Below are 206,409 nucleotides of genomic sequence, written 5' to 3' on the forward strand. Positions count from 1 at the left end.
GGCCAGGATGCTGCTGGGCTGCAGGGGAAGGGGTTAGAGAGAACCTAGTTTTCCCGACCTCGTAAGGACTGAACTTTCCCTGGCCTGGCCTGCGCTGGGGCCCCATTTGACATAGGGGCAGAGCATGAGGAAAGTACTCCAGGGGTGAAGCGCCCCTCCTGGCAGTGTCCCTTGTTGCCTTAGTCTCACGTGCCCCTGTCCTGTCTCTCACAGCCCTGAATCCTCATGTTCCCTGCCTCTGTGTGGCACAACTGGGGGCTGTGTAGAAACGTCTGCTGGACAGCTGGACAGGGAGTGCCAGAAGAGGGAAGGGAGATTTTCCCCTAGCCCTACTGCAGATGTCTAGAGCTGATATACTGGGGGATCACCCCACTGAGATTCTCTTTGTTCTGGGTACACAGCTCCCCCATGGGGCAGAGTTCAGCAGGGCCATCTGAGGCTCCAGGTTCAGCTGAGTGATGGGTTGTAGATACAAAAGAGTGAATACCAGTGAAGCAGACTTAACCCTTGACCATCGGCATGGGGATGACTGGGAGGAGATCTCCATCTCATGAGAGACTGGGGAGAAGAGCACTAGATCCTGCTGCTTTCCAGGAAGCCCACGTGTCCTGTTGCTCACTACCCCTGCTGTGCTCTAATTGCTAGCCCTAATTGTTTTCTCAGCACCAGAACAACTCAGGACTTTTTGGCTTCTGCACCAGCCCCTACAGACTCTGCTACTCAATTCCTTAGACATCAAAACCCAGACTTCCACCCCCTAGACACTGCTGCCCGCCTAGCATTGTTTTGTTGCCCCACATAATGATGTCATTGATGTATGGTGGATGTTCAGGGAATCATTCTGTCCCTGTGCAGCTTGGATTAGTTCATGACAAATGGTAGGACTGTGCTTCCACCCCTGGGGCAGTCAATTCCAGGTGTATTGAACACCCCTTCACATGAAAGCAAATTGTTGAATTCTGCTGCCACCGAAGGAATTTAGAAAAACACATTGGCAATATCATTTGTAGCATACCACTTGTCTGTCTTTGACTCCAGTTCATATTGGAGCTTTAGCACATCAAGTACAGCAGCACTCAGTCGTGATATGACTTCATTCAGGACACATTAGTTCACTGTTAACTTCCACCCTCCATCAGACTTTTGCAGTGGCCACATGGGGCATTTAAAAAATGATCACTCTTTGGCTCTCTAATGGGTGTATCAGTTCATGGATGGAAACCAGGGAGTCTCAATCACTGCTGGTGCACTGTCATGGTAGCAGTCAGCACCTGCTGCTCATTAACCCACGGTAAGCCACAGCAGAGGGATCTTCCAAAAGGCAAGGCAAACTAGACAGCTGTTAAACCTTCTCTGTATTCATGATGGCAGCACCAAAAACCCATTGATACTCTTCTAGATCCTTGAAGTACACTATGCCAAGAATAACTACATGGGGCCTCCAGGACTGGCCACAAAAGGCTGGTTTTGCCACAAACCTGACAATAAGCCAACAATGTTAGTGGTATTAAATAGCTCACATAAGAGTGAACAAGGAGCTCAGGAGCTTGTGCAATAAAACCACGCACATCAATCTCAGATGAGAAGAGGGAGGCTTATTGTCTCATCCTCTCCACTAGATAGCTCCCCCAATATAGTAAGTGCATTAATGCCAGGGCCACGTACATGGCCATTAACAAGTTCCCAAGCTCAGCAAAATAAAGAGGTATTCAGTCCAGCAAGAAAACTCCATAGACGCAGGAGCATGCCACTTAATAACTGCTATAGCTATAGCATGCTCAATTCAAAACTCCTGTTTTCTCAAGCCACATGTTGGGCATCAGAAAGGACTGTAGTGGGTTGCCTTTGGCTGGCTGCCAGGCGCCCACCAAGCAGCTTTATCACTCACCCTCCTCAACAGGATGGGGAGAAAATAAGATGAAAAAGCTCGTGGATCAAGGTAAAGGCAGTTTAATGAAGAAAAGCAAAGGCTGTACATAGAAGCAAAGAAAAGAGATTTATTCTGTAGTTCTTATCAGCAGCTGATGTCCAGCCACTTCCTGGGAAGTAGGGCCTCTGTACGCATACTGGTTGCTGTGCAAGACTAATGCCTTGATAACAAATCCCTGTCCTTAGCTTTTTTTTAATTATTATTATTATTATTGCTAAGCACAACTTCATATGGTATGGAATAACCCTTTGGTCAATTTGGGTCACTTGTCCTGGCTATGTCCCCTTCCAAACTCTTGTCCACTCCCAGCCTACTGGCCTTTCGGTAGAGTTTGGATAGACAGCTTTGATGCTGTGAGCCCTGTTCAGCAATAAGTAAAACACATCAACGTCATTTTAGCTACAAAGCACAGCTCTTTAATGGCTGCTGTGGGGAAAGTTAACTCCATCTCAGACAGACCCAATACACCCACCACATTCATCTGCAAGTCCAGTGTCTCCCAGCCACAGTTAGAGTCCCATCTCTCTCCTCCTTACCCATGCAGTGTAAAGGAAAAGCCCTGCCCTCTACCACTCCAGGCTGACAGTCACACAAACCCTTCTCTTGTATCAAAGCAAGGGAGGCATTGGAACCTCCTTCCTTGGCCCCACACAGCTGACAATTGGCACTGCTGGCCACTCTCCACTGTGCTTTCTCCCCCAGGCCTGAGCAGGGCAACCCAGTGGGACCTACTGGTCCTCGAGCCCTGAATCTTTGTTCATCTGTCTTCCTGATATGCTTAGAGTTGCCTTCTGGCTCTGGGCCTTTTTGGAAAGGAGCAGAGATTGCAGCAAGGATGAGATCTGGCTTGCTGCCTGGCCACAGCGGGTCAGTCTGGGGGATTTCTCTCATGGCTGCCAGCAACTCTGGAGGTTAAAACTGGGATTAGGCTCTGCTCCTGCTCCGAGGAGAAAAATTGTGAACCTGGTCAGATCCTTAGCAGAGCCGCGTCTTGGAGCAGCTATAAGGCTGCAGAGCAGCAGCTTTTCTCTTCTCAGGTCCTGTTGTGCTTCACTGAGTGAAGCAGCTGTATGTGAGAGTGCCATGGAGTGGATTATGTGCCTGAGTCAGCTTCTGGTCATCTCTTCCTTGATGAAATTAAGAAGCTTCCACTCGGGCAAACTGCAGCTGCCTCTTCCAGTGCCAGGGAATGCTCTGCAGCCTTAGGCTTCCTCTGAAGGAAGCCTGGACGCAGGCTTTCAGCCAGGCCCTACCCCGAAGCTAAGATCTTAGCCCTGCCTCTGTGAGCTTCTGTCTCTACTCCTTGTTCCCTCAGGGGCTTTGCCACCAGGCCTGTGCAGGGCAGCACTACTACAGGAGTATGCTGTGAGCCCAACAGATCTGGCAGTCCTCCTGGACCTGGGCCATCGCCCAGCTGCTTTGAGGCCCTACAGAGCAAGTCAAGCCTTCCAAAGCTGCGGTTCACCTGGAATCTAGCCCTGGATGAGCTATGGGTTCAGGGTTCGCATCCCAACAGGCATGTCTGAGCCTTGGCGCTAGTGCCTCCTCACAACTCAGAGTTCCACTTCTGCTTAGAAGGAAACTAATGGCACTTCCTGCCCCAGGAAGAAGTATTTCCCAGTCATGGGGCTGCTAGTTGGGCATTGCTCTTTGTGGTGTGTGTCACCCAATACTACCCAACACAACAGGGACAGGTTCTTTTAAGGATCGTTCGTAGAATAAGAACTGGCCACATAATTGTAGTTATAATTAGAGCTTATAAAGTGAGTCAATTCCAGAATGTAAATCTTTTAAAGCCTTTACAGTAGCAGTCTGGATAACTTCAAGCATAGCACGCATATTTATAATAGCTGTTTCAATTTCAACAGTACCTGAAGTTGGAAACAATGCATGTATAAATTGGTGGAATTTGGTTGGTCTTTCTACCAAGGGATTAATCTAATTACATTTACTGTGTACAGGATAATGGCTGTGTAAAAAGGTAAAAGTTTGGATTTTTTTTTTTTTTTAAATTGAATACATAAGAAGCAAGACAAGTACCTGCCCATCATGGTGTCAGATTTTTATAGGCACTTATCCCACAGAGGCAGAACCATCCAGTTGTCAAAATAGTAGGTCACCAGTTTTGCCAGCAGTTTTTGAGATATTGGCAAAGTGAGCACCATAGATAGGAAGGAAAATCAAATTTCATTAAGCATGTTTGGCTTAATAAGATTATCCAGAAGGGATAGTGACATAAACAGCAAAATGTGCCACTTGCACCACATGTTTAATTAGGACCACTGTAACTGTGGAATCTGTCACAGTTTTTATTGTTAATATTCTATGTAAAATTCCAGAGTTTTAGACTACAAAATCATGATCATTTGTTATTGCAGGCCATGAAGATTTCAGGTCAGAACCAATACAGGCGTATATGTGTTACATTTAAGTTAAAACCATGTTCGGGATGGATTGTAATACAGACTGTAATCACAATTGCTTGCTTTCCCCTCCAAGCTGAATTTGTGCTCTAGGCATTCTAATACACCATAGGACGCTATCATAAGAATGTGCCTTAAAAGATTGGTGTTGCTAATTGTGTGTTGGGGGATAACTGTGCCAAATTAGTTTTATACCAAGATGCTTCATAAACAAGTTGAGCTCACCACCAAAAAAAATATGTAGGCAATGCCAACAATCTGGTACTTTACCTAATTAAAAAAAAGTATTAATAAATTGAGTAATAGAATTATTGCTACATTCTTGGGATAACTAAAACCCAGATACAAATCATGGCATGGGAGTATTAGCAAACCATTGATTAACCCCTGCCACTGTGGCAAGACTACCTGCTCTTCAGCTTCCCCAAGCTTGATACCATTTCAAATCCAGTAAGGAGACAGCACCACCCCTCAGGTGTTCGAGGAAGAAGTCGAATGCAATCAGTTGGCCAGGTGGACCAGGGAGTTTTTACCAACTCTGAGGTTAGTGAAGATTTGGCCTTCCTTGCAACGTTTTCTGATTTCTGCAGATATTTCACAGTTGGGTATCAAGGCACATGTTTGTCAAGTGGTTAGTGGCCACCCCTTGATATATGCTTAAGTAAATCATCTGTACCTGTATGTCCTAACAAGGCATGGAGCCAGTGGACTAATGGGTTCCATTTGGTGGAAGCAGGGTCTATAACAATATTAATTCAAGCTAGCCAGTCAGCTTTGGCTTTGAGTTCATTTGACTTCCTTAGTGTGAGCTTTTTGGTGAGTGGATACATGTCCTACTCAAAAGGAATGGGATAAAGCTAATTTTTATAATTTTTCCCAGTGGGCATCCTGAAATTTCTCTTTTCACTACTTACCTGTCATGTAGTTTCCACTTTTCCAAGCCACTGTATGGTTCCAGCCCATACAGTATAGGAGTCAGTATAAACTGTGCTGGCTCCGGCTTCAATATTGTCTAGGCAAACTATACTACCCTTACTCATCAACATCTCTTACCATCACTTAGCCACACAAGCCAGTAAAAATGAGTAATTTTATTGTTCTCAACTTGTTATTTTATGAAGGAAATCATGTTATTATCTAGCTGCTAATGTTTCCAGAATTGTTTGTTGTTTATTTTGCCTGCTTGTTTCTTACACATAACCTGAACAGAAACTGTGCAAATGACGTGAAGAGAAGTTGAGAGTCACTATGTATTTCATAAAGCAAGTTTTATCATGAAAAATTAATGCTATGTTGCTGTTCCTGTGCATTGCTCATTTGTCTGAGCTGATTCAAAGTCACACTGAAGAGATGTGAAGGAAGTCCTATGAAGTATCAATGTTTAAGTTGCTGCAGCTAAGATCTGTGTCAATGTCATCTTTAACCATTAGATCTGGAGGGTGAGTCCCACCTACAGTTTCTTTAGCCACAGGAGCACTCATATCCTCTTGTTCCTCTCCTGCACATCAAAGGAAGGCAGTGTGGATGTGTGGGCCTGTATCTGGCTGATGTAATGTATCAGCATGAACAGGGCAGAGAGAAAGTGCATTGTGCTGCAGTATCGTAACCATACTGTTGGTGGTGGAGCAAGAGGTGAAAGTAATTTATTTTCATCTGAAATACTATGCTTACTGGGTCAAGACATCAAAATGTCCCCCATGTCTTAATCTTTTCAGAAGCTATTTCTTCTTAGATTGCTCATCAAAACTCTTGAAAAAATTTTAGCTGAGAATTTTTGTTTAAACAAAATTCAGTCAGAAAGCTGATGCTTTCTGTAAAATTGGTGATTCCTGTTAAAGTCCTGTTTGGATGTGGAAGTTTTAGCGAGGACAAGACAGGCATTTACAATACAAAATTATATTTAGTAGAACTTAAGCAAGCCAGAATCATATAGTCACCTGCATCTCATGCAAATAATTTCTCATTGATGTTAACAGATTTTGAATCAGTTCCTAACAGTACCTTTAGGAAGATACTACCTGAGGACTACCTTCCATGGAATTACATGGTAGGCATATGCAGGTTTGACACATCGTGTGAAGGCACCAAGAGCTCTCTATATTTTGTCACTTCAAACCTAGAAACTCTCTAGCAACACACCTATGATTCGCTTCAGCAATTTAGCCTCTACTGTACCATATTCCACTCCAATATTAAAAATCTGAGATTCTGTGCTGTCATGAATGAACATACAGCCTATTTGGGGGATTCCGGTAAGGCAGAAATCATTTATTTCTACATCTGTTGAAGAGAACTGAGTGGCAGAGGCTCAGCTTTCTATTGAGACAAACTCTGACTTATAACAATAGTACTAGAATTTTCATACAGTTATAGCAGATATAAGCTATTTTGTGAAGGGATTTAATATGGGAGAGTACTCACTGCATAAAAGGATACTTTGTTAGAGCAGATGAACTGGTCTTTTCCTAATTTTCCATATTGATAGACCCATAGAGGAAATAACAGAATGGTCATTACATTACTCTTGCATGATCACTGGCTAGGTAGGACTGCCACTGAGCCAGAATATGTGTAGTTGCATATCAAAACTTTCAATCAAATTAGTCACGCTAAGGGGTAGACTAATCAGTTACTATCACTCACATAATCAGTATGTATTTGTCCCATGCAGGATCAGTACATGCTTGTCCCATGCAAGTAGTGTGGACATATGGTCAGTGGTGTGTTAATCTTCATTGCTCTAAACCAATGTCCCATGTAGGTGAGTTTGGGTTTGTACTGGATTCTGGTCAATAGCTCTTCTGACCATGGTTATATGCCTGAAGGTTTTTTTGAGAGGTAAATCTTCTATTGTTTTATTGTTGATATGAGGTGTTCTGAGCCAGTAAGAACTGGCTTATATTGGGTCTTCAGGTCACATCAACCTAGAGGCAAAAGCTCATAGTTGCAGGTAGTGTTCACTCTTCTGAGCAAGTTGTATTGTAGTTAGCATCTTGCCTTTCACAATTCCTACCTCCATCCTGCACTACTGTGCAGTAAAGCAAGTCTAATGCCAGCTGTATTAGGCTGATATTACTTGGCAGTTGTTGCTTTCAGATAGTTTGCTGTTGTGTTTTCTTCACTTATTTCCACAGTCACTGCTATTCCAAACTATTTCAAAGCTTGGCATAAAATATTAAGTCTAGCTTGTGCTCAGTGATGTGCATCCAGCCTGTGCGCATAGTCTAGAGGAAGACATTGTTCACCCTGGAGCTGTAAAGGTGTTGTGACCCACTGTAAACCAGTGGGCTTTTCTGCCCCATACTGATAACGACTCTCCCACAGGTTTGTTACTGTCAAGAGCTGCAGCTATGTCAGAGGCAGGGGACTGCCTTCAGTGGGGAGCAGTGTGGGATTTCCTAGGGGTGGCAGGGAGGGGATTTCCTAGTGGTGGCAGGGAGGAGCTGCTGTCCCAGGCCAGGCCCATCCCATGCCCCAGCCAGGTGCAGCTCAGGACAGGGAGCACCGGGGGCAGCCCCAGTTTAAGGCACCGGGCACCTCCCTGGGGGTGGGGACAGGCCAAAGCTGGGCAGGACGTTTTCCCACGGGTGGGCCCATGTGTGGGCGTGGCTTTGTAGGGCCCATAGCTGGGCAGGGCTGTGGGGAGTTGGAGCAGGACCCTGCTTCAGGATGGCTGGGCAGGGTCTGACAGCCCTGGGGGCTGGCATGGGGTCCTGGGCCACGGGCAGTGTGGGGGCTGGCCAGGGACAGGTAAAGCTGTTGGTGTCCTAGGGCCCTGATGCTCTCTGTCCAGGGCAGTCAAACTCCATTTGTAGCACGATGGGGCTAGTTGCTGTTGTGTGTCTAACTGGGCAGGCAAGATCTGTAAGACGAGCATTTTTTTGAGACCGTGCCAGCAGAAGCAGTTTGTACCTGACATATTAAGATCAATGTGTAAGCATACTGCAAAGAAACTCTGGAAACTTCTGGATTTAGAGCAAGGAAAACAGTTGAACATTGAAAAAAATGCTTATTTTAATGAACTTCACTAACTATGGCTTTTCCCATTTCCCATAAAAGTATTAAATTATTTTTTAAATGTTGTATTTTCTTGCATTTAATTATCTCCTCAGTGAGTCCCATAGTATATTCACATTTAGTATGTAAAGACTACTTTATTTGATTGGTTTTGAACTGCTATTAAACTAAGTGGAATTTGGTCAACTGACTGAGAAAATATTGGAGGGAATGTCCTAACATTGGGGAAGTTTTATGATGCTGTGAATTGATTTGAAGAACATAGAACGAAGAAGAAAATGTTCCAGACTAAAAGACTGATTTATCTTAGATGATGAAAGTTGCCTTTCTTTATGAAAAGACAGATGTCTTCATTTTTTTTCTGTTCTATTTTCAAGAGAAATTGGATGTTCTCTCTTTTATAATTATCAAGAATGCATTTTTCAGCAGACAGAAATTTTTGTTGAGTTAGCTGATGAAATGAAAAATACATGTATTGCAGGAGATCATATAATTTCACAGTCCAAGTTGTAGTGAGATGAAATCCAGAACTTGTTACATCAACAATGTTTATACTAGATGTTTTTCTCTTTTTGTTATTGTTTTCAAGAGAATGAAACCTGAAACTTACTCTAGCAGTTACTCTGTAATGCTATGATTGGAAGGAATACACATTTTTTAATTTACAGATCTTTTTGTATCTACCACCAGAATAATATCTCTACAATCTGGAAGCTTTCCAGTATCCCTGTCAGGTGCCCATTCTCCAGAACGTTTTATGTGTAGGGAAATGAGATATGAAAAGTTTAAAAGTGTTGTCCTGGTATTACACAATCAGGATGTGACAGACTTTGATTGACCTGAAAGCTCTCGAATCCCAGAATCCTGTCTTAATGGCAGTATCTTTTGTTCATTTTTTGTTCCTCTTTTCTTCATACTCAGATATGGATTAACAAAGTAAATAAATTTCTTCAGCTCTAACAAACAAAATCAACAATACAAAATGAAAAAACCCCAAACATCTATTTTTGTCCCAGTTCAGTTGTGTAAGAATTGTCAATGAAGTTGTCTCTTCGTTTAAGATGTATCAATATGTAAATTTCCAGAAGAACATCAAGCCCCTTAAAAATGTTTTCCATTTGTATCCAAATGAAATTGTTCTGGGAATTGATTGTATAAAATATTCCAGTAAAACATGGGAATTATTCTTTAGACAGTGACCCATGCTAAGAAAGCTTGTACTAGCAAGTAAGTGAGAAATGGAAGAGTTTATCATGTGTAATGAAAGAATGCAGCTAGTTATTCACAGTGACATCTATAGCAAAAATATAGTAATTAGAGGTTTTAAAACATCATTCTTTTAAAATTTGATTCTTTCAAATCTATATTACATGTGACAAATCCATTGTTTATTTTAAAAGGAATAATTTCAGACTAAAGACTCTGTATTATTAGTAGAATGCAAGTAGTTTACTTGCATTCGTTAAGGTTAGTCTGTTTTTATAGATATAAATTCACACTGATTGGTGTTCCAGTGTATTGTATCTATCTATCATGTAATTTACTACACTGGATTAGGTGGCACAGTGAGAAGATAATAAAAATACCCAGTGTAGGAATTTACAAGGTAAGATCAAAGGGAGCCTATAACATTGTTGTATAACACTTTGTTCTCCTTGATGTTCAGAAAACAAGAAAATGCTGACCCAGATTTGTTGCTTTCATATACTAATAAACATAGCTCCAGGTACAAAATTAAAGATAGTGGAATTCAGTATTATTTAACTAGAGATACCCATAATTTATGGCATAAGAATATAATGAATTTTTATTCCTATAAATAAATACTACAGCTGCAAGTGTGTAAATCATAATACACCAGTATAGCTAAACTGCTATGAAATCTGTCTGCTGATTGAGTTTCATTATAAACTACAGGCAGAGTCCTAAAGAATAGTTTAGACATGCATGCAACTAAGTGTCTATTTGATTTTCATGCAAATACAGTCAGCTGTCTTTACATGTATGTAGATGTCTGTTTTCGTCAGCTCTGTATGCCCCAATCTCTGAGCCTGTAATTGTGGACATCCACTGGCTCTTGAAAAAAAACCCGTCCAAATTTAGTTAGAGAATCTCACTCACATCCTCTACAGCAGCCAGCTGCTGGAAGCATGTGGACTCTGTTGGACCTTCACAAGCAATTGACCATTGCAAATACCTAAGGACCAGTTCTAAAAAAAATTTCTACATAGAAATCCACCGGGAAAGGCAGCAGTTTTCAGAGATTCCAATGTCATTTCAGCTCAGTAAAAACACAATTTGTAAATTCAAATTAACTTATCACAGTATAGTTTTAAGCTACAGTAAATATTATTTAATTTTAGAAAAGCACTGTCTTTTATGGTTTTTTGCTCTTTTTCATAGGGTAGGGATAAAAGCTTAGTAACAGGGACTAGTGAGAATTTGGATATCCCATTTCCTTAAAAAAGAAAGGTCAAGATAGCAAACTCATCAGAAAGACCATAGACAAAAAGGAATAAAAGGAAACTCCTTTCAGGAGGCATGGATAATTAAAATACAGAAATGTGCTATAAAATTTGGTCATAGAATCATAGAATGGTTTGGGTTGGAAGGGACCTCAAAGATCATTTAGTTCCAACTCCCCTGCCATAGGCAGGGAGACCCTCGACTAGAACAGGTTGCCTAAAGCCTCATCCAACCTTGCCTTGAACAATTTCAGGGATGGGGCATCCACAACCTCTCTGGGCAACCTGTTCCAGTGCCTTGTCACTATCATTTTACTATTTTTTCCTAATATCTAATCTAAATCTACCCTCTTTCAGCTTAAAGGCATTACCCCTTGTCCTATCACTACATACCCTTATAAACGGTCCCTCTCCAGCTTTCTTGTAGGCCCCCTTTAGGTTCTAGGGGGCTGCTATAAGGTGTCCACAGAGCCTTCCCTTCTCCAGGCTGAACAACCCCAGCTCTCTCAGCCTGTCCTACACAGGAAAGGTGCTCCAGCCCTCTGATCACCTTCATGGCCCTCCTCTGGACTCACTTCAGCAAGTCCATGTCTTCCTTATTCTGGACACCCCAGAGCTGGATGCAGTACTCCAGGTGGGGTCTCACAAGAGTGGAGTAGAGGGGCAGGATCACCTCCCTCGACCTGCTGGTGAAGCTGTTTTCTGATGCAGCCCAGGACATGGCTGGCTTTTTGGGCTGCTAGCACACACTGTTGATTCATGTTGAGCTTTTTATCAGTCAACACTCCCAAGTCCTCCTCACGGCTGCTTTCAATCCATTCTCTGCCCAGCCTCTAGTTGTGCTTGGGATTGCGCTGACCCACGTGCAGGACCTTGCATTTGGCCTTGCTGAATTTCAGAAAGTTCACACGGGCCCACCTGTCCAGCCTGTCAAGGTCCTTCTGGATGGCATCCCTTCCCTCCAATGTGTTGACCACACCACACAGCTTGGTGTCATCAGCAAACTTGCTGAGGGTGCACTCAATCCCACTGTCCATGTTGCTGACAAAGACATTACACAGTGCTGGTCCCAGCACCGACCCCTGAGGAATGCCACTCGTCCACTTGGACATTGAGCCGTTGACCACAACTCTTTGAGTGCAACCATCCAGCCAATTCCTTATCCACTGAGTGGTCCATCCATCGAATCCATGTCTCTCCAATTTAGAGACAAGGATGTCATGCAGGACAGTGTCAAATGCCTTGCACAAGTCCAGGTAGATGACATCAGTTGCTCTTCCCTTATCCACGGATGCTGTAACCCCATCATAGAAGGCCACCTACTTTGTTAGGCACGATTTGCCCTTAGTGAAGCCATGTTGGCTGTCACCAGTCACCTCCTTATTATCCATGTGCCTGAGCATAGTCTCCAGGAGGATCTGCTCCATGATCTTGCCAGGCACAGAGGTGAGACTGACCATCCTGTAGTTCCCCGGGTCCTCCTTTTTTCCCTTTTTAAAAATGGGGCGTTATATTTCCCTTTTTCAGTCAGCGGGAACTTTGCCGGACTGCCACGACTTCTCAGATATGATGGATAGTAGCTTAGCCACTTCATCCGCCAGTTCCCTCAGGTCATGTGGATGCAACTCATCAGGTCCCATGGACTTGTGCACTTTAAGGTTCTTTAAATGTTCTTGAACCTTATCTTCTCCTACAGCAGGTGGTTCTTCATTCTCCCAGTCCCTACCTTTGCCTTCTGCGATGGGCAGTGTGCCTAGAGCACTTGCTGGTGAAGACTGAGGCAAAGAAGTCATTGAGTACCTCATCCTTCTCCATATCCTGGGTAACTAGGTCACCTGTTTCATTGCGGAGGTGGGGGGGGCCCATTTTCCCTCATCTTACTTTTATCACTGACATATCTATAGAAACTTTTCTTGTCCTTGATGGCCCTGGACAGATTTAATTAGAATTAATTTTGCTTTCCTAACCTGATCCCTGGCTACTTGGACAGTTTCTCTGTATTCTTCCCAGGCTACTTGTCCTTGCTTCCACCCTTTGTCCAGGAGCTCCATGCAGGCCTCTGGGTGTCTTTGCCTGACTTTTTTTCTTTGTTGGGATGCATTGTTCCTGAGCATGGAGGAGGTAATCCTTGAATACTAGCCAGCTATCTTGGTCTTCTCTTCCCTCCAGGGCTTTGTCCAATGGTATTCTACCAAGCAGATCCCTGAAGAGGCCAAAGTCTGCTCTCCTGAAGTCCAGGGCAGTGAGTTTGCTATGCACTCTCCTCAGTGCCCTGAGGATCTTGAATTCCACCATTTCCTGGTCACTGCAGCCAAGGCTACCCCTACCAACCCCTCTTTGTTGGTCAGAACAAGGTTCAGCATGACACCAGTCCTTGTTGGCTCCTCTATCACTTTGAGAGGGAAGTTATCATCAATGCATTACAGGAACTTGCTGGATTGCCTGTGCCCTGCTGTGTTGTCCCTCTGACAGATATCGGGGTGACTGAAGTCCTCCATGAGGGCTAGGGCTTGTGAAGATGAGGCTGCTTGCAATTTGTCTATACAGAACCTCAGCCACTCGGTCTCCCTGGTCAGGTGGCCTGTAGCAGACCCCCACTATTATATCTCTTATCCCTGCACTTCCTTTAATCCTGATCCATAAGGTCTTGGCCAGTTCCTCATCCATCCCCAGGTGGCACTCCATGCACTCCAGCTGGTCATTGACATAGAAGGTGACATCCCCACAGTTGCAGGGACTACTACTCACATCAGACATTTCTAGGTATAATCACAATACTAACAGTGAACCATACACAAAAAAAATATTGAGGAGTGTGCTGGTTTTGCCTGGGATACAGTTAATTTTCTTCATATTAACTGGTATGGGTCTATGTTTTGGATTTGTGCTGAAAACAGCGTAGCTAATTTAGAGGTATTTTTGTTACTGCTGAGTAGTGCTTGCACAGAGTCAAGGCCTTTTCTGCCTCTCACACCATGCCACCAGTGAGTAGCTGGGGGTACACAAGAAGTTGGGAGGGGACATAGCCAGGACAGGTGACCGCAACTGACCAAAGGGATATTCCATACCTTAAGACATCATGCTCAGCAATAAAAAGCTGAGGGAAGAGGAAGGAAGGGGGGATGTTTGGAATGATGGCATTTGTCTTCCCAAGTAACCATTATGCATGATGAAGCCCTGCTTTCCTGTAGACGGCTGAACACCTGCCTGCTGATGTGGTCAATGAATTCCTTGTTTTTCTTTGCTTGCATGTGAGGCTTTTGTTTCACCTATTAAACTGTCTTTATCTCATGCCATGAGTTTCCTCTTTTTTACTCTTCTGATTTTCTCCCCATCCCACCACGGGGTGGGGGGAGGGAGCAGAGGGAGGTGGGTGAGCAAGCGGTTGTGTGGTGCCTACTTGCTGGCTGAGGTAACCAGGTTACCTAGGTTATCCTTTACCACAACAGGGTAAAGGACACTGGATTCATTTTACATGTGGTGATATAATTATCACTGAACTGAGATTAAAATTAGTGTTACATACACTTCTGGGTACTTTTTGCTGGTAAACACAAGGATAAGAATCATGAGGTGTAGCCGAAAAGTTCAATTAGCAAACCAACCTCAAGAGCCCTCTACCTTATCTGTGTTTTTCACGACAAGCCAGCACAGCTAACAACATTTTTAGGAGACAGTAACTTGGAGATAAGTTTAGAAAAGTTTTTCTTGTAACAAATAATCATAAAGTGCTTGTTGCATACAATATCAGATGCATGTATTTTGAATAGCGTGCCTAGCAGGCATTTGGGAGTTGAATTGTGTTGGGTTGTGTTTAGTGTTGTGTTCATATCAGTGTTGACTATGGGCACAGCCCTGCTCATACCATCCTTGAAGAATGCCCGCCAGACAAGGATGAATTATACTCACCATCACTGAATATAATAGCAAAAGCTACCTATTCATTTTTACTGAAACAAGATAGTAGAGTGTTTATAAGAATTTATAAGAATTAATTATCTGCAAGTTAAAAGTTAGGTCTACTAAAACTCAGATACGCCTTTTTCCTGATTTCTTACTATGAACACTCCTTTCCTCCCACATCCCACTGTAAATGTGTGATCTCAGAATTGCACTTAGACGTTTCAATTTCACTGCAGTGTAATTAAATGCACAGGTTTGAAATGCCTGGTCTTGCTTTTAATCAAAATCAGGATGGAGTAAGTTTTAGAAAAACACAGGAAACACTGGTTTCAGAATTAAATCATTTTAGTTGAATCAACAGGCCAGCAGAAGAAATGTGATAATCAGGACAGGCAGCTTGTTTTTACCACGGCCGCAGAAGAAGACCTTGCTTTTGAACAACAGAAATGGTGTGTGCAAATTGAGTGGAAGCAAGTTGTTTTCAGAGCATGTGCTATCATTTCAGATCTAATTCAAAAGTCTTGATGGCTGGAAAGTTATTAGGTTAATAAAGAGGTGATTGTTCCTGGCATACAGAGATGGAACTTTACAGCTGACTTCTAAAAATTTGGAGAACTGGAATTTTCAGAAATGAAAGAGGACATTCTTGGAATGCCTGCTTCAAGCCTGTTCCTCTATGTTAACAGTATCTGGAGACTGTGCTGCAACTAACTCATTAGATACGTTGATTCACTGAGAAACTGAAGACTCAGCATGGGCATCTCCTGATAACTTTTTGTACACTAATTGTGTACTGCAGAGCTCTTGCTTCCAGAAGTGAAGCTACATATTTGGTCAAACACATTTTGAAATGGAGATTTCATAATAGTAAAAACAGAATCCTGTCTGTTATGAAAGTGTGCTTTGCTCAGGATTGACTGATAACAGATTTGGTTTTAAGAAGAAGTATTCACACAAACTTTCTCCTTCATTGGGGAAAGGAAGGGCAGCAGCAATGGGACACAGAAAGATGTTTTCTGATTGTCCTGGTTCTGGCAAGGATAGAGTTAATTTCAGAAGGAGCCAGGACAGGTGAGCCAAGCTGGCCGGGGCTATTCCATACCATGTGACGTCATGCTCACCATAAAAGGGGGCTAGTCAGGCAGGGGCGGGTTCGGCGTGTCGGTGTGGCTCCAGGACGGGTCGAGCATCCAGTTGGTCGGTCGTCATCGGATCGGTAAAATCGTTCTCTGTTATCACCCATTGTTACTGTCTGTTATCAGCTCTGTTGTTGATTGTTTCCCTCTCCCTTGCTGTCCCAGTAAACTGCCCTTATCCCAACCCTCGAGGCTTTGCCATTGTTTTTCCATTCTCCTCCCCATCCCACTTAGCTACCGGCTGGGGCTAAACCACATCAGTCTTTTTGGCGCCCAACGTGGGGCTCGAGGGGTTGTGATAACGACAAGTCTGACCCAAGTGTGTTAAAACAAAGTTGTTATAACCATTTATAATGTTATTGAAATAGTCGCTGGTAATAATGATGTTCTGTTTGGTCACGTGGCTCTGTTTTGTAAACCCGTGTTTATTCTATGTAATCCCTGTGGTGCTGTTTATCACCCCTGGGAGAGGGATTCGTGTTCTCATGTTGTTGTATTGTGTGATAATGACTTATGATAAGATATCATTGACAGTCATGAGTCTGAGCTGGTATGCGTATGTAGCCTTTCGGTCAGGCCCGTACCTCAGTCAATATCTTTCAGAATTGATTAATAATTGGACCCAATCTATGGGGAAGACAGGGGGGGATACCTTCTCCCACTCTTTCACCTCCTCTTTTCCCTTTTGGTTGGTTACAACAATTTTTGAGAATTTCGAATACCCTTGGGATGTTCAGGCCAGTATATTCCTATTGCTAGGTCTCCTGAATGTTTTCCCACTCCTGTTCAGGGTTAGCAAAAATCTTTTCAAGAGTACCACCCAGGGATCTTCCCCAAGACTGAATGGTCAGGGCTGGCATGGCATGTGGGAGAGTATGGGTGGGTATCTAGAGACCTTTTCACCCCCAGTGGTTTGGAGCTTCACTCCTGAACAATTGCAAGACCCTGATAAAATGGTAGAATATTTGAAAGGAAAATGCTGTGGGGATTCTAAGGAGACGCAACTTACTGTGCTGTGCTGGGCCCTGGCCACAATCTATCAAACGCTGTTGATAGTAGACAGCACTATCCAGAGGGAGAGAGAGGACCCACAGGCACGGCAGCTGCCCAAACCCCTGCAATAGGCACTGTAGCCAAGCCAAAAGATCAACCCATACCAGTATCAGTCGCCCCTATACCCAAAAAGAAATACACAAAGAAATTGGTTCGCTTAGTGAGAGATGATGATGAACCAGGGCCATCACGAGAAGAAGAGCCAGAACCAGAAGTGATCACCCGATCTCTGTCCCTGAGTGAGCTGCGAGATATGCGGAAAGACTTCAGCTGCCTTCCAGGGGAGCACATTATTACCTGGCTGCTCCGCTGCTGGGATAATGGGGCCAGTAGCCTGGAACTGGAGGGCAGGGAGGCCAAGCAGCTGGGATCCTTGTCTAGGGAAGGGGGCATTGACAAGGCAGTTGGGAAGAAGGCACAGGCCCTTAGCCTCTGGAGGCGACTCCTGTCAAGTGTGAGGGAAAGGTATCCTTTCAGCGAAGATGTCGTATGTCGGCCAGGCAAGTGGACCACCATGGAGAGAGGTATCCAGTATCTGAGGGAATTAGCTGTGCGGGAAATGGTTTGTTATGATCCAGACAACACACAGTTACCCACAGACCCCGATGCAGTCCAGTGTACCTGATCCATGTGGCGAAAATTTGTATGAAGTGCACCATCATTTGTATGAAGTACGCCAACTCACTGGCAGTAATTGACTGGAAGAGTGAAGAGGCACCCACAGTGGATGAAGTGGCTGGCCGACTCCGGCAATATGAAGAGAGCCTTTCTTCCTCCCTCGTCTCGGCTGTGGAGAAACTGTCCCAGGACGTCCGGCAACTCAAAGAGGATATATCGTACTCCCCACCTGTACAGACCCGCATTTCAGCTGTTAGGAGTAAGTGTTTTTCTGCTCCAGAGAGGGGATATGGAGCATACACACCACGAGGTATCCTGTGGTTTTACCTGCGTGACCACAGAGAAGACATGAGGAAATGGGATGGGAAGCCCACCTCAACCCTGCGGGCACACGTACATGAGGGACAAGGCAAGACAGCTGTACAAAGGAACTCTTCCAGAAAGAATGCTGCTCCAGTTTCCACCAGGCAGCCCCCCAGATCAAGTGGAAGGTCAGATCGCACTTCTGATCCTCTTGAAGGGACTTCTAAGTCCTTTTTGCAAGAGGTGAGTAGTGAATATGATGAGCAGGATTAGAGGGGCCCTGCCTCCAGCCAGGTGGAAGAAAGGGACAATAGGGTTTATTGGACTGTGTGGATCCCATGGCCTGGCACATCAAACCCACAGGAGTACAAAGCCTTAGTGGACACGGGTGCACAGTGTACCCTAATGCCATCGAACTATGAAGGGGTGGAACCAATCTCTATTTCTGGTGTGACGGGGGGGATCCCAACAGTTGACTCTTTTGGAGGCTGAAGTAAGTCTAACTGGGAATGAGTGGCAAAAGCACCCCATTGTGACTGGGCCGGAGGCTCTGTGCATCCTAGGCATAGACTACCTCTGGAAAGGGTATTTCAAAGACCCAAAAGGTTACAGGTGGGCTTTTGGAATAGCTGCCTTGGAAGCAGAGGAAATTGAACCATTGTCTAGTTTGCCCGGTCTCTCAGAGGACCCTTCTGTTGTAGGGTTGCTGAGGGCTGAAGAGCAACAGGTGCCAATTGCTACTACAAATGTGCACTGGTGGCAATACCGCACCAACCGAGACTCCCTGGTTCCCATCCACAAGCTAATTCATCAACTAGAGGGTCAGGGAGTGATCAGCAGAACCCATTCACCCTTTAACAGTCCCATGTGGCCAGTGCGGAAGTCCAATGGAGAGTGGAGGCTGACGGTAGACTATCGTGGCCTGAATGAAGTCATACCACCGATGAGTGCTGCCGTGCCGCATATGCTGGAACTTCAATATGAACTGGAGTCAAAGGCAGCTAAATGGTATGCCACAATTGATATCGCTAATGCATTTTTCTCGATCCCTTTGGCAGCAGAGTGCAGGCCACAGTTTGCCTTCACTTGGAGGGGTGTCCAGTACACCTGGAATCGACTGCCCCAGGGGTGGAAACACAGCCCCACCATTTGCCATGGACTGATCCAGGCTGCACTGGAAAAGGGTGAAGCCCCAGAGCACCTGCAACACATTGATGACATCATTGTATGGGGCAACTCAGCAAAGGAAGTTTCTGAGAAAGGGAAGAAAATAATCCAAATCCTGCTGCAGGCTGGCTTTGCCATAAAACGAAGTAAGGTGAAGGGGCCTGCGCAGGAAATCCAATTTTTAGGAATAAGGTGGCATGGTGGGCAGCGTCAAATCCCTATGGATATTATCAACAAAATAGCAGCCATGTCCCCACCAACCAACAAAAAGGAGACACAGGCCTTCCGAAGCGTTGTGGGTTTCTGGCGAATGCACATTCCGAATTACAGTTTGAGAGTAAGCCCTCTCTACCATGTAACCCGGAAGAAGAATGATTTCAAATGGGGCCCTGAGCAACAACAAGCTTTTGAAGAAATTAAACAAGAAATAGTTCATGCCGTAGCTCTTGGGCCAGTCCAGGCAGGACCAGATGTCAAAAATGTGCTGTACACCGCAGCCGGGGAGAATGGCCCTACCTGGAGTCTCTGGCAGAAAGCACCAGGGGAGACTCGAGGTCGACCCCTGGGGTTTTGGAGTCGGGGATACAGAGGATCCGAGGCCCGCTACACTCCAACGGAAAAGGAGATATTGGCAGCCTATGAAGGGGTTCGAGCTGCTTCAGAGGTGATTGGAACTGAAGCACAGCTCCTCTTGGCACCCCGACTCCCAGTGCTGGGTTGGATGTTCAAAGAGAGGGTTCCTTCTACACGTCACGCAACCGATGCTACGTGGAGTAAGTGGGTTGCACTGATCACACAACGGGCTAGAATAGGAAGCCCCAGTCGTCCAGGGATTCTGGAAGTGATCACAGACTGGCCAGAAGGGAAAGGTTTTGGAATGTCACCAGAGGAGGAGGTGACACGTCCTGAAGAAGCCCCACCATATAATAAACTAACAGAAGATGAGAAACCATATGCCCTCTTCACTGATGGGTCCTGTCGCATCATGGGAAAGCATCGAAGGTGGAAGGCTGCTGTATGGAGTCCTACGCGGCAAGTTGCAGAAGCTGCTGAAGGAGAAGGTGAATCGAGACAGTTTGCAGAGGTGAAAGCCATCCAGCTGGCCTTAGATATTGCTGAAAGAGAAAAGTGGCCAACACTGTACCGACTCACGGATGGTGGCCAATGCCCTGTGGGGGTGGTTACAGCAGTGGAAGCAGAGCAACTGGCAGCGTAGAGGCAAACCCTTCTGGGCTGCCCCATTGTGGCAAGATATTGCTGCCCGGCTAGAGAAGCTGGCTGTAAAAGTACGTCATGTAGGTGTGCCCACGTACCCAAGAGTCGGGCCACTGAGGAACATCAGAACAACCAGCAGGTAGATCAGGCTGCCAAGATTGAAGTGGCTCAGGTGGATTTGGACTGGCAGCGTAAGGGTGAATTATTTCTAGCTCGGTGGGCCCATGACACCTCAGGCCATCAAGGAAGAAATGCGACATATAGATGGGCCCGTGATCGAGGGGTGGACTTGAGCATGGACGCCATCTCGCAGGTCATCCATCAATGTGAAACATGCGCCATAATCAAGCAAGCCAAGCGGGTAAAGCCTCTGTGGTATGGAGGCCCATGGTTGAAATATAAATATGGGGAAGCATGGCAAATCAACTACATCACGCTCCCACAAACCCGCCAAGGCAAGCGTTATGTTCTTACAATGGTGGAAGTAACCACTGGATGGCTGGAAACATATCCTGTGCCCGATGCCACTGCCCGGAACACTATTCTGGGTCTTGAAAAGCAAGTCCTGTGGTGACATGGCACCCCAGAGAGAACTGAGTCAGACAACGGGACTCATTTTCGGAACAACCTCATAGACACCTGGGCCAAAGAGCATGGTATTGAGTGGGTCTATCACATCCCCTACCATGCACCAGCCTCTGGGAAAGTTGAAAGGTACAATGGACTGCTAAAAACTACCCTGAGAGCAATGGGTGGTGGGACCCTCAAACACTGGGACACACATTTAGCAAAGGCCACCTGGTTAGTTAACACTAGGGGATCTGCCAATGGAGCTGGCCCTGCCCAATCAAAATTTCCACGCCCAGTAGAAGGCGATAAAGTTCCTGTAGTGCGCATGAAAAATATGTTGGGAAAAACAGTTTGGGTTATCCCTGCTTTAGGCAAAGGCAAGCCCATCTGTGGGATTGCTTTTGCTCAGGGACTAGGATGCACTTGGTGGGTGATGAGAAAGGATGGGGAAGTCCGGTGTGTACCCCAAGGGGATCTGATTTTGGGTGAAAATAGCCAATAAATTAAATTGTATGATCTTAATAGCTATATACTGTATCAATGGTACGACCATAAGAATCACCCAAAACTAATGAAGGATGGACTTTGGAACTGACTTCAACTGGTGCCCAGGAACTTCATCGAAAATTACATCTGTGATGTCCAGACTGTGAGCATGGACCATACCAGATACACCAGCCGTGAAAAATACTCTGGATGCAGCATGCAACAATCCAGCAGCACGCACCATTGTTCCTGCTCTGAGAGACTGTAATGGCAGATGGAACCCAAAGCCATAGCCTAAATGAACTCAATGGACACTTTAGAGCGATGGCCCATGGAGTAAGAGAATGGTGTCAGTGAAATAATCTGGGCATGACGTAGATGGTATGGAATAAGGGGTGGATAATGTCCTGGTTCTGGCAAGGATAGAGTTAATTTTACAAGGAGCCAGGACAGGTGGCCCAAGCTGGCCAGGGGCTATTCCATGCCATGTGACATCATGCTCACCATAAAAGGGGGGCTAGTTGGGTAGGGGAGGGGCGGCGCAGTTTCACACGGTTCCGGGACGGGCTGAGTGTCTGGTCGGTTGGTCATTGGTTCGGTAAATTGTTCTCTGGCTGTGGAAGGCCACTCAAGTGAGGATACGGATGACAGTCAAGATACTCCAGAGGTAGCACCTAGGTCCAAAAGACCCATGCCTCGGGTCATGACCACCCCAACAAAGAAGAAAAGGAGAGTTATAGTACTAGGGAACTCCTTTCTGAAAGGTACAGAGGAACCGATATGCAGGGCAGACCCTCCTCAGAGAAGCCTGCTGCCTCCCCGGGGCCCGTGTCAAGGACATCACTAGGAAACTCCCCAGCCTGGTACGCCCCTCTACTACCCACTGCTGCTCCTCCATGTGGGTGGGGATGAAGCAGAGACACGTACCACGAAAGCGATCAAAAGGACTTCAGGCTCTTGGGACAGTCACTGAAGGATTTGGGGACGCAGGTAATATTCTCCTCCCTCCTTCCAGTTGAGGGCAGCAATGTTGGGAGGAACAGGCGGGCACAGTCCATAAATGCATGGCTCCGTGGCTGGTGTCAACGCCACAACTTTGGGTTCTTTGACAATGGCATGGCCTACACGGCACCGGGCCTCATGAACCCTGATGGGATTCATCTCTCAAAGGGGGAAGAGGATCTTTGCCCAGGAACTAGCAGGGCTCATTGACAGAGCTTTAAACTAGGCTCGAAGCAGGAGGGAGATAACATCAGGCTTGCCAGCAACATGTTGTGGGTGATATGCCCAGGTTGGAGGGACGGGACACTGGTGAGGGCCCTCCACCTACTGCTCAGAGATGTGCTGGATGCACTACAGCATGCTCGAAGCCTAGAGGAGATAAGCCGGGGCTCTGGATGCAACAGGAACCAACAAGGTAACACTGGGAAGATACATCAAAAGAATCCCAGCCACCCCAGCCAATAAGTCAACCTCATCGGGGGCACAACTGAAATGCCTCTACGCGAACGCATGGAGCATGAGAAACAAACAAGGGCAGCTGGAGACATGTGTGTGCCTGCAAGGCTATGACATTATTGGTGTTTCAGAGATGTGGTGGGATAGCTCCTATGACTGGAGTGTTGGGATGGAAGGGTACAGCCTCTTTAGGAAGGACAGGCAGGGCAGGCGAGGAGGGGGTGCTGCCCTCTGTGAGGCTCTGATAACAACTGAATGTCGCAAACATCCGTCTTGACATGGACAGGGATGGGCTGATGATTACCAGGGAGTGTTGAACAAGAACGGAGCCTGCGGAGGCAGGATAACATCTTGTGAGACCACTCTTCTATTCCTGAAACATATAAACAATGACCATCTGTGCTCTGTGCACCATGTGCCTGTGACAGATCACCACTCACTTGGTCAGCCCTGAAGGAGGGGTGGCAGTGAGTCCCCCGGACCCCACAACCCACTGACCTATTTCTAGAACATTTCTGAACATTCCTGAGCACATACTGCGCCTACTGAGTGATGACAGACCTCCGCCTATGGGGCGGGCACATCGGGTTTTATAAGTGGAAACATAAGTTTTCGGTGCGCACCCACCACCTGAAGACTACAACTACGAGCAGAGAACATTGCTGGATCCAAGGGTGGTGATATCTTTCTTTCTCTCTTTCTCTCTCTTTTCTTTCACTCTTTCTTTTCCTCTCTGTCACTCTCTTTGTCTCTAACTTAATTTTCGGCACATTAGGGTAATATTGTCACACGTTTTGCTAAACGCTTATCTTTCATAGTTCTGTTAAATTTTGGGCATTGTTATGACTTTTGCCAAGCCTCTATCTTTTGAAGTTCCACTGAATTTTAGGTAAATTTATGATTGGTTTGAACTTCTAAAGTAATTGTCGTTACTTCTGATTACTGTACAGAGAATTAAAAAGTTAACCTCACCCTCACCCCCTGAGTGGGACGGGACACCCTCTATGTCAATGACCAGCTGGAGTGCATGGAGCTCCACCTGGGGATAGATGAGGAGCCCACTGAGAGCCTATGGGTCAGGATTAAAGGGAGCGCTGGGGCAGGGGACATCATAGCGGGGGTCTGCTACAGGCCACCTGACTGGGGGACCGAGCAGATGAAGCCCTCTATCGGCAGATAGGAGCAGCCTCACGTTCACAAGCCCTGGTCCTTATGGGGGACTTCAACCACCCCGACATCTGTTGGAGGGACAACGCAGCAGAGCACAAGCAATCTGGGAAGTTCCTGGAATGTATCAATGACAACTTTCTCCTCCAAGTGACAGAGGAGCCCACGAGGAGGGGTGCCATGCTGGACCTTGTTCTCACCAATAAGGAGGGCCTGGTAGGGGATGTCAAGCTCAAGGGTAGCCTTGGCTGCAGTGACCACAAAATGGTGGAATTCAGGATCCTCAGGGCAGCGAGGAGGGCACTCGGCAAGCTCACTACCCTGGACTTCAGGAGAGCAGACTTTGGCCTCTTCAGGGATCTGCTTGGTAGAATACCATGGGACAAAGCCCTAGAAGGAAGAGGGGCCCAAGACAGCTGGCTAACATTCAAGGGTCACCTCCTCCATGCTCAGCAGAAATGCATCCCAACAAAGAGGAAGTCAGGCAAAACCACCAAGAGGCCCCCATGGATGAACAAGGATCTCCTGGGCAAAGTCAAACAAAAAAAAGGAAGCCTACAGAGAGTAGAAGCAAGGGCAGGCAGCCTGGGAAGAATACAGAGAAACTGTCTGAGCAGCCAGGGATCGGGTTAGGAAAGCCAAAGCCCTGATAGAAATTAGCCTGGCCAGGGATGTTAAGGACAACAAGAAAAGCTTCTATAGGTATGTTAGTGAGAAAAGAAGGATGAGGGAAAATGTGGGTCCCCTCCGGAATGAAATGGGTGACCTGGTTACCCAGGATATGGAGAAGGATGAGGTACTCAATGACTTCTTTGCCTCAGTCTTCACTGGCAAGTGCTTGACCCACACTGCCCAGGACACAGAAGGCAGGGACTGGGAGAATGCAGAACCGCATTCACTGTAGAAGAAGATTGGGTTCAATATCTAAGGAATCTGAAGGTGCACAAGTCCATGGGACCTGATGAGTTGCATCCACAGGTCATGAGGGAACTGGCGGATGAAGTGGCCAGGCCACTCTCCTTCATATTTGAGAAGTCCTGGCAGTCCAGCAAAGTTCCTGCTGACTGGAAGAGGGGAAACATAATCCCCATTTTTAAGAAGGGTAAAAAGGAAGACCCAGGGAACTACAGGCCGGTCAGTCTCACCTCCATGCCTGGCAAGATTATGGAGCAGATCCTCCTGGAGACTATGCTCAGGCACATGGAAGATGAGGTGATTGGTGACAGCCAACATGGCTTCACTAAGGGCAAATCATGCCTAACAAAGTAGGTGGCCTTCTATGATGGGGTTACAGCGTCGGTGGATAAGGGAAGGGCAACTGATGTCATCTACCTGGACTTGTGCAAGGCATTTGACACTGTCCTGCACGACATCCTTGTCTCTAAATTGGAGAGACATGGATTCGATGGATGGACCACTCAGTGGATAAGGAATTGGCTGGATGGTTGCACTCAAAGAGTTGTGGTCAACGGCTCAATGTCCAAGTGGACGAGTGGCATTCCTCAGGGGTCGGTGCTGGGACCAGCACTGTGTAATGTCTTTGTCAGCAACATGGACAGTGGGATTGAGTGCACCCTCAGCAAGTTTGCTGATGACACCAAGCTGTGTGGTGTGGTCAACACATTGGAGGGAAGGGATGCCATCCAGAAGGACCTTGACAGGCTGGACAGGTGGGCCCGTGTGAACTTTCTGAAATTCAGCAAGGCCAAATGCAAGGTCCTGCACATGGGTTGGCACAATCCCAAGCACAACTAGAGGCTGGGCAAGGAATGGATTGAAAGCAGCCCTGAGGAGAAGGACTTGGGGGTATTGATTGATGGGAAGCTCAACATGAGCCAGCAGTGTGTGCTAGCAGCCCAGAAAGCCAACCGTGTCCTGGGCTGCATCAAAAGAGGTGTGACCAGCAGGTCGAGGGAGGTGATCCTGCCCTTCTACTCCGCTCTTGTGAGACCCCACCTGGAGTACTGCATCTAGCTCTGGAGGCCCCAGTACAGGAGAGACATGGAGCTGTTGGAGCGAGTCCAGAGCCACGAAGCTGATTGGAGGGCTGGAGCACCTCTTCTATAAGGACAGGTTGAGAGAGTTGGGATTGTTCAGCCTGGAGAAAAGGTGGCTCCGGGGAGTTCTAATTGTGGCTTTCCAGTATCTGAAGGGGGCCTACAGGAAAGCTGGTGAGAGGCTGTTTATCAGAGAGTATAGTGACAGGACAAGGGGTAATGGGTTTAAGCTGAAGGAGGGTCAATTTAGATTAGATGTTAGAAAGAAATTCTTTACTTTTAGAGTGGTGAGGCACTGGAACAGGTTGCCCAGAGAGGTTGTGGATGCCCCATCCCTGGAAGTGTTTAAGACCAGGTTGGATGTGGCTTTGGGCAAAGTGGTCTAGTGGAGGGTGTCCCTGCCTGCAGCAGGGGGGTTCGAACTAGATGATCTTTAAGGTCCCTTCCAATCCAAACCACTCTATGATTCTGTGATTCTACATCCCTTTATCTCTTCTGCCTCTCACAAGATAGTCTCTTCAACTTGCCGTGGTCTTGCTCCACAGGAACACAGACATCTGCCTCTTGCTTTTTCTGGCTCTGGAGATAGCCCTGCATGTTATCACATTCTTCACAGCTCTGCTCAGCATCCTAGCTTTATTTTCTCATACCCTTGCCTTACTTCTGGTCATTGTACAGCCCTCACTGGTGTTACTAATGACTTGCACGTAGGTAAATCTCAGTTCTGTCTTTTCTTCAACTCTACCTGTCCAGTCTTTTATTCTCACTTGGATGATTACTTCAAATCAAATCTCATCAAGAGGAAAATTGAACATTAGAGATCTTCTCCAATTAAATGAGCAGTGAAGCTCCCTTGACTGTGACATGGAGCCAGGGATTCACTTATAGACCCTTCCATGTCTCTCTTCCTTCCCTGTTTGTGCTGTTCTTGTCATCTAAGTCACCCCAGGATCTTTGATATTATTTTCTAGGAACAAATGTTGTTAATTCTTCTGTTCTGATACAAGCTTGTCCCGTGTCATCCAAACAGTTCTGAATCCCTGACCAGTGTGTCTTGCATCTCCCACCTAGACTGTGCTGCTCTTCAAAAATTCCCTTTATGCGCTTTCATCTTATAGCCATGTAGCGCCTTGCTTCACAACTGTGAGACCCCTACTGTCCATTTTCTTCAGATCATTATGATGGTTATCACATTGCATTCATAATACACAGCAGTAGCCTGCGGGCCCTGTCAGGATGAACAGTTTGCTGTGCTGGTGATGTACAACTGACAAGTTCTTCTACCCCATAAGGTTATTGGGCTGACAGTATAAAATGTAATTGTGTGGGGTTTTGTGTCTTTTTTTCTCTCTCTTGGGATCTCCTCTACTTCCCCTATCTCAGTTTTCTATTAAGTTGAGACCTTCTTTGCATTTTCTGAATACTGCATATCTAACCCTTGAGGTCTTGTCTCTGGATTTCTGCTGTCACACCAGCAAGTATTTCTACTCTGCTCAGTCCTTGGAAGTGCCCTCTCAGAAGTTGGGTTTTTTTCCTTTTTACTCTGTTACAGTATTTGTGCCAGTGATCTGGGGTTGCTTCATACTTTGGAATCAACAATTACGTGGTTTTAAATGGGGTTACATCTGCTCTTTTCCAAAGGCTGACTGTTATCTTGTAACATGGGATGAAGGTAAATTACCTGCAAAAGGACAGGAAAACCTGGTTTCAGTTGAAGTTATGTTATATAATGTTATAGAGCATTGCATGCAGTATTTTGCTCCTAGGACAGAAATCTCTGTGCCAGGACCAAATACCAGGACCAGCAAAATCCTTCCCAGAAGATGTCAGCTAGATGTTGCTCTGTTTCATTTCTGTTTGGAAATGGGTAATGCTGAAGCAAACCCTGGCTATGAAGAGCACTAAGCTAATGAAACCCTCTGTACTTCTGTGTTGGCTTCTACTAGCAGAAAATGCCACCTCCAAACTGCTACCTACCCAGAGGTGACAGAGTACCTCAGTCAGCACTTGAAGTTATCCAACAATGGCTCTGTCCCTGTCTCATAGGTAAAGTTGTAAGCCATTTTTCTGAAACACTTCGGATATGTTGAAACACCGAAGTGCAAAATGCTACTGTATTTCTATTAAATGCTTCATTATTAAGCAACATCTTTCTGTAAGTCACAGATGATAAGTTAACTATAGCAGCAAAGTTTTTCTGTTGCTTTTACACACTGATATTTCACATTTTTCTATGTCATCTTCAGACATTTTCCCTCTCTGTCTTCATCAGACATGAACAATGCAACTTACAAGTTGTGGGGATGCAAGAGCTTTCATGAATGGGAGCTTTTCAGTACCTCTGGCCCTAAAAGTTCCCCTCTCCATCATTTTGAACACTTTGAACATTTTGTATAGCACTGGAGGATTATATCTGTAAAGATACCATACATGAAGAAGTGACATTGAATTTTGACTACTCTTTCATGCCTATGAAAACTACTCAGCTTTTTTTTTTTAATGCTCAACTTTCCAATGCCTCTCTCTATTGAAATAATATCTTGTTAGTGCTCTTCACTCGCAGACCTCAAACAGTACAAAGTATTTTAAATCCCCTTATGGAATTGATGCCTAATTGGGAGAAACCGGACTGAAAGAACTTTTGTCTCAAAGATCGCTTTGCTCAAGCGGGAAACCCCTTCAACCACTGAGTGCGATAAGGGCAATTGCCGGGTCGTCAAAACTTTCAATCTTCGAAAAACGCCTTGCAGGATCACGCGCCACGGCGTCAGATAACAGTATAGCAGTCGTGTGAAGAATGGGGCTGGAACTGTGTGTACGCATGTGCAGGAATGTGGAAGCGGTGTCGTACGTGCTGTCGTGAAGACCACCACGACTATAAAAGGGGACTGCCAAGATGAGGGTGGCGCGCCTTCACCCACCGCCACAGAGCAAGAGATTTGGACTCTCCCGAGACGGACCTCCAAGACGCTGTGGACCTGCATCTTCGTCCGCTGTCGCAGAACAAGAGATTTGGACCCCTTTCCCCCCCACCGAGGCACCGTGGACTCGTGGCGGTGACTATTCTTGCGACTCTATCCCGGAGTCTTGCTTGGTTTTCTGCCTTTCTTTTCTGCCCTGTCCTATCGCTCTTATCGGTTACCATTTCCTTTTCTTTTTTTTTTTTTACTCTTTTCATAATAAAACTGTTTCTGGTGTACGGCATTTGACCTCATTTGTGTCTTAATCTCGCTCTTGGGATCGTATTGAAACCTCCCCAATATTGGATCGGGACACTAATGTAACGCTCTCTTAAGGCAAATGAGCAGTGCATCTGACCCTCAGTGCTTTATAGACACACTGAAGGAGCCCTCAGTGCTTTTTAGGATGCACTGAACTTGCAGAGCCAGACACAAATTCTGCTTTCAGCAATCACACTGGTTTGAACCAGTCATAAGTGCAGATCTCAAAAGAACAACTTGCCACTGAATTCCTGTCCACAGAACTGGCAGATCAAAAGCTGTGTCCATTATTGAGAGTTTCTTGTCACTGTGTGTGTGGGAGTACTTGGTAAAGAGATCTGTAGAATGACAATGTGGAGAAGGAATCTTTACAAAATTCCTCCTGATAAAAGAAACAGCTGCTGAGCCCTATTTTCTAGTAGCAGTCCACCAAAAGGGAGTGAAACTATATAAATCCTTCCCCATTAGCCGCTTGTATGTCTATGAGAGCTTCTGTAGTCTTAACCACAGTGCCTGAATCACCAGACTGTGGACGACCTGCCTGAAATTTCAGTAAGGAGTTTAACTGACAAGAGTTATCAGGCATCTCAAATGCTGTCCTGGTCAAAAGCCAGATGGGGAAGGGATTGGGAATGTGTTCAGTGCAGCCTTAAGGAGCTGATTTGCAATGTGTTATTGAGAACCAGATGCAGCTAAAAACCACAGTGGTATGGCTGTGCTTTCTTACCCTTTTTTATCCCCTCTTCCATTTATGAGCTCCTATTCTCTAAGTTTCGTTTATGTTTGTATTATAATTACTGAGTGTAATGGCAGCAGCATTACAGACTATTCCTATCATGCTTCCAGTATATGTATCTTGAGAAAAATAGCTATTAACCTTGGTGTGAAATAGTTATTCACTGTCTGTCAAGGCAAACTCTTTCCCTGAATTACTGTGTCTTTTGTGCTTCACTTAAAGGGAAATGCACTCAAGGACCATTTCTGTATCATTACTACATTATAAGGCAAACTATTATCCTTTAAAACATTGGTCTAAAGTCCAGTTACAGTAGAAGGTAGTGTGGCAAGCACCCTGGGTGAGGCATACACAGCAACAAATTCAATCCAGGACAGACTGAGTATTTTGCTACCTGCAAAGTTAGGATATTTGTGGCTTTCTATTAAAGAGCTTAAGACATTTTTAAAAAAAAAAAAAAAAGAAAATAATTTTCTGTCAGGTTGCACTCTGTAAGCACTTTCATTTTGCAGGGCTGGCTCCCTTATTACAATCAAACAAAAAAAAAAAAAAAAAAAAGAAAGAAAAAAAAAAGCTTTTTCATATCTTTCCAAGCTCCAAACAAGGCACTTGGGAAATAAACACAAATAAATTTATGCACATACAATTTTCAGACAAAACAAGGAGACTTCTCTGGAAAATAGTTTCTTTTAGCAAAGCCTTATTCCACTATCTTTGTTTTCACAATGAGGAGCAGAGATACCCTGAAATTCCGTGCTGGGACCACCTTTGCAGTGCACAAGCTCCCTGGAAGGGGTCGAGCTCCCAGGGTGTGTGGTGCTGTCTTGGGAAGGTTTGTCCTCTCCTCACTACCCAAGTAGGCTGCCTTTCTTTCCTGCCATTGTCATCACTCCTCATGTGTTTGCTTGGCATGCTGGACTTCTGTTCCAGACTTTAAATGTAGCCACTGCAACGCTGAAGCACAGAGAGGTGAGTTTGTATCAAAATGTTCTAGTCCTGGTTTGTTCCCTGCCTCTTTAGGGCCTTGTCCCATTGAGCTGAATCTTTACTGCTTACTAAATTCAGGTTCATACTCACAGCTGGATCTCTGTTCTGCTTCTTTTCAGGTATACATGCATGGTGGGATGATTTTCACCCTTGCCACAGTTGCCACTGAGTAGTATCAAAAAAAAGGACTCTGGACTAATGGGTCTCCAGCTGACCTACTGCTGCAGCCTTCACAAAGAACATGGGCTATTCCTGACCAGGTATATCATTAGTAATTGCTACTCCACATGCTCCTGTAGAGTGGAGTCCCCAAGCTGGGGAAAAACTTGATGGATCTGACTTCATCTTCGTAAGTGGTAGCCTGAAATCAAGGGGCCAAGGTCATTGCAAACCTAGTTCCTGTCTCTCTCACATGCAAATTTCCCATTTTTTGAACATTGCCTTCTCTAAGATAGACACTAAGCACCTTTTTTTATTATTAGATTCATTGACCATGGACAATATCTATGCAACACTTAGCACTGTTGGACACAGCTGAAGTGTGTTCAGTGTCTCAGTGACATATACATGCTCGCTCTGAGGACAAAAAACTGCACAGGAATGACTATATGGTGCCTCTCGAACATACAGTGTTCTGCTGCATAGGTGGAGAGAGACTTACAATTAGCTTACAACAGCAGGGAGTTACTCTGCCTATTGGCAGCTCTGCTGCTCTTGCTGAAAGGATAAAGTCCTGCCCACTTCCTCCACTTCCTTAGGAGGTCTAAGTAGAGCTCTAGCAGCTGTACCTGAAGCTTGCTAGAAGTGTCTTTTGTTGGAGGCTTTGTGGGAAGTCCTGTGCTTGCAAGAACCCTTATTCCCGAAGAGCCATCTTATGCAGGTGCCTGTTGCTGTGTCCATTTGTGCGTGCCAGGTGGTCCCCAGAGCATTTTCCAAACAGGACATACAGTCTTTCCAAGGTAAGCATGGTGAAAACAAACACATACTCCCCTGGCATTTCAGACACTAGGGACTTCTGGAAGGCTGTAGAATGCCTGACATAAACATAACATAAATCATATTTACCTCTATCTTGCTTATTCCAGATGGCTACTTACATTGCAGTGTGCTGAACATCTTCCTCGTGATAAATTCTTCCACAAAGGGAGAACTGCACCTCTGAACAGATCAATGCCATTGTGATAAAGATAGGTAGGACGGCTGGAGTAGTGTAGTCTGTAGAACAAGACAGAGAACTACAGATTAATAGTGGCTATACCTGAATAGATTTGATGCCCATACAAGCCCCAAAGCAGCAAAGTTGGAGGATGTTGGTGGGCACTGGGTAGCAGACTTCCATCTTCTCAGGAATGATGCTAACATGGTCTGATATTTATTGAGATTTGCAGTCAGTACCAGGTTAGTCACTGTTTTAAGCAAATGTCTCACTAATGCCTGAAGACCAAGGTGTCATGGTGCATTTGGATCTCTCAAATTGACAGGATAACATACTCTATACATTAAATTTTATGTTATAAGCTCATTAGGAAAGAAAACAAGCAAACAAGAAAAACGTGGGATCAGTCCCCTTTGTACAGACTAGTCAAACACATGAATTCACTAATTCATCAGTTCAGTAATGAAATTCTAATTCATAAGTTCTCTAACTCGTAACTCACAACTCATAACTTCTAACTTGTACACGTGCAAAAACACAATTGCAAAACAATTACCTAGCCGACAGCGAGAGTGCTCATCCTTTTTCCTCCAAGGTAGTGTGGTGTCCCCACTATCACACCGGGAAGCACAAAAGCCTTAGAAGTCCAGCTGCTGTTGGATCTGCTCCAAAATCTTTTTGGGTAAACGGACATATTTATACCTTCCAGCTTGGAAGTTTAGTCTATGCCAGTTCCATGAGTTTGCAGATTCTGAAGAAACTGCCAGTCAACCAATATCCAACAATTATGGCTGCAGGAGGCAGCATGCTGCAGGTGATAGCGGCTGCATAATGACTTATAGCCCTTTCTGGCCATTCTGCCCTGCCTATGTGTTGCCCTCACCTAATGGTGCTGCTTCCAGCATACATCAGGCCTTCGCATGAGCTGTGTGTAAGTCAAAATCTGAGCAGAGTTGAGTGAACAGCCACACTCATCAGTGACTGGAGGTATTGTTACTCCTCTTGCCTCACTGGGATGAAGGTAGGGGAAGGTTTTGAGCACTTTCACTGAAGTCTGTCTTCACAGTTTGTAATTGGGAAACAATTGATGGCACATGTTTTCAACATAGTGAGGTAAGCAATAAACACAGATATAAAAGCATAATAATAAAAAAATCAAATAAAACAGAACACAATAATACCATGATCATAGGATGTAATGTAAGATGTGATATGCCAGTTGCAGATGGTGAGTATCCCATAAAAATGTCACACCAATGACATCCAGCAGTTTGTTCAATTTCTGTTGAGATTCTGCCAATCCGGCCAGTATCATGTTTGATAGCAGTAGTCACTTGTCTTTGGTATGTAATAGTTTTTTCATATCTGGTTATTAAGGTTTCCAGCCCTTCAATTTGAGAGTATAATGTGTCCCATGTTGGTCCTAAGGGTACAGACCAAGTTGTAGGCCAGAATTCTGCCAGCATTGATATGAGATTTTGGATATGTTGGATCTCAGAAGTAAAAGCTGTTTCCATTTAGAAATGTGTCTCCCTTTGTAAATATTAGTTATTGGATGTGGTGTGTCTTCAAAATGTTTGGAAAAAGAACAACCATATACTTGTGCTAAATTTCTGACTAGTATAAAATTGTGTATTTCTAGTGGCCATAATGAATGCTGCAATCTGACAGGAGGAAACATAGTGAAGGACTCCAGTGAAAGAAACAAGATATTTGGTGAGCCTATGACTAATGTGGAATGGATGGGTGACCCGTGCTGCCTCCTGCTAGCACCATCAAGACGACACACTGGGATTCGTCAGAAGTAGCATGCAGCACTCCCATGCACCATTAGAAGGCTCTGTTTAATGTTCATAGCTGATGGTGGTATCATTGGTGCAGGAGGGAAGTCATGTCTGCACATCTCAGAGCTCAGTACTTCAGATATTAAAAGAAATGTTTAGCAATTGTGACAGAAGACCCTGTCAGAGCAGTTATATCCCAGGCATATATGTATACTTGTCACAGAAGTGCAAATCAGTTACAGTATGCAGATGTGACAGTATAACACAAGGGTCTTGTTAGTTGCATTAAGGTAACTGGAATTGAAGAAAGAGAGAATAGGAATATCCCCCAGCCACACCAAATCATGGTGATGGAAGGGGTTGCCCATTTCAGGGGTGGGTGGGAGCAAGCAGGTAGAAAAGCACAGCCCTACTTGCCTGCTGCTGCTCATGCGGAACACAAGGGAAAGCGGACAAGGCCAGAGCCTAGTGTCTCCCCATGTAGCAGGGTGGTGCAGACCTTGAGCAAACTATAAATTTCCCTTACCCCTTCCCATTCTTTCGTTCCCTTTCTACCAGAAACTCCATAGCTGTGTGTGCAGCTAATGTAGCAAAGACAAAGCTAGGCTTTAGTGTTTAGCTAGATCTAACCACTGTTTGCACTGTCTGTGTGCTATCTACAGATAGTGGGTACCAACAGACTTACCAAAGGAAGAGGAGAAGAATACTTAGCAGATGTGGACTCCTCTGTGCCAAGGACAAGTTTAACCGTAAGAGAATAGCCTTAGCCCCAAAGCAGGAAATGTAATAGCTACAAAAATGCAGTTGAAGTATTCTCTTGTGCTGTCCCTCTGGATTTGCAGCTAGTGCTAACAACATAATGATCATGAATGTGCTCCGAACTAGAGAAACCTAGTGGTGTCAGTTTAGACATTGATAGGTGTAGTCCATACTCCCCCTTAATAATAAATTGCATTTTTGCTTTCTTAGGTAAAGATGAAAATGTAGCAAATACAGGTACATTCTCCAGTGTGGTAATGAACAGGAGGGAGGGGAACGACATGCCCTGCAGCTTAATTTCAACATTAACTTTTTACTTTTTATGAATTCTGTAATTCATAAGATACTGTCTTCCCTAGAGTGTGAAGGTAGGAAGCAGTCCCAGCCCTGCCCCTTGAGAGAAGTGGAAGGTAGCTTGCACCATCCAAAAATACCATTCAGAAGGCAGAAAACACATGAGAAAAGAGGTGGCTCTTATGCAGTCATCGTTTCCTTGTAGAGCTCTCTGAGAAGCCAGGTACTACAGAGCTTGCAGGACAGAAAAGGATCGATGGGGAAAAAAATGCAAGTGCAGAAAGTTCCTGCTATGGATGTATTCAGACAAGTGTGTGGTTCCAAGCACGTGGTTGCTCTTCCACACAAAGGTCAAGGGAGGAGTGATTCAGGATTGAGCCTCATACTCTGTTCTCCTGAACCAACAGCTTTGTAGTGTTGCTGCCACATTTAGTTCATACCTTTGCTATGTAGGTTGGAGGGTAAAAAGGGGAACTTATAACTGGAGGCAGCAGGGCCATTAAGGGGCACCTCCAGCCCTCATTGAAAGAAGCAAAGAGAAGCACTGAGGCTAGTAAGCTTAAAGGAGGGCAAAGGAATTCCCTGGATAAAATTTGGTGCCTACCCATGTCACTTGCTCAGTCATGCCACAGATCACTAGGAGCATTAAAAAGAGTGACGTAAAAAGAGTGCCGCAGGGTTTAGGCAATTGTTGTTAGAAATCAAATGGATGAGCTACCAAAATGAGGCATGTGCTGCATTTTATCAGTCAACTGAATTTCCTATTCAGGACTTATTTTGTAATAACCACTTTTAACTCATGAGCACTGAGAAGGTAAAAGTACCTCCATCTCATGTCTTTCCTTCCTGCTTTCATAGTCCCATGCAAAAGTTGGCTTGACCCACCCATCAGGCTTTGAAGCATGAGGAAGTGTGTCTGGGAGTTTGGGAATGTGACTTTTCCTCTGCTGCTCCCCAGAACCAGACCTTCTATCCTTGAAAAAGAAACAGGTGAACGAGCCATCTTGTAATTATCAGATTTTATTTTAAATCCAACAAATAACTTGGGAGTCCAGTGTAAAAAATATAGAAGCTTAGCTATAAGAAAATTTATGTTAACTAGAAAGCTGCTTAAGGCCTAGAACTGTTTTAAAGCCTATAATCATGGGAAAGGGGTTTCTAATCAAGGTAATAGGTAATGAAGATAACTGACCATGGCAACGTACAATGCTGCTACGTTCCTTGTACAGTCCCTACCCAACCGGACAATAGGCCTGGGAATATTAATCTTATGAAGTAAGTTGTTATGGACAGGTGTATCCACAGTGAGGATACTGCCCATGCCTGGAAGAAGAAGGTCATCCAGCGGACATGGGTGCGAGACCACTGATGATCACCAGAGACCCCTGAGGACCACCGACTCAAATCACTGAGCATGCATGATGAGAAGGAGACTATGGAAATGGATTCTAAGAAATGATTAGCATAAGACTGCCTTTTCTTGGAAAAATAATGAATATGTATATTTTGATTCTATATAACCTGTGTGTTGGTAATCACCTGTATGCACATTTGGTGAAGCTGTTTCCCCCATGCATCCAGCGCTGCAATAAAGCAAACCTAGCAAAGCAAAACTCACGTCTGGTAGATTTTCTTTAACAGATGGCAACCCAGATGGGACCCTAGGACACAAGAGGAAGGATTACCAGTTAATCCTCTGGACAAACCCGTGACCAACGCTCTTTGCCGGCAAATAGGTGAGTTCACCTAAGAGACTTGGACACGGGTGTTTCCAGACGATACTGGGAGTACTCTTGTGTTTAAACTTGCTAAAGATTTGGTAACAGGAAAAGAAGTAAGAAATGGGATACACCCAGCATTGAAAGGGGGACGCCCCTTGCTGAGGTTTTGGACACCCAGCATTGAAAGGGAGATGCCCCTTGCTGAGGTTTTGGAAAACTGGAATAAGGTTTATGGGGCACAGACTTTGCAAAAGAAAAGACTGATTGTGTTGTGTCAGGAGGAATGGCCATTCCTAACTCGAACTCGAGGGGGAGGACCTATGGATATTTGGCCTCCCAAAGGAACTTTTAAGCCCCATAAGTTAAAGTTTTTAAGGCTCATTTTAGAAGATATTGCAAGTCAAAGTATTGATTATTGGTATATTTGGTATGATTGGTCTTATCAAAGACGTAAGCCATCAAAGCTACGGGTAAGCCCACTTCCCTCTGCCCCTGAGGCCAAGGAAACGGACCTTCCCCAAGCAGGGATGTTTCCCATGAAATTGGACTACATCCCAAATCCCAGAGCAGGACCAGGAGCTCCTCCTGAAGTTCCTGCAGTGACTGCTGTGATGCGCCACGAACCTTGGAAACAGGGTGACTTGATTATGTGGCAAAGCAAAATGCCAAGATTAAGAGATGCTGCAGAAAAATGTGCACAAATGCTATCTGGAATAGTCACTGATTACACACCTAATTGGAGTGACACGAAAACTTTGTTGAGAGAACTATTCCAGATGGGTGAGCGAGATAAAATTTTTCAAAAGGACCAAGAAATTGCTCAGAGAGGTCAAGGATTAAATCCCTGGTCCACTTAGGACCCCAATTGGAATTTAGCCACAGCTGATGGAAAAAGACTGATGGAAAGGGCTCCCCTTCCTCCTTTCCCTAACCAATCTAATCCTAATATTTTAGAGTGTTTTTATTGTAGGAATATAGGACATATCCAGCCGGAGTGCCTACTCTGCCCAGTAAGTGCTGGACGAGGATCAAATCCACCGTATCCACCGCGCCCTCACTCACAACAGAAAATTAATGAGCTGAACTCCATGCTTACCGAAGGACTGCGAAAATGTCGAATGAAGGAGTAAAGGTAAATGAGTATGGACAAATTACTGCAAAGGTAAATGGACTTTTTGTTGAATTTTTAGTAGACACAGGAGCAACTTTGTCCCTTTTGAATTACGCACTCCCACAAACATTGATTTCTAAAGAGAAGGTACTTACAAGAGGGGTGTTGGACAAGAAATAAAATATATTTCAACCCCACTTCCAATTATCATTGCAGAAAAAATGGTATGGGGAAGATTTGTGATATCTCCAAATTCACCTGTGTCTTTGCTAGGACGTGATCTTTTGCAGGAATTTGGTACTCAAATACTCCTTGCTCCAGCTGGAATCAAGTTAATAATCATGGGATCAGAAATTGTGCAAATTCCACAAGAAGAAGAATTGGCTTTTAAAATTCCAAAAGGACTTGAAGCAGTTCCCCGGGAACTATGGAGCAGCTCTGGTGATGATATAGGATTATTGTTATCTGCAGAACCGGTAGTAATTAAAACAAAAGGAGGGTCACCTCCATCAATTAAACAGTACCCGATTGCAGATGAGGCTACCCCAAGTATTCAAAAACAGATTGCAGTTTTCTTAGAAAAAGGAATACTCAAGGAATGTCAAAGTCCATATAATACTCCAATCTTGCCAGTAAGTAAACATTGATTAGATAAAGATGGGGATCCAGAATATAGATTTGTTCAAGATCTCCGTGCAGTAAATGAGCATGTAATGTCCCGACACCCTGTTGTCCCTGACCCAAATTTAATTCTTACCTAGATACCTGTATGGGCACCATATTTTACTGTTTTGGATTTAACAGGAGCATTTTTCAGTATACCCATTGCTGAAGAAAGTCAATTGATTTTTGCCTTTATTTGGCAAGGGAAACAGTTGACTTGGACACGCTTGCCACAAGGGTTCACTAGTTCACCAACCATCTTTTCTCAAATTCTCAGAAACAATCTAAGAGACTTAAAATTTTCTGGGGGTTCTGTTTTGATTCAATATGTTGATGATTTGTTACTAGCAAGCCATACGGCTGAAGATTGTATGTGGGATACTGAATATTTGTGCATCCCACTTGCAAAAAAGGGTCATTGTGCATGTCTATCCAAACTGCAACTCTGTCAACAACAGGTAAAGTATCTGGGGTTTATTCTTAAACTGAGGAGGAGAGAAGTAGATCCAGAACGGGTAAGAGCTATACCAGAAATTCCCAGACCAGTAACAAAGAAACAATTAAGGGGTTTTTTTAGGACAAGTGGGATTTTGTAGGCCATGGATTCCTGGATTCAGTGAAATAGCGAAACCTCTTATTGAGGCAACGAAAAATGAGGAAGTGGAACCAATAGCTTGGGGTCCTGAACGAGAAAAAGCCTTTCGTGCATTAAAGGAAGCATTAATGCAAGCTCCAGCTTTGGGGCTTCCAGACTATTCTAAACCCTTTAAACTTTATTGCACAGAAAACAAAGGAACAGCAAATGGAGTTTTAGTTCAAACTTTAGGGCCACATGAAAGACTTACAGCCTATTATTCTTGCACATTAGATTCAGTAGCAAGAGGAACTCCGTTTTGCATAAGAGCTGTGGCTACTGCTGCTGAGTTAGTAGAAAAAAGCTGGAACATAGTCTTGGGATATCCCCTAGTAGTCTGCGTGCCACATGAAGTTGAAATATTTTTGAAACAATATGCCGAGAAAGCACTTTCTCCACAAAGAGCACATAAATATGAACTAATACATTTGCTTGCTGATAATTTGAGATTGGAAAGATGTAATACCTTGAATCCTGCCACCTTAATGCCACTGCCCACGGATGGAGAAAAGGATGAACATGATTGTGAACAGGTGATCAAAATGACGAGCAAACCGCGAGACGACTTACGAGATCAACATTTGGATAACCCAGATATGAACTTGTTTACCGACGGCTCCTCCTATTAAGAAGAAGGATGGAAATGTACTGGTTTTGCTGTGACCACGGAAACTAAGGTATTGTTAGCAAGACCTTTGCCTCCCACTCTAGGTGCTCAAGGCGCAGAGATCGTTGCCCTCACGAAAGCTGCACAATATGTGATCAGAATACGGGTTAATTTGTATACTGACTCTTAAGTATGTGTTTGGAGTTTGTCATGCCACAGGAATGCTGTGGAAAGAAAGGGGATTTCTCATATCAGCAGGTAAAACGATCTCCCATGGACAACAGATTAAGAACTTTTGGAGGCGATCCAATTACCATCTGAACTAGCAGTAATATATATTAAAGCACATACCAACCAAGAGAATCAATTGGCAAAAGAGAACGAGCTCACGGACCAGGCTGCAAAAGCGGCAGCCCAACAAGTCATCTTTGCAATGACACTGACCCATCAAGGAGAGTTTGACCGGGAATTGCCAGACATGCAGAAGCTGTATGAGGAACTTCCTGAAGAAGAAAGACAGCTCTGGGAGAAGCTGGGAGCCGAACAGCAGAATGGACAATGGACTCTAGGGGGGAAAACATTACTCCCCAGAAGGTATTTAATACCAATCATGCGATGGCACCATGAGAAAACCCATGGTGGACCTGAAAATACAGCCTTGAGAGTACAGAGATTGAGGGCAGTACCGGGGATTTACACTGCTATTAAGAGAATTTGCGAAGGGTGTCAACTGTGCAAACAGTATGCCTCTTTGAGAATCAAGGCACCAGCAGGAAAGCGACCTCCAGCAACATATCCTTTCCAAAAACTACAAATTGACTATGTGGAGATGCCTAGGCCTATGGGATATGCTTATTTACTTGTGATTATTGATCAGCTTTCGGGCTGGGTGGAGGCTTTCCCAACTCGAAAGAACGACTCAAAAGCAGTGGTTAAAGCTCTGTTAAAAGAGATAATACCTAGATATGGAGTTCCTGAACTAATTGACTCGGACAGGGGAGCACATTTCTCTGCTGCAATTTTAGTGCAAATTTATCATTCATTAAATATCAAGATGCAATTGCACACACCTTATCACCCACAATTGTCAGGACAAGTAGAAAGGATGAATAGGATGGTCCAAGACAAGTTAGTTAAAACCTGTAAACAAACTGGCTTGAAGTGGCCAGAAGCATTAAATTTAGTACTTTGGGACATTAGAAACACACCGAGGCAACCAGTAGGTGTAGCTCCAGCAGAAGTTTTATTTGGGAGAGTTTTAGCAGTACCTGGAACTTATATTCCAGCAAAAACGAGCCTTTTGGATGGAGATGAACAGGTAACTCAATATTTGTTATACCTGCAAAATTCTTTTATGCAATTATGAAATCATGCTTATTGGTATCAAGGGATTGTATGTGTAATAGTGGTTCTTCAATGTTGTATAACCTGTTTTTCTAGTATAGTAGCAAAATTGCAAGGAGCTTGGAGATATAAATAATTGCAGGGATGCAATAAAAAGAAAAGGAGGGAATTGTAAAAAATATAGAAGCTTAGCTATAAGAAAACTTATGTTAACTAGAAAGCTGCTTAAGGCCTAGAACTGTTTTAAAGCCTATAATCATGGGAAAGGGGTTTCTAATCAAGGTAATAGGTAATGAAGCTGACTGACCATGGCAACGTACAATGCTGCTACGTTCCTTGTACAGTCCCTACCCAACCGGACAATAGGCCTGGGAATATTAATCTTATGAAGTAAGTTGTTATGGACAGGTGTATCCACAGTGAGGATACTGCCCATGCCTGGAAGAAGAAGGTCATCCAGCGGACATGGGTGCGAGACCACTGATGATCACCAGAGACCCCTGAGGACCACCGACTCAAATCACTGAGCATGCATGATGAGAAGGAGACTATGGAAATGGATTCTAAGAAATGATTAGCATAAGACTGCCTTTTCTTGGAAAAATAATGAATATGTATATTTTGATTCTATATAACCTGTGTGTTGGTAATCACCTGTATGCACATTTGGTGAAGCTGTTTCCCCCATGCATCCAGCGCTGCAATAAAGCAAACCTAGGGTAACTCACGTCTGGTAGATTTCTTTAACATCCAGCCTCTCTTCTGGGCTACTGAGCAAGTGCACACAATACACGTGGCAGAATGCAGGGTAACAGGTGAGCTTGACATCCTCTGCCCTGTAGGCAACATTTGGTCTCTGGTGAGACCTGCGATAACCAAGGGGCCTCTCTCAGACCTCCTAGATTGGACACTTCAGAGCTTTCAATCAGCCTCACAGGGGCAGGTACTGAGACATTATATACAAGACTGCAATGGGGCAGTCTTTCAGCACTCAGGCAGTGGACAACAGAAAAATAGGTATTATTGACATGCGCTATACTTTTAGGGTAACTTAAGATAAGCAAAAAGAAGAGCTCTCTCTATTCATTTAAAGACAAATTATTTGCTCTGCTCATGACAAGAGTCCTGTTCAGGTGTCTCAATAACAGCAGTAGAGTAAAACTGAGTAGAAGCCCATCTGTTTGTACAGAGAGCAGCAGGTCCCTTCAGCCAAACAGACTATGAAAGTCTATCCAATCAGTCCTCCACTCCTGTGGTGGCATTCTGAAGGGACGCTATTACTTATTTTCAAGGCATACAATCTCTGTGACAAAAGAATATCCAAAATAGTCCAGCATTGATAGCTCCATTACTTGGACATCAGAACTGTCTGCTAGAGACAAAATAAATTTGTGCCAGTATCAGAGGTTGTCTAGAGATGAGTGAAAGCACTGGAAGACTTTCCCCTGAAATTAGAATAGAACAGAATAGAACAGTTCAGTTGGAAGGGACCTGCAATGATCAAGTCCCACTGCCTGACCACTTCAGGGCTGGCCAAAAGTTAAAGCATGTTATTAAGGGCATTGCCCAAATGTCTCTTAAACACCGACATGCATGGGGCAGTGACCACCTCTCTAGGAAGCCTGTTCCAGTGGTTTTGACCACTCTCTTGGTGAAGAAATATTTCCTAGCCTGAACCTCCTTTGATGCAGGTTTGAACCATTCCCACACATCCTGCCACTGGATACCAGGCAGACTAGCTCTTCCCTCTCCACTTTCCTCTTCATATGTTGAAAGGCCACAATAAGGTCTCCCCAGAGCCTTCCTTCCCTAGGCTTAACAATCCCAGCAATCCCAGCACTCTCAGTCTGTCTTCATAGGAGACATCTTCCAGCCCCCTGATCATTTTTGTGGCCCTCCTCTGGACCCGCTCCAACAGATCTATGTCTTTCTTGTACTGAGGAGCCCAGAGCTGAATGCAGTATGCCAGGTGAGGTCTCATGAGGGCAGAATAGAGGGGGAGAATCACCTCCTTTGATCCGCTGAGCACTCTTCTGTTGATGCAGCCCAGGATATGATTGGCCTTCTGGCCTGCAACTGCACATTGCCAGCTCATATACAATTTTTCATCCACCAGTATCTCCAACTCATTCTCCATGGGTCTGCTCTCAATCTATTCATCCATTAGTCTGTACCAATATTGGTGATTGCTCCAAACTAGGTGCAGGACCTTGCACTTATTCCCATTGAACTTCACGGTGTACACACGGGCCCACTCAAGCCTGTCAAGTTTGGCATCCCTTTTCCACCAAGTGTGTCAACTGCACCAGTCAACTGGGTGTCACCCACAAACTTGCTGAGGTTCCATTCAATCCCACTATCTATGCCAGTGAGGAAGGCATCAAATAGTATGGTCCAACTAAGGACACCACTGGTTTTCACTTGAACACTGAGCAATTGACTGTAACTGTGTGGACATGGCCATCCAGCCAGCTCCTTATCTATCTAAGAGGCCATCCATCAAATCTATATCTCTCCAATTTAGAGGTAAGAATGTTGTGTGGGACCATATCAGAAACTTTACAGAAGTCCAACTAGATGACATCGGTAATCTTCCCTTGTCCATCAATGCAGTCACTCCATTGTAGGCCACCATATTAGTCAAGCACGATTTGCCCTTGGTGAAGTCATGTTGGCTGCCTCTCATCACCTTCCTGTTTCGACATAGCTTCCAGGAGTATCTGTTACATGATCTGAGCGGGCACAGAGGTGAGGCTGACTGGTTGGTAGTTCCCAGGGTCCTCCTTTTTACCCTTTTAAAAATGGGCTGGATGTTTCCCTTTTTCCAGTCACTGGGGACTTCACCTGACTGCCATAAGTGATGGACAGTGACTTGGTAACTACATCAGCCAATTCCCTGCTCTTCCTATTTGTTACCCGTGCTGCATGCATTAGTACCAAGGCACTTCAGTTGGGCTATCAATCCTTTTGCCTTTTTAGATGAATACACCCTAATTCCTTTGGGGCATTTCACAGGTGTTTCCCTGTTGGTTCCTAAATCATCATCAGCTCCTGGCTCTTTCTGTCACTCGAAACTCCATACCCTTCCCTGATAAACCTAGTTTAAAAGTTTGTAAGTCTGGCCAGCTTGTTGGTGAAGACCTTCTTGCCCCACTTGGTCAGGTGAATCCCATCAGCTCACAATAGATCTGCCTTCCAAAAGGTAGTTCCATGATCATAGGAGCCAAAATCTTGAGTACAGCACCAACCACACAGCCAGGCATTCACCTTCAATTTGTCTCCTCTTTCCTAACCCCGTTCCTCTGACTGGGAGGATAGAGGAGAACACCATCTGTGCTCCAGATACTTTAACATTGCTGCGAGGGACATATAGTCCTCCAACTCTTTTGATCGTTCTAAGTTGCCTCGCCACAGTATCATTGGACTCTACGTGGAACAGTAGGAGCAGATGATAATCTTTGGGGTTCACCATGCTTGGCAGCCTCTCAGTAACATTCGCTTACCTGTCCCATGGGTCCCTGACTCACTGTCTGGTCCAGCCTGGTGCTCACTGCAAGCACATGGCACTCACACACTCATCCCACAGGCACCGCACACTCACAGGTTCCCTCTAATAAAAGCATGGACCCTCTGCCCACCTGATACCCCAGCCAACACGAGATGTCCCCCTGCTCACCAGCTGGTCCAGCTTGAAGATTGTCAGTGAATACACACCAACTACCATGTACAGCAGGTTTGGGGAAGATACAAACACTTGCCTCCAACAGCTGGCACCAGGCACATGGGCTGTGATCTGCCATCCTGCTCTCACTACCAGCCCTGAGTCACTCACTCGCACCCATCCCCCCAGCAGCTGGTTTTGGGGACAGACAAACACACCACTACCGCCTCAGTGGCCCAAGGTTAAAGACTCCCCTCGCTCCAGCAGCCAACACCACAGGCCAGGGTTGCCCACAGCCTGGTCTGACTCCAGCAGCTGCCACCCACTCCTCTCATGCCGGTCCCCCAGCAGCTGGCACCAAGTCCCTGCAACCCTCACATTCATGGGATAGAGAGGGACATTACACAGAGAGGTACTTAAGAACAGACAGGAGAGACTGTGATCAGCCACAGGGCTCAGCCATGCAAGTGTACTGATCAGTCACAGTTTAAAAGTGACCGGCCCCGTTGGTACCCTTGTCTGCCTACCCCACCTCTTTGTTCCTCCCTGCCCCCTCTTCCCCTGCACATTGCCTCCTCAGCTGGCATAGTGCCACTGACCCCCTCCAACATCCCAGACCCTCAGGTTTGCATCCTGATCCGTTGCAAAGTTCCAAGTTTGTCTACAGTTTCTTGATGATAGTCCATCAGCTGGTGTGACTGACCAGTAACCAGTGTTCCTGGTTACTGTCTTTGGTAACGCTAATTGCTCAGATGTTATGATTCCCTGTGTTTTCTTCCTTTCCTTTCCTTATCATGCCAATTTTGCAAGGTCCTTAAGCAGATCATCTTATGGAAAAAAATAAACATTCTCAGACTTCACATACCCTTACCAATTAGGATGACTGATCATGTTTGTTCTCATCACTGCTTCTCTTATCATTTGTCAGTCAGGTTTCTGTCTCTGTAGTTCTTATTTATGGCTTCTTTGAGAAGATACCCTTTTTCCACATACCCTTCCACAGCCCTCAGTGTTCTTCCTATCTATTTCACTTTTCATATTTGCCCCATCTATCTTTCAGTCTAAACAGCAATGCAATGGGATTCAAATGTCTTTTTTCTGAAGAGCAGCAGATAGACTTACTCCACACAAAACGGGATTAGATGAATGAAGAATGACAGCAGGCCTCATAACAATGTACTGTCCTGTTACCTGCAGTAAAATCATACCTGCAAATGAGGTAATTTTGTTTTATAAACACTTTGTGATTCAGAAAGGCTTATGAGCTTTCTTCTTGTGATTTCTTGAAGAAATGTTCAAATAGAGAGCTTTCACTTGTTTTTCCTATTAGTAATTCAGGTTGTATGCAGTTTAAAAGACTCTATGGTCATGTCTAGACTTGATGAATTTGTCATACTATTTAGCAGATGTGTGACCTGGATGTCATAGTGGCAGTCTGGCTGATTTCATGGGCCGTAACTACACTTTTCTTATTTAAAAAAAACAAAACAAACAACCTGTTTAAGGTCAATATGAAGAAAGAGGGAAAAACCACACAAACATATTAATCATCTGTATATTGCATTCATGTCAACTTTAAAATACGCGTCTACAAGTACGATTAAGTGGTAATATGTCCCAAGAATTCCTCAGCCCACTTTAACACACATTCATAAGCCTGTTACTAAGGATGTTATCCCTTATCATGAGCTCAATTATATTTTAATCCTCAAACTCAAGCTAAGGTTGTTCCAGACCTGCTCAATATTTAAGATACAAGAACTGGAAGAGAATGTGTCAAATATATAGCAATTGTATCTCACTGTGCTTTGTCCTTTGAGAGGAATTAGGTCTAACTTCCACTTTCACTATCAATTCTAGTGGCTAGGCAAGTGCCACAGTGGTAATATGGGATTAAGATTGTGTGTTCGTTTGATGTATTTATTTGAGGGGAAAGCCATGCTTTGGGAAAATGAGCCTACTGGTCAAAATGGCTTGTGCGAGGCAGCCTCTCCACTTGCCTGTTGAGGTAGAAAACACTCTTACTGTACTTTAGGCTACTAATCCAAAGAGCTTTGAATCTTGAATTCAGCATGGTCTTTCCACAGGTTCAAGCTGCCCTGTAGGCAACTGATTGGCCCCTGCAGGCCAACACAGACCAGCAGCAGGGTGTGCAGTCTGCTGCATCAGGGTGTGGGTGTTTGTTTTATCCCAAGTTAGTGAATCCACCCCAGCCGACAACTTAGGTCACACTGGCTACTGCATTTCCTCTTCTTATCAGTACAGTTCCTTCAGGAAGGTAAAGTCTGTCAGGAAGGATGGTTCACTCCTCTAAGACCCTTTTATCTAAAGCAGAGACAGTGATGAATGGGAAGACCTGTGAAATTTTCTCAAAAGGGTTTTGACTTTGCACAACAGAGAATAGTCACAGCCACCTGAGCCATTTTGCCTTTATGAGTGGTGATCTGCTTTATCACTTCACGCCTATTGATTAGTTCAGTGCTTCTGCTGTTCCTAGGCACAGTCAGGGAGGGCAGTATTTGAAGCTCATTCTCTATCCTTAGGTGAAGTTTAACCAGAGGGAGATGGTATGTGTTCAGGCGGGATCAAACTTGAGACATGGGATATAAGTTCTGCCACATGTCTACAGGCAAATCACTGCAGTTTTCCATGCCTTTGCTTCCCTTCTTCCTCCTTCTTCTGCATATTTAGAGTGCAAGCTTTTCAGCGCTATGAACATGTTTGTACAGCACCTAACACAATGGGGTCTTGTGACTGAGTTTTTCTCTAGGCTATCACACTGCAAATGCAAAAGCAAGAGAACCGATAGCATTTGACATTCCTTTATCTCTAAGTTCTACCATTTAGAGTACTTCCCTATTGCACCGTGTGGTGGGTTGACCCTGGCTGAGGGCCAGGTGCCCACCAGAGCCGCTCTATCACTCCCCTCATTCATCAGACAGGGGAGAAAAAGTATAACAAAAAGCTCGTGGGTCGAGATAAGGACAGGGAGAGATCACTCACTAATTATCATCACAAGCAAAACAGACCGAACTTAGAGAGGGAATTCATCTAATTTATTGCCAAGCAAAACAGAGTAGAGGAATGAGAAATAAAATAAAATCTTAAAACACCTCCCCCCACCCCTCCCATCTTCCCGGGCTCAACTTCACTACCGGCTTCAAGCTCTGCCCCCCCCTCCCAGCGGCACAGGGGGCCAGGGAATGGGGGTTACAGTCAGTTCATCACACATTGTTTCTGCCGGTTCTTCATCCTCACGAGGAGGACTCCTCTCGTCATTTCCCTGCTCCAACATGGAGTCCCTCTCACGGGAGACAGTCCTTCACGAACTTCTCCAACTTGAGTCTCTCCCATGGGGTGCAGACCTTCAGGAGCAAACTGCTGCAGCATGGGTCCCCCACGGGGTCATAAGTCCTGCCAGCAAACCTGCTCTGGCATGGGCTCCTCTCTCCACGGATCCACAGGTCCTGCCAGGAGCTTGCTCCAGCGTGGGCTTCCCACGGGGTCACAGCATCCTTCAGGTGCCTCCACCTGCTCTGGCATGGGGTCCTCCACAGGCTGCAGGTGGAATCCCTACACCCCCTCATCCTACCTCCATGGGCTGCAGTGGGACAGCCTGCCTCACCATGGTCTTCACCACAGGCTGCAGGGGGATCTCTGCTCCGGCACCTGGAGCACCTCCTCCCCCTCCTTCTTCACTGACCTTGGTGTCTGCAGAGTTTCTTACATCTTCTCACTCCTCTCTCCGGCTGCAAAAGCTCTGATTTTTTTTTTTTTTTCCCTTCTTAAATATGTTATCACAGAGGTGCTGATTGGCTTGGCCTTGGCCAGCGGCGGGTCCGTCTTGTAGCCGGCTGGCATTGGCTCTATCAGACACAGGGGAAGCTTCTAGCAGCTTCTCACAGAAGCCACCCCTGTAGCCCCCCCCCTGCTACTAAAACCTTGCCATGCAAACCCAACACACACCGTTTGGAAAGGAAAATGGTGTGGCTATTCCAAGGAGGCACAACTTACTGCACTGTGCTGGGCCCTGGTCACTAGCTACTAAACACTGCTCCACAGTGGGCAGCGCCATCAGGTGGAATAGAGGGAAGACAGACTCACAGCCACAGTGGCTACCCCAAAAAAAGACACGGCAGCTACCCCAACCCCCACAACAGGCAATGTGGCCACTCAAACCCCCACAAAAGACACTATGAGTACTCCAACCCCAGTGACAAGCACTGCAGGTGAACCAAAAAAACCAACCCGTATTGCTATCAGTTGCCCCTATACACAAGAAATACACCAAGAAGTCAGTTCGCTTAGTGAGGGATGATGATAACTGGGACCATCACGAGAACAGGAGGAAGAGCCAGAACCAGAGGTAATCACCCTATCCCTGTCCCTGAGTGAGCTGCAAGATATGCAGAAAGATTTCAGCCGCCTTTCAGGTGAGCACAATATTACCTATGCTCTGATGCTGGGATGATGGGGCCAGTAGCCTGGAACTAGAGGGTAGGGAGGCCAAGCAGCTCAGATCCCTGTCGAGGGAAGGGGACATCAACAAGGTGATTGGGAAAAAGACACAAGCCCTCAGCGTCTGGAGGTGATTTCTGTCAAGTGTGAAGGAAAGGTATCCCTTCAGTGAAGATGTTGTATGTTGGCCAGGCAAGTGGACCACCATGGAGAGAGGTATCCAATATCTGAGGGAATTAGCCGTGCAGGAGATGGTTTATTATGACTCAGACAATGCAGTTACCTACAGACCCTGATGAAGTCCAGTGCACCACGACCCATGTGACAAAAGTTTGTACAGAGTGCACCATCACCATATGCTAACTCACTGACAGTAATGGACTGGAAAAGCGAAGAGGCACCAACAGTGGATGAAGTGGCTGGCCGACTCCAGCAATACAAAGAGAGTCTCTCTTCCTCCCTTGTCTCAGCTGTGGAGAAACTGTCCCAGAAGCTCCAGCAACTCAAGAAGAATTTGTCCTACTCCCCACCCATACAGACTAGTATCTCAGGTATTAGGAGTAAGCATTCCTCTGCTCAAGAGAAAGGATATAGAGGGTACACAACACAAGGCACCCTGTGGTTTTACTTGCGTGACCACACAGAGGACATGAGAAAGTGGGATGGAAAACCTATGATGTCGATTGTAGAAGTACATGAGTTGTAACACAAAACAGTCACAAAAGGGGATTCTCCCAGGAAAAATGCCACTCCTGTTTCCAGCAGGCAGTCACCCAGAGTGGAAGCCCTGCTCGTACGTATGATCCTCTTGAAGGGACCTCTAAGTCCTTTTTGCAAGAAGTGAGCAGTGAATATGATGAGCAGGATTAGAGAGGCCCTGCCTCCAGCTGGGTGGAGGAGAGGGATAACCGGGTTTATTGGACTGTGTGGATCCGATGGCCTGGCACATCAGACCCACAAAAGTATAAGACCCTAGTGGACACCCGTGCACAGTGTCCCCTAATGCCATCCACCTATGAAGGGGTGGAACCCATCTCTATTTCTGAAGTGACAGGGGGATCCCAACATTTGACTCTGGTGGAGGCTGAAGTAAGTCTAACTGCGAATGAGAGGCAAAAGCACCCCATTGTGACTGGCCCAGAGGCTCCGTGCATCCTGGGCATAGACTACCTCTGGAAAGGGTATTTCAAGGACCCAAAAGGTTACCGGTGGGCTTTTGGAATAGCTGCCTTGGAAGCGGAGGAAATTGAACCATTGTCTAGTTTGCCCAGTCTCTCGGAGGACCCTTCTGTTGTGGGGTTGCTGAGGGTCGAAGAAAAACAGGTGCCAATCGCTACCACAATGGTGCACCGGTGGCGCTATCACACCAAGTGAGACTCCCTGATTCCCATCCATAAACTGATTCATCAACTGGAAAGCCAGGGAGTGATCAGCAGAAATCACTCACCCTTTAACAGTCCCACATGGCCAGTGTGGAAGTCTAATGGAAGAGTGGAGACTGACAGTAGACTATTGTGGCCTGAATGAAGTCATGCCATTCAGTATTGCCATTCTGCTCCCCATCCTGCCGGGGGACAGGGTGTGTGTGAGCGAGTGGCCACATGGTGCTCAGCTGCCAGCTGGGGCTGAACCACAACTGGAGCTGAACCACTACAAATCTTCAGCTATGATGTGTGCTCAACTTCATGATTTTTCTCCTCTGCTTACTGACCTTTGCCTAGTGTGAGATGTTTGCAGCTCAGATGGAAGCTACAGCAGAGTACAGAAATTACTGTTTGACAACAGGGAGCCCACCAACAGTGAAACTTCAAAGCAAGTAAATGCTGGGATAGAGTATGAAGAAGGAAATCAGAGGGCTTACCTTAAAGCTCCAAGATTTCTGTATGCAGTCTTAGGAAAATGTTATTTTACAGGAGGAATAGAGGACCTGAATATATTTCATGTATCACTAATTGTTTGTTTCCTGAGAGGTGTTTTCCATCTTCTACCTTTTGCACTTCTCATTCTTCAGTGAGGTTAGCAATGTCACAGGGGCAGCTTCAACAACAGACTTGATGTAGTCCCTGTAGGTCCAGTCCTTGTCAAGATATTAAGTCAGTGACTCCTACAGGAGAAACTTAGCATCTGGCAGGACTGGCCTCCAACTCATAAATGGGAATTTAGACTACCCCTGCAGCAAGCAGCAGACAGCTGCAGACATGTAAAATGCAGCAGTCATGAAGTTAACGCTACTGGAAATATCTTGTACACCACCAGTACTGTTGCACTCAACAATGAGAGTTTTAAGTCCTATTGATTCCATGTATCTTTCTCAACTACTCAGAAGACAAATTAATGTGTGCATGAAGCTGGATATGCATTTTCTCAACAAGAAATTTGCAGGTGAACATGTTTGTTTACCTCTGGAGTAAAGAAAACACTTTTAAAATACCGTATCAGCTTTCTGTTGAGAGTACTTTTAAAAAATCTGACACAACTTCCTGCTGAATTAGTGTTTTCAACTGCATCTTGTCAATCTTACTTGCAGTAGATCTTTTTTGTACGTCCATCTCATAATCGGGCACTTCAGAAGCACTGAGGGGGACAAAATAGAGATAGTGAAGGACTCAAGGTAAAAATCATCCCATTGCAGTCTGGCTTACACAATGCCTTAAACACCACTTCAGCCTTGGGCACAGCACAGGTTTAACTTGTTCAATTTTTAATGAAACAATATACCTAATATCCCTGTTTTCAACACTGGACCACAGTAAGAAGCCTGAGAATCATATCATATGACTGATTCTGGCAGACCATTTGGAAATCTAGACTCAAATTTTGTGTTGTTTTTTAGGCAGAATTAGTTATGAGGTTGGAACAAACATACCCTCCTGGTCCGCAAAAATGCTTGCATCAGTATCAGATGTTTTTGTAGTCACTGTTCTGACTCAAACCAGTGAAGTATGAACTCACTGGAAGTGAAAAGAAGTCTTCAATAGTGAGTGTAGTAGCTTTCTGATCATTGCAATATTTCAAGTTTATAAGCTTTAAAACAAAATAAAAGTCACAACAGAGAAAAAAAAAAAATCACTTCTTGTAACTTTTCCCTGGATCTGTTTGATGTAATCAATGAGTTTAACCCTGGACATCAGTCAGTACACTTCTGCTTAGAAAAATGAGTTAAAATACCAGTTGTTTTAAACTTTAAAGAGAGAAACTCTTGTCTTTAAGTACCTGAAGCAGACCTGAAGAAGGCTTTCTGGACACTGCCAAAAGCTTGTCTGTTTTCCAAATGTGGTAGTTAGCCTAATGAGGTATTAGGCTAAAGGTATTTCCTATTCTTGTCTCACTTCTGTTAAAAGACACTTGGAAAAAAATTTAGATCTAGCTCTTGTAACGATATTATCTTGAACAGGCTTGATTTGCATTTATAACCAACAGGAAAATGAAACTGCTCAGCTCCAGGCGTAAATGAAGGGCAATGTACCAGAGCTGTCAGGTTATGTGTCTGCAAGACTGCACAGAAACAGCCTTCCTGACCTTCCTGTTGTCTGGAGTCTGTGTCAGATTAATGGTTGAAGTAGCTTTATATTGCAGAAACGTCTTTGCCTATTTCTGGAAGGCAGTCTAGGTGCAAAGTTAAAAAGATTGTCTTAGTTGAAGGACTGCTGCTATTTTCATACCTTTTCCTGTAGTATAAAATCCTCCAGTATTCAAATCTGCAAAGTTTTGGCAGCCTCAAAAAAAAAAAAAAAAAAAAAAAGGCAATCTGTGCCACAATGCAGTCTTATGTAATATTTTCATTATGGGAGTAGTTTTAAAGCAACTTCCCCCCAGGAAGTGAGTGAAAAATGAATCATCATAAAGCAATAGTGGCTGTGTTCATCTTTTTCTGCCATCTGTGAATTGCCAGGAGCTTCATGCAGGCTGCATGTGCTTGCCCTATAGCAGTAATCTGAAAGAAGTGCAAACACCTCAGAAAGGTGAAGCAGAGGATGTGATGGGAAAGTACTTTGGACCCTTGTGTTCCACAGGATCACAAGATACGAGCTGTTGAAGTTGTTTCCTGATTCGGGGCTGAAGACATGAGGGGTTAGCTGCGTGGACTTTAAGCAAGAAAATCTAGAAAAGGCTTTGAATGGCCTTATATAATTGCTGGGACACGTGAATCATGTCAGCAGTAGGCTACAAGTCCCAGAGGTGCCAGCCCTCTGGGGAGTCATGGTCACCTTTCCCCACATGTGGTAAAAACCTCAATCAAATGACACAGAGTGAGAGAAAAGGGTGGTACAGCGGGGTAATGCTGGCAAAGCATAATTTGTGGAAATCTTTCCCACTCATACCATTGCACAAAAGGTGGCACTGCTGTGATGTGCAAAATGAAATGAATTCTCCATCTGCACCTTTAGATCGCACAGAACTGTTGTTGTTCCACTGATGATAGCAAATGCTTCCCTCTAAGTAGCAAATTTCACTAAATAGTGAATTTTCCTTAGTTATGTGTGTATCAGTTTTCCCATTATTTTACTTTTCCTAAAAAACAAACCCAGCTGAATTGGCTCAGTAGACGCAGCTGTTTACCTCAACACAGAGACACACACATGCATGCAGAGACATCTTCCTTAGTCTAACAGAAACCCCTAGCTGCCTTCCTGGTATCTTCTCATGCAAAGGGATTAGCTTCAACAATGTTTAGCTGACAACAAACCAACAAACTGTCATTCCCGTGACAAATTAAGGAGTTTACCGACATATCCGAGTTTTTGCACAAATCGGCCAGCACAGTTTGACCCTGCACCATGAGGAGCCTGAATCAACCGTGCGCCGCTGACGCCTTCCAAGCTGACGGCAGGGTGGGGCGGTCCCTGGCCCCCACACGTGCCTATAAGGCCCGGCTCCGCCCCGACACCGCCCGCCGGCGGCGGCGAAATTGCTCTCATCCTGCCCAAAGCACTCCCGCCGCGCCCGAGCTGTCGCTGCGCAGCCCCTGCAATCGCCCGGCCGTCCAATCGATCGCCGCTTTTGCTGCCTCCTCCCGGGCGGTCACCGTCGCCTGCGCACCGTGCCGCCTCCCTGGGCGCGGGGAGGGGGACGCGAGCAGCGAGCGGGCGGCGCGGCGCCGGCGGCCAGGCCCCTATACAGCACAAAGGCGAAGGGTCCACGGCGGCGCCTGTGCCCAGCGGCCCGCAAACACGGAACGCAAGCCAGGGCGAGGATGATTCCGGGCTCTGCGCGCAGGGTCTGCTCGGGGGCGGGCTGAGGTGCGCTGGGCCTCGGGGGAGCCGTCCGATCGCGGCGCGGGCCCCGCTCCCCCTCCCCCGGCCGGCCGAAGGGGCAGCGGGGCACCGCGACAACAAAAGGCCACTAGCTGCCGCGCCTGTGTGTTGCGCCTTGTGGCAGTGCTGTTACGAGCGGGCTTGGGGAGGTGCCGGGCCGCCGGCGGCGTGTTAAGCGCTCCCGCTCGCCGGGGCGGAGGGAGGGAAGAAAGGAGCAGGCGGGGAAACTTCCTCCTCCTCGGCAGCGAGCCAGGCGGCGGCGGTGGTATCTTCTCCCCTGCAGCAATCGGCACGGCTTGGCACCAGCCTCCGCTGCCCGGCCGGTTGGAGGCTCGCCACGTCGCCCGTGCTGCCCACGTACCCCCGCTGGCGCTGAGGGGTTCTCGGACCCCGCTGCGGGGCTGCTCTCGGGAAGGTGGGCGCCACCGGCTGGCCGGAGCGGGGAGCGATGCCGGTCGCCGCCCGCGCAGCGCCCCGTGGGACGCAGTACGACGCCAGCTTCCTCGCCCCCGCCCGCCGGCGGGACCGCGGCGCCGTTCCGCGCGGGGAGGAGAGCAGCGGCGAGCCGCTTCAGCCACTCCGCCAGGCCGGCGCGGCGGGCCGGCGCGGCAGATGGGTGGCTTCCGCCGCCCCCTTCCTGCCTTCCCTCTCCTCCTCTCCACCGCCCCCCGCCTCCTCCGCTGCCTCCTCCCCCGCTGCCGAGGCCGCCGCCGCCTCCGCTGCCTGCCTCTTCCCGGCACCCCAGCGGACCCGCGCTCGCTCCCGCTCCGGCTTCCCTGGACTCACCATGAGCGGCGGCGCCGCTCGCCTACCGCTGCCCTCTGCCCTCTGCCCGCCGCTGCCCCCCCTCCACGGGCCGAGCCTGACGGAGCCGGGAGCGCGCAGCCAGGGCCGGGGTAGCCCCGCTGGCCACGGCGCAACCCGCGCCGCCCCGGGCGCCAGAGGCCCGCCGCCAGGTGAGCGAGAAAGGGGCCCCGGGGGAGAGGGAGTAGTTCCGGGCGTCCCACCCCCGCCCATCAGCGGAGCCGGCCCGGAGGGCCTCGAAGTTGTGCGCAGCGCCCGGAGTTGCGGCCGCCCCCGGGGGTCCGTTCTCGGGAGAGGAGCGGACAGTGTGACGGGACAGAGGATAAAACGCGCCGGTCACAACAGAGGGACGCATGTCGCGGCGGCTGTCGACGGTCCGTGTGTCGCCCGGCCTGCCACGGGGTGCCTGGGGGCCCCTGCGTGTCGGTGGCCAGCGCGGCCTTGGCTTTTTCGCCGCCGGTCGGGATGCGCCGTTGTGAAGCGCGGACGGCCCGCGGTGCCGGAGCTGAGGGTGTCGCCTCCGGTCGTCGTACCTGTGCCAGCGCTTCCCAGCCCAGCACTCCCGTCAGTCGGCCACCGGCGCACCCGGAGGGGTTGCGCTGCGCTGGGCGTCGGTGCTTGCTTGCCCTCGCGGCGGCGTGGTGGCCGGTCTTACGCGAGGCTGTGGTACGCCCGCGGCAGCGCCGGGGCCTGGCCGGCCCTGCCCGCCCGCCTGCCTACCTGCAGCGGCCACCGGCCTGCAGCCTGCCCTCGGGCTCCGCGGGGAGCCCGCTGCGCCGGCGCTCCTGAAAGGTTTTTTCTGTGTCCCTGAATCAGGTGCTGCCCCTCGTAGCGGGCTGCTGGTATCTGTGGAAATGCAGGGTTTAGAGCGGCGCGTCACCTGAAGTTCCTGCGTGTAGCTCCAGAATGCTTTGAAAGTCAGGCAGCTTCTGTGGGAATCCTGGTTGAGTGCCTTAGGAGCCCTCAACAGCTGCCCCTGTTCTTGAGTTGCCTTTTAGAAACAGCCAGCAGCAGCGGCTCTCTTTGGAACTAGTTTTGGGCATGTGGTTCACTTGTCTTGGAGCTACGGTGTTTTCGGGATTGAGGTCCTAACATCTGGGTTGATGTGCTTATTGTCAAATACCAAAGCCGCTTCCAGGGCTGCAGTGGAGTTTCCCACACGCTTAAATTTAACGTGTCTGTGTGGTTTCAGGGGCCTTAGATGTTTTCCTAAGCTGTTGTTTGTGAATGGCAGCAAGAATGAAACTGTTTATGTGTATATGAAGTTAGCAATTAGGAAGTGGTATGGGAGAACAGCAGAAAACAAGACGTCATTCTTTGGGCCTGGAGGGTGAAGAAATGAGATATGTAATTTTCTTAGAAGGTATTTTTAGTGGTGCTTGACCAGGATGATTTACAGGAGTCTGCAGTATGGGTGTTTATACTGATGGAAATCTTGCTCTGGAATGAAGTAGGTTTTATAGATAAGTTCATCTTGCAATTTGTGGTTGACAGCATATTAAATGATTACCATGCAGAAAGTTGAGAAATAACTTGAATTTTTACCTTTGAATTGTATTACATAGCTCAAAAATAGCTTTTCCTATGTGCTGAGACCACACAGCACATGGAGAAGATCAGTCTCTCCTGTCTAGCTATTTGGGCCTTCCAAATAAAATACATAGGAGAAAAATATTGTTCCAGTATAAGTGATCTGGAAATGGAGGTTTTTACCTGGTGAAACTGTATTTCAGCTTTTTGTTTTAAAATTGCTTGGACATTCTTGGTGTAGGTGATAACCTTATCTTAAAGCCTAATCTCAAAATCTCTCAACCTTCCCATGCTCTTAATAGGTCAATTTGTCCATTGGATTAATATGCTACTAGAGGGAGATAACAGCTTTGGTATTTCCCATGATTTGGAAAATCTTGGTGGAGAACCTTATCTTATGAACTTATGAATTCATCACAGGCCCAATAAACAAAGACTTTACTGTTAGATTAGGGAATGCTGAGCTTTTTCTTCTCCAAGAAGGGAAGGGGCTTTTGGGGTTTGTCCTGAAGTTTTGATATTCACTAGCACAGATTCTGTGCTTAAAAGTCCTCTACTTAATGGCAGTTGGAATAGTCAGAACCTGTTTGCTCGAAAGAGCTCTTGCAGTTGCCCAAGTTAAATGATTACGTTTTACAATATACTTAAGTCACAGTAGCAGGCGAATTTGTGTTTGTTGTTAGTTGTGATCTCAAAAATATATAACATGGCTTCATGTAGTATGATCTCTGATTCGTCTTCTAATTTTGAGATAATGTCGTAATTTACAGACAAATCCAGGAGATTACTAGATTGGGGATGAGAGCTGTATTTTTTTTTTTCCAAAGGGAAAGACTGTTACTCTGACTTTGGGGAAAGTCTACCTGTTTTATTCAAATATTTCCCACCAGAGGAAAAAATGATGCATCAGGGCCAAACTTGGATTGTTTTGCTGAGCATCCTCTTAGTCGGGCTCTTGAAAGCAGTAGTCTCCTATTGGTGGTCCTAATCTATTGACTTCTGATAAAAAACTGTATTGTGATCTGGTCATTAGGAGTTAGTGAAATTACTATAGTTTACAAGCAAGGTTGAGAGAATGTTTGCTATATCTTTCTCTCCAGCCAGTGATGGCTGTTCTTCTTTTTGTTATTGGTTTTTCTTTTGTATTTTTCTCCCAAACAGTGTGTGTGAACAGAAGGGAAAGTCTTTATTCATGGCTGTCAAAATAGTGAGTGAATATTAGACTAGAAAATGCTGCACTGAAGACCTGATTCTTGGTTTCGTTCAGGAAATTGATCCTGATCTTAGGAGACACTTCATCTTCCATAAAGTACTTTGCCTCCACAGACGTACGTGCATCTTGTTAGTGAAAAAGAGAAGCCCACCTAGAGGCAAGGTTGTCAGCTAGGAAGAAAAAAGTGTGTCCGTAGTGGAACTTCTTAGACCTTTTCAGGTTAACTTTTTTGGTAAGGTCTATATTAACATTCTCAGGTTTTGCAGCATTTGGAAAGGAAAGATGGCTTTTGAGAGTTTCAGTGTACTTAAGATACTTGTGTGATGTCTATAGCTGGTGAAAGCAGCTTTTCTCTTAAGCTTCTTGGTTACACATATCAACTTTTTGGAGGTCGTCTGGTAAACTTTGCTAAATTTAATTAATAATGCTTGCCCTCACGTTGCAAAGTCTTTAGTTACAATAACTTTAGAGCTGAAATTATTGTTTAAGATGCGTATGAGACTAAGTTATTTAGACAGATAACTAGGCATCTGCTAAGTCTATCAGTTTGGAGAAGCTAGAACTGCTGATGAAACGATCAGTTTGTTTTCAAATGTATGCATAACTGCGGAATGTGAGGGGATGGACTTTCTTGTAAAGATAGTACTAGTGTGTTAAGTGCAGTGGAAAGCTGTTTGAATTCATAGTAATTCTGCCTTATGCTGTATATGCTAAGTAGTTGTAATACAAGTACTAAAACTCCTTGTACGTTCATATGGCACATGCAAGCTTTTGTGCCTTTAGTAGTTGTACGTAGTTATACCATCTATGCTTGTTATCTGTGGTTTTGTTCTTAAAGTTGAAAGCAGGTACTGTGGCTTTAGAGTGAGTGTCATACTTAATTCTGGCATGCCTGGAGATAGATGCAAGTTTTCTGATTTATGTCACTGTGATGCCTTCACAGCTTTATAATGATATAAAATAAAGCAACAAGGAAAGAGAACTTAGTAAGAACAAGTGAAGCACATTCAGTATGTGAATGGTTTTCAAGAGTTGTGATTGATTTTGATAGATTAAAAACAAACAAACAAAACCCAAACTGGAAACTAATATTGCAGCAACTTTATTTTAATTTGGTTAAAGTGTCTGTTTTTGAAACTAATTAGCTCATCTCACTTAAAGTAACTAATTACAATAATTGATGATTCAATGTGCAGTACAGTTTCAGTTCAAAGAAAAGGAATGTCATGAAAAATGATAGGTATACATATATGTATGTGTATTAGTTTGGTTCATGTCCTAGCAGTTCCCTCTTAGATCTGCATGATTTTTCTGTATTTAATGACAATGCTACAACATTTGCATTTTCATATCCATCTGAAGTTGGCATCCCAGGCACATTACATGTACTGGTTAAGTCTTGAGCTATTTCTTTCCAAGATGAAATTACTACAGAAAAAAAAGTTAGGCAGCAGGGTAGATTTTGTACTCTCACTTCTTCACCCATGCTTTCAGATCGATGTAGAGACTGAAAAGTCAATGCTCTTTTCAACATAGTTTGAGAAGTATGTTAGCCTTGTCACAAAAAGGTTAGAATGAGAAACTGCTTTAAAGAGTATTAATAAACATGACTGTGAACATTGTAAATCCTTGGAAATGCTATGTTCAATTTAAAAATAAAGGGTTTTTTTTTCCCCCTTGCCTTTTTATATTTAGTTTTGCTGCTTATACAGCCCCCTTTTTCACCAACAAATTATCTTGGCAAAATGAAATCCACATGTGCACAGAATATTTTGACTCATGTTTTCCTCCTGAGATAGACTTTAAATCTTTTTCAAACATTGCAGCTTTTCTACTTAGTTAGATGCCTCAGGTATTTTAAGTCGTCTCTCATCTGGCATCTGCTTCATCTCTGAAGTTCAGATGGAGGTGTGTCATCTAAACATAAGAGTTGTCAGTGTTAATGTGATGGAAAATGTGGGTGGGATAACAAGAAGGTAGAGTACCAAAATATCAGAGAGCATCTTAGGAAGTTTGCAAAGGGACCTCCCTTTGCATGAATAATCTAATATGATGGTGCTGCTTTCTCTCACCTTTGTTTTTCTGGGCTTTATTTGTTTTGTTGCATGGTTGTTTTTAATTTCTTTTGATGCTGTTTTTTGTAATGCCTTCTGGTTGCATTCTTGTTCTGAGCTATTTTTTTCTACTTTGTGTATGTGAAGTGCAGTAAATGCTTGGTTGTTAGCATTCCCTGAAGGAGGAAAAGATTCTCTGTTCTTGAGAGGAAAAGTACCATTGTTGTTGTGCTCTTATGGCTTAAAATAAAGCTTCCTTCTGGAAATTACTTGATGTATAATGTAGACCAAAGAATGCATGCTTTGCTTTATTTAGGGAAAGATGCAGGAAGTGGTTTTTGAAATAGTAAGTCATAGGTATTTTCAGAAGTATTTTAAGCAAGCACAATGTACGACGTTTTGTTTTCTGAGCTTCTCAAAGGTACACACATGCTCCAAATGTTCATTCTTAAAACACCCTTTGCTAGATATTTCTCAGTGGAGAGCTTGGCATCCCAGCTCTAAGCTCTTGGGTTGCTGTTCCCATTATCACTGGCGTAGCGTCTAGGTTGAGCCTCTGCATCCTCCCTCTCATGCAAGCCCTTTGCAGCCATGACATATGAAAAAGTAACATCTGTGATCAGTGTGTTGGTGGTAGTGTGTCAAGATTTTTCTCTAATTTCCTTTGTAATGACTGGGGTTCTGCATCCACATGGATTATGTTTGATGCATTGTCCGGCAGCTGGTGTGGTTTTCTTGGACATTGCCAATAACCAGGCTTCAATGAAACATCCTAGTATTTCAGAGGTCGCAACTCTAAGCATTTGGGCTTGGTCACCACCTTCTGGGACAATTGCAAATGAGAGAGGATAATCTCAGAAGGAGATGTAGTCCACCACTTTAATTGAAAAAAAAATTAAAAAATCAGAAAACCTTATGTTTTTCATTGAATTTTTGTTCTTTTGTATAATGTACACAACTGTAGCACAAAGGTATGTAGCCAGTATCAAAAAGAACATTACTTACACTGTTAAAGGGTGTTTATGATTGTTTTCAATATCCCTTTTGAAAAAGAGATTGCACTTTTTCCTGTAATACTACTGATTGGTGCTCCAGGGCACCTTTTTTTGGGAGGAGGGCAGGAGGAAGGTTGTTAGTTATGTTATATATATTCTGTCAATCTGTATATTGAGGAGTAAAGTATGAATTCTGTGAATCTTATTAAAATACTATTTGTCTATTAGTATTAAAATACTAATTCTCTATTAGGAAGACTACCCTTAAATAGTTTAGGAATTGCTAAAAGCCATACACAGTATTTGTTCACATGACTTCTATTTGTATGAGACCCTGAAGAGTGGCTACTCAATGACAAAGTATGGTTAGTAACATGAACAGTCTATATAGAACAGTTAGGTCTGTCGGAGAATACGTGGAACAGCACAAGTGTTGTATGGTTGAACCTGCACCAAGAAACTGCAAGCAAAGTGAAAACATTAGAGATTTACATTTACTATCTGCTTGGGTTCTTGCTCTGTGAAGATTTGGTTTTTAGGCACGTGGATACTTCTGCTTTCATTAAGAGCATGTGCAAATGTTTGCAGGATCTGAAATGTGGTGCGTTTTTCCCCCCCGCTTACAGGTCAACATTTTTAAGTGATTTTTATTCCTCTTGAATATTTATTTATCTGCCTATTTTTAGCATGTGCAGGCTTTCTATATACATCTTCTGCACTTTTTTCCTGTTTGTAAGTTGATGTGTCTATGATCCAGAGTTTATGATCCTTGTGATTCCTGTGTGTTTTGAAGCAGAATTATATAAAGTGTTTACAATATGATCTGAAAATTGCTTTTGCAGATTATTTTGGAGGTTAGATACAGGTTAGACTTTGAGCAGTTTCAGAAATTTCTTATGCTTTTTGAAGACTTGGGAGTGAAGGCTGTTGGCTCCTGATATAAGAAGTGTGTTGAAACTTAAGAAATGTATGACAGCGCTTGTGAAAAGCGAAGCGGCAAACTGTGGTACATGCTGCAGTGGCATATTTCAAGAAAGTGGGACCCAAGACATATTTGATTTGTTCTTCATAGGTGTCTGTTGAGTTGGACTGAAAAAGTGAGAGAGACACACCCAGAAAAATATTCCTTTCTTCATTAAAACTTAATTTTATTTTTAAAACATTGGCAGTCTCTCGTGCCCGTAGGGTCTTTCACTTGCTGACTGTGTAATATTTTGTTTGGACATCCATGATGCTAAGCCATAGAAGTGTGTATATAAATACTTGTTTAAACCAATAATCTGGAACACTTATGGATTCATGAAACGTTAAATGAATTTATTTTTCTTTTCTTAATTTTAAATTACTCTTAAGGGTGGGAAAATTTGGTCATCCTGAATCACCTTGAGTTTGGTGGTTAAATCAGTTACATTCTGAAACCTGCACTGGAGCTCACAGGAGAAAATGTTTAGCCAGTCTGTATATTCATAATATGCTGGTTAGCTCCTAGTCTGGAAAATGGATATTCTTTTCCCTTTTTTTTTTTTTTTTTTTTTTTGGGGGGTGGGGGCAGGGGATGGGAAGGAGGGAATGGGACGTAAATCTCACTGATCTTGCTTTTTTGCAGAGAGATACAAAAAGTACTAATAATGAAGAATTTGAACACTAAGGAAAAATAAATGATTTGTTGCATTTGGCTGCTTTTTTTTAAAAGGGGCATAATATGTGAGGCATTAGTGAAGAGCTGTGAAGGTGGTGAATGTGGTAAAAAACGATACAACAAGAGTGACTAGGACTGTGTCAACCTTACAAACTTGGAAGAAACCCCTCCTGTTACTGAACAACGTATCTCTCTGGTGGAATAGTGGTCCTCCAGCTAGTTCACAGATTACAGCATACTGTGGGGGCCAGTCAGTATGCTGCGGGGGCAGGTGCACTGTTCAGAGGGACCTTGACAGGCTGGAGAATTGGGGACCTCGTGGCATTCAACAAAGGCAAATGCAGGGCCTTGCACTGGGGCAGAGTAGCTGTGTGCACAAGGTCAGGCAGGGGGCTGAGTGGGTGGGTAGCAGCTGTGCTGAAAAGGCAAATACTGACTTAGTGGAGTGAGCTTGCTTGCGGACACCAAGCTGTAGAGGATGGAGAATGTGACCTATGAGGAGAGGTGGAGCGTACCAGGATTGCATAGCCTGGTGAAGAGATGGCTCAGTGGAGATCTCAATGCTGTCTACTCTTCTCTTATGGGAGGATGCATAAAAGATAGAGCCAGACGCTTGCATGCTGATAAGGCAAGAGGCTGGGGATAGGACTCAGGATGGAACAGATGAATTCCTGGTCAGATATTAGGAAGAATTTTTTTTACCCTGGAGGTGGTCAAGCATTGGACCAGAGAACTGGAAATGTGGAATTTACAACTTTAGAGTTATTCAAAACAGCCAGAGAAGGCGCTGGTTAGCATCTCTAAATTGGCCTGGTCTGAGCAGGGGCCTGCAGCAGTCTCTCTCAACCTGAATTACTCTGTATAACGCTGTAACCCTTGGTTTGGAGATGCTTGCTTCAGGCACTGTAAGTAGAGAAGTAACAGTAATTTGGGACTGGTTTAGTTGCAGATGGTCAGAAGTCATGGTGAGAACTCACCAAGTGTCACCTCTGTCTTGTGAGACTTTTTTTTTTCCAACCTTAATTTTTTTCACCATGATCATCTTAACATGCTTCCTTCCCACATACCCAAAAATACCTCTTGCGATGGATATTTTGTGCATAAGTGCTTTTGGGTAAAGCATCAATAGCTGTTTTAATTAAAGAAGTGCTGAAAGCAGAGCTATAGTTCTGCCTCTCTTTGACCCTTCTTCCTAACTTACTTGCTGGTTATATACAAGTGCTCTGTTTTCTTCTGACAGACAAAAGTCTGCACTTCAATTTTTTTTTTTTTTTTCAGTTTTAGAGGTGCAGGGGATATTGAGTCTTGTCTTTGCTGTCGTACTTTGTACACATTCTCAAAAGGTGCCAGATAAATGAATTGAGAGATGTGTTGTTCAGTAATGGGAAGGTTTTTTCAAGCTTGTAGAGTATGTGAGTAAAATGTACAAATAAAGAAGAAAAAATTCACCGATGAAAATACATCTTTTTCTGTTAGTCTTTACCTAACCAATATTTATGCTGTGATGAGTCTACTATAGCATAAATCTTCTATAGTATTCTAAGGAAAAAATGGTACGAACAAGAATTCAGCCAGTAACATAACATGAGCATAGCAGAAAGTAGGCAAAGAGCAAAAAACTGTGGTGTATGACCTCCTCAGGTCATCTTTTCATGTAAAGGTGAAGTTGGCGTTCTATGTAAAGCTGTCATGCTTGTTCTTCTAGTCCTATTTCTGTGTAAATAGCTTGTGAGTTGAGAGAGGCTTTTTCATTTCTCAAAAAGAATTGTAAGAAGTCAGTGGTTAAGTAGCAGATAAATTAGTCTGTCCCCTGAATAAAATGCTACGAAGGGAGCTGATGCTGTTCTGTTTGGCTTACTGATCCATGGACATAGGTAGTTGCTGGACAGTTAGCCAGTGATCTGCTCTCTTACAGGGACACAGAAAAGAATGGAGGGTAACAAGGACTAGGGAAACCAAAGGAATTGCAGGGAATGGGAATTATAAGAATTTGGAGGGGAACTGGGTTATTGCAGGTCAGGAACATAAACATACAGAACAAAAATCCATGAAAACCAATTTTTCTTAAATCTGATGCTCCTGTAACTATTGATTACTTTTGAGGATCACTCCTAAAACTTCTATGTTATAAAAGAGAATTTGCAAAGTAAATGAGTTGCCCATATTTTTATGGACTTGTTCAATGTGAGTTAACTGAAGCATCATCTGTATCTCTTCTCTTGTTAACCAGCTGCACGGAGGCTGTGTGGCAAAGTGGATAGTGTGGCCAAAGAGGATAGCAGGATTTTCTGGAGTGCCTGAGTCTCCAGTTAGGTTGGGGCAAAACTGGCCTTAAAGCATTTTAAAGCAAAGATTTGTGCCATTTTTTCATTTATTGTTCTTTAACATTATGTTTCTGTGTTAGGGTAGATGTTTGTTTCCTGTCAGTTATTTTTTGGATGCTGCATTTCCTGTTTGGGTCTGATGTCCCAAAGAGACAAATGTTGTAGTAATTTAGTTCTTCCTTACCTTTGTGTTTTTGTTTTCTGCTGTTTTACCCTTTTGGTTTTTTTTCTCAAGTTTAATAGTGACAAAAAGAGGAGTAGCAAAGAAGTCTAATAGTCTGCGTCAGAAGGCAAGACAGGAAATGATTCTATCATTGTGCAAGGCTGTAGGAGAGCTTTGTTTTCAAGGCACCATGACTCCATGGTTTTAGACATCCAGGAATTTTCAAATTAAGGCAGATTGTCTAGAAAAGACATAAAAAATGATTGCCTACTGAACTATTTTTAATTTTGATTGTTTCAAGACCTTGAATTTATCAATTTGGAGAAGAAAAGCTGGCTACGGTTTATTGCATCTCTGTAGAGCAAGGGCCTAGAATAACCAGTAAAGATTTTGATTTCTGTAGACAGCAATAGGTGAAAATATTTAAACAATTTTTAATACAGTTGGGATGACTGGTTTTGAATGTTGGTGTGCTGACATAATTTGATATTTATCCAGCATCGTTGGAGTTACTGCTTAGAGTTTGTTTGTGCTAGAAAATTATGCTATAATTAATCAGTATAGCTAAAGTGGCAAAGATGGTCTTCTCGTACATGAAAGTGACTTTGAATTGCTCACTGTGAGAGATCTCATCCTGTTCTGAGAAACAGGGTAAGTCATCAGTAAGAACATTTTGGCGCCATTGGCCTTGAATTATAGAATGACTGCTTACCAATACACTTCACTGTTCTCTTATGTAGACCACCAGCTCACAGGTGCTCGAAATTCAGTGTTCCTAACAGTTATGTTTGGTTTTGAAAATACATTTCCAGCCATGTTGGGCGCCGACATGGTACCTTTTTGGAGTGTTTCAACCTTGTCCTGGCAGTCCATGTTATGAAATTAAGAGTTAATTTCCTACAAAACATTCATGGTTTATGTCTTTATCATGGTTTGCCTAACTTTTGCTGTCTTGATTTTGTTGCTCCTTGTGTTCAAAAATTTTGTGCTGCCCTCAGCTCATTTGACAAGTCATGCCGGAGCTTCCTGGATTGTTCTTATGACTTTCCAGGCTTTTTCTTTGCTTTTGCTACCTCCCAACCCAATTAAGCTTGTCCTTTTCAAGGCTGTTGCTGAAGGAACAGATTTCTAAGTGTAATAAAAATACTTTGGTGGGCTGAACTGCACCTTTTGCAGGTTATGATGTTCAGCATTCTTGTGGCCACTGGAGGTGTTTATGTTATCATAGGAGCAGTGGCATCAAAATGAGAGAGCTATCACATAGTCTTAGGAGAGGAGAAGCTGAGATGTGGATATCTGTATTCACCAGGGCTGTCCAAAGGTCTTGATGGAAAATACAGTTAGCAGACTGAGAGCGAAGAAACACCTCTGGGAGATAGTTCTGGGATATGGAAGTGATTCTGAGCTCTGGTAAACAAAAAGCTGTCTTGCTCCAACTTCTTGGTTTCCCTGTGAGGATTTTGTTTGAAAACTGGGCTTAGAACTTTGTTTTTGTGCTGTTACCAAGGAAGGCCTTTGCACATGAAGCAAACTGCTATTGTTAAGAATTTATGACTCACAAAAAGAAGGGGAAGTGGATCTTGGTTGGTGTATATATATAAAAAAAGAAACGTGGTGGTTGTTGTATATATATAAAAAAAGAAATGTGGCGGTCTGATCTCTGGTTATGTCTGAACTCCTGAAGTTTTGCTCTGGATGTGGTATATTTTGTGTTGCAAAAACTTGGGTAGTAGAAGTTTAAATTCTAAGTTTACTCATCCAGGCAATACAGATGTTACCTTCCAGAAAACACTATGAAACAGAACTGATGCAGGCAGGTTTTCAGGAGCAGATTAGCTATACTGTCTCCAGAAGTGTAGACATAATTCTCATCATCAACCACGATCATTCATGCTTCAACTTTGCAAATCAAGTATCAAGGAAACAGAATTGATCTGTGATCAATTTGTTTGTTGATTTCACTGTTCATGCTTATGTTAAAAAAGGCATGTGGTACTGTGAGGTCTGTGTTTGGAAAGGGGGAAGCAAAAGACATCATTCCCAAAGACTACCAAAAGTCCGGTGGCTGATCTTCATTGCTATAGAGTGGCTACTAGGTGGCTTCCTTTGGCTTTTGGAGGTAACCCAGAGGCTGTTGAAGTAGGAGCAGCCCTAAGAAAAGGGTAGTGCGCCGAAACAATGATGGATATCTCATAGGTCACAAGTTAATTTTGTTCATTTAAAGGAGACTTTCATTCAAAGTCTCCTCTAAATATAAATTTACTCTTCTGCTGAACATTCTGTATTTTCCCACTTGCTGCTATTACTGGTATTAGCATTCTCATGCTCTCAAAGAAGTGTTGAGAGTTCAAAACATGCACAACTGATGATAAATCCAGTGTCTTAGGTTCTAACTCTCTTTTGCCTTGCATATTTTCAGTTATTCATTTGCTGCTGGAGACAGACACCCTGTACATGTGGGAACGCTCACAGGCAGACACATGAACTTATATGCCTCAATGTCTAAAACAGTGTTAAAAAGATCTACAGTTTAGCAGTGGTCACCTTCCTTGACTTCTGATTGCCTTGGTGCATTATTTAAGGTATAAAAAGAGGAAACTGGCTCTATGGCATCCTAGATTTATGTGTGTTGAATGCATTGTAAACTTTGCGGAGTTCTTTTGTGAAACTGTCTACAATATGTAACTCTACTAGCTAATGACTTGCTATTAGGTCTGGCTGACCTGACTACTTAGATACTGCTTTTCCAGTTCTATGCACTACCTCATGAGATCTTGGCTTCAACTGAAATATGCCTAAAAGTAAACTAGACATATATATGTTTTTAAATCTGTGTATGTACATTGTGTATAAATCTGAGAACCCTCTGTTCTGGATTGGATAGAGGTATACCTTCATTAAAAGCAAAAATGATAATTTGTTCAGTCATGTGAAGATACTCTTAATAGCAGTCCCCCTCAGGAGGAGTTAGTCACTTAAAATGACCGTATAGACTGGCTATAATTGCAGTACCTTGCCCTCTTTCTCAAAGTATCTAATGGAGTTTGAACTCAAACGGATATTTTTGCTGTAAAGATCCTAGATGAACAAGTGAAAACTGCTGGGCTATGTGGATATGTCACAGGTACTGGCTGACGTGCATCTGTGTTGCTGCTTTTGCTTTCAGATGTTACCATGAGTATCAGTTGGAGCACAAGGAGCTATTGTAATAGGAGTATTTGGGAGAGCTGGGTCTTGTTTACTTGAGAAAGGTAAGAGTGTGATGGGATTGTGGGAACTCCTGATGGAACAGAGTGAGAGTGGGTGATAACTAACCAGGCAAAAGCACCAGGAAATGAGATACCTTACTAAGTTCAAAGAAAAAAAATACCAGAAGTTGAGAATTCACAGCTACAGAGAAGGAGACACTATGAAATCCATTAGAAAGAAAAGTAAACTGATTACTTCTGTAGCCTGTTAATGAATTGGGAGACATGAAGGAAATTCTGGAGTGCAGTTCTTTTGCACAGAACATAAAAATTAGAAACTATGGAAACTAAAATGAAAGCCTGTGGAGAAATTTTATGTTTTGGTGGGTTAACTTTGGGTGGACATCGGGTGCCCACCAAGCACTCTCTCCCTCAACTGGACAGGGGAGAGAAAATACAGCAAAAGGCTTGTGGGTTGAGATAAGAGCAGGGACATCACTCAGTAATTATGGTCACAGGCAAAACAGACTTGGCTTGAATTAAACTAATTTAATTCATTGCCAATCACAAGTCCAAGTAGGATATTGAGAAATAAAACCAAATCTTAAAACACCTTCCCCCCACCCCTCCTTTCTTCCCGGGCTTAACTTCAATCCTGATTTCTTTACCTCCTCCCCCTAAGCAGCACAGGGAGATCAGGAATGGGGATTATGGTCAGTTCACCACATGTTGTCTCTGCCACTGTTCTTCTTCACCTGCTCCAGCCTGGAGTCCCACCCAAGGGAGACAGTCTTACACGAACTTCTCTGATGTGGAGTTCTACATGTTGTGCAGTCCTTCAGGAGCACACTGCTCCAGCATGGGTCCCCCAGAGGGTCACAAAGTCCTGCCAGCAAACCTGGTCCAGTGTGGGCTTTTCTCTCCACAAGCCCACAGGTCCTACCTAGAGCCTGCTCCAGCACAGGCTTCTCACAGGGTCACAGCCTCCTTTGGGCATCCATCTGCTCCAGCATGGGGTCCTCCATGGGCTGCACAGTGGATATCTGCTCCACCGTTAACCTCCATCCGCTGCAGGAGGACAGACTGCCTCACCATGGGCTTCTCCATGGGCTGCAGGGGAATCTGTGCTCCAGTGCCTGGAGCACCTCCACCCATCCTCCTTCTTCACTGACCTTGGTGTCTGCAGGGCTGTTTCTTTCAATCATCTTGGCTAGTGCTGTGCAGCAGTTTTCCACCTTCTTAACTGTGTTATACCAGAGGTGCTACCACCATGGCTGATGGGCTCAGCTTTGGCCAGTGGTGGGTCCGTCTTGGCAGTGGCTCTGTGCACATAGGGGAAGCTTCTGGCCTCTTTTCACAGAAGCCACTCCTTGTAGCCCCAATGCTACCAGAACCTTGCCACATAAACCCAGTAAAAGATGGCCTGGAATAGAGAGATCTGGAATTATTCACATAGATAACCATTGCAGACAAACATTGCCTATATCTATGTGCTTATCTCTCCTTTGACTACACAAGGAATTTGAGCTCGTAATTTTGTCACAGTGCCAAGACAGGTACTTGAAGAAGGAAACACAGCTGCTTTCCATAGGTTATCCTGGGGCAAGATGAAAAGCTGGGTGAAAAATCTAATGTAGTGGAACAGAGTGAACTCAGTACCTTGTCTTTTTTTGTGTGTGATTACTTATGACTTAAGCAGTTTGCTGTCTAGAAAAGTTCTACAGCTGAAAAGTTATGTAGTTGACCCCAACGGCAGGTTTTTCTGGGTTCCTCATCCTATAGCTTGCATAGAAAATTGAAAATGAGCTGCACAGCAGCCATTCTTTTGAATAAATAAATACGTATATACAGAAGGATTTAGATAAAGGCTATGAATCCTACTGATGTTCTCCAGATTATTCTCTAGTCAGAAATCTGAAGATACCGTATGTACTTTTAAGTGTACCATAGAGGAAAAGTCTGGAATTGTAAAGAAAAGAAAATTATCAAATTCAAAATGAACTGATAAACCAAAACCTTTTGATATATAGATTGATATATTGTGTCTTTTGCTTAGCTTTTGGGGGATTTCAGATTTTTAACTTCACACAGAAGGCTTCCAGAAAGTTGTTGGGTTTTTTTGTTGTGGTTGGTTTTGCTGTTTGTTCATGGGGTTTTTTCACACAGCAGAGAGAAAGCTACTGCAGAACTAAGAAGGATGCAGAAATAATCCAGGCATATAAATGGAACGAATGTAAACAGTAGTGTTCAGATTGATCTGTGATTTGCAGTAAAATCTACTTACCAGTGACCTGCTGCTCTGTCATTTGATAAAATTGCTACACTGTCTCTATTTTTTTTGTAAATGCAGTACCTAGATTTGTGTGTGTATTTTTGCAAGAATCTTCTAAGTGCATCTATCTAATACCTATCTTGTGGTCAAATGTTGATGGCAATGATGTTCAGAGTAAATTTCAGAAAGCAGTTGCATCCATCACAAGGACAAAGGGAGCTTTGTTGTGGATTTTTGTGTAAGGATGGAGGTCAGCAAGGTTCTTGGCAGGAACAGAAAGTAATAAATTTTGCTCATCAGTGAAACCATGTATCTGGAAGAGTGCATAGCGTTTATGAGTAAGGAGGAAAGGGAAATGGCTTCTGTCCTTGTGCTTATAAGGAAGTGCTCCTTTCCAAGTAGCATTTGGTTTGCATACCAAGAAGAAATGATTAAGAACTCCTGCATTTGTACAAATCAGTTGGTGTTGCTGTAGATGACCCATCTTGTATTTTGTACTATGGTGAAAATTGGCCCATTTTGAGCCTTTCTAAAGTCATGAAAATGCTGTGGCTTATTCAAGACATCAGTATTGTTTGAAGAAAATTTTATGAAATGTGTTTGAAGGGATCAGTGTTTCATTGGAATGAGAGGGTGTGGGACCTTTTCCTGAACTCTTAGGTAGGTGGTCTCTCCAGGAAGCTTTTACCATGATCATGCACAGTCTCCTCAGAGTAAAGAACACCATCTACATCCATTGCTCGCAATGTTTCAATACTGGGCAGCCTCTTTCTTTGTATTTAGTTTGAGGCTGTGGGACCTTTGTGGCAAAACAAGGGAGGAAGGCAAAATCAGGACATGCTGCAAGACCTGGTTTGGATTTGGGGTTTTTTTAAGTGTTTGACTGGCATTGGTTGCATAAAGGCAGATAAGAGACAGTTTTGGTGTTTTCAGAGTTCATAAAAAGCATTTGCTTTGTGTGTGTGTGTGTGTTTTCTCTAGTTCATGTCATGAAGCTCTGAATTGGGCATCCATCCCTTTATTAGCTGTCTAGAAACAGTATAAGGAATGTCCTAAAAACTGTGTTTCTAAGGTCGTAACTTCATGCACACTTAAGCTGCAGCTGGAATAGCAGAAAAAGCTACCCATTATCACCTGGCTTTTGACAGCTGCTCCTAAGCTGGATGAATGAACTGCTGCAATTTAGCACTAGCATTAGGTGTTAACTGAGGTAAATCCTTTGTCCAGGTTCCCTGGATGTTCTTACAGATCCATACCTACAGTATGTGGGAGGGCGGGAAGTGTTTACTTCAGTGGCAGTGCTGCCCTAACACATGATTAAGAAATGAAAGCAAAGAATTTGCAACCACTTTTTTTCAATCTGCACCATAACTTCTAGGTGGTGTTCATTTCTGCCTCTCTTCATCCGTTGTATCTGTTGGGTAGATTGCTAGGAGCACTGAGTAACAGGGAGGGCTGCTAGCTACTACAATGTTGAATATAGAGATTTTTTTTATCTTTTTAATAATCTGAAAGATTATTTGGATTATATGATGTAACTAGCAATTTATTTTGGTAGTCTTTAGGGTGCTATTAGAATGTAGAGGTTAAATTTTGGACAGACCCATAGTAAACAAGTGCTTTGCAAAGTTAAATAAATAGTGATGGCATTGATTTTTTTATATTTTTGGCTGTTAAAAAAGTTCCTCATGTGGAGATACTGATAGAGATGGCATGAATGATGAAGGAACATATACTTGGGAACTTGAGAGGGGGAGAAAAAGAGAATAACTTGGTATTTCAGGAAGAAAACCCTTTATTTTCTGTTGTGTGCAGCTCTACAGTAACGCAAAGTGAATGAAAAATTTCATAGATGCAGTGGTCTAATGTGCAGATATTTCTTTGAACTTTACCTTCATTTATGTGGTTCAGTTTGTTCATGAATCAAAAAGAATAGCTTGGTTTCTACTCTGTACCTGCAGTTTTGAGTAATCCTCACTATTCAGGAGACTGAACGTAGAGGCTTCTCATTTTGAGGGTGGTGATCCTTCCCACCTACCCCTCAATAATACTGCAAAGCGCAAGCTTGAAGGCTGGTAGACAGCAGCCTCAGCTGCTGAATGTAATTTTTGCCAGGCTGTGCTGTATGGTTTATTCATGTAGCCCCAAGTGCTTTCCTCCTGTGCTTACAGTACTAGTACATGCTTGGTGCTTTTTGGCTCATGTTTGATATGCGCAGGCAAGTAAGATGTAAACTATGTTCAAGGCATATGATGAATGTTAGATAGCTTTTCTTTTTTATCAAGTAAAAAGCAGAAAACCTGAATTGTCCTTATCACCCAAGAGCATGTTATCATTTCACAGAATTATATTAACACTGTCCTACGGAACTAAACATCTGACTGCACTTTTTTTCCCCCCCAAGTGTTCATTAAAAGCATTGTGGCATCACAGTTACTTTCAACTCAGAATTCATTCTCATAAGCTTTGTAGTATGGTTGCCAGTATTGGAGAGAAACAATTTCCTGTAAAAACTGGGAGAGTTTCCCATCATAAGATGCTGCTTCTGTTATGAAAATAATGTAGAAAACATTGGCAGTTAGACAAGTGAGGATCTGTGTCTAGAAATCCAGACCATAGTTTTGTCATTAGACTCTCGGAGAACTAACATTAAATGGCTTATTGAAGTAGGCTGCTGATAGTACTTGAGTTATAAAATCTGGATTGTGCTTTTCTGTCTCAAAGTAGCTCTTGAAAGGAGATCTAGACATAAGACTATTAGGAGCATGAAGTAGGGTCTTCCAGTCTTTCTGATGACTTCTGAGAGACAGCCTGTATTGAGAGCACTTTAATTGCTATGTGTTGAGTTCTTGTTAAAGGATACTTTGAACTCATTGTAACATGCCACTATTGGCAGAAGTGGTAATCTTTTAATATGAGACAGTAGTCAGGTTCAGTTTGTGTCTGGGAGGTGTTCTCTCCAGTTCCTTTTTTCCTAATGTTTAGTCTTGGCTGCATGTACCCTTGTTTATTTCCTTGGTACTTGGATCCTAACTCCTAATAATGTTCCCCTATGTTCCAACTCGTCTTACTATCCATCACTTCTGGATGTCTTGAGGAGGAAGAGAAACAAAGACATAATTTCCAGAGGATGTACTTAATATTTTGTTTACTGCTTTCTTCTCCTTAACTTCTCCACCCCTAACCTCAGGTGCTGTTCCTTCCTCTGGTTTCAGTTTCCAGGTGCCTGAGCACAGAATGGTCTGTCATGTGCTAAGTTCCTCAGTCCTTGTAACCTGCTAGAAATCTATGTCTGACCCTTGGTCATGTTCCAGAAAAGTCATAGGCTTGATACCTGGCTTCTGAACCAGGAAATAACATGCTATGCTTTATTGCTTCGTGGCGCAGAATCTTTTTACTTATGTTGCTGTTGTGCTTGGAGAGGCTGTATTTTGCAAAGTGCTGCAAATTGGATAGTGCATAAAGAAAAACTGGTAATCAAGCAGACTACTTTCAGACTAAGTAGAAAGTGTCATATAGATTCTATCTGACCCTGGTGCCATGAGGTTTCTTTTACCCTGTTCAGGCACTTACCAGTCAGTGTTAGGACAATGTCTGTTAATGGGTTTCCTACACTGAAAGGGACTGCTGTCAGTCCTGCTGGTGGTGTCTCGTTCTGTCTTGCAGGTTTACTGAGGCCACACAAAAATACTTTCCAAAACCTGGAATCTATCTACAGTTGGACTTAAGTCTGGAGGGATGTTTGTGGAACGTGAACAGTGGTTTTAGAACAAATTATTCTTGTATTGTCAGATACAGGTTAGTCCTAGGTCAATCTAGATTGTATCCAGTTGCTACCTCGTTGCCCTCAGTGAGTGCTAAAGAATGGAGTTTCAGTGAGGGACAAACTAATCAATTCTTCCTATGTTACCCAAGCTGATCAGGGACTTTCTGAGCTGGAACTTGTGTCAGGCACATTGTGGTCAGTGAACTGAACTTTTTTTGAGGCACAGTGAGTAACTTTTCTGTGTCCACCTTCACTCACAATAGTCATCTGATTGAGCCCAGGTCTATATGTTGTCTTCCCCCACCCCCAGCCACCCACACTCTACTTTATCATTGTTATGTGACTCTAATTACAGGCTCTTGAGAATGCAGTTTTCAAGGTACTATCAAACTCTGAGTGTACAGCATTTTCAGTCTGTTCTGTAGTCCTTTTCTGCTAATTCTGAATGTTCATCTGTTAATTCTATCAGAAACTTTGCAAAGAGACCATTTCCATTTAAGGGGAGAAAGCAAAAGGAAGCTTTCGGTCCACAAGTGCATCGGGGATTATTTTTCTCCTTGTGTGGATTCTTTTGTAGCTACTGGTACTGAATTTCATCTGTCACTTTATTTGCCTCTCACTTGCTATTGTTAAATGCTGTCATAATTCTGTTTTATTTATCTTCGATTTGACCCCAGGTCATGTCTGTTACTGATCTTAATAGGCTAGAAAATGAGGATTACTTTGAAACTTTTAAGGCCTTGTCTAGTGTTGCAGAACGGTGCTAGACAGATGAGGATAAGCATTCCTTACTTGAACAGTTCTGCCCACTCTTCATCCAGTGTATTTGCATGTCTGTGTGGAACTGGCTGGGTCACATCTTCTGTGTTTGCTTTTCTGGCAGTGGGCTACTCTGCCTGCTCCTGAACAGAGCATGTCCTGAGGATGTTCTGGAAATGTGGAGGCAGTGCTCTGGCAAAGGGAAAAGAAGTCTGTGCCAGAGTTCCCTCTACCTTCACTCATAATTCTGTGTTCTTGCTTCCCTTTTTATCTCCTTGAAGGTATTTTTTGGCCTTCTCCGTGCTTTTACTTCTGAAATTGCTTTAAGCCATTTTTCCTCTTTAAAATGGTAAGTAACTGGATTTCTGGTCAGCAGCCTTGATTTGAATTGCTGTGAATAATTAGGAAGCTTTTATAGTAACCTCTAACTCTTCTTCAAGATGACTCACTGTGGTGGGTTGACCCTGGCTGAGGGCCAGGTGCCCACCAGAGCCACTCTATCACTCCCCTCATTCACCAGACAGGGGAGAAAAAGTATAACAAAAAGCTCATGGGTCGAGATAAGGACAGGGAGAGATCACTCACTAATTATCATCACAAGCAAAACAGACCGAACTTAGAGAGGGAATTCATCTAATTTATTACTAAGCAAAACAGAGTAGAGGAATGAGAAACAAAACCAAATCTTAAAACACCTCCCCCCACCCCTCCCATCTTCCCAGGCTCAACTTCACTCCCAGCTTCAACCTCCGCCCCCCTCAGCTGCACAGGCGGACAGGGAATGGGGGTTACGGTCAGTTCATCCCACATTGTTTCTGCCGCTTCTTCATCCTCAGGGGGAGGACTCCTCATTGTTCCCCTGCTCCAGCGTGGGGTCCCTCTCACGGGAGACAGTCCTTCACAACCTGCTCCAACATGAGTCCTTCCCACGGGCTACAGTCCTTCACGAACTTCTCCAACTTGAGTCTCTCCCATGGGGTGCAGACCTTCAGGAGCAAACTGCTGCAGCATGGGTCCCCCACGGGGTCCTAAGTCCTGCCAGCAAACCTGCTCTGGTGTGGGCTCCTCTCTCCACGGGTCCACAGGTCCTGCCAGGAGCTTGCTCCAGCGTGGGCTTCCCACAGGGTCACAGCCTCCTTCGGGTGCCTCCACCTGCTCTGGCATGGGGTCCTCCACAGGCTGCAGGTGGAATCCCTACACCCCCTCATCCTACCTCCATGGGCTGCAGTGGGACAGCCTGCCTCACCATGGTCTTCACCACAGGCTGCAGGGGGATCTCTGCTCCGGCACCTGGAGCACCTCCTCCCCCTCCTTCTTCACTGACCTTGGTGTCTGCAGAGTTTCTTACATCTTCTCACTCCTCTCTCTGGCTGCAAAAGCTCTGATTTTTTTTTTTTTTCCCTTCTTAAATATGTTATCACAGAGGTGCTGATTGGCTTGGCCTTGGCCAGCGGCGGGTCCGTCTTGTAGCCGGCTGGCATTGGCTCTGTCAGACACAGGGGAAGCTTCTAGCAGCTTCTCACAGAAGCCACCCCTGTAGCCCCCCCCGCTACCAAAACCTTGCCACACAAACCCAACACACTTACGAATCTACTGATCCCTCCTTCTGCTACTTTCTGAGAATGTGTCCACTCCACATTTGACTACTGGGATTGCCTCTTCTCCATATCATTCTTAGATAATCTCGTTGTCAAACCAGAGTGTACAAAGCTGTAATTTCACTACAATTGAATGGAGATTGGAAGATCTTAAAATGCCTGCACAAATCTAGTGGTTTGCTTTCAGCTGTTCGCTATATTCCAATTTTAGCTTGTGTTTTTTGCACCTGCTTGGGAAATTTGGGTTCTGTCTTCTAGGTAAAGCAACTTGCTGCTTCCTTGAAATTGGCAATACCAAAAAGTATGTGTCAAGTCTGCTTTGTGTGTCTTTTAAACAGAGAACAAAAGAATCCTTTCCATACAGTAATTATCCTGAGAGCTGTGTACATTTCTTGAATAATGTTTAAACAATGCTATTGGGGAAAAGACTCCTGAATGTAATTGAATGTGGTGGTAGCACACTGTGGGCAGTCTTCCTGCTCTAAGAACTTTGTTTTTCGGAGGCAGAGTAAGCTATATTCTGACAATGTTCTTTTGAATATATTAACTTCTCATTGAGGCAGTGTCACAAAAGGAAGATGGGCCAAGCCCTTGTGGGCTTTTGCAGTAGTGGAAATGCTGGAGATAGAATTCATATCTTGCATCTGCAGTTGAGCTGGTGGGAAGAGAAAAGGCAAAAGGATTGACACTGGGGAGCTGCCCTTCATGTTTCCCAAATAAGCTTTCACTGGAGTTCTGAGCTTTCTGATACATAACACCTGCTACTGTCCAAGTTAAGAAATGAGAGAGTATTTGAGACTTCTGATGGATGAGAAAGCTGAAGTGTCCTATGTGGATAGCATTAATACTTTCTATAAAAAAGAAGTCCTCAGTGAAATGTAGATTACCATGCTAATGGTAATCTACATCTCACTGTAGATGAGATTGTAGATTACAGTGAGATCTACAACAAGATCTACATCTTGTTGGCCTAGGTTACTGGCTGGATGTTTAATTTCATGTTATCAATCTTGTATTGTTTGGCAGTATGCCTCAGGTAGTCAGTGATACCCAAGCTGAAAGGAAGATGAGTGAAAGAGGGAAAAAAAAAAGAAGAAAAAAAGAAAAGCAAGCACTGCAGTGAGAGAATAGACATTTTGCCACTTGTGTCTGATGGGATAGAAGATGTAGTCATAGTAGCAAAGAATTCTGGCACATTTGAGGTTAAGAGAGAAAGAAAATTGAACAGTTAAAGCAATATGTGTGGTACTGTCCTGGTTCTGGCAAGGACAGAGTTAATGTCACAAGGAGCCAGGACAGGTGACCCAAGCTGGCCGGGGGCTATTCCATACCACGTGACGTCATGCTCACCATAAAAGGGGGCTAGTCGGGCAGGGGTGGGTTCGGCGTGTCGGCGGGGCTCCGGGACCGGTCAAGCGTCCGGTCGGTCGGTCGTCATCGGATCGGTAAATCGTTCTCTGTTATCACCCATTGTTACTGTCTGTTATCAGCACTGCTGTTGATTGTTTCCCTCTCCCTTGCTGTCCCAGTAAACTGCCCTTATCCCAACCCTCGAGGCTTTGCCGTTTTTTTCCCGTTCTCCTCCACATCCCGCCGGGGAAGGAGTGAGTGAGCGAGCGGCGCGTGGCACTTAGCTACCGGCTGGGGCTGAACCACGTCAGGTACTGAACCACTGCCTGCTTAAAGGGTGAGCTTTCAAGAATGCTCAATAAATTTCTGAACTGTGGTTTAGTTTTTGCTATAGCCATCCAAACATGGGATAGCTTTTCTGTTTCTCAGTTCTGGGTAAGAAAAGACTGATTTATGAACACAATTCAGCTCCTCAGTGTTAAGGCAGTTAGTTACACGACCTATTTTTTTCCCCCACTGCTGGTTTTCTCCTGTGAGCAACATCAGCAGCTTGTCCCAGTAAAGTCTTAACTTTTAAAACATCTTGTGTAACTTAGAAAACTGCAGGCTAAATATTGTGATGTGTGATTATCCCAGAAATTGTTATAATCTTTGTTATATAGTATTATTTAACAATATAATTAATATTATTGGTACAATCTTTATCTCATGTCACATACACTTCGTGTTTTTTCCTGTTCCTCCTGTATCAAAGCTCCTTCTAGGTAATTTCCTTTAGAACTTTTGCAAAGTTGCCTTCCTTAACTTACATTATGCCACTTGACCTTTTGCTTTTTCTACTGATTTGTCTTTCCTGTAGTTTTCAGATACATTCTTCCCTGTGTAATCACTGACTTTCATACTGTTAGCTAAGCTTATTATTCTGTGACGTATTTCTATCATAAATTTCTGCAGCAGACTGATTTGGTTTATGTCTATGCCTACCACGTAATTAAACTTTGTCCTGACTTCTGAGTTTTCAGTTTTTCTCTTTGAAACTTGTCTGTTCCTCCTGTCCAAGGACATACAGGATGCCACATATGGTACAAGTCAAGTCAGTGTTGTTAGTGGATTACAAAGTTTTCTATGCAATTAGATTATTTCTGCTGTCTGTTGAGTTAATGCTATTCAAAACCATGTTAAAAAAACAGAAAAGTTTTGACTGCTGTGTTAGTTAAAGTTTTAATGCAATATTTTCATAATGGCAGCTCTTGTATGTGTGTATTCTTGTTTCAGTATTGTAGTGTAACACCATTATGAGGTGCTCAGTATTAAAAACTTCCCTGCAAAGTTACCTTGTAAGGTGTGCAAGCAGAAATTACAGACAGGGAAACGGGGGGTGGGGGGAATAAGTGCAGCAATAGTCTGGTTAGATTGACTGCACTTCCCCCTGCCTTCCTAGAGACTTTGGGGAAGTGCTGGGCAATTAACCTGTCCTTGCACAGGAGAGGGAGGAGGCAGAAAAATTGTGCTTGGTTGCTTGTCTGTCAGAAGGTAGGCTGTGGCTGGCTAAGTATCACTGTCATGATTTCAGAGCCTGCCTGACAGTGATGAGGGTAACAGTTTAGGGTGGTAAGTGACGTGGTACTGCAGGAGTGGAACTAGTCCTCAGTATACAAAGTGCCTTGATCCTTTTCTTCTGGTTTAATTGATTGGTGTACAGTTTTATACATTTTGCTGCCTTTCAAGTGTCCAACTTCAATGACAACTCTTGGACTACTTCACTGAAAACATAACTCTGGGAAGGCAATGCTGTTACCGGAAAGCGGCAAAATAATTCACTCTCTAAGACATATTTTGAAATTTCAGAAAGCAGGCATTCTTTATTGCAGCGCTGGGTGCACGGGGGATAACTCCACCTAACGTGCACACCCAAAAGACAAAACTAGCAAGTATTTATACTATGTTAATACACATATTCAGTATACTTCTGAGTAGTGCTTATCACATTCATGGATTTTCTGGGAACTCGTTAGCATATGCTAATATCTTTCGCCCATGTTTGTTGGCACCTCTGGGTGGTCCTCGGGGGTGGGGGTGGGGGTGTGTGTGTCTTCAGACTCAGTCCTGGTATCACATACACCTTATCCCTCAAGGCTGGTTTTGTGATCACCTTGTAACTTTCTTGTCTTTGTGCATCTGTTCTTCCAAGGCCGAGCTGTTTAAAATGAGATTGTTCCAGAGCTTCTTATTTTACAACTAATTATTTTCTAAGTTACAATGGTTTCCCTTTTGTTTGGTTACATCTATTGAGCAATGGCTCTAATTGCTTGAATTGATCTTAATATTTCAATATTCACAGGTATCAATCCCTTCTTTTCTTTTTGAAGATTTGTAGCTTACATGCTACAATTTCTCACTGTACAAACTTATTGTATCTTGAACAGAGGTTAGTACAGCAGTGGCAGCACTGAATCATTATGCAGGCAAGAATACAAACCACTATAATAAAAATCACTAATAAAAATAGCTTTTTCAACCATGACCAGTTAGGTAGCCAAGACTATCTCTTCCAATGCAAAAGAGGTATTATCTTTAGTAACTTCATGTAAAATTGTTGTTTGGTCATGTATGATTTTTAAATCTTCAGATATCCTTCCACTCTTATCAACAGAGCAAGTGAAAGTGCTTGTATCCTGATCATTGAGGGTTTTTTTGGCAAATTTTGCTCAATTGTAGTTTTAAGGTTTGACTCATGCACTCTACCCGTCCACTAGATTGTGGATGATAGGGGGCATGCAGTTCCCATGTTATTTGTAATATTCTGCTTGTCGGATAGCGTTTGCAACAAAATGTGGTCCCCTATCTGAAGAAATCCCAAAAGGAACACCAACTCGTGGTATTATTTCTTTAAGCAAGATCTTAACAACTTCCCTGGCTTTGCTGGTGCGACATGGGAAAGCTTCAGGTCGTCCTGTAAAAGTATCCACCCATACTAAGAGATATCTCTACCTTCCTTTTCTTGGTAATTCAGTGAAATCCTTCTGCCAGTGTTCTCCTGGAATATTTTCTGGTTTTTGTTGATCCAAACTGAATTTTATTCTGTGTCTTTGGATTATTCCTAAGGCATGTTTCACACCTTTCAACTACAGACTTTATAATTCCTACCATATTACCACTCACCACTGATTTTTGTAGATGTTTCAATAAATTTTCAGTTCCCCAATGAATGCTATTATGTTCTTTCTTTACTATTTCATGCATCAAAACTAGGGTTAGAATTACCTGTCCCGTAGGAGTAACAGCCCATCCATTTTCCTGTATTTCAGTGTTCAGTGTTTCAATTAAATTCTTTTCCCAACTATCATCATTAGGGAATTCTCCTAATTCTATCTTCTTTTCAGGTATTATTGCCAATATCCCTTTACCCTTTTCTGCAACCTTACCAGCGGTTATATCAGCCAATTGATTGCCTCTTTCTTGTGGGGTTTGTCCGGTTTGGTGAGCTTTACAAAGCATGATAGCCACTTCTCTTGGTTTCTGTACACTTTCAAGTAATTTTAAAATCTGCTCCACATGCTTAACTCCAGTTCCTTGAGATAACAACAGTCCCCTTTCTTTCCAAATTGCTCTGTGTGCATGTAATACTCCACATGCATACTTGGAATCGGTCCATATATTCCTTCACTTAGTTCCAAGGCTCTTGTTAGTGCAATCAATGCTGCTTTCTGGGCTGATGTTTTTGGTTGCAGAGCTTTTGCTTCTACAACAGTATCCACTGTGGTCACAGTATATGCTGACATTCGGATCCCTTTTTTCACAAAGCTGCTCACAGTCTGGGTTTTCCAGAGGAGTGTCTTTCAGGTCAGGTCGACTGGAATACACTTCCTCAATGGTGTGTAAACAATCATGTGTGGGTTCCTCTTCTTCCAGTTGTCGGGATGACAGGAAAACTGCCGGGTTTACTACTGCAGTGGATTTCAAAACAGCATCATCTTGCTCGAGAAGCGCCACTTCAACATCCGGCTCGGAGATAGCCAGTGCCTGCCTTTCTGGTCCAGAACAGCGAGTACCATGTGTAGTACAAAACCAGGCAATCTTCTGTCCCAGTGTCAGTTTCCGGGCTTCCTGAATTAGCAGCACAGTAGCAGCCACAGCTCTCAGACATCCTGGCCATCCTTCACTGGTATTGTCCAACTGCTTGGAGAAATAGGCCACAACATGTCTGTTGCCTCCCAACATCTGAGAGAGCACCCCCAGAGCTACAGCTTGCTGCTCATGAACAAACAATTCAAAGGTTTTGTTTAGACCTGGGAGTCCTAAAGCTGGTGCTTTCATCAGAGTTCTTTTTAGTTGTTTGAAAGCATTTCTGGTCCCATTCCAAATGTTCAGATGGTGAATTTTTCCATAGTTCATAGAAAGGTTTCACAATGAGTCCATAATTGGCAATCCACAGCCTGCACCACCCCACTATTCCAAGGAAGGTTCGCAGTTCGTGTGCATTCTGGGGCTCTGGGAGTTGACAGATAGCTTCTTTTCTCTCTGTGCTCAATCTTCTTTGTCCTTTTAAAAGTTCAAATCCCAAGTATTTAACAGATTCTTGTGTGACTTGAGCTTTTTCTTTTGAAACTCAGTAACCGTTTAATCCCAGAAAATTCGAAAGATCAATGGTTAATTGTAAGCATTCTTCCCAGGTTACAGTTGCAATGAAAATATCATCAACATACTGCAACACAGTTGGCTAACTGATTTCCAAATATTGTGGGACTATTTTTAAATCCCTGTGGCAACACTGTCCAAGTGTACTGTGATTTGTGACCCATTTCTGGGTCTTCCCACTCAAAGGCAAATACATTTTGACTTTCTCACTCGAGAGGTATGCAGAAAAAGGCATCTTTCAAATCTATAACTGTGAACCACTGTTGGTTTTAGCCTGGTTCTAGCCTCTGGTTTCAAAGGATATTGTTTTTGCCTTACCAGCTTCGTTCCTGCTTTGAGTTCAGTCTTTACTGGTTCGGCGTTCTTAGCTTTACCAGGGAGTTCTCCAGCCCATACAAGGGGTGTCACTGCATTTTCCACTTCCATTGGAATGCCAGTTTCTAGAATTTTATCTTCCTGCAATAGGAGCACAGATGCTTGTACAAGTTTAGATTCAGGAATTAACACCTTGACCTCCCCATCTTTAAAGGTGATTTGCGCTTCCAATTTACTCAATAGGTCCCGTCTCAAGAGTGGTATAGGACATTCAGGCATATATAAAAATTGGTGAGTTACTCATTGTTTTCCGAGCTTAAAATTTAAAGGATGGAAACAGGCATGCTCTTCTGCTTTCCCTGTGGCACTCACAACGTTTACTGTATCATGGCTCAATTTTCTTTGACAAGTAATAAGTTACTCCAGTATCTACAAGAAATTCTATTTTCCATTTCCCCAGCTCTACTGTGGGATTCTGCTGGGGAGGTTTCCCCGGTCCCCTTCAGGACTTAGATAAGGGGAACTGACTTGGAAAGGGAGCTGCTTCTTGATTGTATCCTGCCTCCTCCAGAACCTCTGGACTGATAGGAATAGGACCCCTAAAACGGTCCCTAATCTTTCCAATGTCCCAATTCTTTGCAATATGCACACTGATTATCTCCTAAGGTATTCCTGTTTTTTTGTGCTGGAGGGGCCTCGCCTCTCCCCCCATAGTATTGCCATCCTCCCCTGAAGTTACTGTTTGCTGACACTCCCTGCAGTGCAGCTCTCAGGTTACCGTCTCTTTCCGTGTCTCTCCATGCCTGTCTCCGCTCTCTTTCGTTTTCTCGTTGCTCTTCTCTAATTTTCTTCTCTTTCTCCCTGTTATCAAAAAACATCCATGCAACCTCCAACATCTTTCATTAATTCCAAATCATCCTCCTCATCACGCCTGCACTTCAAACACCGTTGCCCTGTACTACAAGCAGAGCAACACCTTCGCAGCCTCCTGCTGCCTTTTCCTGCAACAACTTTTTCGTTTCCGATTCTCTTTAACCACTTCTCGGTTATTATACATTTTCCCAGCCCTTTCCAACAACTTGCTCAAATTCCTCCAATCTTCAAATATCCAGAGATGCCTGTTCCACAAAAGATAAATGCTAACTGCAAGGCATCTCCCTCCTTTTCAGGGTCTTCCCTATAAATACCCGCCAGCTTTTTCCACAAGCATAAATCAATCACTGAGAAGGGTACTTTAACGGTCACTGGTCCCTCTGCCCCTACTGCCTGTCACAGCAGAGCTTGCACAACTCGACCTCCCAATCCTCCCCTCGTTCTCCCTGCAATAGCACTGAATTTCTCATTTCCACAAAAGATTCCCCTTCATCAGAAACATCCTCCTCGTCCGGTCCTCCGTATTGGATGCACCATTTACTGATACTACACACCTAACAACAACGCTTAGAGAGTTTCTGATTATCTTTTTCCAAGGTCAGAACCAAAGGATCTCTCAGTATTAATTTACATTTCCTGCGCCATTCAGGATGATCTCGTAAAGCAGAGGATAAATCAATATAGGGAACTTCATCCCATTTTCCTTCCCGTCTTAAGAATAACAACAACTGTAACATTAACCGGCCACTTTTCTCCATCGTTCAGTCTATACAATGGCCACCACTGATTACAGTATTTGATTAGATCAGCTTTCTTTGCGACTCCTCATGGTGGTCCTACTATTTGCTTCCAATTTAATAAAATGTACCCAAGAGGAGATTTCTTTAAGATCAATTCCCTTTTAGAAGTTCCAGTTTCCATTTTAAAAACAGGGCACAAAATAATTTAACCCCAGATTTTTTGTTTGTTGTCACCTCCGGGTGGTCCTCGGGGGTCTTCAGACTCAATTCTGGTATCACATATACCTTATCCCTCAAGGCTGGTTTTGTGATCACCTTGTAACTTTCTTATCTTTGTGCATCTGTTCTTCCAAGGCCGAGCTGTTTAAAATGAGATTGTTCCAGAGCTTCTTATCTTACAACTAATTATTTTCTAAGTTACAATGGTTTCCCTTTTGTTTGGTTACATCTATTGAGCAATGGCTCTAATTGCTTGAATTGATCTTAATATTTCAATATTGACAGGTATCATTGCTATAGCAGTTGAACTGCTTAATGGTTTTGGTGGATTGTGCCCTTTGCTTTCTCTGAACTAGGCATGCTTGTCATGGATCAAAAGGTGAAAAGCCTAAGTTATATTTTGTGAGCCTTCACGAAACTGCGGGACGTTCTGCATTCTCTTTCCCTTCTATGAGAACTCAGACCGTGATTTTAGTGAGACTGCAAAATTCTCTAGGGAATGAAGCTTTAAACAAAGTATTGTGTTTTGAAATGTGTTACTTGAGTGTGGACACAGGGCCAGAAGTTGCTATGTAATGAGATGCAGCTTTAAGGAAGGTGTTGTCATAAAAACATTTGTTCTTTGTGATGACTACCACTGCTGAAGAAACTCTAAGGAATTTAGGAATAACTTTTTGGTGGAGAATTCAGAAACAGACTGTAAGAAGAGAAACAAGGAAGTTCAAAGACAAGTTGAAAGAAGAATGCTTAAATGGAGGGGTAAAAGGGTCCATTTTAAATTTTTCATTTCAAGACATGTTTCTTCCTTCTCAGTTAAGCATCATTAGTCAATTTCAGGGGTGTAGTTAAACTCCTGGTATACATTCATAGAAAATGAACTGGAAGTACCTAGTGTAGTTTTATGTTAGATTTCCTAATTATCACTTAAAGAAGTAGCCGAATGTTTTGTTTAATTATGCTTTTTCTTAAACTATTTTTTTCTAAATTGTGCATACTAGTAGGTTGTTCTTATATGCATGTTTTTATGTCCTCTGTGAATACTGCTTAAGAATTTATTTACCTTTGATTTATTTCTAAATTTTAATTTATTCACCATTGAAGGAAAACTACATCAACTGCAACTGTTTCTTGAACAGAATGCTTTGGGGAGCTGTTCTTGTGACTTTTCCCTTAATGTCATAAACCAGTTGCCAGTTAAAGCAGAGACTATAACACATAATGGAGCCTAAACTTTGAAATATTTGAAGAGAACTACATGCAGGATATCTGGGTTCTTGACATATAAAGCTCATGACTACCGTGTTATATACTGGATTCTCTGCATGTAGTCTGTACTAAGACAAATCTTTTTTTATGATTCACAAAAGTTATTCTTTATTTCTAATATCTATGTCAGATTTGACTATAATATTACAGATTTTTTTCCTGAGCCTTACCCAGTTTATTGCATGTACAGTTTTAGTCCAGAGAGGTTTTTTGGTTTAATTTATCAGTGCAATTTTTTAACTATTATTTTTGTAGTGGCAGGAACATTCTCACAGCAATCGAGAAATATTTTGGAGCTAAAAGCTTCATTTCTAGTCTTTCATTCAAAGCAGTGAACTGCTTGTATTTCATTCTTCTGTGGTACCTAATCTTTTTCCTCCAATCTCTATGCTGATATTTTGACAGACCTCATGAAAGAGTTGCTTAAGGAGTTTGAAAGCAGAGGATCGCCTCCTAATTATTTTGAAAACTTTCAGGCTCCACAGGCACTTTGTGTGGACACCTTAGGAAAAACATCCTGTACTGCCTCTCTTGTTATATATGTTCTCACAACCATTTCATTACAAATCTGTAGCATTTCACCTGTTGAAACTGGTAGTGGGTGGGAGGGTTAGTATGAGAATTTTTACCTTCCAAGTGAAGGTTTGATGAGGTTATGAGTATGCTCACGTGTGCACATATGGGCTCTTTGCTGCTGACTTGCCTGCTGGCCACCGGGCACACAGTCTGTATAGCTGGTAAGTTTGACTGCATAAGAACTAGTGAAGCTGCATTAGTTTTTTAATTTCCTGTGTTGAAGGACCTATTTTATTCATACCACCTGGTCCTGCAGAGGGTTATGGTTATGAAGATGCACAGGTTTTGGTGAAGCACAAGACCTTCCTGTAACCATTAGGTAAGATTCTCTTTCCAAAGTTGGGTTTAGGAACACAACTACTTAGCAGGTACTTACTGAAGTTTTACTCTTTTATTCTTCTGTGTTGTTAGCTGGTCATTGCAGATCCCAGCTCCTCCTGGATGTTCAATTGCTAAGTTTTCAGTCCACATCACTTTGCTGAGGTCTCCTGGGTGGCACAGAAGTTATGCATTACTCTGATTCTGTAGAATGAAACTTTTGGTCAGTTTTTGTCTAAAAAGCAAGAAACTAAAGGTGTACTGTACTTAAAGTGCAGTATTCGGAGTTAACCTACGATAAATCAAGAATTTTGAACCTGCTTTGTAACCTTTGAGTTACATGGGCAGGCTTGAAGTGGCTTTCTGACCACTATTTATTATGATGCTGCCTTTCAGTGCATACTTCTTTAACTACAATTCAACTTTGTGTCCAGAGTGGACAGCAGATGCTGCTTGTGGAAGGAGTTGGGCTTGTATCTTGATATCTTGAGAACATGTTGGCTGTAGGAACACTTCTCCATTTAATGTGGGAAAGTGAGGAGTGAATGTGATGGAGTGCTCCAGGAGGAAATGGACTTCTTGATTGTAAGGCAGGAACTGCCATTGCAAATGAATTCTGTTGCTGTCTTTGCTATATGATGCCAGGCAAATATACCATGTAAGCTATGCTTTTGCGGGAGCTTTTTGGTTTTCAGTTCCTAGATACCTTATGTGAACTTGGGTCTGGTTTTGCAGAGCTCTGGACATATGACTGCAACTGAGATCAATAAACAGTACTGTCAAAGTAGGGAAGCAAGCAGCTTGCACTGAGTGCAGCATCAACTTGTCTTTTGAAAGACAAAGCAAAAGAAAAATGGTGAATTGTCCTTCTGTGTGCTGACTGTCCTGAGTTAAGAGTGCAGGAGAAAACGTGACTGTTTTCATGCTGTCATAATATACAGAGAGCTGAAATTAATGTTGGGCAAGCTATAGTAATTCAACCATTCCCTGAAGTTCACCTCTCATTAGTAATGTGATTCTGTTTTAGAGCCATTTAAAGGATTCAGCTGGAATTCCAAAACATTTACAGTATTTTCAAAAACTTCTGCTTACTCTCAGCTGAGATACATTTTTTTTTTTCTCCGTAAAATGTGAAACCAGTGAGCTAATACTTAGACAATTGTTTAAAGGGTATTGCTGACTTCAGCTGGACATAAAATTGTTTATATTTGATTTTTGTTACTGATGAACACCATGCCCTCCCCCCCTTTTGTTTTTGTCAAATATGGAGGTTCTGTTCTAAAAGATCTGTTGTATTTAGTGAGAATGTTAGTATCAGGTTGAATAAGATGCTTTCTTTTCATTTCCCTTCAATTTTCTGTCCCTCCCTTGCTGACAGATCTCTTGAGCTGGGACTGTGTGAAGATGACACCTGAATGAAAAGCACTTTTCAGTTATTTTCCAAAAAGTCGTGCATCTAACATTGCATCCCCTTAGGAACAGACAAGTCAGAAACATTGCTAGAAAATATAGACATTGATGTGTTAGTCTCCTGTACACACACTTATGCTTCGACATATATGTACTCACTTTCCTCCCCCCACACCCGCCATAGAGGAATAAATGGGACACAAGTTTGTCATTTGACCTCAACTTGCTTGGCAGCTGATCAGCTTTTAAATCAGCTCATGTGAAAAATATTTAGAAAACACAGAATTTCCCATGTGCCTTAAGAGTGCCTGTTAAATGCACAGAGTGTAGAGGAATGTAGGCTGTCCAGTTGCAAATAGTTCCTCACAGCTACAAAGCAGAACTATGAAAGTAACATACTTCATGGTCTGGATTGTTCACTGGAATCCAGAGCGAGCGTTGCCATACACAGAACATCTTTAGAATGTTCTTAAAAAAAAAAAAAAAAAATCCCTAATTCTGTGTTTCTTTGTGCTTCCAAAACAAGGCAGTCCATACACTTCAGCCTTCTTGCTTAAAGCTGATTTAGTGGCTAAACATCTGAATACTTCTGCTGTAACAAACTAGCAGGAACAGAGAAAACCTGATGCAACTTCTCTCATTTCTCAGTCTTCATGCTGCAAACAGAGATAAATAAAAATAGAACATTAACTTGTGAATGACTCAGGATTTCCAGTGGTAACAGAACTGTTCTGGGGTTCGCACTTTGTAGAGTTAGTATTTTGAGTAAACCAGGTGAGCCAGGGGTTGGAGAAAAGTGCAGGCTGTGGTCCCCGCTCTATGGAGGTTGGGGGTTTGTGCAAAAGGAGATGCAATTTCACTGTTCTATGGGAAGGCTGTCTCCAGGCCAGCAATGCATCTTCATAGCCTCAGGTCTCACCCCCCCCATACCTTTCTAAAGGTATTTCATGGTCTTTTCTGGTAGCCATAAAAGACAAGGAAAAAAGAAATCCCCTTACAGCATCTGGTGAGTAAGTTTGGCAGAGGACTTTCTGCAGGCTTTACTTACTAAAATGCAGTGGGTATATTCTCACTTCTTCTTAGTTCAATCTATGTCATTGTTTCACCTGTTAGGAAGCAAGAACAGCAGGTTCTGCATTTTGATAAATAGGCTGAAGGCTGTCTCATTTCTCTGTAGCACCTGTAAGTAAATCCATCTCCTCTGCTATAATAGCACTTTGTAATAGTAACACTACATTTGGTGGATTGCAGAGGATGCTCCAGCTGGCCTGGGGCATCTGCTGAAGTTCTTGTTCCTTCTTCCTTGATAACAATCCTGGCTTTCATTGATGTTCAGCTAACAGGTGCACTTTTGACTCTGGTGAGTATTCTAAGCAGAATACTTCCAAGCAGAAACAGATCGGCCTGGCTGCACAAGTGTCATGCCTTTTCTCAAGAGTGCTGAAATTGCCAAATCATCCTAGGAAGGTAAGTAGTTCGACTTTGGGATTGAGTTTGACTGAGTAGAGTTTAAAGCAGAATTTGGGGAGTTGGTGGGGGTTTTTTTGGCATGTGCTGGCTGTGGCTGTAAAAGAGTGAGATTGTATCTGTAATCTCTGTTTTTGTGGGAGCAAAAGACCATGGGCCTGATCCCTCTTCCTTAGTTTTTCATTTCAGTGAATAGCAACTAGTGGATGCTTCAGGAGAAGCTTAGGAGCAAAAGAAGCAGTGAAGGATCCTTTCTTGGTTTGTGCTTCCAGCTTTAGGCAACTAGTAATGGATGATGATGTCATTGTCTATAATCTCTTTTGATCCACAACTGTCTGTGGCATCCTATGACAAAAAGTTCCACAGCTGAGAGATCGTGTAGGAAAATTATGACTTAACTGTACAACTTTTCAATGCTTACAGCTGTCCTGAGAGAAGCAGTAATTGTTCGCTATTTATTTTCATCACACAAATGTTTTTAGGCTTAAGTCTAGTGTCCTTTAGTTACCTCTTTTCTAAGATGAAAGGTACTGCTCTTTTTATGATCTCTTCATGTCCTGATCATTCTTGCTGCACATCTCTGTGCTGTCTGACAGGTTTGAGTCATAACCTGGTTTATGCCTTTGAGTCTTGCTGCTCTGCATCTGCCTCCTTGACAAATTCAGCTCTCTTGTAATCTTCACACATCTTTCCCTGAAGGCTGGTGAAGGAGACGGGTATATTCACGTGTAATGGGAGTGTGTTATGAGTGTGTTAATGATGCCAACTTACTTCTGACCTTTCAAGCCTTGCTTTGGCATCCTCTTTGTAGATGAACTGTTAAAGCCTCCTAGTGAATGTTGTAAGCTATGTAACCCTCAGCTTGCCTAGCCTCAGGTAATAGACTTTGTGTAGCTTGGATGGCTATCATGGGTACACTGCACTGAAAACAAGGCAAATATCCTTTTATATATACAGGTGGTCATCCCTGTATGTTCATAATTAACTTCATTATTTGTACAATTTTTTCATGTAGGGAGTGAGTCAGAAAGCATACATATTCCGGAAAGGTTGCACAATTGGTTTCTCTGTGTTTCTTCATTTCCTTATCAAACGTAGTAATTTGAAGGGTACAATGACTTTCTTGACTACAAGCAAAATTCACCCTGAACTCAAAATGTCTTTGAATTATTTCTTTATTTTGCCTAGTAATTAATAATGAAGGCCAGATTAGGTTGTCTCCCACTCAGGTATGACCTCACAGCAGAGTTTGGTCAGTCTGAACTAGCAAACAGTATGTGCAAGAAATAGCACTTGACTCCCTTCTCTGGAGCAGTGTTGACAATCTTTTTATTCTTTTAGAGCATGGTACCTTCAGGTTTTCTGATTGAAATTAGTAAGAATTTAAAGCTCACGAGAAACAAACTCTTTGATGCAGGAGCGAGCCCATGAATGTATTTAATTATTTTTGTAAGAGAACCATTTTTAATCCAGAAAACTTAATCTGCTTGTTTCCAGTAGTTGTTAGTCCTTGTATTGGGTCACTATATTGAATTATACCTTTTTCAAACAAGAATATAGATAGTGAGCAGTGTTGTAGTGAAATACCGTAATACAAATAAATTGTGCCACAGCTTTTATGACTGCAGGAAGAGCATTTGGCTATGTAAATTCCTTGTTTACATTGATTATGTCTTTGGCATTACATCTGAGTTTACTTTGCAGTCACTTATATGGTACTCCATTTGGTAACTGTGGTGCCCCTTACTTAAAACTTAACAGAAATCAGCAAGCTGAAAAAAGGGAACATTTTGTGCAAGGTCTTTTATAAGATTTCCAAGTTCTAATGAACAATGGTTGTTCAAGCATGTAGCCTCTCCAATTTCTGTCACATACACACCAAAATTAATAGATTCTGCGTGTTTAAAATTGTGGATTCAGAACTTTTACTACAACGCAGTAAGGTCAGCAAGTTTCTCCCAAATTACACTTTTTTTTAGAAGGAAAAAAGAACGAAGGCGTAGTTATTACTAGTTCTTGCCTTGATCTTTGCTCAAGTTAAATTGAGCAGAAATTAGAAACATACAGCTTTTGATTGTCTGGATGTCTGTAGTTGGGGAACTGTTCTTTGCACATTTCTTTTCCTCTGGTATAGTTCCCTCCTACTGAAGATAAAAATGCTTTTTTTATTTTGATGTGACTATACACTGGGAATGTTGCAAATGCACATTGAAAGAAAGAACTGCTGGATTTTCTTCTTTACTCTCCAGAAAGGCAGGCAGCACTGTGGTTTTGGAATAGTTTAATTTTCTACTGCTTCAATATATTCTTAACCTAAAGCAAGTGGACAGTATATTATGTTCTTGCATCCTCATTTTGTTGTCCCTTTAAGTTGAGTTCCTTAGCCCAGCGTGCAATAAATCAATCTTACATACAGAGACGAGATATTGTTTATTCCATATTTGCGCAAAGGTGGGTGCTAGGTAGTTTCCCACAGAGCTAGCACACCGGTTACAGTTCCATCGTATGTTTATACAGTCCGGGTGTTACTGCTGCATACTGTTCACACCTTCTAAACTACAATTGGTTAACTCTTTGCTTGCTTTGATTTAAAGACACAATACCTTCTGAATTCACTATGCATGTTTACTGAGTAGGGGTTTTTATCTGGGGAGGGGGGTGTTTTTAGCACTGGAGGTGTGGTTTTCATAGTATGATGAGACAGTTCACTCTAAGGACACCAATTAGAGGAATTTGCTGACTTTTGACTTTCAAGGATGTTCATCTCCTTGTAAACAAGTGTTCCTCTGTTCAAGATTCCTTTGCTACATCTTATCTAAGCATACCTCATTCTAATTAAATACATTTGAAGGTCCCAAGGAAGGTCCTCCTGTTCTCAAATCCCTAGTTATCTTATTCTCAAGCAATAATGAATACACAGCTCAGAATACATGGTCTAAATGTAAATGCCTTCTTTCTTATTTCAGACAACAATTTGTGGGTTACATGCTATCTTGAGAAGTGGCCAAAACAGATGCAATTTGGAAGAAAATGTAATTGTATTGCCATTAGTTGAGACAACTCTGGTTGTGGGATTGAGGATGAGAGGCAATGAGAACAAACTGAACCTTCTGAACATCAGGAGTCTGAGAGTGACTGAGCTTTGGCACAGGTTGCCCAGGGAGACTGTAGCATCTCCCACCTTGGAGATATTCACAAGCTATCTGGACACCAACCTGGACAACCTGCTGTAGGTGGTCCTGCTTGACCAGGGCAATTGGACAAGATGACCTCCAGAGGTCCCTTACCCTTCATAACTCAACTATTCTGTGATTCTTTAATCTTTGTCCCAGCAGAGACTTGTTTCCATAGTAATCAGCAATCATAGTGGATCACTTCTTCCACATTAAAAGGACCATCAACATTTTCCTCTGAAGCATGAAATGGGAAGTTGCTACCTCCAAGAATGGTTTTCTTCCAGCAGTGCTTTGTCTTTTAATACTTTGAGTTTATTTTTAAGGCATTTCAAAGAAACCAATTTAAACTAACTTCAGAGGGTGAAAATCAAATATTGTTAAGTTTCAGTTGAAGGCTGTAAATGAAGATCAGTATAGGTAGAGCATTGCAACTTCTGGATTGTCAAGAACTATGTCGCATCTGGGTCTGAAGTTTTGCAAGGCTAAGATTATGAGGTTTTAAAGCTCTTTAGTTTTATGAGTGGAAAAAAGTAGCTTTTCAAAAAGAAGAGAAAAAGAAACAAGTTCTTTGAAAAATGAGGTGTTTCTGATGAATCTATAAAGTGAAAATGCATATTCTGCCTCTGGAGTGGCAAATAGATGAGGTGGTCTAACCAAGGCACACGTTCAGATGTGTCAACAGTGTAACCTGCTGATCATTGAGGAAAATCTGTTCATTTGTTCTTTAATTCAGTGCTGAAGTGGCACTTTACTTTGCAAGAACTTTCTCTCTTTGGTGTGAAAGAAGAGCTGCTAGAAAAAGAAACCCATGCCATTCCAGAGAAATGTACAAGGCAGAAAGATCTCTTGGGCCAGTTTTAAATTACTCTCACTTCTCCACATATCCTTTGTGAAATACCATACAGAAGATTTTTATGGTTTAGCAGCAAAAAAGTTTGGGGTGGGGGATGTGAAGCCGTTTGCTGTCTGGAGATAGCATGGGCAACCTGTTCACCAGAGCTTTCATAAGGAAGTGAACTCTGGACGTTCTTGCAGAGCTAGCCTGGGACACTGGCAGAAGAGTACCTACACAAAAACAAAGTTCTTCAGAAAAATCAACCACATCAGACCTTACAACAGCTACAAGGTCTTCAGTTGAGCTACAAGGTCTTCAGATCATAACAAATTCACCTTGGTTACTGAAGATGGTGTTACTGAATAAGGTGAACACCTTTCATGTGCCATGGAAATCCACTCGTTGCTTGAGGCATGACTGTTTTGTGCATTGCTGCCCATAAAAGTAATTGCAGGAGGCACCGTGTTTGATAACTGGCCATTGCAGCTGCTCTCTCAAAGTTGTTCAGAAGACATAAGGAAAACACAGCAGGGTTTTTTTGTGTGTTGTCATTGGAGTTTAGCTTCTTTGTGATATATCTCTTAACTTCGTGATGTTGTTTGGTGTATGTAATCAAATGCTAGGAAAGTTGGTGAGGGTAGACTTTGTGTTAGAAGTAATCTAAAGCATTTTATTCTTTTTAGAAACCAAATGTTCATGTTTTGCAACAGCTTTGATGGTTTATATCAAACTGCTCATGTTCTACAATAGACTGTGCTGTGATTTTTGAAGTTAACCAAATGAAATGGTTCATAATTCTGTTGTACTGGTATTTTCTTCGAGTTCTCACTCTTAACAACATGCTACCAAAATTCTACACCAGCAATATTAATTGCCTTTTGGTTAAATTGGAGCTCCAGCTGACCAGGAGTACAGTGCCAGAGGCTTGACTGAGCTCTCAAAGGCTACTCCCTGAGGTTTTCCTGCCCACCAGCATGTCACATACGTGGTTATTTTATTTGTGTGTAGTAGTTAATGTTTCTAGTAGCCAATGCCCTCCTTTGCATGGTAGATCCACAAACAGGTTTATCAAGCCATGGAATTTACAGCAGCCTCCTGCAGGCTTGTACACCGCAGCTGCTGCACAGTGACTCGCTAATCCTGTAGCACAGCAGCTTTAAAAAGACAGTGCTGTGGATGGAGTGCTGTGTGTGTGTGCTATTATATTTAAAAAGATTTAAAGTCAGATGAAATTTTTTTACAGTGTTATTGCTCCTTACCAATACAGCCTCCACTTCTTCCAAGGGCAGAGTCTGTGTCTTGTATTGGAAAGTGTTACTCTAATACCTGAAGCACTCAGGAGTGTTAGTGAATGTGAAAAACACCAGTCTGGGTCACATTACTTGATAGGTATTTCTGATGCTGTTCTTGTCAGGGAAAAGACTTTTCTAATGCACTAAATCTTTGCTGGGGTGAAGGGGGCTCTGTCCAAACAACCTAGGGGGCTGCCAATCTAGCTTTAGGATGCAAGCATAGAAATTCTTAGTGTTTCTCTAAAGGTAAAATGTACTTCTGCTGTTGGAATGTGAACATTCTTCATTGCATGGGGTATTTTTTCTGAAGGAGGGAAAGTAGTAAGGGTAGGAGTTAAAAGTGCATTACTCTCCATGCAAACATTCCCCCTCCCATTACAAAAGCAACTTGTTTTTTTCCAAAGTCAATCAGAAACTTAACTTTTTCTTTGACGTGCCCTCCTGGCCCCAGATGTCCTCATATTTTAACTAGTCAGTGTTGCTAACAGATATCTCATCAGAGTTTTCCTGTTACTTTATATATGTTTGTATTACCACACTCTGGAGTTTTTATGTATGTTTTTTCCCCCCGTTCCCTGACTTTTGCTCTTAGTTTTGAGGCATGCATAAGCAGGGATGACACTAGGGGCATACTTAGATGGAAGTTACTGTGTCCATTTGCTCCCTAGTCAGGGCTTTGGATGAGTTGGGGTTTTATGGAGGATTTGATTACCGCAGTTTGTGAATAGGTGGGAGCCTCAGGGAAGTCCTGCAGGTGGCCCCAGAGACACAGCCTGGACTGTTGTGGTCCAGACTCCTGGAGAACTAGGCTGGCAGTCCACCAAGGAGCAAGGGATTGCTGTAGTGGGAGACCAAGGGAACTCACTGAAGCATTGTCAAAATCAAACAGTTTTGACTAACTGGCAGATTCCAGTTTAAATAATGCTGAATGAGATTTTTTCCTAATCTGCTGTACTTCTGACCCTCAAATCATTCTTTGTGTTTCCTTGTCTGTAATGCTCTTCTGCTTTCTATCTGCCCAAATGGCTGACCTCAGTAACTAACTTCCAGTTAGTTAGTGTCCCTCTAATAAAATATGGGGGATTTCTCTCTATGTCAGCGACAGTATTTTGCAACTCTTTAAAGCCTTTGCATTTTTTGTTGAAGTGCTCTATTACATGTATTTATTTTTTTAAGCTTAGTGTTTTCTATCTAGCAGAAAACAGGAAAAATACTTTTAGATGTTACTCAAGTCTTAGCTGAGTGAACTCTCCTGAGGCTGGTAACCATCCCGTGGGTTTATATGTTATTTTTAGTACTGAGGTGGCACAGGGTTATGTATTGTTCTCAATTAGAAGTCTTGCTTTTTATTAACAGGTTCCTCCATTGGGAAAAACACATTTAAAAGAAAAATCCATGGAGCTTTGAATAAGCTGAGCTATATCAGAAGTCTTTTTCAAAATTGTCTAAAAGTTAAATATGCTTGACAGTAGTACTTGTGTAGCTCAAAATACTGTTGATTTTTCTTTGGAGACTGTGCAAATAAAAAACTAGGAGAGGTCAAGTGTGTGTGTATTGTCGCAATCTTTGCTTGTACAGGGAGTTCTTAATCATGACAGTTAAGTGAACAACCTCCCCAAGGGACTATCAGGCAGACTGTAGGCATGGTGGTAAGCTCTGATGCATTTTTATTAGGTTTTAAATACTCCCAGAGTGCCAGTAAACAATTTCTGTTACTTTAGGTGTGTACAGTGCAGGAGAAGATTGAATGACTGACCACTGTTGTCCAGAGTTGGTTAAAGCTGTGAGTGAAGGAATTCTGCTGGCCAAAAGCAGGTATTCACTCCTCTAAATGCAGATTGAAAACTAAAAGCACGGTAAGGTCATGTTAAAATTCTGCATGATACACCAAGAAAAGATACAAATCTTGCAATACCAACAAATACAGATTCTTTGAAGTTGTGGGAGTCACTGACTTAGAAGTCATAATGCAGTGTTTGGGAGTCTCCTTAGCAAAATATTTTTTTTAATTATTTATGCATAACAGGTTTACTTCTGTGATCATGTGAGTCTCATAATTTATAACATCTCCCTCACCTTAGCTGGAGAATTAATATCTTCTCTCCCTGTGAGCTGGATCTGTAATGAGCTGTGAAAAGAAACAACAGCACAGTATTCCTCATTTTTGAAAGAAGTAGACTACATTGGTCTGAGTGGAATAAATCCTCTTGGAAGCCATTTCTGGGTACATGAAAAAGGAAAGGGATAAATCAAGCTTTACCAACCTGATTTTCTTCTGTGATGAAATGACTAGATCTATGGACAGTAGGGGCTGTCTTGATTCTTAGCAAGGCTATTGCTGTGGCCTCCCATGGCATCCTTGGATCCAAGTTGGGAAGGTAAGGTCTGGATGGGTGAAAAACTACTAGATAAGTAAAAACCTGGGTAGACGTTATAGCTCAGAAAGTAGTGGTTAGTGGGTAATACTGGCCTCCAGATAATAATATCACAGGGGTCTATCCTGGGATCTGTTTAATGTCTTTACATCTCCTTGTCCATGCTATTGATAATGCACATCATCAAGTCTATGAATGACTCCAGTCTGGGTTTGCAGTTAATGCACTTGAGGTAAGGACTGCCATCCAGAGCAATCTAGACAGTCTGGAAGAGTGGACCAACAGGCATGTTGTAAAGTTCAACAAAGCATGTCCTGCTGCATTTGTCTATTTCCCTGAAACAGTACAGGTTGAGGCTGACTGGCTGGGAAGTAGCTCTGCCAAAAAGCTGTAGGAGGTCCTGGGTGACAATAGGCTACACATGAACAAGGAGTGCCCACTGGAAATGATGAAAGGTATTAACAGGTACGTAGCAAGCAGATAAAGTGAAGTGATTCCTCTTTACCTGGCAGTCACTAGATTTCATCTGGAATACTGCATCCACTTTTGACCCCCCAGAAGAAAATTACTGAAAAACTGGACTGAGCTCAGCAGAGCACCATGAAGCACCAGAGAAGCTGGAGTGCTTGCTTGCTCTCTGGGGCTTATTTGGCCTGGAGAAAAGACAGCTGTGGAGCCAGGGGTGTGTAGTAGCAGTCTGCCTATATCTGTAAAGGAATTACCTAAAAGTCAGAGCCAGGCTTTTTACTCAGATGTACATCAGGAGAGACAGCAATTGTGAATTGAATCATGTCATAAATTGAATAGTTTAAACTATTTTTAATAATAGCTTTTAATGCTATTTTAAAAATAGTTTTTTTTTTTTAATAATAACTTTTCATGTGGGGTTGCCCATAAAGGGATATGGCAAGCTTTAAAATACCCCATGATGTTTGCTTGGGATCATGTAGCTTGTTCTGGAGTAGGTGGCTTCTTTAATTAGCCTAAAATAGTATCTGTCAGTGTATACAGGTCACAAAATAGTTGAGGTTGGAAGGCACCTTTTGAGATCTTCTAGTCCAACCTCCCTGCTCAAGCAGGGTCATCTAGAGCAGGTTGCCCAGGACAGTATGCAGTTGGATTTTCAGTATCACCAGATCCTGAAACCAATTTAGAATCACAGAATGGTTTCGGCTGAAAGGGACATTAAAGATCATCTAGTGCCAACCCCCCTGCCATGGGCAAGGACACCCTCCACTAGGCCAGGTCGCCCAAAGCCCCACTGAACCTTGCCTTGAGCACTTCCAGGGATAGGGCATCCGCAACTTCTCTGGGCGACCTGTTCCAGTGCCTCACCACCCTCAGAGAGAAGAATTTCTTCCTAATATGTAATCTGATTCTAATCTAATCTGATTCTATGATCTATATTCACAGTCATAGTCAGCAATTTTAAGGTGATTATAGCCCTTGCCTGTAAGGTAGAATTAATAAATAAGATGCCAGTTTTGGTATGTTGTAGCACTAGAACTACTTAAGAGTCTAGTAGTCCAAAAGTTGTCACTTGGGTGACTGTTAGGAAAAAAACCAACAAGACAAAACACAAACAAAAATCCCGAAACCAAACAACCAAAAAACCCCCACATACCTATGTGACTTCTTCATGAAAAGAGCCTAAGAAAGGATAGATTTTTTTCCCCAAAATCCTTATGCAGTGCACTACTGTTAAGTCTGATTTTTTCATTCTTTCCTATTTGTTTTTAAGTCTGTATATCCTTTGTAGTGGTATATAGGTAGACCGTAGATGTTACCTCTGTGACCTTTGCAAGTTGTATTTCTTTGCACTGCACATGAACTGTTATGTGTAACATTTGGAATGAACAAGTTTAGATCCTTGCTGTTCCTTATCTACAGAGTAGTGAAATAGGTAGCTTTCTGCTTGAATAAAAGGGAGCCTGACCTTTGTGTATTGATCTGATGTACTGGCATTTTCTGGGTTTGAAACGGGAATTAAAAGGAACTGCAGTGTACTTGCTGCCTTGGTTTTGTGTCAAGTATGGGTGTGTTACTGCAGGACAGTTTTACTGATGTTACCAATGGGATAGTTTAAGGTGCCCACTAACATAGAGGCTGCTGCTTGTGCGCACAGCATTGTGAGGGTTGTGAACTCTTAGCACCTTCAGTAGCAATTGCAAGAGGATATTTTCCCCAAAGAAGATTAAATAAAGATGCAGTATAAAATTCTAAATGGAGGCTATGGATATGCTTATTTAAAGCTGTTGGAATGAGGAAAGAGAGGAACCAGTTTGATTTAGTTTAGCTCCAAGGTAACATGAGAGAAGGAAACGTGACTGTTCTAGTTGCAGAAGGCAGAAGGAATTGGGGTGTGATCTAGTAAAGATGCTGCATTCACTTTGTGTTACCTGTTTCATGCATTGATATAGGAAGGAATTTCTAGATCTGCACCCTCTAGAGAACATCTTAGGAATAACACCTGGTAATGAACTTACTGTTGCATAAAAACATGTTCCTTCAGGCTCCTGTCATGTACTAGAGGCTTTTTTTAGACTAGTCATGGGACACAGAAACCTGCTTCAAGGTGCATGTGTAGCTTTTTCAGTGGGTTTCTACATCTTGACATGAGCTCTTTGACTGCCCTTTTTTTTTGTGTAGACTGCATTCAATTCTGTTTCTGTCCTTTTTTTGTAGCTACAAAAATCATGCATCCTCGTTCACTTGAAAGTCAGACTGCATATTGTGTGTGCGTGTAGTTTTCAGTCTTGCTGTCCCCTGCTGGGAAGAATACTGGTAAGCTATACAGCAAAGATGTCTTAGATTGCTTTTGGCTAAGCAAAACTTCAGAAAAGTGAAAACCCTGGAAAATAGGTCTGCTGGTGGCATTCAGGTTGTGAAATTTCTGGTCGAACCCATTACCTTATCTAAAAACTGAGTAGCCAAGGACTGTCCAAAGTGTTGCTCTAGAATGTCGGAGATACTGGTTTCCATTGCCATGTCAGCTATGTTTTGTAAGTGATTCTCTGCCTTCCCAAAGACTTTCCTTCTAAAGGAAATACAGTTTAGCTTCCTTTTAGGCTGGCTTTTATTAGCTAACAGTTGCGTTGTTAGCTTTCCCTTCTTTATGAAGTCCAGTAAAATGTTCTGCAGCTCTCTGTGTTTTTATGGTTGTGTATCACACATTAGAATCAGAAATTATATTGCTTGAGGGACAGTAAGTCCTGCATGTAACAAATGGTTAAATTAGCATTTTCCTCGGTTTTGTTTTGGTTTCTTGTTTGTTTTTGGGTTTTGTGGGTTTTTTGTGTGTGATTTGCTGGACATACAGTTACTCACTGAAGACATGATTTGTACACTGGCATAAGGGAAGCTCAGTACATTGCTGGGGAAGACTTTTCTATTTTTACCAGTATATAATTCTTTCATTCCTTTTCTATTTTGTTTATTTGGGGGGTGAGGGAGTGGTGTCATTTTAAGGTTTGAATGTTAGCTGGTTTTCATTCAGCTTTTCTGAGTAAGCCAGGATGGTAAGAATGGTTCCTAGTACCTAGTGTACTGCAGCCGTAGTACCCAGAGGTTTAGTTTTATGTTTTTAAATCCAGGTTCTATTGCTTTGATTATTGCACTTGTGCCTGGATTGACTATATTTCGAGGTGGTTTTTTTTGGTGCTATATATGATAACATGAGGGAAAACTCTCCCATTGCAGGCCTCCTTTCTTTCCTTTATAATGATGAAAGAATTATTTGCACTTGGTTGAAGAGGGTAAGGTATAAAAACGAAGAAGATGAATCAGCCTGATTAAGATACTAACTTTGTGTAATTTTGCTCATAGTAGGGTGTTAGGCGTCAAAAGCAGGTCTGGATGCCTCAGGGACAAGGCACAACACTTGGCGAGTGAAAGCTTTGGCTTTAATGAAAGCCTGGCTTTGCCGGGGTGGGAGCCCTGGGACACCAGTGCTAATCAAATGGGGACCCGATGCAGTGAAGTCCTGCTCTCAGGAGTGAAGCTCAAGGAAAAACACCTTTCTGGATGGATGATAAAACTTGTGCCGATTAACATATGCATATGCAATGTCCTGTTTGGCTCATTAGCAAACTTGCCAATGTAGTGCAGGTGCTGTTGTCCAAATTTAGAGATCAGCAGCTGGCCCCTATTGTTGGCACCCATGCAAAAGGAGGTGTGCGTGGGGAGGAAGCAAACTATCTCAGATTACCATGACAATATGAGATAAAACATGCTGGGGACTCTACGTACTCGGACGGGAAGAATCAAACTATCCCAGGTTCCATAAGGATAGGATAAGATGTGCTCGGGACTCTACATACTCAGATGGAGGAGGCGAACTATCCTGGTTTACTCTAACAGTCTTCTCATGTCCTACACAGAATAACAGGGTTTTCTTGCTAGATCACTTAAGTACATCAGGAGATCTCTTTACGTGTCACAGTTACTAGAAAAAGTATCTCTGAGAGCTTCATAGTCCCATGCAGACTGTGTGAGACAGACAGAATACCAAACTTTATTTGTACTACATATCGTCATCACTTTTTTTTCTGTTTGGGGTTTGTTTTTTTTTTTTCCCCCTTCACATTTACATTCAACCTTGGGGGGAGGGAGGGAAACACAAAAAATGAAAATAAGCAACCATGTGCTCACAGGTGTTTTTGAGAAGAGATGGCTGTTGTCCGTCATTCTCCATTTTAACTTTCTCAAAGTCAACCCTCAAAGAAAAGGCAGTCCAAAACATTCTGGCTTTCATGCAGATGATTCTCAAACTTTACTGCAGTTTTACGGCTTGGCAGGGGTTGATGGGTGGGTTCCTTTTCCCCACACTGCCACTCCTCCAGTTGGTAGTGAAATGATTAAATTGCAAATCTTGGATTTGCTTTTCTTGTCTCCAACTCTGGCAGATCACATACTGTTTTTCCTCCCATTAGCTTTCATGCTGTCCTCACACAGAGCAACAAGCCCTTCCTCTCCATAAAAATTATAAAAGAAGGAAGGATAGTATAGTAAATAATGCCTTCATTCTGCCAAGTTAGTTCAGACTTGCTGGTGTGCTTTGGTAGTGACACTGTACTGCATAACAAGAACTTAGTTTTGTAACTCAGAACATGTAACCTGAGAATCTGATCAAAGAAAGCTCCTACAAATGGGCTCCTGAAGTTCTCCTAGGGCATAATATGTGAAACTCTAGTGTTATGCTGTGTACCCTCTTATTGCAGTCATGTTCAGATCCTTTCTTTCTGTGAGTGGGATAGTCTCATCTGCTGATTATTTGGGGCATTAACAAGGTGGTTACATGGAATACTCTGCACAATGTCTGCTTTGCAGGTGAACTATAATGTGGATGTTTTCTCAGCCTTACTCATTTGGGTCATAGACAATGGGATTTGGTTGTTAGTGTCCAGTCTGATAGCCTGTAGTCTGCACTGCTTTTCCTGGCCTGTTGCTTATGCCACTCCTTGTCCAGCTGGTTCGTGCATCTACTGAGTTACCTGGCACCAGGTCTAACTCCTTGTGGCAAAAGTGACTACTGTAGTATGCTGAGATGGTAAGGTGCTTCTTGAGCAAATGCTACAGTAATGACAAAGCTTGTCTATGCAAAAAAAAAAAAGTCAGGTACTGGTAAAATAGTTTTGCTGCATGCGTTCTATCTGTTGGTTTTGTCACAATTACCTCAGATAAGGATCATCTTTCCTTCAAACTGACCTATGTAGCTGTGCTGGTGAAAAGGTATCATGTAGACCTGAGCTCCAGACTCTCAGCTTTCATCCAGGCAGGATGTGTTTGCCAGCAGATGTTGGTTGTAGCATCAGTTCTTTAGGCCTCTCAATCCTTTTGTGGCTTGAAATGCATAGACTAGATTCATGCAGTATTCTCATATTCCCAAGAGAGAGAAACCTGTGATGGATCTAAGCTGTATTGTTTTGTGGCTTCTAACTTGGCCTGTGGGCTCCCCAGTTCCAGAAGGACAGGGAACTACTGGAGGGAGTCCAGCAGAGGGCTACAGGGGTGATTAGGAGACAGAGCATCTTGTATGAGGAAAGGCTGAGAGAGCTGGGTCTGTTTAGCCTGGAGAAGACTGAGAAGGGATCTAATCAATGCTTATAAATATCTAAAGGGCAGATATCAAGAGGATGGGGCCAGACTCTTCTCAATGGTGCCCAGTGGCAGGAAAAGGGGCAACAGGCACAAACTGGAAGACAGGAAGTTCTGTCTCAATATGAGGAAAAACTTCTTCACTTTGAGGGTGACAAAGCACTGGAACAGGTTGCCCAGAGACATTGTGGAGTCACCTTCTCTGGAGATACTCAAAACCCACCTGTATGCAATCCTGTGCAACCTGCTCTAGGTGATCCTGTTTTAGCAGGGGGGGTTGGACTAGATGATCTCCAGAGGTCCCTTCCAACCCCTACCATTCTGTGATTCACTTGCTGTCTATTGTGAAACATACATTGGCATGGTTTGTGGCCCTCTCTGTGGCCAGCACACAGAATATAAATCTGTTGAAGCCTGACTCTGAGATGCTTGTCATAACCTGGGTTCTAACATCTCCACAGAGTAGTCTCCAGTGTACAGCCATCATTGGCTGCAGCTGTGAACTCTTGTGAAGCTTTGAATACAACAGTATTTAGGGGCTAAGTTAAGCTTTCATGAACAACTCATATGCACATAGCACACCTGGAATCAGATTTCTGAAACTGTAGTGAAAGAATGCTTTGTAGTTATGGCAAAATTTGCTTTGTTTCTAGGGAGGTGCTTGGATATAACAGACCTAGGGGTGGGTGGAGGGGAGAGACTTCAGAAGGGTTGTTGCACCACAGATTCTCAGTGATCTGAGCATGAGTTTTCAGTGAGTGATTTTTAAGCCATTATGATACACAAAACAAGGCAATGTAGAGATGGAGTGAAAGAGTACCTGTACGAAACTGCAGAATGGTCAGAAGCTTTTGTTGAATGTTTTTGGACAGTAATATTGTAATGACAGAGAAGCTGACATTTGGAGAATGCAAGCCTCTTCTCTCTGAGAGGTGGTCTGTGTCAGAACCCAGGGAGTACTGTCATGTCATGTTCTGAGACTAGGGAGGATGGAGTACTGTCATGTCATGCTTTGAGACTAGGGAGAATACTGGTGCTGAGGGCCTCTTCAGAGCTACCTACAGCTGCCAGAGGGAGCTTCAACAGTAATTTTCAGGAACATCTGCAAATACTTAATTGTTTAAAAAGGACAGCCCTTTCATTCTGCTTAGAAGGTGTGTGTCAGTTTGGCTGTTTGTGGTTGGTGGATTTCAGTGGCAAATGGATTGGCTTGCAATAATGATGTAGAGGGCAGACAAGAGCTGCATAGAATTTCTCTTGCAAATTACAGTGGGCTGCCAGATAGCATGTTTTTGTTTCACTTTGCATTTTTTAACAATTAAAGGAGCATTTTATTTTGTAAATACTTGAGATATGTCTGAGCTTCCAATGAGGATTTTTCTGTTCTTCTTGCTTTTTTAAAGCTTGTGATGTGATAAAACTTTTCTCTCTAAAAATAGTCTTTCCTGGATATTTGTCTCATGTATTTCATTGCCACTTTGTAGGTTTGTTTAAAAAAGCATTCAGAGTGGCTGTAAGCTTTAGGATCTGGATTTGTACTTCCATAACTAGCTGTTAAGAGGATGTTTCCAATTAGAGGTGTGTGCTTTTGATTCCATTAATCCTCCTCATCCATATGTTAGTTTCCTAATTTCTTTCAACCACAGGTACAGATATGCATAAGGTCCCACATTAACTTTCTGCTTGGTGAGTAGCAATAGAGTGAGGACTGGAGGAGCAAATTTTGACTGTTCACAGTCACCTTTCCCTTCCATTTGTATGTTTAGAAATACACTCAGAGAACTCACTTGCTCCATGATTTCAGAGGATCAAAGTGAGGCTGACCATCCTGCAGTTCCACAAATTGTCCTTTTGGCTTTTTTTTTTTTTTTTTTTAAAAAGATTGGTGCAACATTTGCTTTTTTCCTAGTCATGCGGGACCTCCCTGATCTCCATGATACTTCAAATGTGAGAGAGAGAGCAGCCTTGCTATGGCACTGCCCATCTCTGCTTGGATGCAACAGGTCTGATGCCATGAAGTTTTTGTATGCATCAAGTTCTGTTATGCAGTTCCTAAGTCATCATCAACTGACGGCCATCCTTTCCCTCCTGAAATCCTGTCTATGAGAACAGACACTGGAAGATCTTGCTGGTGAAAAACAAAGGAAAAGAAGACATTGACTACCTCTGCCGTTTCTGTTGTCACTAAATCACCTACTCCATTCAGTAACTGTCCCACGTTTTCCTTATTCAGGCTTCCACTCTTAATGTAGCAGCAGAAGCTCTTCTTGTTATCATTATGCTTGCAGGTCTTTCCTGCAGCTGAGCTTTGCCATTCCTGATACGATTTCTGCATGCCAATGCAGTGTTTCTAAATTCCTCCTTTGTAGCCTAACCTTGCTTTCATCTCCTGTATGCTGCCTTTTTGCAGTGGAGTTCCACCACGAGTTCCTTCCTTGGCTGGGCTGGTCTCCTGATATGCTTGATTTCCTGAGTATTGGGCTGGACTGTTCCTGTGCTTGGAGAATGTCCTTGAAGACCTGCCAGCTTTCTTGTGATCCTTTGCCTTTCATTGCAGCTTTCAGTGGGATCACACCTACCACTCCCCACATCTGCTTTCCTAAAGTCTGTGGTCTGTACTCTACCACTTTACTTCCTCTCTGCCCTAAGGATCTTGAACTCCCCTATGTCATGGTCACTACCACTGAGGCTGCCCACGATTTTTATATCCTTAATCGGTACTTCCCTGCTAGTGAATAGCAGATGTGCTTAGCTGTGCACCATCCTAGGTTAGCCTATCCAGTACCTGTATCAGGGAGATACTCTTTTTAGAAATCTCCTTGCCAGTGTATGTCTCACCCACGTGCTCTGTTGCCTTTTCAGCAGATGTCAAGGACATTAAAGTCCTTCATAAAAATGAAGGCTGTGATCAAGAGCAATCCTCAAGTTGTTTAGGGTGCTTCATCTACCTGGGAGGTCTGTTAAGCAAGCCATTTCTGCCACAATGCCACACTCAGTGGCCTCTTTTCTTATGTGGACCCACAAGCACTCATCCAGCTGTTGTCCTTGAAGGAGCCCCATACATCCAAACTGCTTTTTTGCATAAAGGCATCCCTTCACCTTCATCTTCCCTGTCTGCACTTCCTGAAGAGCATGTCTGTCACAACTCCATCGTTCCTGCCATGTCTCACTTACTCCAATCACATTCTGTTGTGACTGGATGCAGAGCTCTTTTTCCTCCTCTCTGTTCCCACGTTGCATGCATTTTGCATGTACACTTCAGACAGGTGCCCCTTCAGCCTGTAAACTTCTGAACTGCCTCTTGTTCCTGTCACTCTGAGTCCTTTACTTTCTACTGCTGCCTCCAATTCTTCACTTAACTGTAGAGCACAATCTCCCTTTCCAATTGGAGATGATGTGAGTTGAAAAGTAATTCAACTGAAAAAAATAAATAAATATTGCCTTCATTGATGTTGCTGTGCAAAGTAGTAAGTGGAAAGCATAATATCCTGCATCCATTCATGCCAGCTACCTTATGTCCTTTGCATCCACTGATGCCTCCCTTGTCAAAATCTTGCTGTGTTGATTTGGTTTGTGGGGTTTGTTTCTTGGATTTGGTGTTTGGCTTTTTTAAAGACTGTTCAAGAAAAGGAGGAGAGGAAAAATGTTTCATTACTGAAATGTTAGAATAGAATTGATAGTTTCATGAAACCTGTTAAAAGCTGTTCCTGTTAGTAGTACTGTAGTTAAAAATTGCTGCTGCTGTCACTATAACCTCATCCGTGGCAGAATTTTATTTTGTGGTAAAAACATACTGCAGGCAATTGAACTGGCCAGAGCCCTAGAAAATACTAGTTTGGTTTGTTTGTTTCTTTTTAAATTTAAGAACATGATTTCATTTTGATTTGTAATAGCCCAAAATGCTATAGTGAGATTTTGTGGATTTGGCTGGTGTTTGTGGTTCCTACAGCTACATTTTGTTTGTATAATAATTGCTGGGTTATTAATTCAATAATATGATCTAATTTGTTTCTATTAGATGTATACAGTGTTAAAATTTTACGTGAATGTTTAATGTAAGTAAACTTGTAAGTAAAACTTATGTCAATAGAATATGTTGGGGATTTATTTTATACCCATTTGAATATATTTTAATGCTTTCCTATAAACATACAAACACAGAAACAGACTGTACACACACAAATAGTTTGTTGTAGCTGGAAAAAACAGAGCTATGACTTTGGCAACATCAGTTTGCCTATGAATGCTCTTAACTGATTTAAGTGAGACTAATAGCACAGCTTAGCCTTCCTGGGCTGGGTCTCCTGCAACGTGAATGTATGCACATTTTTGACTATTTTTCATTCTGTTTGGCTCTTGCTGCGGACATCATGCAATGATCCCAGTGATTAAAAATAACTCTTTATTTGTGAATTACTTTGCAAGAGGGTGTTTTTGAGAGAAGCCTATTTAGCAGATATTTACTATACAGTTGTAGGTGGCTCTGCATCTAGTTCTGGTTTTGCTTGCTAGCTTGTACAGTTTTGGAAAAGTGCTGGTGTACCTTAGGTACTCTGGGGTTTAGAGTCACGGCTGTGGAGCAATAGCTGGAGTAGGACTATCAACAAGACTGTTTTGTAGGGAGTCATAGGGGTGTTGTATGACAGTTTAGCTAGTATGAGTTTACTGGTATGATTGGGAAACCCAAGTCCCCAGCACTAAGGCAGTTTATATTGGCAAAAGCATGTTCTACCATTAAAAACTGCCTCAGTCTCATAAGTGAAAACTATCTTTAACCTAGGTTTGCTTTTGAAACAAAGTATTGTATATGATTTTTCAGCTGGACAGGGTGCTTTTGTCTAGACGGAGCTTTTGACCAGAAAGGTTGGATCAGATGATCCTTGAGGTCCCTTCCAACGTGGTCTTCTATGATTGAATCTGTGATTGACTAATTTTTTTTGAAAAAATGTGTTCATGTTTATATACATTGCCTTGTCCTTTTAAAGCTGATGATAAAGTAATAAAGTTTTTAATTTGTCACACTACTGCACTGTATTCAGTCAGCTCCCCAAGTTTTACAAACTGTCAAACAGGCAGGTATAGTTACACATTTAAAGAAAGAAAAAAGTGACCTCACTGTAGGGCATTTAGGATTTTAGTTCATTTATTTGATAGCTGAAGGCACTTTGCCTTCTGCCTAACATTTGATAAACCTGTCCAGTATAAACAGTAATACTCCTAGTTTTACTAGGCGTTTTAGTTTTCTTGTAGTGCTAAGTTGGAACAGCACTGGGAAATGTTCACAGGCAAACTCTGTGCTATGTATGTTTTGTGAATGAAGGATTTACGGCTGCTTGATTTTTCTGTGTTGTGTCCGTGTCGTCGTGTCCCCCCCCCCCCCCTTTTTTATAAGAATAATGAAGTGACAAGACACGTCCAATTACATCAAGGGACAGTTCCACATTGGGAAATTTATGGTAGTCAATTCCTGTAGATTATAGAGTTAAAATCAAAGTGAACGTCTTTAGGACAGAGATAAAATTCTTCCTTATACTGAACACACTTTTGATGCTTAAAAAAAAATAATAGTTTAAGTTTATTCTTCTCATGATACCTTTCTGTATAGTAGGTGGGGAAGAAATGCTCTTTTGCCCATACCCACTGAGTTAACTGTGGCAACTTTATCCTGTCTGGAGCAACTTTAACCAATTGTATTTACGGTTGAGCTTGGTAATGTTAAGGCAGCTTTTCAGGTGATGTCCCTTTTGATCCATTAGCAATTGCTGAGCACGGAGTTAAACAATGTCTGAGAAGTCCATGGACGCTTGCAGAGGGTATATTTGTACTGTAGTGTGAAGAAGCACCAAGCAGGTCTGTTGGTGGCTGATGAAGGAAGGTAGCAGCAAGGTCCAGGACTTCCTGTGCAAATTCTTGATAATAGATCACTCTTGTAGTTGTATGCATCCCAGGTTGCTTGTGCTGATGGCTGTAAAAGGAGGTATGAGGCAGCAAAAAAAGGCTCAGCAGCAAGTGTCTGCTGCCCTGGACTTGTATATATGCACTGGTGCATAGGCATGAGTGTATCTGAGCGGAGGCTGATAACTGGAAAACTTTCAAATATCAGGCATCTACAGATTAAACATTTGACCCATTTAATCATTTCAATATTTTAACAGGATCATATTTAATAACCAACCCACAGGCACTTACAGGTAGTTATATTGTGGTCTCCTAATGGCTCTATTCAAAGGTCTTTTGTTATCTGGTCATGCTTTCAGCACCCACCCCAGTAACAAATTAGCAATTTGCTTTACATTTCAGAGAAACAATCAGGTTTTGCAGCTTCATACCTTATAAATAAATGGTGCCATAAGACAAAATATTATGTTCCTTACTTTGTTGTTGTTTTTACTTAGAATATGTTTATGCCAGCGTGCCTTGTGTCTTGCTTCTTTTGAATTCAGAAAGATTGTGAGATGACGGTGAGTTCGGTCAAACTTAGTCAAACGGAGGTAGAGAGCGCAGCTAGGCTGCAGCTCTGGAGACGAACACACCTCACCTCATGCGGAAGAGTGCCCGGCAGCCGGAAACTTCTACGTCACGGCCTGCTCCGCAGGCATTCCCCTGTGGCTGAGTGCGCCCCCTGGTGTCGGCGAGCGGCCGCGCCAGCGCCGTGCGGAGTGTCTGGGAGGGGGCGGGGCAGGGGCCCTCGTCTGGATCCTGCGTCGTGTGCCCAACCGAGGATAAAAGGTGAGAGGCAGGAGTGCCAGCGGGAACGCCTCTGGGTACAAAGGAAACGGAGAACTGAGTCTGCGCCATAATGAATGGCTCTTTTTAACTGGGGAAAGTTGCTCCCTTGGTTGAAATGAAGATTTCTGATATCATTACTAAATTACCAATGTATCTTACAGAACAGAGAACAGGATATCAAAATGTATCAACTAATGGAGAAACACATTAGCCCTGATGAGTTATGGGAGCGTAAAAAATAGGGGAATTAAATTAGAAGATTCCTTGTGTACATCTGACAACAAATACCAGTTTCTGTACACTTTCTTTCCACCTTTAAAGTGGAGGAAAAAAGCCTCAATCAAAACCCGTAGACTACCACACAAAACCATCTGCATATACAAACTAGGTTAAGTTGGTTTTAATTAATTCCAGTTGCTAAGTAGGATACCTATTTGAATTGTGTTTTTCAGTTTTAACTTTGAAGCATTCCTCTAAAGAAAACTTGAATCTTCCTAGTTAACAACTATGATATTTCCAATTGAATATAGCTTTTGTACTGTATTTGCTAAATCTTGTGAGGAAAGTAGGTAACTTACAGGCACACTTAAGCAATTTATGTAGCTAGCATTTTATTGGCTTTTTATGTTGTGTGTTTTAATCTTTTGGAAAATTGCGTGTTTCTTTTTCTTTTTTTTTTTCCTTGATAAGATTAGTTTTTATTTCGTAGTTTCTGTTGAACAGGAACGTGATGAAATTAAATTTAGACAACAAGCTTGTTAAAACAGTCTTAAAAGGCAGACATGTCAGTGTGCTGAGAATGAAACAACTTAGGAAAAAGAGGAAAATGAAAACAAAAAATATTTGGAGGAATTGCTAATTTAACAGTTTTTTCTTGATATGTACTATTTGTAGAACTAGTGATTTAGTATTCACTTGCACTTTGCCTTCTTTTTCCAGTCTATAAAAATTAGGCTGTTTTCTCCTGTAATTTGTAATAAATTGCCTAACTTTGAATGAGTAAGGTATTAAACTGGGAGAAATTACTGTTTTCAACTGGAAGAGGAAAAAAAGGCTTCAGCTTTTGAAAGAACACTCTAAACAATTCTGATTTCATTTGCTTAGCCAAGAACTCCTCCAGAGGTTTGATTGATCCTAAAACTTCAGGACTAATGTATACGCTTTGAAATATTCAGTTTTTTAAAATATTTTTTTTTAATTCTAGACAACTTAGGTTTCAATTTCAAGTACATTTTAAAATAGCTTTAGGTATAAATTCAGTGTCTTAATTTAAATTTATATCTCCCAACCTGCTGGTTTGTGATGTCCAAAGACTTCCTTGCATCAGGGATTGCAATCAAGGTTGTGCATACAATCTTTATTTTGGTCCACCTTGTTTTTTTCTTGGGCAATGTATTACTATGGAATTTCATTGTTCTGCATTTTTCTTCCTTTATTATGAAAGGGTTTGGAATGGAGATGCTCTCTTGAGAACTCATGAGTAATCTTACCTTTTAAAATACTGGGAAGTTTAATGTCCAGTCCAAAAAGTGGGATTGTGTGGTTATTTGAGTCTCAGGAGACCTCTAGTTTTTGAATGCTGTGAACTAATGAGAACCTGCCTGTATGCTGCACCTTTTACAAAAGCAAAGGGACCTTACCTTTAGTCTTGGTATTATCCACCGTACTGATGGTGATCTTTGTAATGCTAGGTCATTTGATTCCAAATCTTTAACATACATGGATGGGTGCAACTCAGCTTGTGCTGCTTGAATAGGTACTTGTCAGAAAGGTAAATTAACTTTCTGATGGATATTAACTGCAGTTATTCCAGAATCACCTAAACCAGTTAATTCCAAGTAACTAAGAAGTAAATGAAAACTCAGACTTCTTTGTAATAGTGTTTCTTTATCACAGGTCAGTTTTTGAGTTCTGCATGTCTTTAGCTGTTTAAATTTACAGCATCTTTAAGAATAGAGAAAAGCATGTTAGAGGCTAAATTTTTTTTATGACCTTTAAAAAAAAAAAAAAAGATTCTTTTCTGCTGAGAACCTTAAGAACCTCTGTTAAGAACCTTACGTGAGTTTTGGAAGATGCAAGGATTACGAGAAGGGAAGATTTGAATGAACTTCAAATTTGTTATGAAAAGCAGGGGATCCGTGGTTGAACAAATTCATGAGGGGTGGAACCATTACTGTTCATTAATCAACACCATTCAAATGCAACCTGCAGATCAGGGATCCCAGAACTACTGGTTTTTGTAAGCTAATAGGCTGTGCCAAAAGGAGGAGAAATTAAGTGCTCTCTTCTGTGCTCAGCCCAGACAGATTTATTATTGACCAGCACTGGGACAAGATTCGGGCTCAGACAAGCCATCCATCCGAGTATTTGTTCATAGGTATCAAATTTCCAGAGTGCCCTTACTGGAGTTACTAATGTCTAACAAAGGTAAAATAAATGTAAACATCATTTTTTGTGAACTGGACCAAATGGAGAAACTAAACAAAATTAAGCCATTCCGTGGCTCGCGGGTTTCTAATCTGACTGTTGGATAACTGTCAAAAGAGTGCCTCTGTTAACATTTAATAAATTTGCTAAGACTTGGTAGCCTATGGAAGCAGGAAAGATAGGCCAAAGAATTTCTATATTTTTAGAAAAGAAAAGGCAACAGCATGCAAAAATAGCGACTGATGTAACCATTCTGAAAAGTTGCCTTATTGCTATTGAGTAGGGCAGTGCGGGGGTTTTGCTGACACTGAAAGAGAAGCCTATTTGACCCTGGAGTCTTTTCACCTCTATCCTGGGGCATACAGTTGTTTCTATAGCATGTATTCAGAGGAGGTTTTCTGTCTGTTAGTGTTGCTGGAGAATGTGAAGCGAATTACCTCTCTCAAAGAGAGAAAGAAATGGTATGATGAGATGAACAGTCTGGAGCAGCAGAATGTGGTATTTGGTGGCATATGCATAAATGTTGACTGGCTGCCTTTTCAAACAGATACAGTGAGATGATGGGAAAACAATTTGATGTAATTTGTTTGATTTTTTTTTTTTTTTTTTTAATTTTGGAATTGAATTAGAAGGTGCTAGAAAATAAGAGTGGTGTTACTTGAAAAAGGAGTTCTTTTGTGTAGCTAAGGCATGTGTCTTAATTCCCTGATAGCTGAACTGGTCAGAGTGCAGTAGTTCCCTGAAAAACTGGAGATACCATTCAGTTTTTCAGAGCTTTTTTCCTAAATTGTGACATGTTAGATGGAATTTTTCCAGAACAACATTTGGGAAGACTTGGGAAGAAAAGTTCTGTTATCTCCAAGGTCCAGGACAGACACAAATGCATTTTGGCTGGTTGGGTATGTTTCTCAGAGTATTTTTTCCTAAGAAGTTTTCTATTTATGTAATATGCTGGACTCTTATGCCAGTGTTCTGACTTACCATCCCCATGGAAATCCATTTCAATTAGAGCAAAGAAAAGCCTTTAAAAATCAAAATAATAAAAAAAGAAATCAGGATTCAAAAATGCTGGAAGTTGAAAGCAAGAAATGTGGTGCTTTCTGCATATCTGATTGCTGGCTAATTTACTTGTAGTTTTACCTACAGGTTATGACTGTAATAACTGTGTCCTGTATTTGCACTGGAGCAAAAATGAGGGACTTTGTATACCCATTCATGTCCTTCCTCCTCAGAATAGACAGTGTGGAAGAAAAAGGTTTTGCAAATGAGCATGATGTGGACAAGAGCAAGTGGGGTCCAGATGGTGACAGGAATGGGAAGCTGTGGAGAATGTAGTTAGAGGGAGCAGCTGGGAAAGGAATGCCAAGATGGGACGAGTGTGATAGTGCATCTCGGTTTTAAAAGGCAGAGAAGAAAAAAAAGAAGGAATTGCAGTATTTCCCCATGAGAGGCACAACAAATTAGCACAGAATTGCTGTTTTGTAAAGCTTGATGTAATTTGCTTAATGAATGGTACTCCAAAAAAGCAGAATCTGGTTTTCCAGAGAAACATTCAGCTGTGTAGATATCAATTTTGCCTCTTATTTTCACAGAATCTTTGCCTCATTGATTACAATGATACTGCTGCTTGTGATAAAGCAAGTTTAGGTTCTTTGGAAAGTTTCTCTCTTTGTGAAAACCTTATCAGATTGTGACATGATAAATCCAGAAAGGGAGGAAAATTGTGATACTGTGGAACTGAAATTTCTATTACCATGTACGTGCAGTGCTGGATAAAGGTGTACTGTCAGCCTTTTCTTCTTTTCCTTCCAAGTAACATGGGTATTATCATCATACCCTGATTTGTTAAGGGAACAAATATACAACTATGTATTTTCTTTAATTTTTAAAAAAGTTGGTGCAGTGTCTCTGGCTGCTAATGGCCTTACTCTGCAGGTATGAGAAGAAAAAGACATAAATAAAATGCTGAACGTTAACATGGTTCCTTCTTGGAAACAAGACTGGGCCAAATGCTTACTTATTGGAGCAAGACGAAGAAAGGAAGAGAGAAAGTTATTTCATGGCCGATCAAATATCAATTCATTTTTTCATTTTGTCTGGGCAAGTCACTCCTTCTGATTATTAACGTAAATTGCAATAGTAAGCACTTACCAGCTGCAGGGAGATTGGGGCTGTGGAAAGCTCAAACATAGTAACAACGTACTACTTAACTGCGGCTTCTCTCTGAGACCCATTTTAACTGTGTTCAGGTTTTCCCATTTTAGCAGATCAGCTGTCTTCAGAGAGAGCTTGGGCTTTCTCTTCAATTAATTACCTAGAGATGGCTTAATCATACACCTTTAACCATGCTTTCAGAATTGATCCTGTCTCAAACAGATATTTGCAAGGTCAGTTCCTAAGTAGGCAGTGCCTCATGGTTACCTTTTGCTTTACGGCTAGATTGAACATGCAGTAAAAATAAAAAAAAAATAATTGAGGTGTATTTAAAATTTTAGTTCCAGGATTTCACTGACAGTGTTTCTTGATAAAAGTAGGAAACTGGAAAAAGTTGATCATAAATGCGTGTTGTGGATTGCTGTTTCCTATCTGTATTAAAGGCTGCAGGAATCAGACAGCACCAGCTGCATTTGTACCACTGAAGCTTTCTCTTCTCCATGCCAGGCTGTGTGGGAGCTTTAAGGCTTAAATAAATAAACAAATAAATGTGTGCAAATTAATACTGCGTTTGCTGGGTGATTCCGTAAAGAAATAAGAGGGAGGGAACAAGCTAAGGTTTGGCATTTACCATTTAAAGTTGTGTTTCTGTGCTTGTTTTTTGTTGTGATGATAAGTTTAAGTTGTACTGGTAACAATACATTTAAGCCAAAGAAAGCACTTTATTCATTGCCTCCAAAAAGAAGTTGCTAGAAAGTTCGTATAAGCAGTCTTTGATTTTTTTCAGAGTCTTAATGAGATTCTCAGGAAAAGAAGAATTTCAAGAAAATCAGTTTAATAGTCTAGTTACAAATAGAGAAAAACAAATGGCTTGAAATTTCATGTAGCTTTTGAAAAATAACTTACATTCAGGAGGCTCAGAAACTCAAGACAGCTGCATCTTCAAAACCATTAATACAAAGTCCTATAAGGATGGGAATAGAGCACTGTTAAGTGAATTTGTGTGCTTTTACCTGCCGATATGTAGTTGTGCTGGGTATTTGTCTGCATCTCTTGCTTCAGCTCCCACACAGCTGATGATAAAAACTGAATTCCATGACAAGATTAAAAGGTTTTCTTTTTAGTGCTTTGTGGCTTGCCAGTTTTATTTTTTTGTTCTAGGATTGATTTACTTTCAGCAAAAGTCAGCCTTGAGTTATTGAAATACTTGTTTTCTTTCCTTCTACATACCTATTTGCATATACTTTTAAGTAACTATGTTTGGATATCTTTGGGGATTATGGTACTGCTGTTAGCCTTCTTTTGTAAGATGACAAGAACAGGAAGAAATTTTCCTTCTTTCTAGTAGGTACCGAACTTCCTGGAGGAGTGCCTATCTGAAAAGGTACTGCTATATTTTGGCTCCTGGATAGTATTTTCTGTGATGGGGTCTCACCCCACTAGATATCTGTATAAATGAAGATAATGCTTCACTCTGGAATGGCATCAAATGTGCATATACAGGGTGGGAGCATCCTCTACTAGACTTTACTTAAGCAGGAGCAAACCTGATGAAATAGCCACCAGGGAGCACTAAGGGAACTGCGTAACTAACCTCCAAGCAAAGCTGCCACAGGAGCCAGACACTGTAAACTGGAGATGCTCTTCAGAGTGTGTTGGCAATAGTCTGTCTTTCACAGGGTTTTAATGCAGAAAACGGGGTTCCTTGTATTTTGTTAATAAATTATTAATTCTTTTTGACACATATCAGAGAGAATGTCTGTGTAGGAACTGAGAATTTCTGTGTAGGAACTTCCTCTTACTGTGTGGCAGAGGAAGTTGGAAAATAAAACATTGCTTGTCTTTAACCTCTGTGTCTTAAAGTATCAACCTTTGTCTTTCAAGTATCAATTTTGGTGTAGGTTAAGTCTTGTAAGAGTCCTGTAATACAGCAGCTAAGAGGAAGTATGTTTTTTGTGCTGTAGCAGCAGAGGTAGTATGTTTCAAGCTGCAATTTAAGTTTGTGCTGATTTTGGCTGGAATAGAGTTCATTTTCTTCGTAGTAGCTAGTATGGGGCTATATTTTTGGATTTGTGCTGAAAACAGTGTTGATAATATAGAGATATTTTGGTTATATAGAGAGGTTTTTGTTATTGCTGAGCAGTGCCTACGCAGAGTCAAGCCCTTTTCTGCTTCTCACACTGCCCTGCCAATGAGTAGGCTGGGAAACAACAAGAAGTTGGAGGGGACACAGCTGTGACAGCTGACCCAAACTGACCAAAGGGATAGTCTATATCTTATGATGTTATGCTCAGCATATAAGGGACTGGGGGAAGAGGAGGGAGGAGGGGGCAGCATTTGGAGTGATGGTATTTGTCTTCCCAAGTAACCGTTATGTATGATGGAGCCCTGCTTTCCTGGGGAATGCTGAACACCTGCCTGCCAATGGGAAGAGGTGAACGAATTCCTTGTTTTGCTTTGCTTATGTGTGCGGCTTTTGCTTTACCTATTAAACTGACTTTACCACAACCCATGAGCTTTCTCATTTTTACCCTTCCAGTTCTCTCCCTATCCTGCCTGCGGGTGAGTGAGCGAGTGGCTGCGTGGTGCTGACCTGCTGGCTGGGGCAAAACCACGATAAAGTTGATGTCAATTCTTCAGACAATAACCTCAGAATTATTTTGTTATGAGAGAAGATCTAAGAAGAATGACTGCTCAGACAGGAGGAACTGATTCTTGTGGTGTTCATTTGGTTCAAGTACCTGACTGCCAAGTCAAGTGGGAATAACCTCTTCTGAATCTGTAGACTTTGCCCCTAGCAGTGTAGGAATTATCTGCAGAATGTATAGGTAGGTCACCGCTTAAGAAATATGAACTGGTTGTAGGAATAAGCAGGTTTTTGGAAAACTGCTCCCTTCCCCACACAAAGGTTGGCATATGCATTAGATGGTATTTCTGTATGACTGGGAGAGGTTATGAGAGGGTTCAGTTCAGATTCATGCGTCTTTTATCAGTAATCTCACAGGCACTTTTATTTCTTGGCTCTCTTTTGCAAATACTCTTTTAAAAAGGAGGACCATGAGAACTACCGACCAGTCAGCCTCACCGCCGTGCCTGCTATGATCATGTAACAGATCCTCCTGGAAGCTGTGCCAAAACGTGGAAGACAGGGAGGTGATGAGAGGCAGCCAACATGGCTTCACCAAGGACAAATCATGCTTGACTAATCTGGTGGCCTTCTATGATAGAGTGACTGCATCAGTGGACAAAGGAAGAATTACAGATATTACCTGCCTGGACTTCTGTAATGCCTTTGGCACGATCTCACACAACATTCTTGCCTCTAAATTGGAGAAGGACGGATTTGATGGATGGCCTCTTAGATGGATAAGGAACTGGCTGGGTGGCTATGTCCAAAGACATACAGTCAATGGCTCAATGCCTATATGGAAACCAGTTACAAGTGGCATCCCACAAGAGTCTGTACTGGGACCAATACTATTTAATATAATCAATGTCATAGTAGGATTGAGTGGAACCTCAGCAAGTGTGTGGATGACACCAAGGTCAGTGGTGCAGTTGATAGACTAGAGGGACCCTCCGCCATCTGGAGAGGCCTTGACAGGCTTGAGGAGTGGGTCCATGTCAACCTTACGAGGTTCAGCAATGCCAAGTGCAAGGTCGTGCTCCTGGGTGGAGGCAATCACCAATATCAATACAGATTGGGGGATAAATGGATTGAGAACAGCCTCACAGAGAAGGACTTAGGGGATGCTGGTGGATGAAAAATTGGATGAATCAGCAGTGTGTGTTTACAGCCCAGAAAGCCAACCATATCCTGGGCTGCATCAAAAGAATCGTGGCCATCAGGATGAGAGAGGTGATTCTCCCCCTCTACTCCTCTCATGAGACCCCACCTGGAGTACTGTATCCAGCTGTCTGGTCCAATGCAAGAAAGACATAGACCTGTTACAGTGGGTCCAGAGGAGGGCGACAGGAATGATCAGAAGACTGGAAGACCTCTCCTGTGAAGACAGGCTGAGAGGGATGGGATTGTTCAACCTGGAGAACAGAAGGCTTTGGGGAGACTTATTGCAGCCTTCCAGTACTTAAAGCGGGGATGAGAGACTTTATCAAGGCCTGTAGTGACAGGACAAGGGGCAATGGTATTAAACTGAAAGAGGATAGATTTGGGAATATAAGGAAGAATGTTTTTGGCTGAAGGTGGAGAAACACTGGAACATGTTGCCAGTTGTGGAGAAGTTGTAGATGTCCCATCATTGGAAGTGTTCAAGCCCAGGTTGGATGGGGCTTTGAGCAACTTGATCTAATGAAAGGTGTCCCCCGTGATGGCAGGGGAGTTGGAACTAGATGATCTTTGAGGTCCCTTCACACCTAAACCATTTTATGGTTTTTTTAAATAAGCTTGTGCCCTATTGAAACCACAGTGAGTTTCACTGGGTACTACTTCAGCAGTGATCTTGACGCCAGGCTTGCAGTTGCAAAATTCTTAAATGTTATCATGGTCTTGATTTACTGGCAATCTTCCTTGTTTGACACTTGCATGAGATAGCCGGAAACAGTGTGGTATTTATGAATTCAGTTCACCAGAGACAGAAGGATACAAAGGTAACAGAGACGGAATAGTCCAACTCTGTCCTGCAATAAAACCTATCTTTGAATAGCTTCTATTTATAAACAGTGTATATTAAATAGTTACGGTGGAAGTTTTACTCTGGAGTGGCAAAGCAAGTGGGAATGATGTTATAAACAGTGTCATATTGTATCAAAATTGAAGAAATGGCTTTTACATTTCTATTGTAAAGTAGGTCTTGATTGAAAGCTAAAATGAGATTTGAAGGGGATAGTATACACCTGATAATATATGTATAATTGTGGCAGCATTTTTTTTAGAATAGCCTTATAATAACTGATTACAACTTCCTATATGGTATCATGTAGGATAAGATCATTTCTAAGTCTCAGATCGTAGAGGTTGTTGTCAGAATAGAAAGCGACTTCCTACTTTTGGCCCTATGATTAAATAGCTTATTTGACACAAATAATGCTTTTACGTTACTGCTGTATGTACTTGTTTTTTCTCTATGTCTTACTATTATGAATCAGATTTAACAACCTGCTATCAGATTTCCTTGACATTTTACTGTATAGTCTCATCATGGAATCATAGAATTGTTTTGGTTGGAAAAGACCTTTTAGATCACCATGTCCGCCCATTAACCTAGTGCTGCCAGGCCCACCACTAAACCATGTCCCTAAGCACCACATCTACACATCTTTTAAGGTCCTCCAGGAATGGTAGGTACTTGGAGGACTCAACCACTTCCCTGGGCAGCCTGTTCCAATGCTTGACAACACTTTCAGTGAAGACGTTTTTCTTTGTATCCAACCTAAACCTCCCCTAGTGACATTTGAGGCCATTTCCCCTTGTCCTATCAGTTGTCACCTAGGAAAACAGACTGACACCCACCTGGCTACAACCTCCTTTCATGTAGTTGTAGAGAGCGAGAAGGTCTCCCCACAGCCTCCTTTTCTCCAGGCCAAACAACCCCAGTTCCCTCAGCCGCTCCTCCTAAGACTTGTGCTCTAGACCTTTCATTAGTTCTGTTGCCCTTATTTGGACACGTTCCAGCACCTCAATGTCTTTCTTGTAGCGAGGGACCCAAAACTGAACACAGGACTGAAGGTGCAGCCTCACCAGTGCCTACTACAGAGCAATAACTTCCCTAGTCCTGCTGGCCACGGTACTTCTGATACAAGCCAGGATGCTGTTGGCCTTCAGTTACACATAATCTCTTGATACTTTGAGTACTAAGAGTACCAGCAAAATAGTGATACTGTATTTATGGGTGTAATGGTATCTTAGCACTAACTTAATTTCCTGAAGGTTTATTGCTGCTGTAAAATTTTTCCTTGGATGACTTATTGCTGAACTGCTCCTTGAATAAGCAAGAAAAATTGATCTCCAGAGCAAAGCACACAGCTGTCAATAATCTTATGGAAAATGTTCCTCGCTTTTGTATGTGTAATCTAACTGTATGAAAAATCTGAATTTTAAAATACTGATTTTGTACTTAAATGAAATCCGAAATAGAATTTGAGTAATGTTGAGATGAAAAAAGCTAACAGTAAGGACTTGCTTCTGATGTGTTTCAATTTTTTTTTTTAAACAACAAAGTTGAATGTTGAAGAAGCTGCCAAACCTCATGTACAATAATTTAATTTTTGTACCAATTTTTATAGTGCTCACAGACAGGATTTATAAGAGTAAACATGAATTCTATTAACACCTTTGATTTCAAGAATTCTTTAATGTTGAGAGGGGTGTTCATTTTATTTGAAGCCTGATTGAATCTGATTATTTGTCTTAGGCATGCTGGTTAGTACAGTTTATGCATATAAATCTTGTATGGAAATTATTTTAATAATTTGGCAATAAAACTTTATATGCTTATTGAAAGCTTTTGCTGATCCAGTAATACTACATTGATAGTTGAGGAAAATCTTCTGATGTACTACTGAGTAGCTGATTTTAGCTGGAAATCTAGGGTACATAGGGAAGCATGTTGCTGATGGCCTGGTTCTTGGACACTTTAGTGTGGAAGTGACTCAGGTTTCCACACAGATACATGCTTAACTTAAAAATATGCAAATCCTTTCAGAATTTGGACCTTCAGGGTGAAGTTTGATGGCTACCAAAGCAGTGCCTTCCGCTGTGTGAGACTGCTACGAAAGGGATGAAACAGTGTGGCTGAGCCTGCGGGTTGCCAGTTTATCTGAAGTGTAGTTGTTCCCACTCTTCACCAGAAAAGACAGAGCTGCTAAAGTTAACGCAGAAGGAGGAAGTCAACAGCTAGGCCATAGTGGTTTCCTCTATGGGGTGAGTGGGGCATTGTTATAAACTTGTTTGCAAGCACAGGAAAAGAGTACGTAGATGGGGTTGTATTCAGACCGCTACTGTGAGGGACATTTTGTGGACAGTTCCTAGAGTAAGCAGTCTAGTTTGTATTTGTAAATTTAAATTATTACATTATTACATCTTTGTTTGAAGTAAAAGTATTTATGCAGACTTGTAGAGACACAGCAGAAACCTCAGGTAAAAAGCTCTTTCTTCAATACTGATTTATTGATGAGCTCTGTTTATGAAGCTTAGAGGCCTGCCTCAGTATTCAGGCCTTTTGCTGTATTACAGTAACTTTCTTTGTTCCATTTTTAAGCTCTGGCATTGTTAAAATATATCAGACCTTAAGTTTTTAAAATATGAAGTCTTTCCTTTTAGGTTCCTCTCCTGTTCTCCTAAAAGATCTGAGAAGTGTCATTCAGTCATAAGTGTGACTGGAAGGTATCTTTTATATGAAATAAACATGGGCCTAGATTTCATTGTGAGCTTACAGTTGTATCATTTTCATCCCGTTTCTTGCTGATTAAGCATGTAGTGTGTTCTCCTGGTAGCTGCAGGAAAAGGAAAAGTTGAGGGAGCTTTTCCTGCAGACTCTTGTCATGCTTTCCGATGCTTACAAAAATACATTTTCACTGGGAATGTGGAATTGAGGACAGCATCCCTCACCTGGGCATTGTGGTGGGGGAAAGGGGCTGGCTGGTTTACCAGTGAGGCCGACCGGGCCCAGAGGGTGGAGACCAGTTAGAAAACACCAGCAGAGCTACGCACTCTGCAGTTGAACAGGATTGTGGATTTCTTGGCAAGTAGAGGAAGCAGGAGGAAGGGAAGGAGGGAAGTTCAGGAGGCATTTTACTTTTTTCTTTTCTAGTGACTTTACATTGCTTACTGGCTAGGATGTCACCTAGACTGTCATCGTAGTGGCTTAGATAAGTGTTCTGAATGCTTAGGAGTTGCTTAGAAGTTACCAATGGTGTGCCATACCACACAACTGAAAAATAGTAGCTCTTCCCAGTGTGTAACAAATTCTTTTCACAACAGAAGTTAGAGTGAATGAAGATCTCTGGGAAACCTGTGGAATTTCAATTTGTTGAAGTTTATAAAAAGAAAAGTAGAGAAAAAGAGGGAAGAATGGCAATCCTAATATGCATTATATGCAGCTAGCATCGCTGCAACCCCTGGGCAAGATGCAACATGTTTCTTCGTGGTCAGATTTGCATGCATAGAGAGAAAAAATTGATAAGTGCTATAATACAGTTAATTTGCAACCATCTCTTACTTGACTAGCCTAAGTAGCTGTATTATTTCTTGAACTCATCTCTAACTTTGTTGTAATAGCAAAATATTCTGTTTACCCGTTAAGTAACTTCTTCACTGCAGTTTGAAAGGCTCTTGAATTAGAAGGAACATCTAAAATCTAAATAATGTGTTGCAAACAGAGGAGTATTGTTGACTAGCAGATGACAGACATCTGCAGGGATGGATTGCATTACTTCTTTTTGAGGCTCCCAGATCACAGATAATTTAACCTCTTGATTCTCTTCCTTGCATCTTTCAAAGTAGACTGGCCATTCATGGCTGTATCTCACCAGAATATATACACTCCGCTCAACTCACAGGCTTTTTAAAGGGAGCGGTTGATTAAAAGTCTAAACTTGCTCCAATTCAGACTTTGTTTCCATGTATTTGCTACTTTGCAAACTGTAGTCTGCATATCTAACATTTACCCCAGAGCTCTTCTGATTCATGCAAATTAGTGAGGCTCAACAGCATCACTGTAGATAAAGTAAGTTTAATAGTACAGGTGGCATGTATAAGTGTTTTCCTAATCAGATTGGTGCTGGGGAAGGGAGGCAGTGAGTGTACTAATCAGTATAATTTATGTAAGCAATGACATACTTCCAGTAGCTCTGAAATGACTGAATTAAAAGGATTGAACTGACACCTTTTTTTCCCTTGGACTAGCATTGTGTGAGTTTTGACTGTTAATTATTGACAGGCATGAAGCAAGCCATTCAAACCTGATGTTGATTCTCTTTTTATTACAATGCACAAGCTAGGCAGAAACTATGAGATTCTGACGATTCTTTTTGCTGTTCATTTTAATGCGTGAGTTTAGAAGGAAAACAATCCCTTTCCTGTTGTAGCTGGGAAGCACAGCACTTTCTTGCTTGCTTATTACAAAAGAACTGAGTTTTTCCCTGAGTTCAAGACATAATGTTAACCAGGGTATCTCACTTTGCGGGAGTGAAAAAAATTTAACTGCATTTAAGAGGTAAAAGGCAAACTCAAGTTTCTCCTTAAATCTTTGAGACTTTGTGTGTCTGTTTATTACATATAGATACATGTACTCATACACGCGCGCGCATGTTATGTGTGTATCCCTTGAAGGGCATTACTCTGTAGCCTGTCCTGATACTGATCATGCTGAAGGGGTGGCTGATCTGACGTTTCATGGATGCCTGTTCCCTCTTTGAGGTGTCTCAGTGTAAATTGAAGCTACAGTTTTGTCCCCTAGGTATTAGAAGATGTGAGTCTGAGTAAACAAGCTGACTGTTACAAAGTGCCCTGTTGCTTGCACAGCAGGGAGACTGCTTTGGATCAAGGGAGGCTTCAAGCTGGGATGTTCCTTGAGAAGATGACAGATGTTAGACCTCACAGTTGCATCTGCTGAACACTGCAGCAAAGGAAATGCGTTTGGGAAGGTGCTGTGGGCAGTGGCCAATGTGCCACATTCTGTTGCTTAACATAGGAGTTGGCATTTTTTCCTGCTCCAACCACTTGGTAGCAGAGATAATACTTCAGTCTAGAGTTAAAGCCTTGCTTATAATAGCTGTAGGATCTGCTAGCCCTAAGGTGGAATTAGTCTTGAGCTGGTCTGAAATTCAGTGTTAATTTGGGAATATGAAAGTAGTTTAACTGAGTTTCTATCTACTCCCTGCAGTCAGGGCACTGTAAATTGGTTTGTAGTTCCTTTTAGTACTCCAGCATTGTTTCCCTGTTAAACCACAGTCGAAAACTGTTGGTGATGCAGACTAGAAAGCTGCTGAAGTCATCTTTGGGATTCTCCTTGCAGGTGTGTGAAAGGTGATTAACCTTTCTTCAGGTTTGTCTCAGTGTAATCTGTTTCTTGGAAAGAAAATGCTTTAAAAACGTAACTCAGTTATTAAAAATGGCCTGTTTAAAAAAAAAATAATTGAAAAAATACAGCAAATTCTACAGGATTTCCTGGTGGTGTAACTCAGTAATATAGATTGCATTGTTTTGAAGCAGAGCCTTTAGCAGGAAATCCTTTGTGTCAGTGCCCCTGGATCTGTTACCTCTGCAGGCCCCATTCAAGGGACTGCATTATCTTTGTATGTCTTTGAAAGCAATCCTTTTCCAAGGCTGTTGGTGAGATCAGCCAGCTAGTTGGTGCAAAGCAGCCAGGATGTCTATAAAAATCTTTACTTTTGATAGTTAAGGTATTGTGTCTTGTATCTTGCTATTGTACCATAGGCTATTGGTAAGTAGTTGAACAGAAATGAAACAAATACAGTGTGAAGACTATGAAAGACCTTGGTTTAAAAAAAAAAAAGAGAGGGGGTGGGGGGGGAAAGAAGGCATTGCCATATCCTCTGCTAACTGCATTTAGTTGTCTGTGGCTCTGTTTACAGAACAATTGAGTATGGGTTTTATCTATATCTTTGAATCAAAAGTAGCTTTTTTTTTTTTTTTTTTTTTTGGTAATGTTGATATTGTTAGAATTGAAGCTATGGCAACCTGAAACCTAATAGACTGCGCAGGTGTCTGATGTATTTACTAACTGAAAGCTGTACTACTGCAGCTGTGTTGATGGTGCTGGTATTACTTATAGCTAGAGCAAAGCCAACTCGTAATTGTGATTGTGTATGTGATCGCTGTTCTTGAAAAGCCTGTTTGTAAAGCCTCTAATGTAGCCTGTAATGCCAGGTCCGCATTTACGAGTTTAATTTGGTAGAGAACAAGTTCTAGGTGATGTTGAGGTTAGATGTAGGCTCTGCACCACCTCTGGAAATTTCTTTCATTACCCAAATGCACATATACCCAAAACAAGTTTTTAAGTGCTGTAATTTGGGAGAACTGAACTATTTTCATCATTTGTTGCCTGTCTTTTTTATCTTAGACTAATCCAAGAGGTCATATTTTACTTTAATTCTGCCTCTGGGGTAATGGGCAGAAAGCTGTCAAGCCTTGTCCTTAATACTGTGTTGTCTTTGGGTTTTTTAGCTTACCTTTGAGCTTGAATTGATTCCAGATTTCAAGAAAGTATATGGAGTGTTCCTAGTGAAAACACTTGTGTTTTGCATAAGTCTAAATGAAATGGGAAGGGAACTTTGCATGCTTTGAACAGTTTAAAACTGGTGTTTTTTCCCTTCCCACTTTGAAACTTTGACTGTATAGTGATTTCTTCTTTGCTCCCCCTTCCTAAAAAATACACAGTATGGGCATGCGCTGATGTTGTTCGAGCCAGTACAGCCAGAGTCAATGACTCCTATGGCAAAATAACTTTTTTTTCCTGAAGTGATAAGTCAGGAAGAAGTTAATTTTATGTAAGTTTGTGTTTGGGGGCAAATAGTTTGGTTTTTTTTTCAAAAGAATAATTGTCTAGAAACCAGCCTGCTTTTTTGGTTGTTTGGGGTTTTGTTTTTAAACTCACTAGGAACTCATGAAGTCATGTCTTTAACACATCTTTGTCAATATTTACATCTGCATTGATAAAAGTTTCACCAAGAACCTAAGTGGCATTCCTTATGTAATTTGATGACAAAAGTCCTAATTGTGTCTTGGACTATATACTGATAAATTTGTAGAGTGATAGTAGTGTTTTGTCCAAAATTATCAGTCTGAGATTAAGTGATTCCCCCCCCAATGAAAAGAACTAAATCAATGTTCTTGTCTGCCTGAGAACTGCAGAAAAGAACTGCATCAGTTTCATGTTTATGTGTCTTGTTAGTTGTATTACAATCAGAAAAGGCCCTCAGGCTGACTGTTGCTGATTTTTACTTCTCCATAATTAAGTTTATTTCTTCTTTCTCTTCTCAGTGCATTATTTCTTAAAGTTTTTTGGTGGCTTTAAGGTGACTCTGGCTTCTCAGAAATGCAAAGTAGTGCAGAAGTGCAGGTGAATTTTTGGAAGCCACAGTTTTGCTGCATTGAGATCTCCTCCAAAAATTTAAAAAAAAAAAAAAAAGTTTAGACAACAACCAAAAAACTCATAGTTTTGCTTTGTTATGATCTCCAGAAAAAAATGTAAACAAAGGCATAATGGATAATGTGTAGGTTTAATGATACTGTAGATGTTAGGTGTGCTTATTTGTGGTCTTACAAGGACATACTAGAGCGAATTGAGATGTGTGTTGTCTTAGCCTCTACAGTAAAGCATGTGGAGAAGCTTTGACTGTTATAGTACACTCTCTCTTTCCCCCCAAATGTCTTTCTGATACTTGTTTCCTGAACAATAATGGTAAATAAGGGTTCGGTTTTTTGTTTTTTTTTTTTTTTTTTTAACCTAACAGCTCTAAATAACAATCGGTTTCCATCTTGGAGATATTTTGCTTATAGAATCTCTGTCAGCTTGCACGTTCTGCAGTGATGTGTAGAGACAGAGGGAACAAAGCAGTCAAAGCTTGTATTTCTAGTATTAAAGTCTGGGAATATGAGCTGGCATTCTATATAAACTATATATATATATTTTAATCTACAAGCCTACCTATTTTCCAGTGTTCTTGAGCCTTCTTTTACAAAGCCTGCCTATTCATGTTGCTAATTATTTACGCTTACCTAGTTAAATAATTTCAGTCTTGTGGTAGTGTGTTACTGTCTTGTCCTTTTGCTATTCCCTCCAATGAAGACTTTTCTTAACTTTCATATTTTAACGTGGGCTGTATTTTGCCCAGAGACTCCATTCTGTTGAAGAACATGTTTATCTCTGTAGTTCTCTAAGTAATAAAGTAACAAAGCTTTGGAAACCGTTTTGCTTAGGAGTCATATTTACTGTATTTCTCAGGATTCTTACGTTACTATGGACCCTTACCTAAAACCCGACTTTCTCAGTTACGTACATCTGTTCCTGTTTTCTGATCCTTAATGAAGTCTGTAATTACCTTAGTAGTAATTGTGATGTTATAACTGAATGATGGATTATAGAAATACGTATGTGTGTATGTACACATATTTTTATGTGTATGTGCATGCATGTAAATGTGTATGTGTGTATAGGCACACATGCAGAATATAGGTAGGAGTATGTGTATATAGATATACAACACAGTAGTAAAAAGTAAATAGTAAAAAGTAAATAGTAAAAAGTGTATTCCTGAAACAAAAGATTTGAGTTTGTTATAAATATCGTGTAACATCTTTTGAAGCTTCTGATTAAAAAAAAAAAAAAAAAAAAAGGCTATAACTTCTGTTCCATTTCAGTAACTCTGTATGTTATGGTCTGTCCATTTGCTAGCAAACACGCATCTAAACAAAAGAGCAAAGACTCCTTTGCAGACCAAGCAAGAAGGCATTTAGTTCTCCTCATACTGAATTTTAAACTGTTTTCAGTAAGCAGAATCGTTAGTGCTAAATGTCAGGTTTTGCATTGAAAACATCAAATAACAGACTCCAAAGCCGGTCTTGCTAAGGGAAGAGGGATAAAAATCAATAGTAATGATAGGCAAGCTGTGAGAATCTCTCTTCACTGTTCCTGCATAATGATGTTAGGGACCCCAGAGGAAAGTGCTGCTGCTGCTGTCCAGAGCTTCCTCTGCTGTGGAGCAGTTTTTAACACAGTGATGCTAAACCTTCTGCAGCTGCCCTTTCTTCTGCAACAAAACCTCTTCTCAGCACACATCAAAAAGGAAGTTCACTGTAATTTTCTACTGTTGGCTGTGCATGTATACTGCATAGTTCTGCTGTAAAGAATAGTTTTCCTATTTTTCTTCTTTTGTAAAATGGCATTATCATCTCTACTATTTTTGAGTAGCATTAAGGGGCAGCTCAAAATAGTTATGCTTACGATTGTGATGCTCACTGTGAAAAAAGTACAGAATATTTAGCTTAATGATGGGGAAAAGTAAATACAGGGAAGTTACTGCAAGCTGGTTCTATTTTCACAAATTTGAGATAAATTTGCTAGTGTTTTTTTCTTGCAGAAAGGGATAAAGCAAAGTAAGAACTTTCTACTGCTGTCTGTCCCTCTTTATTTTATGTGCAAACCTTTATACCAAACTTGTCTTCAACCAAATGTGGTCTTCTAATGTCTGAACGATAAAGGGTACTACGCTTTCATATCCCACTATCCTTTAATCCCATAATATTTGGAATATCCTGACTGCAAAGGTGTACAATTCTAAATGGTGGGTATTTATAAGTAACAGAATGTTTTCTAGAAATAATAGAATATTGTTATAAATAATAGAATAATAAACTGTATTCTGCAGGTATGTGTATATATACATATACACTTACATCTGTACATATGCATAGGTATATACAAATATGGGTGTGTATATATACACATATATACATATGTTTTACCTATAGACAAATATTGTATTGCTGCTTATGGATTTCCACAATCTGTTATTCATCTAATAGAAATCTCTACTAAAGTATCTAAAAGCCCTTTTTTTAAATACTTTTGCTTGAATTGCCTCTACTGCTAGCTCAAAATTTCTGCAAAATGAGGTTGGCAGGAGTTTCCCTTAAAAGCCAGGAGTTTCCCTTAAAAGAGGAACTTAAATAAATATGTGAATGTGTGTGGGTATAATCTTTCTTCCTCTTGTATATTTTTTTTTAAATTGATTGCATTTAATTTATTTTTTTCTTCACAAGTATATTTTCTGTAAATTTAAACTCAGTATGTTCTGAGACATTTACAGCACTACTGCAGAAGACAGATGTTCAAAGGAAACTCAAAATATCGTGAAATCTGAAATAATATTCGTCAGCTCACAGTTCTGGGTTACTGTGAATTGGTACCCCCAAACACTGCAGAACTACAAGCGCATTCAAAGGAAGGAACATGTGGTGATAAAAGGCATTGATGTCTACTGCGCCATGTCTGCCTTACTGACGGGATTTGAGTTCACCCCTGTGATTGGAGACTTGAGACATAATTGTTGCAGAGCAATTAAGAAGTCTGCTAATTAATGAACACTATTAGGAAATTGGTAAAGCAATAAAAGTCAACAGTAGGCCATCAAATCAATGTGCCATCATATTACAATGCATATTATTATGCTCATCTATAAAGCTGCTAATTATAGGTCCAAAGTCTAATGAATCATGTCTATGACTATTGAATTACAATTCTGTAACCATTGAGATGTCTATCACTTTCACTAGCACTCCCCCACATCAAATCTTAGAGACTTTGTATGTTGACATAAAAATAAAAGCAAGTAATCCACCTCCTCAGTATGTGGGATCTTTAGAGACCACCCCTTTTGAGAGATTTATGTAGCATATGTAATAAAATAACGTAATAAAATACGAACTTTTGTAAGATACCACTATGTACTCTTACACATTAAAAACTGATTTAAGAATTGTTTGGTATAAAAGCAATTCAGGTATGGAAAAAAAGGGAAATCATAAGTGTATCGCATCTTGGGATGAAAGTTTTAATAGTACCTTTCAGGAAAAAAGGAATTCAAATGCTCTGTTCCTTTTAGTAAGATCAGACTATGTTGGAATTTTCTGGTGGTTTAAATTTGATTTGATGGATACTTTTTGCTTTGGAAAAAAAATGTTTAAGTGGATGAGGAAACTTTAGAAGTTTGACTGAATTGTGTTCAGATAGCATGTGCAAATGCAAACTTCTGGACAGAAAAACTGGACACTATTAGCTGTTCTAGAAACTTGGAAACACCAGGACAGTATCTACATGCAGCTGTGACATGAATTGTTTCCCAGTAGCTGTGGTAAAGCCACCTAGTCTGCAAGTGGTGTGAATCAAGCCTAATATGATGTGAATTGGCTCAAGTTCATGAATGATCAACATCCAGATGCAAAGTGCTGAACAGGGCTCAAAGCCTTCTTGCTGACTGCGGGGGTAGTGCCTGTGCAGCACAGTAGTGCTTTTGGCTGTACTTTGTACTACATCTAAGATAAGAAGGGAAATCTACCACAACCAACAGAATTCACATGGCATAATGATAGCAGTAGCAATTGCAGATGAAATACAAGACAGTATATTCCTTGGAGTTCAGCAGCATATTCTTCAAGAATGTCCAGTCAGGGGGGGAGTGGGAGGTGGGGGGATGGGGGGGTGTGTGTGCGTGCACACATATGCAGAGGAGTGAAGGATAAGGAAACTGATTTTCCCCCTCTCCCACTTTTTACTTTCTGTTCTAGAATTCAGGGGGCAAATGCAATTTTAATGCTAAATACACTGTTTCTTACCTGAGGTAATGACAATAAGCAGTGGCAAACTCTCCTTCTCTGCCCCAATACAGAGGGATTTAGGGGAAGCTTGCACTAATTGTCTATGATTTCTGCCTGCTTGTAACAATTATCATCTTTGATCAGTTCTGCCCAGGTCCAAAACAACATAAGAACTGCAAAGCTGTATGGCAAACTTTAGATCTTCTGTAAGGAAAATCATGAAATAGTGTAGCTTTACAAATGAGACTCTTTTTTTTTTCTCCTTGCTTTTTTAAAAATTGTTTTGCTTAATATTTACAGAAAGAAGTCATCTTAGGGAAGCATAAATTCAGCAACAGCAGTTATTCCTCTCCTGTACTTTCTAAGCAAGGAAACAGCACATCAAATAAAACTTTACAGTATGAGTAAGAGTTCTGTAAATCTGTTTGAGAATCTGTATAGATACGATCAAACTTCAGTTTGTCTCCTTCCTTGGACAGAAGTCTTGGGACTGGGGTAAGCCTTTGCAGAGGTGTGCTGTCCCTTTTTTCCTAGGCATAAAGAAACATGTGGAAAGATCTTAAGCACGCAGAAATTCCACTACAAACAAAATGGGTATCATTGAAACTTTTCTGCTTTGACCTTGGATTTTTCTACTCATTCTTAACATACCACTGGAAAAAGACTGCTGTTTCGTGGCTACCCAGGGTGCTGAAAATTTTCTGTAGTAGAGGATATGGGACAAGACTTCACTGCCTAAACATGAAATGTGTAGCTTCCCTTATTTATCTGTGTGTATGTACTTCACTGCATATGTTTGTTTTGGATTGATGAACTAGTTCTAATTTTACTCTGTTTAAATGTTTAGAAAAAATATATATGAAGACATTGTTGGCACAATGCAAAATGTCTCTTTGCTTATTCCGTTATCAGAATTAAATGCATGACTTGTCAAGTGTAGCTGTTTGGCAACTAAACCTCTCTTCTGTGTGGGGAAAAAAGAATGTTTGCTAAATTTGTCTTTATTTGTAATGTTCACAGGAATTGGGCTATAATTTTAATGATTTTTTTCTCTTTTTTTTTCCCTCCTGCTGTCGTTTGTAGGTAGCATTGGTACATCCTTTCAATGCCACTCAATCCATCAAGATCACATATGTAATGATGACAGTGACAAGGTGAGGCTTACATAAATGTTTCCTTCACAAGATACATATACATTGAGGATTTTTATGTATTGCTTTTTCTATACAAAGATTGATTGTTTTGCAGGTATAGCAGTCAATTTTTAGAGTTACTTTTGGAACTGTCTCTGGCATATTAAGAAATATATTTTACTTAAGACAATCATTTAGTTAAGGAGAAACCTGTCTTTAGTACTGTACTTTTCTTTTTGCTTGTATTCCTTTGATATTGTAAACAGTTGTGATTTGCCATATTGACACCCTCAGTAAAGAACTGCAATGTTTTTGCTGCTTTTTTGGTAAGGTAGGATGTCTTGTTGCTTCTGACTTCAGAGGCTGGAGCCTAGCTAAGTGTTCAAAGCTTTTTTGTACTAGCTGTATTTTCCTGTTTTGGAGTTGGGAACTTAAGATTTTACAGATGGGTAGCTTCAGTTCAGTGCTTAAAATACCAACTTGTCTAGTAGTGTGCAAGCATTTACCTAACCATTATCAGATGAGCTTGCTTTGAATCAGTAGTACCGTATGTTAAATGTTCAATGATATTTGGATTAGTAGTGTAAGTGGCATACAGAAGGGAAGAGTTGTGGCATTGAACTGCTTGTGAGACTTGCTTTCATGTTCCTGTTACTGCTGATGGTTTTACTGTCCTTAAATAAATTAACATTAGTTCAACACGTCACATGCATTAAATTGTTTGCAAGTATAACACTTTATAGTGAACTAAATTTTTGGCTCGACACACCTGGAAAATGGCATGTATTAGTCAAATTTTAAATGATCTTTCTTGGGAAATGGAATGTGACCTGCATGGCAGTGCCTTGATAAGTGCACAAATCCTTGTGTTTTGGAATTCTTGAGTAAGTTAATTTTATAGTTGTTCCAGATTATCCCAGGGCTAGGTTTCCACTGCAAGTTTCTTTTACTGCTCTACTGCCTTGTTTTCTTTTTTCCCCTCTCACTCTTTTTTTTTTTTTTTTTTTTGTCCTCTCTTTTTAAAATGTAATTTTATTTTTAGGTACCATGCTATATTTAGGGTCTGGTTTAACCTACAGATACTGGTCAAACATGGTATCCTGAACACACAAAAATACTTTAAGTTTCCAAGTGATTAACTGGTTAACTATTTTCAATAGTATTCACTGCTTTTTTTGTTTGGTTTGGTTTGCTTTGGTTTTTTTGTTTTTGTTGTTGTTGTCCTTGTGCATTCTGTTCCTGGGAAGGTCCTTGGGTGAGGAGCAGTTAGGGGAAATTTCCTTTCAGAGCCATCTTAATGCACCAATTTAACACTGGCATTCTCTTTTAACATGCTTCCTTTTCTGTCATTACATGGAAGATGACCTCTGTTAGACTGATTGCTTTCCCTTAGTTTTATTTCATATCAGGGTAATTACAACTGTTTTAAGTCTTGTTGGAAATTCTATTTGTTGGGTGCTGCACAGGTTTGAGGGGAGGGAGTGGGAAGGGTTGTGGCAGCTTACCTGGTTTAAATTTCAGAAGAGTGCATAGCCTTTTGAGTTGTTTAGCACATCACCTGCCTCCATATTAATAGAGAAACTGGGCCACAACTTACTTTTTTATGTATTTAGGGATGTTGGGAGAAAACAATCTTTCTTATTGGTATTGATTCTGCACCAACTGTAAAAGCTGACTAAAATGGAACTAGCATAAAAAGCAGACAATGTGTTTTGAGCGTATTTCAAAGACACATTTTCCCTCAAATGTCAATTTTATTTGGTGTAGGAGCTTTGATTTTTCTGTGAGAAAACACTAAGGTGTTTGCCTTGAATTTTATAGGAAATTCTAGTTGATCCCTTGCATAAAATGACCACTTGTTTGGAAAAACAGCCAACAATCTTCAGAACAGACATCTGTGCTCTTCTCAGATGTGCCACTGAACTTTGTGCTTTTGTTTTAAAAGAGAAGATAAAGCACTAATGCTCAATTAGTGTCACTGGGGTAGTATAGGCCAACTGGATGTCTGTTGTTCTGGTTTTTAATTTTGTGAAGGGCTTGTGTATATGGATTTATTTTTTTTTAAATCATAAGTAGTGCTCCCTAAAAGCAGCTGGTTACAGTACAAGGGTACAATTGCAATTCTCTACCACTCTTTGCTTGTATTTCACATATGCCTATATTTTTGTGTCACTTTTTGAACTGGTTATTAGTTTCCAGTGGGAATTACCTAGAAAATGAGAGTTCCAATTTATTCTGCCATTACTAAGAGACAGCACCTGTTCATTTTGGTGGGAATGTCATTTAAAGATAAAATGCAGGAATTAATTGATTTATGTCTCTAAGTTTTTTATTAATTTTTGGAGTTTTTTGTATTCATTCTAGAAACTTTATGAAAAGCATGCCTTCAGAATAGTTTCACATATCTTTGATTAATTAATACACGTGTTTCAGTGAAATAATATTCTGCCCTGTGCCTGACTGTGTGTAACCAGTTTTTGCATTACAGAAGAAATTTAAAGGATAGTATTTGGCTAGTAATCTGCATATATTTTACAGTAGGTTCTCCACAAGCCCTATCTTCATTTCCTGGAAAACAGTGTGAGAAAAGTTCTACACCACACATGCAAAAGGAATGTTGCAATCTTAATGAAAACAATTCCCAGGCTTCCACCCCAATTACTTGATTTTGTTGACTTGGCACATGAGAATCTTCAATTCATGTTCAGTGACATCATCAGGAAACCAAAGTCTAAGATTTTTAATGTGTGGCCTCACTGCATTAAGAATGCGTCACTGAGAGCATTATGGTAGTACTGAGAATCTGTTTAATTTTGTAGCACCAAAACCAGTACTTTGCCTTTTGTCTTATAAAAAGATCTAGTACAGCATAGATACAGGGTACACTTCCCATTTTACTTAGTGTTGCAAAGTGATTATAATTGAGATACTCTTAAAATAACTGTTGTTTTGTAGGTGGAAGCTTTTAAGCCTCAGTGCATGAGTCAGGAGACCATTTTTTCATGTTTGTAATTTCTTTGATTTTTCTTTGAAGTATAACATGCTGTATATGTTTAATACCTATGATTTTTAAATAATTTAAATACTTAAAGCTGGAATTGTCATTCTTAAAATGTTAAATAACAGAACTGAATAAATTTGTCTATGGAGCACAGCATTTAAGGAAAGGTATTTGTAACAAGGAACTATTATTCCTTGCAATATTACTTTGCTTTAATGCCGAAGCAGTGTTTTCCTGCTAGTGGTAAACAAAGAGATAGATGCAAGTATATTATCCTGCAGAGCCTTTCAATCATATTTAGTTTATTTAGCTTTTAAAATATTTTTTGTCCTTTGTGTGGTTGTTTCACCAGTGGTGTACTTCCATTAAAGGGTGCTTGCTTATTTTGAAAGGAAGCTGCAAAGATGCAACTCTTCACTATGCTTGAGACATCTGTTCTCAGAGATCTCATCATCTATTTCTTAGTTCTCATGCAGTTAAAAACCAAATTGACTACTCAGTAACAATGAAAAAAATAAAGCACCATGGGAACAATCCTGTGGAAATTTTTCACTAGCACTAAGGGGTTGGAAATTACTGTTCTTTCCAAATACTTACCTTGCTTTACTCCTTTCTAACTTACTTTCATTTATTTTACTTTCATAGTATTACTCCTATTAGATTGCTTTCTTATAGTAAGAATTTCTCTTTGCTTGATACTTACAACCCAAATACAGAACTACAAGATTTGATTCATTATTTCTAACCTTTAAATTTCCCAGTTATAGTTAGTACATCTTCCATTTCTTTAGTAATTTCTGGTTCCTGAACTTACTCATTTGTCTGTCTTTACAGGCACCCAGTCCTCAGTCTGTAATCCAGAGGGCTGTCAACTCTTTAAAAAGATGGTTTTCACAAGGTGGGAAGTATTTTATAAGTTCTAATCCTAAAAAAAAAAAAAAAAAAAATCCACTTTGTTTTCCTCTTTGAGTGGTGCAGAGTCAGGTAGGATAAGCCTAACAGACTCATCCGTAGCTGAACTCAGAATGATTCAGGAATTCAGATATTTTAAGGTCCATCACATTTATTAATATGTGATCTATAAAATAGGACTACATACATCTCTTGTGGGGAATGTGTGGAGGGGACAGTACATAGAAAATTGAGAATATTGGAAGGAATTTCTTTTGCCCCTTCCAATTTCAAAACGGGAAAATTTTCTTCCTGTGCAATTAAGACAGCAAGAATTCATTCCTCTTGGTATGTGTCATCTGTGCCCTCCCTCCTTAGTTTTAGTTAAATATGCCTATTCTTACTAAGTAGCTTCATGCATTTTCATTTCACATCTGGCAGCTGCAAGGATTTCAGCTGATCTTGAACCACCTTCACAAATTGTCTCCTTTAGAGAATTCTATAGCAGATGGTTTGTTTTTCTGGATCAGATTTGGGGAAACTTTCATTAGACTTAAGTACAAAGAATGGAGGCAGGTTTGAAAGGTGAAAATAGCTCCGGTGATGATACCTTATTTAAGGGGAATAGCTTGAGTAGATCAGTTCTCTGATACCTCATTTGTTCCATTTGCTGAGCATCTAGTCTCCCTGTGGCACAGGTAGCAAAAGGCTGATCATCCTTCTCTAATGACTCGTCAGCAGGTGACATCGCTCCTGGGGGTTTTGTTGACTTTTTCTAGTCAGTCTCGCCCCTTCCTGCATATCGGGAAAGCAGATGAAAATCCTGAGTCCGTAAGTATGAGCTAAGCAGCTGGCAGGTGGCCGTTATTGAGAGGCTCGATAACTTTTGTGACGCTTCGGTGTTGAGCGCAGAGTCATCGGTGCCCCCCGCTCGGGTGAGTGCCCCGCCGGTGGCAGCAGCACGTACTACCGAGGCACAACCGTCCCTCAGGCCTGGTTCCCGCCCCCTCTCCTGTCAACGGTGGTTCCTGCCCGGTGCTTCAGTCGCGCGCTACCACGCATGCCCCCAAAGGCTTGCTGTTTCTTTCTAAGCGGCGGCGAGGCGCTGTCGGTGCGGGAGTCCGCCTGGCGGCCTGAAGGCGCGGGCGCAGCCACCGTCCCCGTTGCTGTAGCGGGGGGAGAGCACCGACCTGCGCCGTCCATGCCGTCTCGCCGCTGCGCGGGCAGAGGGCGCAGAGCGACAAACCGAAACTAAAAGTGGGTGGGGGCAGCGGCCGCGCCTGCGTGCGGGACTCTGCCTCCAGCCCTTAGCAGGGGGACGGGGCGAGCGGCTTTAACACTATCGCGCAGGCGCATTAGGTTTTCGGCTCGCCGGGCCGCCTCTTCCGGCCAAGGTGGTGACGTAGGCGGGCCGGCCTCCCTGCAGCCCCAGGTGCAAACAAAGGACGCCCGGCGTCGCTGTCCGTGGGGTGGGGTTAGCCTCTTCCGCCCTGCCCGGGCCTGGGCCGCCTGCAGAGTGACGTCACCGGCCTCCGGAGACGGCGGGGTTGCGCGCGGGGTCGCGCGCGGGGTCGCAGTGGTCCGAAGGAGCGGAACATGGCGGGCGGCGGTGGTCGCGGGCCGCGGGAGCAAGCGGCAGCGGCGCGGAGGCAGAACGGGCGAGCGGCACGCGGGGCACTCGCCCTGTGATGGGCGGAAGACGCCGGGCCGACGCTCCTGGAAGCGATCGCGTGGTCTAGGCCCGGCCCGGGCGGCAGCAGGGGGGCCCTCGGCCGACACGACAGGGGGCGGCGCGGGAGTCTTGACGGTGTCTGCGGGGCGCACGGAGGAGGTGGGGGCGCGGCCACGCCGCGCCTCGCGGCTGCAGGTACCGGCGTGGGGACGGCAGGTAGGGGTGGAGGAGGGTGGCTAGCCCGCCTGGGGCGGGGCCGGACCGGCGCCCCCGAGTCGTCAGCGTCGAGCCTGGCGGCCGAGGGGAAGAAGGTGGTGATCTCCGGCAGTAGGGCAGCGGGCGCCCCGGGGCGGCGTCGTGCTGGACCTGGCTCTGTTGGGCTGCCATTCGTAAACGTAGAGGGCGAAGGAGACCGCGCGGCCTGGGTGTGAGGGTGCCTGCAGTGGAAGCCGTGGTTCCACGTGGGGCGGCCTTCAAGGTAGACAAGAGCTCGGAGAGGTTGATTCGGGAGACATAAGCGTTTGATTCTCTTAAAAATGCTTTATCTGCTTTGACAAAAGGTAGAACTGGAATCTTAAAAATCACGTGGCTTTTCAGAACTGAATTGCTGTGTACTGTCCTCAAGAAGACAAGCGGGTTTAATGTGGTGTGTGCAAGGAGGTAGCAAGTGTGCCTGAAGCACTGAACAGCTGATCACCCTCCCATTCTTAGAGTAAAATGGAATTTCTAGGTGTCTTTAATTCTTTAAAGTTTGATGAGAAAGAAAAACTGTTCAAGAAAATATCGATGTTAGCAGGGCATTCTGTTAGTATTTTTCAGTATATATGAGTTAATTCCTGTATAACATCAAGGGGATTTTTTATACTTAGGTCAGAAAGATGCTTCTTGTTTCCTCAAGAAGTGTATTTTAAAACTGATTATGCATTGAGATGTTTTCTGGAGATATCCATTTTAAGTTGTTGTAATTGTTTATAGCAACTAATTTAGTAATTCTTTGCACAGAAGTTCACCAAAGCGTAAGCGATGAGAATTTTTATGAATGTATAGCATTTGCGTTTTGAAATGGATTTTTGAGGGTTGTATTTGGAGCAAATGTATACGTCCTGATAAGTTCTTCAAAAGTATAGTGAGGCAACTGGAACAGTAAGATGAACATAATTACTAATAGTCTGCTTTATTCAAGTGTTGCTTACTACTTGATTAGGTGTTGCTGCTCACGTGCTTGTTCTTAAATGCTATTCACTGAGGCAACTAGTTTGGTTTCGGTTGCCAAATTTATAGTATTTATCCACATCGCAGGGATTTTGCTATTTGCTCGCCCAACAGACTCCTTACCTGCTTTGCAGCAATATAAGAATGGAAAATACAAACCTTTTTCCCCTTCAAGGGGGTACTGCAGCTCTGGTATTAGAGGCACGCTGTTCCAAGGAAAGTACTCCATGTGGATATTTATGTGTGCAGTAAGAGAAAGGAAGGTGCAGTTGCTAGAGGATTAAGTATTGAGATAGGAGAACTGATAGGTGGCATGGCAGATTTAATGACTGTTAAAAGTTAATAATGTTGTTGATCTTCCTTGATCACTAAATCTCTAGGAAACAAATCTATGCATACATAGAATAACAATGTGAAGAAGGTTTCCAGGGAATTGTTACTAGGAGATAGTGCATGTTAAGAGTGGTAATTGCAACAAGTGGTATATAAATAAAAGACGCTTATAAATGAGGGGATCTCAAGAGTCTCATGTGTGAGACTTATTTTGTTATCTCCCTGATGTACAGAGCAGGTTAAACTTTATTTGATTTGCATCTGGTTCACTTTGATTTTTTTTTTTTTTTTTTTTTTAATCAAAGTAAATACTAAATTGAAGTTGCAAGTCAATCTGTCCTTGCTTTGCACCTGCAGTGATGTGGGAGTCACAGTATATGATATGATTTTGGCTTGGAAGCTGACATCAGGGGCATCAGTGCTATTGTGATATGTGAAGTTTTATGCATTAGCTTATTTAAATACGTTTTTTCAATCTATTTTATTGATATTAAATCATATATATTATCTCTTGTTATAAAGTGCTATTGTTGATGAAGTCAAGTTACTTTTTCAACTCTTCACTCAAAGTTTTTAAGAATTAAATGGTTTCTATGCAAGCTCTTACTGCAGTATAAAAATTGTACAGTTACAAGGACAAGTTGCTTCTTCAGGGTTACTATTGAGTTGAACCTTAAATTGCAGTCTTGTTGCATTACAAAGCTGTTGTAGGTGTTTGTCCATGGAAGCTACATGGGCTAAATTGCTAGTGAATTTAATAGGAATTCGTACAGAGCAAGTCTTTGACTTCTAAAGGTTTTCTCATTTAATCTTTGTATGTAGCTCCACCACCACTCCCTGTCCCAGAGGGATTTGAAACGTAGGAATAAGTGTACAGGTAGGATATGAAATTTCTTTTTTTCCTATTTTCAGTCAGACAGTTGTTTTGACTGTGGAGGACTGATTTTTGAAACTTCTGGAAAGAGACAGGTTTGACTTAACCAGTGGTTTCCTTCTCTGTGTAAGCATCCTATCAAGTTAAATAATCTAATATGGTGTTATTTAAATTACATCATGGGCAAAGCCTGTCTAGGTCTCCGATTTAACATGATGATTTTCATGGTTTTTACTCTCTTGCTTCACTTAGGAGCGAGTAGGTTCCTCTTACTGAGCTCTTGAAATACCGAGGAAACTTCCTTTGCTTTTTGGTGCCCTCTACTGATTTCTGTTTGTCAGAACATTGAAAGCTAGGGCTTTTTTATCTTTTAGCAGCAATAAAATGGTAAGAGAAGCAGCTCTTCAAAAACAGTGGGAAGGGAAAAGAAAGGAAGGAAGGCCTTTAGCACCTTAAGCATTTTGCTGATTGCTGTCCAACCAGTTTGTCTGGGTTATAGTGGAACTGTTCCTCACTTGGTAGAAAAATAGTTAAGCAGCGTAAATCTACCTCACGTAGTGACTTCCCTTGGCATTGCAGCTGTGAAAGGAGTGGTTCTTTTACTCTTCCCCTCTCAGAAAAATAGAGACACTCATTCATGTTGTCCTGATTTCTGTGGAGATAGAGTTAATTTTTCTTTATAGCAGCCGGTATAGTGCTGTGTCTTTGATTTAGTATGAGAAGAATATTGATAACACAGTGATGGTTTTAGTTGTTGCTAGGTAGTTGTTTTGTCTACACTAAGTCAAGGATTTTTCAGTTTCTCGCACCCTGCCAGGTGCACAAGAAGCTAGGAGAGCACAGCCAGGACAGCTGACCCAGACTGGCCAAAGGGATATTCCCTACTGCATAACATCATGCTTCATGTATAGCTGGGAAAGCTAGCCAAGATGTGGGATCACTGCTTGGAAACAGACTGGGCATCCGATTGTTTTTTTTCCTTTCACGCGTGGTGAGCATTTGTGATGCATTTGTGCCTCACTTGTTGTTGTTGTTGTTATTGTGGTGGTGGTGGTTGTTATTATCATCATCTTCCTTTGTTATCCTATTAAACTGTCTTTATCTCAACGCACAAGGTTTTTTTTTTTCCGTTCTTCTCCCCTCCTTGAGGGGGAAGGAGTGAGCAAGTGGCTGCATGGTGCTCAGTTACCAGTTGGTGTTAAACCACGATACACATTCACAGTTCCTGGTTCTCAGCACGCTTCAGATTTGCTGTCCTAGAACTTTTTACCTCCTGGTTCGCTTGCAGTAACATTACTTTTGTATCTCCTGCCATGACCTCAGATACTATTAAAAAGTGTGGTGCTTCATGGTGACACTGCTACATATGCTGTATTTTGCTTGATTTCTGTTTAAGTAGCCCTTTGATCTTGTCAATCTTGCAATTCTGTTCTTGTCCTTCAAATCTGAACATCTCTGTCTTAGGCAAACTTAGCAATGGCATAAACGCAACACTGTCCTTTCTACAGAGCCTCTTATCTTAGCCTCGTGGTCTGTTTTTGCCAACTTTGTTAGTTTCTGACAGAACTGGCCAAATTTTTCTTTCACATTGCAGTAAGAGTAAATCATGTGAGCAGGGATGAGAGCATTCATGGCACAACTTATGGTGCTGCTGGGCACATGCTCTGTCAGGCAGTCTTCATGAAAGTTTTAGAAGATGGTCTCTCTAGACAAAAATTAAGAACTTTTCTTCCTTATTCAGGGTATTTCTTTAGATGATCTGTGTTGGGATTGTTCTTTTAAAAAGCTGTGATGTTGATGAACTGCATTTTCAAAATCTGATTCTTAGAAATCAATCTCTTGCAAAGACATCCGTTTTGATGGTAGGTACTGAGGCAGGGTATTTTTGTTTTGATGTCCTCTATGTGTAAGTCTATTGGGAAAACATTGGAACTGAATATAAAATCAGAGGGGAAATGAAGAGATTGGAGACATGAGAGTAGGAACAGGTATTCATTTTAAATAATATTGTGGAGGGAAATTATGAAGACGAATAGCAAAGTTCTAAGTGGATGAGTGTGGATTTGAGAAAAATATTCACATATGAACACAAAGAGCCTGGCTAGACCAATATGCGTTTGGTCATTTTATATGTGAATTTCTACTGAGCATAGGTTAAAGATCATACATGAATCTTTCTTCCCCTTTATTCTCGGTTTCCTTATTGTATCAGAGAACAGTCCAAGCACTCTTCCTCAAATTCAGATATAGAAATCTAGTATAGTGTTTGTATTCTCTGGCTCTGCTTTTAGTATGTGGCTGTTTACATACATCTGTAGTTGAAATGTGACTTAACAGTTCATAGCTGTGATGGTGACTTTGTTCAGTGTAGGACAGAGCTTGAGACTGTATAAAAAAAATACACATATCACTGAATTTCTTGCATGCTTTCAATTCTCATGTCTTTTTTCTCCTCAGTAAAAATGTAGGATGAGGTTTGAGAAGTCGGAAAAACATGCTTATTTGAGTGCATTTGGGGGAGTGAGGCTTTTTTCCTTCACGTATTATCTGATATGTATCATATGATTTGTTAAAAAAGAAACACAACAAAACTTTGACTTTGCATGAGAATAATTGTATTTTCTAAAGTAAAAGATCTACACAAGCTTGAAGCTGAGGATCTGCAATATTTTCTCATATTCTTTTAGGTTAACTTAGCAGAAAATATAAATTCTTTCTTGGTTTTGCTGTCTCCTATAATTTGTCAGTTACATTAAAAGGACTGAGTTCTCTACCCATTGTATCTCATTATAAGGAGTATATACATGTCTAGATGACTTCTGTTAAATGACAGCCTCCCAGTATGTGTGTTTTATAGGGGCAGAGGAACCAGCTGCTGTTGCTGTTAATATGTGCACAGGGCCTGTGGTGAGTCTGATGCATACAAAAATGAAGTTCTACAAGCTACTGAGGGTAAAAGGTGTGTTCAAATCCCAAGTAATGGAGAAAGACAATTTTTTTTCCCAAAAGCTTTTTAAAACAACTCTATTAACTTATTCAAGCTGTTAGTAAAAATTAAATGGCCCATGTAGGTTTCAGACTAGTACTCTGTAATATGTAGTGCATAGCCTAAACATAGTGAGCTTTAAAAAGAATCATAGAATCATTTAGGTTGGAAAAGACCTTTAAGCTTATCAATTCCCACTGTTAACGTAGCACTGCCAGGCCCACCACTAAACCATGCATCTTTTAAATACCTCCAAGGATGGTGACTCAGCCACTTCCTTGGCCAGTCTGTTCTGTGCCTGACAACCCTTTTTGGTGAAGAAATTTTTCCTAATATTCAATCTAAACCTCCCTGACACAACTTGAGCCTGTTTCCTCTTGTGCTGTCGCTTGCTACTTGAGAGAAGAGACCATATCCACCTGGCTACAGCCTTCTTTCAGGTAGTTATAGAGAGCAATAACTACTAAGGAGGCTCCCCTCAGCCTCCTTTTCTCCAGGCCAAACAACCCTAGTTCCCTCGGCCACTCTTCATGGACTTGTGCTCTAGACCCTTCACCAGCTTTGTTGCCTTTCTTTGGACGCACTCCAGCACCTCAGTGTCTTTCTTGTAGTGAGGGGCCCAAAACTGAACACAGGACTCAAGGTGCAGCCTCACCAGTGCTAACGACAGGGGGACAATCACTTCCCTAGTCCTGCTGGCCATGCTATTTCTGATAAAAGCCAGGGTGCTGTTGGCCTTCTTGGCCACCTGGGCACACTGCTGGCTCATACTCAGCTGTTGACCAACACCCCCAGGTCCTTTTCTACCAGGCAGCTTTCCAGCCACTCTTCCCCAAGCCTGTAACGCTGCATGGGGTTGTTGTGACCCAAGTGCAGGACCTGGCACTTAGCCTTGTTGAACATCATACAATTGGCCTCAGCCCATTGATCCAGCCTGTCCAGATACCTCTGCTGAGCATTCCTACCCTCAGGCAGATCAACACTCCTGCCCAACTTGGTGTAGTCTGCAAACTGACTGAGGGTGCACTCAAACTCCTTGTCCAGATCATTGATAAAGATATTAAACAGAACTGGCCCCAGTACTGAGCCCTGGGGAGCACCTCTTGTGACCAGCCACCAACTGGATTTAACTCCATTCACCACAACTCTTTGGGCCCAGCCATTCAGCCAGTTTTTTACCCAGCGAAGCATATGCCCATCCAAGTCATGAGCAGCCAATTTATCCAGGAGAATGCTGTGGGAAATGGTGTCAAAGGCTTTAATAAAGTCCAGGTAAACCACCACTTAAACAGAATCTTAGGTTTGTACTATCATTAAGGATGGTTCTGCAATGTATAAACACTTAGTATTCTGCAATGTAAATAAATCCATTTTAACAAGAAATTGGTTAACAAGATGCCAACCATAACATTATGCTCAGTGGGCATACCGTTATGTTCAGCCATTTGTAGGTGATACAAAGAGTTTACTTGTCCTAAATGCTGTGAATGACAAAATAAAGCCTTTGTATTTGTAGGTTGTTTTGTGGATTCATTGTATAGTTTCTAAAATAGATCAAGAATATTTGTTGAGGCTTAAATTTCTAGTAATATCTGAAGAAATTAGATCTTAACTTTCCTCAGTTTCTGAAAAGATATAATACTGCATTTTACACAGAAATTTTTAATGGTATGGTGTGCTGGGCAGAGACACATCTTCTGCTAATGCAGCTCAGTATTGTGACAAGCAAAGCCAGGGAAGGCAGCCAATGTGAATATGCTCAAACATGTGTTGTGGTAGAGATATTATGCCAGTAGTCCTTTCCAAGGAACAAATTCTAGGGCTGACTTGCCTTTGTGTCCATTGTGGTAAGGACATTGGTTACAATAGTGTAAGTTACATCTATATCAGTGTAAATGTTCCCTCTTTGTGGGCTGAAGTTGGAGGAGGATTGATTTTAAATCTGCTATGTTAATTGCTGGTTAAATGTATTATTGTCAACAATTGGTTCATGCCTCTGTAAATACTAGTTCAGGTGCTTAGGTAGCAGTATGCCTCAGTTCAGTTCTTTAACACTTTGTCCACAACTATGGTCAGCTTGTTAATTTATCTGAATAAGAAGTTTCAGTCTTCTGCTGAAATGCTAGCTTGTCCATTTACATATATTGTGTTTCATATGTATGTGTGCATGCTTGTGTACATATATACATATAGTTTAATGTGGGGAAAAATAAAGTGGAAAGAGTATGATTTGGTTTATAATTGTCTTGATTACCCTGTCTCTGTTGATGTACATGTATGTTAGTTTCACATGCCTACATGAAAAAGTGATAGTGAATACATATTACACATTCAAACTATATGTAGAGAAGACTTTGGTATGAAGACAACTTTGAGCCACTCTCTTCTTCAGACTCATCAGCTAAAAGAGCAGAATTATTTTTAAAATTGAAAACTTGATCTTTTTGAAATGTGCCTATATCTGAACACCTTGTCTTGATTTCACCACTTTCCTCGTGCCCTGACATTGTTTTAAATATATCAATTGCAGTATATTTTATGACATTTAAGATAACTTCTTTATAGTAATGAACATATTTTGAACGTACACATGCATAGTTTAATGTGTTTCTGCCTTGTATATGAGGAAATCGTCACTCTTTCTGTAGCTACAAATTTGTGATTTTAATTAAAAACTTCTGTTTTATTTACATACCAAAAATGGACCTATTTCAGGACTCTGTGTACGCTAAGAAGTTGCTGTTACCACCATCTCCTTAAATGGCACTTTATTTGTTGCATAATTTTTTAGCTTTCCAGTTTTAAGAATGAAAGCTTACAAATATTTAGTGAGATAGTAAATATATGTAACAGCTTTTGCTTACTACCATAGTGCATAATAACTGCAGGAAACATCTGCAGAAACAGAAAAAATTGTTTTCCATTTGTTATCACCCACACCATTGACAAAGTTGAGTTCAAAATTGAGACTGTGAATTGGGATTTGAAAGTAAAATTGGTATTTTTCCAACAATTTTGTTCTTTAATAGAGAGTGAGGTATAGTTGAATTTTTTTCCCCTGATTGATTTTGAGTGGTGTTTTGGATTATGAGAGGTAATGATCGCTATTCAGAAAAAAACACCTTCATGTGGTACAAATTAAATACTTAGTATGTGTTTTGTGAGTTTAGCAGCATTGAAATTGCTTTGATTCATTTCTCTGAAAAAAAGGATTGCAAAATATTTTCATATTTCAAAGAATTTTCATGCAGCAAGTATTGTAAGTAATAGCAAGTATTGTAAGCAATAGCAAGTATTAATAAAATTCAATTTGAAGAACTTTGAGATGGCCGTGTGTTTCCTTGATTCTTAAACCTGGTTCAGTATTAGAAAAGGAGATGCTTCAGGTGTGATATATGGGTTACACTGTCCTTTTTTGTGTGAGCAATAGAACTTCAGAAGAAGAAACTTGTAGTTCTACTACACACAATTTGCTTGTTTTCTTCTTGCTATTGGTAGTGCTGTAGTGTGCCAGATAGGATGCTAAGATTTTTTACATTTTTTTAATGTTCTTGTGTGTTTCAAATTCACATGCAGCAAAGAAATATTCCAGCATTTGGTATGAGATATTGACACCTATGAATCAAATTCTTAAGACTTTATTTACTGTGTGAAACTTAAGCAGTTTAGGCTTAGCTGTCTCTGATGTTTTTTGTGTCCCCTAAGCATCTGGTTAAATGAGAATTGCATTTCTGAGAAGGAACTTATACAGAGAAAACCCTGGAAATGGCTGTCACCCTGATGTCAAATAAACAACAAATTAAATATTCAGGTTATAAATGTATTTTGATCGTAAGTGAAATGAAGAGATGCATTTGGTGGAATGTTCTATGCTATTGATAATGCAATTTGTTATTGCATGCCTCAGATCTTTTGCAGAAACACTTTGCATTCATTGTCAGTTTTGGTTATGGAAGAACAATGTTGGCTATTGTGCTCACTGTCACTAAATAATGATTTAATCCTATTAACCGTGAATAAATTATGGACAGCACAGAAAGGTTAGTGATGAGCATTCTTCAGCTGTTAGATACAGAAATAGTCTAATTGATATATACCATCATAGCTTTGAAACACAAAAGAATTAGATGGCCTTGCATCCTCTTTATACTATGTTTCATATTGTTGCTCTTACTTAACAATTGTGTTCCTTTTACTAAATACTGTGTAAATTTTTGCTGTTTCACTGTCAAAAGGGCTCTTTAATTCACAGGAATTATTAAGAAACCTGATATGTGTAAACCTGCTACAGCAAATTTTATATTGGCAACCTGACATTGTTATTGTAGATTGGTTTCTATTTTCAGGTGAAGTTACTAGGTTTTTTCTTACCACATAGTGATATTTCAAAAGAAAGTTGGAGGGAACATTGTAGGCTTCCTTTCAGAATGATGTGCCTTGCTAAGGACTATTCTGTCTCAAGGAACTGAAATACAGAATATTTTCTCCCTAATCCCATAGAGAGGGCACCAAGAGGGGTTTTCTTCTGAACTACTCTTTTTTTCCTGTGCATTTTGCTATAGCCATAGGAACAGTTAGTGTCGCACTTCTTGTTCTCTATTTGTGGAATTTTCATCCCAAGTACTAGTTACATATTGATTTTCTTAATTCTTGACTGTCCTCTCTGAAGCCCAGAGAGAAATGGTGTCCTATTTATGTACTCAGATGTATCTAGTGTTCAGTGTGGATATACACTCACAGGGATACTTTGTGTCTCAAGGGTAACTCTTGGAGCTTTACCCTGAAGTATTGAGTTGCGCTTTGCTTCTTTCACAGGAGAATGCCTAAATCTTTATTGTAGAGTGAAAATCATCTACTGCTTTCCTTTGTGCTGTCACAGAAGCGCAGAAAGGCTGAGGTTGGAAGAAACTTCTGTAGGTCATCTGTTCCAACCCTGCTGCTCAAGCAAGACGACCAGGTGCCCAGGACTATGTCCAGATGGCTTCTGAGTATCTCCGAGGATGGAGACTCCACAACCTCTCTGGGCAACCTGTGCCAGTGCTCAATCACCCTCATAAAGACGTGTTTACTCATGTTCAAATGGAGCCTCCTGCATTTCAGTTTGTACCCACTGCCTCTTGTCCTGTCAGTGAGCACCACTGAAAAGAGCCTGGCTCTTTGCAGCCTCCCTTGAAGTATTTGTATACATTGAAGATATACCCCCCTGAGCCTTTTCTTCTCCAGGCTGAACAGTACCAGCTCTGTCAGTCTTTCATCATAGGAGAGATGCTCCAGTCCCTTCATCATCCTTGTGGCCCTTTGTTGGACTCTCCCCAGTATGCCCATATCTCTCTTGTACTGGGGAGCCCAGAACTGGACACAGTACTCCAGGTGCTATCTCTTAGGACTTTTGGACCTACCCTGAGAATTGGCTCATTTTGGCCTTCCTTTCAGCCACTTGATTTTTTTTTTTTGAGACAGCTTTCAGACTTAGGAAGGACTGTATCTCTTTGCCAATTTTTCATTAGACCAAATTCAAACTACTGTGGTGTTCCTTCATCAGGAGGTGGTCTTATATATGCCCAGCCAGCCATGTTTCCAACTAAGGTGTCTCTTGGTCACAACTGTGAAATCAAAGCTTGGCTAGAAAGAAATAGTTCTGAATATTAATGGTAGTAATATTTTTCAGTAAAATCTGAATGGGACTTAGAAAAGATCTGGTACATTGTTTAAGGCAGTTGTCTTGAATATTTACATTCTAGGTTTATATCTGGTCACTGGAGGATGCTGGGTGTGGACAGCAGTATTAGAATTTTTGTTTTTTCACCATCTACCCACTTTACCTCCACTTTACCGCTTTGTTATACCCGATTGTGCTATCAACAGCTGTAAAATGTTCCAGTTCTTCCCAGAGAAGTCATGGTGTCTGTTCCAGATGTTCTTTCATTTGTGTGAACAGGTAAAATGATGATGTGGATGGTGGTGGGTTGAAGCAGAGGTTCTGAATCCTACTTAACACTGCAGAAGTTGAACAAGCAGTGTTTTGTGTTTGTGCTGAACTGGTGTACATTTGGCAGAATTAAAAAGATCACTACATTAACCAATGTGACTAAGCCAGCAAAAGTCTTTGGGCAAATCCAATTATTCTGGCAAAACATTCTTACTGCTCATGTTTATTCTGTCAGCTAAAGTTCCTCTAAAGAGTTTTTGCCAGTAAAACTGTGTGTCATTGCAGTATGGTGCTGCGGGCAAATCTTTATACATAGAGAAGTCCTTTGTCATGCAGCCCTGTGTCCAACTGAATAATCATTGTTTATTTTGTCTTAGAAAAAGCACAGCAGTTAGGCTTGGTAATAGTCCATCTTTCTGTAAAATCTTTAACTTTTTTGACACTGGTAGAACAGGGCTCTTAATTTATTGCACATATTTGCTTATTTTTAGTAGCTTCTTTCCAGTTGTATTTACAGTTAGAATTTTAAGAGTATATTTAAAGGAAATGTCAAGCTTTGTGTATAAACACCAAGAGCTTTTCTTCTGTCAGCTTACAAGTTAATATGATCACACTTTTTTCCTCCTGTTTCTTTTTTCCCCACTGTGATGAGCAAAAAGTGGGTGTGGATGCCTCAGGGACAAGGCACAACACTTGGCGAGTGAAAGCTTTGGCTTTAATGAAAGCCTGGCTTTGCCGGGGTGGGAGCCCTGGGACACCAGTGCTAATCAAATGGGGACCCGATGCAGTGAAGTCCTGCTCTCAGGAGTGAAGCTCAAGGAAAAACACCTTTCTGGATGGATGATAAAACTTGTGCCGATTAACATATGCATATGCAATGTCCTGTTTGGCTCATTAGCAAACTTGCCAATGTAGTGCAGGTGCTGTTGTCCAAATTTAGAGATCAGCAGCTGGCCCCTATTGTTGGCACCCATGCAAAAGGAGGTGTGCGTGGGGAGGAAGCAAACTATCTCAGATTACCATGACAATATGAGATAAAACATGCTGGGGACTCTACGTACTCGGACGGGAAGAATCAAACTATCCCAGGTTCCATAAGGATAGGATAAGATGTGCTCGGGACTCTACATACTCAGATGGAGGAAGCGAACTATCTTGGTTTACTCTAACAAAGTCTTCTCACACCGTACACCCACCCTTTTAATTTTTGTTAAATATTCTTGTTTAGGGGCAAGGGGTGAGCGGCTGTTGTAGTTTCCTTAGTTTTTACTGTTTTGAGGCAGTCTTCATCTTGCTCTTCCTGGACTGTAGTATCTGACAGTATCCTTATAATTTTTCTGTGTACCATTAGTGGAAGAGTTGTGTGATTTCTGTAAGTGTGTGTAGAAGGAGAGAGCATCAGCTCGTGTGTCTGGCAAAGGACCTTTTCAGTGCCAAAAGGGGATGATAAGAAAAAGTGGAATAAATAGGAACATTCTGAGACACAAAACCTGACCAACAAAGAGTAAGGGAGACAATAACAAGGACCAAACCTGAACAGTCACTAATTGATGAGGGTATATGGAATGTGGGAATGTTTATTTCAGTGAGATTATTTGATTTAAGAGCTTGTCAAATAGGAAAAGGGGGAAGCTGTAAACAAAATACATAGAGACACAAACCTGCCAGACAAACCTAATGGAGACAAAGACAAGAAACAAACTTGGTCACATCAGCTGATGGACTATCATCAAGAAACTGCAGACAAAGTTGGAACTTTGCAACGGATCAGGATGCAAACCTGAGGGTCTGGGATGTTGGAGGCGATCAGTGGGACTATGCCAGCTGAGGAGGCAATGTGCAGGGGAAGAGGGGGCAGGGAGGAACAAAGAGGTGGGGTAGGCAGACAAGGGTAGCAAAGGGGCTGGTTGCCTGTAAACTGGCCAGTCGGTGCACTTGCCTGGTTGAGCCCCGTGCCTGATTTGTCCTGTCTGTTCTTAACTAATCTCCCTTTCTATGCTATATGTGTGATTGCTGCAGGGACTCGGTGAGACCAGCCTGAGTGGAGACTAAGCCAGCAACTGAAGTCTCACTGGAGGTGTAGGCAGCACCACAGCTGCGATGACAGGCATGGGAGCAAGTGGGGGTCTCAGTGTCAGGAGTTGGAATGGCTGTAGCTCTCTGGATTATCCTGTCATTTTCCTGTAGACTTTATATCCATAGTGCCAGCTACTGGGGGGGACCAGGTGTGAGTGGACTGGGTGCCAGCTACTGCAGTTAGAGCAGGGATGTGGGCATCCCTGGCCTAGGTCAGTTACTGGAGCAAGTGGGGTCTAAGTACCAGCTGCTGGAGTGGGTGAGTGTCTTGGCTGCCAGCCCCTAGTGTGTGTCCCTAAAGCCAGCTGTTAGGGGAACCAACGTGAGTGAGGGTTTCAGTGTCAGTGACAACAGCAGGACCACAGGTCACAGCCTGTGTGCCTGGTGCCAACTGCTGGAGGGGAGTGAGTATATCTTCCCCCAAAACTGCTGTGCATGGCAGGGGGAGGGTGTGTTTGTATTTGCTGGCCATCTTAAAGTGGACCAGTTGGTGAATAGGGGGGCCTTTGGACCAGACTGAGGTGTCAGGCCGACCAAGGGTCCATGCTGGTATTTTGTGGGACTCGTGAGTGTGGGGTGCCTGTGGGATGAGTGTGTAAGTGCTGTGTGGCTGTAGTGAGCAGCAAGCTGGACCAGCTGGTGAGTCGGGGACCCATGGGGTAGGTAAGTGGGCCTGGAATTGGGGCTGGGGGGCCAGGTGGGCAAAGGGGCCATGGTGGTACTTGGGATATCCATGAATGTGCGTGTGTTTGTGAATCTGGAGAGTGTCATGTGTGTGCTGCACTAGTGACTTTCTGTCTCTGCCAGTCCATGAGGAGGAGGGGACTTGGCTGGCAGTGCTTGCCGTTTATGTGTGCCCTGTATATGGGTGCTGTTGATGGCAGCGCCTTGTCTGTGACAGTGCATGTGACCAGCCGTGTCAATCCCTGTCTCTGCTATGTCTCTGGGATACATGCTCAGTTTTGCTACTGGTTAAACCTGCAAACAGGAAAGCAGCAGCTGTGACCCTCAGCCTTGGATAGAGATACCACCACCACCCCACTCCCTGGGCACACTGAACTGCGCAGGAGGAATTCCTGGGCCCAGAGGATGTGCACACTCCTCGCATAACCATCCCTTAAGTTTCTTTTCATTGCCGTTCAAAGAGGAAATTTTCTTCTTTTATTGCTTTCGCGTCTGATGTTTATATTCACTGTCTCCAGTATGCAGGGGATCAAGAGTTCTGTCGCCATGGTGAAAAATTATGTGGTGTGTTAGCATAATGATGACTTGTCAATACACTGGAACAGCAATTAGTATAAATGACTGGTCATCTTACTCATTTTTAACTATACCTTTCTCCAAAGTACTTCCTTAGGCTAAAGGTAGATAAAGATCAAACCGTATTTCTTACACAGTTCATAGATATGTGGACCAAACATGGGAAGGAAATATTATTTTTGGAGTGGACAGAGGAAACAAAATGCTCTTTGAAAGTGTATTTGAGGAGACTGATAATTTTGATATTTATCAGGCTGATGGCTTAGCTCTGGAAATGGCATATGAGGCAGTGTTTCTGTGAAAGTGTTTTAACCACAATTTGCTTGCAAATCTAGATAGCTGACTTTTCTAAGTGGTTGGTAGACTGCTGGCCAGGACTGGGGAAAACAGACCTAAGACTAGTTTGTCTCTCTAAAGGGATCTACTTTGTCTTTGGTGCCTGGCAGCACATAGAGAAAGATGGTGTAATTAATGCTTCAGCTTTTATTGCTAATGTTGTCCTTCATTTGCCTTCAGATTAAACATAACTTTTTCACACATTAAAAGGTGAATTAAATGCAGTTGTATGCATCTGACTGATAACAGTCTTCTATTAAGTACCCCAGTCACACACAGAAGCTGACAGATAAAACAGTTTCCTTGTTCATAATAATAAGTATTATTTACATTTTATCATTAATGTAAAAATGGAAGAGTAGACAATGTTTTGATACAGTTTTCTGCTTCTCTTGTGGGTTTCTATTCTGAATGCAGGGAAACTGTAGATTTCTATCATGGCAGCTGAGCATCAGGTGACTGCTCACTCACCCTGCCCCCCACAGTGGGATGGGAGGAGAATTGGAAGAAGAAAGTCTAGTGGGCTGGGATAAGGACAGTTTACTAGGGCAACAAAAGAAGAGGAAAATAACAACAGTACTTAGAATATGCAAAATAAGTGATAACACAAGGCAATTTGCTAACTCATTGACAGCTGTACACTTGGCCTGTCCTGGAGCTGCTGCTCCTCGCCAGGCCAGCCCCCTTTATATGCTGAGCATGATGTCATATGATATGGAATACCTCTTTGGCAAGTTTGGGTCACCTGTCCTGGCTGTGTCCCCTCCCAGCTTCTTGTGAAAATTAACTCTGTCCCAGCAGAACACCAGGACATTATCCACCCTCTATTCTATATCATCTACATCATGCCCAGATCCTACACTTGCCAGTTACTCACCACCACTTTGAGATACATATCCACACACATATACAGATACACATCTATGGGCCATCCCTCTAAAATGTCTGTTGAGTTAATTTAGTCCATGACTTTGGACTCCATCTGTCATAACAGTCTTTAAGGGCAGGAGAGATGCTGTGTACTGTTGGATTGTTGCATGCTGCATCCAGAGCTCGTGGCTGGTGTATCTGGCATGGCCCATGGTCACGGTCTGTGGGTTGAAGATGTTGATTTCAAGGAAGTTGCTGAGCATCAGTTGCTGAAGTCAGTTCTAGTTCCCTCATTGCTGCACTTTGCTTGGTTTCATCAAAGTTCATCTTTCATTACTCTGAGTGATTCTTACTGTAATACCATTGATAGGGCATTTAGCAATTGTAGTAGTGATGACATACGATGGCAGGGTTATTTAGCAATTAACATCATACAATTTAACTTATTGGCTATTCTCACCCAAAACCAAATCCCCTTGAGATACACATCAGACTTCCCCATCCTTCCACATCACCCACCAAGTGCACCCAGGTCCTTGAGCAAAAGCAATCCCACAGATAGGTTTGCATTTGCCTAAAGCAAAGACCCAGACTCTCTTCCCCAACATAGTTTTCATTTGCACTACGTGGATTTTATCCCCTTCTACAGTACATGGAAGTTTTGATTCGGCATGGCCAGCTTGATTGGAAGATCCCCTATTGTTAACTCACCAGGTGGCCTTTGCTAAATGTGTGTCCCAGTGTTTGAGGGTCGCACTACCCATTGCTCTCAGCGCAGTCTTTAGTAGTCCATTGTATCGTTCCATTTTCCTGGCAGCAGGTGCATGACAGGGGTTGTGATACACCCACTCAGTGCCATGCTCTTTGGCCCAAGTGTCTATGAGGTTGCTTTGGAAATGAGTCCGGTTGTCTGACTTTCTGGAGTGCCATGTTGCCACAGGTTGCTTCACAACCCAGCATAGTGGTCTGGGTGGTGGCGGGGGGCACGGGATATGTTGCCAGCCACCCGGTGGTTGCTTCCACCATTGCAAGTACATAGCGCTTGCCTTGGCAGGTTTGTGGGAGTGTGACATCATCATTCTGCCAGGCCTCCCCATACTGATATTTCAACCATCGTCCTCCGTACCAGAGAGGCTTTACCTGCTTGGCTTGCTTGATTGCAGCACGTTTCACATTAATGGATAACCTGCGATAGTGTCCATGCTCAAGTCCACCCCTCCATCACGAGCCCATCAGTAATGTTGCATCTCTTCCTTGATGGCCTGAGGTGTCATGGGCCCATTGAGCTATAAATAATTCACCCTTATGTTGCCAGTCTGGATCCATCAGAGCCACTTCAATCTTAGCTGCCTGATCCACCTGATTGTTGTTTTGATGTTCCTCAGCGGCCCGACTCTTGGGTACATGGGCAGGTATGTGGGCATCTATATGACTACTTTTACAACCAGCTTCTCTAGTTGGGCAGCAATATCTTGCCACAGTGGGGCAGCCCAGATGGGTTTGCTTCTGCTGCTAGTTGCTCTGCTTCCATTGCTGTAACCACCCCCACAGGGCATTTGCCACCATCCATGAGTCGGTATAGATGGAGACCACTGGCCGCTTTTCTCACTCAGCCATGTCTAAAGCCAGATGGATGGCTTTCACCTCTGCCAACCGACTTGATTCACCTTCAGCAGCTTCTGCTGCCTGTTGCATCGGACTCCATACAACAGCCTTCCACCTCTGATGCTTCCCAAGATGTGACAACACGCATCAGTGAACAGGGCATATGGCTTCTCATTTTCTGATAGTTTGTTATACAGTGGGGCCTCTTCACGTACCACCTCCTCCTCTGGCGACATTCCAAAATCTTTGCCTTCTGGCCAGGCAATGATTACTTCCAGAATTCCTGGGCAGTTAGGGTTTCCTGTTCAAACCCGCTGTGTGATCAGCACGACCCACTTACTCCATGTAGCCTCAGTGTGTAGAGGGAGGCCTCTCTTTGAACATCCAACCCAGCACCAGCAGTCGGGGTGCCAGGACGAGTTGTGTTTCAGTACCAATCACTTCTGAAGCAGTTCAAACCCCTTCATATGCTGCCAGTATTTCTTTTTTCAGTTGGAGTGCAGTGGGGTACAGAGATCCTCTATATCCCCAACTCCAAAACCCCAGGGGTCGACCTCAAGTCTCCCCTGGTGCTTTCTGCCAGAGATTCCAGGTAGGGCTGTTCTCCTCGGCTGCAGTGTAGAGCATATTTGTGACATCTGGTCCTGCCCGGACTGGCCCAAAGGCTACTGCATGAACTATTTCTTGTTTAAATTGTTCAAAGGTTGTCGTGGCTCAGGACCCCATTTGAAATCATTCTTCTTCTGGGTTACCTGAGAGAGAGGGCTTGCAATTAGACTGTAATTTGGAATGTGCATTCGCCAGAAACCCACAACAGCTAAGAAAGCTTGTGTTTCCTTTTTGTTAGTTGGTTGACACATGGCTGCTATTTTGTTGATCACATCCATTGGGATCTGACAGCACCCATCTTGCCATTTTATTCCTAAAAACTGGATCTCCTTTGCAGGTCCCTTGACCTTACTTTGTTGTATGGTGAAAGTGGCTTTCAGAAGGGTTCGGACTATTTTCTTCCCTTTCTCAGAGATGTGTTCTGCTTTGTTGCCCCATATGATGATGTTGTTGATGTGTTACGGGTGCTCCGGAGCTTCACTCTGTTCCAGTGCAGTCTGGATCAGTCCATGGCAAATGGTGGTGCTGTGTTTCCACCTGTGGGACAGTCAGTTCCAGGGGTACTGGATGCCCCTCCAAGTGAAAGCAAACTGTGGCCTGCACTCTGCTGCCAAAGGGATCAAGCAAAACGCTGTATCAATTGTGGCGTGCCGCTTGGCTGCCCTTTACTCCAGTTGGTATTGAAATTCCAGCATGTCCAGCATGGCAGCACTCGTTGGTGGCGTGACTTCATTCAGGCCACGATAGTCTACTTACTGTCAGTCTCCACTCTCTATTGACTTTCACACTGGCCATATGGGACTGTTAAAGGGTGAGTGAGTTCTGCTGCTCACTCCTTGTTTATCATCGCCTTGTCCATGCCCCCTTCCCTGGACACAGATCCCAGCTGCTTGGCCTCCCTAACTTCTAATTCCAGGCTACTGTTCCCATCATCCCAGCATCAGAGCAGCCAGCTAACAACGTGCTCGGCTGGATGGTGGCTGCATCCATCTTTTCGCGTACGTTGCAGCTCACTCAGGGACAGGGATCGGGTGATTGCCTCTGCTTCTGCCTCTTCCTCCTGTTCTCATGATGGTTCTGGTTCATCATCATCCCTTACTAAGCAAACTGATTTGTTGGTGTATTTACTTCTTCTTCTGTATAGGGGCAACTGACACTGGCAGAGGTTCGTTTTCTGGTTCAGCTGCAGTGCTTGTCACTGGGGTTTGAGTAGCGTCAGTGCCCGTTGCTGGGGCTGGAGTAGCCGCAGTGCCTGTCGTTCTGTTTTCCCTCTCTTTCCCCCGATGGTGCTGCCTACTATCGAGCAGTGTTTGGTAGATGCTGGCCAGGGCCCAGCACAGTGTGGTAAGTTGTGCCTCTCTGGAATAGCCACAGCATTTTCCTTTCAAATACTCTATCACTTTATCAGGGTCCTGTAGTTGTTTGGGGGTGACATTACAAACCATTGGAGGTGAGATGGTCTCTAGATACCTGCCCATATTCTCCCACATGCCATGCCACCTGTGACTACTCAGCCTTGGGGCAGATCCCTGGGTGGTATTTTTAAAACAATACCACAAACAAGACCTGAAACACATTTGGGAGACATAGCAGTAGGAGCATGCTGGCTTGAACATCTCAAGGACATTCAAAATTCTCAAAAACTGTTGAAACCAGCCTGAAGGGAGAAGGGGAGGTAAAAGAGCAGGAGAAAGCGGTATCCTCCCCTGTCTTCCCCATAGATTGGGTGCAATTATTAATCAGTTCTGAGATGTTGTCCAAGGTATGGGCATGACAGCAATGCCACATACAAATACCAGCTTAACCTCATGACCATTGATGTTGTCATAAGTTGGTATTACACGGTACAGCAAACTGAGAATCCTGCTCCCTCTCCCAGAGGTGATGAACAGCGCCGCAGAGAATACGTGCAGCAACTATGGGTTTACATGTGAACAAACAAAACACCGTTGTGACCAGCAACTATTTAACTGATATAATAAACATGTACGCGTATTACAAATTTGTTGTAAGATGCTCTGGTTGGATCTGTTGTTTTCTCAACCCTTCGTGCCCCATGTTGGGCACCAAAAAGGACTGTTGTGGTTTAGCTCCAGCCGGCAGCTGAGCACCATGCAGCTGCTTGCTCATCCCTTCCCCCCAGCGGGATGGGGAGGAGAACAGGAAGAAGGTGGTACAACTCGTGTTTTGGGACAAGGATTGTTTATTAGGACAGCAAAGGGAGAGGAAAATAATAATAACAGTAGATAATAATAACAGAATACAGAAAATGGGTGATACACAATGCAATTTGCTGACTGGATGACAAACACTCAGCCCTTCCCAGAGCTGCCACTCCTCCCCAGCCAGCCCCCTTTATATGGTGCACATGTAATATGGTATGGAGTACCCCTTTGGCTAGTTTGAGTCAGCTATCCTGGCTGTGTCCCTTCCCAGCTTCTTAGGAAAATTAACTCTATCCCAGACGAACACCAGGACAATTTCTAAAGAAAAGCTCTCCTTGCTTGGAAAATTACATTTCTTGTTTAATACTGCCAAGGTATAATACCAGCGTGCTAGCATTGATTTTTTTCAAAGATTGTTTTTTGTAAGGAGGTTCATGGCTGTCTCAGATTGGTTTTATATATCTGTTCCTTTGCATCTTCCAAGTAAATGGTTTTGTTATGAAGCTTGCTTCCCAAAAGAATTCCACCTTTATTATTCACAACTGTTTGATGTAGTGTGTTGGGTTTGCGTGGCAAGGTTTTGGTAGCAGGGGGAGGGGGGGGCTACAGGGGTGGCTTCTGTGAGGAGCTGCTAGAAGATTCCCCCGTGTCTGACAGAGCCAATGCCAGCCGGCTCCAAGATGGACCTGCTGCTGGCCAAGGCCAAGCCAATCAGCGCCTCTGTGATAACATATTTAAAAAAGAGAAAAACAGCCGGAGAGAGGAGTGAGAAGCTGTCAGAAACTCTGCAGACACCAAGGTCAGTGCAGAAGGAGGGGGAGGAGGTGCTCCAGGCACTGGAGCAAGATTCCCCTGCAGCCTGTGGTGAAGACCATAGTGAGGCAGGCTGTCCCCCTGCAGCCCATGGAGGGAGGATGAGGGGGTGTAGGGATTCCACCTGCAGCCTGTGGAGGACCCCATGCCAGAGCAGGTGGAGGCACCTGAAGGAGGCTGTGACCCCGTGGGAAGCCCACGCTGGAGCAAGCTCCTGGCAGGACCTGTGGAGAGAGGAGCCCACACCAGAGCAGGTTTGCTGGCAGGACTTAGGACCCCGTGGGGGACCCATGCTGCAGCAGTTTGCTCCTGAAGGTCTGCACCCCATGGGAGAGACTCAAGTTGGAGAAGTTCGTGAAGGACTGTAGCCCGTGGGAAGGACTCATGTTGGAGAAGGTTGTGAAGGACTGTCTCCCGTGAGAGGGACCCCACGCTGGAGCAGGGGAACAATGAGGTTCCCCCTGAGGATGAAGAAGCGGCAGAAACAATGTGGGATGAACTGACCGTAACCCCCATTCCCTGTCCGCCTGTGCCGCTGAGGGGGGCGGAGGCTGAAGCTGGGAGTGAAGTTGAGCCTGGGAAGATGGGAGGGGTGGGGGGAGGTGTTTTAAGATTTGGTTTTGTTTCTCATTCCTCTACCCTGTTTTGCTTAGTAATAAATTAGATGAATTCCCTCTCTAAGTTCGGTCTGTTTTGCTCGTGATGATAATTAGTGAGTGATCTCTCCCTGTCTTTATCTCGACCCACGAGCTTTTTGTTATACTTTTTCTCCCCTGTCTGGTGAATGAGGGGAGTGATAGAGTGGCTCTGGTGGGCACCTGGCCCTCAGCCAGCGTCAACCCACCACATGTAGAAATATCTATGGGCATCATTGTACACTTACTTTTTGTCACGATCCGATATCGGGGAGGTTTCGATACGATCCCAAGAGCGAGATTAAGACACAAACGAGGTCAGATGTCGTACAACGTTTTAGCTTTATTTTTTTATGAACAGGGGGAGAAGGACTGTATATGAAGAGACAACCGGGAGAGCAGGGAAGAGCAAAGAGAGGGAGGGAGAGAGAGAGAGAGAAATAGAGAGTGAGATAGAGAGGGGGAGGGACCAAGTCGGAGACGAGTCTAATTACCACCACTGAGTCCAGTGATGTTCCGTTAGCTCCCTCTATGGTGTCCAAGCATCAGCTCCCTCTATGGTGTCCAAGCATCGCAGGTTTTGTCGAAGCAGGTCCTGGAAGATGCACGAGGAGAAGAGGAAGAAGGAGAAAAGACCCGCCGCTTACTGGAGCACGTGCGCTCCTTTATATAGCATCCCACGCTCATGCGCAGATCACAGCTGTGTACATGCAGTTTGTGCGGCACGTGCTGTGCGATATGTGTTGTCTCCTCAGGAACCCTTTTCACACCCTGGCTCTCGCGCATGCACACAGTGGTATTTGTCCGCAGACCGTGGGGGGGGGGACAACAGTGCCCTCTGAGGCAGGACGTCAACACAGGGAAATGGTGGTGCGACGGCAATGTCGAGACAAACTGCATACAGTAGCGGTCTGCTACACTTTTCTCAGGCCTAATAGAGGTGATTGATAAAAACAGGCCATTACAACACTTCACATGTACCTATGTAGCCTGATACATGCTTCAAGGCCTAAGCTAATGAAAGCTTAAAGTTTGATGTAATCAATTACTATAGTGGTTGTGGCTGTCAGAATATCTGCGTAGGTAATAATTATTACAGTTTATTGCATTGGTTACAGCATATTACTGAGCTAACAGTCCATGAAAACATTCTGTGTGAACTGCTTCTGAGTGATATTTTAGGTAAGATTTTGAGAATATGAATAGAGTGTTACATGTTTACTACATTGCAGATGTGGGATATTTATTGCATTTACTTCATCTGTTGATTTTATCATTGCTTTTTATAAAGACATAAAAACCAATCAGTGTGGGGTTTTTCATAGCTTATGATATGCTTGGAAATTCTAGACAAATATAGAAGATTCTTTTAGTCTGTGAGCTAAGTTTTATCCAGAGAACTTTAACAGGAGAATTAATGTACCATAATTCTATGGAAATACACTGCTGTCATTCTTGCAGCAGAAATAAAACATATTTGGAAACAAGACTCCAGTGTTCTTTGGAGCTTGATTTGTGCTCCCACTTCTCTGATATGCAGACTTCAGTAAATACCAGAGCTCTGTCTCTAATACCCATCCTGGATTAGTGTATCATTGCATGTACATTTTTGTCATTGGTCAGTAAGCATGTATTTATTACAGTATGTGACAGTTGAGGTTTGTGTACCTTTTTCTCAGTGGAAATAACACTTCTCTCTTCCTCCTTTACCAGATAATAATTTTTCATCATAAGAGGTGTCAGAATAGAATTTGTTTAGACATTGACCAACTTCCACTGGAGCTAGTTGATGGGTTCATAAAGTTTTGCAAGGGACAGGCTGGTGAAGAGCTGACATCTTTCATATTTCTTCATTGTTGAGAGTAACGATAGATGAGGCGAATAGTTAGACATTGGAAAAAAACACATTACCCAGGACATGCTGTGGTACAGACCCACCTGACGACAAAGAATCTCAACTACACTGCACAGTGCACTTCCAAAAGCAACAGGTTAGTTAAATACAGCTGTGCACTGAATTGTCTTGTAAACTCTACCTTGTAATGCCACACTTAATGTAAGCTTCTGCTCTGCTGCTTTCAGGGGGTGAGATGGAAGAAGACATAACGCTTACAAGACCATCTGGGCCTTGATGACTCCATCCAGTCACATAAGTGACTTTCTCTGACTTTGTTCTAGGGTTGTGGGGCACAGCTCTTCCAGAGCTTACTAGGCCTGAACTATGTAATGTACTGTAAATGAGCTTAGTCCTGGTCTATGAATAAGCCACTGCATTTGGACACAACTGGTCTGTTCAGCCCAAGAATTTACTGTTATTGTAGGTGTGACCAGAGTATCAGCAATGTTGGGATGTAGATCAGATTGCTGTTGTTGGAGTGTGTATATAGATCCTTTGCAGGTAGGATATGCAAAATGCTCAGTTTACTAGCCCATTAGATGCCTATAGTTAAATTTGAAAATGCTTATAAACTTTCAGGTTAACCGGTTTGTGTTATGGGAAAAAGTCATTGCCTTGTCAGTATGCATTCATGAGGAGGAAACATGCAGCTGCAGATTTCCAGTCAGCCTGGTAGGGTTATATAGGGTCTACCCATCAGATTGTCCTTACTGTGTAAAACCTTCTAAGGAAGAGGCTATGCTTGAAAATACTCTTCAAGTATTATTTAAAGTTTACTTTTAAAATTAAGGTCTTCAGGGCCTGCAGGATAGTTGCAGTTTATTCCCTGAATGCCGTATGGAGTAGTTTCTTCTTGTACTTCCCAAGACCATTAAGTGAGAATATACAGATGGTTGGAGAGGAGAGTGATTTTCAGATTCTGGCAGCAATTGTTTTGGTAATAATTCCCTTCTCTGATGGTTGATCATCTATGTGTGTGTGTGCGATCTTTATAATTTGACTGGAAAAGCTCCCCGTACTTTCCCACATGCTACTATTACCTCACTACAATCATCACATGTGAACTGGTTTCTTAATAAAAACCAAGTGTTCTTAAGTTTAGGTTTGTGTTCGGGTTTTTTTATGACATCTGTTTGCAAATAAGTTTGGCTTAGCTTCAGGTTACTTCTTTTTCAGTACAGAAAAAGACATAATTACATTTTAAATCTATACTTATATATAGTTCAAAAAATAATTTCATCTTTATTTTCTTTCTAATGGGAAACAATTTGGAATGAAAATACAGTTGCTTAGTGCAGGGGGCCATTAGCACTTATTATGGAGTTTGAAAGAGCTGTGTGAATTAGTAATTTGGAGTGATGATGAAGGCTAACTACTTACCAGTTTGCATCTCCACTGTCTTTGAAGTGGTGCAGTCCATGCACAGAAGGAAAAATAATCAAAGAACTGTTTTTCCAAAGCAGACAGCTTTCTAGAGGGCAGTGTTAATGCTTGGGAAAGGTGCCAGATTTAAATTAGGGCAGTACCAGTGGGAGATCCCCAGCCAAAGGCATGTATAGAAGGTAGCAGGGCAATAGTGGTTATTTTGTTACTTCAGTGTTGTTCTCTGCCAGCTTCACTAAACCCAGTGTTTCCTTCTGCCATTTGGCTTTTCCTTTTGCACTCCCAAGACCCCAGCATACCTTGTTTACCTGCATTTTTATTACCTGTGCTTGTCATTGAATAGACTTCAGTCATCATGATGTAAAAAATTCTCCCATCCGGAAAGCTCCAAGTTGGGCCACAAACCATCCTTCTCTCTGAGTTGTTCTATCACAGCAATAAAGCAGATTAAATAAGCAACTCTGAATAGCAGAACAAATGTGGCAGAGTTTCTTTATGATTTGTCCTTTGGCAAGGTTCTCTGAGTCTAACAAAATACATATTTTCACAGAAGCTTTCCTCCCAAGGCATTTCTCAGGTATCTCATCCAGTTTTTTGGTGATGAGCTCCCAAGGGCAGGCAGCCTTTTGGAAGAGTCATCCTTTGCCTGGATATCTACTTTCATGAACCTTCAGGTTCTTACCTGTCTTTTGACCTATTTTTCTGTATAGAATTCAAGTGCAGTTGGTTAAGGAGTTCAAAAGAGATTGAGCAAAAAGCAGATACATGCATCATCAGCTTGTTTTCCTAAAGAAACCATGCTAATAGTTCTACATCTAACAGATGTAGAATTAAAAGTGGACACCCCCATTTACTTTATGTCCCGTTTACTTTATATTTTTGCTTTGTTGGGGGTTTTTGTTTGTTTGTTTTGGTTTGTTTTGACCTTTTTCTGTTCCTTAATCATTACTAGTGACCGCTTGAGATGCGGTATAGTAGGGGAAAACTGCAATTTGTGTCGAAGTATTTGAAAGCATGGGATTGAAAAGGAGGGAAGCTTAGTAAAAATGGTCACACGTCATAACAGTGGAAAAATACCTTTTTTCTCTTAAACACTCAGATACAACTTTTAGGTGTTAAAAAAAAGTGTGCTTGCACTGTAAAGAACACTGGAGGGAAAGCTGTATGTCAATGATAGCCTACCAAGAACTAACTAATAAGATGGATCCAGTGTGGTAGTTTGTGTGTTGCTTTTTTTGTGTGTTCAGTCAGTAAGCTCTGGAGTAGAACTTGTATTTTTGTATATTTTCAATGTTATGCTTGTTAACACCATGATGTGTTACAATTTTGGCAGGATAGTGGGGCGGGGGGTGGGGGATGACATTTATTGCATTTGCTGCTGGATTCAGAGACATCTGTGGGAACTTTTGAGAAGAATGACAGCTCTATTTAATGATTCAATAGCATTGAATTATTAAATGAAGAGGAGTAGTAGTTCCTTGTGTTCAGAACCAATTGGGAGAACATTACTTGGAGGTGAATGGCCTTCATATCACTACCATTGAAAACTCTAGGCACTATGTAGTCCCTGCAGAAGTTTTGTGAAGTACAGAGTCTTAATCAGAGAGTGGTGTTTAGGTTTGTTTCAGGTTATGTGTAAGTACTTTTCAATGACCATTATTATACTAAGAAGTAGGAGGATGAAGCACCTCTGTGCTGAGCTAGCAGAATTAAAATAGGCTGCAGTCCAGTGCAAATTAGCTATGTAAGTACAGACTTGGTAGGGAACGGACACAATGCAGAATGCAAGCTCAGTATGGCATCTACTTACTGACAAGTATGGACTCCATTATTGTGAAGACTGTGCTTATACATATTTTCATGCTTATGTAGCCTATAAATGGTACAGCAGGAGGGATGCAGAATGGGTTATGCCTTAATTTCTTCATGTTATTCTCTTCTCTGATAGAGTTTTGGTTTTGCGTGGATGTTAGAAGTTTTATCTTTTAATGCTGCTAAAATACAGCAATATATTATATTTGTTATATTATATTATTATATTATATTGGGGTTAGGAAGCCATCACAGATCTGTGTTATAAAGATAGTAAATAGGCAACTATTTGCAAGTGTTTAATTTCATGGTATTTTAGTGCATTCTTCAATAAGTCCTTCCTAATGCTAGCTGCAAGGCACTGTTGAAGTATGGATTGTAATTCGCTCATCTGGAGGTGGGTTTTGGTTTTGGTTTATGTTGGGTTTTTTTCTTGCACTGGCATAGAGCGAAGACAGTCCTAGTCCCAAGCGACAACGCCTTTCCCATTCAGTCTTTGACTATACAGCAGCATCACCAGCCCCATCACCGCCAATGCGACCATGGGAGATGACATCAAATAGGCAGCCTCCTTTGGCTCGACCCAACCAACACCACTTCTCAGGGGAACGATGCAACACACCTGCACGAAACAGGAGGAGGTAAGCAAGCTGTGTAGATTGGGAAACAATTTCTTACTCTTCCTGATTTCAGCTCAAGGGAAGTGTATTTCAGGCAGCACTGACTAGATTACACATGGTGAACATGTTAACATTTCCTTTGAGCTGTAAGTTACCACAGTTGTAACTGAAAAGTTAATGAAAGTAATTCAGATTGGTGTATCATCCTGAATAGACATTAACATTTTTAATGATGAGCCTGATTCTCTTTCATTCTGCACTGGAGCAATAAACATTTAGAAAAATGTGAGGAAATACCTTTCACATCAGGACACTTTTAAAGACACTAGGAGTTTTTGATGTAGTACCATAATTTTCACTGCAGTCACCATTTTTTTTGTACATAAAAACAGTCTAAGTAAGGATGACAGATACTGGGCTGGGGAGAGCGAGGAGGTTAGCATAGTGTCAGAAAGTGAGTGATTCATATGTAAAGTAGCTAGATTTTCATGTTGGTTTTAGTTTGTGGCTCATTAACCTCTCAAAGCAGAGATTTTGGAAAAAGTTCCAATGGTCATGGAACAGCAGAGATTTGGATGGCCAGGTTAAGCTAGTGCCTGAGTGGATGATAGTATAGGAAAGCACAAAACCACAGACTTTTTTGTATTCTGGTTAAACTAATTATCCAAAACAAGCTTTCATTGCTTCACATTCTGCCTCAAAAATGCTGAGTTGTCGAATGCAAGTTAAAACACACTGATCCTCTGTTTTCTTCTGAGAAATATTGTGGCTTGGTTTGTACTGAAATTTAAGTGTCTGTGCTTTTTCATTAATATAAAATATTAGACTTAAGAAATATGTAACTGGTTTTCTTCTGATTCTACAAATAAAATTTGTTAACCATATTCAGGCAAGGGTGATTTTGAGGCAAAAGTCTTTAAAACATGGTAGGTTTTTATCTTTGCTTCAAGTCCATGAATCTGAAAGTTTTCAGTCAATGGCATTCAAAATACACAGCTCTCAAAACAGCTTGTCAAATTTAACAGATTGAATTGGGAATTTCCACTGGCTGTTATGAAGACAGAAGATTAGGCCTTTTGTACAGTTTGTTACAGGGATGCTCTTACAGGGGCATTTGGTCCACAATTCACCTTAAAATTGTTTGAACTGAGATGCCTAGAATATGCTGCATTTGGCCATTTTTGCTTGGTGTCCAGTCAGCCTACACAGATTTCTTTGCAGTGTTCATTAACATCTCCTGCAGAGGAAGTAGAGTGCTGAACAAGTTAAATGCCAGGTAGCTGAACCTAGACACTTTGGATATACTGCATGATGAAGGAGAAGAATAGGATGTGTAGGAGCTGAATACGCATGAGACAAGTGTCTGACATTCAGTTTAAGTTAGGTGTTACTGAGGTAGTGGCCTGTGGCTTGCAAGTAAACCATGCTGCAAATGAAGAGACACCTCAGTGCCAAGCCATCTTCAGTCTAACGGGAGTTGTTAGGTTGGCTGCAGCATTGTGGACACAAAGCATTAGTCTTTCTAGGGCCAGCTCACGTGCTTTTGGGTAATAACACCTGCTTTTGGTCTAATCAGAGACATTTGAATGTGTCAGTACTTTGTTTCCCTGCACTTGGGTCAGAGCATTTTTTAGCTTGGGTGCATTGTTGCGTTTGAGCTGTCTCTAGGTCAATTCCAGAGTAGTACTGCACCACCCACTCTCATCTCCTAGAACAGGATCATTAGGGAGAACAACACATACATGTTTCTTATTTTGCAGGAGTCTTTTTGAGTCTTAGAATGCTCTGGAGCCGTATCAGAACTAATAACCACTCTCATGGATCAAAGCTTGATTCCTTAAGATCATTGTGAGTGCATCTGTTATTAATGCTTTAGATGAGGTTATGCATGTGCTTTTGAAGCCAATTTCCTGTTTTCCCTGCTTTGTTTTTTCTCTTCCCATTGCAGAGTGGTCTCAGAGTTAATGAGGTTTTCAGATGAAGATAAGATGAAAGGTGCACTCCAGTTGCAAATGGTCATTCAGCTCAAGGGAACAGACTAGGGCAAGTGCAAACAAAACCTCTGAAGTGTGTGTAGTGTGGACATCACTCTGACCCAGCGTCATCAGCATTAACTCTTTTGTCCTACCAGTTCACTCCTGTTGGTCAGCACAGGCAGTGCTGGGTTTTTTATTATCTGGATTTTTTCCATTTTCTGGGTTACTATTTAGATCTTATCTCTTTGTATCAGGGATTTTGTACTGTGCCTAGCACAACAGTGCCCTTATTCATTGTGGGTTTTTTTCAGATTCATTGTAAGCAAATAAATACTGTGTTTAGAAAGGTAGCCTTCTGGTATGAATTTGCAGAAAGATGTTATTTTTGTCCAGCTACTTATAGTACAGATAAATTGTGAATGTAAAACCATAATGCATGCCTATATGAAACAGGGAAGGCCATTCCAATCTGTACCAGTTAATGTGAAATGGGAAATCTGTACCATTGCTGTGCCTCACCTTTCATCTGTGCTTCCTTTCCTCCTTGCCTTGAATGTACTTCTGAACTAACGGGATTTAAAAATGTGTTACTGCAAAGAAATCACTCTTGTTAGAAGATACTAAGATCTGCAAAAACTAACTCTGCAGTTATAGATACCTTTTGATGGCTGTTCCTACCCATGGGTAGGAATTCCTGCATTCTTTCACCAGTTCCATCCTGTCTCTTTAACTGGGCATTTATCATGTTTATAATGTGCCTGTAGAACCAGAGGAGGTTTTTTGTGGATATTTTTTAAAGACTTCAAGCACAAGTTCATTACTGATGTTAAATAATAGTTTAAACCTATGTCTTGACAATTCTTCTGAAATAATCTCCAATAATTCAGGAAGTATGTAGAGCTATGTATCTGGATGCTCTGAATTTTGCTGAATGAAAAGTATAGTTTCTTTGTAACTCTGCATAGGAAAAAATCCAGTTTTGCTTTTTCTAGAGAATGATACTCCATGCATTTAAAAAAACACTCCAGAAGTTTTGCCAGCTTTAGCTGTCTGTGCTTTCTCATAATTCTGGGTTCATAAAAAGGTAAAGCCAGACCTTTTAACAAAGACAGGGGTAAGAGTAGTTTTATGAGAAGCTACCTTGTCTAAGTGCTGGTGGCAGTTAGAGAATTTCTGTACTTCTTCCAAGGCATTGGAGTGGTCTTTTGTAACTTTCCTCTATTCCTGCAGCTTTTCCAAACAAAAATCCTCGCACAAACATTTTATGTTAAAGTATTCAGAGCATTTCTGTTTCATAGCAGGAAATAGCAACTTTAAAGCAACCTTAGTGCTCCAAAAAATAGAACATCTTTTGCATTAATAGCTCTGTGGTTAGAAATCATGTATACTAGTTTTATCTAATGAGAATGTAATGGGTGTATCGTTAGTAATACAGAGATGGAGAGTGCAACAAAGCCTCTGGGAAAGGAGACTGGAATTAAGACAAATACATTAGTAAGACCATAAATTTTGGTTCTCACTGTTTAGAAGAAAACATAGCTTATGTGTTCTGACATGGTAATTGTTAAAGAAGACTATGCTTTTTTTTTTGGTTTTAAGAATGCTGTGTGTTATGCCTTCTGTCTGACCTGTCCTGAATTAACTTTTGTTTCAGTTCTAATAAAGGCAATAATGGCATAACATCCCTCTGAAGTAGGGCAGAAAAATAGTGGCTTGAGACATTGTATCATGTACTCACAGTAGCACCTGAGTAGCTGGTAGTATGCTCCCTCTTCCCCAGAGTATGTCTGTTTTATGCAGCACAAAAGTTGGACTCAAAGAATGTCTGGGATTTGTCAACCAGTTTCAGGTTTATTTAATTTTTATCAAATAAACCTGGTAGTAGCAATGGGAATAGTAAGAGTGAAGAATCTTAAGTTGTCTTCCACATGCTGTTGGAGAGTACATAGTCTAATGGTCACAGACTCTTCTTGTCTCTTCTCTGCAGTTTGGTTCCTTCAGCCTGTTCCATAAGTGGGAAACCATTTCGTCCCGTGTAGCTTTAAGCTGCTGTTGCTTCTGGGACCTGTAATTTATGTGTTGTGGAGATTGAAAGGCATGTATTGAAAGTACTGGGGGATGGTTTGTGCTTTCAGTTCTTTCCCCTTCAAGATAAATGAGAAGTGACTTGATCAAAACTTGTAATAGTGAGTTTGTTACTTGTGTGTGCATCATTTTCTGAGTGTTGAACCTGAGCCACAAGTCTCTGATTTACAGAGGTCTTGGCTCAAGATAGTAGCAGCTCTGCTCAGAACATACACACAATTATATAAGAATATGTAATAAAATCCTATGCCTGTAGGTCAGTTGTTCAAAAGAAGTGGATGCTCTGGTCTCAATAAATCTACACAACAGTTCTCCACTCTGAAAAAGAAAGATTACCACAATCAAAATTTCGTGGATCTTCTGGAGAGAATTCTATGAGGCACTCAGTTATGTAGTGAACATGTGAGAGCTTAAAAATTCATTTGTTTCTTCAGAGGAGTCTACTGCTTTGTCTGCCGTCACTAAGTGAGCAACCATTCTGTGGCCTGCTTGGAGCAAGGACCCTGAGGAATTACAAGTGATCATGTAATTCAGGATTTTTACCTAGAAAAATGCACGGAAATCTCTTGAAGTTTGCTATCCTGACTTTCGAGCACTTGTCTTGGCAATCCAAGAACCATTTTTTTAACAGGTTAATATTTACATAAGAGTTGTTCTTCTGCTTTCCTTTACAGCATTAAGCTATGCTCCATTAAGCGCATTTATGCTGAAAAAAGTGTCATCTCTAAGGCTTTTAACAATTTTGTCAGTAAGAAGTTTTATTCTAATCTAATAAACCTGTTCTCGTAAAATTTTCCAGTGTAAAAATACTTGATTGATACTTGATTCTCTTGTGGGTTTAGTTGTTAAGAAGGATTTGTGTCATTTATGTAATCTCTAATTTTTTTAATGCGTTTCCAGTCCTCCTGTTCGCCGTCAGAGAACAAGGAGAGATCGTTTGTCTAGACATAATTCCATTAGCCAGGATGAAAATTATCACCATCTCTCCTATGGACAGCAGCAAGCAATAGAAGAGCCTCGAGCCTTTCACCCACCGAATGTATCTCCTCGTATGTTGCACCCAGCTGCTCACCCACCACAGCAGAATGCAGTGATGGTTGACATTCATGATCAGGTGAGAGTTTCAGAGTACTAACAGAAGGGTGTTGAAGGTGTGTTTGGGGTTTTTTGTTTGTGGTTCCCCCCCCCCCCCCCCCCAAAATCTTCAAGATCTTGCTCCTCCCCAAATTAGTTGGCAATGAAAGTCACATAACACTAAATTCTCTTTGCCCTCTTACAGAGCATTTTTCCTGTTGAATATTATTGGTGTATGGAGCACTGCAGTAGGCAGTGAAAAAAAACAAAAAGGAAGTCCAGACTTTTAATAAAGAATGATATTTAACAATTTGTCAATGCATGTATTGGCAGTTCTGTAGGCCTCTGGTTCAAACCTTTGAAATGCAGTTATGTTGCTTCTGAAGTTAATTTAATGTGATAGAGGTGTGATATGATAATTAAGAATGTATTCTGTTTTGTGTGAAATACCTCTCCTTAGCTTAGGAGTCTTTAAATAGTTATAATACATTCCTTAGAAGTAGAATTCACAATGCCTATAATTGATTGCCTACATGACAGCAGAACTCATCATAGTATCGTCGCATAACCAAATTAGCCATCCAAACTTGATAAGCTCCTCAAATCAAATGAAAAAATTAGGTATGTGGTTGGTCCAGGAAGTAAATAATTCCTCTCTGTGACAGCAATTGATATAGAATTCTGTAATTGAAGACCTGTAAAAGATGTTGTCCTATTGAGGTAACCATTTTTGCTGTTTGTTAAATCAGCAGGTTGCAGTACAAATGCATTAATTGCTACTTATTGATGGACTAGGAAATAGAACTGGTTATCCGGGTGTCTACTTCTCAAACTGCACGTGCATAGAATGCAAGTCTAACATCCGTGCTTAAAAACTGGTTTGCCTTCAGTGCAGCTGCATACCACTGTTGTGTTGTATTATGTGTGCAGAACAGTTCTCAGTAGGGAAGTGTTTGCATTTAGGACCAAGTGCAAGGGTGGAAGCTAACACCATTCTAGCCATCTTGCAACCTTACATTTTGATGAACAATTTTACTACCGCAACATCTCAAAAATTCAAATCAGGCTGTTGCTTTGTGTTGCAAGATTACATCATGACGAGCCTGGATAAACAGTTGTTCCGTCCCACTGCCTCTACCTTACAAGCACCATCTATGATCAGATGTTAGTGTTCCCAGACTCAGTAATGTTTTATATTTCAAGGACATAACCATTTTGAGAAGTCATTTTTTTATTATTACTCTGAGCAGTAAATGTTTCAGAATTGCATCCAGCATTGCACTGTATCCCCAACTTTCGTATCTGAGCCAGAACCAGATGAAATTCAGTGTCTCTCCTGACACTGGCTTCTGTCATTAGTGATATACAGATTGAGATTTTAAGTTCTATTCAGTGATCTGTGTACTGTTTTGGCCTCTGTGTCTGACTGTATACTCCGTGTTCAGTAGGTTAGCTGCCTTTACTCCTTCTCACCATCCTAATGAGCTGGTCTTGCTTGTTCCATTTTAAGCAGGCGTGTTCCATTGTAGCAGATCATGAAGAAAGGATGAGCTTCCTTGAAATAATTTTTTTAATCCATGCTCCCTCACACTTAAGTCTTTTCAGTTTTATTAAAGCATCAGAGATTTCTTGATTAGTGATTAAAAAAACAAAGCAAAACAAAAACCAAAACAACAAAAAGCACCCACAAGTGGTTTGTAGGTCCAGAATACCTTTGGATCTTAGTTTGATGATTAAATTCTAGGGAATATCACTAGCTAGAAAATTGGGTTACGTAGGTCTGTTTCCTGATATAAATGTGGATACTTAGGGTCTGCTGCCTCGTATTCATGTTTACTTTTCCTTTTCAGCTTTCCAGTGAGCCGTACTGTTACATTTAGGTTAGGAGACTTAGTTTGAGTGTTGGTCTGAGAAGAGATTGGTCTCTTTGGAAGAAAGAAAATCTACACAATTTTCTTGTTCTTTAAAGATAAAAGTCTCTGAATGATTACTGAATCAGCCCCTTCAGAGTCGAAAAGATTCTTTAGCTACTTGTAGATTAGCTTTTATGTGGGAGTTACTGCCTTCTTTTTTTCTAAGGACTAACCTTTGTTTGTGGGGAGCAGGCTTAGTAAGAGTCTGAGATGCTTCTGAGTGACTCTAGGTGCCTTGGAAGTTTTAACATTTTAGGCCTAGAGGTCCCTCTTGGCCTTGCCCAGAAACTGCTGATCAATAAGTAAAATTCCATTGAGAAGAATATTTTAATGAATAGGAATTACAACATGTGCCTCCTTTTACACCTTCATTGTGAGTGTACTTTTTCTGATATGTAGGTAAAAGTTTGTTATCTTACTCGTTGCGCTGTACAACACTGTTAAGAGTTATTAAATTTTTTTCCATTTTTGCTGCAGATCCATCAGGGCACAGTTCCTGTCTCATACACAGTGACAACGGTGGCTCCACATGGCATACCACTTTGCACAGGCCAGCACATCCCAGCCTGCAGCACACAGCAGGTCCCAGGGTGCTCAGTGGTTTTCAGTGGGCAGCACCTTCCAGTTTGCAGTGTGCCTCCCCCAGTAAGTGGGTCTCTGTAATTACACCAGTTTCAAACTTAGACATAGGAGTGGCACGTTGGAGCTTCAGTGTCTGTGTGGCTTTAATTGTGTTGGAAATAGCCCTTTTTTTTTTTTCCCCTGTAGTAAATTGCAGTGGCATAGCAGCGTAGGCCTTAGATCTGGTAACCGTATGGCACGAAACTACTGTCTTTATAGAGTATGACTGTTTATAACATAGAGCCCTGATGGTTTTTAACTCTAAACTAAATGCTGGTTTAGGAACAGACTTCTTAGCAGCAGCTATTCTGCCTATTTTCAGGTAGTAATAGGAAGGTTTCTAAGGCTTTTATTAGGCAGCTCACCTAGAAAAAAATCTTACTTAGTTGAGACCTTGTTCAGGGATTGGTTATACACAAAAACATCTGATATTCCAAAGTCGGTTTTCTTCTGAGAAGTAGTTAGATCCTGAAAGATAACTAAAACCTGACGAAGACTCTTCTGTCTCAGAATGCTCTCATAAAATGAATCACAGTATTCTTTAATAGTGATGTCTCTGTGCCTTTCTGGGAATAAAATAAAGTGCATTGACTGGCTAATTTGCCAGCTTTAAATCTGAAAGAATTTGAACTGTTTTCTCAGGAATGTTTATGTATCAGCTTGGAGATACCACTTTCCAGGTCATAGCATTCCGATGCTACCATTCTGTGGAGATTTTTGTCATTAAGTGCTAACAGGCACCAGAGCTGAAGAAGTGTACCCTAAGAAGTTTCAGCAGTACAGATGAATGTTGTAGAACCTGCCGGAAGAGTCACAGCTTCCCCCCCTGACCTTTTTCTAGTGTAAATCTGTAATATCATACATAAAAACTATATATAGTGTCCAGTAACCATTTATAATGTTGGTATAAACATTGGTCTCTGCTGGCTGTGCATTTGCCAGCAATGTGTAACTTAACTTTTCCTGTTGCACTTGCTGTGGCCTGAAGGCATGAACAAGCCTATGACACTGAAACAAAACCTTTGAAATGATCACCTATTTCTGTAAGCTGCTCATTGAAGAGTGAGGGTAATTGCATTCATCTTGTCCAGGTGCCATTTATCACCATAAGAGACAACAAGAATATTTGTCTAGAATATTTGTGGGCAATATTTCCCCATACCTTTCAAACTGGTGAAAATCTGTTACATGAGTCAGTGTGTATCCGTGAGGCAGGATGAGAGACAACTTTTTTCTTATATTTAGTGGTGGTGATAGTGGAGCAAAGGAATGTCAGACTGGGTACCCAGGGATTGGAACAATACTTGCATAGTAAATTCAGCAAGGCAAGAAATAGCAACAGAGAAAAAGCTAGAAGTGTATTGGGTCTTAGGGAAATCCAAACAACAGATACTAATAATCTTACCCTCTTCTTTGAACAGGCTTATTATCTCTGCAATTCATAAAATGTTTTATAATTAAACAATCCATCTGTCTTTTAAATATATACAGGAGTAAAGCTCTGACTGCGTTGTTCAGACTGAATGTACAACAGTTAATCAAGTGTTTTGAGAGAATGGATGCAGTACAAGTGAATATAAAGAATTAAGGTTGAGTTTATGTAATGTCAGCAGGCAGACTTTATGCTTTCTTCTATTATGTCACAGAATTGAGGAATGATATAAATTAGGAGGGGGCTCTGGAGGTCATCTGCTAAGAGCAGTACCAATTTCCAAGGATGAAGATTTCACAACCCCTCTAAGCCTCTGCTCCAGTGTTTGACTATCTTTGTGGTAAAGAATTTCTTCTGTATACCTGATTGAATTTTCTTTGCTGCAAATTGGTCCCATTGGTCCTTGTCCTTTCACTTTGCCCCTCAAGGAAGAGTCAGGTTCTGCCTGTCCACTCTTATGAAGCAGCTGAAGAAATGGTAAGGTCTTTGCTTAGTTTTCCCTTTTTAAGGCCGAACAAATCCAGTTCTGCAGTCTCTTCTGTATGCAGTGTGCTCCAAGCTGCTGGTCATGATCTTGTCTTTCAGTGGACTCATTTCAGTATGACAGTGTCTTTCTTTGGCACTAAGAGGCCAAAACTGAACACAGGACTTCAGATAGCCCTGGTTCACAAGCCCTGGTCCTTATGGGGGATTTCAATCACCCTGATATCTGTTGGAGGGGCAGCACAGCAGGGCATAGGTAATCCAGCAAGTTCCTGAAATGCATTGGTGATAACTTCCTCCTCAAAGTGATAGAGAGGTGGAGGTGACCTCAATGTGGAGAGGTGCCATGCTGACCCTTGTTCTCACCAACAAGGAGGGGCTGGTAGGGGATGTGAAGCTCAAGGGCAGCTTTGGCTGCAGTGACCACGAAATTGTGGAGTTTAAGATCCTCAGGGCAGCGAGGAGGGTGCACAGCAAGCTCACTACCCTGAACTTCAGGAGAGCAGACTTTGGCCTCTTCAGGGATCTGCTTGGTACAATACCATGGGACAAAGCCCTGGAGGGAAGAGAAGACCAAGGCAGCTGGCTAATATTCAAGGGTCACCTCCTCCAAGCTCAGGAGCAATGCATCCCAACAAAGAGGAAGTCAGGCAAAAACATCTGGAGGCCTGCGTGGATGAACAAGGAGCTCCTGGACAAAGTCAAACAAAAAAAAGGAAGCCTACAGAGAGTAAAAGCAAGGGCAGGCAGCCTGGGAAGAATACAGAGAAACTGTCCAAGCAGCCAGGGATCGGGTTAGGAAAGCCAAAGCCCTGATAGAAATTAGTCTGGCCAGGGATGTTAAGGACAACAAGAAAAGCTTCTATAGGTATGTTAGTGAGAAAAGAAGGATGAGGGAAAATGTGGGTCCCCTCCGGAATGAAATGGGTGACCTGGTTACCCAGGATATGGAGAAGGATGAGGTACTCAATGACTTCTTTGCCTCAGTCTTCACTGGCAAGTGCTTGACCCACACTGCCCAGGACACAGAAGGCAGGGACTGGGAGAATGCAGAACCGCATTCACTGTAGAAGAAGATCGGGTTCAAGAATATCTAAGGAATCTGAAGGTGCACAAGTCCATGGGACCTGATGAGTTGCATCCACAGGTCATGAGGGAACTGGCGGATGAAGTGGCCAGGCCACTTTCCATCATATTTGAGAAGTCCTGGCAGTCCAGCAAAGTTCCTGCTGACTGGAAAAGGGGAAACATAACTCCCATTTTTAAAAAGGGAAAAAAGGAAGAACTGGAGGACTATGGGCTGGTGAGTCTCACCTCTGTGCCTGGCAAGATCATGGAGCAGATCCTCCTGGAGACTATGCTCAGGCACATGGAAAATAAGGATGTGATTGGTGACAGCAAGCATGGCTTCACTAAGGGCAAATTCTGCCTGACAAATTTGGTGGCCTTCTATGATGGGGTTACAGCTTTAGTGGATAAGGGAAGAGTGACAGACGTCGTCTACCTGGACTTGTGCAAGGCATTTGACACTGTCCTGCATCCTAAATTGGAGAGACGTGGATTCAATGGATGGACCACTCAGTGGATAAGGAATTGGCTGGATGGTTGCACTCAAAGAGTTGTGGTCAACGGCTCAATGTCCAAGTGGACGAGTGGCATTCCTCAGGGGTCGGTGCTGGGACCAGCACTGTGTAATGTCTTTGTCAGCAACATGGACAGTGGGATTGAGTGCACCCTCAGCAAGTTTGCTGATGACACCAAGCTGTGTGGTGTGGTCAACACATTGGAGGGAAGGGATGCCATCCAGAAGGACCTTGACAGGCTGGACAGGTGGGCCCGTGTGAACTTTCTGAAATTCAGCAAGGCCAAATGCAAGGTCCTGCACATGGGTTGGCACAATCCCAAGCACAACTAGAGGCTGGGCAGAGAATGGATTGAAAGCAGCCCTGAGGAGAAGGACTTTGGGGTATTGATTGATGAAAAGCTCAACATGAGCCAGCAGTGTGCGCTAGCAGCCAAAAAAGCCAGCCGTGTCCTGGGCTGCATCAGAAAACAGCTTCACCAGCAGGTCGAGGGAGGTAATTCTGCCCCTCTACTCTGGTCTTGTGAGACCCGACCTAAAGTACTGCATCCAGCTATGGGGTCCCCAGTACAAGGAAGACATGGACCTCTTGGAGTCAGTCCAGAGGAGGGCCATGAAGGTGATCAGAGGGCTGGAGCACCTTTCCTGTGTAGGACAGGCTGAGAGAGCTGGGGTTGTTCAGCCTGGAGAAGGGAAGGCTCTGTGGAGACCTTATAGCAGCCTTCCAGAACCTAAAGGGGACCTACAGGAAAGCTGGAGAGGGACAGTTTGCATGGGCATGTAGTGATAGGATGAGGGTTAATGGGTTTAAACTAAAAGAGGGAAGATTTAGATTAGATGTTAGGAAGAAATTCTTTACTGTGAGGGTGGTGAGGCACTGGAACAGGTTGCCCAGAGAGGTTGTGGATTCCCCATCCCTGGAAGTGTTTAGGCCAGGTTGGATGGGGCTTTGGGCAACCTGTTCTAGTGGAGGATGTCCCTGCCCATGGCAGGGAGGTTGGAACTAGACGATCTTTGAAGTCCCCTCCAACCCAAACCATTCTGTGATTCTATGATATAGTTTCACAAGTTCCAAATAAAGGGGCAGAATTACTTCACCCTACCCACTAGTTACATTCTTAGTAATGCATCCCACCATGCAGTAGGCCTTTTTGACTGCAGGAGTACACTGTATAGGCTCTTGTGTGCTCCTATTTGATGTGACCATCAGAATCCAACTTTTTTTCTATAAATCTGCTCACCAACCAGTCCCTCTCAAAATGTCCTGCTCTATGGAGTTATTCTTTCCCAGTGCCAGACTTCGCGTTTGCCTTTGAACTTCATACGGTTCCTGTCAGCCAGTTTCTCTGGCCTATAAAAGTACATCTGAAAGGCAGCCCTGCCCTCCAGCATGTCAGCTTGCTTGCCAGCTTCATCTGTGAACTTCCCTGTATCCTTTTGTTACTTTCATAATACTTGACTCTCTCACTGCATATGTAACTACGATATAAACAAATGTCGTTTATGAAATACCTTTATTAGTTTTAAAACTTCTTGGAAGCACGTGTTCAAACAGCAGAAGTTTTCCAAAAGCGGGAATGAATAAATAGGTAGTTTTCATTTCTTTCCACTTGAAGGGTAATGCAGCCTTATTTACTGTAACTTAAAAAGTGCCATGGGTATAGCACAGATCATTCCAAACATATATTTGAGCTATGGTAAACTTTACCATATAGAATCTTGGGATGAAACCTATTTTAGCATGTTCCCCAAAGTACCTTCTGTTTTAAAGAACACTATGTGATGTTCTACCTGCAAATTTATCTTCAGCTATTTCAGAGAACAGTTTTCAATTTAGTAAAACAGAAGAAAGAATTTTGACCACAGAAACATTTGTATTTATTTTTTAGAAAAAACGATGTAGTAGCTGAGGGTGAAGAACAGTCAGTTCTTAAGAGAAAGTAGTATTCAGATCAAATTAATCTCTTACTGTTTCGGTGCATGTAAAGATTTATGTTTGGTCATGATCGCAGTAAACTAAGGTGATAGTTCCACCTCCATTACTGTAATCTGATTTTAAACTAGATCTCTTTACCATTTTATGCCATTATATGCACAGTATATGTTGTGTGACACAAGAAAGAAGTGAGAGGTCAGAACTGGGTCTTCTGTCTTCATAAGATTCGATAAATATCTTATTAATTACTCTTTTAATTGTCAAAAATGTAACAGAAATGCCTGATGTTCTGATGATGGATCAAAGAGCAAGAAGAGAATGCAGGTTTTCTTACTCCTCCATATCTAGAATTGGAAGTAAAACTGAACACTTTCACAAGCACATTCCTGCTCCCCTGCAGTGCCTTCATCACTTTAGTGTTCAAACTTTAGTGACCAAAGTTGCTTTTGTATGAGCAATTTCAAAGAGGAGAGAAAAGGCTATTTCCCACAGTAGCTATCGCTTTAGGAAGCTACCTTCAGAGTATGAGGCTCCCCTCAAAGTGCAGAACTGAGCAGAGCTTATGAATTTTTCTTAGTATATGAAGCAACGGAGGTTTTAAGGCACAGTCTTGACAGCTGGGAGACTCTCAGCTACATCTAGAGCTTAAAATGGTTACAAGGCCATTGCTTTGGCATGTTATTTGAAGGTAGTGTGTGGGAAAAATAAAATTAACTAGGATAAATGTATCTGCTTGTCACTTAGGACACTGTCTAATCCTGGAGTATTGAAAACCACTGACCTCAAAAGAAGTGAGAGCTACTTTGCACCTAGCAGATGTAACACTATGGTACTTCTAGAGCCTGTTCGGTACTAATCACTGTTCCTTGTTTATTTGAATGAGTTCTATTTGTGTGTTTTGGAGGTTTTTCCAAGGAGACAAGAAAACTGCTTTGGTCTAATGATATCTTTCCATAATAACTATAGAATATTCTATAGGGAATGTTTGTGCTAGAGGCAAAAAATATGTTGTTTTCATTTTATTTCAGATGCTTCAGGCGTGCTCAGTCCAGCACCTACCTGTACCATATGCAGCATTTCCACCCCTCATTTCTAGTGACCCTTTCCTTTTGCATCCTCCTCATATCTCTCCACACCACCCTCCTCACTTGCCTCCTCCAGGACAATTCGTTCCTTTCCAAGCACAGCAGTCACGGTCGGTAAGTAATGCTTCTTACCCTCCTCTCTGTAGAATTGATGGAGCTGGACGGGCAAATAGTGCTGATATCTAATTGAGGAAACAGAAGGATTTTGTTTAAAGTAGTAGGGGTTTGCACTTACGCTTCCTTAGCAAGTCTGTAACCACTTAGTGTGAAGGTGAAAAAAAATATTGTAAAATTCACTGTGTTTCTCTTCAGATTTCATTAGCTGTTATCTGTGCACTTTCTCCATAGGCCTTTACTTCTGTCAAAAATATGTATATCTGCTTCACCAACTATTCCTTTAGGTATTTCTTTCCCAGGAAGCAGAAGATAATCCAGAAAAGGTTGTGTAGTGCAGTAGCAATCTCACATAAAAGCTTAGCAGAGAGAGAAGAAAGCACAAACTGTTACTTTTCTTATGTGCTTATTTAAATGACCAGTGGTTTTCCTAGAACATAATGAACTTAGGCTGTCCAGACATATTCAGGACCCTACAGTTTCCCTTTCCCCTCCCCTTTGATTTTCCCCATATGAAAGTTATTGATGCCTTCTGCTTAAGCAGACTTGGCTTAGTGATAGGGACTGTGCAAACATGGTTAAATGTGACCCTGTTTTGGATCTGGGGGGAAATCAGATTTTTCAGTTCTGGCTTGCAGCTCTTACTGTGGGGTTATCTGTATACTCATGTCTATTTGTTTGTCCCTCTGACTAGAAGATGCCAGTATTTCACTAATGCAGAAATAGAAAACAGCTTCACTGTTACTTACAAACACTGCTGGGACTTCCTAATGCCACGTCTCAGGTGTGAATAGGGTTGTAATCATTTTGTTGCGATGACAGGAAAACAGGTGTGAAAATATAGTTTTCAGTGGTAAGCTCTATAAGACTTTTCTTTAGAAAATGTATGGGCTCGGGTTTTAGCTTGGGTTACTTACGTAGGTTATTGACAAGGCTTGCCTGTCAGAACTTTCAGCTCTAGCAAAAAGCTTGTATTTTAGTGTTTTAAGAATAGCTTGTGTTTAATGTTTGCTCTGCATAACAAGGAAACAGAATATTCTTTTGATTCCACAAGGTGGCTTTCTTAGCTGAATTTCTTGAAATGGTGGAAATTCAGTGTCAAGAACAGAAAGGTGTATTAATGAAACAATGACAATTCCTTGTTATTTCTTGAGCACTTTTGGGCCTGACTGATGTACTACAGTTGACTAGATTGCAATACAGAACTGGAATCTCATGCTTCCGAGACCACTGGGACTGCTTGTATGACCCTTCTAGAAAAGCATCTGCTTGATTACTGAATATCATTATTAGTTTAATCTACTGGAGTTGCTGTGTTTCCTCTTCACTTTACAGATTTTCTGGCACAATTTCAGTTCTTGTCTATGGTTGTTTATTTTTTTCTCTCACATAGTTGTACAGTGAGAGCAGCCTGGCAAGAAGGAGAGCAAATACTTGTCCTGAAAAATGCAAGACACAGGAAATTACAGCCACTTCTATATTTGCTAGGTTGCATAAATTCCTGGTCTATAAGCATGGCTAGCTGGAAAAGGTGAATTTATATCAAATATGTAGTGTTCTCTTTGGTTTTTGGTAGTGTTAATGACACAGGAATTGTTCACAGAGTTACTATGTGAAACTGAGTACAATTATACCTGCAATTTTAAAATTTTTTTACCCTATAAAACTGACCATAGGCACTCAGAATATACAGCTAGGATTGCAGTTCTTTATTGGGGAAAAAATTGCATCTCTATTATTGCAACAAAGCCTATCTCCTATTTTTTTAGCCACTTCAAAGGATAGAAAATGAAGTAGAACTGCTTGGAGAACATCTTCCTGTAGGAGGTTTTACATACCCTCCCTCAGCCCATCCACCAACATTGCCTCCCTCAGCTCCTCTCCAATTCTTAACCCACGATCCTTTACACCAGGAGGTGTCATTTGGTGTAGTGAGTATTGTTTTCTGTGCTACATTCTCATTCATGCTGCATCAACATTTATTCTGTAGTACATTTTATTGAAAAGTGGCACTTCTTGCAGTTGTATTCCATTATTGGCTATAGCTGCATACCATGGTATTTTCTTTAAGCTTGTTTTAATCAAGTTAAGGATAACTTAATGATACCAGCAAATGATTTCTGGTAACATCTGCAGAGTGTCGTAGCAGTTACTTAGAAAACACTCCATGTTGCCACACAGTCTAGGACTTCTACTGTAGAAACTAATTAGTACAGTTTAGAAAAGCTGCTGTCACTCTTAGATAATTCTTCATTGTATGTTGAGTTTCCACAAGTCAGGAAAGCTGGAATGCTTTAAAAATAGTTCTTTTCCAGAGTGTTTGTGATTTGCAGGCAAGCAGTTGTATAGAGTGCTTCCATAATTTAGACTGCCAAGCTTGCTTTAAGCCAAATTTCTGAGGATCTGCAGACAGTTCAACTGCAGCAGCACATAAAATAATAATTAAATCTAGTGCAGGATAAAGTCTGTGCTGAATTTTGTGTTTCTGTGGTATGTCCAGTATCAGTGCTACCTCTAGAATCTTTGTGGTGCACTTCAGTCTGCAATTACAGTAATCCTGAGATGATTTTTTTGGTTTTTGTTGTTGTTTTGTGTGTTTTGGCTTTTTAAAAAATGTTTTCCTGCTTGTGTAATGCCCGAAGAAATAACTAGAATCAAGTATAGGCTCTGAATTTTTTTACTGTTTGACCTGAGCATCAAGTTGACAGAAAGTTTTAGAGGCATATTGTTACAGAAAATTTTAAATGAGAATGAAATTTTAGGCCTTGTGACTACAGAATATACCAATAACTTCTCTATAATTACAGTCCTTGAAATCACAAAACTTAGTTAAATGCTTGCTGCAATTTTTATAAAGGTTGACATGTCTCCACCATTTAAAACAATACTCAGCTTGTTAAATTAAAGGTGTACAGATTTTCAATGAAGTTTTCAGTCACTATGAGTCACTCTGAAGACAAAGATGCTTAAGAACTTCCATAAACAGCTTGTGTTTTATTCAATATGCTTGTTAGATGAATTACATAAACATTTTGGTTCAAGTGAGGCTTTCTTGATTTCCAAGTTCAGTCTTTAAAGTAGAGAAGGAACAAAATACCATGTTTTTGCAGATTTTATAGCATTTATCCTTTCTGATGCCTCAGTTCTCAGTTGTATATCACTGAGGAGTAGAATAGAGGTGTATTACAAGTAATCATATGGTCTTTCATAAAGCAATCCTAAATCTGTGTAAAATTTTATTTACATTAAAATTATGATGGAATGGCTTCATTTCTGATTCTTATTCATTCAGTGAACACAACAGTTTCTAATTATATTTTGGGATTGCAGAATTCACAGAGCAGTAAAACTGATATTTGCTATGTCTAGCGTGAGATCTTCCTTTCAAGAAAAAGACCCTGGCTCTTTTGCATCATGCTTACATTCATATGTATGTTTTATGTGTGACCATGTATTAATAATGTTTCAGTTGTAAAGTTAGGGGGGTTTAGGTTAGTTATTGGTGGTGTTGGACTTTTGCATTTTCTTAAACTTCAAACATGGAAGAAGAAAAACGTTCGTGAAGACTTCAAGTGTTTTTTTGTTTCAAGACAAAAAGTCTTAATGCCTTCAAATATGAATTCAATAGTGGTACATGAATTTCAGTTTTAAAAATTACTAAAAAAAAATTAGTACTTTGAATATTTCTGGAAAAATATAGTTTCCATATAAGTGGAAATTTTTTACCATGTACGTCCCCATTTTTGTAGGTGTGCAAGGACTTTTGAACAATTATGATGAAAACTTAAATATACAAGTAAAGAGCTTAGCATGCAAATGAAAAAAGTATGGCAATAAAGCCCTGTTTTATTCATAGAAAGAATACACTGAAGCTTTAGGCTTTACTGTCTCTTTAGGCATTGTCCAGCTGCCAAAATTGTACTGATTAAAATCTCCATGTACACTTGAAATGCTTCAACCCTTCTTTAACATAAATGTAAATATACACCACTGCTTAGATTTTTTTTTTTTTTTAAAGGGGAGGGAGTAAAATCTTTTTTTAAAGACTTTTTTTTTTAAAGGCTTCTTTAGTCAACCGCTTGTGCGCAAACCTGCATAATAGTGCCAGGCCTAAAGGCTGGGCTTTTATATTTACAAGAGAGTCAGCAGTTCAAGTCTTGTTTCCCAAACCAGCCTGCATGTAGACAAAGAACAAAAGAACACAAGAGCTTGCAAGGATTTCTGTTGTGTGTTGCTACTTTTTCACATGGAATGCTATGATTGTGTGTTATTGATGGGAAATGTTTCAAATTGTGGCTGAGGTTCTTTTGGATTTGAGCAGAGGCTGGATTTTTTTATTAATGCTTTGTTGAAAGTGGATTTCAATATTCAGATTTCATTTCATGATTAAGAAAACAAAATGTTGCATCACAAACTCACAGACTGGATGAGGTTGGAAGGGAGGTCATCTGGTCCAACATCCCTGCTCAAGCAGGGCCACTTAAAGCTGGTTGCCCAGGACCATGTCCAGACAGCTTTTGAATATCTCCAAGGATGGAGACTCCATAACCTCTCTGGGCAACCTGTGCCAGGGCTCAGTAGCTCTCACATAAAGAAGTGTTTCCTGATGTTCAGACAGAGCCTCTGTGTGTTTCAGTTTGTGCCCATTGCCTCTGGTCTTGTCACTGGGCATCACTGAAAAGAGCCTGGCTCCATCTTCTTTGCACCCTCCCTCCATGTATTTATATACATTGCTAAGATCCCCCTGAGCCTTCTCTTCTCCAGGCTGAACAGTCCCAGCTCTCAGCCTTTCCTCATATGTGAGATGCTCCAGTCCCATCTTAGTGGCCCTTCATTGGACTCTCCCCAGTATGTCCATGTCTCTCTTGTGCTGGGGAGTACAGAACTGGACACAAGTTCCAGTTCCACAAGTTCCAGTTGAAGCTTATTTTCTTCTTTCTTGCAGCCTTACCCACCTTTTATGCCTCGAAGACTCACAGGGCGCAGCAGATACCGATCACAGCAGCCAATACCACCACACCCTTACCATCCCAGCCTATTACCTTATGTGCTGTAAGTTCAAAGTACATTTGCTTCCATGTAGGCTATTAAGAAGTCACATGACTTTCAACAAGAGTCTCAGCACATCTTATGGTTGGACTCTTAGCAGAGAGCAGGCATAGTTCAGCTGTCACAGAGAGGAGAAAAACTTCCATTTCTTTGCAAATTTTTTGAATAACATACACCCTTGAGCAAGGAAAAATATAAGTGAACAGTTTTGTCCAATGTAGTTTTGTAGGGGGTTTTTCTGAGGCACAATAGCCTCTTGTTTCTGAACTCTTCATAAAATCTTCAACAAATTTTAAAACTTGGTTCTCAGATATTCTTACAGAGGCATGGTTACACTGTTAAATAAAGTCCCTGGAGTCTTCACTTACAGAATAAATTCATTTGGTTTTGTTCTTAATTATGAGACACAAGGGTGGGAGCTTTCTGTGTGTTAGTCTTTATTGGCTGAACTGCTAATCCATTACAGCTGTTGGATTTCTGTTCTGCCTCTGATTGGCTGTTTCTGGAAAATATGCAGGATAATTAACATTTAGAGATTATCTGTAGTGTGTTATGGTAGACCCTCTGTGGGGGAGTTTGGGTATATGACATGAGATTTATTACTCCTATGTTCTGTATGGAAATAAGTATGAAATGTTTGGAAAACAAAGATAATTTTTTGGTGGGCATGGTGACATTGACAAGGAAATAATCACACGTTGGCACCAGATCTGTAGTTTCTTTTTGTGCAATTTCGGACATGGCATGAAAATGGCAGTAGAAATCTGATCCAGTGAAGCTGTTCCGCTTTGCATCTTACAGTCTGAGAGTGATATCATAGCTTCTTGCCTGTCCATTGAGGACACAATGTGGCACAGTAATTCCTGATGACTTCATTGGGATTTTAGTATATTTTAGTGCTGTGAATTTGTGATTTCTATGTCTGTGCATTAAGTTTTGACCTATAGGAATATCTTGGGGGGGGTAAAACCATTTGTTAAATATAAAAAAAGAAAAACATCTCTCTCTTTCCTCTTTATCTGAAGAGATTCTGCTTTGACCAACATCATAGTATGTGAGAAAGTGAGTTTGTGCTTGCCTTCAGTATGGAAGTTGGTCCAGTAGCATATCCTATTTATCTTCATTGTGTGTTTTAGGCTTATAAAAGTTTCAAGGCTTTTGTATTGGAGAGCTAAGTGAACCTAGGATTCCTTATCTTTGTTGATATTTTATCTACTTAAAGAAGTAAAACATTTAAAACCAGAATGTCCCTTCATTGTCAGTTTTAGCTCTCCATAATCTGTGAAAATCAAGAGATTAGTTTTTGTAATAACGCTGAGCCTGGTTGGAAGTATCAGTTGAGACATGCATGCAATGAAAAAGGCAGCACTCTTAGTATCAAAAAGGGGCAGAATTAGCTTTTTCATTTGACTCTCTCACTATTCTTGACTCCAAACTTAACATTTTTAACAATTCTGAGAAATTGTTGATTTGAGAGGGATCAATAAGATAACTTTGCCTCTGCCAGATGTTTCTGTCCTTTCCTTTGGTAAGATGCTGAACTTTATCATTGTTTGCTCTCATGGTAGATCAATGCTCCCAGTGCCACCTGCAGTTGGACCAGCTTTCAGCTTTGAGTTGGATGTGGAAGATGGAGAGGTAGAAAACTATGAGGTTGGTGTGTGAACTACAACTACCTTTAAAGAACAGATGTTAGCTCAAGCAATAACATAAAATTTCATTATATTTTGTTTTTAATCCTGCTTTTGTCTTTCAAATAAATGTAATGACTGTGAAGGCAGAATCCAGACACCATCCTTTCAGATTTTTTTGCAATGCTGGATATTAGAAATGCTTAGCTTTATTTTTGTCTATTGCTCTTTCCCAGAATCCACCCTTTCAGGCTAGTAATCATTATATTGTTCAGCTTTTATGTTCTACATGCCACTCTTTTGAATTTTAATTGATTTTAAATATCAAACAGAAGTGAAGCACTTTCAAAAGAACAGGGTAAGTTAATAGTTTTATGTGCCTAACTTTGCAGAGCAGTGTTTATGCAGAATAGTCAATGTCATAGGATTACTAAATCTAAATGTAATGTTTATAAAACTTGAGGGCCTTTTCTTCTTGGCCATCAGGAGGGTACAGTAATTCACATCTATAGATGCAGAACCCTCTTTAATATCCTAGATAATTATGAGACAGTCTCAGCTGTTGTGCCTTTGCTGGTTCTGAGACTACTGGATTCCATTTGATTTCTCTTCAAGCAGTCATCATCAGCCCTTACTTTTGCATCTCTTTGCCTGTGCTCCCCTTAAGAGCTCTGCGTAGTTGCACATTTTCAGTTTAACAATGAGCACTTATGTAATAATTTCTGTGCTAGTTCAGAAGAAGCATCATCTTATTTCTGAGAATTTGGGCCCTAGGTTTGACAGTATTAGAAATCTCTTTGTGATCATTACCATTTGCAGCTTTCAGCAAGTCTTTTAGCATTTCTGTGCCTTTGGTACTCTGTCATGTTTATAGTGATATTTTTCCTAGGTCCCTTGTGAAGGAGTGGAAGTTACGTACCTGTAGAGTGCAAATTATTTACATGAGAGGCGTTTAGTTGCAATGTTGGCTTATAAAAAATGAACATAAAATTTAGCAAAAAAAGTGTGTGAAGTTTGATGGTATGTATTTGTTTTCCAGATTCAGGATTAAAATCTCGATATTTCAATTCAGCTAGACCAAGATGTGGAGTGGGAGCAAAACCTGTGCCATTAAATTCTTGATTTCTTTCAAGACCAGAGTCGCATATTCTTAGGAAGCAAATTTGTTGATGATTTTTTATGGTTACCAGCACTATTAATTTCATAATGGGGTGAGGGGATTCTTCAGAAGCAAAATACTTCCCAAGCTGTGCATGCAGCCACTGGAATAATTGGAAGTTGGGTCCTGGCGGTTTTGAAATCCCAAAGAGAACATCTTACATAATTAGAAAGATGGTTGAATTCTGAAAGACTTTCCATGGGGCTTGTGTTGTAGGGGAGAACGGAAGTTCTAAACATTTCTTGATAGAAGGGTGTTTTGTGCTACCAGTTGAGGTGGTGAGGTGTAATGGCAGCCCCACCTCTAGTGGAACCAGAGCCTTCAGAATTTTTAAATGTCCAGTTTCCATGTGTTGCAGGCACTGCTGAATTTGGCAGAACGTCTAGGAGAAGCCAAACCACGAGGATTGACAAAGGCAGACATTGAACAGCTTCCATCCTACAGGTTCAATCCAAACAACCACCAGTCAGAACAGACATTGTATGTACACTGGTCTCTTTCAAATGTCCATAATTTAGATGGCTATATTTTCTTTTCTTTAACTTACAACTTCAGCTAGGCCAGAAGGGCTTTAAAGGCAGTCGTGACAGTAAACAGTTTCATTTTCTTTTTTTTTCTTGGATTGCTTTCCACAACAAATACTATTTATCCTTACTTTAAAACCTCTATCTAGTCTCACATTATTTAGCTATGTTTCAATTTAAAAATTAAAATGAAAGAAAGGTGTTCTAGGTTTTGTTCAGCATACTAGAAATTACAGTGACATTGTCAACTTGGAATTTAGCCTGTATTAAAATAGTGTTGAAGTTTCAAGTGCTCCTAATAGAGCCTGGTTAGTGGTCTAAGAGTGCATCTTCTTACTTTAAAAACCATTAACTTACTGTGTTTGAAAGATCTACACAACCAAGTGGAAAGGGCAGTATAGATATGAAGGTAGTTAAAGTGACTTAGTATCAAATGCTGTCTAATACAGAACTTAAGTGTAAGGATGTTTCTGATATTCTAGTTTCAGTGACCATCAGTGTGACTTACCAGTATCAGTAGGGAATGTACTTTATAGATCATTATTTCATCATTTTGAATTTTGATTAAACATCTGTCCTTTTGGTTGGGTCTGTGAACTTGCCCTCTGATTTGAACGCACAGAAAAAAACCCCACAACAATTCTCAGTTTACATTGTCACCCTACATATCTTCAACCTCAGATATAGATAACCGTAGCTACCCAAGGGGTAAAGGTGTGGTACCTATAAAGTACCGATAAAGTTTTGTATGGAATATGTATTTCTTGCTCTTACATAGCAAATACATTTGAACTCTGTTGTCTTTTTAGGTGTGTGGTGTGCATGTGTGATTTTGAGTCAAGGCAGCTACTTAGAGTCTTACCCTGTAACCACGAGTTCCATGCCAAGTGTGTCGATAAATGGCTGAAGGTAAAAAAAAAAAAGAAAAAATTAATCCTATCTTATAGGGAATTCATTATGTAGTTTGCGGGGAGAGGGTGGAGGTATGTTGCTGTTCCACTTCATTTCATCTTGTTTCACGTTTCTAATACTTAGGCTACAAATGCCAGCAGAGTGGAAGCACTGCCTACTTACAATATTTTTCTAACAACTGATGAAGGAAGTTTTTTTATAATCCTTGGAACAAGGAAAAAGTAATTTGAAGAGAATTATTTTCATTGACAGATCTTACTGTGTTTTCCATTTGCATAAAACAATGACTGTGAATTCAAGTAATCTCTAAAATTAAAGACTTGAAAACAAAAAGGTAACATAATAATATAGGGAATATGAATTAGAATTTCTGTGATGATGGTAGCTTTAACTGTTTTACATATTCTGCATAGCAAGAATGAGTACTAATGCCTTCCTCCCCCACTTTGCTATTAAGTTCTGGGGCAAATAAAATGTGTTTTGTGTACATATATGTGTATGCATATATATATATGGAAATGTAATGTATACGAATAGAAATTATAGTTTTACAAAATTATGATATACAATATATGATGTAAGGTAATTTGAGCTGAAAAGAAAGGATCTATACTCAGGGCAGCCCAGTAAGAGGACAGAGAAAATAGCAGCAGTACAGAAGGTGTGAAGAACTGGAAATACAAATAAGTAGATGATGATACACAAACATCTCTACAAGCTGCATTAGCTAGATCAACTGCAACAAGGTATTGATCCCCATCTTGCCTCACCTTTTTTTTTGTTATTTTATTCTATTCAGTTTTAGTTTAATCTGTGTGTAGTCTGTTGTGTAGAACATTTGAAACTGCAATAATCTTATGTTAGTATAAGATACTGTCCCTAGAGAATTACAGATGGTGTCTGTTGTTTTGGAAAACTAAATTAAAACCCTTTGCCCCTTCATAAAAGCACGAAAATGCACATCATAGGCAGACATTAAAATATTCAGTGCAGAGGATGAAAAAATCAAGATAATATTGACTGCATTCCTTTGGCTAACAAGATATCAAGAATAATGAGAAGGATTTTAAAAACTGGGATAAGAAATTGCTCTTGGGCTACAGTACCCATGGTAGTCTAAAGCTTCTACAAAATCTAAGGCCAGTGTAAATGTTTCCACAACAATGCTCATAACTTTAAGTAGAACTGGTGTCCTTCAGTATCTGAATCCACGTACATACTTAAGAATCAGCAAGAGGAATGTAACCACCTAGTTGTTTTATTGTCAGATTAAAAAACCACACACCCCACACACACATAATATTATCAATTTATCTATGCTAGATGTATGCTGTTTTATTCAGTTACTGCAAATTAAGAGTAGATTATATCTGTTCAAGTGGTATTCTCCAGCGTCCCACTACTCCTCTCAAGGAGTGTTCATACTAGATTTGTCAAGTCTTTTCATTGCATGAAATTTTCTAAGTCATTTGTGGTGTGGACAAAGTATCCAGGGATAGTATTCTGACGTGGTTTAGGCCCAGCCCCAGCTGAGCGCCAAGTGCCGCTCACTCACCCCTTCCCCAGCAGGATGGGGAGGAGAAAGGAAAAACAACGGCAAAGCCTCTCGTGGGTTGGGATAGGGGCAATTTACTGGGACAGCAAGGGAGAGGGAAAACAATCAACAACAGTACTGATAACATATTCACAATGGGTGATAACAGAGAACAATTTACCAATCCCACGACCAACCGGACGCTCAGCCCGTCCCAGAACCGCGCCAAAACCGCGCCACCCCCTCCCCTGCCTGACTAGCCCCCCTTTTATGGTGAGCATGACTCACAGGATATGGAATAGCCCCCCGGCCACCTTGGCTCACCTGTCCTGGCTCCTTGGGAAATTAACTCTGTCCTTGCCAGAACCAGGACATATTCACTCCATTTTAAGAAAAAAGAACTGAGACCATATGACATAGCCTGTGAGATAGTGCATGCTATAGGTCTAAATAGGTTAAACTGATTATATAGATTTTTAAAAAGACAGCTTTTTCCAGGCTATTAATTAAAAAAAAAAGACCTCTGATTCATAGACCCTGATCTGCAGATTGCTGGAAGTTAGAAGAATATGTCAGGGAAGTATCATGCATGCTTGTCCTTTTCTTATGCTCTTTCTTACCTGATGCTGGTCTCAAGAGTCAGACAAGTGTGTTTAATTAAGCTTTTTTTGGACTCAGTGTGGCAGTTCTACAGTTAGATTTAGTACTTTCAATTGGTAATGAACCGGCAATTTAATTCAGAACAGCAAAGTCAAAAAAACAGATTTAGTTTAGACTTTATTTTCATAATCATAGAGGTACTGTAGTAGTGGTGAAACAGCTTTTTTCTGATGTTCCTGTCTGTGGGTTGACCCTGGCCGGAGACCAAGGTGCCCACCAAGCCGCTCTATCACTGCCTTCCTCAGCTGGACAGGGGAGAGAAAATACAACGAAAGGCTCCTTAGTCAAGATAAGGACAGGGAGAGATCACTCACCAATTACTGTCATGGACAAAACACACTTGAAATTAGTAAATTAGTTTATTACCAATCAAATCAGAGTAAGATAATGAGAAATAAAACCAAATCTTAAAACACCTTCCCTCCACCCCTCCCTTCTTACTAGGGTCAACTTCATTCCCGGTTTCTCTCCCTCCTCCCCTGCTGCAGCACAGGGGGACAGAGAATGGGGGTTACAGTCAGTTCATCACACGTTCTCTCTGCTGCTCCTTCCTCCTCAGGGGGAGGACTCCTCATACTTTTCTCCATCTCCAGGGTGGAGTCCCTCCCACAGGAGACAGTTCTCCACCAACTTCTTCAACATGAGTCCTTCCCACAGGCTGCAGTTTTTCACCAACTGCTGCAGCGTGGGTCCCTTCCACAGGGTCACAAGTCCTGCCAGCAAACCTGCTTTGGCGTGGGCTCCTCTCTCCATGGGTCCACAGGTCCTGCCTGGAGCCTGCTTCAGCACAGGCTTCCCATGGGGTCACAAGTCTCTTTCGGGCATTCACCTGCTCTGACGTGGGGTCTTTCACAGGCTGCAGGTGGGTATCTGCCACCATTAGCCTCCATGGGCTGCAGGGGGACAGCCTGCCTCACCATGGGCTTCTCCATGAGCTGCAGGGCAATCTGTGCTCCAGTGCCTGGAGCACCTCCTCCCCCTCCTTCTTCACTGACCTTGGTGTCTGCAGAGTTTCTTTCATCTTCTCACTCCACTCTCCAGCTGCAGTTGCACAGTTGGTTTCTTTTTTTTTCCCCCCTTCTTAACTGTGTTATACCAGAGGTGCTACTACTGTTGCTGATGGGCTCAGCCTTGGCCAGTGGCAGGTCCATCTTGCAGCTGGTTGGCATTGACTCTGTTGGACATAGGGGAAGCTTCTAGCAGCCTCTTACAGAAGCCACCCCTGCAGCCCTCCCAGTACCAAAACCTTGCCACACAAACCCAATACACTGTCCCTACTTAGGAGCTGTATCTTTTCTAATAGATCTTCAAGTGTGATAAAGGTTGTCTTACCGTTAAAAAACTCTATGAGCGTAAGAGTATCTGCTAGGTGGGGGAATGAGGTGCAATCTAAACCTCTTTAGGGGTGCAATTATACCCACTTAAAACTGCACGTGTTGACATCAGGTATTCCAGAGTTGGATGCAAAATAAGCTAGGTAAGGTTAAAGCATCATTGTGTAGGATTGCCGAGGCATTATATTTACACCATGTGGGTTTAGTTACACAGGTACAAAGATGTTGTATGGAAGTGATGTGGTTTAGGCCCAGCCAGCAGCTGAGCGCCATGTGGCCGCTCACTCACTCCTTCCCCGGCGGGATGGGGAGGAGAACAGGAAAAAAACAACAGCAAAAGCCTCGAGGGTTGGGATAAGGGCAGTTTACTGGGACAACAAGGGAGAGGGAAAAACAATCAACAACAGTGCTGATAACAAATATTAACAATGGGTGATAATAGAGAACATTTTACCGAACCAACGACAGACCTACTGACCAGACACTCAGCCCGACACTCAGCCCGTCCCGGAACCGTGCGAAACTGCGCCGCCCCTCCCCTACCCAACTAGCCCCCCTTTTATGGTGAGCATGACGTCACATGGCATGGAATAGCCCCCCCCAGCCAGCTTGGGTCACCTGTCCTGGCTCCTTGTAAAATTAACTCTGTCCTTGCCAGAACCAGGACATTATCCACCCCTTATTCCATACCATCTACGTCATGCCCAGATTATTTCACTGACACCATTCTCTTACTCCATGGGCCATCGCTTTAAAGTGTCCATTGAGTTAATTTAGGCCATGGCTTTGGGTTCCATCTGCCATTACAGTCTCTCAGAGCAGGAACAATGGTGCATGCTGCTGGATTGTTGCACGCTGCATCCGGAGTATTTTTCATGGCTGGTGTATCTGGTATGGTCCATGCTCGCAGTCTGAACATCACAGATGTAATTTTTGATGAAGTTCCTGGGCACCAGTTGAAGTCAGTTCCAAAGTCCATCCTTCATTAGTTTTGGGTGATTCTTATGGTCATAACATTGATACAGTATATAGCTATTAACATCATACAATTTAATTTATTGGCTATTTTCACCCAAAATCAGATCCCCTTGGGGTACGCACCGGACTTCCCCATCCTTTCTCAGCACCCACCAAGTGTACCCTGGTCCCTGAGCAAAAGTAATCCCGCAGATGGGCTTGCCTTTGCCTAAAGCAGGGATAACCCAAACTGTTTTACCCAACCTATTCTTCATGCACACTACAGGAACTTTATCTCCTTCTACTGGGCGTGGAAATTTTGATTGGGCAGGGCCAGCTCGATTGGCAGATCCCCTAGTGTTAACTAACCAGGTGGCCTTTGCTAAATGTGTGTCCCAGTGTTTGAGGGTCCCACCACCCATTGCTCTCAGGGTAGTTTTTAGCAGTCCATTGTACCTTTCAACTTTCCCAGAGGCTGGTGCATGGTAGGGGATGTGATAGACCCACTCAATACCATGCTCTTTGGCCCAGGTGTCTATGAGGTTGTTCCGAAAATGAGTCCCGTTGTCTGACTCAGTTCTCTCTGGGGTGCCATGTCACCACAGGACTTGCTTTTCAAGACCCAGAATAGTGTTCCGGGCAGTGGCATCGGGCACAGGATATGTTTCCAGCCATCCAGTGGTTACTTCCACCATTGTAAGAACATAACGCTTGCCTTGGCGGGTTTGTGGGAGCGTGATGTAGTTGATTTGCCATGCTTCCCCATATTTATATTTCAACCATGGGCCTCCATACCACAGAGGCTTTACCCGCTTGGCTTGCTTGATTATGGCGCATGTTTCACATTGATGGATGACCTGCGAGATGGCGTCCATGCTCAAGTCCACCCCTCGATCACGGGCCCATCTATATGTCGCATTTCTTCCTTGATGGCCTGAGGTGTCATGGGCCCACCGAGCTAGAAATAATTCACCCTTACGCTGCCAGTCCAAATCCACCTGAGCCACTTCAATCTTGGCAGCCTGATCTACCTGCTGGTTGTTCTGATGTTCCTCAGTGGCCCGACTCTTGGGTACGTGGGCACACCTACATGACGTACCTTTACAACCAGCTTCTCTAGCCGGGCAGCAATATCTTGCCACAGTGGGGCAGCCCAGAAGGGTTTGCTTCTACGCTGCCAGTTGCTCCGCTTCCACTGCTGTAACCACCCCCACAGGGCATTGGCCACCATCCATGAGTCGGTATAGAGGTACAGTGTTGGCCACTTTTCTCTTTCAGCAATATCTAAGGCCAGCTGGATGGCTTTCACCTCTGCAAACTGGCTCGATTCACCTTCTCCTTCAGCAGCTTCCGCAACTCGCCGTGTAGGACTCCATACAGCAGCCTTCCACCTTCGATGCTTTCCCACAATGTGGGAAATCAGTGAAGAGGGCATATGGTTTCTCATCTTCTGTTAGTTTATTATATGGTGGGGCTTCTTCAGGACGTGTCACCTCCTCCTCTGGTGACATTCCAAAACCTTTCCCTTCTGGCCAGTCTGTGATCACTTCCAGAATCCCTGGACGACTGGGGCTTCCTATTCTAGCCCGTTGTGTGATCAGTGCAACCCACTTACTCCACGTAGCATCGGTTGCGTGACATGTAGAAGGAACCCTCTCTTTGAACATCCAACCCAGCACTGGGAGTCGGGGTGCCAAGAGGAGCTGTGCTTCAGTGCCAATCACCTCTGAAGCAGCTCGAACCCCTTCATAGGCTGCCAATATCTCCTTTTCCGTTGGAGTGTAGTGGGCCTCGGATCCTCTGTATCCCTGACTCCAAAACCCCAGGGGTCAACCTCGAGTCTCCCCTGGTGCTTTCTGCCAGAGACTCCAGGTAGGGCCATTCTCCCCGGCTGCGGTGTACAGCACATTTTTGACATCTGGTCCTGCCCGGACTGGCCCAAGAGCTACGGCATGAACTATTTCTTGTTTAATTTCTTCAAAAGCTTGTTGTTGCTCAGGGCCCCATTTGAAATCATTCTTCTTCTGGGTTACATGGTAGGGCTTACTCTCAAACTGTAATTCGGAATGTGCATTTGCCAGAAACCCACAACGCTTAGGAAGGCCTGTGTCTCCTTTTAGTTGGTTGGTGGAGACGTGGCTGCTATTTTGTTGATAATATCCATTGGGATCTGACGCCACCCATCGTGCCACCTTATTCCTAAAAATTGGATTTCCTGCACAGGCCCCTTCACCTTACTTTGTTTTATGGCAAAGCCAGCCTGCAGCAGGATTTGAATTATTTTCTTCCCTTTCTCAGAAACTTCCTCTGCTGAGTTGCCCCATTCAATGATGTCATCAATGTATTGCAGGTGCTCTGGGGCTTCACCCTTTTCCAGTGCAGCCTGGATCAGTCCATGGCAAATGGTGGGGCTGTGTTTCCACCCCTGGGGCAGTCCATTCCAGGTGTACTGGATGCCCCTCCAAGTGAAGGCAAACTGTGGCCTGCACTCTGCTGCCAAAGGGATCGAGAAAAATGCATTAGCGATATCAATTGTGGCATACCATTTGGCTGCCTTTGACTCCAGTTCATATTGAAGTTCCAGCATATCCGGCACGGTAGCACTCATCGGCGGTGTGACTTCATTCAGGCCACGATAGTCTACCGTCAGCCTCCACTCTCCATTGGACTTCCGCACTGGCCATATGGGACTGTTAAAGGGTGAGTGGGTTCTGCTGATCACTCCCTGACCCTCCAGTTGATGAATTAGCTTGTGGATGGGAACCAGGGAGTCTCGGTTGGTGCAGTATTGCCGCTGGTGCACAGCTGTAGTAGCAATTGGCACCTGTTGCTCTTCAACCCTCAGCAACCCTACAGCAGAAGGGTCCTCCGAGAGACCGGGCAAACTAGACAATGGTTCAATTTCCTCCGCTTCCGACACAGCTATTCCAAAAGCCCACCTGTAACCTTCTGGGTCTTTGAAATACCTTTTCCAGAGGTAGTCTATGCCCAGGATGCACGGAGCCTCTGGCCCAGTCACAATGGGGTGCGTTTGCCACTCATTCCCAGTTAGACTTACTTCAGCCTCCAACCGAGTCAACTGTTGGGATCCCCCCGTCACACCAGAAATAGAGGTTGGTTCCACCCCTTCATAGTTCGATGGCATTAGGGTACACTGTTCACCCGTGTCCACTAGGGCCTTGTACTCCTGTGGGTTTGATGTGCCAGGCCATGGGATCCACACAGTCCAATACACTCTGTTGTCCCTTTACCTCCACCTGGCTGGAAGCAGGGCCCCTCTAATCCTGCTCATCATATTCGCTGCTCATCTCTTGCAGAAAGGACTTAGAAGTCCCTTCAAGAGGGTCATAAGTGCGATCAGGCCTTCCACTTGAGCTGGGGGGCTGCCCGGTGGAAACTGGAGCAGCATCCTTTCTGGAAGAGTCCCTTTGTACAGCTGTCTTGCCTTGTAGCTCATGTACGCATGCCTGCAGGGTTGAGGTAAGCTTCCCATCCCATTTCCTCATGTCTTCTCCGTGGTCACGCAGATAAAACCACAGAATACCTCGTGGTGTGTATGCTCCATATCCCCTCTCTGGAGCAGAAAAACGCTTACTCCTAACAGCTGAAATACGGGTCTGTGCAGGTGGGGTGTACGATATATCCTCTTTGAGTTGCTGGACGTCCTGGGACAGTTTCTCCACAGCCGAGACGAGGGAGGAAGAAAGGCTCTCTTCATATTGCCGGAGTCGGCCAGCCACTTCATCCACTGTGGGTGCCTCTTCACTCTTCCAGTCAATTACTGCCAGTGAGTTGGTGTACGATGATGGTGCACTTCGTACAAATTTTCACCATATGGGTCGGGTACACTGGACTTTATCGGTGTCTGTGGGCAACTGTGCGTTGTCTGGATCATAACAAACCATTTCCCGCACAGCTAATTCCCTCAGATACTGGATACCTCTCTCCATGGTGGTCCACTTGCCTGGCTGACATACGACATCTTCGCTGAAAGGATACCCTTCCCTCACACTTGACAGGAGTCGCCTCCAGAGGCTGAGGGCCTGCGCCTTCTTCCCAATTGCCTTGTCAATGCCCCCTTCCCTAGACAAGGATCCCAGCTGCTTGGCCTCCCTGCCCTCCAGTTCCAGGCTACTGGCCCTATTATCCCAGCAGCGGAGCAGCCAGGTAATAATGTGCTCCCCTGGAAGGCGGCTGAAGTCTTTCCGCATATCTCGCAACTCCCTCAGGGACAGAGATCAGGTGATCACTTCTGGTTCTGGCTCTTCTTCTTGTTCTCGTGATGGCCCCGGTTCATCATCATCTCTCACTAAGCGAACTGATTTCTTTGTGTATTTCTTTTTGTGTATAGGGGTGACTGATACTGGTATGGGTTGATTTTTTGGCTCAGCTACAGTGCCTGTTGCAGGGGCTTGCGTAGCTGCAGTGCCTGTCGCGGGGGCTTGGGCAGCTGCAGTGCCTGTTGCAGGGGCCTGGGCAGCTGCAGTGCCTGTGGGTCCGCTCTCTCCCTCTGGATGGTGCTGTCTACTATCAAGCAGTGTTTGATAGATTGTGGCCAGGGCCCAGCACGCGCAGTAAGTTTTGTCTCCTTAGAATCCCCACAGCATTTTCCTTTCAAATATTCTACCATTTTATCAGGGTCTTGCAATTGTTCAGGAGTGAAGCTCCAAACCACGGGGGGGTGAAAAGGTCTCTAGATACCCGCCCATACTCTCCCACATGCCATGCCAGCCCTGACCATTCAGTCTTGGGGAAGATCCCTGGGTAATATTCTTGAAACAATTTTTGCTAACCCTGAACAGGAGTGGGAAAACATTCAGGAGACCTAGCAATAAGAATATACTGGTCTGAACATTCCAAGGGTATTCAAAATTCTCAAAAATTGTCGTGACCAACCAAAAGGGAAAAGGGGAGGTGAAAGAGTGGGAGAAGGTATCCCCCCCGTCTTCCCCATAGATTGGGTGCAATTATTAATCAATTCTGAAAGATATTGACTGAGGTACGGGCCTGACCGAAATGCTACATACACATACCAGCTCAGACTCATGACTGTTGATGATATCTTATCGTAAGTCATTATCACACAATACAACAATATGAGAACAGGAACCCCTCTCCCAGGGGTGATAAACAGCACCACAGGGATTACATAGAATAAACACGGGTTTACAAACCAGAGCCATGTGACCAAACAGAACATCATTATGACCAGCGACTGTTTCAATAACATTATAAATGCTTATAACAATTTTTCTTTAACACACTTGGGTCAGACTTGTCGTTATCACAACCCCTCGGGGCCCCACACTGGGTGCCAAAAAGGACTGAGTGGTTTAGGCCCAGCCGGCAGCTGAGCGCCACGCGGCCGCTCACTCACTCCTTCCCCAGCGGGACGGGGAGGAGAACGGGAAAAAACGGCAAAAGCCTCGAGGGTTGGGATAAGGGCAGTTTACTGGGACAACAAGGGAGAGGGAAAAACAATCAACAACAGTGCTGATAACAAATATTAACAATGGGTGATAATAGAGAACAATTTACCGAACCAACGACAGACCTACTGACCAGACACTCAGCTTGTCCCAGAACCGTGCTGAAACTGCGCCACCCCTCCCCTACCCGACTAGCGCCCGCCCCCCCCCCCCCCTTTTATGGTGAGCATGACGTCACATGGCATGGAATAGCCCCCAGCCAGCTTGGGTCACCTGTCCTGGCTCCTTGTAAAATTAACTCTATCCTTGCCAGAACCAGGACAGAAGTTGTGCTGATTTTGGCTGGAATAGAGTTAATTTTCTTCATGGTAGCTAGTATGAGCCTATGTTTTGGATTTGTGCTGAAAACACATGTGTTGATAATATAGAGATGTTTTCATTACTGCTGAGCAGTGCTTACACAGAGCCAAGGCCTTTTCTGCTTCTCACACCAGTCCACCAGTGAGTAGGCTGGGGGTGCACAAGGACCTGGGAGGGGACACAGCCAGGACAGCTGACCCCAACTGAACAAAGGGATATTCCATAACATATGATGTCATGCTCAGCATATAAAGCTGGGGGAAGAAGAAGGAAGTGGCAGATGTTCAGAGTGATGGTGTTTGTCTTCCCAAGTAACTGTTAAGCATGATGGAGCCCTACTTTCCTGGAGGTGGCTGAACACCTGCCTGTCGATGGGAAGTGGTGAATGAATTCCTTGTTTTGCTTTGCTTGTGTGTGTGGCTTTTGCTTTACCTATTAAACTGTCTTTATTTCAACCACGAGTTTTCTCACTTTTACTCTTCCAATTTTCTCCCCCATCCCACCGCAGAGGGGAGTGGGCAAGCAGCTTTGTGGTGCTTAGCTGCTGGCTGGGGTTAAACCACAACAGGAAATAAAGATTATTTTGCTTTACGAACTATAACAAAAATAGAGGCTGTAACACCAGCCTGGTTTAGATACAGCCTCTATCTAAACTTGGCAACAGTTAAGCAGGAAATATCTGGAAGTGAGGATAACTGGAAGATATTTTGGGCTATAGTTTTGCTTCTGTCCATTCCTTTATGTATTTGACAACTTGTTCTATATGTTGATAGTATATCTATGTCCATATCTGCTTAATTCACATCATCTAGCCAACATCAAGTCGGTAAATTCTGCAAGGGAAGGTGAAAATCACAGCTTTCAGTACTTGTAACTTTTTTCCACAAGGTAAAAAAAGAAAAAAGTTACCAGTTTGTCCCTGTGTTTTACTGATTTAATCTTGTCTCTTTGAAGAAATTATTTGTTATCTAGGAATATTTCTAGAACTAGTTCTAGAACTATGGCATCAAGTTGATTCTTTTTAAGTTTTACCATGTTGTTAGTGAAAGATTTAAATACGAGGTTAGTGATCCAATCTGATTATTAAAAAAAAATAATCCTTATTCCACTGCCTGTTGGTGATGATGGAGGAAAAAAAAAAACAAGTTTTGTGGCTTGCCTATGCCTGAAAGGTTTGATCTGCCCTGCTAGTATAATGCTATGTACAGTATCACCTTTTTAGGTAGTGTGAGAAAGAGAGAGGAAATGTTCTTTTACAGCGCATTAAGTTGCCCACTTTGATGTCTACTTCCCTGGTTAAGCAAGGAACAAAGACTTGTGAAAAAACTTGTAATACAGTGGAGAAAACAGACTTAACAAAAGGGAGGTTATCCTTTTGCTTTTCACAGTAACTTGTCAGCTCTCATATTTCACCCTATTTGGTTATTTCTTAATATCCTAAATCCTTTAGTCAAATGTGAATACATGCGAAATCTGTACTTTTGTAAAGTAAGAGTTAGTCATCATTCCAAAGGACAGCTTGAAATCATGACCTGTCTTCACCCTTAGGGTTTAGAACCAGATAAAAAGGAAAACTTGCTTTTCTATTTAACAGTCTGATAGGAAATGTTGTATTATATGAGAAACGACAAATTGTAACTATAATTTAACTTGGTTCTGATGGACTAACACCAAAGTAGTGCAACGCTGCTTAGAGGATTCTAGTAGCCCTACAGATTCATTATTCTAAATGCAGTTCACTTTAGCTGTAAATTTCTATAAAATACATAAAAATAAATTAGGTAGTTCAATGTGCAGCTCTGTCTTCTTACAGTATAAAAAGTAAGTTTGCTTGAAAGAGTGACTAGTTAGGAGCTCAATATTACAGTATTAAGTCCACTTTATTCTTCTTTTTGCACCAAAGAGTCATGTTAAATGGCAGGAAGGGGGAATGAATTTCATGAAAGGCACAAGAATGCAACTAAACTTAAAACAGATATTCAGCTATGATCTTGAAAACTTACTTAAAAAGCAGTGCTGCAGTGCCCAGGAGTATTCATTTTAACCTCTAACAGTGGATTTATTTCTGCCATTCCTATCAGGAAATTACTCCCACTGAATGCTCTGTTTTGTGCTACAAATGGTAGATATCAGTTATCTAAGCGAATACCTCTTGATTCATTAATCCATTGAATTTTGAAGAACATGCCTTTTTATTTTAAAAATTATATTAGCTGAATTATATCTAGAATAATGCAAGTACAAAGTAGTAATCAGTTAATGGCATTGTCCTCAAGTAATTGCAAAACTGTTAGTGAAAGAGCGAGAAATAAATTTTGAATTGATTCTCCAATCCATGCTTTACAAAAACTGTACAGTAATAATAACTACAATATAAACTATAAAACAGTAATAAAAGAGTAATTGACAGAAAAAATATACCCTCATTTTAACTTGCATTACTAAATAATGTTTTTCAGTAATAACATGTTACTTTCATTGGCATTTATTGTTTGGATTTGAAATGTGTAGCAATGATTTCTGAACTCCGGCCTGCAGAGACACATTTCTTGATGCTCTCACTTGTATTTTCATTGAGAAATTTGGCTACCTTAGAAAAATTTGGAGTTGACAGTAGTTGATCCTGCAGTTTTGGGAACTATGAAATACAGAATTCTGGGCAGGAAAGAGTTCTCTTTGCCTGTGGCAAAGGAAGTGTTTTATCATAGATGTTACATATTTGTTTTGGGCTTTTCCTCATCATTTGCTAAAATGAAATTAGTCTTTATTTGAAATACAGAATGAGAAGACAAATACTTTCCCAGTAGCTTAAGGAATGTTACTTCTCATCTGTCTTTTTAAGAAAGCTACAAAAGTAAGAGTCATGGGACATATTTTCAGTGAGCATTTCATTGAAGGGCTAAATTTAGACTTGCTTGTGTGTGTTACTTGAATACCTGTTTCATCAGCTCATCTCCTCTCTTTTTTTTTTTTTTTTTCCTTTCTCTTTACTAAAACCCCTTCCCTTTTTCCCTAGTCAGCTTTCAGCTTTGACCACGTCTATAGGATGGGCTTACTGTGAGAATAAATGAACAGAGTATGAAGAGATGTGATCAGTAGAGCTTATAACAACATGACATCCTCATATAGGACATCTATTTGCAGGCCAAAGTTGCTAGTCTGGTTTTGGTGGGTTTCTTTGCAGCACACAGCACAGCTTCTTAGTTGCATCCATCTGATTGCAATATACTGTAATTATGAAATCGCATTAATAAAACCACCATCATTTAGATAAATCCTAGTTTGCTGGTTTGCTTTGTCTTTAAAGATAAATATTTTTTTAAATATGATTTTGAATTGGCAAACTTACCACACCACTCTACCATAACAAAGCAAACTAAAAAAAGGCATAAGCACACTTTGTCTTTTCTTGTTTTTAATACTGTTGAATTGCTTTTCAGTACTTGAGTGCTGAAGGTAGCAACATCATTATTGTCACAGATGTTCAGTGTCATATACATATTACCTTAACAATGTATTTGTCAGTACAGTAAATCCTTTTTTTGTTTCTGGTTTTACAGGCAAATCGTACCTGCCCAATTTGTAGAGCTGATGCTTCGGAAGTGCATCGTGATTCAGAATGACCAATCTAAGAGCACAAATCTGGTTGTGTGTTCCTGGTCGCATGTATATACGAACTATCTATTGAACTTACCCGTGTGGCTTCCAGCCTACCCTTTACACAAAAGGGTCAATGGACCTTACTTTGCACTGTGTGACTTAATCAATTACAAAGCTTATAACTAGTCTTCACAGTTACGGGATTGTTATACTAACAGTGTGATTGGAACTCCAAAGATTTTTTTTTTTTTAGCTTAATTTTGTGTGTGCACTAATGTTCCCTGGGTTTTGTGTGATCATTCCGAGTGTTGCTGCGAGATTACTGTGGATGTGATCTTTTAGCATGTGCTTTTATATAAAAAAAAAAAAAAGTGGTAGCTCTAAACAATATAGCAATCTACCTTATATAGAGCCTTCAGATACTGTGAGTGGGAATGAATGGTGTGAATGTGTGTTTGCTTGTGAGAGGACGCATGAAGCGTGCTTGTGACTGAGTGTGCATGTGTGTTTGAGAACCTATATACCAGCATGTACTGAGAACGTATGTGTGTAGTAATAATTATGCTGCAATGTATAATCTTGTGTGTTATTTAAACAGTACTAGTACTGTACACTGGTTCCTTTCCTTGTGTTTGCAGTTGCACACTGAATGCAATGGGTGCAGCAATTACAGACATTTAGTATTTCCTCTCCAATGTACTTACAGGTATAAAGACCTTTCTACCTACTATTCAAACAGCTGTTATGCGTCCCCTTCATTGGAGGCTTTAAATGTGTACCACTAAAGAGTGCATTGATTGTTCATACATGAGTGACCTTGGGGGTTTTAGCATATCTTACAAAGTCTGGATTTTTAAATGGCTGATTTACAAGTCATTTTATCAATGTAAAGTTGCAATATTGCACAAATCATTTAGCAATATTAACATTTTCAATTGCTAATAGGAGTGTCAATGCTTTTCTGTTGTCCTTTTAAATTTTTCTAGCTGGGTTTGCCAGTTACGTACTTCTTCCATGAAAGGAAGCAGAAAGGACATTGAGGGTCTTGTGCAACAGCTCTTTACTTTTGGCCATTGTATTTGCTAAGGACATACTCTTTTACCTTATATAAACATGTGTTTTAATCATATACATTCTTTGTCATTTCCAAGGGAGTTTGTATAGAATTAAAATAACTTGTTAAAGGTTACAATTTTATTCCTGAAACATGATGAATAAAATAAAATTTCTAGCATTTTCTCAGACAAGTAGAACTTCTGATTTTTTTTTCATTATATGACAAGAGAAGGTGAGTTTTGGTCACTAGCTGCAGAATTCAGTTGTCTTGATGCTGCTTCTTGCCCTTCTTATTTCATGATGAGTGTAATATGAAGAAGGAACTCCCTTGGTTTTTGCAATCAAGTTTTCAGAGCGCTCCATTGTAGGAAAAGATAGGAACACCTTCCAGAACAGTGCTGTGAAACAGGAGGTGACAACCTCTATTCAAGTGCTCTGAATAATGTTTTATTTGAGCTATTGAAAAAAATTAGCTTCATTTATAACATTCAGACTGTTAAATGTTCTAGCAAAATATTTAGGTCTGCATATACCACAGTTATTCAAAGGACGCACTTTTTGCAGCAACATTGTTCTCCTAAATGCTGTGTCATTACTTTGGTTGCAGCAGCACAAGTGGCACAATTAGCAATATTGCTGCACCTTGCTGCCAATCTCAGCTTTAAGTTTATTCTTTATAATTTCTGATGCTTTTGTATGCTGGTATGCTTTAGTATCAGTTATAATTTCAAGCAGTGTTAGATGTTCTCCATGCTGATTTCCCTCTTTGAATATTCTACAGACCAGTCACAGTTCTGGGTGCAGATAAAATAAAAGCACAATTTTGCCCTATTTCAGATGCTTTTCCCTCTGTTTAGTTATGCAGGTAGTTCTCAAAAATAGTGAGTCTTTCCATACCTATCCATACTTAAGAACACTAAATAAATAAAAATACTATTACATTAACTTCAAAATATTAGAATTTGTCCACTCTTCCAGTGGCTTTTCACAGTAACACCTAGCAGGTTAAATTACATGTAATAAAATTTATTTTTTTAACAAATAAAATGTTGTTTAAAATCACATGCCACGTATGTCTCACAAAACTTAGGCTCTTTTATATAGCTGCAAAAGAAAAAAAATCTCTGTATACAGATTTAAACATAACTAACACTACTGTGCTCAGTATTCAGTTTAAAGTATGGAAAGAGGGCACTTTTTCTAAGCTAGATACAAATGAACAAGACCTATTCTTCTGAAGCCAAGGGAAAGTAGTCCTCTTTCTGGAATTGGAGAAATCTTGATATGTAATGTCCCTTTTTTCCCAGTAAAACTCTGTGAGGAAGTGGGAGGTCTAGGAGATGGAGGGTCTAAGTTGGTAAAATCTTGAAATTAACTGTTGCACTCTTATGGCTCATCTCTTCTGGAAAGGTTCTTTTGTTTGCATGGGACTCTTGCAGATGTATGTGGACTTGCTTCCTGTGGTTAGTGTGTATAAACAGCACACATGCATATGTTCTGAATCAGCTCAGACAAGCTACAACCAGGTCCTCTCACTTGTGGCTGTCAAAGGAGGGGGATTAACATTCAGCTGTCAACTGCCATGTGTTATGCACATTTGTGTGTAATTCCACAGCCTGCCATGGTGCCTGGCAGCACCTGAATTCCACGAGACTTTTTTCCAAAACCCAACAACCTGTAATATGTTTCTTTTATCATATTGGCACTGCTGTGTTTTTTGCATAAACTGTCAGTTTAATTTGACATTTCAGCAGATACCAAGGCCTACAGATAAGTCCAATGTCTCATTCTGTGATTTTCTTTAAAAAAAAAATTAAAGCCTTTTGTTGTATACTATTTTGTGCAGGCTCTTGAATGTGATTTCACAACTGTTAGCACATTGTGTAATACTTGGGATGAGATTTACCAACTTTTTAAATTTTAATGGTAGAAAATACATTTTTGACTGAGTTATCTTTGGGCCTTTGTAAAAGCTGTGGGTTTTTTTCTTTGTTACCTCATTTTGCTATTTGTGTTTCAGATTTGCTAATGATTATGAAAGCTTATGGGTTTTGTTGGTATCATATTTTGTCAAGTGTTTTCTGTAAAGCATACTTTATTGTATCATTTAACATTTAGTTTTAAATATATTATAAATATCTGTAACCAAATCATTTGAAGGCTTGATAAATTTTTAACAAAATTTGTACATTTTTTATGAGAGTTACTAGTAATGCTTTACTAGGTAGTGCAATGAATTTTTATTTTTAATCCCTGTGCCCAATTTTGGAGTTGAGAGAGTTGTTCAGTAATAAATGTATGATGTACACTTACACAATTTGGTCCTGTTCTTTCTCTTAAAAAGAGGTGCATTATTTCCTTTCATTACTCTGCATATTTCTGTGCATGATCATGCAACTCTAGAAATTGGCAACACACTTGTGTAGTAGGGGGAAGTTTTGCTACCTTAATTGTAATGCATGACAGATGTTTTTAACCTACTTTGAGAGATCATAAGAAAATAGTGTGAAATGTTATGTCATATTTTTGAAAGTCTAAAATAGCTATAATTCATAGAACTCAAAGCCTTGTCTAAAGATCAGCTTTCTAAAGATGTTACTTAGTCAAAGGAAAGTTTGCAGGGATGGAGGTATA

General features: G+C 42.1%; 1 protein-coding gene and 1 long non-coding RNA gene across 11 annotated transcripts; both read left to right on the plus strand.

Annotated features, from left to right (window-relative positions):
• Window positions 1-54,019: 54,019 nt before the first annotated feature.
• RNF38 (ring finger protein 38) lies at window positions 54,020-205,429 on the plus strand. 10 transcript variants are annotated; one of them, XM_075739288.1, is made up of 14 exons: window positions 137,762-138,049; window positions 140,312-140,399; window positions 160,676-160,739; window positions 161,271-161,548; window positions 165,097-165,290; window positions 170,231-170,444; window positions 172,795-172,962; window positions 179,400-179,570; window positions 181,340-181,501; window positions 184,516-184,622; window positions 186,188-186,272; window positions 187,768-187,889; window positions 188,743-188,842; window positions 202,680-205,429. In XM_075739288.1, exons 5-14 carry the CDS (start codon window positions 165,184-165,186, stop codon window positions 202,740-202,742), a joined length of 1,299 nt encoding a protein of 432 aa, XP_075595403.1. In that variant the 5' UTR covers window positions 137,762-138,049; window positions 140,312-140,399; window positions 160,676-160,739; window positions 161,271-161,548; window positions 165,097-165,183; the 3' UTR covers window positions 202,743-205,429. The 10 variants fall into 10 exon arrangements, 7 of the variants coding, with proteins under 7 accessions (XP_075595400.1, XP_075595401.1, XP_075595405.1 ...); XR_012832920.1 differs by lacking the exons at window positions 137,762-138,049; window positions 140,312-140,399; window positions 160,676-160,739; window positions 161,271-161,548 and adding exons at window positions 54,020-55,255; window positions 132,241-132,311; window positions 188,969-189,179; XM_075739285.1 differs by lacking the exons at window positions 137,762-138,049; window positions 140,312-140,399; window positions 160,676-160,739; window positions 161,271-161,548; window positions 202,680-205,429 and adding exons at window positions 54,020-55,255; window positions 132,241-132,311; window positions 190,914-192,604.
• On the plus strand, window positions 67,446-93,116 carry LOC142599379 (uncharacterized). The gene is made up of 3 exons (XR_012832928.1): window positions 67,446-67,603; window positions 68,188-68,272; window positions 92,743-93,116. It is a non-coding gene; the product is annotated as an uncharacterized LOC142599379 (long non-coding RNA).
• Window positions 205,430-206,409: the final 980 nt, after the last annotated feature.

The sequence above is a fragment of the Balearica regulorum genome, chromosome Z, assembly GCF_011004875.1.
Source record: "Balearica regulorum gibbericeps isolate bBalReg1 chromosome Z, bBalReg1.pri, whole genome shotgun sequence".
Lineage (NCBI taxonomy): Eukaryota > Metazoa > Chordata > Aves > Gruiformes > Gruidae > Balearica > Balearica regulorum.

Coding starts and splice junctions, on each gene's coding strand:
- RNF38 (XM_075739285.1), top strand. CDS start 54,748: ATGCCGGTCGCCGCCCGCGCAGCGCCCCGTGGGACGCAGTACGACGCC. Junction 165,291..170,230: donor CCTGCACGAAACAGGAGGAG/GTAAGCAAGCTG, acceptor ATGCGTTTCCAG/TCCTCCTGTTCGCCGTCAGA. Junction 186,273..187,767: donor GAGAGGTAGAAAACTATGAG/GTTGGTGTGTGA, acceptor CATGTGTTGCAG/GCACTGCTGAATTTGGCAGA.